Source organism: Argentina anserina, chromosome 1 (genome assembly GCF_933775445.1).
Source record: "Argentina anserina chromosome 1, drPotAnse1.1, whole genome shotgun sequence".
Lineage (NCBI taxonomy): Eukaryota > Viridiplantae > Streptophyta > Magnoliopsida > Rosales > Rosaceae > Argentina > Argentina anserina.
Window position 1 is genome coordinate 5,324,375 of NC_065872.1, and position 275,661 is coordinate 5,600,035.

Consider the following 275,661-nt stretch of genomic DNA (forward strand, 5'->3'; position numbering starts at 1 on the left):
CACCTACTTATAGTATATTTGATGATAAATATGGTATAATTACATAGAATTATGATTTAATTGCTATACTTATGATATAGTTGTATGCACTAATGGTATATTTGACTTCTAAATATGATATAATTGTGTAATTATTAGTATTTAAATCAAAATTTCATATTAAATTGGCCTCCTCTAGAAATTTTAGCCCTTCCGGAATTTGGTTCCAAGTTCCGCCACTGCGTTCAACGTTTAGTTTTTACTTTTTAGTTTATTATGAGTTCATCCAATTTATTAATATTTGACTCGTGAAGAAAAAAGGTTTAAAAATGGAAAATCCAGAGTGCTCATATTGTGGAAAATGGAAGATAAAAATACCAGTTAACTTGTTTATGAATTTTTATTTAATCATTAAACCTGAAAAGAATGGTGAATTGGTGATGTTTTTGTCTCTATTTGAGATGATCGAATATTGAAATGACGGTATTGATTTTGAAACATGATTTTAATTACTTGTGTTTACTGACACAAACGACCGGGAATTGGCGTGAAAAATGAGTCGGACCTCAACATTCAGTAACATGAGCAATATAAGGTTAAAAGCTCAGGTAATGAGAGGGGAACGTCTAGGACGTACTCATGTAAGTTTCTTCACTGTTTGATACTAGTAAAGTGTTGGAGATTGAGAAAAATTATTATTCCTTGTTGTTAAAGGAACGTACAATTCCTTACCGTTGAGGAAAAGTTGCACTATGAACTTCAGAAACCTGCATGATGAACTTATTCCTTGTTCTTGAAGGAAGACTTCCATTCAATTCCCTGTCGAACAAGGAGAAATTCCATTCTATATTTTGGCCTATAAATTCTTCCCCTCTATGACCAAAAAAAAAATCTTCCCCTCTCCTATGAAGTTTACCATTATATATGTTGGTGTTAACAGAGAGAGCAGGAAAGTCAAGAGAGTAAGAGTTCAAAGAGAATTCATTTTCATTCATGATGCCTTAAGACAGAGGAATAACTCAGTACATATAGTAGCTAAAATAGCAACAAGACAAACATCAGTTGTCTACGGCCTTTAGGGAACGAAGGAAAATAGTTGGGTGTAGTTAGTAGATTTGTGGGTGTGCTGAGTACATGTAGCACTACCAGAAAATAGCACTTAGATGACAACAGTAAAAATCCGTCGTCACCTAAGCAATTATAAGACGACGAAAACAAAGCCGTCATTTTAGTGAACACTTTCGTCACCTAGGGGCCACTTAAATGACAAAATGTAGTGTTGTCATCTTAGTTGAGTATTTGAGACGACGAAATGTAATCTCGTCACCTAAAATGGTGACCTAGTCAGCAAGCCGCTCCATTGTCATCTCAGCACAGAACTTAGACGACACATTTATATTTTGTCGTGTAAGAATTTTGTAAGGTGATGAACAAATCTACTTAGATGACAAAAATGTTTGTCGTCTAAGTTAAAACTTGACTTTATAATGTAAATCTATTTCCCGATCAACAGAAACGAAGGAAAAACAGAAAAATTATATGATTAATGCAGTGGAACTAATCCATTAGAATCCACTACCGACATAAGATTAGGATTACTCTAGGGCGCTAACAAAAGCCTAATCAAGCTCATGGGTTAAAATAAAATAAAATCCAAAACAAATAAAATCTGAAATAATTTCTGAAAACACTAAAAGCTGTTTTTGAGGGCCTAAACGACATCGAATGCCCGAAAAAGCACACACGTCGTGGCAAAGCGACGAGTTTGGTTTCTAGCGCCGTTCCCTTTCCGAAAATGTATCATTCGCCCTATTCTAAGCTCGTAGCACAAACATGAACAGTGCTGAACAATGCACACATCTTAGAATTTAATTATATGTTTATTAATATAACTATATAGATATATTTCCATATTGGGGCATGTAATTCACAGAGGCTAGCTAGTAAAGATGAGGGAAGTGAAAAACACTTAGGCGACGAAGATTTGTCGTCTAAGCCCCGAAAATTTTAGCGGTGCGATCTTCCCCCCACATATTGAATGAAATTTCAAAAATTGGGCGAAAAATTTAAAAACTCAGGGAAATTATTCTTAGCCGACGAAACCTTGTCGCCTAAGTACTCTATAGAAACCCTTAAATCAAGTCACTCTAACACTTCGGCCCCCATTTCTCTAAAACCATCTTCTCTGAAACCAATCTCTAAAGCCGTCCAAATCTAATTTGCCCCAAATCCCATCTTTTCTGAAACCAATCTCTCTGAAATCAGATTCAGTTCCCCCACATCCATTAACCCAAGCTTCCACAATCTCTCTGAAATCATATTCAGTTTCCCCGCATCCATTAACCCAAGCTTCCAATCTCCCAAATCCAATAGTGCGAGCATTTGGTCTAGTGCGAATCCTTCTGTTTCCTGGCCTCTTTCCGATTTGTAAAGGTACAAACCTCTGATGCTTTTTTTTTTGGTTGGTGGCTTATTATCAATGGATTCTTGATAAGCTTAGTAAGGTTAAGAGTATTGAAATCTTGAGGCTTGTTATAACTGTATGTGCATTTGGTTTATTGTTAATGCGTTCTTCTGTCTTGATAATTTGATTTTGTATTTGTAATTTACAGAACTCCTAGTTTCGTTTCCTTTGTCTTGGATTCTATTAATAGTCAAAATACAATAATCATGTTTTAGTTCAGAAGAAAAACACCTGAGTTGGTTTTATTTCTTTCCTTTTCGCCTAAAATCGGTGTGATTCGCTGAAACTCAATGCAACTGATTGTTTTAGTTGCAACTGATTGTTTAAGACCACTTAATGCAACTGATTGTTTGAACTTACCTATATATATATATATATATATATATTAATACATGAAGTCATTATCTGTTCACTACAATGTTGGTGAGAAGCATACATGTTACCTTGCTAACTTGTAAGCTTGTCTTCTTGGTAGCATTGCATTGCATTCTGTGAATAACCATATCATGTTCTTACTGTATCATTTTGTAGCATTGCATTCTGTACCAGTCTCAATCCTTTTCATTTAAGCATTTCATAGACATTTTACAAGATTGTTGGTTTCTAATTCCAAACTTCTTCAATTTACAGGTTCAGAATGCCGCCAACTAGTAATAGTTGGAATAAAAAGATGCAGAAAGAGAGAGATGACCAACTAGCTCATGAGTTGGCTGAGCAGTACTCTAGTTCTTCTAAAATTGTGCCTCCACTGGGTTCAGCACCCCATGTCCCTCCCCCACTGTTAGATGAAAATTCAACCCCTCCTTCATCAACTTTTGTTCCTCATAGTGACTGCATATCCAAGCCAAAGAGTTGTCGCCGGAAAAAACCTATAGAAGGAGGTAATGTTACAACACCCCAATCAGATTTTGAAAGTTAACAACTTATTTTGTTATTCTAAATGATAAATTCCTAAGTTACCTAAACATTGTACTGCAACACCTCCCCCCAAACACACTCGTGGGTTGGTGACGGGCATGAAGGCTCAAAAGATTGTAGAGAGTACTGGACAGAAGATCAAAGTCATTTGGGACTCTAATTTCCTGAATGGCCCGATGAACGTTGGCGTACACAGCATGTTGACTCACGATATTGGCCACATCGTACGAGACTCCATTGCTTTGCTGAAGCCTTCTTGGAAGGCGCTTGACAATGAAGAGAAGAAGAAGGTTCAAGCGGAACTCTCGGTAAAAAGTTAATTTCAAATCTATTTATTTATGATCGTTTTCACATGTCTTCATTGTCGTTGTTTCATTTTTGTAAAATGTCTATTATGAGTTCAACTTTGGCGTCTCGTCTCCAGAGTGGGGATGGATAAGCAAGATTGCTGACACTGCTTACAGGAACTTCAAGTGTGATATTAAATCTGAATGGGAAAAAGATGGCGATGAGGATGTACCAGCGGAGTTCCTGCATAGGTTGGACCAGTGGCAGTATCTGTGTAGCCACTTTAAGTCTGATAAATTTCAGGTTAATAATTTATATAAATGTGATGATTTAATAAACATGTTTGGCAATTTGATTTATATATGAAAAGTTTTATGTTTTGGTTCACAGAAACAATCTTGTGCCAACAAGAGTAATCGGCATAAGAAGACTTTACACCACAAGACTGGGGCAAAGTCTTTCATTCGCAGCGCATAAGAGCTTAGAGTCCAAGGTGACCCCATCCCGATCCTTTCCAATTGCTCCCGAGTGTATGACGCTACCAAAAGCAAGGAAGCGGTAGACAATATAGTAAGTTATTATTTAATAAAATTGTTGCATTTTGTATGATGAGTTTTGGATGTTTGTTATGATAATGTAGAATTATGTCCTAGTTTGTGGGTGTATTAGCATGTCAGATCAAAAATATAATAGTAATCACCCATAAAAGATATTGGTACTGAGGTCAGCATAAAAGATACAAAGAAAAAGCTCATAAGATTTGAAACTTGTAGGGAACTTACATTATCTGCATCATCACCCATACCATGCTCCTTTATAGCAGCCTCTAATTCATCTCTTGTTATGTACCTGTCAGTTGAAATTGACAGTGATGAACTGATTAACTTCCCTCTATGAAAAAGTGATGTAGAATACAAACCCTGCAATCCTTGTCAAAATACTGAAAAGAAGCAGAAACCCATTCAGATAGATAAAATTTTATATTAAGATTCTTCAACTCACCCACTGCTATCCTTGTCAAAATACTGAAATGCTTTGTACAAGTGTTCATCTCTCTCTAGTCTCTGTCTATGCATAGTAGCATATATAAATTCGATGTAGTCAATCGATCCATTTCCATCAACATCAGTCTGAAATGTATAGACAGGATTTACAACAGTGCTAGTCATTTAAGAAAAATCAATGCATAATAGTTGAAGATAAACTCATTGAGTTCTAGCAAGTCATATCAGTAATCATATTGATGGATGTATGCTGGTTTTGTGCTTTGGATTTGAGCACAGTATGACCATATCTGATCCAGTAATCTTTGCACAAACTGCACATGTGGTCTTCACTTGCATAGTATGCTCATCTTCAGCCTATTCATTTTCAACTTTGGTTATATTCACTGTGTAACATCAGCTGCATATTTGTCACCTTTAACATATCAATATGTTGCTGCCAAGACTTTTAGAGATTGATGCTCCTTAATGTCTTAATAAAGTGCTATTGTTTAATATGCAGAAGAAGATTAATGAGGAGTTCAACAAGGTGATGAGAGAAGTGAAGGAGAAGCACCCTGACCATCCGGAGGAGATGTATATCAACTATTTTGACGTTCCCACTCAAGCTCAAGTTCTTCGAGATGCACTGGGACATCGGAACAATGGTCATATTCGGGGATTGGGAGGAGCATGCAGCTTTGGTGTGACTTCTTCATCACATGCTTCAGCCTCACGTCGCCAATCAGCTGTCATGGTTGATGAGGAGGTCAAACAAGCTAAGCAAGAAGCCTAAGAAGTGAAGGAGGAGGCCCGGAAGGCAAGAGAGGAATTTGTACAAGCCAATGAGAAACTCAAGTGGGTGATGAAATTCATGTTGGAGACATTTGGATGTGAGCCACCATCATTCCCGCCTCAGCCTCCCTCAAATGAAGATGAGGATGAAGGTGGTGAGAATAGTTCCCTTAGCATTGGTAGTTGAATTTCTTAATTGCTTAAACTGTGTACTAGCCTAGCACTATGATTTTTTTTTACATAGGTAGATCATCCTCTATATATGATCTTTTGTATGTGATATATGGATGTATATCACCATCTAAATTCAATGATCTACAAAAACTTGCTTGCTAGCTAGGTCATTGTACTCAAGGGACCCTTTCTATATATATGATAATCTTGTTTGAAATTGATCATTCACATCAATATTTGATTTATTATATTAGATTCAAATTATAATCCATTTAATACAAAATAATTATTAATTAATAAATAAAAACAGTAAGGTGACAAACTCTTTTCTCGTTGGCTTATATTTCGTCACTATAGATCATCAAAATTCGTTGGCTAACAAACGTGGTGACGACAACTTGTTGTCGTCTAAGTACTGTAATTCGTCATCTTAGATATCAGGTGACATAATACATCTCGTCGCTTAAGAATTACACATTGTCACTTTAGTAATAACGTGACAACAAATATGTCGTCATTTAAGTATTGGAATTTCGTCATCTTAGTAATATCGTGACAGACGTAGTTTTGTCATCTTACCTGTGCGCTTAGGCGACGAAATACCTAATATCGTCATCTAAGTACTTGTGTGACAACGTCTACTTGACGGAACTTAGATGACAAAAATTTCGTCGCCTAATGACTTAATAAGACGAAAATAAGATCTTATGCGACGAAATGTCGTTGTCATCTAAGTCATTAATTCTGGTAGTGTAGGTTGTGTATTTAGGCTCTCCCAACAAAATTCCCAGCCATGTTAGACAACAAGCCAGCAGATTTCATGAGCAACCTATCACGATTCGATCAAACAGATTCAATTCATTCAAGCACTAGCCGATTCTATCATCAAAACCGCCGCCGCAGCCATCTAATTGTAATACATGCTACAATTAGAGGAGCAAGAGGAGAGAAACACACTAAAACTGGTATTTTAATAATCTTATTGAGCGAGATCGACAAGGTGCGAGGGTGATCACTGATCGATCGATCAGTAGTTTCAGAACAATTTGTTAACTTCCTTATCGAAAGCCATGGGGACGAGGGTCTTGTATGCCTTCTCTGTGGGATGAAAACTATCCCAGAATATGTATTTCGATGGATCGCTGCAAGTGCCTAGAGAGAAGCGAGTACAAAGAATGCTGACCTCCATGTTTCCAGTCCCACAGCACCCTTTATCCACCACTTCAAATCCTGCACAATCCATAAATCTTGTGTTAAACGAGTACGTACTGAATCTGCATTAATGTGGCCTTTAGCTTTTAGGGAATCATCGCAATGCGCGAGATAGATCGAAACATTGTATACACTCTATTAGGTTATAAGTTTTTCGTTACTTGCTTAAGGTGCACATTACATACAAACAAATGATTATCTCTCTTTCGATGATATATTCTTGTGTATGCATATTTAAAGGATATGATCCTGCCGTAAACCAATGGCAACTAAAGTCCCCACTAATAGTTGGTGCCACTATGTCATGAAACTTGATAAACATTGATCGATATGTCCATATAATGAAAAATGTATTTATGATGATAATTGATTACCAAATTTAGAAGGATTTTGGACGATGGAAACCAATGGATTGTAGATATCAAAGTAGACAAACTTTGCTTCTGGAAGCTTCTTGTTGAGGGAACCTAATAGGGAAGAGAGCTTGGAGTTGAAGAGGCTGGCTGCGTTATTGGCTTTGGCTGAACATCCTCTCTTTATGTCTCCACTCAGTGTCCTCTGTGATGGTACACACCCAATGGCTGGCACACCTACCACTCCAATCCTTCTTGCTCCTTCTCCATATAGTGCCTGCAGTTCCAATAGTTTTCACACACATTAACACAAAGTACTGCTGATTTTGGCACTTTCATTTTCTTCAGTACATGCCAGATGGGTCTTTCAATTTTTAGTAATTATGCACTAGTTAGATGGATTGGTTTTGAAGATCCAATAGGATATCTTCTTGGGTTCAGAATCAGGTTTTGCATATACTTAATTACCATATATGAAAATTAACTTGATCGTCTGTACGTAGTAAGTCCATTAATATTGTTCTATTACTTCTATCAGTCTATGTAGTATGTATACCTGAAAGAACTTCGAAGCTGAAGAGGTCATGAGATTTGTATAGGCTAGAATATCATAGTGCGGGTTCCTAAATGGTGTAGAGAGGTAAGTGTTTGCAATGTCGTTACTTCCTATGACCACAAGGTGTATTCCTTTTGACACTATAATTTCTCTTCTTTCCACCCCGACTGCTGCATCTATTTTTCTTTTGTACTCTCTGAACAGCTCTATTTGATCTGATAATGATAACACATTCTGGTAGAAAAAGAATCAGAACAATGCAAGTATATGAAAACCACATACTAGCTAGATTTAGTGAGTGTTGAAGAGAGAGATGTACGTACGTACCACTATTTTGGGAGTGAGGGGATCATAACCAGAACCACCAGAGGCAAAACTTACACCAGTAAGTAGGTCTTCAGTCTGCAGGTTCGGATCCAGATAAGCCGGTAAAAGCTTCTTGATTCCGAGTTCTTCAGCTGAAATTTAGAGCAACATAGCTTGCATTAATCTTTTGTTAATCAAGAGCAAACGCATGGAATCATGGCAATGCAGTAAGATATTAGAAAACTAAAGGCTAGTGTAAGTTAGGTACGTACCAATCAAGTCCGAGGGGACTCTTCCGTCGGAAAATCTTCCAGTTGGCACTCCTCCGTTGAAGTCCATCCCATAAGGATCAAAGTTGCATTTTGCTATAGTGTTGACGACGTTGTTGTTTCCGGGATCCACTATTGAATCTCCCCAAACAATCAGTGCTGGAATCGTTACATTTCTTGGTAGTGTTAAAGCAGCAGCGCTATGGCAGATGATGGATGTAACAACGATGACCGGAAAAAGAGCAGGAAGTTTTTGGGTGAGAAAATTCATCATATCTTAGTGTACTTCCTCTGCTGGTTTACGTTGGCATGGCAAGGGTCTTTTTAAGCAGCAGCATAACTATAGGGTCAATCGTATTATGCCTTGGGTAGTTGACCTGAGTACTAAGTGGTTGCTGAAAATTCAATAGAGTAGGCAGAAATATTATGCCGGTTTATATGTGGTAGCTAGATTGAGTTGGATTTTAACGTCTACGGATTAGAGAAAGTTGGATCAATATACAAACACTTAATGATCAAGTGAATATAACGGTTAAAAAAGAGTAATACGTCAACTATCGATTCAATAACCATTTTCTGGACGGTGATTTGCAAGGCGAGTCTATGGTAAGAACTTTAAACTAATTAAGGTTGAACACTTCCACATTCACGGTTGCATTGGACGAGCCCTTCTAAATCTAGTTGAAAGCTCACCCCTTACTTGATATGTCGAAGCTCACCCCTTCTAGGGGCTAAACTTATACTTTTACTGTTTTATGGTCATATGAAGTTACCATTATGCCCTAGAAGATCTGATGTTGAAAAGTTATTAAGATTTACTGATTTACCTTTATTTTTAAGGCTATCCTTTTTATGGTTTTATTGATTTACAAATTACCTTTGTGGTTTTACAAATTACCTTTACGGTTTGTGAAGATGACCCTCAGAGCATCCGCACCCATAAATTGCATTTGCTCAAGCAAATGGTAGGACCAGAAGCAAATTTTGTTTCAAGCAAATCGATTTCATATTTTGCTCAAGCAAATCGATTTTTTCACACACTCATTTACAATTTGCTTGAGCAATTCAATTTTGTCTTGTTGTGAAATAATTAATTTTTTTACCAGATATATTTACAGCCAATAATAATGTGCCACGTGTCATTATCGACTCGATATTATCCAAAATTTTCGATAAGATTTTCGACTAATAGATAATTGACAGGTGTCACTGCCACGTGTCATTGTCGCTAAAATAATTGGAGCAGATTTCCGATAAGATTTTCGACTAGTAGAGAATTGACACGTGTCACTGTCAGCAAAATAATTGGACCAAATTTCTGATAAGATTTTCGACCAATTTGCTATAAAAACGTCTAATATCACTCATTATAACTCATCATTCAATCTAAACACTTAGCAACATTTCCTTGTTCATCACTCTGATGAATCCTTTCAGCTTCCACAATTTTTTCAGGCGGAGACAACGTCAACAAGAAGAGGATGACGATATGGAGCAATCATTCGTGAATCAGGTGGTCATGGCGGAAGAACAACACGATGATGAATTAACACGACTAAGCGGTTCACGTCGCGGTAAAAAACCGAATAAGCCACGTCAAAGGCTATCTAGGGGACACAATCTCATGGAAGATTACTTCATCGAACGTCCAATTTTCGACGCTCAAGACTTTCGTCGGAGGTACAGGATGAGCAGAGACCGATTCAACATTATCATGACGGACCTCTGCAACCACGACATGTCTTGGCATCAAAGAGAAGACGTCACTGGTTTGCTAGGGCTAATTTCCCAACAAAAGATGACCGGGGCTCTACGAATGCTAGCGTACGGGTCAGCCGCAGATCAGTGTATTGAAATTACAAGGATGGGGGAATCGACTACCCTGAAATGTATGAAGGAGTTTTGCAGCCAAGTTGTTCATCTCTATGGTCCAAGATACCTCCGCAGTCTAACACCGACAGACCTCACGCGACTACTAGCTAAAGCAGAACGCCGAGGTTTTCCAGGTATGATTGGAAGCATCGACTGCATGCATTGGGAGTGGAAGAACTGCCCAACCGCCTATCAAGGGGCATACTCGGGCCGAAAGGGTCGCCCAACGGTTATCCTAGAGGCAGTGGCCTCGTATGATACGTGGATATGGCACAGTTTTTTTGGCTGTCCTGGAGCTAAAAATGACATTAATGTGCTTCACCTATCGAATGTGTTCTCAGAGATCCTTGCCGGAAGAGGCCCAACTGTCGTCTACGAAGTCCACGGACAGAGGTACACCACAGCTTATTATCTGGCTGACGGAATATATCCAAGGTACTCTACATTTGTCAAAACAATTTCCAATCCCCAGACGCCGCAAGATAAGCTCTTCGCAAAGAAACAAGAGGCATACCGGAAAGATGTGGAGAGGGCATTTGGCATCTTGCAATCTCGATGTGCAATTATACGTCATAGTTGTACATTGCACCACAAATCGGTAATGACTACCATCATGTTAGCTTGCATTATATTGCATAACATGATTGTTGAGGAAGAGTATGTGGATGATGAGGATGAGGATGATGATGAGGAAGAAGAAGAAGACTTGCAAAACCCATCGAGGGCTTTCCGGGTTTATGATGGGCCGGTGAATGCACAAGGGAATCGAGTTCTTTTTGAGCCAATCAGTAGAGATGGAGCTAATATACAACGGTTTCACGACCGTGTTGCCGATCTCGAATCCGCTTACATCCATCGAGAGCTCCAGAAAGACTTGGTGAAACACATTTGGAGAGTGGAAACCGGTGAAATACTTTAAATATGTTTTATTGTGTGTTTTCATGATGTTTGTGTTTAATTATTAAGCTTGTATTTAATTTCAGTATGTGTTTTAATTTAATGTGTATTTCAATTTCAACTTAATAAATAAATTGCATTTTATTTCTCGAAAAATTTAAATTACATAAAATGACGAGCCAAGCCCAGATTTATTCTTAGTACAATACTATAACTACTATGGAAAAAGCACGCGATTTGGGTGATAACAATCCGAATATGTTTCATCGGTAGGTTGTTCTTGACTAGCTTCTCCTTCATTAAGGATTGATAGTTTCCTCTTGGTAAAATACCTTTTCGAGATTGGGGTCATAGCCTCCAAATCCATTGTCATGATCCTTGTGTCATTCTCTTGTTTCTTCAATCGTAACTCTTCTTCCGCCCTTGCTTCTTTTCGCTTTTGAATGTCTATGTACTCCGCATAATAATTAAGCTCACTTTCATTATGGGCTAGCCTCGTGGTATGCCATGATGCTTGGTCACTTACAATGGTATGCAAAACCTCCACCCGTTGCTCAATAAGAGTCTTACCCTGTTTCTTTTGGCGCCTAGTTTCCTTTGCCGCCTTGGTTCCCATTGGTCTAGGTGGACTCGATGGAGCTGCCGTGTTGCTTTGAGGTGTCTCATTCAATTGGTCGTCATCCAAATTGATGGTTGGAGATGATTCAATTGCGGAATGAGTACCGTGGTAACTACTTGCATATGAAGATGGAGTAGTAGGTAGCACCGCAACGAAAGATGGATGATCTTTAACCACTTCCCAACATTCAAAGTGTGTAAACTTTTTCTTCTTGGCATTATAGTAACATGATTGAGCTTGTCGTTCTTGATGTAAAAAACTTATATTAGGTATTTATTTAATTACATAATTTAAATAAATTAGATAAAACAAATAATGTAACAAATTAGATATATTAAAATAAATAATGTAAACAATGCTACATATTTAAACAAATTAAATAAAACAAATAATGTAAACAAAATTAGATATATTAAAATAATTAAATATGTAAACAATGCTACATATTTAAACAAATTAGATATAAATTACATAATTTAATTCATATAATCAAATAAAATTTATAATATATGATAAAACAATGTACTTACTTCGTCCATTAGCGAAGTGTCGCTAGCTATACGTTGTCGTGATGCCGCCAAACATTCGCCCCATTTTTGCAAGAGTAGCTTGAACTTGTTGTAGTGAGAAGCGAGCGCGATTCGGGTCCTTGGCTCCTTCAGAGGTTTCTCACCCGGTGCTAGCACCCAATTTTGCATATATCGCCATGCATTGTCTCCCACAATTTGTCCCTCTTTTGTTTGTTACCGTCATATTCATTAATGCTATGACGGACAAAAGAAATGCACATTTGTAAATCTTCGGAAGGAAGCCAATGGGTGCCCATTGTTTTGGAAAAAAATGCTAACCGAAAAGAGAGAGGAGATGGAGGAAGATGTGAAATTTGTTGTGCACAAATTGGTGTGAGTTCATAACAAATTGAAGTAGTATTTATAGGCAATTTTTTGGGAGAATTTTGAAATTTTAGGGATTTTTTTACAATTTTTTGGGTTTATTTCCGTTATGATCAAATAGTAGCCGTTGAAAATTAATTCTGGTCGTTGGATCGAAATTTCTGATTCAAAATGGAAGACCCAGATCAATTGGACCGTTGGCCAATCAGTGTGACATGAGGCAGCCATTCATTGGCTCGCTGTTTTTTTTTTGCGCGTGCGTTGCACGCGCCTAACATAAAAAAAATTTGCCCGTGCCTGACGTCACCCACGGGCGGTGGGCTCCGCCAGGCGATCGAGCAAACGCCAGAGCAAAATTTGCTCGAGCGATCGGACGAGCACCGCGGCTGGGTTGACTGGGCGAGCAGCTCGCCTCCTCCTGCTCGCCGGTGCGAGCCTCCCCTTCTCCTGCTCGAGCTCCTCCGGCTGGTCCCTCCTCCTGTTCGAGCACGCCGGCATATTTGCTCGCCGGTGCGGATGCTCTCACAGTTAAACTATTAAATTTCTCAACAGACAAGCCATGCACCGTTAATTTAACGGTTCTTACCTATTCTAAAATATCTCGTTAGAATTGCACTCGTTGATTGTATAACGGTTTTACTCCCTGTAATTAACCACACATTTACCAGGTTAGGAAGGGTCAAATTTCATCATTATAATCCGGTATTTATGGGTCAGCTCGTGTGGTTGGAGTCCCCAAGCACCTACAGTACTTGGTCCCAAAAACAAAGAATAAGATCTATGTGTGCTTTCAGGGAGAATCGAACGAATGACATTTATTCACCTAATTCTTTTTGTTTGCTAAAATTTTAAAATCCTCATTCCTCAATTAAGGGCAAACGGACCTTTCGGGCTAAGGCGGAACCGAGGTAAGTGGGCCATGGTGGGCTGGTGTTAACACTACCCCCTGAATGGGGTGATTTCCGGCTTAATCTCTCCATGCTTCGATCACTGGACCGGTAATTGGAGACCTGAAAGACCCAGCAGACAGATATGCCGGTCCGACAACCCTTCTGCTTGTTTGGGTATCGCCATTAACGCCACCCACAGTGGCTCACCTTCAGAGATAGATATAATGTACTGACACACATTCCCACATCGAGGGAATGGCCAGACACATTCCCCAACGCACTTATAAATAGGCTGCCCAAACTACCTAAAAGAGGTAACGTATTCCTAAGTCCTTAACTCTCAAACTTATTCCTCACCAGATATTAACTTAATCTTCGGAGGGTCGAAAACCGGCGCACCGCTGACCCTTTGACTTTGACTTGTTTGTGCATATCCCACTGAGCTGATACAACGGAATACAAGAATACGAGAAACTTGATCCCCTGGATTCAGATGTTGTAACATTTGGCGCTAGAAGGAGGGCCCTCGTCAGCAACATTTTCAGCTTCACACAATGGTGACCTTGAACGAACAGGAGAACCCGTCGTCAACTTGTCAGTCCCCTCCCCGGGATGCGGACATAGTGCTTTCACTAAGATTGTTCATTGACCCTCAACGCGTTCCCCGACTCCCAGACTAATTGGCATTCCAAGACTACAAGAGACTCCAAGCTGAGATGGAGTTGGAACGCTAGGCCACGAGCGCGGCCCTGACACTCTCAGCAGTGATGGAGAAAGAACAACAGCTCCTCCGGACCGCCCTTGAGGGCCACATAAGTGCACACAAAGCCTTGGAAATGGCACGATAGCGATTCTGCACCCCGGATACATGGGCGTTGATCGCGATAGAGACGCCGACAGCCCCACAACATTCGCGACCACAGTCTAAGATGGTGCTAGTCATCGAGCCTCTAATTAACGCGTTGTTGAAAGGGCCCATCGGAGCCGCAATATGTACACCTAGAAGCTGGAAAATCAAGACATGGACCAGGATGGCCTGGGGGTCAAAGTGGGCCCCCACACAGGATCTCCAGACTCAGATGCTGCTACGCATGAGTGATCCATTGGAGCGACTATCCTCCAGGGTCGACGTGACTAAGGCAAAGGGCAGGCCGCGTTCGTTGCACGGGGGATGTGGCGGCCAAGTCAGCCCATTCACCTAGCTGGTGCAAGCGAAGCGACGCTCCTCGGGGGATAAACTGCTCAAGTTTATGAAGTAGAATGGGCGTTCCGACCCGTACACCAATTTGGAAACTTCTAATCCGCCTTAACCAGCATGCGGTACACAGACGCACAGTCGTGCCACACCTTCCCGAAGACGTTTACCGATGAGGCCTTGGGTTGGTTCCTCATCCTACCCTCGAACTCGGTGGATAGCTTCGAGGAGCTTACGAGCAAATTCCTCAACTGTTTCCTCTTGCAGGCCAATGCCCACCACGACACCAGCTCCATGTTTCGGATAAAGCAGAGGAACGATGAGAAACTCCAGGATTTTATATCCCAGTGGTAGATCGCTACGGCACGATGCCACGACCTGGATTATGTTCTTGCTGTGGTGGCGTTCCGGCAAGCGCTCAGGCCGAGAGATTTCCTCCTTAAGATTAATGAGAATCCTCCCAAGACTTACGAAGAGTTAGTAGAAACGACAACATGGTGGGCGGAAGCCAAATACCACACTTGTGGTAATGGGCAGACACATCTACGCAGACCAACGCCTGAGATGGCGAACGACGGTCCGCGTGGGACATGCTATATCAACCCCAGGGCACCAACATGTAGGACACACGAGATGAGGTAGAAGTGACAGGCGCCGAGACCACCAGGGGAGACGAGGTCGAACCGACCCATATCCCGCTCGGGGTCGTGACACGCCAGGATATAGTCAACAAGGGGCTCCCTGAAACTAGGTCTTCACAAACCTCACCATGTCTTACGCCGAAATATATGAGCGCCATAAGAACCTTCTGTCAAGGCCCCCCAAATGCCGATATGACAAGAGGCCGATGAGGCACACGGGAAAATATTGTGCCTACTACGATGACTCGGGGTACGACACGGACGTCTTTTATACATTGAAGTCCGCCATCGAGGAACTGGTCAGGACCGGTAGGCTGAATCAGTACAAATCCCAAGCGGCAGACGCCAACACCATACAAATCCATGACGAAATAGCAACCTTGTGTGGCGGGGTAGACCAGCTGGTAGACACCGCTAATTTCGGGATCCTGAGTTTCTTAGATGCCTACTCGGGCTACAACCAAATCAAGATGCATCCAGATCACCAAGAGGACACCGCCTTCGTGACTAATATGAGATTGTATTGCTATCAGGTCATGCCGTTCAGCTTAAAAAACGCCGGGGCAACCTACTAGAAGGCAGTCACTAGAATGTTCGAAAAAAAATAGGCGAGACTATGGAAGTATATGTGGATGCCATGGTCATCAAGAGCAAAACGCTGGAGGGACATATCGCCAACCCCGACAAAGTATTCTCCATTCTCCTCAACTACGGCATGCAGTTAAACCCGGCTAAGTGTGTAATGGGCGTAGCGGGAGGAAGTTCTTAGGCTTTGTGGTGATCGAAAGAGGCATAGAAGCTAACTCCGAAAAGGTCCAAGAAATAAACATAAACTCGCCATCAACCAGGAATGAAGTCCAATGCCTCGCCGGCCGAGTGGTAGCCCTCGCTTGCTTCATCTCCCGCCTGACGGATAACTGCGCACAATTTTTCTAATTACTCCGGACTCAGCACAAAAAAGATATCACCTGGGGCCAATTGTCTAAATATCGCTTATCGGTATCGTATCGGTCGAAGGGTAAAACGATATATCGGAGATATATCGGGGATATATCGATATATATCGCTTTTATCGAATTTGCTTATTTTCAATAAAATTTATAAAATTATACTTCAATATATACCAAATAAACTAAAAAATGGTATTAAGTAAACTAAAGAAAATAAATACTTAATTTTGTGACAATTAAAGTACACGAACGACATCTAATAATAAAAATAGGTATTTAAGAATGATTATTTAGACTTGAAATTCATCATATATATTTAAAATACATATAAATTAAAAATAGATATGAAAAAATGAAAAAATATATATAAGTTTTTCAAAAAAAGAGAGGAAATAAATATTATAAAATAAAAAAAATGAAAAAAAAAAATCAAAGTTTGACCGATATTTGACCGTTGACCATCATTTCTGCGTTGTCCGATAAAATTTGACCGATATGCCCTTATCGTATCGGATTCGAAATATCGGCAATACATTGGCGCTATATCGGCCGATATATCTGATATTTCAAACACTACCTGGGGCCCAGAACATGAGACGGCTTTTCTCCGACTCAAGGAATACCTAGGGTCAGTCCTGGCATTGTCAACCCTGGTGCCTGGGAAAATTTTATTCCTATACTTAGCGGTTTCTCAAACAGCAGTGAGCTCCGTCCTAGTTCGGCATGAATAAACCAGGGAACTCCCGGTGTATTACAGCGGCAAATGTTTGAATGACCCCGAGACCAAGTATTCGGAGATCGAGAAACTCACCTTAGCACTAATCACCACTGCCCGACACCTTTGAAAATACTTCCAGGCCCATACTATCTATGTGCTGACCAACCAACCATTACCCCAGGTACTTCAAAAGCCAGAGGCGTCGGGGCGATTGGTGAAGTGGGCGGCTGAGTTTGGAGAATTTGATATTCAATTCAAGACTCGGACAACGCTAAAAGGACATGCCGTGACTGATTTCATTGCAGAGTTTATCCCCGCAGAAGACGCCACACATCCCGACGCAATGGCAGCCGCACCAGCACCGGTGTGGGAACTCTTTGTATATGGCTCGGCCAACAAAAACTACAGCGGCGCGGTGTGATCATCATTGACCCCGAGGGGAATGAATATCCCTATGCTATTCGGTTCCGGTTTGACGCCTCCAACAATATATCCGAGTATGAGGCGTTGATCGCCGGAATCCAGTTCTGTCAAGAATTGGGGGCCACCAACGTCCGGATTTACAGTGACTCCCAATTGGTGGTTAACCAGGTTGAGGGAAACAACTAATCCAATCTCCCCCGGATCACCTCACACCAGAATTTGGCTGGGTCATTGCTCCATAAATTCAACCACTTTGAAATCAAACAGATTGCCCGGTTTAAGAATGCTAAAGCGGATGTGCTTGCCCGATTACCTACCTCTGATCTGGAGCTGGCGATGCCCGGTGTCCATGTGGAAATTCTGAAACAGCCGAGCATCGCCCGGCCCTTATTCGAAAATTTTCGCCATCGAGCAGGCACCCCTACCATCATAGATTGACCTCTTTATCGCCTACTTGACAACCTGACAGTTTCCGCTCGACGAAACTGAAGCAAAACGCCTACAACATAAGGCCACCCTCTACATGGTCCGCGATGGTAAACTTTACCGATGCTGTCAATCTTTCCCACAACTCAAATGTTTGGCCATGGAGTAAAGCCGACAGGTGTTAAACGAGTTGCATGGTGGGATATGCGGCAACCATGCAGGAGCAAGAAACCTAACCTTTAAAGCCCTCCGGAAAGGGTATTATTGGTCCACCTCCAAGGTGGACGCCAATGTTATAGTTGGGGCATGTGTACAATGTCACCAGTACACTAACTACATCAGTCACCCGTTTGTCCCGCTCTCAACTATCATCTCCCCAGTCCCTTTCGCACAATGGGGACTTTACTTAATAGGGGAACTGCCGGTCGCCCAAGACAGCTCAAGTATGTCGTTGTGGCCGTAGATTACCACACTAAGTGGATGGAAGCAGAGCCAATGGCAAAGATCACCACTGACCGGGTGATAAACTTCTTATGGCGATGTGTGTACTGCCGATTCGATATCTCGGAGGCTTTTATCACGGACAATGGTACCCAGTTCGACAATAACAAGTTCTGGGTGTTTGCCCACAAGAATGGCACGACCATCTTATATGCTTTCCCAGCACACCCCTAAATTAATGGTCAGGTCGAAGCCATCAACAAGCTTATCAAGCAGAACCTGAAAAAGTGCCTCACCGAGGCCACCAGACTTTGGGCCAAGAAACTCCCATAGGTGTTATAAGCGCTCCGGACGACCCCGACAACAGCCACGGGGCATTCTCCTTTCCTTCTAGCTTTCGGCACCGAAACCGTAATCCCGGTACAGATTGAGGTTCCCTCAAAGCGAGTCAAAGACTACAACCTAGATACGAACGCCGCTGGCCTCCAGCTCAATATGGATTTTTTGGGAGAACACCGAGATCACGCCCACCTATGGAATATCAATGGAAAGCAATGCATCGCCCGGCACTACAATAAGAAGGTCAACCCCTACCCCTTGGTGGTTGGTGATTAGGTGATGAAAGAGGTGAGGCCCCGACATATCGGTTTACGCCCTAAGTGGGAAGGTCCCATGATTGAAGTGGCCGGACCGGTCACATTTTATCTCTAGGTCACGTCGTGACGCAAGTTAGCACACCCCTGGAATGCTCAACATCTTCGCTACTTCCCCAAGTAGTCCCCGATTTTGGCCCCCTGGTAGTTAGCTATATTACAGTTGGTCTCCAATTATACATCTTCATCATGTTTATCTCCGGATTCTCTTTGTACTATTTGTCATATGGGCTTAGTCAATAAACAAAGACTTTCATGACATATGCATTGATTATCTCCATAACGTTCTCCACTTTGGTTCAAATGTCAATTTACTGGATGATTATTCGCTAAAATGAACTAAAACAAATGACTGCTGGCAAAGAGAAAATTACCCTGGAAATTTTTATTCATACAACAATGTTTACAACATTACATGAAAGTCACATTTGTCTTATGCTAACCCAGGCCGCACCGGCCGGGGACATTCCTACACCAATAAATGGGAACCAAAGTTGTCAGGCCCTGGTATCGTCACCTTTGGCAGTTGTTCGGACTCTTTTTTCCTTCGCTCCACGCTGCTATTGCCTACGAGAACATAGGGTAACTGGGCAGATTGGCCTTACTACCACACTCTCACCACGATAGATCTCGGCAGTCAAATGGTGCATAAGGGCTCTAACTTGGCATCCAGTAGGCTGCAATTTTCTTCTGGAGGGTTGGGAAATGCTATCATCCTTCCTACACAGCGTACCCTCGAGATGATTGGGCCGAAACGTCGACGGCCACCGTCCATCCGAAGGATTCCTAGAAAGTTTAACATAAGGATAGGTTTTTACGCCTAAACCAGTCTATGGAAACATGACGAAATCAGAAGGAAAAAAATTGGGATTTCTGAGAGGTTTCGAAACCCAAAGAGAAAACTACACACTCGAAAACCATGGTTGTTTGTTGTATTCTCATCCTTAAGGTGCTCTCTTTTTTATAGGAGAAGAAGCCACGATACAACGGCTAAGATCTCTCGTGTAACCATGGGGATTTAGGACGGTAGTTACGCCTAATTATGGTTGTCAATTGGACTAGGTGGCCACATGGATTAGATTTGTGACCAACGGTTTCTCAAGAATTGACTATAATTGTCATTTATTAGGTGGTTGATTATTCAAACCGTCTGATTAGGGACAATCACCGAGGTTTTATTTTTGGGCCTGGACTCTGGAGAAACATGGCCCAATGTTAAGCCCAATGGGCTAGTGAAAAAAAGAAGAAGACAAAACATCATCAACTCCATTTGCGGTACGTGTTTAATCTCCATTTTCATTACAGCTCGCCCGAACGGGCCGGGAGTACATTTCAACAGGAAAAAATTCCAAGGCAAACTACTCCTAAGGCTACCTTACAAGCTGGACTCGCCCCCTCCTAAAATCTCCACCTCATCCGACCGTATGGCATCTTGGGCGTCGAAAAGGTCGCCCAAGGGTTCTCGCATGCTTAGGCTCTAGCATCTGATGCGGAGGTCTCCGGTTGGGCGCGCTGCGGATGCGTCAGTAATTTGGAAGGCGTCCGCCCGTGTCCTCGACCGGTTCCCGGACTTTGCGTCTGGGTGGAGGGTGCCGAGGCGTTTTGGGACACAACCACCTGGATATTGAGCATGGGCTCAGCGGGCGACATCCTGACTTGCGCGTGCTGGCCGAGCACGGGCGCCGAAAACTGGAGATGGTTATGTGCCTCTTCAAGGATGACGAAGCCGCGATCCACGCCAAACTCAAATAAGTATTGCTCCCCGATCCTCGTCTCCGCACTAGCGAACCTCGTCCTCTTCGCCCTTCGCTCCTGGTTTCTGCCGCTCCGGCTCCTATTTTTGTCGCTGGCTCACCTCGGCTGCCTGCTCTGTGTCCGGCCTAACACCCCCACTCATCGCTGAAGCCGGCACGGCCGACGTCTCGACATGCACCTCTGGGCTCACCCCCTCGCCTCGCCGGTCACCTCCACCGGCACTATCCGTTCTAGCACTGGCATGTTGGTAGGTTGCTCCACCTCTTCCGGGTTCTCCCCGTGACCATCCTCCGACTCGGTCACCACCACCACCTCCTTCGGACGGTTCGTCGCTTCTCTTTCCGGTCCATCCAAAGGACTGTCATCCCACCGCACCCCCAATACGCTACCACCTCGGCCGACAACAACATGTATTGCTTCAGCACTAGTGACATAGGGTAGATGCCATCCTCAAATTTCCAGGGCGACTTCTTGAATCCTCTGGACCACCTCCTCGTCCGTCAGCTTGTCGAACGGCCCGGGCTCCTTCCTCTCGGGCAGCTTGATCTCCACCGTCGCTGCAATTAATAATTGTTAGACCCAACACAACAAAATTACAACTAAAACTAGTTTGTTCACTGCTCTTACCAGCCGATTTGACGATGTTATAGGCCTGGTAAACGCTCATCTGGCACCACCGGGACACCGATGATAAGTCGTTAATTAAAACAACTATAATAAACCCTGTAAAACATCATCATTAGTATAGAATAAGCATGGATCGTTCAGTCCGGGGAATTGAAGGGAACTCTAAACTTTTAGAGTTAACAAATAATATGTGGTTTTAGATTGATTATTAACTACTAATGAAAATAAAACTTAAATTACTATTTACATGATCGATTTCTCTTTAACAAACTTTAAACAAATTTACCATTACGCCACATAATTATAAGTTCGAACCTATCATGCATTATAATTCGACCAATTAAATACTTTTTAGACACCAATACAATTAGAGCTTTAGGGGATCATCTAATCATACAAGATTTCAATTAACATTTAGATTGACTGAGGGCCTAATCTAAATTTGCATGCAATCAAATTCAATCATACTTAGAGTAGAAATCAAACAAGATTACGTTTAAGGACCAAATCTTTGTTGGAGACATGTTTCATGTATCGCGTCACCCACAATGGTTTCACATGAAAATTTCTAGAATTTTTACCACTTTTAATCAATACAAACCGAACCTACTTAGGGTATGATTCGATTTGTGTCAATATGGTTGATGAATCTAGCACTTAAACACAATCTTAGGGATTGTATCCAAGCACTAAATTCATATGCACATATCTGAAAAATTTTGATTCTTAATACAAAACAATAATCTCACACAAACATCATACTACAATCTTCATTGACAAAGTATTGTACAAAGCCATAGAGATGAGTTGCGAGAATCACACGTTGTAGGAACATTGGAGGTGTGTCTTCAATGGTTATTTCTGTGGAGATGAAATTGGTATATGAGGGAGAACGACTTGCTTTTTTTTGTGAAGAATGTTTGAGGTAGTATTTTGGTAAAATTTTGGCTCTTGAATGCAAAAGAGAAGTGATATTATTTGAGAGGGGTGGAGTCATGTATATATAGAGGAAATAGGGAGGATTTGAACTTGCCTCTTTCTTCCTATAATAATGCCATGTTTTATTTCCTAAATCACGCCATGTTTTATTCATTTAATGATCATCTTCTATTTAATTGTTGCATAACTTGGCTCCATATGTTTTTCTTTAATTATCTCTTCTATTTAATTGTTGCATGACTTGTTGATGATAAGACTCCATGTGCATGACTTCTCCTTGTTTTTCTCTAGTATTATCTCTTAAATCCAATATGAAAATAAGAAAATAAAATCATAAGTAAGAGATAATTAGTTTCGAAACCTAGCAAAAATTCCTAGTGCAAGAAGGACTCTCAAAATATCGTCAATGCGACCAAAATGTAGAAAGATGAAGACTCCTAATCCAACTAGGTTTCCTAGTCCTACAAGAATTCCTACTCAAACTAGGACTTTAGACCAATTATGCGTTTTTAACTCATGTAAGCACAAAAATGCATCAAATACCGCCAAAAACTCTTACTACAACTCAATGACTCAATAGTACAACAATAAGGGCTAACACAAAGTACAAATTGAGGTAAAAACATGTTAAGAGCGTCACACAAAGTGCTCTTATCAACCGACATGTTGGCCTGCTCCTTGAAGGCGAGCATGCACCTCATCAGCCGCTTCTCCATCATTGACACTGCAAAAAAAAAAAAACACAAAGATTGGTCTCCGCTTATACCATCAAGCACAAATACAAACAAAGAACAAGAGGGAGACAAATCTTACTTATCAGCTGAAAGACACCGGGCACTGGAAGATCGAGGCCTCCTTCTGCCTTGGCCCCTCCACGAAAAACGCCCGCTCTCTCCAGTTCGTTGGGGTCGAGCTCGGGGGCTAAAAAATCAACATGGCGTACTTCTTCCCTTGGGGTGCCATCCTAATGCAACCCCCGCTCCCCCTTTGACTTTGACTTGTTGTGTGAAGGTCTCACTGAGCTGACACACCATAATACAAGGCTATGAGAATCTCGATCCCCCAGATTTAGCTCTCATAACAGCTGGGGGTCCACCTTTTAAAAGAGAATAATAGAAAATTTTAACAGGGGAAATAAAACTTGAAAGCCATTTTAGCCTTCAGGCTCAAAACTATTATCAGCCTTTTCTTCTTATTCAAGCCGACATGAATTCAGTGACGACTGCTTGAAATATGTTGTCGGAGCTCTTATCAAACTTTAACGATAAAGAACTTGAGATTCAAACAGTCATCATTCGAGTATCGAAACTCTACAAATGTGATATGGTTATTACGTTTGGGCTGAAGCCAAAAGTCCAAATAGTTCAAGATCTATAGGTGAATGAGAAAACACACAGGGGTAAATTGTCATTTCACAAATCTCTTCGATCTTCTCCGGTGATTTTCTAGGAATATTTGGCACTTATCTAACATGTCTTCAAGCGTGTAAAATGGTTGTGTCCGTGGAAACGTCGGATTCGAGTTAAAAAGTTTCCGAATTCGCGTCGTTCTCGGTGCGAATTCGTTTGGTATGATTGCTCAAATGACAGTTATACGCCCAGTGAAAAACAAAAAACTATGTGAACCCAATTGTTTGTAATTTTGTAGTGCGGCGGTGGCGTAACCGAGCTCCACCCTGGATGGTTCCCACAACTTGTCCCCACGTGCCGTAAGAATTACGGAGTCCCCACCACCAAAACGCATCGTTTTGGCTTAAACGCGTTGGTTGCCAAGCAAAGACCTACCTCGACCTCTATAAATACCCCTCTTCAGCCATTCTCAACCCTATTTTGGATCTGGGGGCCTCTCTATCTTTCTCTCTCAAGTCTCAACCCCAAACTACGATCCTTCAAACCCTAACCTTAGATTCTTCGCCCTTTCCCTCCTTCCCTCTCAAACGAGGTCTGCGCGGGAGAATCTCCACGGATCGAAACCCTAGCAGCAGTCTTCTTTGTTTCGATTTTCGATCGAGCTAGGGTTTGAGAAATCTTCGATTTTGATTTCTCAGAGATCCGAATCCAAGGTTCTTTGGGGGCTTTCCGGGTTTGAAAAGAGAAAATGTCTCGGTGTTTTCCTTATCCTCTTCCTGGGTTTGTGAAGAAGGGGATCTCCTCCTCCGATGAGGCTTTGACCGAACCGATTAAGGTATTGTTGGGCAATCGTGTTGAATTTCTGGGTCTCTTTTGACTTTGTGCTCGACGTACTGTGTTCGATTGGGTTCGTTGTTGATGTATTTCGTTATTGATTTGTGTAATTAATCGAAACCCGAAAAAGAAAAAGAGGGAGAACGAACAATACCCAGCTATCGGAATCAAAATCGAAATTGATAACTAGGCTGACCCTAATTAATGAAATTAAGTATAGCCCCAACCGTTATTGTGTCCCTGGTTTTGTGATGTTGTGTCCCTGGTTTTGTGATTTGGAGTTTGTGGCTAGTTTATGGACCAATCTTGTTGCTTTAGCAATCAGCATTAACTCATTCGGTACATCCCGATTGTGTTGTGTTGTAGAGAAGGATCAGTTATGTGTATAATCAAATTAGAAGCCCAGTTCTAACTATACATGTGGTAATGCGTATGATTGAATTAGAAGGCCAGTTGTAGCTGCTGACAGCAAGTCTTGCGAAATGTTTTAAGCTGCCAAGGTGGTTGGCTATTCTCAAGCCACTGGCAATTGTTGAGTTTGTGATATGTATGTGAGTTGATGGTTAACCTATAGTACAAATTAAAAGCTAGCTTACTAATCTGTGTTTGATTTATTTTGCTTTCCGAGAAGTAGTAGAGTGTGATAGTTAGCTGTTTGACATTAGAATTGGGGTGTGATGGCAGAGAGAGTAGCATTATATTCGACATTGACATGTGATGTGGTGAGATTGGGAATACAGTGTATTGGATTAGGCAGTGAACCTTGGGATGATTGTTGATATGTACCTGTTCTTGGGGTGATTTAGCCATGTCTTATAATGCCTTGGTGGTGGAATTGGTAGACACGCAAGACTCTAAATTGTCTTGTGCTTAAGTGCATGGAGGTTCGAGTCCTCTTCAAGGCAAATGAGAGTTCTTCTAATTTTTGGTAGGAGCAGCATTTTAGTTTCTGATGTTAGGTCCTGTCCCATATGCCCATTCTTAGTTCCTGAAAGTTGGAGCTATTAATAGTAGTGATTCATTACCATCTTTGTGATTGCAACTTTTTATAATTAAGAAAATGGTTAATTGAATCTGCTCTATTTTAGGATTTGCTGATGCTATCTGGATTTTTCGCTTGAATGCCTTTCCTGTGGTTTGCTTTATTCTGACTATTATGTGATTGTTTCATAAAGTGATGGTTACTTTGATGATTGCAGCCCCAACCCCAGCTCCAAGTAGAAGCTGAGAAAGCCAAGAAAGAAAAGAAGAGAGAGAAAAAACGAGAGAAGAAAGAAAGGAAGGCTAGAGAAAATGGGGAGATTGAAGAGAAGAAGCATCATCACAAAAAAGGGAACAAAGATGAAAAGAGGCAGGATGAGAAAGTCGAAGAACATGGCAAGAAGAGAGTTCGTGAAGCTGAATTTTTGGACAAGAGTACCATCACGGAAGAGCATCCAGTTGGTTCTCAGAATTCTTCTGATAGTACCTTAAACAGCAATAACAGCAACAAAAGGCAGAAGCAGAACTTGTCTCCAGAGTGCAGGCAAAATACTGGTGAGTGTGTTTATATTTCTTCCTTAGCCGGGAGAAAGCTGTTTGCCTGTTGTGTTTGCTAAATTCACATGGGCACTGATATTGTATATTCAATATGTTAAAGGGAGCATTCTTCGTATCCGGTTGCCTCTCCAAAGGCACAAAGATCAAGAAGTGCAACCAAGAGAGGAATTGCCTTCCCAGTTGCCTCCTCACAGCAACAATGCTCCTGTGGAACAGCCTTTTCGGTTGCCTCTACAAAGGAACAAACATTCAGCAGTGTTGCCCATTGAGGAACAACCCAACAGGTTTCCTCTCAAGTTGCAGAAAGAACCACCAGTGCTAGCTCAAGAGAAACAGCCCTCTCTCAAAAGGCAAAAGGATCAAGAAGTTCTGCCCAAAGAGAAAAAGACTTGTCTTGTGTCTCTTCAAAGGACCAAGGATCTAGAAGTGTTACCAAGGGGGAAACAACAGCCTCACCAGCTGCCTCTCCGAACCAACAAAGATGTAAAAAGTGTACCCAGGGAGAAACAGTTAAGCCAGTTGCCTCTCCAAAGAAACAAGGATCCAGTGCTATCTAGGGAGGAACAACCTAGCAAGTTGCCTCTCCAAAAGCAGGTACTTCCACCAGTGTTGCTCAGAGAAGAACAGCTGTGTTCAGTCTCTGGAAGAACTGCCGAAGCTTCTGTTCAAGGAAGTTCTATACCTGCTTCTGTACTAGAAAGAGAGGATGGAGAAAAAGCATGTTCTTCCTCTGCAACTGAGAGCAAAGAACAGCGAAAAAGCAAGCGGAGAGCATCACAATACGGAGAGCTATTTGAGAATTGGGTTCAACCTTCCCTGTTGCCTAGCCTACTGCCCACAGATATTGATGAGGATGAGGGATGGCTTCTTAAGTCGAGTAAGAACCGCAACTGTGGGGTTGAGAAACCTGTTTCTGCTGGTGACATCTTGAGGTGTGGAGACTCAGTTTCCTGGCCACGGGCTAGGCTAATGCCCGAGGTTGATATATATGCTTTGCCCTATACCGTACCATTTTAAACTTGTGTCGGAAATTTGAAGAGACAAGTGAGGGGCTGAGAGCTGCCAGTGACCTTTGTTCTTCATGTGTTCTTTCTTTGGAGAGGTTGTTACTGCACTTGTGCTGTTTAAAACCCTGAATACCTGGAGCAAACTCTTGGTTAGGTTTTAAAAAGAGCAACTGAAGAGTTGCTGAGGAATGAAAGTTTCTTGTAGAGTAGATGAAATTTATTGATGTATTGACAACATTTTTGATTCTTTAGTCAATTACAATATCACTTGCTCATTTTCGCACTTTGAAAATGTCATCGTCTCGTGTTCTGAGTTTCTTTTAATTTTTAAAACATTGTGTTTTAATTTTTGCAATATTGTGTTCTTATGCCGTATTGGCTGGGTTCTGGAGTGAAGGTGATTCTCCGAATCCGAGTCTTTATATGTACGCTGTTTTTTTTTTTGGCTCTTTGATTGTAGTTATAGACAAGTCAGGACCTGATGTTCTACATTTGATCCAAAAATTATTTGATCAATTTCTTCTACCAATATAAACGGCACAGACCACCGTGATAATCGTCGTAATTAAATCGTTTTTTACCTGAACAATTTAAATTATAAATTTATTATTCAAGTGTGGACTAGCACATGGAGTTGTGATCTTCACTCTTCTGTCTCTCAAGTAAGTAAAAGCTGTGGTACTAGGTAAGTTAGTAGTAGATGAAAACCCAAATGGATGATTTGCGACCCGGATTCAGAAAGTAAACCGACCCACTAAACCGGGTCCGGAGCCAACCGCACGGAATCCAAATAGAATTGCAGTCGAGGCCAAAGCACAGACTGGTCAATACGTCGCGGTGTGAGAGAGAAAGAAAGAAGATGATGATCTCCGACGGAGTCGAAGACGAAGAGAAGTACCTCGCCGCCGGAATCGCCGGCCTTCAACAGAATGCCTTCTACATGCATCGCGCTCTGGTAAGCCTTTCGATTCTCCTCACCTCTCTGTGTAAAAATTCCACCACCTCGTTTCGTTCGCCCTCACGAAACCCTAATTCCTCTTTCAGGACTCGAACAATCTCAGAGACGCGCTCAAGTACTCGGCTCAGATGCTCTCGGAGCTCCGCACCTCCAAGCTTTCGCCTCACAAGTACTACGCGCTCTGTAAGTCTTTCACTGCTGTTCCTTCCTCATCGATCCAGTGAGATTGAATAAACTGTAGCCGCTTCGTTTTGCATAATGTGTTAGATTATTTGATTTGTGTGGTTTTGGATGGAAATGATGATGATGATGATGATGTATCAGATATGCGAGCTTTTGACGAGTTGAGGAAATTGGAGATGTTCTTCAAGGAGGAGGCTCGGCGCGGCTGCTCGATTATTGATCTGTATGAGCTTGTGCAGCATGCTGGAAACATATTGCCTAGATTGTAAGGCTCGATTTCGTTGCAGCCTTTACTTATCTGTTGTTCTTCTGCTCAGGACATGAATCATTTGTTTACTTATTTTCGGATACTAGAATTAGTTGGAGTTCAGTTAACTCTCTTGCCCACATTATATTTGTTTTCCGATCTTATTTCTTTGACATACTGTATTTCTGCTTGTTTGAAGTTTGGGTAGCATATTACAAGTTGAAAACGAGCTAGTACTAACCAGAAAAGTTATATATATGACCGAACGATTCTAAACAGTAAGTTATGGCCGACAAATTTTGAAAATTAAGTGTCAGTTCTAGTTTGATTGGTTATTTCTGTGTAATTTAGTTACATCGGAGTTGGTGGATTTGTGATGTTTCTCCTTTACCCGTTTATTTTTGACTGTAACGGACACATCTATAGTAAGTGAGTAGATAGAAGTTACTGCAGTAATGGAACTTAAGCAGTGGGATAAACAAGTTGGGAGAAAATAAGCGGGTAATTAGTAACTGATATTTGTGAATAATAAATCATAGCGCTGATATGAATTTAGGAAAAGAAAGTAATGAGTCGTAGCTATAGCATCACCATGATCTTATATCTGAATGTCATGTTCCTTGTCAGGTATTTACTATGTACAGTAGGATCTGTTTACATCAAATCTAAGGAAGCACCTTCTAAAGATGTCCTGAAAGATCTTGTGGAAATGTCGCGTGGCATTCAGAATCCTGTACGTGGGCTCTTCTTAAGGAGTTACCTTTCTCAAGTCAGTAGGGATAAGTTGCCTGATATTGGATCGGAGTATGAAGGGTAAGGAGATCTCATACTCATTATGGTTAACTTGTTATTGTGTCGGATGCCATGAATGTGATGGATTGAACTTGATTTCTGATATTCCTTGACTTGTGCAGCGATGCGGATACTGTCAGGGATGCTGTTGAGTTTGTTCTCCAAAATTTCACAGAGATGAACAAGCTTTGGGTGCGGATGCAACATCAGGTTGGTAGATACTCTTATGATCTCTCTCAGGTTTAGACATGCATGGGTACCACAATGCTTGCATGTCTTGAAGGTAAAATATGTCACCAGGGCATGATTTCTGGTCATGCAGGTGTTGTAGTGCTTGTGAGTCATTCATACTCTTAGCTGATCCTGAGTTGAGGCTTGCTATCGACCTTTGTGGTCTGCAGGGGCCTGCTAGGGAAAAGGAGAAACGGGAGAAAGAAAGGAGCGAGCTGCGCGATCTTGTAATATCACTATCTGATAACTGATTTCACGGCTAAATGTTGTGCACGTATAGTGTACACTTACAGAGGCTTCTCACTTGTTCCTTTAGGTTGGTAAAAACCTGCATGTCCTTAGCCAGATAGAAGGCGTTGATCTGGATTTGTACAAAGAAACTGTGCTTCCCAGAGTCCTGGAGCAGGTCTGGTTGATACCTATTTCTCTGTCCTATTACTATACTTTTGTATTGCTTATGATGCGTGATTACCTGCCCTACTATGAAAGTTGGAATCATCACCTGGAATTGATTAACAGGTTGTAAATTGTAAAGATGTGCTTGCACAGTTTTATTTGATGGATTGCATGATTCAAGTCTTTCCTGATGAGTACCACTTGCAAACTCTTGATATATTGTTGGGTGCTTGCCCCCAACTTCAGGTAACATCACATGGACAGACATCATTTTATATATTACTCTATTGCATTTTACACTTCCTTGCATTCATCGGTAATTTGCATAGATATTTGCCACTGAAGTGGTCAGTTGTCATTCTCACTTTCAGAGGTCTGTGACTTGCTGGCTCATTACAAGTGCAAGGCTAAACATGTAGAATTTCATAGGAAAGGAAGTAGAATGTTGTATCTCGCAGACTGTATTCAAATACTGTTATATTATCAGTTTCAAGAATTCAAGTAAAATAAGTTAATGTTAGTATAAAATATGTTGTAATTTAATGGGTATACCCTTCTAGAAAAACTTTTTTCGGCTGATTGATTTCGTTCAAGAATGTTGTCCCATTATGTAAATTTTGTTGTTTTGCAACAACCATCGTTCTTTTAATTAAATTATTATCTTTATCATCATTATTCTATTTTATTTTATTTTATTTCGTTTTATTTTATATTTTGTGAATTTCTGTTGTGCAGCCATCTGTTGATATCAAGACAGTGCTATCCCAGTTAATGGAAAGGCTTTCCAACTATGCTGCATCAAGCATAGAAGTGTTGCCTGAGTTTTTACAAGTTGAAGCATTTGCAAAACTGAGCAATGCCATAGGAAAGGTAAATCTTGGGTTCACTATGCTTGATCTTGTGGACTTTGGCTTCTCTACGCTTAAACGTTTGTTAATGGTATTCAAAGGCTAAACGGTTATGTGAAATGTTGCATCAGTGAATTTTGGTTGAGCCTAGTCATCATAAGTATAGTGTCCTCTAGTATGGTTCTTGTGGAAACTTCTATAGAATATCAGGAGTAGAGCTTCATGTGATGAATAAATTTGCTCCACACATCTAGAATAGAAAGTTGTTTTACACATTCATAGTTATTTGTAATGTGATGAGATTAACCAAGGTTAATTAAGCAGACTTTGTATCATTGAAGAGTGTTGAATGTGAACCTGGAGAATGTCACTTGGAATTAAATCAAACTCAAAGCACAGTCAACTGATTTGTGGCCTGAACCCAACTTAGTTGGACTTGCTTAAGATGAAAGTTGGGTGGACTGGAACCTGGTTGGTTAGTTTGACCTGGATTACTAGACAATGATTGTTAGGTTGCCGTAACTGTTGCAGTGAATTGGTGATTGGTTTATCTTGGACATAAGAGGGATCAGAGACTCAATCTTCTTGAGTCTAAGTCAGTCTCCAAAGAGTTGCTGCTTGATATGTTTATAGGGGTCAATAATTCAGATGTTGTGATATTCGTAATATCTACCCACCCATAATGTTCCTCTAATATAATGCAGGTGATTGAAGCACATGTTGACATGCCTGTAATCGGTGTCGTTACATTGTACTCGTCCCTTCTTAAATTCACTCTCCATGTGCATCCGGATCGTCTTGATTATGCTGATCAAGTGTTGGTATGTTCCCTCTGTGTAGTGCTTGCTTTTGTGTCAATACTTATATGTACACAGCATCCTTGTGGGCTCTTTGGTTCATTTTAGTTATAGCTGATTTAATGTATCCGATAACCTTGCAATAGCCAACTTAATTTCTATTGTCATAGATCCTAGCTGCAACTAGCCAAAATTGATCGCAGAATTTCCTTCTGTAAGAATGAGCGTTGCTTTCCCTCTGTTCACACTAGACGTAGTTCCAGGTTATTGTGCATATTAATACTTATTTATTATGGGATACTATTATATCTTAAATAGAAATGATTCAGCACTCGTCAGTGATGTAATATTTTTCTACTTTTGTTTTTCTCCAGGGGTCATTTGTTAAGAAGCTCTCTGGAAAAGGAAAAATTGAAGACAGCAGAGCAACAAAGCAAGTTGTTGCACTCTTAAGTGCCCCATTGGAGAAATATAATGATATTGTGACTGCTTTGAAGCTTACAAATTATCCCCGTGTCATGGAATTCCTTGATTCTGCAACAAATAAAGTCATGGCAACTGTTATTATTCAAAGCATTATGAAAAATACAACCCATATTTTAACTTCTGAGAAGGTTTGTGCTTACTCATTGTTTGGCCTATCCTTTCTGTTTGCTTCTCAATAACATTAAAGTTCTTTCTCTCTATTCATTCTTTGTTATTTTAATAGGTCGAGGCATTGTTTGAACTAATAAAAGGACTTATCGAGGATTTGGATGGGACACTTCATGACGAGGTGATATATATGTTACTCATCATGCATATGCTAATGATTCAAGATACTTCTCTACGGATAACTATTTTTTTTCTTCTTATGTTAAGTTTAAGTTATCCGATATTTTATTGTGTCAATACGTACTAATACAGTTGGGTGTACATCTTTCCTCCGAACTACAGGTTGATGAAGAGGATTTCAAAGAGGAGCAGAATTCTGTTTCAAGACTTATTCAAATGTTCCATAATGAAGATCCAGAAGAGATGTTTAAGGTATCTGATCTGTTTAGTACAAAAATTTGTTTGAGTCATCCTTGAATCATATTTTAAGAGAGCATCAGTTCGTTTTGATGCCATCCATAATTGCAGATCATATGTACTGTGCGGAAGCATATCATGTCTGGAGGACCAAAGCGCCTACCCTTTACTGTCCCTCCCCTAGTCTTTTCTTCTCTAAAGGTTTGGCCATCTACCCATATCTTGCAACAGTTGTATCAGCTGCGGAAAAGATAATCTTATCTTTTGTAAAAATGTTGGAGATCACAAATAGAATTCTTTAAAAGCTTTGAAACTTGTACCAAAATAAAGAAGGATTGTCCTTAATGTGGGCCCCACTTTTCCGGATCTTTTGTTCAGGGAATTTATGGAATTCTTCTAAATTGTAAGTGCGTGTTGGTTATTTATCTTAAATTTGCAGTTGGTCAGGCAATTGCAAGGAGCACGTGAAAATAAAGAAAATCCTTTTGGGGAAGAAGCATCAACTACACCAAAGAAAATTTTTCAGCTCTTGACTCAGGTAAATTGTCTTTGGTGTTAACCTCCATAAATTATTTAGTCAAAGTAAGGTATTGTTGTATTTATATATGAGCTTAGACTTCGATCTTTCTAAGCTGTCTTGTAAGGCTTCTGCTTATTGTTTCAGACTATTGAGACTCTGTTGAATGTACCAGCTCCGGAGCTAGCATTACGGCTGTATTTGCAATGTGCTGAGGTGTTTTGAGATTTCAGTTTATAAATTGATGAATACGTTGAAATCCTTGCACATGTTTCCATTGATTAAATGCCTAATTTTTTTTTGTTAATTAGGCTGCAAATGACTGTGATTTAGAACCTGTTGCATATGAATTCTTCACCCAAGCATATATACTGTATGAAGAAGAAATTTCAGTAAGTATCCCCTTGACTTGGGAGCTAATCATATTCGGTCTGTTTATATGCCACTATTTCAGTCAAACACCCAAATTTATATCTAATCTTTCTGGTTTGTAACTGAATTATATCAACTCTTTCTTGTTGGAGACTCTGTCTAAATTTTTTCTTGGCATGCATTGGCCGTATAGGATTCGAAAGCACAGGTAACTGCAATTCATTTGATTATTGGGACTCTCCAGAGGATGCATGTATTTGGTGTAGAGAACAGAGATACTTTAACTCACAAGGCCACAGGGGTAATCCTATTTGTAATTTTGTATTACTTTGTGAGCTTACTGTTATTTCTATTACCCTACTTACCGTCTTGTATTTCCGCAGTATTCAGCAAAGCTTTTAAAGAAGCCTGATCAGTGCCGAGCTGTTTATGCTTGTTCACATCTCTTCTGGGTTGATGATCAGGAGAACATGAAAGATGGGGAAAGGTGTGATTATCATGCATTTAGCTTTTATAACCAATAATTTTAGATGATTAGTCATGCTTATGCCTGTTGCACTTGACTTTCAATCATAATATAATATCTTCATTTTCCATTTCACCAGAATTTAAGCTTTTTGAACTTTTTTTTTCTAGTGTCCTTGGTGTTTTGTTGTATAATGTTCTTTGTACGAACTTCTATCCAGGGTATTGATTTGCCTAAAGAGAGCTTTAAGGATTGCAAATGCTGCCCAGCAGATGTCCAGTGCAACACGTGGTAGCACCGGATCAGCAACACTCTTCGTTGAAATACTGAACAAGTAATAGCTCCTGACCTGATTGGTACACCAAAGCTCAAATTTTCTATGAAAGAATATGGTCTGACTTATTTATGATTTCAGGTACCTTTATTTCTTTGAGAAGGGCAACCCGCAGATAACTGTTGCTTCTGTACAAAGCCTGATTGAATTGATTAATACTGAAATGCAAAGTGATTCAACCCCAGCAGAGCCGGCTACAAGTGCATTCTTTGCCAGCACAATGCGGTACATCCAATTCCAGAAGCAGAAAGGTGGCGCAGTTGGTGAAAAATATGAGCAAATCAAGGTGTGACTACTGGGATAAGGAATGTTAGAAATTTGAGAGCTGTAGATAAGTTTATCTTGCGGGTTCTGAACTCTTTTCAGTCTTTTGACTGTTTGTTTTGTCAAGAGAATCAAACGCGTGCTTTACCCCTGATGTTTACGCGGTTTAACGAGATTTCTGACTGGCATGAGCAGTCACTTACTTGAGAAGTTTGTATGCTGATCTTGCTATTACAGTGTACAACATATATCAAATTAGCTTTACTCTTGAGCTTTATTGTTGGTATACAAAGCTTAAGTGGTTAATAAATCAGTCTTCCCTTGTTGGGGAGTACCCATGCGTACTCTAATTTTGTTCATTTCAAGCAGTTTGAGAAACCTAAAAGTGGCTGTGATGAGGTCTTAACTATGGCTATTAAACTGTACCCGAAGAGAACAGTACTGGAGGTGAGTTACAAAGTTACAAATCACATTTTTTTTTTCAGAAGTTACGAACCATCAAAGGTCTAACTTCTCTTGCTTCGCTTATAATCTGAACAAACGAACTGGTGAGGGAAGTCGAGGATGTTAGGACGAAGATCTAGATACAAGTCTGACACCACAGCACCGCCAGAATAAAAAAAAAAACCTGCTGCCAGAATAAAAAAAAAAACCTGCCGACGAACCGGAGAAACTTTTCTTTCTGATTCTCTTTCACCACAGACCAACATGCTTCCGCTGAAATTAACGGTACGGTGCTTTGTACCTAGAACGTTTGTGCTTAAGATACTATTAAACCTATAAAATTTTGGCACTTCAATCCCAAGATTAAAATCCTGAATATCAAGATTTCTTGGTCCGTTTTGCATATTTTAGGTTTGTAAAACAGAGCCCCCTTAAAACATATGTAAATATCAGCTGATCTGAAAATTTTCTTTGTTCTTCCCCTACCATCCAACAACACTTTGAGGCTCTGTAAGAAGGCACATCCAGAAAACAAAGCCTTCAACCACAGCAATAGTGATAAATATAAACCGTGCCTACTGGGAGTCCAGCCTATTAATACATAAATGAAATCAAAACCACAGTTACGAATTCAGTTGGAAACCATACAATTCAACAATAAGAGATCACAACAATTCTAAGAATGCAACACCGAACCACCTGATGCTTCATAGAGATCTAGAGTATTGTTGGACAGGACAACTGACTGACTCCAACTTTCTTCACGACAAAAGGAAAAATATTAGGGGAGAGGAAGGGGACGGGAGGAGAATACAGGCAGAATGGATGGTCATTATCTCTTTACACCTATTTCCAATCACAATATGGAGCAACCCTTCTGCCCTTTCCCTTTCTTTTTCTTCTGCTTGGGAGGTTGAAGAACAACCCTTATGGCAGCATCGAACACCCCTTTTACATTCTGCAGTTACAATTCCACAGTTGTAGATGAGATGTCCAGGCATGAAAAAGCCTTTCACATAATGCAGTTATAAGTGCATAACTCAAGTACCTGCTGCGTTTTTGAACTGCACTCAATGTATGCTGGTGCTCCAATTAGCTTCCTGAGCTCCTCTCCCTGGAAGGGTTGAAAAAATTTAATATCACATATAAAGGGAAACAAAATACAGAAACAACAAAAATACAAGTCAATAACATTACTTGAGCAGTAGTAATAGGCACAGCACCCGGATGGTCAATAAAAAACTGCTTGTCATCCCGTAGATCTGCCTCATCAAAAAAAATTTTGAAAAAAAGAGAGTAAGAAGTGTCCTGGTTAAGACAATCATCAAGCACTGCCTAGAATCACCACTAATTAATAAATCTTGAGAGCAAAAAACTGAACCATTCCCAATATTCATCTCGAGCAAATCAGAAAGGTATACTCCAAAATGGCAGGAATTGGAAAAAGCATAACTAACGGTGAAAGCAATGATCATGCACTTGCACACACCTTTCCAAATAAAATCAAAGGTTTAAAAGAGAGAAATCTTTACCAAGCTTGGTTCCAACAAGAATGATTGGAACACCAGGTGCATAGTGCTTCAATTCTGGAATCCACTGGAAAATGAAATCAACATATTTGAAACTTATCAGCATATTTGCAGATCATCAATAGTAAAGCCAAAATGATCAGTATCTATTGACACAACATTATGTTTATGCTCACGTATGATATGGTACCAGTGTGTAGACAAAAACTGAAAGATAAATTTCATGATATAGAGGGACAACTCTAATGAATATACTAGAGAGAACATTCTCACCTTCTTGGACACATTTTCATAGCTGGCTTTGCTAATCAGGGAGAACGCCAGTATAAAAACATCAGCCCCACGATAACTCAAAGGTCTTAATCTGTTATAATCTTCCTGTCCTGTTCCACATAATACAAATTCAGGACCAGAAGAACGGGGGAAAGAAAACGAAAACGAAAATGAAATTGAAAAAAAAAACTAAACTAAGTGTATCTTACCAGCTGTATCCCACAACCCAAGGTTAACAGTGCTCCCATTGACGACCACATTTGCACTAAAATTGTCAAAGACAGTAGGCACGTAATCCTGTTTCCCAACAAAAGAAAAGGGTGATTAAATTTTACATCAATATGAAAGATTCTCTTACCCCCATACAATAACTTCATTCAACTTTCAGGCTATGCGATCACAACACCATATTACGAACTAGGAAATTTCAAATCAAACTTTCTTTTTGGTAAGGAAAATGAAATTCTAATATCCATGTCTAATAGGGTGAAATGGATGGAGCAATCTGACAGCACAAAAGCAAAAAAAAAACAAAAAAAAAGCCAGGAAAGAACATTGCACTTCTTATGGAACAACATGGTTCCAGATACAACACAAACATGGATGAATTAAGATCAACAGCAGAAACCAAGACTAATAACCCACATCATTTCTATTTTCATAACATTGAAAATATGAAAAATGAGACATAACTACTGAGCTCCCCCATTTGATCACCCTCCAAAAAACATTCCTTTTCGACCAAATCCAATGCCATTTCAATTCTGCTCTCTCAATTTTCTACCCAAACCAATCAAGCCTCATTACCAAGATCAAGCTACTGCATAAAATGCCTCAAAAATTAATGCAATCTCATTACCAAGATCAAGCTAAAGAAACCCAACCACAAAAGGAAGCAAATTTCAAGAAAAGTTGCACCAATTATAAAACTACCAAAATTTCCCATCATTTCCAAAGAACCAAACAAAATCAAAGGCCCCTCTTTTAATGAAAGAAACAAGCTTTGCAATCAATCTAATCATCCAAATCCAACACAGCCCCAAAGAAGAATCAAAGGGCCTCTGAAAACAAAAGAAGCAAACAAGAACAATGGGGGTGTGGTCTGAAACTCACGGTGGGGAAGGTGTTGCTGGTGTAGGAGATAAGCAGACACGTCTTTCCCACAGCTCCGTCGCCAACGGTGACGCACTTTATGAACCTCGACGCGCTCATTTTTCCCTTAGATTTTTTCCCAAATTACACAAGCCCAAGCCCCAGATCTTCACCTGAGGACCCCGATCTTCTTCTCCTCCTCCGCTTCAATCACACATCTTCCGATCCAACTGCCACAACCCACAATCTCAACCTCCCACGATCCCAACCCTAACCCCAGAATTGTTGCAGAGAGAAAAACGAAGGGAGAGAGATGTGAAAACTGAAAATGTGTGGGGAGCAAAATGTGGTTGGAGTTTGAGGAAACAAACAAAACACAAAGTTGCGAGCTTTTTTTTGTTTTTGTTTTCTTCTCTCTCTCTTTTTTGGCCGCGAAACTTTGCCGCTGGAATCGTTCGTTATAGCGAAACCGATTCTTCGCCCAACAAACAGAAAATATTATGTGGCTTTTTCTCCGTGATGATCGCCTGGACGTTTTTCCGGGTTATCGGGTCGGGTCTTAGCTCATTTGTGGTGTGTTTACCATCTTTCTTTCAAGGAAAATGTTAATTCGTCACACTTGTTGTATGCTTGAAAGTTGAAACCTTGTAATTTACATACATTTTATATCGTATTGTATTTGGAATAGCGTATATGTTAATGTTTTCGTGTGATGTATTTTCCTTTTTTGGTTTGGTGTACTTTGATATGGCAGCTGTGAAAAGATTGAGCTGAACAAATCCAATGCTACTTTTTGAGTTTATATTGTTGGAGCTTGCCTGGCTTGTAATTGAAGAAAATGATTAAATTCTAATCATGGAGAGTTCTTATATTTGGGGTTGATGAGGTTGGTTATGCCTGCAAACTCCTCCAACCACCTCAGCTGTCACCATTGATGAGCGAGCATACGTTGGTTGGAATGGATTAGGAAGAGTAGTGGTGCTACCCCACTTCAATGGAGGGTTTTTCTTGATAAGAAATTTGAGCTAATAGCCTAGTAGTAGTGTGTCACATTTCCCTTCCCTCTCTTCTAAGTTTCCTTATTCATGACTCAAAAGCTACCAAAGTGTCTTGTAATTGGTCTTGTGAAAATTGGTTGTTGTTACATAGCCTCTTTCTGTTGCCTCCCTGAGCTAATCTCATCATCGTGTCTCATGAACAGTCAGGGGGTCATGAGGCAATCAAAATCAGCCTAAGAAGACTTGTCCATCTCAGGTGGCTATATGAGAGGTACGATGATGGTGAGGACTTGGGTTTAAGAGTTTAATTTGTTACAGAGAGAGCATGCTTATACATTATATTTGTGTTGTTACTTGCTAGTTGCTAGTTAGTACACATGCATATTGAGTGAGTATATATGTGATCTTTCTAGCATTATTATTAGATTTCTACTCCTCAGTGCCTAACCAATAAATGTCTGCTCTTGAAAATTGGTGGCCAAACCATCCTTCATTGAGGACTTCTAATTTGAACAAAAGGTTGAATACTCGCACATACATGGTGGCCAAACCATCCTTCATATTTACTCGTATACGATTGATCTTGAATAAAACACAAGTAAATTGAAAGCTGGAGTGAAAAACAAGTCATCGAATGAGAAACAGAAAAACAGTTAGCATTACTCGTCACTCATATAACGATACAAGTTAACTGAGAAACAGTATGATTGAGTGGTTGACAGTTGATATTACAGAAAAATTAGTCATTTTTCAGTGAGATTTCACAGTAAAATTCATATTTCTGTTCATTCCTTTTTTGGAAATCATCTTTACCTTCCTCGAAGTTATTTCCTGGGATCCCCGCAGGCCCTTGGCTTTGATCTCCTGAGGAACTTCATGCCCTCCGCTGGCGTCCCCTGCTTACAAAATCAAGGAGGCACCTTTTGCGAGGGTTTGGTGTGACCAGTAAGGAAGAGAACAGAACAATAGAGACAGAGATGGGTATATGAATTGAAGAATTAACCAAGTGAATGAATGCATGGTAATGAGGAGTGGAGGAACGATGACAGAAAAACCAATTACTCGATAATCCTGTACTTCGAATAAAATGGAAAGAAAAAAAAATAGACAAGACAGGATTTAGTACAGGAGTTCAGAAAGTCTGAATTACAGACGATTCTTTCTCGTGGTTTGAGTGTGGTACAAATCAAGAACCAAAGCTAACCATTTTCAATTTGTATTCAACATCCATAGTTTGAACTCAATATCAATTTTTTCCAGATAATTGGATTTATTGTTTACAATATCCAACAATTTCTAAAATTACAGGTAAAGGCTATAAACTGTAAAAGACCAGTGAAGGCCATCTAACTAGGGGAAAAAGGAGTACAAGGTTGAGAGGACGAGAACAAAGATACAACAAAGGTTCAAAACTTGCACATAAATGATACTGGCATATGATCAATCACATGCAAATTAGGACTTGCAAAATGTGTGGAGTGTTTCATCCAGGGCTTTTCTATCATAGTCACCTGTGAAAACACAATTTCCCAAAGGACCCTTCAGAAGGATGAGCCTTAGTAATCCATCAGCTACCTTCTTATCAACCTGTCATATGAGGATTATAATTAAAATTGAGAGCATAAAAGGTACAGCAGATATATTATCATCCCAAGTTTTAATATCTCTAACAACACCATTCACTTACCGCCATCACAGCTTTGAACGTCTCCACTGTCACAGACTCAGGGGGCCCAATAGGTAGCTTGGCCTGTTTTATAATGTTATGAACTCGCTTCACAAGTGAATCATCAATCCAACCAAGGCGGTAGGACATATCAACAGCCATGACCTAAACATAGGAGATAATGTTCAGCACTGAAGATAGATTTTTTAGGAAACAAAAGTGAAAAAGTACAAGATCATTACCATGCCAGCTGCAACAGCTTCTCCATGGAACCAGTTTCCATAGCCGACCCCTGTTTCTATTGCCTGAAAAGACATGGTAAACAGTAACAGAGAATTATAGCTTGACCATTGTGTTAAACACTGGCAAAATCTTGGATTATAAAGAAAGAATTAGCTAGTCCAAGCAAAACTCACATGGCCAAATGTATGACCCAAATTCAAAGTTGCCCTCAGTCCACCTTCCTTCTCATCCAAGGACACAACCTCAGCCTTGTTTTCACATGAGCGCTTTATAGCATAAGCAAGAGCTTTTGGATCCCTGCAACAGACTATACAAATTAGTCACCAACAATCAAATAGACTAGATAAGAAAAATTGGTCACATCATACATTGTCAAAGCCTTTACCGCACCAAAAGATGTGGCCTAGTATCCAAATCCCAAAGGAAGTGTCTTCATGACTTTCTCCAGGAATTTTTTTTTTGTCCAAAACCATGATTTCACCCAATATCAGCACACAGTTTTTGGCAAAAAAATGCATCACTTTAATTTCTCACCAAAGTCTTCTCATTTGTAAATCATGACTTCTAAGCAATTTTAGAACTTATAGACCTTAAAAAACTCAACCTCATTTATATTTAAGATTGTTTCACATCGAAAAATCAGGAAAACTGTAAAAAAAAAATAAGGGTCATGTTTTTTAGGTCTATCACTGGGGTAGCTCCAAAAATATAACTTTTGAGATATTATGGCACAAGAAACTTTCAATAAAAAAAAGGGTGATGGAATCACTAGTGAAATCCCAGAAAGAATTTATTTTCTTATGCCACCTGAACTACAAGTATATAAGAAATATGCATAATGAATCTGGAAAGTTCCCTGTTCTGTAATGTGAATTTTATACCTTGCTATCAATGAGTCCATATTCCTCTCCTGCCACTCAAAAAATTCTGCATCTCTAATAAGTCCGTACTTAATGACTTCAGCAAGCCCTGATGCCAGTTCCCTATCTGGTAATGTATTAAGTGTGTCTGTGTCGATAAGCACACACTGGGGTTGGTAAAAAGCACCTATCAAGTTCTTCCCAAGAGGATGGTTTATCCCAGTTTTACCCCCAACAGAAGAATCAACCTGCACGCCAAACAATATCAAACACATTAGAAATGCTGAACAGAAGTTCATAATTCATAACAAACAAGATATCATTAGTGACAGACCTGTGCCATAACAGTTGTTGGAATCTGAATGAAATTAACACCGCGAAGGAAAGAAGCAGCAGCGTAGCCACACATGTCACCGACAACACCACCTCCAAGAGCAACAAATGTACACCGCCGGTCTAGTCTTGACTCAATGGCCTTGTCAAACACTTTCATAAGAGTATCCTACCAGTTCAAGAAAAACATCATTACTCATAGTTCAGCCTCCAATATACCACCTAAATGACCAAAGTCTAAATCAAAACATTCAGACACTCACCATGTCCTTGTACTTCTCCCCATCTGGTAAAATCACACTCTCAACCGTAACATTCGGATTATCTTTCGTCAACGCATCAACAACCTTGTCCAAATACAAGGGCGCAACTGTGGTGTTTGTCACCACCAGAACTCTCTTTCCATGAACATGCCTACATTGAATTCAAAATCAAATCATAAGTACAAACACAACCCCCCAAAAACCACACTAGGCCAATCACTCGAGTAAAGTTTCAATCTTTACATCTTTACTTGTTAGAACTTCAAGTTTTAACCTTGGCTAGTTTTAAACCACAGCAACCAATAGAATCAACTACCCTAAATTTTATCTCAGCAAATTAATCACAAAGCAGTAAAATTAATCAACTCCAACAGCATCTGGATATATAGAAACAACTAAATTTACTATACACCATGGTAAAAAAGTTAAGAAGATAAATTTCAGAAATGAAACCTTTGAAGAAGCTCGGGTTGATCGAGAAGTCCGGAACCAATGTAAATCGGGTAGCTCCGAGTACCCAAATCGACGTCCACAACCTCCATCGCCGCCGGACCCGTTTTACTCGGCGGCTGATCCACCACCTGAGCCGATGTCGCCATTATCTTCGCCTTGGACTTGGCTACACTCAGCTTAACGGAGCAATTGGAAGCGAACGAGGACCGGAGAGCGGCGACGCCGTGGGTGTGTGGCCGAAGAGAGAGCTCGGAGGGGTTGGAGAGGGAGGCTTTGGCGGCGGGCTTGGTGGAGAGGGAGATGGAGAAGGGGTTGGCTGTGGAGGCCATGGGAGTCGGGTCACGGGTGTCAGGGTCGGGTCGGGTTTTGGGTCGGAGAGTTGGTGTGAGTGTGACGTTGTGATTGTGAAGAAGAGGAGGGAAGAAAAAGAAGAGGGAAGGCGTTTTGGGGGGTTAGGTGGGTGCGGCGGTAATTTGAGAAGGTTCGGTAGGACGATTTTCTCGTGAGAAGTTATAAACGACTTGTCACAATTTTGATTTATGGTTAAGTTCAGTAGAGAGGGTTTTGTTGGAGACGGCTCCATTGCACTGTCGTGGAATGAGAATTTTTGTAGGTTAGTCGATCCAAGACTGAATTCATTATTTTTTTTGGAGAAAAACAAGTTTGGTGCAACTAATAAACCCTCGAAGTAAAAAAGTTGATTTCCAATATGTTTATCGAGAAACCGAGAATGCCACACATACAATATTGTTATGGTAAAATTGAGTTCGAATTGAAGATTTATCAGTGAGTCTCATCAGACAGGGATACGTTTTGTTCATGTTCACAACTTGATTCATACTAAAGAAGAAATAACTTGATTCAATTAGGCACATGAGTTTTTAAACGCATCCATTTGTTGATGATTAACTTCATATGATATAATAACAATCTCTTTTCTCATGTTCTTAATTAGCCACCAAATGTAATAGTTAGATTGAACCCTAAGTTCTGTGCATAGTTTGAAAGGTTGTCATAACTGTACGATTGGGGGATCCCTCATATTATCAACATGTAATTACCGAAAGGTCAGACACACAAGTTGAGCAACCAAACCAACAGTTCAGCATACGACCCAGCTGCCAAATTTCTTATTTAAGTACATCAACAAGTCGAGTAATCACTTCAGTTCCTACAACAAATGGCGTTTAATCTCAATATTATCTACAAGGATTAATTGTATAACAACAAGTAAGGCTCCAAAGTACAAAAGATCAGTAATTAAACTAGCTAGCCAGAGTTTTTCTTGCTTCTCAAGTTTTCCTTGAGCAAAGCAAACTTCTTCTTGCACTGATTAGCAGTCTTCTCAGAAAACAGCAGCAGCAACTTGCTCCCACCGCGCACCGCCGGTTAGTTCCTTTGGAACAATCTTCATCGCCTGAATCAGTGCCCTTTCTTGGTCAATGGACCACACATCTTCCTGCTCCGCACTACTTGACGTTGATCCACTTGCAGACTTTGGATCATTAGAAGGAGGTGAAGGAGAACTTGTACTAGAACCAGTTGGTGACATTGATACACCTTCTACTTCTATTCTTGTCGTGAGCGGCGAGTCAATAGATTTCGAAGGCTTCCTCTTCTCAAGAAAAGAATCAAAAGCTTTGTAAGCTTTGTTATCATCATGTTTTTTGAGTAGCACTGTCTTCATTGCCTTGAGAACTTCCTCCACAGATCTTCCGGTACCAATGTATTCCGATACCACTTCCCACCTTCGCGGTGTTCCTTTTGGAAATTTCACCATCCCTTTCCTCAGTAGCTCAATCTCTTATTTTCCCCAAGGTTTCTCCTTAACACTACCTGATCTATCACTTTCATTTTTCTTTTGTGTCTGTTGTTGAGTACTACTTTCGTTCTTCTGATCATCTTCCTCTCTCGTGATCTCACTTACAATTTTCCCCAACCGGTCCATTAGTCTTTCAACTTTTCCCTCTTCAATTGTTTCACATACATTTCGAAGCTTCTCAACATCAAACCACAAGCAAAGCCTTTCCACATCATCCTCCTTAAGACCATGCAACCCTAATGAGAGTGTTCGAAAAAGACTCATTTCCTTCTTCAAGAGTTTCCTCTCCCTCTCTTTAACCTTTTTCTGCTCCAAAGCCGCTTCGCAGCTCTCTTCTCCTCCTCCTCCTCTCTCCGCCGCCTCTTATCTTCAGCTGCTTTAGCCGCTGCCTTATCGTCCGGATCCTTCATCATTTGCTTTTCCATCTTTTTCCTCTCCTTCTCGGCTATCCTCCTCCTTCCTCCTCAATATCCTCGGGTCTTTACCATATGCATTGTCAACGAGTCTCCTAATGCGAATGTTCTTAGCCCACTCTCTATCACGTTTATATTGGTACGTATCAGTGAAGTCTCTGTTGCTTTTGAAGCTGTACCAAAACTCATAGAACTTGTCCACTTTCTCCATCGCACTTCCCTCATTCCCTAACCCCGGCACCGGTTTGTTAACTGACCATCGCGCATTTCTCTCGAAAACAGGACCAAACACCTTGAAGAAATCTCCCGGAGCACAGTCAGTGGGGATTTCGTCGTCCACATCATCATCCGCTTTACGATGCTGATGATGATGATGATAATGAGAATCTTCGGCAGGAGTTCTGGCATAGCTATCAGTAGCACTCTCACCAGAGCTATAGATTCTTGCCGAGTCGTAGTTTCGTCTCTGGACCGGATCACTCAAGACTTCATATGTTGCTACAATTTTTCTTTTGAGATATTAGAAGAAAACTAAATTTATTACTAGTGTTATACAAAAATTTATACTGTACTTATGAATTTTACAGTTATGAGCTAGTTATATATGATATTCTTAGTTATATTATTAGTTACATATTCTGCTTTGGAACGACAGTGTCCCTTACGCCTTCTTAGTAAGGTATGTTGGTATGCATCTACAGCTTGTTGTTTGCTGCCACGGGCACCCATTATCATTCATGTGGGAGAAGAATGAGATATAAGTTGTGTCTACAATAGCAAAACCCTCAGCTGGGTTAATAGTATCGTAAATTAGGAATCCTACTAGCGTGTGTGTGATTGTGCGTATACATAATAATGAGTAGGGCAAAACTTCACTTTTTATCGTCAGTATCAACACAAAATATTTTCCTTCTCTATCCCTAATTAATTAAGCTTATAGGGAAAGCTTGAAAACTATTGAATAACATTTTCTTAGATAAGAGAAGGGGAAAATTATAACTTAATAAATGAGGGAAAATGAAGATCTTCCTTGCAATCTCAGTCACTAAACTCTAACATCATCGATCGATGAGTTGATCACCAAATTCAATTCGTTCATGTTATTCTCTCAAGTACGCAACTCGTTTATTACTGTTTGTTCAACTTGAGATTTAATATAATTTTAAGATCGGTAGTAAAAGAATCATAAATTGTTGTTGGCCACTCACGTTCGTTTGGATGATCTAAATATTTGCTAACCAATATTTCTCTCAACGACAACATTAGAGTTCAGCCAAAAATTATGAGCCCCATTTCAAAGATGCAGCATAGAAATAGTACGATTCTAGCCGGACTAGGGTTCTAGATAAGAATGATGTGAGTACTAGCACATATCAAGTTCAATGAGAGTTGTTCGAGGTTAATCCATGAAGTATTATAAATAAATGCTGCGCTTAGCATCCAAAGCTGTGTATTTATAATCTTCTCAAATCCTACGAAATTAGGATACTAGCAGAAGAACTAAAGCTTGTACGATTACATTTGTACATAGAAGAGTATGCTATGCGTATTATCACTACAACCATTTAATTTAAGTTAATAGATGCATTTATAACATCATACTCACGCCTCATATTGTCTTTTAATTTTTAATTTTTTTAATATATATATTTGGCTGGGTATTTACTTGACCGTCTCGATCAGTCTTCACAGTACAAATTCCCCAAAACCCCGCGAATTTTCGAACCCTCGAAACCAAACCCTCTCTACATTTCAAGCCATTTCCTCCTCTCCTCTATTACACCTCACCTCCTAAACGCACCGTTTCCGTTCCCAAAGCCTTCAAACTCTTCCTCCTTCAACCTTCTCACGAAACCATGGAGCTTCACGCTAAAGGATCCGTCCCTTCAAAAGCCTAGGAAATTCAGGTCTTCTATCTCCGATGGGGAAGCGGAGCTCTCTGGTGGTCTTGTCGTCCGACGACGAGGATCCCGATCTTTCTCTGAGCTCCAATCGTACAAGTACAAGGTCGTCGGCGGCGGCGAGGTTGATCTCTCCGGCTCCGGCGAAGAACCCCGGCCGAGCGAAGAAGGCTCGGGGTTTGAGTTCTCGCTCTAGCTTGGGCTCGGTGTCCACTAATTGGGATGAGGTAATGATTTGGGGATTTCTTTCGGTTAGTTTTGAATTTTTACTGTTGAGTTCAGTAAGAAATTAGCTTTGGGAATCTGATTTGGGGTTTTCATCTGACGCAGGTGAAGTTGTCGTTTGGAGATTTTGATGAAGAGTTCGGTGGTTCCGAGGTACCTGCTGGTATGCCAATTGCTGAAGTTGTAGTTTTTGGATCTCGGTTTCATCTGCTTTCTGTCATTTTTAGTGATGCTTAGCTTACCTGTCTTTTATTTGCTTATTGTTGCGTAATTGTCATGGTCTTCTTTTGTAATTTGAGTCCTGATGTGAAACCTTGAGTTGGTGTTACATTGTATTGTAAGTTTGTAACTATACAACTGATACAGTGATATAGTCAGCCAAAAAGTTTTGTTTGAGCACCAGTGTCGAGTTCTGTTTAATTTGGGTAGAGCTGAATGGGGGTGGAATTGTGAATCAGGTTCTGGAAGGAGCAATGTGCAGGAGTTATGGGTTGAGAAATACAAACCCCGATCGATTGAGGAGCTTGCTGTTCACAAGAAAAAGGTAGAACTGATTGGCTTGGCTTTGCAAAATGTGATCGTGTTGCCGCTGTAGTGGTTTTAATTTATTTCTTCATTTTTACAGGTTCAGGAAGTTAAGGGGTGGTTTGAAGAGAGATTGACGAGTTCAAAGGTTGTTGGTCATCAAAGTTTCTCATACCATATAGATGTTAATTTTCCTTTAGAGATTAATATCCAAATCAAGTTTGACTTGAACTGAAAACACCAAGGCATTGGTAGACTTCTTTAGTTAGTTGTTCAATTACTGATAATAACAATTTAGTTTAGTTGTTTAACTTATGTTATGCAATTGCCTTTTTTCCATCCAGGTCGTTTTCATTTCTAAAATTTTATGCTGAAGTTTATTTTTAAATCTAATTGAAAATAATTTGTTTCTCTGTTTATTTTTTCAATATTTGCAATTCATTGTCTTTAATTTCATGTACGTTTTTCCTTACAACTTACAGGGTGAATCTAGGAATCATACTCTTGTAATCACGGGGCCAGCTGGAGTTGGAAAATCTGTATGTGGTCCACTTTTCATTCATTCTATAGTTCTTGATTTCTCGAGTTCAATTGTTTGACTGGTGTATGATGTTCATTTGTGAGAGTATGCAAAATAGTGCTTCATTGATTTCTCCAATCTGTTTGGCAGAAATTTTGAAGCCAAATGTCCACGTGAACTTAATTAATGGGCTTTAAACCTGCCTCATTATCTTGTCAAATTTTTAAGTTTCTGCTGCATATAAGTTATAAAAGTAGAGTAACTGTGATGTAATCTGACTGCTGAGAGTCTTATGGTTTGTAGGTTTTAGTTGTTTGCCTCAGCCACGAGTTAACTTTGTTTTGCTGCTTTACTTTTCAAAAAAGATGCATGGCAGTACTGTAATGTAATGAGTTTTGCAATGTGCTTCTCGAAAGAACTGTCTAGTACCAAGCTCCATTATTTCCTCATTATTAAGAAATTTTGGTTCCTTTCTTCTTGTAGGCAACTGTTCATGTTATTGCATCAGAGCTTGCTGCTACGTTGTGTGAATGGAAAACGCCAACTCCAGTAGTTTGGCAAGAACATCTATATAACTCTAGTACAGGTAGAGTAAATTCTGTCCATGGAGTTACGGGGACTAGTAAATGATTAGAATTTGACCATTTTAATGGAGGCTTTACTGTTTCTGGTATATTGGATTCTAGGAGTACAATACGTGTCCAAGTTGGAGGAATTTGAAAATTATGTGGAGCGAGTACGAAAGTATGGTTTGCTTCCATCATCACGTGAGGGTTCAAAGTCATCAATCATATTATTAATAGACGATCTTCCGGTGACAAATGGGAAAGTTGCTTTTCAAAGACTTCAAAGTTGTTTGCGCCTTCTTGTGCAATCAACTCGTACACCAACTGCTATATTGATCACCGACCATGGTAAAGCTGATTCAGAAGATCACACCGCTACTTACTTGGATGAACTTCCACTATCACTTCATAGTGCTGGGGCTTGTAAGGTCACTTTCTCAGACATTTAGTTTGTTTATTTTTTTAATATTATAGAAGTGTTTTTGAGGCTACTACTGAATACGTATTTATTTCAAACTATGTTTGGAAATTTCAGGTCTCCTTCAATCCTATAACATCTACATCCATAAAAAAAGTACTGTCTAAAATCTGTAAAGAAGAGCAGTGTAATGTGACTGCTGAACAGGTTGATCTAATTGCAAAAGCAAGTGGAGGTGACATAAGAAATGCAATTACATATTTACAGTTCTTCTTTCTGAAACCATCGGAGTTGCATTCACTTCCTTCATTGGTTTCTCCTCCCAGTTATGCTAGAGGGAAACAAACATCCTTGTATGCTAAAGGGAAATCAGATATGGTAACCACTTTGGGTGATAGTTATTCCTCACAATTTGGAAGAGATGAAACACTTTCTCTATTCCATGCCCTTGGGAAGTTTCTGCATAACAAAAGAGAGACTGAAGATATAATGGAATTGGGTATGTTGACTCAAGTCATATGTAGCTTTGAATTGTTGATCTATTAGTTTCCTAGTGTATGCATGGGGGGAGGTTCAATTATGCTTGAGATGTGGCATTTGAGCTTATGCTTTTGTTTTGTAGATGGAGCTGCATTTCATGTGCGAGAAGGTCTGTCTAGACTACCGCTGAAAATGGATGCTCCAGAAAAGATTCTTTGTCAAGCACATGGACAAGCTAGGCCTATTGCCGATTTTTTACATGAAAATGGTGATATTTCGTTACCTAGATGTTGTAACTTGATGTTAGGACAAGTATTATGTCTTTTTCATACATGGATACAAAGTGCACGGACAGGATACAAGTATATGAGAGGGAAAATGGCTGGCAGCATGCCTTTTTCTTCTTCTTTTTTCATAAGATTGTTGATGCTTTCCAACTCTTGCACACAATTGTCTTGCAGTTCTCGATTTCGTGAGTGAGGAGGCAATGGATGATGCCTGGTTAGTTGCTTCATATTTAAGTGATGCAGACTTGCTGCTTGCCACTTTTCGCGGAATGTTGAGTAGGCAGTATGAGGCGGAAAATGTTCTACAGTCAGCCGGTGCGTCAGTTGCCGTTCGTGGTGTTCTATTTGGAAATTTCCATCCATCGCCGTCCAGGTAATATATATACGCCTCTCCTCATCCTACTGCATGAGCAAGGACAAGTGCACTTTCAGAATGATAAGATCTTGATTTCTTACAAGCATGCAGGTGGCATGCTGTTCGGCGGCCCAAGCTCTGGCAGGTTGAGAAGTCAACATTTTACAACAAGGTTGTTTTTTTTAAGAGTTTACCCCTTTGTACATGGCATTCTGTTTTTAAGACAAGCATAAATGTACTTGTTATGCTGAAATAATTGAAATTATTCAGTCTGTACAAGTACTAAACATGAAATGGTGATGCTAATGGTTATATTTTTCAATAAAAGATCACTGGAATTCTTTCTCCTTTTGGTAGGGGATGAATGATTTTAGTTCTAACCAAATATTTCCTGGCATGTTTTGCCACAATATCTATACTTCTGGCTACAAAACTGTTCTAGTCAAAGATGGGATTAGCTTGTTTAAAATTGATATGTTTGAAAGTCTTGCATTACCTGACAGTCAGGGTTGAGTTTATCTGCTTACCGTAGTATAGTCCAGATGATATTCAAGGTATAAACTGGTCTCCATTTTAGTATTTTACTGACCATGGTACTTATGACTTGCAGAAGGAGATGATCAATCGGAGATATGGTGCTTACAGTGGAACATGTTCATCAGCTTTGACGGTTATGGCTACTGAGTACACGCCTGTATTTAAATGGCTTGGATTCAGGGCACAGGAAGGTCTTGAAGACAATGTTGAAAGGATGAATTTGGGCGATGATGAAAGGGAAATCGAAGACGATATAGAAGAATGGTAGGGAATAGTGTTGGAAGCAATAGAGCTTAGTAAGCAATCTAGGTTAAGATTCGCTTGGTTTTGTGAAGTTGCTGCAACCAAAAAGAAATTACCGAGAGTGCATGCAATGCTAGATTTTGGTTGTCTCAGTTCTTTGTACAGTTACTAATTGAAGTTCTATACTCTAGAGCTCCATTTTAGGAGTTGCTGTGTGAAATCATTCTTTTGAGTCTGTTCATCTTTGATTGATAATCACAAAATTAAAACAAAAGAGAAGGAGGAAAAAGGAAAACAAACCACTGAAGGAACATAGGAAATGACTCTTTTGTCCCGAACATCCTCTTTACAAAGCCGCGTTTGGGTGCGCGATATTCTTCACCAGAAAAACGCAATTCTTAAACTCAGAGGAAAAGAAAACCGGCGATTCCTCCGTTCGGTTTTCCAGATTCATCATTTTCAGCATTGGGCGTTTGGGTTTTCGTTGGGTTTTCCCCAAAGGTATATACATACACTTCTCACTGCATCTAACCCACCCAGTAATCTTAGTTCAGCTCGTTTAGCACTTTCAGTGTTTTCTTTTAGAATTGTGATTGCTGTTTACAATTGCGGTTGCACTTAATCTGTGGTCAAATATTGTTATGCTGGAATTCGCATTATGGAATTTTTTTTCAGTGAATAGAACCTATTGTCCTGTCAAATTTTTGGTTTTATATGATTTGGGTCTGTGACTGTGTTAATTGACCCAGATTGGAGAATTAAGCTTTATCTTCGTAATATTTCAATTTTGTTGTGAACAAACTCTTCAGATTCTACTAATTGAAGTAGTGAGAAGTGAGTTGTGGCTTTACTGTAGTAAAGTAGTAAAATACACATACACTGATGCCTGATGAAACACTAGTCTGTGACTCTGTGCAGTGTGTACAAGGTATGTTTTCTGTTATGTGAGGTCGCACCATGAATGTACTTCTGTCAAGTTTAGAATAAACAAATCTAGTTTGTAGGTATTGCATATCCAACAATTACTATCAACTTGTTCTTTTGTTTTCTTGGCTTAGCTGTTGAAATTATAACTGCCCGATACTCTTTGAGAAACCGATAGACATCATGTTTTTGCGTTATGCATACCATGTTTTCCCTAGACATACAGAATGAAAAGTTAATCAGCTGGATACATGTTGTACTTATTTTCTATTTTACCTACTTTCTTACCCAGTTCTATTTCTAAATTAGATGGCTGGCCATGTTACTCGCTCGAGGGTGCAGCCACAGCTTCAAGAGCAACAATTAAGAGCTAGGTGGACAACACATCTTACCAAGATACTCGCAAGCTTAATGGTTGATCAAGTACACCAAGGGAATAGAAAGAATGATAACTTCAGCACAAAATCATGGAAGTATATCTGCGATGAATTTTATAAGAAAACAGGTCTGAAATGGGACAAGGAACAACTGAAGAACCGATATGCAGTTATGAGGAAGATGTATGTTATAATCAAGTCCCTTCTTGATCGTAGTGATTTTAGTTGGGATGAAGCCACAGGGACTATCACAGCCAGTGATGAAGTATGGGCTGAATACATGAAGGTATGTTCCTACTTCCTAGTTTAGCTGTTTCATTCTTTTCTTATGTGACAGATCTCTGCACCGAACTACCCAAGTTACCAAACTGATGTGTGGAAATCTTTAAGCAGGAACATGCTGAAGCAGAGAATTTAAGAAGCAATGGCTGCCCAATATTCAAAGAGCTATGCATCATATTTTCAGAACCAGCAACCAACGGAAAGCATGGCCATCCAGCTGAACATGAGGAGCCCATCCAGCAAGTAATACTGTCCTCATCCGAATCTGAGGAAGCAGATAAGGCTGTGGAGGATAAAGAAACAGGTCAACCTATTACGCCCAGCACTACTGCCATCCGCAAAAGAGGGCGTAAGGGAGTTGATGATGCCATCGCAGGAGCTATCTTAAAGATGGCAGCTGCATCAAAACTGAGAACGGCTGCTGTACAGCATCGTGCTGCCAGATATACCATAGCTAATTGTATTAAAGTACTGGATCAGATAACAGGTGTTGACGAGCAAGTCTATTTTGCTGCTGTTGATCTGTTCGACAATCCCATCGCGAGGGAGATGTTCTTGTCTCTCAAACACGACAAGCGCTTGATTTGGTTGCAGGGAAAATGCAGAGCAGCTAACCTTGTACCCTAGATTATCATACGCTATGTAGCTGTCTTTCTTCTAAGTCTACTGATGTGAATATTATTACTCTTATTTAGTATCAATAGTATCCTTGTTTAGCTTACTAGTTGCAAATCCATATTTGGTATGTGAGGGGGCAAACGACCCAAGAGGTCCTCTGTCGTAGATTCATATCTTGTGGAGCACATCCTTAAAAATGTTGGACTGTTAAGAGTAATATATGTTTAGCTGTATTTCTTCCATCACACAATTTCTGGATGTCTTATTCTACTTTTGGTTTTTCCAGGTTTTGCATTTTTTCTGAGATGTATAAAGTCCTGTAAGAGATCCGAAAATTTGGCAAAGAAGGTTGTTGAAACCAGAACTTTTTTTTACACCAGTCACTGACTTGAATTACAAATTGTACTTACTGGGCTCAGTGTTTTGTTCCCCTGATTGTAACGGGGTAAAGATGATGCAATTGAAAGTTTTGATTGAGTGAAAGGACTTCAGGGCTGTATTCGCTGTTGAGGCGCTTGAATCACATCTGATTGCATATATCCTTTTCCTGATTGTTATAGTGTTTAAACTTATTGAGGATCAATTAAAAAAAAACTTATTGATCCTCGAGTTAGCAAAATCGATCGTCAGTACTACCCAATTGATTTTCAAAGTACACATTGCGAGCACTCTTAACAAGAAATTGCCACAATCCTAGTAAAAAGGCCACTGCAATTCTTGATGGGAAGTCCAAAAGGTCCATGACTTGAGGAGTTCCCATATATAAAAGAAGGCCATGTAACTCACCACTATTTAAATTAAGTTTTTCTTAACATACATGATATTATTATTGTTCAATTTTAGTTATATTATTTCTTGAGAAAATGTCCACAAAAAGAAGGAAGCTAGTGCCATGGATAAAATTGTCTTTTTTTTTAATTATGTTCAAACATGGTAGTAAAACTCATTTGAAATGTTAATGATATCTATGGTTGATAAATATATTTCAAACAAGCTAAGACATGAGAAGAACTAGTGAATTACTAAAGTTAGGGGTGGCTGGGGAGCCCGGCAGACCATACCCAATGTGCCATCCAGATCCAATAATACAGCTAAAAAATTACGTATCCACCCTCCGCACATATACGAAAAAACACATAAGGGTAAAACTGTCTTTTCACAATGCATTCTATTTTCTCCTTCGAGACCTCTCCGATGATTATTCTACTGTGTGATATTTCTGAACCCAAGGAAACGCTCCCTAAATGGCCTAATACGGACTGAAAACAAAGGAATTCGTTCGAAAACGTTACTCAAAAGAAAGTTATACCCCCACATAAATCTCGAAACCAAAAACCCTGATAATAGCATTAAAATAGAAAACCCGCCAAGGCGCCAACCCAAGTTGTAAAAACGACGACCCCGTAAACTTCTTCTTCTCCGATTGAAACTCAAGTCCGAATCCCCAACAGAAACATATTCCATGACCCACGAAACGTCGAAACCCCCGCAGTCAGAGACGCAGTCAGAGACGCAGTCTACCAGAGTGAAAGAGAATGGAGGACGCAGCAGTAATGAACTTGGAGGCGTTCCCGGAAGGTTGCATGGCCACAGTGATCGGGCTGACGACTCTTCGAGACGCGTGCAGGCTGTCGTTGATTTCTAAGCACTTCAAGTAGGCCGCCGACTCCAACGGAGTTTGGGGTAAGTTCCTTCCCGCTGAGACGAATGAGATTTTACTCCACGCCGGACGTGCAATCGATGCCAAATCCAAGAAGGAACTTTACTCTTCAGTCTTCAACTAGCTCTCTCTGATCGACAGTCCCATCCTCATCGACGACGACAAGATGGTTAACTACTTACTTCTACCATATTGGTCTATTTGGCTTCCTGATCGGAATTTTGGTACAAGGCATGTTATATGCTAGAATTAAATTGCTTGAAAAGGATACAACTATATATATAATCCTCATTGATTCATGATATGTGGAGCTTTTACCTTGACAAATGGAGTGGGAAGAAATGCTATATGATAGATGCAAGGCGCCTTCGGATTGCTCGGCATGAAGGGAAATCGCTGCCCGAGTTCAGGTCCTTATGGAGATCGCAGCTCGAGTCCAGGTCCGTACATTGCTTTCACCATCCTTGGCTCCTTGCTTATAGTTATTGATCAGGCTAGCTCAATAATACTATACTTGATAGACAGCATATATGAACTATAGGCCTATAGCTCAAATCTATACATGCATCCACGACATATACGATAAAATGATGTACGTCTGGTGAATTCGATGAATAGGTTTAAGGAGGTGGTGAATCTTCGTATTGCATGGTGGCTTGAAATCAGTGGGAGAATCGAAACGCGGATGTTGTCCCCATCCACGACATATATCGCGAGTTTGGCCCCGAGGTGAGTTTTTTATAATCAGCTGCAGTTGAAATGTGAGAATAATCAGTTGTGAGTACTTGAAGTGTTTGGTGAATATTGGTATAAGAGTGTGGTGAGTTTAGAAAAATGTGGTAGTAAAGTAATAGACAGATTATAATCTCTCCCACAGAACTAGAAGTTCTAATTTGTAGCTTTTAGAAATTGTCTCAGTGTGTGTGAAATTCTCATATAATCACTTACAATTTCTATTTGTCAAACATTTCAGTCAAATTATTTGAGAATTTAAACTTATATCTGGTAAAAACTCGGGGCCAAACTCGCCCATAAAGCTTATCTCGTGTGCAAGAAGTTTCTAAAGTGAATTAGGTTTTGGGCTTTGTGGAACTCTGATGGTCCAATAACTCATATTAACCACCTACGTTTTCCATTATGTTTTGAGTTTTTTTTTTTAAATAATCTGAAGCAAAATCAATTTTGATATGTGAAAAAATGCCTATATGATTTAGGCATTTAGTTAGCTCAATTAACTCTTAACAAATGCTGGTTACTCAGTTCTTTAATTGCACAGACCATGAGGTCTCGAGATGGACTGGCATCAGAAATTAACTTTTAACAAACTGTTTAGTTTTGGAAAATTCTATGCCCTAATTCACTACAAACACATCCTACACATCCCACGTGCGCATTTCAAAGACAACTCGTATTTGGCAATCAACTTGTAAAGGGCATGCATCCCATGTCGGCGGAGGCTACAAATTTACATCGAGGCATCGACGTAATTAATCTAGTTAGCACCGCATTATGTATATGAAGCATCCTGCAACCAAAACAAAGACGTCAACACTACATTATTAGATAATTTTATCTAATGTACATGTTAATTTCTTCTAATATCTCAACTTTTATGAAGCTTGGCCTGAATGTCATGAATGTAGACATTTCTATAACTCCCTAGAAACTAAATTGTCAAAAAAAAAAAAGCTACTTAGTATAGTTCCTATATTATACTGCTGAATTTCACAAAAGGGGTTACAGACATGGTCATGTGATTCTTACTAGTTCATGTACTTCGTACCAGTACTCCCCATACAAGTATGACCAAACCAAGTAACGATGTCTGATACTCTTATAACAAAGAAAGAAGAAAGAAAACTGTGTATCTGTATGACAATAACTGGAGTGACATGTGCATCAGAAAATATTTTTTAAATTTGCCGTCAAGCCATCCGATCAGTTTCCAGTTGATCGTGATGGACAAGATTATGATGATGTAGATAGGGAATTTATGATGTAGTATGAAAATGTAATCTGTACGTAGTCCCAGTGATTAAGTACATATAGCTATTTTAATTAAACAAATGCCAACTTTTAGATCTCCAGTATAAAATTTATTGAATAGAAGATTGCATATTTTTGTATTTAGTATTTCGTTGTACATTCTTTTGTTCTCCTCATATATATTGAGCCATTTCAGTGGCATACTACTTCCATATGATAATTAATTTGTTTGAGAAATACTTCCATATGGTACTTCGGTTGAGACGAGGTAATGTTGATCATTCCCATCATTTTTGTTTCACTGTTGCTTCAAATGCAATAGTTATTACCCTACACATATGTTACTAATCATTTCATTATTTGGCTCTCCATAAATCCATGACAAGAATACATGGAAAGAGTTTACATGAGAAGGAGAATTCTGACCAAACTAGATTAATATGAAAACATTTTCAGTTTCAGTGGGAAGATAAATGTATCAATTCAATCCAAAGCTCCAAACAGGAAAATTATTTGATGTTCGATTGTTAGATTATGACATTCTTTTCGCGGCAAACTCTTCTGTTCCCAATTATTTCTCATGACTTCATTTTCTATGGGGAAGATGAACCACTCCCTAAACCTAAAGCATCGTACTTTGTCTTCCTTTTTTTTTTCTTCATCTTCTTCTGCGACTCGTCCAGAGTACTGCAGTAACCTTCAATTTCTCGGCTCTTCCGCATCAAGACCTCCAGTATCGTCTCATCTGTAAAGAACTATATTGAAGAAATCTATTTTCAAGCTTCTCGGGAATAAATAAGGATTTACAATAGCACTACGATAGTAAGTTAGTAGTAAGGTTGTAAAGAAGAATTTCTGGTTTGCGCATAACTGCGGTTTGAGCAAAGGCAACAAACAGAGCTGTCAATAACAAGTGCAAGAGCATTTCAAACAGGTTGAGGAAATATACCTCTTAAACCTTAACCCTTCATTGGAAATAATTAGATAACTACAATGAACTCACAAGAAGGAAGAGAGAAATACATAAATAACAAGGCTGTTGATAGTTAAAATGCGAAAACTACTTAAAAATCTCCTTACCGTGCGATTGCATTGTTTTCTAATCTGCCTACATGTGTTAAGTTTAGGGAAACCACAGGGATCTATCTATACACAAAAACTGATTAAAAAGCTGTCATCCTCATCAATTCCACATCCTTCCTTAATTTAGTAGTAGCCTCTTAACATCCAGCTCCTGATCGGCACTTTTAGCTTGGTTATATAGTGATTCAAACGCCTGCATACACACACTTGAAAAGCCTACCATCGACTCAAACACATGTGGAAACCCCATCTGCAAGTTATTTATGGTCATCGATCTCGTCACACTCACAAACTTTTCATGCTTGCTCTTCTCCTCTTCTGCTTTTGCTCTCAGCTTCTCCACCTTTGCTCGCTTATCAGCAACTGGGTTCTTTGCAGAAGAGCTAGATGAATCTAACACCGAAAAAGGACCATGTTTAGACTCAAGTGACCTAAGTTGACTTGACTTCTTCTCCAGCTCTTTAAATGCCGATTCCGACTTCCGCTTTTGCTTGTTTTCCTCGGCCTGTTGAACTACAATGGCATGCACTACAGTTAGGAAGCTCTTGATTCCTTCCGATGCTACTTTGTCTGGGATTCGATCAACTGCATGGTGCCATTCTTCACAGAACGTGTAAATTCTTGATTCTTGACTTGTTTTTGGTAATGGATTTCTCCTAAACTGGAAGAGGCTTAGCCGGAGCCATCCTGTAAGGGACTGGATATAGTCGCATTGAGCCCTGACCAGGTTATCAAAGGACTGGTGCCATTGCTGGACATGGACCTCAAGCTGGAGAGTTGATTGCCTGTGAATCTCAGAGGTGGGCTCGGTAGATGGTATGGTGTTCAGGTATTTGAGCTGCTGAACTATATGCTTCTGGACTTGATGGGACTGATACATGCTTCTCCACATGCACATCAATCTACAACAAAGAAAGCCACAGTCTTCTTTCAGTTTAGGGACTTGAAAATGTATTCAGAATGTCCAAAAATTGACTATGGACTTGAAAATCGTCGAGTATGGAACCCGTCGATTAAGTCACATTGAGAAGAGTACAACTGTACAAGTCAAAAAATTGACAAGCAAGAGATCAATAGAAAATCAAAGCAGATGTAAAGCACACAATTAAGTCACAAAGTTTGGGAGCCAGGCTATCTTTACACAGTTACACCCTAGATCACATTTATTAACTTAATCGGATAAACACAAAAACAGAACTTATCAAAGATCTCATTAAAGAAAAACAAACAACAGTATAAACATAATACATTATAATATGTCAAGATTTTCTTTGAGTTGGTGGACCTTCCCTGAAAAAATAGTACATTCATGCCCAGAAAAATTGTCTTATTCCATAAAACAAAAGCAAAATATAGGTGCACAAAACTTCTACAAAAGCAGTCAAAAGTAAATGTTCAACACTATACCTTCTGACCCAGTATCAGAGTAGACTTAAACTCTGCTGAGCCAGAAATATTAACCTCCAGGCTATCAATTGGAACACAGATGACATAAGAAATTAAGAAGTAAAACTTAGGGAGAGGGTACAAATAAAGACTAACCCTTTGACAAGCTCAAGTAGTTGAGGGTACAACTCTGTGTCCCTTATTTTGATGATCTCAGCTGAAGTTGTCTCAATGGCCTGAGAAGAAACCATCATTTGTGACTCCAATTTTTCCACTTCTTTCTTGGTCTTCTCAGTCTTAACATAATCTGCTGCCCTCTTCATCTCTAGCTTCTTCAATGTTGACACCTTCTTGTCATGTTCGATCTTTATAGTCTCTGCATCCTGAAAACCACCCAAGGAAAACAAACATAAATATCTCACGGGATTTTACATGATCAGATTGAATCAATTTGAACTCACCAGAGTAAAATATGAATAAAAAGTTTACCTTGACCTCCTGGAATAGTTTCTTTTCCCAAGCATAGAGCCTCTCCACGGTAGAACAATGGCTACTATGTACCACACCATCACTCCCAATTTCACTGCCTAAATGACTTGACACCATTTCGTCGCAACCCATTTTTCCGAAACCATTGAATTTAGGACTCGAACCCCACGCCCATGTAGATGGAGTACTCAAATTGCAACCATGGTTATATACTTTGCCTGCAAATTCAAAACCTTTAATTTTATTTTTCCCTCTCAATAATGCACTTACAAAAACTCCATGCTTACATAACATGTGAAAATTTGAATAACTAAAACTTACCTCCGTTAATATGAGAAGTAAATCCAGGAGTTGGAACTTCCAAGAGAAACGAGAGCTGGACACCGGCATCGGCAGCTTTAAGAAAATACTCATCAAGCTCCTTTATGATCTCCACCAGATCCTTAGCATTTCTGGACACCACCATTGCCATCGAGCTGGCTTCACTGTCCTTCGAAAACCCACTAACAATCGAAGGCGGCGCCACGGTGCTCGCCGCCCCTGTCACGGTCGTTACCACCGCCTCCGACGCGGTGGTTGTAGCTTCCCATTCCTCCTCAGTCACCGACCGAGAAGAAGACGGCACAAAAGGGTCCCAGAAATCCCACGTGGACGATGGCGGCGGTGGCGGAGGAGGCGGAAGAGCAGTAGAGGCGGTTGAGGTCCAGGTAGTCTCGGAACTTGGACTTCTAGGAGGAGGGGGAGGTGGCTGAAGTGGGGTTTGAGGCGGCGGCGGCGGCGAGTGATGGGCGTGGTTGTTGAGGTGGTGGTGGGTTGTTGGGTGGCTGGGGTGGTGGTGGTGATGGAGGGTAGTCTCGGCATTGGAAAATTGGAGCAGAGCAGCACCTGTGCTTCGGAGAGATCGTAGGTACATGGAGTGTGAAGCCGACCAAGCTTGTCTTGCCTTGACCAACTGCTTCATGTACCTCTTCCTCGATTTACATCTCGACACCATTTCTTCTCTCTCGATTCTCGAGTAGCAACACCCCATCTTTCAACTTTGATTCAACACTAAAAAACAACAACAAAGATGAACAAAAGGGTTTGATCAAGAACACCAACAAAGAAAGACCAAGGCTTTTTGAGCTAGTGATGAAGCTTGGAGACACACATCAATGGAGGGTCAAAGGTGGTCAAAATGGAGCACATTGTTTTCAGGTAAAGTATGATTCTTTAAGGCTATGAAACTCTCTTTTTTCCCAGACAGAGACAGAGGAACTGAGGAACACTCTCACCTTCAAGAAAAATCAAACTGTTGTTGCTGATGCAAGCTTCTTTAACTGGATTGGGATAAACCACATTTGCCCAGTTTGATCTGAAACTCAGTTTGTTTTGATCTGAGACTATCTCTCTCTGTGGAGATTTGGGAACAATCTAAGGATGTGGTGGAGGAAGGAAAAGACAGAGGGGGTTTGAGGTGTTCCAGAGACAATAGGCCTTGGGCAGAGAGCTAGTGTGCCATTGTATATTTGAATAGTGGATGACCAAAGTACCCTGAATTTGTGATTGGATTTACAGCACTGGCTTCGTTTGAGTCAGTGTCACAGAAACTAAACAGTCATAGAGTCTGTCAGTATCCTAAAGTGCAGTTCGACCGTTTATCTTTTTTTTCTTCTACAAAAAATAAATTCTTTTTCCGATATGGAACTTCATACAAGTTACAAGAAGATATGTATCACCCGTCATGGTAATAAGACTAAGGGCATCTCCAACAATTCTGGTAAATTTCTCTACAATAGATAAAGAAATATTAAAAATTATGCTCAAATTCTAACAATTTCTTAATTTTACCTATTTTGACATTTATTATAAATGAATAATATATTATATAATCATATTTATATAATAATAAATTATTTTATATATTTAATTGGCTAATTTGAAATAAATATTCAATTTTTTTAATTATTTTAATTGGTTGATATTAAAGCTTGAATTATTTGAGAAAGTGTAGCATTAAATGTTATTGCTTCTACAAAATTTTGCAGGTTGCTGCAAATTTAGAGAATTTCTCATTTTTCTCTATTTTGGAAAATTGTATGTATAATCTATTGGAGTAGAAAAAACTTAACATTCTCCTAAATTTATATATTTCTCTAAAATGTCAATGTTGTTGGAGATGGTCTAAGAGCATCTCTAACAAATTATACATTTTTGGAGAAAAATGAAGATTTGGAGAAAAAATGCTCATTTTCAACTTCAACAGTTTCTCCATCTCATTCTCCATAATAGAGAAATAGATGAAAAAGAAGAGTTTATTTTTCAAATTTGCAGCATTTGTCAAAAATTTGCATAACCAAATATTAAATGTTTGCACTTTTTTCAATAACTCAAACTTAGATTACAACTAATAAAAAAATATGCAATAAATATTTCAAGTCAATAATGTGAAATTATGAAATATATTCTCTGTTATGATAAATAAGAAAATAAAATATTTAATTGAAGTAATAAACGTAAAAATCTGTAAAATAAAGAAGCTGTTAGAGTTGGAGCATAATTTTTTTATAGAAATTTTAAAGTTTGCTTCTCCATATTGGAGAAAATATAAAGAACATGTTGGAAATGCTCTAAGAGCTTGGTTCTTTTTTATCTTATCAGTTTCAAGATCCTCATATGTGCTAAGCTTCAAAATGCGGTGAAACTCAGCAAAACTGATAATATTTTCTCGATAATTCTTAGTGAGTCCACATGTTCTTGAGTGACATGCTTAATTACTGTTAATACAAGCTATTCTTAAGATATATATATATGTATATCCGTTTCAAGTTTCATTAAAATCAAATTAATCGAAAATGTCTTCAAATCGATTGATTGTTAAAATTCTAACTATAGTAACTAATAGAAGGTTTGAGTTGAAAATTCCTCGCAAATAATTAAAGTATGTAAGCCAACAAAACAACTCAACTATATATTCTGGGTGGCCCTGCATAAACACTAAGGAAACAATAGTCGATTGAAGCTGCAACAATAAATTCTTTACTTTGCTCGTGAACGACGTGGAGCTTATAATTAATTGCCAAGCTGTTCTTCATATTTCCAATTATTTTAACGTCATTTTGATTTTGATTTTAAATTGACCACATTTACAATCAAGAATTAATGAGATTTTATGGCCCAACAATAGGCATATTTCGTTGGGCCGCTGAGGACATTATTGTAGTCAGGGCACCCGGGTGTAATACCGGGCTGGAACCATTTCACATAACTCGTTGTAAGGATTAGTCTCATGCCGGAGGTATTACCTTCGGCTGTGGAGATACCATGTAGCTCCGGTTGTGGACTGTCCTCCGCTAGTGCACGTGAGTGCCCATGAACATAGAGGTCCTAAAATGAACATGTCATCGCCGTGAATAAAAAAAATACTTGATGTCCGTTGGAAATTAATTTCTGAGCATGAGGTCAAAACCTATTATTCTCTTCCTAGCAGGTTCTTTGGAATGAAACGGTAAAATTAGTTAAGTATAGCAAATTACCTTGGGGAGCCTAAACCTATTGAGACCACAGTCAAAAATGGTCTAGTCAGATTGTACTGGTCTCCCATGTTAATCTATTCTCGAGGATCAATAAAAACATAGAACAGCTCAAAAACAACACCATTAAAATAAGAGCTGTATTAGCACTCATTAATTAAGATTTAAGAAGGAGAGCATCATTCTTCCCAGTATATACTAATATCCCATATGGTCTAAACAAAAGTTTGTTTGATTCTGGATCAGATGGCAGAGAAGGGTATCGTTTGGGGCGTTAAATCTTGTTTTTCTATCTCCTTGGTTCTTCTGGAGAACAGTGAACAGAGCATTTCTGGCTTTACACTATAAAAATGGCAGCAACGTTTCCTTTCTGATCTTCCTTACTTTTATGAGGTAATTTATTATACACCCAAAAATCAACACCTATTTTAAAATAAACTCACCTCTACAATTCTTTCAATTAGGTTGAATAAAAAAAGAAAAATAAATTATTTGATATAAGAAACCACACTTGCTTTTGATCAAAATTACTTTTTTTGCCACTAATACAAATACAATCAGTTGTTTCTAAATCATTTAATTATACATTCGGTCCAATTCATGTTACAAATTATGTACCAAATTCCATAAATTAAGCTCACTATATTAATATTTTAATTACAAATGTAATTCTTAGTCTTAACTTACGTTTTTCTTAATTGATTTTATGTCTTAATTACTTTAATTATAAATTATTCTATAATACTAACCATTTTATTTGAATCAATTTCATAATTATTGAGAAAATCATGGAACTTTTTAATAAAACTTATGAAAAAGTTAGATGAAAATGAATTTCGATTTATAGAAAATATGTATATATAGGTAGTTTTTGGCTATATGCATAAGATATCTAATTAGGTACTTTTTGTAGTTAACTTGAGGTTTTGAAAATCATCTCGTGTGTAGGAAATTTATTTTTATATTTCTTTTCGTTTGATACCTATGTATTAGACTCTAATTTTTTATTATACTTCTTCATTAGATTTGTCACTACTTTATATCTATGTTTTAGTTTGAATGTTATATTACTCAAGCCCTACATAATAGGTAAATTAAAAATGCAAATAACTATGAGTAAAAAAACTCTCTCAATCATAATAATATACCTAAAAAGAAGAGAAAAGTTAACAAAGAACAAGATCACTATGTACCTTATAATTAGATATCATTCGTGCATGTAAAAAGATACCAAATATGAGTTTAAAAGTGAATGTGCAAAACTCTTACTCTTATGTGAGTCATTTCTTCTGCTTCTCCAACCCTTTATTTTTTTTAGAGAAGTTCTCCGATTATCAACCAGCTTGTTGAGTCACATGTAAGAAAAACTACCAATGCTTGTCTTCTTCCCCTAATTTCTTTGGAGCAAGTAAAAGTTATTCTCATGATTCATATGAAATGAGACTTTGAACTCTAGGTAAAATCTGATATTTTATCTGTAAACAAATTTCCTACACATTAGAAAATAAAAATATATCACAAGTATATGTATATATACACACACACATGCACATACTTAATACAAAATCAAGAAAATCATAATGTAATTAATTATGATGCATTTAAATTGAGCTAAATTTTAGTTTAATATTCAAAATTCAAACTTATGTTGAAATTGAGAAAATACCAAATTTTACTTTAGTCAATCTGAAGGGCAAAAAAGTGAAGACAGAAAAATATGAATAAAAATAACAATAATAAATGCTTATTATACATATGAATTAGGTCTAAATCGAAAAAAAAATGGTACAGGTTTAGTTTTAAAAAAAGATTCTAAAATCGGGTTTATTTCTAATTTTCTCTACTTTTATATTGCACCCCCTACTTTGTTGTTATATCACCACATGCTTCATGGCCCTCTTCATGCATTTTGTATAATTCCTTCAACTAATTTACCCAGAAAAGTAAAAGTTACCAAGGGAATATGACTTCTTTACCAGGGAATTACAGTACATAGATGCTTTCAGCTTGCATTATTTTATGTTCTTCTTCATCAGCTTCAGAAGTACATCGAAGATTGCAGGGATTTTGTTTTTTAAAAAACCGTGAGACCTACTCTGCTAAGAGTCCTACAAGTACCAGCTAGCTGCCACACCTAAATCAATGTATTTGTAGCTTTGCAAAAATCTTACCGCACAAATAATTGGAGTACAATTTTTCTTCTTCTTCAAGGATAGCAGATCTAGATAGATGCTGCTTCTTCAATGGCGATAAGCATCGAGTCCAAGCTGAATATATGAAGATTACATGAGCTTGTAACTAAGAAAAAATCTCTAAGTGAGTAATTGTATGAGGCGAAATACAATGTCGTAACTTGTTATATATGAGTAATATCTGATCCAAAAATCAAAATTGTTGCTCGTTAAGTAGCAATTGACATTTCTGATATGAATTCTGTTAAACAGCGACAAGTGTGGGTCATAGACCAACTGTACTGATATTGTCTCAACTTAGCCACCTCACATGTGTTGGGTTTTAATCACAAAAGACCTCGGTACAATTGGTTATTATCTACCCACTTATAAGTTTTATTTTCTTTATCACTTCTTAGATGTAGGATCTCTCCTCTCCAACACGCCCCCTTACGTGCAACCCAATTTTTAGGTCTGCGCGTGATAGATTAACATCCCACATACTGGGACGAAATAGACAAAGGTCCAGTAACCAACGACACTTGGTGACCATCCAATCAGAAACTCTCTGATGACATGATAATGACACTCATTTTGAGCCCATGACAAAGTGGCACCTAACCCACGATAGATTGGAGGTGCGATTGGAGAGGGACCCGCTCTGATACTATGTTAAACAGCGACAAGTGTGTCTCATGGACCAATTGTACCGATATTGTCCCAACTTAGCCACCTCACATGTGTTTGGTTTTAATCACAAAAGGGCTCGGTACAATTGGTAATCCACCCACTTATAAGTTTTATTTTCTTTGTCACTTCTTAGATGTGAGATCTCTCATCTCCAACAAATTTTATAAATTAAAGTGAGCATTTTTATGAGAATCAGTGGAATTTGCTTCACCCGATTTTCGAATGCTTATTCACATCTCAGATGTCTAATATGAGTAGATCATCTCTACTTCTTATGACATTATCGAATAAACATTACCGCTTGAATAGTCCATGTATTGATAAATTTGTTTTGCCCATATATTGATATGATATAATTTGATATCTTAATGATTGGTGTGTGCTCTAGAAGTGGCATGATGTCAATGTATTGATTGAATAACCATTTTCTTTGATTAAATTTTTGTTTTCCTCAAGCTTACTGCGTTTGTTCTCTCCTTGATTCATGCATGGACGATTTTATGACCAGTTGACCGCTAGAGGAAACCACCACAAGAAGACATCTCGAAAGCGCTAAGTGCAATGTCGTGATCGATGTACTGTTTTCTTCAAGCTCGCTAGATTTGTTCTCTCCTCACTTCATGCATGGACGGTCAATGACCACCGATTGAAAACCACCTTGAGAATACATCTCTAATGCGCTAAGTGTGATGTCGTGTCATCGTCGATAAAGGGAGTTTTGGGACGGAGACAAGTTGAGTGTGTTGGATATGTAAAATATAAATTCATGTATGTATGACGTATATGTTACACGACACAATTTTAATAATTAAAAATAATTTAAAATTATGAATCACCGTGTATTTATATGAATTCATCTAATCTATGCCGGTCAAATTGCACCGAAGATACTCTGTATATAAAGACAAAAACATGGTTTTAGTGCTACCGTTAACCAAACACAATGAAGGATTAGTAGAGCATAACCCACCAAATTAGGTCGGGCATCGATAATCTGAGACAACAAACGTGCCCTTACGGTCCAAAATTCTACAGTTCCAACAGATGTTGGGCCTAACACATGGCAAGACAGTCGAAACCCAAGGCCCAATTTAACTTCATCCGACTCCGGATGACGCATTGGTTCGTTAATTCGTTCCAGAAAGTGCGAGCCCCAAGAAAGATAAGGAAGATCACAACCCACGCGTACCTTCAGACTACCCAACCTCACGCTCCTCTAGCACCTCCCAATTCCTCACTCTATCCGTCTTCATCTCCGCGCGTCTTCCTCACGCGCACCATTAGGTAGAGGAATGATCAAAGCACCTCTCAATAAATACCGCTCAAAGCTCTCTCCCGCTATCCACAGAAGCGCTAAGCAAAAACCAGGCGCGTGGAAAAGTTACGCGCTGCCATGGCGGAACCAGTAGTAGACGCGCAGTACCTGAAAGAAATCGAGAAGGCTCGTCGGGAACTCCGCGCTCTCATCTCCAACCGCAACTGCGCTCCCATCATGCTTCGTCTCGCGTAAACTTCTCATCTCCCTCCTTCAATTTCGTCTTCTACTTTCATTCGTTGACTGAAATGAATGCTCAGAGTTGACCAAAATGGTTAAAATTTCTGCAATTTAAGCTCAGTAATATCAGGAGGTGATGAATTTTGATTGGTACAGGTGGCACGACGCCGGAACTTACAACGCGGAAACGAAGACCGGAGGGGCTACTGGCTCTATTAGGAACGAGCATGAGTTGAGCCATGGAGCTAATAGCGGTTTGAAGATCGCTGTTAATTTTTGTGGTGAGGGTTTTTTACTTTCAGTAAATTTTTCGGATTCTTAGTTACTAAGATGAAATTGTTTGATTTTGAACTTATTCGTGTTTTTTCGCTGATTTTGATGTTGTTCTGTTTTGATGTGTAGAGGAGGTGAAAGCAAAACATCCCAAAATCACGTATGCTGATCTTTACCAGGTGACTATGGTTGTTGTGTATAGCCTTGTTGGATTAGTTTGTACTTCATTTTTAGCATAGATGTGAGGAAATTACGCGATGAATCTCGGTTTAGTCTTGTCCAGAGTTAGGGTCTTTCTTTTGATGAATTATGATGTGTGTGATTTGGAAAAGTTAAGCTTTTATTTTATGATCTTAGCTTGCTGGAGTTGTAGCAGTTGAGGTCACCGGAGGGCCTACTATCGAGTTTGTTCCCGGTAGGAAGGTATGTTACTAATCATCCCCTTAATGGCTTTTATCAAATCAGTCTGTGTTGTTGAGTTTTTTATGAACTTTGTTTTTTATAATCTTGATCAGGATTCATTGGAATCTCCTGAAGAAGGAAGGCTTCCAGATGCTAAAAAAGGTATATGCATGCCTATGTACCAAGATGAACACTATCATTATTATGCTTTTGTTTATGTCCTTAATTCTTATGAATGTATTGCAATGGTTTGGCTGTTTAATTTTGGGGCAGGTGCACCACATTTGAAGGACATCTTTTACCGCATGGGTCTGTCTGATAAGGACATTGTGGCACTCTCTGGAGCCCATACATTGGTATATCTATAGCTTTATACAAGGATCCATCACTTTTGTGTCACACTTTTGCTATTTATATTTAATACATGGAACTTATTGTTCTTGGGTTGTGTAGGGTAGAGCACATCCAGAAAGGTCAGGCTTCGATGGCCCTTGGACAAAAGAGCCTCTCAAGTTTGACAATTCATACTTTGTGTAAGGGAATCGCTAATTTGTTGAGCATTTTATTTCCTAGCAACTAATGCAGTATTATTCATCAAACTAATGCAGTATTAACAAAGTTTTGTGACCTCTGGACACCCTTTTCTTTAATCTGGATTTACAAGTAAGTGCTAAGTTCTAACTAAAGAGTTTAACTATACGAAATTGCTATCAGGGAACTACTGGAAGGAGAATCAGAGGGGCTGTTAAAACTACCCACAGACAAGGCTTTACTGGATGATCCTGCATTCCGTCCGTATGTTGAACTTTATGCAAAGGTAATTTAAATCCTGGTAACTTTTGGGTGAAATGTTGTTGTGGATCAACATACTTACTCCTGCAATACTGTTGTAGGATGAGGATGCATTTTTCAAAGACTATGCTGCATCACAGAAGAAACTATCAGAGCTAGGCTTCACTCCACCATCTAGTCTCAAGGAAGCTGTGAAGACCAGTGCCGTAGTGGCACAAACTGCTGTGGGAGTTGCGGTTGCTGCTGCTGTGGTGATTCTGAGTTACTTATATGAAGTTCATAAAAGAGTCAAGTGAATAATGTTTTCTATCTAGTATATCATAAGAAACCAGTGATTATATTTCTTATTCCATTCAGAGAACAGTAGTACTTATTCTCAGTGGAACCTTGCACCTTTTGCTGTAATAAGTTCTAAAATTCTCGATTCAGCTTATAATGAACATGTTGCTGGTAGCTTTGGCTAGCCTTTTAATGACTTGATAAAAAGGAATTGAAGAAGACAATAATTAAAGATGGGGAAAGAAACCTTCTTGCTTATTAAAAAAGGGAACCAATGCTTTTCTTGTTCGCTGCAAAGCCCTCCTGCCAATCTTCCTTTATTCCGATTCTTCACTCGGTATAAAATGAACTGCAGCAAAACCTCTTCTCTTAACAAGCACTCCAATTCAGGTAAGGCTGCATACAGTTCAAATGGCAGCATTAAAGTCTGTAAAAGCAAAGCAACTCTACCTCCAGGAAATCGAGAAGGCTCGCCAAGACCTTCGTGCTCTTATCTACAGCAAGAACTGTGCTCCTATTATGCTTCGTCTAGCGTAATTATACCCTCTTCCTTTTGCCTTCTCTTGCTTGTATATACTTGCATTCAGCTAGCTGAGTTATTTAGCCAACCTGATTGTGTCCCATGTGTAAAACATGGTGCTCTTTGAATCAAAATTTCTATGTAATGGCTAGAAGCCTATGATCATTACTTTTCATGACTGAGGCTCCTCATCAATCTGTAGTCACATTTATAATCATTGCATTGTAGGTGGCATGATGCTGGAACATATGATGTTAAAACAAAAACTGGAGGGCCTAACGGCTCAATCAGAAATGAGGAAGAGTTAAAACATAGTGCAAATAATGGATTGAAAATCGCGGTCGACTTATGTGGTAAGCCTTTTTTGTTAAATTTCAGTCGGGATTTCCTTTGTTCTTTGATTGTGGTTTGATTTTCAGAAGAAGTGAAGGCCAAGCATCCAAAAATTACATATGCCGACCTCTACCAGGTTTCTACTTTCAAGTGATGGATTTGTATGATAGCTATTGCTGATCAAACCCCCAATTCAACTTATTCTAACTGTTGGATTTATAGCTTGCTGGGGTTGTTGCAGTAGAGGTCACTGGAGGTCCACCTATAGACTTTGTTCCGGGTAGAAAGGTACGCCTGCCAGAAAGATTTTCCTCGCTACAGCCTATACCTGATGTTATTTACTTATTTTTCTTCAATTCGTATATCTCTCATTTAGGACTCAAAGAAATCACCACCAGAAGGACGTCTTCCAGATGCTAAACTCGGTATGCCATCAACTATGCTGTTACTATTTCATATGTTAAAAAGGCTGCTAACTGCATAAGTTTCACTCTGTTCAAAGGTGCATCACATTTAAGGGCAACTTTCCTTCGCATGGGACTTTCTGACCGGGACATTGTGGCGCTTTCCGGGGGCCATACTTTGGTAATGTCTGCAATCTGAAGCAGGCAATCTTATTATTCACTATATTGATCAGCATGTATAGCAAATTATCTGTTCTTACTGATTTGCAGGGAAGGGCACATCAGGAGAGATCAGGCTTTGATGGACCCTGGACAAAGGAACCTGGGAAGTTTGACAACTCATACTTCGTGTAAGACATTCGATTCATATTAGTCACCTACTTATACATGTAATAATGAATGTAATAGTTGGAAATGTGAATTCTGTGATCAGGGAACTATTGAAAGGAGAGTCACAGGGACTGCTGAAACTTCCCACAGACAAGGCTTTAGTGCAGGATCCAGAATTCCATCACTATGTCGAACTATATGCACGCGTAAATTTGCTAAATTGTCTATGTGCAGTTGATAATTTTACAATATCAAATCTTCCAGAATTAAGATGAGTCATATGTATATTGGCAGGATAAAGATGCATTCTTCAGAGACTATGCAGAATCACACAAGAAATTATCAGAACTTGGCTTTAGTCCACCTTCTTCAGGTCAGAAGATAGGACTTGCTCTTAGCATTGCTGCTGTCATAGTTTTGGCATTTGTCTGGGATCAGTTGACAGGTTTCAGCCCAGACCCTTATCTAGTATGGAAACAATACAATAATTAAGGTCCATGGCTAGTCCCTTCCATGTATACTTAATTTTACTGTGTGAAACAGTGAATGGGTACATAACTACATATTCCATGCGCATTCCAGAACCAAGAAATAAAGAAATGACTGGTGTTTATTTAAACTGAGCTATTCTTATTCACTCAAATAAAGATGTGCTGTGTTGTACTTGATTCCATAGCTTCTACTTCTACAATTTAGAGGAGAACAAGTTCACCTCTCTAACTATTTGTATACTGATCTGCTACTATATATATCTGGGTCCCTATTGCAATTGATGGAGGTGATAGAGACTCTGGAAGGGAGCATGCCAAATTGATGGAGGTGTTGAAAAGCCGGGACTGATGTTCATCATGCAAGTCAACAAAAATAAGAAAAAACACTTGTTGGAAATTTCCAGATAACAAATAGGAATCAAGGAAATATGGAAAAGATTCATTGTTATTCATTATCTTTGAAGATGGCCTAAAAAGGCATACATATAAATATAAAATTTAGATGAGTGTTTTCCTGGTGAGTGGAGCAACTAGCCGGATAACCCAAAGCTTCAACTACACACTCCCATTCTCTACCCGAAAACGATAGTCGAAGGAGAACAAGTTCATCTCCACAACTCCATCTCCAGCCTAAAACAACTAATGCCCCTAAACCCCCCTGAACTTAGATTAGTTATGTAGCACATACTTAATTTAGATTATAAGAGACTAATGCAGCTTAAATTACTTAGGCCCTTGCCCGTGGACTTAAAGAGAGAGTAATGTCTTGGAATACCCTGAGCCTCTTCTCAATCTTCTTTGGAAACATCCCAGTATTGCTGACATTGCCAATTGCCTTCCCTGCTTCATTTGTTGGGTCAATCACGGCAGCAATGATGGCGTCTTCAAAGTCCTTGTTATCAGGCAACAGCTGAGCCAACTTGTTCTCTTCATTATTATCTTCAAGTGACAGCCTTCTTCGGGTCTTGTTTTCTGGTACACCCAGATCCGCAGTACGCTTTGTTGGGATCTCAATTGCATCAGTCACTCTCATATTGGCAGCGTTCCCAGACCTAGTCCTCTTAAGGGTCTCAGCACATTGAGATTCAGTACTATTCCCGATTGAGCCAGGAATGAGCTTTGAGTAAAAAGGCTGTGCAGCACAATTCAATGAGTTCAGTGCGCTGCTGTTGTTGTTGTTGTTGTTTCCAAGAGGAGGCAGTACTTTGGTTGGTCTGGGCTGAGTTAGCAGCAAGGAATTGATGTTTTCATCAGCAAACTCGTCGATTTTGGCAGATTCCATTGGAGGCAATGTGGTGTGATGATTGTCTCTGCAAGGCTGAGGCTGCCAAATCGATGAGGACCCAAGGAAGGCATCGAAAAGCCGGCTCTGCTCAACCCGGTCCAGACCCTTGTTCATCATCTCAGACTCCAAGTCCTTGAGCATTTGCTGTGCTCTTTCATAGGCTTTGAGATGAGAATCTGTTCCTCTTGGCCCATCAGCCACAGCTGGCTTGACTCGCCGGAGATTCTCCTTAGCCTCCGTGATTCTTCCTTGCTTCATTAAGCAGATTCCGAGATTGCACATTTTGTTATTGTCTGGTGCTATTGTTAGTGCCCGCCTGTATGCGTCTTCGGCTTCAATGTAGTTGTTCTGCTGCATCAAAGCCCATCCCAAATTACCCTGAAAAACACAGAACCAATTAGTATTAGTCTCATTGTTGTGACACAAAACAAATTAGCATTGTATTCTAATAGCCTCATTCTACAATAATCTACACACTTGGCATAAGAAGAGATTGATTCAACAACAAACTTTTAATTTAGGGTTTCGGTTCCGGTCTTACCAGTAATCTAGTGGCTTCTTGTTCCACAGAGACTTGAAATTTCTTCCCTTGAGATCTAGCAGTTTTGGTTCGTTTTCCATTGAAAGCCATTCCTTGTTGAATCAAGAACAACTTGTGCCTCAATAGTCCTATTTGATCATCCAATCTACCACATCTCTGAACAATAGTCAACCACAGAATCATCATTAACTATTTCACTCCTAATTGAAACACACAAAATGACTACATGATGGGGTTTATGAACAATTAGTACCTTGTAAAGATCCAATAGAATGTTATCAAGTGACTCCTGTGCTTGATCCGAACACCGATGTCTCAAAGACTTGATAGCCTCAATGGCTTCCTCAGCCCTATTCTGTTGCTTCATCACAATAGCCATGTCCTTGAGAGCACTGTCAACTCTGTCCCCGGAATTAATGGCAGCCCAGAACAGAGGAATAGCCCTCTCTGGATCCTTATCCACTAGCTGTTCATATCAAAAACCAAACACCCATCAATTACAAAAAGAATCAAAAACTAATCAGGGGTTAGTAATCAGTTTTTTTCAGAGTGCCCAGAATCTTACTTGAACATTCTTGGCTCTGACATAAGGGGAATCACCCACTGGCACCTTGTGAGTGATGTGGAACGACTCGGACCGAGTCCTCGAAATTCCGAGAGGCTTGGCCGGAGAGGAAGGAGCAGATTTGGTGGGTCTGAAACCCGGTGGAGCATTCCACATATCTTGCATCATCTTCGAATCCAAAATCGATTTGATCAAAAGATGAACAAGGACAGACAGTACGCAATTGGGAGGGCTCAGAAGAAGTTGAAGGAGGGGAGGAGAGTGGAGGAGACGGTGCGATTTGTGAAGGGGTATTAAGAGAGAAGAAGAATGTATAGAGGGAGAGATTTGAAATTTTGACCGTTGTAGGTTACCGTTCTACAAAGTAGCCGTTGGCAATGTAGGGGAAAGAGAGAGAAAATTAGCGTATCTATAATACAGGTGGCTATTTGTCTAATTATTTGTATTCGGCCCCCTCTTGGTTTTTAGTTTTATTTCCATAATTTACAGTTAATTACCATGTAAGCGATTTTTGGCGGAATATGATTACAGTACACGACTTTCGTTCATTAGGGTGAAAAAGGAAATATTTAGGATATACAACGACAATGCATGTATATAGAAATTTGGATTCAATGATATGAACATTTCTATTGAGGTTCAGTATTAGATAAGTATCAGTGTATCACACTCACAATGACACTATTGGTATAAAGTTAGTTTCAAAGAAAGTTAGAACTCAATACCACAAATATCTACTACTATTGATCTAACTAATAGAACTTTGAATCAAGTGACCTAAAGCTAAACCTACTGAGTCTCAGTAACAAAACTAAAGCTATTGAACCTCAGTATCAAAACTAAAACTACTGAACCTTAGTTACAAAACTGAACCGCAGTAAGAAACCAACAAAAAGTTAACATTAGAACACCATAATTAATGCAATAATCTAAAAGGAACTGAAGAAACTAGTCATTCCTTGACAACCAAATCATGACTCAAGGCATGTGCGCAATTATGTTCATTATTAAGCAGTAGTCTAGAATTCGCATTAATTGAATAAAGACCTAACAAACACAAATCTATTACCTTAAACAGACGACAAGACTAGAACCATGCTCACAAGACCCAACATCATATCACCATCTAATTTAGGAAAAAAAAAAAACCTATACTGGTATACGTGACATTCTAATCAAGAAAAATTAAAGCAATTGATCAACTGAGTTCCAGTCATGAACACCCAAAAAGCTTTTTACTTTCTATTGACATTCAAAGACAAATCTATGTTTTCATTGCGCCTCGCTCCGCCGTCGAGCTCTTGCTTCAAGTTGCGTCCTCGCTTCTCCGCTGCACTTGCCGCACAGTCACTTCAACGGCACTGGCACTCATTAACGTCGTGCTCTTGATCGGATTTAGGGTTTTTGCTCCGCTCCCGATCTGGTATTTTGGCAAAACAACAAAGATTGAGGGAGAGTATAATATATAAGCGATGGCATTGTTGTAATATATGGATTTTTGAGGGGTAATAGATAGGTCCAGACCTGAGGTGAGGCTGCAACAGTGGCCGCCTCATGCCCAAAACCTTGCCCAATTTTTTTTTTAATGATATATAAGAATACATATATATGTAATATATTAAAGATAATCACTCATCATCATCCTCCAATCAAGCCTTGGAATCAAGTCATTAAATGTATATTGATGTTGTATATTTGTTATACAAATCATGTGGATTTTGTAATTATATACTTGCACTATAAAACTGTGATATTCATTTAATGTAAGAAGAGCCATATTCTACATGGTATCCAAATTTTCTCAATGGTTTTAACTCTCTCTCCCCCAATGTAATTGATTATTGATACATAGAAATAATTATTATGACGTTTGAATTCAGATGAATGGTTAATTCAATACTAGATTATTTATAGGTTTTTTTGTACTTAAAACATGAGGGCACCATTTTTAGATCTCACCTTAGGTCTTGAAATCTCAAGTCCGGCCCTAGTAATAGAGTTGCAGTTTTGGGACGGACTAATGGGCCGTTACCGTTGGTTTGGTCCACACGGGCTAATTTTTTTAGGTTTTGTTATTGGTAAATAGTGGTACATAATTGTAGTTATAGGTAAAAAGTATTTACTCTAAAATGTTGCCATTGTGCCAACTTCTACTCGGGGTCAGCCCAAAGAATTTGATGTCTCAAGGCAAGTAAATCTTTCAGTATGTCAATTTTATGAATTTTTAGTTTTTCAGCTTTCGTTTTATTCACTCATGGGAGGCTTTGGAAGGCTGTCTCCGGAACCTACCCACCAACCTGAACCTTTTCAAAGGAAACTGATTTAAAGCCCAACAAATTGCAAGTGTGGATCTCTATTCTCCAGGAAGGGTTTTACGAATTTTCCCAAGACCCGTCCTGGATCAAAATATTTTACCTAGTTGGCAAAATGGCAAGCCAAACTAATAGAAGTTCCAGACGAATTAAGTATAATCAATATTCGGAGCTCCAAAAAGAATCCTGTAACCGATCACATCATCTGAACTCCCATGATGATCTACTAAACTGGAAGCATAGGTACAATCCCAGAAAGGAAAAGTGCTAGGATTGGTGTAAAATGTGTGTCACACTCACATTACAAATATTCTTCATAGCTAGGATGGGAACACTACATACAGCAGAGAACGGGTGTGGACAAACATTGCCAGCGCAAAAATCAAACAAATCATAATTGATACATCAACTCAAAGCGGCCTATCTCGAAAACTGTCTGTCTTATCAAGTCTAGCAGTGCCAGAGCTTGACGATTCACCCATTAGATCAGGAGAAGCTGCTCTCTGGGATGAATCTTTCTTCAAAGTAGTTGGTAGACCTGAAATCTCCTGAAGAATTATGAAAGTAATGTAATCACTGAAATCTACACTTAGAGATGTCTATATATTATGGGCAAAAACCCTGCAGGCTAGGCCTATGCTCTCATCAGATACTATGTATAAGTATAGGGGGGCACGTTCATTCCTTCAATCATATATTTGTAAAAGCAATAAGAAAACAATTCTCCTGGAAGACCAACAAGTAACTAAGACAATTAGCACCAAATTAGCTTCATTAGATGAGGCGACATTCATCCCTTCAATCATATATTTGTAAAAGCAATAACAAAAGAATTCTGTTGGAAAAAAAGACAACAATCACCAAATTACCTTCATCAGATGCAATCTCATGTCACAAGGTCGAACATTATTTCCAATGCATGCCATTACAAATTTTGAATAATTGTCCAATACATCAGCAGCAGCTTGCTTTTTCTCTTCAATCTGTATAAAAAAAAAGGCCAAACAGAAGTAAGCTAAGTCCACAGCAGGCAATTAAGTACTGGCTCATCAGACTCCAACACCAATAACTAGCTTTTTAGATGAATAAACGTAAGAGGCAGAATTAAGGTATAGCATTAAACAACTTCAGCCTAAATCCAAAGCGGTTGTAAGGCATACAAAGTATGAACATTAACATGTTCTATCAGGTGACTGTTAGTACAAGTACTGACAAAAACAACAAGAAGTGGTGAAATGTGTAAATAGAATACACCTATTCCTGAATATGGTTCTTCCTATCATAAAATCTCAAAAACGTAGTGGTAACTAAGCATTCAAACATGTCCAGTATAACCAAAACTAGAGCTAATTTCGTTATCCCCACAAAGCCATATATCTTTTTGCTTTGTAACTAAAAGTGCAAATGGAGTGCAACCAACTTCCCCATTGGAACAATCCACCATACAGAAAACACAGTCCTTCGTATATAGGCAGTATAATAGGTTTCAGAACAAATTGAATCACGCAAATTGTTTGTCATTCTACATAAGATAACAATAACACCATCAAGCTACAAACTTCCATCTACAAAATCTTCCAATATGAAACCTCCACCATATAGAACACCGGGTGTTTGAATCATTGAACACACACAGGCGACACAGCATATAATTCAATCTACCAAAACCATATGGGCATATCAAAGCTTTGATCTTTAGCTACAAAGCGACTCAGGCATCCATAAGATTTGTGAAACCCGAGTTAGAACGAAATCCAAATAGAATAGCAGTATGAACATTGGGGAAGAACCCAAAAGTTTAATGGTTTTGGGAGTTGTTTGACAGAGCAATTCCAAAGAGGAAAAATCGATGAAGGAGGCGATGCAGGTGGTGATAATATTCAGAGAATATAAAGGCGGAAACTTTCATTAAGTTTGAATTGTTAAAGAGTGTACCTCGTAGTCGTCTTTCATGGTGATCCAAACTCTGGGTCTCTGATTTTCCAACTATATCGGCCAAGACAAACAGAACCAACTGACGAGCTCTGTGAAGAATGTCCTCGTTATATAGATACAACTAAGACCGTTCTTCAAATTGGCCCATTAGCTCAGCTGGTTAGAGCGTCGTGCTAATAACGCGAAGGTCGCAGGTTCGAGACCTGCATGGGCCAATATTTTTTTTTTGTATACTTGTTTTCTCTTGTACTACAGTGGTACGAGTGTAGGAATGTTGGATGATGCATCAAAAGTTCTGAATTGATGTGTTTTTGTGTGATATAATGCTTCAAAGGCTCAAACTATGTTGGACGAGATATAATATGGGGTATGTGGAGTGCAACAATTTATTAACACTAGCACGACACCAGAGATTACAACAGCTTGCCTTCAAATATATGGAAGAGGTTACTATCTTCATTGTAGCCTCTAGGATTGTGGAATGAGTAGTGTCTATTGATACTTTCGATTCGATTACCACATTAAATAACAATAAGGTTCTGGCCGTCTCAAATTCAAACTCCATAAAAGCAAATCCAAATCCATTCAAAGATATAATCTGTGACGAATAGCAGTTCTAAAGGCATCCCAAATGCCAACAGTACTAATTTGTTTAGGCCACCCGAGTGCAAAGTACAACTCGAAAATAACGGGAAGCGTTGGAGTACATTGACTAAAAATAAGAGAGAAACTTTCAAAAGATGATTACAGAAGATCATGTTTCCCTGGCAGGGCCCTTCTTTGCAGCCTCAGCAGCTGCTTTCTCTGCTTCTATGTCAGCAACAATAGCATCAATTTCAGCTTCTTCAAGTTGTCGAAGACCATGGTCCTTTGTCATGACAGCAACTTCTATGTTCTTCCCTCCACTTTCAACAACCTACAAGTCCAGATATCCAAAGCTTGAGGGTTATGATTCTTAGGAACGAAATCAAAGAAAGTATGTAAACAGTGATAATCATGTAAAGAATAAAGTAAGTCAGATATCTAAGCTCTGAGCCCTGCAGTGGTCATAACAGTTATAGAAGTGATAATATAATGAAGTATGAGACATTTTTAATGCCCTTGTGGTACCATATACATTCTATTCGTCACGCAAGCAGTTTAATGAAGTATGACATTTCAGATGCTCCTAACCTGAAACTTGTATGCTCAAGGCTAACAATCAGTGACATTCTGACATTATAAAGTTTTAAGCTCTGTGAAAACACAACCAGATCACTTTACCATATATGCTCCTTTTCCAAATTAGTAGAATAATATTATTCAAGGTCCTTAACAAGGATCTGAACATTCCCTTTCCAAATGATTTAGAAAACCTTGCAAGACATAAAGTTTGAACATCAAACTGATGGATGCTAAATCACTAGCAAACATTGGATTGAACTTGCATTTGGACACAAGAAAATTGGGCATAGAGAACAGTTTATGCAACAAAATGTAACAAGCACAAGAAACTGACCTCAAGCAAAGCACGGATTGCAAGCTTTATGGTCTCTTGCCCAGAAGTTTCTTTGTAGTTCTTCTCCAGAAATTCCCTTATCGAATTGGAGTTCCTCCCAGTTGCATTAGCTTTCCATGCCGAAAAAGTCCCAGAAGGATCGGTCTGATAGAGTGCTGGTTTACTAGTGTATGGGTCAAACCCAACAATCAAAGTTGAGAGACCAAATGGCCTCACACCACCACTCTGCGTGTACTTTTGCTGAAGACCAGCAATGTAACGCGTTATATACTCAACAGTCACTGGATCCTCAACAGTAAGCCTATGGCTTTGACATTCAATCCTCGCCTTGTTTATCAGGACACGGGCATCTGCTTTCAGCCCGGCACATGCTAGAGCAATGTGATTGTCCAGGTTCACAATCTTCCTCACTGACCTGTACGATCAGAGAATACTCCATGTTACGACTTATTAGAGCAAAACACATTCTAGACGATAACCAATACGTTTTGTGGTTCAACACTGTCAAACACATACAACATACATAGATACAGCCCCATATTCTGAAAGCCTAAACATGCATCATGCAGTCAAATCAAGACCAATGTAACAAACAGATTAGCTATGCACTGCCAATATAAAGCTTTTTTACTTCTTCGGCAATCACCTTAATCCGTATTGGGACATTAAAAATGCAGATAACAAAAGATGGACTTAAAAATGCAGCCTTTATACCGTGTGTCCTCGGTACTTCGACTAATTTAGGACTTCCAAAAGTGATTATCTCTAATTTGAACTCATCAACGGAACACTTGTAAGATTTCAGCTCATCAACCTATCTCTGTTCACTCATTAGACTGAAATTTCCAAAATAAAATTAACATCTTCAACTTATCAAACCAACAATAAGAGCAAACCCACTCTAAATCCCACATTCAATTACTTTCAGCTAATTTCAATAAAATGAAACCACAATTGGAAATCGATGTTCTAGATAAACCCTAGCCCTAAGCTCAAATTACTAGATCAAAGCAAAACAGAGACCAATCATCTGAATTAAACAAACAAAGAGAGTTGAAAAAGGAGACCTGGAGTCCTGAAGCTTGGCGGTGGACTTCTTCTCGACGCCGAGAACGATGGTGTCGGTGCCGCGGACGCCGACGGCGGCGTTACCCTTACGAACGGCCTCGAGGGCGTACTCGACCTGGAAGAGATGGCCGTCGGGTGAAAAGACTGTAATGGCCCTATCGTACCTCGCCATCTGATTTCAACTCTTACTGCTCTCGTCGTCTTCTTCTTCACTAAGCAAAGACGATCTAGTAAGCTCCTCTCTCTCTCTCTCTCTCTCTCTCTCTCTCTCAGTGCCCCCAATTATATTTGCAGTTCTCGACTTATTAGACAAGTCACTTGCTATTTCTCCCCAACCTTGGGCTCAATAATACTTCCAAACTTTGGGTGATTTTAGGCCCAACTGGGGAAGCCGACAAATGTAGAATTTTGAATTGTTTTTCGTTTTTTAATTTCGTGAATACCGAACTAATACCAAGTCCTTAACCAAAAAAAAAAACTAATGCCACGTACTAACTATTGCCAGTGAGAAGCTGTTGAGTCAGAGGCCGTCTTGCCAATTTTCAGGTCACATAAAAAAATATGTTTTTCTTTTTTATTAACTAGTTACTTGGTCTAAATGAATCATCTGAGACATCTATAAATAAAAAATAAAACTAATTGGTCTAAATTTTAACATTGTAATTTGTTAAATAGATTGAGAGATAAGTTATAAGTACTCAAATCTTATACGATGTTCATCGTAATTGTGTTTTTGGTTTTATTAAATTGTGTGCAGAGGTCCAAGATTGAAAAAAAAATCATGTAGAGGAATGGCTAAAGGTAGAGGCGTTGTGCTTTAGCTAAAAGAAGGGGTTGCTTTCTTCCTAGGATAAGTTTTTTCCCATAAACCAAATAGTTTCTCCATTTGCTAGCCATACACAATTGTGTAATGTCCCAACTCTTTATTCAAAAAGTTCAGATAAGCTATTGGGGAATGTTACATTCCAGTCTGCATATTATTGAGGAAAAAGTGGATTTACATCTCTTATGTACAATTACTTTGTATTTTCCAAGTTCCATATTCTCTAACAGACCCAAAAAAGAGAGTTCCTTATTGTCTAGTTTTACAGTGTAAGACTTGCTGAGCAGATCGATTATATACTTAGGGTTATCCTTGATGTTGAAAGTCAGGCTTCTGTAATTTTAGTGAGTGAAAGTATGGTAGACACCATCAACTTGTAATCAATTGGCTTTGTTAGATATGCATCCATCCCCACCTCCAAGCATTTCGCTTCATCTGATGACATTGCATGAGCTGTTAGAGCAACGATTGGTATGTGCATACTGGTTCCCTCTTCTGATTTCCTGATAGCTTTTGTTGCTTCATAACCATCCATCTTTGGCATCTGATCACATAAACACAAGTTTAATACATTTCATGTCAGAGGTGCAATGTGGTATATGCATATGAACTTATCTAGCAAAACTTGGAACTTTCTACCATTTACCTGGCAATCCATCAGAACCAAGTCATATGGGCGATGAACCAAAGTTTCATTTTCATGTCCCTCTTTCGCGTCATTGAGCATACAGCTCAAAGCATCTACTGCCTGCAGTCCATCAGCCACGGCAATTACTGTAGCTCCCATCTTTTCTAGCATTATACTTGCAACTCTCTGCAGTACTGGTGTGTCTTCTACAAGAAGTATGCGCAGGCCTTGAAGAGACTTTGGTTGATTCACAGGTTTCCTACAGTATGCACTGCCATTCTCCTTAGGACTCCTGGTGATAGATAGTTGTTGTTTAAGTTTTATATCTTCACATCGAGGTTCTGTAGCATGGGATGCTTGACCGGTGCTCATTAGTCTAGATTCTGCATCTTCTTTCCTTGAACTATTGTCCTTTGGGAGCACCTCTGTCAGTTCGACTAAGCAGCTGTTAATAGTCTGGTACTGTGAGGAGGAACAATTTTTTGCAATCTTGTCTCTTCGTCTTTCTCCAATATGAAATGAAGCTTTATAACTGGAGTTGTTCTTTCCACCTTTGTCAGATTCATCAGAGCTGCAGCCAACATCAAAGTGAGTAGAATCAATCTCAAGGCATTCATGTGTTTCGAGATTTCTCTCTCTTATGACAGCTTCCAAAATGTGAGCCATTTTTGCTTTGTATAGAGGCTTGTTAACCATCAATACATTCCCTCTTCTGCGAAGCTCCACCTTTATGGCATTGGAGGTATCATGATTCAGCATCCATGCAAACGTTGCTTTCCCAGTGTATTTGTCAAGGAAATTAAGCTGTTCCTTCCATATATCTGTGCTCAAGTCAAGCACTCCTATATCGACAACCATGACAAAAACAGGGTTCCTTATATCATGTATACTTCGAGTTTCAGCTTTCAAAGATGCATTTAGAGAATGCTGTGTATCAAAGCTGTTAGTATGAGCTGAATTTCTGCCTTTAAAAAGTTCTCTAAGAATTTGTGTCAGCTCATTCCACTCAGATGTTGCCAATGTGAACACTCCATTTTTACGTAACCACTGGGACATAATCAATCTACCCATACTGCCATGTAGTGCCAGAAGCACCTGCATACAAATTCAGCAATGCAATCTAAGAATCTAAAATGTAGATGTCCATGAATGATCAGCTAACTCAGGATTTCGTTAAATTTTTTACTTAAGCACTGGAACTTGAAATAAACAACTTACAACTATACTTTGCTTCGCAAAATCTGCTTGACAATATTGTTCTGTGCCATCTACAGGTGTATTCAAGACCAAGTACAACTGCATTAAGGTTCCTTGCCCATCCTTCTTTACAACCTTGATTTCTCCACCCATCTTGTTAACCTGTCATCACCAGTATAACAATTCCCATATCTTTTAAATATGCAGATTTTCGTTTCATTCAATCGGTAAAATTTGGAATTTTGGATTTTCTTTATGGAGCTATGTAGGTGTGCAAGGCATATGATTATGCATCAGGAATTCAGGATATGCTTTGACATTTGATTCTTCAGTATATTTCAGACACTGAACTCACCAGTGTCCGCACAATGCACAGCCCAAGACCAGTGCCACCATGCCTGAAAAGGGTAACAGAATAGAGCATGCTTGAGAATAAGCTATTCTAAACGAGAGAAGCTGATGGAATCAAATAAAAACCATTAAATTACAGAACTCGTTATCTTGTTAAGCATTAGATACTCACGTTCGAGTTGTTGAAGGATCAGCTTGCTCAAAGCTTTCAAACACAGACTCCCATTTACTAGCATCAATTCCTGCAGAATTATAGAAATGTGATGAATCATACAGTCTATTTTTCCATAAAGCTTAATTTGTTCTTAGGTTTGCGTACTGCATACCACAACCAGTGTCATCAACTTCAAACCAAAGAACCATTTTGTTGTCTTTCTTGGGGGTCTTCATTGCATAGTTCCCTTGCTTCAACTTTGCCTTATGTGAAGACTGTAAACTTTTCTGATCGAAACTAATTCTCATGGTATCACCAGAAGCGTTCAAGTTCTCACACGATCCTCTAAGTATTATGTGACCAGCTGGAAACATATGTCATTAAAACGTTGTCAAAAAGCAAAGCTACCGAGCCATTTGTAAAAAAGTTGACTTACATGTAGTGAACTTGATAGAATTGCTGATTAGATTTGCAAAGATTTGAACAACTCTTGCCGAGTCTCCTCGTACTAATCTCGGCATATCATCTGAATAAATTATCAGCAAAATTAAACATTTTCAAGAAGAAAAGTAGAATGATTAAACAAATACCAAGTGCGGCTGTGAAATTAGTTCCTTTCCACCCCGTAAATTAAGTCATACCAGAAAGATCTAAAACAGTCTCCACATTGTGGTTGATGCACTGCACAGAGAACATATCAAATAGCCCTTCAAGTTCTCTTCCCAAGTCAAACTCAGCTTCTTCCAACACCAGTTTTCCTGATTCAACCTGTGTAGAAAATGTCAAAACGATTTTCAGTGTTATAAATTTTACTTAGCATGTTGACTACAGAAATGGAAATTTCATCAGCCTGTCTTCATATCTCACCTTGCTCAAATCTAGTATATTATTAAGAAGCCGAAGTAGAGCTGTTGAACATTTCCTAATCTGAGTTACTGTGGAATACTGTTCATTTGTAAGGCAATCATCACTAATAAGAATGTCCAGCAAGCCAATGACTGCAGCCATTGGTGTCCTTAGTTCATGACTGCAATGCAAGAAAGCGACAGATATTTTGTTCAGTAGTGAAACACAATAAATGCTTGCATTCAGGTCTTATGGGCTAATATAGGGAGATGTAGTCCGAGATATACAATAAGTGGGTCAAAAAGGCTGAATCATATACCTCATATTTGCTAGGAATTGGCTTTTATAGTTGCTAGATGCCTCCGCTCGTCTCCTCGCATCAAGATGACTTATCAGCTCTGCCCTCAGTTTCATTTCCTTTGATACTCCATTTGTCAGTATGAAAATGCAGACACATCCTGTGACTAGGATACAAAATGATGCAGATATCAAGATCACCAACGTTTTGAAGGCTCTCTCATCCACCTTCCCCATTATATATTTTCTTGGAATGATGATGACCCCTACCTGCACAAAGTACATAACTTAAATTCTTGTAGAGGCTAAGATAGAACAATCCAACTGAAAGATATGTATTGTCAAATAATATGGCCAAAATTTACCAGAGGAAGTCTCTTTAGCTTCAGGAAAAATGAGTCGATGTAATATTGCTCATGTCCAAGCCTGGCATTTTTAACATGAACCTCCTGATCACGAGGAGGAAACTTGTTGCCATATGCTCTTTGTAACCACTCAGCTCCCATTCGTATTGTGTGATCCTCTGAATCAGTAGCCATCATAAGCTTTGGCCCCTTAGTGGTATTTATCAAAAGAGGAGCATTTGTAGAAGTAGAGAGTAAGTAGCCTTCTTGAGATGTCAAATAAATATGTCCACTGTGAAACTCAACTAGCTCTTTCATGAGCTGTCCAACACTATACAGAGCTGTAGTAACTCCCACCACAGCTACTATGCTTTTATTGGAAGAATCAGAAACCGGTAGTGCTGCTGAAAGCAATGGTGAATCTGAATACTTGCTCACCGCTACATGCCAAGTGGCCACACCATCTGGTACTTGTGAAAGGCCTGCAATGTTGATCAGATCATCTGGCTGAATTTGGATTGCTTTCCCTATCTTCTCACCGGTGACAGGATCAAGTGGTTCGCGGAACCATTTTGCAGAAGTGTTTCCATGTATGGACTGATCATTCCAAGCCTCGCGTGTCGAGAACATATCAACATCATAATCCCCATTGGGAGTGATTGAATAGTTTGCAAGATCAGAGTAGATATAAAACGAGTTGTTACTCCTGTGATCCCTATGGAATGCCTGGACAAAACCATTTCTGTAGTTGATAGTAATGGCACTAAGAGCTTTTCGACTGGCAAACATTGCCCATGTTATCGCCCTCATCGATTCATAGAGCTGATAAAGTAGTGAAAAAGCATTAAACAAAGAACCTTGCAAAACACTCTCAAATCACACATGACCAACATCACTAGACACAAAAACTAACCTCTACTTGTTCTGCTTGAGTAGCAGGATTGCTATACTTTCTGATCACATACTCAGAAAGCTTCACCTGCGCTGTTGTTATCTCAGCTGTCGAATTCAATATGTTCCACATCCGCAAAATGGGGCGTTGCAGAAGCTCATAACGAAGCCCATAAGCTAAGTTACTAAGTGACTTTGCGGTGTATATTCTTGTGAAATGCCATGTCAGTATAGTTAACAGCCCAATTAGAATAGCTAGCATAACCTGCAAAAAATCACTACTGCTCATTCTACTGATTGTAGAGTTCAATCACTGAAAAGGGTTTGAAAGTTAACCATGATTACATGAATCAAACCAATTCAAAGTTCTGTTCTTGAAATCATACTAACCATGATTGCAAGACGAGCCACAAAGACACTGTAATATGATGAAAGACAATGAGCATTTCCATACTGAAACTGGTCTCTTTCAACATCTCTTTGAAAGATTCTCCTCTCCTGACCTTCTGGGCCTGTCGCACCACTACTAGTATTGCTTCTTCTCCATGGAAACTTACCAAAGCCAGAAACTTTATCAAACAACCTCAGAACTAGAGCTCCCATTAGTGTTCTTCAACCTGGTGAACATTCACAACTCTAGAGAGAGAGAGAGAGAGAGAGAGAGAGAGAGAGAGAGATGGGGTGGTGGGTTGTGTTTAATATACTGGTTCTGGTGTCATTACCCACTTTAGTGACACAATTGCTTAATGCAATTGCTGTGAGTGGGGGGAATTGAGCTGTGGTGTTTTGATTCCTCTAGCAATCAAGAATGCACAGCATCAATGCCACAACATATTTCTCTCTTTACTTTTTTGGGGCTGTGAAAATGAGACCTTGGTTTATAATGCCGGTGTTATTAAGGGATCGAGTAGTTGCAGACATGGCAGTGAACCTTTGGAACCCCATTACAGCTATTTGAGAACTACATGATGGGTGTTAACCAGGGCCCACTTTCCTCTTCTTGCCTAGTACTCGAACCAAAGAAAAACTCATCATGTGGATACTGTTTTTTTACGAAGTAAATCACCTTATTAAAGAACAAAGGCTAGAATAGTCATTATATACTTCTACTACACTGAATTCGTGCAGTAAATAAGAGATCTAGAGTCGATACCTAACTTAGTACATAATACATATCTTTGATATATAATACATATCTATTATTTAAAAAACTATCATCAAATTGCATTAGAAAATAAAAACAAAAAAAGAAATCTATTATACGACTTATTATTGAAACATAGCAATAGGCTAAAAAAACCTAATCTAAACTGTCATTGGCCTGAGGCAAACCTCTAAAGCATTGGGCCCAGCAGCCCTCTAAGACGAAGCCCAAAACTAAGCCCCAAGGCCCAGCTCCAGACCCGCCCCAAAGGTCCAGTTGTCATCATCATCGGGTCGTCGACAATTTCCACTGCCGCCGCCACCTGCCTCTCCGGCTCAGCACAGGACTACCGAAACAAGAGCCTCCTCCAAAACCCAAGGATTCTGACCCCGGCACAGTCTTGATTGGCACCGCTTTCCCCCGATCGCTGCCCCCCATCTCTCCGGAAAAGATTCAGCCCGACTTGCCACCACAAACCACCTCAGAGGCAGATCAGAGCCACCGTCATCATCTTGCCATGAACAAACACCTACAGCCACCTCTTGTCTCGATTGGAGCCAAGGACACAACTTGGTCTGGACCCCGACATCACAAGCTAGAGAAACTCCGAGCCCACGCCGTCGCCGTCCCATAACGCACGATCGAGAGAGCATGAAACTCTCCGCCGCCACCACCAAACCTAGGTTTCTCCTCTCCAAAACGCTCCGCAAGATCCGGAGCATTTTCCTCGTGTGGATACTGTTTAAATTGGTGAGATACTAGGATGACCGAATTTTCTGATCCATGAAGAATGAAATTTTACAAGGAAGTTAAATTTTTGATAGTTTTGACCAAAAATAAAAAGTATGAATTTATGAAACTGTAGTGTGTGTTTTCACACAAATATAAATTAGTGTGTTTCCTTTAAATTGAGGATAAATTTATTGAAAACTGTTCTTCTTCAGAATATGTTTATGAAGTAAGAACTAAAATTTCATATACTTGATGGAGTGTAGGATATAATGACCTATCGGCAATGAAATTATGAAATTAGTAATCAGTGGCTACAAAACTAACATAAACTTTAACAAAGGTAGAAGTAATTTCATTATTGAAGTAAAACCCATGCCACAACCCATTGGCTTAACATTGGAAACTGATGACTCGTTAATATAGTAGACTACTCAAGTAGTCACCTTCTAGATTTGTTAATTGGTTTCATAGTCAGACTCTGAATCATCTTTCAGTTTGTCAACTGTGATAATGTTTCTAAATTAGTTACTGGTACGTAGGTTGAAATGATATGGTAGGTGGAAATGATTTGCAGACTGAAAGTTTTACATTGAAGCAATGTGGCCACTCTCCAAAAGAATTATTAATCATCGGATTGGTTTTGGTATGATGCAGTACAATAGATTTGAGGTTTGAATTACCCCTCTACATTAGTGAAACAAAGGGAGCTTTTTTCAATCAAGATCTTTTTTTTTTTTAGGATTAGATGATGACTTTTTAACTAATTGTTAATTAAACATATTTTTTGATCAAATTTTTCATCTAAACCGTTTAGATTTTAGGTCTTTATAAGTAAATTACTTATATAAATTCTCAGCCAATTTAGTAATCGTTAAGGTATCAAAGTAGATTAAATTAGTGAACGATCAAATTGTCAAATATTTTTTAAGGGTTTAGAACCCAGCCTAGTTGGGAGGCTCAACCCCACGTCTGGTTCTAAAATTGTCAAATATGAATCGTTCAAGTTTATAATGAGTAAATCATATGTATGAATGTCATAGCGATTTTCAATTTGGACAAAATTTTATAGGGATGATCTTCTGATATATATAGATTAAACGGTCGATATATAAATATAAGATCAAAAAGTTTGTGAATCGAAAAGGTCTGCAACTAATTTTTAACGAGATGGTCCTAATTGAAAATGTTCACATAAAACAAAATTCTTTGCCCACATTAAAAAAAACTGAAAATGAGGGCTCATATGACATTTAGACATACAATATGGGATTTAAATATCTCGCGACCTATCAGAATAAACAAAAGATATCTGAAGATCATCTCTACATAATACGTACCATGTGAAACAATTAACCATTTCAAACCAATGAAACCATTGAAATGAACCAATAATGTATATCGAATGTTATGAGAAATCCAACTGTAGCATGACCGATCGTATAAGCTTTTTTCTTGAAGAAGAAACTTATCTTTCAAGTAAACAATATAAGTAAAATATTGCAATTAAACTTTTCTGTGGAATAAAAGATCTCACTTGTCCTAAATTTGTTTGTTGGGAAAGTGGGTAGCTGTTGATAACAATCTTTTATCCAGAAGTTTAAGTGCCAAGGGCGGCTTTATTATACAAATGGAATGAATATACACAGAACATATCATATGCACTTGCCTTGACCTTGCTTAATTCATCATCCTCTAGAACACAAGATTTGTGATCCACCTCAGTACCCATGATCCCTAGTCTTTATGTTACAAACATTATACTGGTGTCAAAAGTTCTTGGATTTATCTTAAAAACTAAAAATTACAAGCTGTGGTTTCAACCTTTTACTACATGACCTAATAACAGGATAGAAAGCAACGCCAAATATGCAATGATATAATTGTTTATTGAACTTAGTTCACTAGTGGCTCATCCTCTTTGATAGAGTAATGTTTCCAATGTATTAATTGCCATAGATTTATAGGGGTATAGTCTGGTGACCATTTTGGAGCTTCAGTTCATCCATGGCGTGAAGAGTCATTTGAAAAGTGGATCTTACATTCTTACTTGGACAAAACATGCTGGTAGAAAGCTGGAAAAGACTGGGATCATCAAGAACACTAGATCAAGGTTTCGCAAGGTCTGAGTATAAGCTACATCTCTAATGATCTCATGATGCTGTCATATAAGTCCGAACATGTTCACCAGATGAAAAAGGAGTGTGAAAAATGGTCCAACTTAATTCATCTTTTTACCACGAATTCATCTTTTTACTTGAGTTTAGATAAAATCAAAGCAATGGAGGATAAGGACCAAAGTGAGACATTATAACTAGCCCCTAACAACATTTTAACATAAGCTCAGTATGTGTCTAGTCACTCTAGTGTACTAACATGTTCAATCTTAATCACAAGCATCTTGAATATCATAATCTTCTCATAAAAGTATATCATATGCTATTGGCTGTTTGTAAAAGAAAGTTCTAGGATTGAACATTGGTAAGATTGTCAATGCAACACCAATCGTTAAGATTATACAGATTTGGAAGGAATAACAAAATCCTTAGACATGATTACTGATGCCAAGATAACCAGTAATCCAGTATCGTTTTGGAAAAGATGACAAGAAGAAATGTATAGGGTGAGGACTGAGGATACTCATAATCTATAATCAGATCAAAAGAATCAGAGTACAAGATAATTTATTGGCTTTTAGGGCAAGAAGAATATCATATCTGCGAGGACTTACACTAAAGAGAGATTTGATTCGTCTAAATGACTTGAAAAGAGTCCACGAGAGAGCCAAGAAGAGGTAGCTGCGTGGCCTAGATTTAAAGCAAAGAGAAGGGGGACAACATCAAATTTGTACCCTCTCAATCTTCTAAATTCTAGTTCTGGGTGGCTCCATTATTTGTGAACCCAGAATGGTATAATATTGATGTTAAGCTTAGCCATAAAGTTTAAACGTGAGCAAAGTGGTGAGTAGTTGCGTACGCATGGCAAAGCTCAAAGGGTTTAGGTGTTAGGTTATGTGTAATTGGAGGCTTAGATAATATGGGATCCACAGCTTTGGTGGGTTGGTGCTCTGCCAACTATATTTGAATCTTGAGGGAGATAGATACATGAAAGGCATACTTGCTTTAGAAGTTATTCATTTGCAGCTTTAGTAGTTCAAAACACGAATCCTGGCCATTCCGGTGAAAAAGGGGGTCTACAGCCGGGAAAGGAAGACGGTAAGAATTAGAATCTACCAATAGTCCAGTACCAACAGATTCCCAAGTCATGGTCTCTGATATATATTCTTTTGATATTGACAAAAGCAGAGAGGACTAAAAGCCCCGATAATCTACTGATGGTTCATTTCGAGTCATACAAACTTTGCAATGACAAAGATTGCATGTTTCATACTATAATGCACACAACTTTACTTGAAAAAATTCACTTTCATTCAAGGCATGATTCATTATATACAATCTTTCAGTCATTTTGTACATTTTTCTAGGGAAGGAATGAAGAATGGTACAAATTGAAGAGGTTTAAAAACGTTATCTCATATTGGTCCTTTTTCCGGATACGACTGGATACAGAACACCAGGGCAGGAGCTTCTTATAAACAAAAGAAATAGTAGAAAGCTCAAGCAACACAAGGGCACAAGAACAGGAGCTCAAGCTATGGTCCTGATGGTGCTTATGAAGGAGGAAACCAATGTATCAATTATAGATGAATAGTATATGGTTACAAATATAAAATATATTGACAATCCACCTACTATAGTACCACAACAACGTCAAGGGGTTTCCTTGGGCAAACAATGTCAATGAAGAATAACTTTGGACTAATTAGTTTTATGCACATGAGAAGATTCCGAGAACCACTTACTTCTTCTTTGCTGCCCTTACCTCATCAGCTTTTGCCTTGGCGGCAGATTTGGCTAAGGTGGAGGATTTGAAAGCACTTTTCGGGTTCAATGCCTTTCGGATCTTGAAAACAGTCCATGCAGTTCCTATGGCATGTCCTGCTGCATCAAGACCTTCACTTGCTGCCTTCCCTGCTTCTTCACCATACCTGCAGAACAGATATAGCAGAAACACCACTTCTTTACTGAATCTAATAAACTAAGCCATACAACTTAATTGGTCATGTAGACAGAGAATCCCTTGAGTGATGCCAGAAACATATTTAAGTTGGGAGATCTGGGTTAGGTTACTGATAGACACAAATTAACACAAAATTTATTCACACTTGGTTAATGAACCCTAAAGTGTGATGCTGAATCAATTACACCTGACCAATGCAAACCAGCACCAATTCTTTCTTGAGACACAAATTAACCTAAAACTGGGTTAGGTCACTGATAGACACAAATTAACACAAAATTTATTTACTCTTGGTTCATGATCCCTAAAGTGTGACGCTGGATCATTTACACCTGACCAATGCAAACCAGCATCATTTCTGTCTTGAGATGAATATTTCTTGGTTTCATTATAACAACTACAATACTCTACAGCAATAAGCTTACTTGTGGGAGACGAGCTCAGTTGTAACAGTAGATGATGTTGACATGACATTTTTTCCAGCCACTTCAACAGCATCACAGACCTTACCTGTTAGAAGAAAAAAGTAAGCAATTAGTAGACTATAAGGATAAACACATAACTTATTAGTGGACAACTGAGACTGGATCACCAATAACAATGATGATTTTAGACATGGTGCAACCTAGTACCAGAACATCAAACAAGTTCTACCACAGTACCACCTGATCAAAATCTGGTCATTTAATAATTAAAGAAACAGAAAGCATAATAGATAGTCTGTGGTAGCATGTTTGGATCTTAGTCTGCATTCTGATCAATCAAATATAGATATATCTAAACATCGCTGGGTGAATGCACGGTGATTGTCCAAAATGGTATAAAGATATCTGAAAACTACAAATCCCACCCTTTTACAGTGAGTGCTCAAAGATGATTTGTCTGGTATACTAAAAATTAGGTTATGTTCAGTTGTTCATCAATCAATCATAATTTATAGAAGTCTCATAATCACATTACTATGACATGGGGAAACCAAACTCCATTATCTGCAGCATTGTGATTATAGAAGAAAGTAAGATAAGGAGTTGCAGGGAAAGCTAATATCAGTTTCAAGAGAAATGGAAAAACATACAAAATCCATCCAGCCCTGCAAGCAAAATTTCCCCAGGCAAAAGACGAAAGAATTTCTTTCCCACTTTGGAATTTATCACTGTACTTGTGAAGTATCCGGAAACTTTCAACACCCCAGAGAGGACACAGGTCGCTACTTTCTGTGTTGTTTTGCTTACTCTCTTGGCCCTGCAAGGATAACAAAGATACATAACCATTCTGCTGACACAGAAAAAATACAAGATCCTAATTCCTAAAGACTCAACTAGGAAATGGGATCCTTAACTGCAGACATACAGTTTGGAACAATAACAAGGCAGGTCCAAACATATCTGCTGATCTAATATTGGCCCAGCATCCTACAATAACACATGAAAATACAAAACCGAGTACCGATTACGGCAGCATGACCCTATGTATGAAATTAAATTCCTAATTTTTACTGACTCAAAAGTTCATTAGTTCGAAACAAAAACTGCCCTTTAATATGCAAAATAAACTTTTCCCATATAATACTATAATCTGCAGTTAGTTAGTAATTTAGTATCCATCAGATCAGAAAAACAACAACCAGAACAAGACATATTCATGGAGCCAAATAGTAGAGACAATAACACAAAACAAGATATTGAGCCATGATCTTATACCTTTTGATTCTCCTCATAGTTTGGGGACTGACTTCCTTATGCGAACCCGGCTCCATCCTCTTCTTCATAACCTCATTACCCCATTTCAACCTCTCCACCGTCACATCTCCACACCACAATATCCCCTTGATCAGCTGCCCCGTCCCGGCCGCAATCAACTTAGCAGCACGCCCATTGTAGTCCTCCACATTGGGAGCCAATGTGGTCCAGTACGCCGCGCTCTGCTCCTTCATCTCCTTCTTCCTCTCTGAACTCAGCTCCCCCGGCGCAGTATCCAACGCCAGGGAGCTATCCAACGCCTCCCCCTTCTTCGCCTTCTCCGAAACCTTCTGCACAGAAAAACTGCTGCAGCTCTTCAAAACCTCCTCCAATTCCTTCACCAATTTCTCCTGCCCTTTCGCCGGGATCGTCAGCCCGTAGTTCAAGAAATTATCCACATCCTTAGCTGCCTTCTTCTCCTTCTTCTCCTTCTTCTCTTTCTTCTTCTTCTTCTCCTTCTCATTCTCGACGGTCTCCGGCGGCGGCGCCGACGACGACTCTGGATTCTCGGGCGCGTACAGCGAGAAAAAGTAGTGCGAATCGTCGAGCTTGACCACCGCCTCGTCCTTCAGCAGCGGCCACTGGATCTCGTCCTCCACGCGCGCCAGGACGGCGACGACGTCGTCGCCTTGTACGAGCTTCACGATCGTGAAGTCGCCGCTGGCGAGCTCGACGCTGTACTCCTTGTCAATCAGGTTAACAATCGCGCCGGGAATCCTAATAACCACCTCTTCAGCCGCGAGCGGCGGCGCCGATGGCGGCTCAAGGCTATCGTGGAATTGATCTTCCGGCGGGATCTCATAATACCTTGGATCCTCCGGGAACAGGTCACCGACGAGGTCGTTCATGTCCAGGGTGGGGTAGAGACTCGGCGCCGACGGTTCGGGTTTCGGGTTCGGTTGGGCGTCCGGGTTGGATTGGACGACATCCGGGTACAGTTTGGGCTTCCGATTCGGGTTCGGGGGCTCCCTTTGTTCGAAATGGACCCGATTGGGTTTGGAGCACTCCATTTGGTTTCGAAATTTGGGAGAAATTGGGGGAGTGATTTTGATTTTTAGGGTTTGGGGGAAATGTCTGAGAGACAAAGATGGGGCCTTGGGGTTACCGTGTTCTCGTAGAAGGTGATCGGAATGGGGACGGTGACGTGGCGGGAGCGAGGTAATTACACGTAGGATAAGCGGGAGGGACACGGTTTTTTAAATTAGCGTTAACCGAATAGGGGACCTTCCCGCGCTTCCACCGGTTTACTGTTTTATGTAATTTATTTATTTTTTTACTAATTTGCCAAATCAGGTGGTTTATTGTTTATCACGTTCAATCAAATGTATGAATTCTTAATATTTCAACTTGTGCGATGTTATACAAGTGTTGGAATTTTAACCTCCGGATAAGCTCATTCAAGAATAGACATACCCCTACATAATAAATATAATGTAAGAAAAAATCAATCAAATCATGTCATTAATGCACCTAACTCTAATAATGACATATCAAGACTTCGACGACATATGCAAATCATACAAGTTGTAGCAATAGGGGCTGTCTAAATTGAACTAAGTGGAACTAACTGTTGTGTTCGACATGTAAACTCAAAAACACGTATTCATACTGTTTTAATTCTCTCCAATATCTTACCTACATTTGATTATGAATTATGTAAAAAGTTAAATTATAGGTAATTTGTGAATAGCAGGTGTGTGATAATGAAATCACAACTTTCTACAGGTAAATGAAAGGCATTACTAAATGCATATCGTCATCCCAAAACTATGTAAACTAATTAACATACTATTCTTGCATCGTCCATTTCCTCATCTAAATGAAATGAATTCATACGGTTGGAATTTTTAATATGTTGACTAGCTTGCAAAAATGTTATTAAGCAGAAAGTGTTGAGATTTTAACCATACGAACAAATTGAGTTTCAAGAATAGATCGATACACAAAGTCACTACAAGTACATCTAGAAAGACTAGAATAAAGCAGATATGAAACCCATCATACATGGAAAAAAAAAAGGCAAATTATTTTTCTTCCTTCCTATTTAAGTTGTACACCACCAAATTGAAGACCACGTTTTCACCCACAATTTGTACAAACATCATTTAAATATTTAATGCTTTGTAGCTAGCTATTCACAAGTCAATACTTGCTGGCCGGGTCATGCCATTACGTTCATACGTCCTAGTTGCATGAGAATGGTGTTCATTTTCAACTTCAAAGTACGATCTTCGGTTAAGGATTTGTAGGACTAGCTAAATCTGAAGATCGAAGTTATTTCTCATTTTTAACTTCAAAATTTTAGACAATATGATTCACCGGCAGATCATAGAAACTTAATGAGCAATTACTTAGGATTTATTATGTCAACCAGATCCAATGTATAATCAGGTTTGGCATCTGTATCCACTTTTCCTATGTAAAATTGCGAGCAATCTGACAAGATCTCTCGGTACAGATTAGTCTGTGGACTAAGAAAGCCTTTGAGGAAACCGTGAGATTCCGATACGAATGCATAAATTGCGAGTCAGTCAAACAAAGGAATATTCATATATAGTCATGAACTTCTATATAATTTAGAAGAGTTTTTTTCACCAACAGTCCCTCAACTCTGGTGTACCTACCAATGTGATACCTCAACTCTTAATCGTACCAATGTGATACCCAGACTCTAGTATTGTTATCATTGAAGTACTTCCGTTAGTTTTTTTAAACTTTTCCGTTATCTTGGTGACGTGGCTGGTACGTGAGGCCCACAAAGAGGGTTAAAAGACAAAATTAACCTCATCTGAGAGGAGCAATGTTTTTTCCGCCCTTTACCTTGAGAAAGACACCCAACAATTCCAATTTTGGCGCCAATTTTCACTCCCTACTCCTTAATTTGTGTCTAATATCTAAACTAAAGAACTACCGCCAACCAGTCGACCACAATCTGATAAAACCTAGATCAATCTCATTTTCTATTTTTACCCTAGCATTTGTTAAACTAACAGAATAAATATATAAATTTATATGGAACATCTCATTTCCACAATCTCATAAGAATATAGAAACACATAACTTAACGAAATTCAACTACATGTACCATTAGTTCTTACAAGCAAAAATCATGGCAGATCAACATAAAAGGTGGCAACTAATGGTACTTAAACATGTATTTGAATTTCGTTAAGTTATGTGTTTTTATATTCTTATGAGATTGTGGAAATGAGATGTTCCATATAAATTTATATATTTATTCTGTTAGTTTAACAAGTGCTAGGGTAAAAATAGAAAATGAGATTGATCTAGGTTTTATCAGATTGTGGTTGACTGGTTGGCGGTAGTTCTTTAGTTTAGATATTAGACACAAATTAAGGAGTAGAGAGGGAAAATCGGCGTCAAAATTGGAATTGTTGGGTGTCTTTCTCAAGGTAAAGGGCGGGAAAAACATTGCTCCTCTCAGATGAGGTTAATTTTGTCTTTTAACCCTCTTTGTGGGCCTCATGTACCTGCCACGTCACCAAGATAACGGAAAAGTTTAAAAAAACTAACGGAAGTACTTCAATGATAGCAATATTAGAGTCTGGGTATCACATTGGTACGATTAAGAGTTGAGGTATCACATTGGTAGGTACACCAGAGTTGAGGGACTGTTGGTGAAAAAAACTCAATTTAGAATTACATCAAGGGGAGAGGCAGTTTCTGGTTGATTGGTCAATTAGCTTAATTTGAACTATCATTAAAGGATGAACTTAGTAAAAACCAATTGACTATCAAAACTCGAAAGTGACTGTTTAACATTCCACTTTTTATAACCAGAACTTTTTCCCATAAGCACGTCTGAGCTCAGTTATTAAATCACTAGAGGTGTAAATGAGCCGAGTCGAGTCGAATACTTAGTTGTTCATGTTTGACTCGTTTTCATTCGATCGAGCTTGAGCTGGGCTAAAATTTAATTTTTATGTTTTATGTTCAAGCTCGGCTCGGCTTGAAAAATCTCGAGCTAAGCTCGGGCCGACTCATTTTATTAGACGTGGTCGAACTCAAATCGAGCCGGTTTGAATCAGATGAATTTAAAAAATTTAAATTAAGAAATGAAAAATAAAATCCAAAATCTAATGTAATAGCATCACACAAAAACCATTTTATTTGTAATAAACTACAAATAACAAATCAAACTCGTTATTGAACTTAAAGTCTTTAACTAATTATTCTAAAAAGAAGTCTTTCAGCTGTTTCGAACTAATATAATATTTTTAATATTATTTATTATATAAAAATTATACTTTATATATACTATAAAAGTTAATAAGTCAAGTTCAATTAATAAACGAGCTGAACTTTTAACAAGTCCGAGCTAGCGCGTGAGTTAAATGAGTTGAACGAGCCGAATACTTGTTGTTCAATCTCGGCTCATTTTCAAGGTCGGACTTAATATTGAGCTCAAATTCGGCTCATTTAACTTTACGAGCTTGAGCCAAACGGACTAAAAGCGAGCCGAACACGGGTCGAACACGAGCGGCTTGAGCATACTTACAGCCCTACTAATTACATATCCTATTTTCCAAAAGCAGATTGCGGCATTGAAATTTACACATTGCTGAGATTTAAGAGTCAATGGTGCCTCAGCTTTCAAGTGTGTGCTTATTGTTGCTGTTGTTTTTTGTTTGTGTGACAAAGCCGTTGATGGCGGTTATGTGATGTACAATACTAGCAGTGGTCTGGTGGAAGGCAAACTGAATGTTCATCTGGTTGCACATTCTCGTGACGACGTTGGATGGTTGAAGACTGTTGATCAGTACTATGTTGGATCAAACAACAGCATTCAGGTTACAGATAAACCACTTAATTCTGTAAATGGATTAATTACTTCAACAGTTAATTTACTAATTTGTTGTTTCATTAGGATGCATGTATTGAGAACGTGTTGGACTCTGTCGTGGAATCGTTGATTCGTGATCCGAGTAGGAAATTTGTCTTTGCTGAGATGGTATGAATCTGGATGGGGTGACAATGTGTTTAAGTTTCTTGTGTTGTGTGTTTTTTTTCCTGATTCGGTTTGGTTTTAATTTCAGGCATTTTTTCAAAGATGGTGGTTAACACAAAGTGTAGCAGATTCTGGGCAGCTGGAGTCTGTGTATTATTGACCTGTATTGAAAACTTGTGTTATTTGTGTTTGGATATTGGATTGTTGTTAAGGTCTTATACTCTTATATATAAATGTATGTGCATAGAAATGGTGGTTGGTGCATGCATGATTAAGCAACCTACCATTATATAGACATGATTGACCAGACAACACTAGGTCACGGAGCAATATTCAATGAGCAATTCAACAAGACACCCCGAGCAGGATGGTAAATCGATCCATTTGGACACTCGGCTGTGCGGGCTTACTTGCTTGGAGCTGAGGTATAAAATGTGTTGTATTGCATCTATAATGCTTCATTGTTTAAATCAAGTCAGAGCCTGAATAAACATATTTTGCGTTGCATATTTTTCACTTATTGCTTGCTGTTGCATAGTCCTGGTCTACTAACGATTCTTACAAGCTACAACATTGTGCAGCTTGGATTTGATTCTGTACATTTTGCAAGGATTGATTATCAGGACAGAGAAATGTGAAAGAAAGATAAGTCTCTTGAAGTTATCTGGCGTGGATCCAGAACGCTTGGTTCCTCATCTCAGGTTAAAAAACTAGAACACTTACACTGTCCACTTATTTCCCTCTACACGACTGAACAGAGGTTCCAGCACATCAGATCTCCAATGACAATCAAAACTACGTTCCTCGTATCGCCTCTTCCTTAACTCGAGTTCTTTTACTTCTTGCTTGTACAGAGTACGGACACCAAACTTCTTCATCTTCAAGCCTGTGCCAGCTTGGAAGAGGAATTTGATGAATTTTGGATCTGTTAAATTAGTATGTTCTGGAGGCAGAAGGAATAGACAAAGGTGATCATACTGAATAACTTGTTTTAGATGAAAACTAAAACTGGCGGGTATAAAAAGACCAGGCTTCCAAGAACACGAAATTGTGTTTGCATGATCGTCACCAAGGGAATCCAAATTTTCGTCAGCCCCAAAAACAACGCAGAGAGCAAAGCCGATCCACTTACTACTACATGATGAACAATCTGGTGGCGCCTGTCTCAGTGGGGAGTGTCTAACACTAGTATTTTTGAACCAACGAGGAATATGATCTCCAGGAACCACAATACTGAACACCTCGAAAAAGGGAGGGGGTTCCTGCACCAACACAAAGGATCATATCCATAACTGAATGTCTAAATGAGAGAGAGAGAGAGAGAGAGAGAGAGAGAGAGAGAGAGAGAGAGAGAGACCTCAAGGAACCGCTGTAGATATGAATATATAATGTAAGAAGTGAATCCATAATCTCCAGAGCTTCCATAAACATCAATGCCTCCATCATCAATCGCCAGATCATTATAACATGTAACATATTCATCAAAATCACAATAATTCGTAAGATAAAGTTTGTTGTTGAACTCAAAACAAGAACAACAGTGTAAGCTTTCATCTTCGCTATCCTCTTCAATACCACCACCTCCATCTTCAATTCCTCCATCTTCAATTCCTCCATCTTTGAGGCTATGACAGTTAATAAAATTGAAGGATAGCTTCCATAATCTGCACAACTCTGGTGGATCTGGAACCTTTTTTAAGGATATACAGTTGTCTGCAGTCACACAACATGCGCCACAAAAGGATGGAAGACATGGCAATTGTACAAGCCTTTTGCAATCGGCCAAATTCAAGCACTTGAGCTCTGATAGCCGACTAATGCTTGAAGGAAGAGTGATAAAGTTGTTTGCACTAAGATCCAAGTTTTCCAAGGAGGACAAACAACCAATATCATCAGGAATGGCTCCTTCACCTAATTTGCAGTCACTTAGATGTAATGCTTTCAAGTAGCAGAAATGTTTCAAAGAGGCCAATACAAGACTCAGCCCATGAGAATGGACTGAATTATATGAAACTTTTTTCTTGCCAATTCCACTCAAACAAAGTTTTGATAACTTTTGGGTCCATCTGAGTGATCTGACAGGTCGTGGAAGTGTATTCACTCTTGAGCAGCCAGAAAGATCAAGTAGTTCAAGAGAATCCATTTCTAACTCACCTGGAAAACTCGTAATACTTCGGCAGTTCTTCAAGTCTTCTGAGAGTTGATATTGACGGATGAATGGAAACTAAATTCGTACAACCTTCAAGAACCAGCCTCTCAAGGTTTGGAATGCCTGTGAAATCTGGGGTCTCTGTCAAGTTGTCGGAGTAACTAAGATAGATAATTGTCAACTTGTTCAAGTACTGTGAATACATAAGAAAAAAATGGTTAAAAACTCAAAATAGCTTCCAAAACCTTCTATTTCAGGATTAAATGAAAACGAAAAATTGGATATCATAAAATTATACAAAACAACCTTTATTTCATGCCAAAGGTGAAGAATTTTGCTATGATGCAGAGTAAGCTCAATAAGATTCACTGGCTGAAATTTTATAGGAAGAGAGTTTGAAGGATATGAAGTCCATTCAAGAACCCTCATGTCATCAGGAAGAAATTCAGGGCCTTGGCGTAGAACCAAATTTTGCATTTTGAGAAACTTCAGTTTAGACATCCTAGAGAAGGCATTGGGATCCCAAGCTAGCTCTTCCACTTTAGGCAAGCAAATGGTTATGCACTTATGCTTCTGATTGCTTCTGTTCCCTATCAATTGAGAATACGAGAAGTTACTTCCGCTGTAGTAAAATTATTGTGTAAATACTAAAATTAAACTTCATCCAAGCTTGGTATTTCTGCATAACCTCTTACCATATTATTTTTGAGTACATGAAAGATGTCGTCACGAAGCCACAACTGACTACGTTGTCCAGGCTCGTGCTCAGACTCCAAACGGACGATTTCCCTTCCCATTTCTTGTACTAGATCATGCATATCCACACAGTTGCCCAAATTGGTCAACATAGATTTCTCAACGAGAACACTTATGATGACACGCGTGTCAAAGCCAAACAAGCTATCTAGTATTTGAATCACTCGGTCTTTGTCAATTCCCTTGAGGAAACATGCAATATCAAGAAAAACTTGCTGGTTCACCCTATCTAATCCGTCATAACTTATTCTGAGTGCTTTAAACAGCAATTGATCAATAGGAGCTTTCTTTAGCTTAGCTACTGCACTTTCCCAATCACCCCTAGTTCTATTGTGTACAGAAAAGATCCCAGAATTTTAAGAGCCAATGGAAGGCCTCTGGAATAATCCAAGATACTCTCTAAGAGTTTCCCTATAACCTTCTTCAGGATAATCCTTCTTAAATGCTTTCCAGCTGAACAGCTGAAGAGCTTCATAGTCATTTAATCCCTTGGTCTTATATTGTTTCTTTATGCCGTGCAGGTCTAGTAGATGCTGATCTCTAGTTGTCACAATAATTATGCTTCCTGAACCAAACCAGTCTTTTTCTCCGGCCAATTGTTCCAGTTGGTCTAACTGATTCACATCGTCAAAAACTAGAATGACCTTTTTACTGAACAAACACCTCTTTATCTTGGTCATTCCATCATATACATCTCGTACTTCAACATTTTTCTCCTTCAAGATCTGACAAAGGAGTTGTTCTTGTACATGAACTAGACCATGTGTTGCAGAAAGTTGTCTGATATCAGTAAGAAATAAGCAAACTTCAAAATGATAGGAAAGTTTCTGATAAACATGTCTAGCAATGGTTGTCTTGCCAATCCCACCCATACCCCATATTCCAATGAAGACATCACTTTCTTCTGTTCCTAAAAGATATTCTATTTCCATCAGCTTGGAATCAATTCCAACTAAGTTCTCTAAGGCCCCAGACTTTGGTAATGCAACTGTGGGATCCACTTTCTTCCATAGTGTTTCCACAATCTCTTTAATAAGGTCTGTTTTCATACCTACCAGAAGAAGAAAACATTTGACTGATTTAAGCAACATTATACCAAAGACAAATTAGATGACTGACATTTGGACTAGCAAAGTTTTCTGCTTTTCAGTAAAAGTTCAACTCAAAAGGAGTGCAAGATACAAAGGGGCTTTCCAAGAACCAAATCACATAGAAGCTACAGTGCTACATAAACTAGATCACATAGACATACAGATTACCAAGATCGATAATGAAATTTCCCTAGTAAGTAATTCTATAGAGCAAGCCACTAACTCACTCAATCCTAAAGCTTTTTCAACGCATCCATAACTAATCTTCAAAGATCGTTATATGCAGCATACCTGCGTTAACATGTAATCTGTATTCCACTAAACTAAGCTACGTGGTCGAAAGTACATGAGTTCAATTTACAAAGGTTGTCTCCGTAGTACTGTCATAGAACAATTGACCCAACAAAACAGCAATAACATACCTGTAATCCTTTGAGGTCCAACCAGAGAGATTAGCCACTTTGGTTAAAGCATCTCTCCACTCTTGCACCCTGTTCAAGTCCTTTTCGTGCTTAGCAAAAGCCTCTGCGAAGCTCCCCTTCTGATATCGTACATCAGAGGGATCCACTTCATAAAACACGGCCAGAATCGTCCCCCTGTCACCCATGCATTGAACAATCTTGACCAATTCAAGCAAGCACCACTTGGAAGAAGCGTAATTTGGCGACAGGACAACCACTGCGAACCTTGATTGTTCAATTGCGGCCAGGAGCTCAGGGGAGATAGATGTACCTCTTTCAAGGTCTGGGTCATCCCTGAAGGTTTTGATTCCTCGCCACTCCAGCTTATCGTATAAATGGTCCGTGAACTTCTTCCGGGTATCTTCCCCCCTGAAGCTCAAGAATACGTCGTATTTGTACTGAGCAGATGACGATGATGAAGAAGCAGAAGTGGAGGCTCGCAGTTTGTAGCTCGACGCCATCGGTGAGTGGAATCAGAACAATTATGGTTGCCAAAGTTACACCATCTCCATTCCAGAACGCTTCTACATAGTGCCCATAAATCTTATGAGAAGTACCCAAAGATTCATAGGGAACTTCGATCAGAGTTTCTCTTGAAGTAATAACACGTTGATCTAGCCGCCAACGGAGCCACAAGGACTATCTAAATTGATTCTTTTCTGCCGATAAGCTCCATTTGCATCATAGGAATTACAAAAAACAAAAAGGTTCTTTCGTATATTTATAATTATTATCGGCAATACCTATTTGCACAAATACCTCGGCATTCCCGCTAGTTAATACATAGATCCTAATAAACATATTTTGGGTTGGTACCGAAATAGAATCGCAATAGCTAGAGATAAGAAATTCATATGCGAAAATACAGTCTCGTTCACACAGTTAGTAGCTGACTGTGGAATTCATATTCAACCACTATTAAATGTAAATCCAAAGGTGAGGAGAATATTTTTAAAATTGAGTTATTTTGTTTTCAACCCTTGGATTTACATCAAATGGTGGTTGAACATGAATTTCACGGTCAGCTACTGACCGTGTGAATGAGATTGTGCGAAAACATAAGAAAATAGGCCTCTGTCTCAGCTTCCAAAGATAAAGATACATGAACAGCCATTTTGGCCGGTTTAGCACATTGATGAAAAGTTTAACACATTGGCATCAACTTTACTACACATGAGCTTTTTTCAAGCTGAACCGAGCATGAATATGAAGCACAAAAATCAAATTTTGGTCCGGCTTGAGCTCAATCGAATGAAAACGAGCCAAACATGAACAACATAATATTCGGCTCGGCTCATTTATACTCCCTAACTCGAGTATACATATGACATTTTTTAATAATTATCGATGGAGTATAAAACAGATCTTGTAAATTTTATTTTGAATGTCGTAAATTTAGTTTAGATAAATTGTAATTTGTCAAATTTTTTTGTTGTAAACTAAAGATATGATAGGTATTGTAGACGAAGCAGGTAGTCGGTTCATTTTTTTTTCATATATTTGCATCATCTTGCTTTTATAAATGAACTATAAAATTTATAAAAGGCCCAAACCAGGTAGATCCAAAATTCCGAATAAACACAACCCAAGTCACATCCAGGCATGAGCCCAGGAGAGACGCCTCAAAGAATAATTTGACTTAAGACATAAACATAGTTTATTTGAATGAAATAATTTGCTTGTAATAGTTTGCTTATATCATGCACGATTTTTCTTTACACATCTGTGATGTCATCATGATATGATACATTTCAAATCGTATATAGCTGTGGCTGATGGCACCAACTATCTAGACCTTTGGATTTGGAGAAGGAAGCAACCATTTGGAACCCTCAATAAAGCCAAGGCTGAGGAAAGGTTTGGCATCTTCATCGCTCAGCTGTTTGGTAAAGCTTACTCTCTTACTCATGCTTGAACCTGGACCAGTATTCTTGTACTCTCCAAAATGAACAGACCTGCAAATGTTATACCATCATGTTAAAAAAAGAAGAACAATGTGAAATTGTACCCGAAAAATGAAACATAAGACGAGAATCTGCTAACTTAATCTTGCTTACTTATCGTATTCAGGGTGGAAATTGTCGGTCCATCCTTCTGGCTTGATAATTTCTCCCATATTGGTGTAGGCAAACACCACCTTGGGTGCAGCCCTCCAAGCCCTGCCTAAATATGTGCCGTTGCCGGTTCCGGTAATGTTGCAGTGAACAAATGAGTATCCGTTGTCCTCATCACCTTCCCTTGCATGTGCCGTTATAACCGACATTCCGTTGTCCCCTAGCACATGTAGATGTGTATTCTGTAGCACGCAAAATTGTATGCATCAGCTTTGGTATGTGCTACAATGTGAGGAAAGAAGCATAACGAGTATATAACTGATGATGATGATGATCAGATCGAGTACCAAATAGAGGGTTTTTCCTCTTCCGAAGATGAAATCTACAGTTCCTTCAACGTAGCAGTCCTTTACGAAATGAGTGCCATTATCATCACAAAGGGTGTCTTGAAATCCATACATTTTGCAATTGTACATTGCCGCCTTGGTTCCAGACAACTTCACGGCAAGTGCTTGTGCGCCCTCTCTTTTTCCATCCGGCCTTGGCGAGGAATTCTATGAAAAGAACCACAATACTTGGATAATTAAAGTAATAATGCAATCTAGAACATAAACACGATATTAATCACCGAAGGAAAGAGTCACGTACTATTATATTTAAATTGACGCCAATGAAGTAGTCGGATTCCACCGTCAATGTAGCACTATACAACGTCCCAAACTTGGCGGCATCGCCATTATAGGTCAAATTTGGCATGTTTTTTGAATCACCGAAAAATGTGACGAATGATTTGTTTTTTGGAATTGTTATTTTCTCATTGTAGGTACCCCCTCCAATGTATATAATCACACGTTTAGTGTTCCCGGCCGGAATGCTATCAATGGCCTCTGATATTTTCTTGTAGTCTCCCCCATTTTGCATGACCTTCACAACCTTGGCATCACCGTCCTCCGCCGTGACAAGGGCAGGGTCTAGCGAGGACTTTCGGTCTGCCAACGGCTTCACATTGTCGTTGAACCATTTGTCCAGTGCAGACCTTTCGGCTGGTATGGCTGCATCATCCGCCATTGAAACAGTTGCAGCTAGGAGAATCGTCGTGATCACCAACAGAGCTGCATGGAGTACCATCCATTTCTCTCTTCCGGCCATTTTATTTTTCTGTTTTTTTTTGGTATTAAGTTTTTATGTGTTGTTTTTAGATTAAGAATGCAGAAGGCATTGCTTTTATAGCTAGTCTACGATGCATGAGTACATAAAGCACAACCGATCGATATGATTAGAGAAAAACCAAATATATACATGTGAGGCTTGGAGAACTTTTCGGACACTAGTCAAATTCATTCAACCCCTTAGAGAAATCAAAATAGAAAATGAAACAGAAAGAAAAAAAACCTTCAACCGTCCCCGGAATCAGTGTCACCGGCCAGTCTCTCTTTCTTACAGCCGGTAGCATTTGGGCCAAATCCTCTTAGAAATAACATGAAACTTTGTACTTGGATTAGATTATCATGAGGGATCCTATTATGAGACCATCAGTAATTGTATTTGATTCATCTGCAGAAGATTGTTGTTGCTTCTTGCATTACAAAGAAAAAGAAACTCATGAGCACACCTAAACCTATATTTTTTTTTCCTTCGATTTTCGATCACTTTGTGAGTGAATAATTTTGTTGGCATGGAGAATAATGATACACCTGATCAACTCAATATGTTGCCCTCAATACATGACATACTTAATATGGAACCGTTGCTGCTTTATAGTGTTGTAATATAACGCCTACCTAAAATGTCAAGACGAAAGTACGTATCTCCATGGGACCAAGCTCAACAACAAGAGTTGAACTATCGACAGGGCGGCCTCTTACTGGTGTAGGTTCTTCGCCTGCACTCTCGACTTTCCATGTCATCTTCATCATCTCTGACTTCTCTTGGTTTGCTGACAAGCTCATTTCTTTCAACTCCTTTATCTGAAGGTTCAAGCACCAACAGACTAAGTTAAAAATCACCAACAGGATGACTACTTCTTATTATACATCCACATATACATACCGTTTTTCCTGATAGCATTTTCTTCAGTTCAACTTTGGCCAATGTTGAATATTGAGGAGTTTCATCAGCCTAATTAAATCAATATGATGAAAGAAATGAATGCAAATTAGGAAATAGAAGTTATATTAACAGTTGAGATCATGGAACATTATTAATTGGCTCATTTTGATTACCTCATATAGATGTGCTAGACGAAGAAGCAAATTTCCACCATCCAACTCCTGCAAAAGGTAAGGTGTGTGAGAGACAAACTTTAGAACTTAATATATTCTACAGCGGTCTACAGTCACCTGAAGAGTAATCAAAGCAACATTGGGGGGCAAGCTGTAACTCAAATCCATGACAGTTCCGTTTGTCAAATGAGATGCAGTCCAATTCTCCAAGTTCTGAACAGGCCATTAAATTATAAGAACAACTGTGATGATGCTTTGGCAGTCATCGATCTGTAATCATGATCAAGCCATACCTCATGGGTGAAAGCTAGAAGAAGTGGAGAGTAAACTTCCTGTCCAGTTGTTCGACGCCATCGGGCACCATCTCCAACCTGGTTTACGCTCATATAATAGTTTCCTCGAACCTGAAACAACAAAAAACAGGATCATGAGAAAACGATGGCAAAAACAATCTCTGCAATACTCGTGAAAGAAAGAAACTATATACAATTCCAAGGCTTGTTGGTCTGTAACATTATACCGTTAGTCCTTCACATGTATTATTGCTGATGCACACTGTTTCATCAAGGGCTTCACCCACCCCTCTACCATCATCAACCAGTAGACGTCTGAAGTTTATAACAAGAAGAATTAGATTATGAATAAAGGAATTACTTGGTCAGAAATGCTGATAACAATGGGTCAAAATCGAACCTATGTAGCATCAGCTCTACTTGGCCATCTTGAATGCTGGATCCTCCAGTGGCGCGATCAACCAAGACTGAGAACTCAGATTTGTTATCCGAAGTAAATATCCCAAGGTTCAGCTGAAAAGGAAGATGCCCACCAGTTAAAAAAGAAATGCTAGGCATACAATTAGTGTTAAATATAGTGGAACATGTTGGAACATCAGTCCATTCTTAGCTAGTTGTAGTGTACGTGTGTTTGCGTATTTCATGCTCATTAGTGTTAAGAAATTACTGGATAGTAGTTTCCTGCAACAGGCTGATTAACCGAAAGGTTCCAGTCTGCTCTATAATCTCGAACCTGCAAAAGCAGTAAAACCATGATTAAAGCAACACATTTAGGAGTCAACAAAACACATCAAAAATGATATTGAAGTATAGTTGGCCCAAATTTTGCCGACCAAATTGTCTAAACAATGGTTAACCAAAAACATATATTCATCATCTATAACTTCATGTTCGTACTTGTATTGAATGAGAAACTCATTAGTGGAGTTACCCTTTCTATGAAATCCCTCCCATTGGAATCGGTATAAAACACCTTGTTTGTCTCCATATTTGCTGTCATTCGTGTGATGACCTCTTTACCAACACCATCATCTGTAGGAATTGGACCAATCTTCAAAATAAAATTATGTCAGAGCTCAAGAATTTATTCTAGGAATAAAAAATGTATTGCTTCGTTCAGCATATAGAGCATTCACCATTCTTATGAAAGATGGGTGAACAGTCAGATTTCAAAAGAAAGGAATGATAATCTATTTTCATTACATAAAAATTGAGAGTATTAGGTATAATACTTACAGTATATTCAACTTCAGCATGCTCTTTGTTTCTGTAGAGTCTGGTGACCTAGTCGCAATAAAAGCTTTCATTTAGTCAATGGGGTAAACCCAATATATCTAAAATGCTGACGCAGCACACTCTATGTCCACAATTTATAAATCGAACATCATTTCCACTTTCTGCATTGTTATTACCAAATGATGCAAGTCTAGCTTGTTGATGGATGTAGAAGCTCACTTGAGAATTATAAATTAGTTGTTTAAGGATCTAAGATATTAAAAACAGTTCCACCCCAGAAAGTTATTTGACAATATGCCAAACCTGATAGATCCATGAACTGAACTCTTGGCGAATCTCATCGAATAGTGGTCCGCGAAAGACCTTCAAGGATACCTGTAAAACCGATATAACCATTTTATAATTTATAGTGACAAAAAATCAATAAAGAACTCTATTTTCCTGTTATAGTTTTAAGCATTCCTAATGATGTTGGTAAACAGGTTATGTTGGCAGAAACATGCTAAAGCACACTAATTCACCATGAATCACATATGAACATAAAATAAAGAAGATGCAGACAAAACTAAAAATTGGAATATGAGATAAAGCGGATCGAAAAAGAAGAAAGATACAAGAACTGAACAAAAATATTAAGAATTGTCTTATATACCCAAATTCCAAGTGAATTAAAGCTTACAAAGTACATAATAATATGCAAAAGAAGGCTTACAGATCTTGAGACAACAGTTGGAGGGGCACCATTAGGCCGGAATATATATGCACCTGATGCCTGCTTCAGTGATCATAAAATTTCATATGTTAGTTTAGGATGCACTTCGTTGACTTGAATTACATGATTAAGTATCATAATTCTAGCAGAGGTTGGAGACCTGGCCATCAGTGCTTGAACCGTACCAAAGGTAGCTTTGCTGTATTGGTACATCAACCTGGCAGTATATGATGATTAAATAAACACAACCAAATCCACCCATCTTTCATGCAGTATATATATATAAGCCTACAGTAAGTTAATGTTGTAGAACTATGAAACATGCGTAGGAGGAAAACCATTTAGCAGTACACAGCAGAAGAAGTAAAGGACAAGAAGAAAATGAGCTTCTAAATCATGTACAGTATGTAAAGCAGAGCGGCAGCCTAGGAAACCCTACAAGTATATCTACCATAAGGAATTAGATTGATTGTGCAACGGTATTTATTGTTTGAGACTGAAAACACTTACTCCTGTTTTAGAGTTATACATCCGCTTGAGTTGTCCTGAAGCAACAGAAAATGACATCTTCAGGTCTCCAGGTCCAATTTCAATGGTCTCACTCTGTGGACTGTCCTTCACAGCGAGAAGTCCAACTCTTATTTTCCCTACCAAAAAGTTTGGAATTCATATGTAAGGACAAATATATGTAACTACGTATAGCCATATTATGCTATAATTTACTAGCAGAACATTAGATCATAACTTAAATCCCATTGTAACAAAACTGCACACTACAAGATAGATAGGAAAATAATAATCACAATAAAAATAAATAGATAAAAGGCCAAATGACAACTTGAGAATTGCCAAGGCCAAGATGGAGAAAGGAATGCACATCTACCTTTGGTAGCTCCTTTGGAGATGAAGTATGTGTCCCAACCAAGTGGTGGCACAGATGCTTGAAAGATTAGCCAGTACTTGGGAGTCTGTTTTGATGACTGTCCCAAGTAGGCTTCTGTATAAAAAGTTCTTAGATTGCTTGTAACATCATCCATGCTTGCATATTGTGTCTCAAGTATGTTTCCCGAGGAATCTCGAACAACAAGGTTAGCATCATTAACCTGATTAAAACTTTCACTCTCAAACCAATAAGAAAGGAAACTAAAACAAAATTTTGTTGAAAAATCATACTCACAGGTATCCTAACAATCTCAGTGCGACTCCATCCAAGAGCATTATATGCCACAACAACCTGAAATTTACATCTAGACAGAATGAATGAAAGTAAATAATTCCAGTCTATTATCCATTTAGAGTGAGATAGAGAGTACCAAGCTCTTTCCTGCTGGAATATCTTCCTCTGTTGGAGGGCAGTAACTGATATTTAGTAGTCGACACTGTTTAAGAAAAACAAGAGGGTGGTAAATCGACATAGACCAGAAGTAACCAGGATTCCTAAATGATTTAAAGTTTTAAAATTCGTTAGTGTATCTAGAATTTTGGCACCAATTGATCCAATGTGCCATAACCACTATGAAGTGTCACCTGGCTAAAAGCAACTGCAGGCTCTTTACATTGATCTCCAGATTGATTTGTAGTTAGGCACGACAGAGCGGAACTGACAACAGCTTCTGCCTAGAAAATAACATTCTGTTATATAGTGCCTACAACGAGAAATAACTATGCCAGAGACAAAGCCAAAATCAGAATGAACAAATCTAGAGACATAGTAGGCAACCTCGGAGACACCAATTGACAGGCGCTTTACATAATCATTTGTTGTATGTTGCTTAGCAGTGCCGGTGACAGCATCATGGTGCTGTGCAATTCCTAGCGCATCTCCAAGTGAAAAGGTATTTGAACCATTTGCTTTCTTTCCAACCAGAAATTCTAGTTCTCTTGCAGCCTTTGTATGCAAATAGAAAATTACAGTTACCAGTTAAGACTGATACACCACTTGGCAAATGATACAAGGATCGGAGTAGATCCTCTTCATGCAAATAGTATCCTAAAGGATTTTTCCATTTCTAACGGTAATTACAATGTGAAGGCAAGTTGCACTTAAAACTGATGGCATGCATTACAAAAATGAGGGAGAAAGACATTGTCATGAATGACTATCATGTTACAGGAGACATTGCCATACCAAATAATATCCGCTCAGTGATCGAATATATCTTTTCAAACCTGGGCGACTAGTAAAATAACCGGTCCAATAAGCATTTATCTGATCTGCATACCTATCATTGGCAAACAATACATATATATTATTAGTCAGTAAATACTGTTCGATAAAAGAGGCCAAGAAGAGACTGATACTCACGGAAAATAATCCTCAGTTTTCAATGGCCATGACTGATTTGCTGCATGTTTAGCATCAGTGTAGATAGATGGTGTAGAATACAAGGCATTAACTCGGCCATCCTGAAAAATTTACTCAATGAAAATCATGTATCATCATTCTTTATCTGACAAAAGCCACAAATATTAGAATGAGCTTGATGACTAAACTCCACCTTATTGACATAGTGAATTAACTTGTCCATTTGTTTGAACCAAGATTCAGCATATTGGTACTGGAAGTCATCTCCCATTGTCCACATCATGTGATTTGTCCGAGTCACATTTGCCTGTATATGGAGATCATTCAGTCTTCACCATAAACTGGGAGGAGCATTTGAAACTCACAAATCCGAGCAAAAAAGATAACACTAGAAATGAAACTTTAAGCAGCAACGAGTTACTTGGGTGATTGCAGCAGCAATAAAATCACTAACGCGCTGTTCAACATTGTAGTCAAATATAAGAGGATTATCCTGCAATTTAGCATTTCATGGATCAGGACAATAGTAAATGTGCAAAAACATCTGTTTGATGGGAAGTTACTCTTTTGAAATGAAAACCTGCACAGGGACGAAGTCATCAAAAACTTCAAATTGGAAACCATCTGGCGGACTATAGTGACGAGGAAAGGCATTGGCAAAAATCTGCAAGATATCGCAGAGAGTTGTATAGTCGGCTCTCAAATGTAGTCTTGGATAAAGAACAAAATAGGTAAGATAACAGGAGTTCTGTTTTTGACCTGAGATGAAGAACCAAAGGTTTTGGATCCACGCCATATAACTTCCAAAGATTTATCTCCCTTTCTCTTCACTCTGTCCTGATAATCAATCCTTGCAAAATGTACAGAATCGAATCCAAGCTGCAGACAAAGTATAAGAACCAAACTATTTCAATTCTTTGGTAAACACAAACAATACAACAAACAGGTTACAAAGTTACTAATCAATCATGATGTAATGACTTGGATATTAAAATCAGAATCTTAATGAAAAAAGATAGAAGATATGCAGAAGAAATTTTCTAGTTATATTTAGTAATTACTACTCTAATGTAATTTCAGAAAAGCATGTATGATTCGCAAAACCACAAAGTTACTAATCAATCATGATGTAATGACTTGGATATTAAAATTCAGAATCTTAATGAAAAAAGATAGAAGATATGCAGAAGAAAAATTCTGGTTATATTTAGTAATTACTACTCTAATGTAATTTCAGAAAAGCATGTATGATTCGCAAAACCAACCAATCAAGAGATGAAGCATTGCTGATTCAATTTGAATATCATATACCTCAGCTCCAAGTAAGTAACCTTGCACAGCAGAATGTCCGAAAGGATCAATTTGCCACCCCGCTCGAGGTGTTTTGTTGAACTGCTGCTTTATAGCATGGTGGCCTAGAGTTGTTTGGTCAATCATGTCTATATAATGGGTTGCTGCCTCATCATGCATGCACCAACCTCCATTTCTACAACACATACACATAAAATGCTTGTATTAGATCACAAGCTGCAAATGCCAACACAATAATACAAGTCAAAAATACCAGCTGATCGCTAGGAACATACACAAACTCTAACTGGCCAACATCTACTATTTTCCGCACTCTTTCTTGAACCACCACATTTTGTGTCAACCACCATCTTTGGAAAAATGCCTAAAATCATACCAAATTCAGTTTGACAACATAGAAAAAACTTGAAAAGCTCTCAACAAATTGCAATGCTAAATTGCTAATCAGTATCTTACCATCTCAGCAAACACAAACTTCCTATTGGGATCACGAACCAACGATTCCACAACAGAGTCCAACGTATTCTCAACACAAGCACCCTACCAAAATCATCAACAACTTCTGCTTAGTCATTACTAATTCAATCACGTTAAAACTATATGCTTATGAACTCGATCAAAGATGGAAGTACCTGAATGCTGTTGTTTGATCCAACATAGTACTGATCAATAGTCTTCAACCAACCAACATCATCATGCGAATGCGCCACCAAATGCACATTCAGCTTTCCTTCCACAACTCCACTCCCAGTCTGATACTTCACAAAAACTCCATCAACACTCCCCACTCCCAACCAGACCACAACAATCGCAACCGCTATAAACGCCGCGAGCTCCAGCATTTTCACACACCAAACGATCAAAAACTGCTGAACGAGTTTAAGGAAGCAGTGATGAATGATGGAGGAGAGACTTGTAAGCACCGCTGTAATGGGGTAGTTTTGGACAGACGAGGACAAAAGGATGACCTCGGTTTCTCCTTTGGCCGGCTCAAGTTTATAACAGAGGAGAGGGGACCGTCCGTACAAGCCACCATATGGGCCTCCATTTGTGACATATCGACTAGCTACCGTCAAACGGTTAAAACTTAAAGTCTCCGTCTCTGAGCTCCACAGGGAATCATATAACTTTTTTAATGCCGGAGTCTGGGACAAGTAAACGTTTTTTCTAATTCACGAGGCGGGTAATTCCAAACTGTAAACTGCAACGTTGTACTATAATTTACAGCTAACCAAGGCAAATACCACGACCCCGATTGTTTCATAGACTCGGGAAAATGAGTACGTAGGATTGGGAAGATGATCTGCAACCATAATCATAATCTCTGTCATTTCAAACAAGTTGCGAGTGCATCTGACTTCAGCTAGATTTGCAGCGCGTAGTGAGCTCAACCATACTCGAGACTAGCTAGACGTCTAAAACGTCACCAAGGACAAGGACATGATCAAGTGGTGATCCGAAAGTCCAAAACCATAATAGTATTGCACTATTACTGCACGTGACGTGATGAAGACATCGAATGGCCACAAATCTGAAATTCTAATTACACACATTTTGTCTGAGAAGAATGCTTGATCCGGTCACAGAATGAGACACCACAAACTCCAAGCCAGAATAACTATAAGATAATGCTTATGATAGAAAAACCAAGTAAATGACAGATTAATAGTTAATTAAGGTAGAAAACATCTAACGTGACAGATTACAGATATGATTTGTTAATACAGTGTAACTTTGATAATCCCAAAATGTGCTTTTGTCACATGAGTAAAAGACTAAAAGATTCCTCATCACCTCACCTTCTCCTTTGTTTCATTCGTTGCTGATATCCCCATAACAAATAGGCATGCTTGTGCAGACGTAATGAAAGATAGAAAACCCAACCCAAATACAAGTCTGATGCCACTATAAAAGTGACGACAACAGTGAGAATAACCATTCAAAGTTTAGCGCGATGAGAAGAACATGAATGTCCGCACTCAATAACTGAAATAATCACCATTAACGACATGTAATAACATTAATTCCATGCAAATGATACATTTAAATATTCAATGGTCCACAATTTTTTTTTACTAGACAGTCTGTTTATCTGAGGGACTCTCAAAGCAAATGATAAAGATCAATGTACTGATGATTTAAAACAGCTTTCTGATCTGCCGAACAAACATTGATCCAAAAAGTCAATCTATAAGCTTAAGGGTCAAAACCAGAGTAGACAGACAAGCACTAAAGAGACTGGGGATGGCAGCCGATTGTAAAATCTTCCATCATAAGTTGGGAATGGAAATGAACTGGATGAATTCGGGAAGGAAAGACGACTTCATCATCCTTCATTTCTCCTCATTTGGTGACTTGTTATCTTCATTCTTCTTTTGTTCAGGCTTTAGAGAAGAAGAAAAAAGAAACTATTTAATTAAAAATTTAATCACCAGCCTTATAAGCAGCAACTATTGGACTGTTGATATCACCAAAACTGTTTATCAGGTACGACTAAATGCCGAGTAGAATGCAGGGCACGTGAGTAAATTTAAAAAGAAAAATCTATTTACAGAATCATGTCGGGCATGCTCAAGCATCCATAGTTCTTTCTTCTGGATGAGGAAAGGTAGTTTAGCCTGTGAGAAAGTAGTCTCACAAGGTGTTTGGTGGCCCATGGTGGCAACCGTCTAGTTCAATTGACAGTATTTCAAGTAGAAAACTTGAGAAACAACTATATGCACACTGGACTGGCTGTGACGTAAACATGGAAAGAAAAAGAAAAATTTACTGAATGCATATATCCTGTATAATTTATGGAAGTAGATGGTCCAGAGAAGTTACACCCACACACAATTGACAACAGATTAAATGCTCTAAAAATACTACTCATTAACATGAAATGTTTTCTAGTGGGAATGCCGAATGCCTACTAAAAATATTTGGGATTAATATAAAAACTTTGGTGCATTTTCATTAACTAAGAAAGAGTTCCAAAGCACATCACAACTAGAATAAGATGTCAACCACAAAAGTAGCACCATTTAAGAAGAAAGCAAGTATGTGCTATTTTCTAGTACTCTTAAAACCTACTAAATTTACTACTCACCTCTGACTGGTTTTGCATAGAAGCAAGCAAGTCTCGTACTGAAGGATCATTTGGGTCAACCCCAGGAAGCTGTAGACATTTAAATATAATGTTATTGAAGGCCAGACGAGATATGCAGGATTTTGTTATGGGAAAGAGTGGAAGATGGAGGATGTTGGCAGACATACCGAGGCAAGGATAGAAGACACAAAAGACTGGTCGGCCAGTAATTTACTCATATCTTTATCGCTAGCAGAATCTTTTTCACCTTCCTGCACAGACATCTGAAGAGCTGCAAAAACCAAATATTAGAAAGGAGGGGCGCGACTGCATGATAAAGAAATAGTAACTTTGATATTGGTAATTTATGTCTGGGGGTTATTTCAAACTAAATCAGGACAGGGTGGAATATTCCAAAACATGTGTTCCACAGGCAAACGGTAAAACATGATTTGCAATGAGTAACCACCTGGACATGCTCAAATAGGCAACGGTTCGAAGCTTCAGAGATATCCTTAACCTTAATCCCAAAGCTAGTCTAATCACTGAGATTCACCAGTTAACGAATGAAGGCGGTTGTACAAAGTTGAGAACTCACCTAAAGCCAACTCAGGATCATCTGCAACTGCCTCAGACATGTCAGTGTCTCGCAAATCATGGCTGGAAGCAGGGTCATCCATGGACATCGCAAGGGCCTGCTGTAGCAGAAGAGCACTGTCATCATCCTGTTGGCAAATTAGAGTCAGTATATTCTTCATGAAACAAAAACAATAGAAACAAGGGCATCTAAAGAACCCCAAGAAAAAGATCAATGAGAAACTCTTGAGTTCTATAATGGAGGAGAACATGATACATTTTTTTATTGTTTCCTCACTACCCTACAAAGTGATACCAAATATAGATTAGAAGAAAAAGAACTACATAAGGAAATGACACTAACCATAAAATCAATACTCTTATTCTCAGCTTCAGATGTTACAGCACTGGCACGCTCTGTCATAGTTGCATCTTGCGAGCTGGATGGTTCTTCCCCTCCTTTCTCCTGTTTGGAAGAATCCTCAGCAGCCCTTTTAGCTGCTGCTTCTTGTCTGGCCCTCTCCTCCTCCATTGATACTCTAAGAGCAAGGGCAAGCTCAGGATCCAGATTGGGATCCACACCAAAATCAAAACCAGAGACACCTCCAGCTGCAGCAGCAACAGCTGATGCTGCAAAACCGCTCCCACCTTCTCCATCGCCAGTGAAGATAGGTGTACTGCAAGAAGATAAAGGAAATATACAAGTCAAGCAAATAAATTTCAAGGTCACCAAAGCCCCATGAACACTGTCTTTAATATTATGTTCTGAATTTTGTAAATGATATAAAAACACCTAGGTTAACAATCTTGCAGTTTTTAGTAACTTTTAAATCAATTTGGATTACTAAGTGCTGATGCGCTACTCACATGAGAGCAACGATTGGAACAACCAAACACAAGATTGTTATGCTTGGGAGTATCACATTTACAGTTCAAGATGTACACCACGAAAGCTTATGCTTCAGGACTATTATGTCTATCTTTTATTCAGACATCAAAACAGAAACTGAGGAAAAGCTTGAACTCTGACCTTATGAGTACATCTGAAAGAGCACCTGAACTAGCCAAAACATGAACAATGTGGCTGTTATTATTGTTCACAGCAGCAAGAAGTGCTTCTAGCTTCTCTTTTTTTTCTTCATCCTCTTCCCCAAAGTTAATGATATCAAGAGCCACACTGTTTTTCTTTAACTTTCTTCCTATCATCTCCAAAGTCTTCTTTTCGTGATTAACAACACTGACAAGCAACAAATAAGTCAGAATGGCAAATATATAACAACTGGCCTAGACTAATGTGAGAACAGAAGCATAACTCAGTATTACTAACCTTCCAGCAAAGACTATAATCCTTTGTTGCTGGTTCTTATTCTGACGATGTTTGAGGGCCAATTGAGCCACCTGAATGCCAGCAGCCAAGTTCATCTCACCACCTATTTCTAAACCTACATTTTCAAACAGAAAGAAAAAATGGATTGCAATGCAGAAAATGAACAAGCGTAAAACGTTGTACTTTCGGCAGTAAAAGAAAGAATCATATCTCCCCTCCAAGTGCAAGAACTACACTTCTACGGAGAACTGAGCTTACTCGAGGCAAAAAAAAAATCAAAAACAATAAAACATTTCAACATTTTCTCGAACAGGGCCTGTGTTTCCTTGGTGTGCCGTGTGCAGTGCATTAAGTAAGAGGCAGTAGTTAAGTAAACAAACTAACCGTGCATGCAAGCCAAAATCTTGCCAAGATCACTAGTAGGAGTAACCAAAACGCGAACACCTTTTCCTGCCATGGTGAGAACACCTACCGTATTCTCCGGATTAGACTGCACCCAACAAGCAAAACTTCAATGCCCATTTCAAATTGCCATTCAAATCAAAACCCTCATACAATCTCATTTCCACACAAAAAAAAAACAACCAAAACACAACCACCAATAACAGCTCCTCTACCTCACTCATACACACTTCACCTCCTCTATCTGAATCCAAATCACTAAAACCCTATAACCTAACAGAAACCCCAAAACCACACAATTCCAAAGCAGCAATCTTGGCAGTAAAAATGAACAATCTGATAGATAAGTAAAGAGTGAAAGGAATAGAGGTAGTACCTGGGTTTTGGCACCGCAAATCAGATTGACGGTGTCGGCCTGAGCTTGAAACCTCGACGGAGCGTAGTCGCCGTTGCGCATCCACTCCGAATTGTCAATGCAGATCATAGTCGCCTGTTCGAAATCACAAAACCACAGAAGGAATCAGTATTTCGGAACCCTAATTTGCGAGAATTGAGAGCAATTAAATTGGGGGAGTTTGAAACTGGAGCAGGGGAGAGTGCAAGGTGGGTGGGAATTAGGGTTTGGAAGGGGGAATCTGACCTCGAGGACCATGGTGGGAGATTTGAGAAGGTCGGAGAAGAAAGATCGAGAGAGATTGAAATGGTGACGGAGAAGAAGAAAGAAATAGAAAGAAAGAGAAGAGCTTTGCTTGCAGAAGAGAGTATTGGGGATCTATCGACTGCGGTGACGAACACCACGTCCCCAGAAATTGACCCAATTATGTGCTAATATTCCGCCGGGTCTGGCCCAGTATCTGGTTGGGCTCAGGCCTGATATTTGGTCATAATTTTTTTTCTATTTTCTTAAAAATTATTTAATTGATTTACATTTTTGGAAAAAAAAATTCTGTCACAATTAACGTTAGGAACTTAGGATAGAGGCCGGGGATGTGTTTTTTTGTGTGTGTGTGGAGATGACAGTTGTTATTCTCGTTCTTCCAATTTTGTGACTATAAGAAACATGTGACATCTCTAAGATTTTGATTATTCTAAACAACCAACAATCCAACATGTCACAACTTATTACAAAAGACACTTGCGGTATATTCTTACTGAATATTAGGAATGTACTTATAAGTAGAAGAGATAGAAGTTTATATTGATTTTATTCGTTGTTTAAAGTTTTAAACATGTTTTGTGGGCTGTAAAAGTTAATTTGCATCTGCTTTTTACATGTCTACATAGTACATACTGATCTAGCTCTTGATGATATGTGGTATGTGGAGTTAGTTTACTCCGGAAAGAGTTCAATGTATACTTTGCTTGGGTGTACTGAATGAAGTTTGCAGCTTGAGCAAGATCAACCATTCACCCATTTTAAAAGTGTAGTGTAGTTACTGCAGAAACAACCTTATAACTTGTTTTCCTATTACTCTTAGTCTAATATTACAAGTCTATTCAAGCAGGTACTCTAGCATTTTAGCCTCTACTGATGCTCCAGAAGGTTGTTGATTGAGACGCAAGTTATCTTTTACTATTATCGTCTTCCTGAAATGAATCATGGTAGTCATCTTCCCCACCTTCTTCATCTTCTTCATAAATGTCATAATCATTCATCAAAGAAGAAAGCGTTTGCGTGCACAGCTCACGCTCTAACTTCTGGTCGCCCTCGCTAACTTGATCTAGCTTCACATTGGACTCTTGATGTGGGGAAGATGGTTTTTGGACCCTGGAGAAGACTGAGCTCCCTTCCATGCTTTTTGAGGAAGAACCATAAATTTTTCTAGAATCTGATGTGACTGCCACTGTTGAAGAAGGTGATGAACTCAACAGACCAGTTTTATTAGATGAAGGACTTTGTCTAGCCTTCACTCTCCTTTTCCATCCATATAGCGAGTGTCTAACATTTTCTGAAACTACAGCTTTCTTGAACCTTGAACCCATTTGTGTGATGATAACATAGAGTGGGAATGTAATGAAACTACACCAGAACTGGGAGACTACCCTGCAACAAATTGATCAATATCTATTGTAAAAATTTATCTTTGGTCAATATTGAACCTTCATTCTTTAGTGAAATGTACTGTTGTACGTACCCAAATGTCAAGCGGATCACGAGGAAAGTACGATTGTCCATGAAACATGAAGGATGTTTAATTTCCCACTGAGAACACAATGTAAAAACAAGCATCATAAGCAATCTTCTGAAAGAGGATTCAGGTCTTAAGTAACATAAGTTGTTTATTCGTGACGTGTAATTAGCTAGGTTCATACCAGAGACCAGAGGAAAGTAGCCATCTCGAATGCATTCTGGAAAAAAAAACAGTAGGAGGTGAGGAAATAGTGGAATACTTCAAAAGTTAAAGAATGGATGTTACATTGGTCCTGATTTACTGATACCTGGAAGGATATCAGTTGTATTAGCCGTAAAAGAAGCCAGGGTCTCTTGAACCAAAAGAGCTCATCCCTTAGTTTAAACTGATGATTTTCCATATATGGACTTACTTCCATGATTTCAACAGCCAATTTTACCACTATCCGATGCAGTTTTGTACCAATAAGCAGGATTAACTGATGTGAGATCAAGAAAGTATGCAAAAAAAAGCTGGTGTTAGTTGGAAAGCCTCAACATTTGGAAACTAATGAGATGGAACATGAAAAATAAATGGCTTACAATAGCTGGAAGGAAGGAAAGCCAAAAGTATAAGTTGCTTCCTGAATGCCACCAGCATTAGTTAATGCTGCTGTCAGATTAACTTCACATTTCACAACTAATGACAGAAACAAGTTTTTCGACTTACCATGAAAATCTAACATAATGCAACATATGGCATATATCCAGAGAGGTATACTGCAAAAAAAAACCATAGAAAGAAATTACTGATTAACTGTTGAGATGTAAAGAAAAAAAAAACAAATTTAGATACGAAATGTTAAAGATAAGTTCAATCATCAAACAGGAGTAAATATGCAACACCTGATACCGACAATATCACGAAATTCTTCCTCCATGCTCCGGATCATATAATTATGGAAATCATATATTAAAGGAAGCTGATGAGTCTACAATAAGGGGGGAAACACAGCAGTCAGCGTTGCAAAGAGTCCCATGATCTTTACTGCCACATCCTTTTGCACTGTGAATTGACTAAAGAAGTTGGAAACAAATAAGAACGGAAAGCAATGTATGACAATTTATTCCAGCAGAAGTTCATTGAGCTGAAAGAACATACAGTGATGAATCCAAAACGCAAAGCCATATAAGAAGGTCGGTTTATAGAACTCCAGAATTGGCGACTGAAACAAAGCTGCAATTGGGGTACCAAAGGTGATGATAGTAGTTCAGATAAAATCAAATCACATACAAGCATATAGCACATAAACCAGGGAAGGTGCTAAATTTTGAGCACAATTATTCCTAAAAAAAAATATCAGGAGGATGTGAGATTACCAGCCAAACAAGAAACTTGTGCTGACTCCATGGATGGGACGCATGGTGAACTATAAATGTCGACAATCTTCTGATCTGCTTACCTTCTGGGTTTTCTGGATACAAGGAAATCAAAATTATAGTCCATGTATAAAAAAGATGAAAAGTTATTCCAAAACGAGAACAATCAATTCTTCACCTTCTAAGCTCTGAATTGCCTTGGCTTTAGCTTCATTTTCCCATGTTCTCCAGCTATAAATCTGTAATAAACTAAATTACTCCCCTAGTTCTCGGTAGATAGGATCCCGGTACCACTAGAAAAAATTTGCTTGATGTTGAGATATGAAGAACCTTAATCATGGCCAGGACAATAGCAAAGATACTGTAAAGAACATGAGTCATGCCAAGCACAAATATCAACCGATGAAGCTGTTCAAGACTTTCTTGAGAAGCAAAGGACTCATGATCCTGAAGATACATTCGAACATATGATAGCTGTATCAACAAAGTTCCCCAACAAAATAACAGCCATTAAAGAATGTTATCGGCAAAGCATGAACAAGTAATCTACCTTAGGACAATAATCATGAAGGTTTTCTTCTACTTCCACTCTAGAAACTGACTTGTTCAGATAGTTGGGACTCGAAGAAAGTACATATTGAGTCTCACTGATCTCTTTCTCCAAAGCACAAGGAAAGAACCTGCTGCTGAAGGCCGGTGACGAAGATTTAACACAAATCTTTGCCACAAAAACAATCCAGTGACCCATCAACAATGACATTAGCCCAAACAGCATGAGTTCTGCTTCAACAACATTGATCAAATTAACATCCAAAGATACAAGTAATTGAAAAAACACCAAAACTTATATTGATATACATGCAAAAAATTACAATTACAGACCTTCTTGAATCTTCTCCAGAGCTGAAAGTATAGACTTCCTTTTAGTCTTATCTAACCACTACATGATGATACAGTAGTCATATATTGTACATATCAAAATCAAGATCAATGAACAAACCGAAAACAAGAATGAAAATTTAACATCAAAGATTGTACCTTTCCAAAATGTTTCAAAGCGCTATGAAAGAAGAACCCAAGTACAACCATGACAGTAATCACAGTAGCCACGGTCCATGTGGGTGTTCCTTCCAAGGATCGACCTTCCCTCTCCACCATTAGTCTTCTGAAACCCAGAAAAGCCCCAAACAAAAACTTTCAGCCTTCTGGTTATTGTCCTGATATATCAGAGCACCAACACTAATGAAGAGGATGAGTGGTTGATAATACTTTGGGTTAGTTTTGTCTATGAGTCAGAGCTAGCTTGCTAGCTATGGCATTCTAATCCATAAATGGCTGCTATAGAGGTGGTGGGTTAGTGCTGTGCTTGAACTCCTAGACCAAACCCATCAGAAAATTTAAGGAAACATGCATGGATGGTCTCGCAATGTGGCCATGGAAATGGGTCCCTCTTGTTACTAACTGACACTGGCATGTTTTGAAGATTTGATCTTGAGTGGCACCATTGTATATGGGAGAGTTTAGAACGTGTATGTGTCTTTCATGTTGAACTTTTCTCAATAGTTGGTCACAGATAATGAACTTGATCTCATTCTAAATTTCTACAAGGGATTTTGCCGGAAAACTCAAAATCGGTGATTCGGTATTAAAATAATGAAACTCGGATGGGAGAGATCGTGTTGTCAGAGTGGCATGGCTGTTAGTTAGGGGTTGTTAGGGCGTGACATAAATTGCTCCCAAGTCGCTGCCTATGAGTATGAAGTAATGAAACTGTTGTAACAGGCTTAAAATTTTTAATCAGGTCGGTTCTAGGGTACATCATTGATGCCATATGTGAGTTCTTTTAGATACATGAGTCATACAAAGAAATTCATTAAGATTGTTTTAGCTGTACATGCGAGAAAGTAACTATGAAATAATCCTTACAAAATAGTTTTGCTCTCGACCTCTCCTCCCAAACCCTAGGGCCGGTGGTTTGTGAGAATGAGTGCCCAATCATGCGGCATGCCTTCCCGGCGTTGTCGTCGAACTAGCAATAATTTCTATAAAGGAAGTATTCACTAAAAATCGCCGTGATTAATGAATAAGTTAGCTTACATGTGAAAGTCAGAAATCTAGAAAGACAATAGGTCATAAAAGGATAAGCTAGAAGTTAAAGACCTCTTCTTGTGGGTAATTGATGAATGGTGACACCTAATGACTACTAATTTTGCAGATTACCTTCACTTGCTATATTAAACATGGTAGCTGACCAGATTGCTTATTCTTCTGGAAGGCGAGTTTATGAATGAAAGTGGCCAAAAGGTAGGTATACATCTACCCTTCAAGCCCACTACAAAGGTCAGTGTACATACTAATTAGATAAAAAGTTAAAAGCACACATCATCTGAGGAAGTAAATTTGAATCTGTAACTGAGGAAAAATCATCTTATGCTGTAATATTTGGAATTGAATAATGTTGAGAATGTTACATTCGTCTTAAGCTATCAAGGTACATACTTTAAATTTTAATCAAGATGAGTAATAATCACTAATTTACCATACTACTACATAGAAAAAGATAAACAAGAATTACTTGCTATCCAACACATTAGAGCTCAGCTTCTGGCTTTTTCTGCTCAACCTCTTCTGGCTTTTTTACAACTTCTGCCTTTTTCAGATCGACATCTTCTGGCTTAACAACAGAAAACCGTTTCTCTGTCCAAGCCAAATAACCTCCTCCCATGTTGCTGAGATGCTTATATCCCTGTCATTAATTTCAGTTTTTCAAGCTTCTAAGAATTTTGGTAAAAAGAAAGGACATATATGAATATGCTGAAGCATAAAGTCTGTTCTGTAAGATCTAAATTCTGGTTAAAAACTTCAAGAATTCACCAAATTTTACATGTAAAAATACATCACTTACAACATTTTGAAGATCAGCAACTGCATATAGGGATCTAAGCCCACTTTGACAACCCTGTTAAAAATGATATCAACAGATCATCAGATACCAGCATAGACTAGCAGAAAACCCATGAAAGTAGAAAGTGCATAAACTTACCACAACAATATGGTCATCTTTGCTGCAAGCAGATGCAACCTCTTTCAAGAAATCTGGATTTTTCACTTTACCTGATGGCGAAAATCACACAAAAGTGTAGAAACTTCATTTATTTCAAGGTGAATAAAACTTATATGATTACTTGAAAGATATGGATAGAGATTACAGCTACCTTCGGGTCTATTGAACATGTAAGGAATATTGTAAATCTTCTCCGCATCAACATACCCTCTCTCGAACTCCTCCACAGTCCTATCAAAAAATAGTATCAATTCAATCAATTTTTTCCTCTAAATAATTAAGACCCATTTTGTTAGTTCCAAGCTCATTATGAAGTCTGATCTTCCCAAAAGTTCACTAATTTAAGTAAAAGTAGAGCCTTTTGGCCTTTACCTAACATCCACATAACCATAGCCAGACTTGATCAGATCCTTGGCTTGTTGAACATCAATAGTCACAACCTCTGATCCAGAACTACAAAATAACACAAGCAGTAGAGCAACAAACCCACAAGGAACTCCAAACCAATAAGCTTTCATCTCAAATATGCAACAACTTTTAAAACTTGACTGAGAAAAAGTCACCTTCCAATGGATCCTATGAAGAAGAATTAGCCTTTTATATGTGCAACTTGGTTTCTATGATCTGGTGGCTGTTTGCTTTGGTTTTCCTGTCCAAACCAGCTGCGGATAGAAACCTATGAAGAAGAATTAGCCTTTTATATGTGCAACTTGGTTTCTATGATCTGGTGGCTGTTTGCTTTGGTTTTCCTGTCCAAACCAGCTGCGGATAGAAAATGTGGGCAGGGAATTCTTACTGCTAAGTTTATAGTGGGTGGTTTTCTATGGGGAAGAGTGACTAGTAGATAATGGAGCTAAACCAAACTGCGTGCATTTCCAGCCATCTGCCGGGGTCAGATGACTTCCTGCCAATAATAGGTGAGAGCCCACCTTTGATGGAAATAAAACCAGAAAGATAAAAATGATTTTTGCTGGAATCAGAATTGTTAGCATTGTTTATTGCTGGTAAAAAGAACACTAATTTGGTAATGCCCTTATGGATTCTAGGTGGCTTCGGATTTATATATATATATATATTTTTTGAAACCTTTATTTATTTATTTAATAAAGGATGAGACAAAAAATTTAACCTTATATGTCTAATAAATTTCATCAAAAAAGATAAATAAAAGCTCAATTCGGCATGTATACACCAACACATGCAAAATCATAGATATAAAAACTCCTAATAAATAGCAAACACTCATCTAATAAACCTTTAATCAAAGACGAGATGAAACTGGTAGCATTGACAGACAGTTATGAGATACTAAGATTTATAAAATTATAGATCTACCATGCACTACCAGAATCTTGGAGTGTCCACATTCATAGAGTTTTTCATAAAGTGAAGGATTTTTGCAGATTAGCACACTAATAATCCATAATCCATCTATATTGTATGATTGCATTAAGAAAGAACATAACTTGAATGTCAGTAACTCAGTATGTGAATTCTTACCTAGTGGAACATCCCATAGCCTTGGAAATGCCAATCAAACCTCGAATGTGCATAGGAACTCCATACCTGGGTCGATACGTCGACCATACCTGCCATACCAAATTGTTTATTGGTCGTTGTATCCTCCCACTCAATGCTGCAACGAAACTCATATTAGGCAGAGACGTTTTTCTACCACAATTATATATTGAACGGTCCAAAATGGGATCTAAAGAAACAGAATATTATGAAGAACAGGACAGAGTTCTGTACAAATATGCAAGTGTAGAAGAATTATGAAATGAATTGGGGCGCGGAAGAAGAATATATGATTGATATCCTCGTAATTACTCATAAATCACTAATTAATTCTGACTAATTATGTAGCAATATGTGCAGTGGTTTTCCTTTTTTGGTCAGGAGAGGAAGAATGGTTTTTCGACGGGTGTTTAAAGATACACCTCCATATTTACTATTTATATCTCATTAATTATTTAAATCATATTTACCTATTTATAAACTCTCATCTTAATTAAAAAAACCTCTTCAATTCACAACATACCTTCATTTTCCATTAAAGCATAATATAGTCTGTGAGTTGAATCAAATTCAATTGAACCTTTGTTGTAGTATAATTGTATATTGTCAAGTTGAAAATGTTGGCATGAATAGTGGCGTGAAACACGCCGTGAAACACGGTCCGTGATTCACGGAGTGAATTCCGGACTAAATCTCGGATAGATAGATTCGTAGATTAGTATATATATAGGTTGATATGTGTATGAAGTATAATCAAGTAATATAACCAATTTATTCCAGTTGGTATCAGAGCGGGTCCCTCTCCAGTCGCGCCTCCAATCTTTCGTGGGCCCGAGTTGGGTGTCACTTTATCATGTCATCGGAGGATTTCCGATTGGATGACCACTAAGTGTCGTTGGTTACTGGACCTTAGTTTCTTTCATCCCAGTATGTGGGATGTTAATCTGTCACGTGCAGACCTAAAAATTAGGTTGCACGTGAGGGGGCGTGTTGGAGAGGAGAGATCTCACATCTAATAAGTGACAAAGAAAATAAAGGTTATAAGTGGGTTGATAATAACCAATTGTACCGAGGCCTTTTGTGATTAAAACCCAACACCTGTGAGGTGGTTAAGTTGGGACAATATCAGTACAGTTGGTCCACAGGCCACGCTTCTCGCTGTTTAACATGGTATCAGAGCCGTGCTCTGTTTTACCTGGGTTTGTTGTTTGCAGTTTTTTGGTGCCAAGCCGCCGAGCTCGCTGCCTTGGAGCACACATCGTGGTATCATCGGCAACGTCACCTCCTTTTTCCTCGGAGCACACACCACTGCAACGTAATCAGTCGGAATAACCGACTATTTCCCGGCGACGTGCAGCTCACCCGAGCTCCAGAAGTCAACACCAACGAGCGCCGCTTTCCTCGTCGCTCCCACTGCTGCGACCTCACCTCCTCGACGCCTCGACGAGCGCCGTTCTCCTCGACACCGACGAGCCGCCTCGACGAGCGCCGTTCTCTTCGACACCGACGACACACCGACGAGCCCATCGACACCGACGAGCCCCTCGACACCGGCGAGCCCCTCGGCGCCTCGACAAAGCTCTGATCTCGTCGCCGTCCCGCTGCTGCAAACCTTTCCACCACCGGCATCTCTTTCCGTCAGCACCGCCGCGTCAAGACCGCCGCATCGCGCTGCCAAAAATCACAGCTTCCGCGCCCGAAACCGACCCGCCCAGATCCGAGAAGCCCGGTCCATTCAACCCGACCCGGTCCACTCAACCCGACCCGGTCCACTCAACTTCTGTCAGTGCATACTCACTGACAGTGCAAGTGCACCGGCGACAGATTGTTCTCTATTTCTCGCATTTTTGCTCTCTAATCCCTGATTTTTACATTATCTCTTTTTTTTCAATGGGTTCTGGACATGAAGCGGAGGGTTCTCAGCTCCCTGATGTTCCGACCTTCGAAGTATCTGTCAAAGGTTCTGACAGCGGTTCATTTGGGGGCGCCAAACTCAACGGAACCAATTTTCGTAAATGGAAACGACTTATGACTGCTCATTTTCGCAGCATGCACAAGATGGGCCATGTCACCGGCGTCACTAAGGCTCCTAGTCCTGAGGATGTTGTTGCCTACAATAAATGGGACGACGATGATGGTCTTGTCATGTCCGTCTTGTGGAAGGCTATGAATGATGAGATAGTTGATATGGTGGAAGTATGTGTTACTGCACAGGCAATATGGGAGACACTAGCCGGCTTATTTACTAATGTCTCTGATTTCATACAGGTTCATGAGTTAATGTGCACAGCTTTGGCAATACATCAAGATGGGCAACCGATGGCACACTATTTCACCAAACTAAAGAATATTTGGGCTGAGATTGATATGAAACGTCCTTGCATGATCAAAAATCAAGAGGATATTGTTTGGTACCAAAAAGAGAAGGAGATTGAACAAGTTCACCATTTCCTAAAAGGTCTCGATGCAAAGCATACCAGTGCAAAAGGCGAATTGCTCCGAATGACCGAACCACCTAGCCTTCTCACCGCTTTCACCTATATCCGAAAGAATGAGTCTCAGCAGGAGAGTAGTCTTCAGGCACCGGCTATCATTTCCAGTCTCACTGTTCATGCTCGTTCTTTGGCACCACCCCTTCCACCAACAGCTTCCGCTCCCCTTCACCGACAGGGACCACCACCAGGCTTCGGGAATCAGCCTCGTCCTCCTTGCTCTTATTGCCATGATTCTAACCATGCTCGTACGACATGTTGGAAATTATATCCACACCTTAGGCCTAAGAGGCCTCATTATCGACCCCAGGCGAAAGCAGCTCTTCAATTAGTTCCGGAACCCGATATCTATGGAGTGGTTGGGCATGATCATCATACTGCTGGAGGAGCACCTACAGTCTCCATCGTTGGTCGCGGTCCAATTGGTATGGCTTTTAATATTTCTCACTCTGTTAGTTTTGATACATGGATTATTGATTCTGGTGCATCTGATCATATGACTTATGACAAATCTTATTTCACCGTATTGTCCCATCCACCCGTACCCTATGTTACTAATGCTAATGGTGAGGCATTCCCCGTGTTAGGGACAGGGTCCGTTCGTATTACTCCCACCATAGAGCTTCACAATGTCCTTTATGTACCTGCTTTATCTCATAATTTGATATGTGTTCCCCAATTGAACGCTGACGCTCAGTGCTCTATGACCTTTTTTCCTATGTATGTAATATTTCAGGATCTTCTCACCGGACGGGCAATTGGTCGGGGGTATCTGAGGGGCCGGTTGTTTCATCTAGGTCTGACATACGCAGGGAAAAAAACAGGGGGACAGTCTCGGACCGCTTTACTCTCCACTTCTGACAAGCTAAGTGAAGTTTGGTTATGGCATCGTCGCTTAGGGCATCCATCTTTTAGTGTTATGAAAAAATATATGCCTACTTTATTTCTTAGTGTGGACGAGTCTTGTTTATGTTGTGAGACATGTGTTTTAGGCAAGAGTCATCGATCTACCTATTCCCCTAGTACTTCTACTAAAAGTTCTCTTCCTTTTGAATTAATTCATTCTGATGTTTGAGGACCCTCTAAAGAGTCTACTATGTCAGGAATGCGTTATTTTGTGTCCTTTATTGATGATTGCACACGTCTTTCCTGGATTGTTCTTCTTAAGAATAAAAATGAGGTGTTTCCAGCCTTTCGTGCCTTCTATGCCAATATCCAAACACAATATAATGCTACCATTCGAGTTCTTCGTTCTGATAATGGGGGGGGGAATATATGAATCATGTCTTTCAGGAGTTCTTTAACGCACACGGGATTGTTCATCAAACAACGTGTCCTTACACACTTGAGCAAAATGGGGTTTCTGAAAGGAAAAATCGTCATTTACTTGATATGGCTCGGTGTATTCTTTTTAGTGCCCACATGCCTAAATACCTTTGGGGTGATGCTGTCATTACTTCCGCCCACCTTATTAATCGTCTTCCATCTCGTGTTCTTCAAGGGAAAGTTCCACATGAGGTGCTTGCATCTCATGTCAAATTACCCTCTTTTCATAATCTTCATGCCCGTGTTTTCGGTTGTGTTGCTTTTGTTCATCTTCCACAACATCAGCGTTCTAAGTTAGATGCCCGGGCAGTTAAATGTGTGTTTGTTGGGTACGGCAGCCATCAGAAAGGGTACCGGTGCTACCATCCCCCTACTCGGAAGTACTATGTCACTATGGATGTTACCTTTTTTGAGGATATGAGTTATTTTTCCTCTTCTGATACTGCTTTTCAGGAGGAGAATTCCTATTTTGAAGAGCTGTATCATGGAGAGGGGGAGACAAGTGAGCCAGTCAATATGGTAACAAGATCTGTTGAGATTACCAAAGTGTCAGCCACACAGTCACCACCGGAGGTCGTTACTCAAGAGATTCAGGCACCGGAAGCTGACAACACAACTGCCCCTCATGTATCTCGTACTACTGTTTATACCCCTGATCGATGCTCTCCTGGTACAAAAGATCACTCATCTGAGGTTAGTCATTCTATTCAGGCTAATAGTAGACAATATGTTTTTCCAAATAGGTCTACTCGAGGTCAACCAACAAAAAAAATGAACCTACCCTTCAGACTAAAGCCAAGTATCCGGTGGCCAATTTTATATCTACCAAAAGATTATCTAAGTCATATGAGTCATTTGTGAATCAAATATCTACTGTATCAGTACCTAACAAAGTGCAGGATGCATTGGGCGATCCAAAATGGAGGAAAGCAATGGAGGAAGAGATGGAAGTATTACAAAAGAACAATACTTGGGAGCTTGTACCTCCACCATATGGCAAGAAGACTGTAGGATGTCGATGGGTGTTTACAGTGAAGCATAATCCAGATGGGTCAGTAAGCCGGTATAAAGCACGCCTAGTAGCAAATGGGTTCACCCAGACATATGGCATAGACTATGATGAGACATTTGCACCTGTTGCAAAGATAAACACTATCCGGGTATTGCTCTCTATCGCTGCTAACTTGAACTGGCCACTTAGGCAGTTTGATGTTAAGAATGCATTCCTTCATGGAGAACTAACAGAGGAAGTATACATGGATCTTCCGCCTGGATATGTGGCCACTTCTCCAAGTAACTCCGTATGCAGATTGAGAAAGTCTTTGTATGGTCTTAAACAGTCACCTCGTGCTTGGTTTGGAAGATTCTCACAATTCATGAGGAAAATTGGATACATGCAGAGTAATTCAGACCACACATTATTTCTCAAACACCAACAAGGGAAGGTAACAGCCCTAATCATATATGTTGACGATATGGTAGTTACTGGTAATGATACTATTGAGGTGGATAGATTACAAAAGCAGCTAGCCACAGAGTTTGAGATGAATGACCTAGGTACACTCAAGTACTTCTTGGGTATTGAGGTAGCCCGAGGAAGTGATGGTATCTATCTGTGTCAGAGGAAGTACATCTTTGATCTACTAACGAAGACAGGGATGTTAGATTGCACTCCAATTGATACTCCTATTGAGCAGAACCATCGGTTAGCAGAGTATCCAGATCAAGTGCCCACTGACAAAGCTCGATATCAGAGGCTAGTTGGACGCCTGATTTATTTGTCACATACCAGGCCAGATGTTGCGTATGCAGTAAGTATAGTGAGTTAGTTCATGCATAATCCGAGTGTGGATCATATGGATGCTGTTGTGAGGATTTTGAGATACTTGAAGTCAGCTCCAGGGAGAAGAGTAATGTTTTCTAATCACAACAATATCTTTGAGATTTGTGGCTTCACAGATGCAGACTGGGTTGGAAATGTTACCGATCGGAGGTCCACATCAGGGTACTATACCTTTGTTGGAGGCAATCTTGTTACGTGGAGGAGTAAGAAACAAAATGTGGTAGCTCGATCTAGTGCTGAAGCAGAATACAGAGGTATGGCTCAGGGAGTGTGCGAATTATTATGGCTTAGAAATCTACTAGAAGACTTGGGTATTAAGTCTAAATGTGTTATGCAGCTGTACTGTGACAACAAGGCAGCTATTGATATTTCGCATAATCCTGTGCAACATGATCGTACAAAACATGTGGAGGTTGATCGTCATTTTATAAAGGAAAAGCTAGACGCAAAGATCATTAGTTTTCCTTTTGTTTCCACAGAATAGCAACTTGCCGATATGCTCACAAAAGGAGTGTCAAAAAGGGTTTTTTATGATTCACTTAGCAAGTTGGGCATGGTTGATATGTATGCACCAATTTGAGGGGGAGTGTTGGCATGAATAGTGGCGTGAAACACGGTCCGTGATTCACGAAGTGAATCCCGGACTAAATCCCGGATAGATAGATTCGTAGATTAGTATATATATAGGTTGATATGTGTATGAAGTATAATCAAGTAATATAACCAATTTATTCCAGTGAAAAATCTTAATTCTAATTTATCTATTGTGTTAAAAATCTTAATGTTGATCAATTTAATGAAACCAATCGTATTAATTGAGATCACTGTTTTTAATTTGAAGAGATTAAATCTCATATTAGAGCAGAAAAATATGAAAATAAAATTGAATAAATGCCTTTTTAGATTGAAAACATAAGAAAATGAGAATGAAAAATAAATAAAAAGAGGTGTAGATAAAAATTAAAAGGGTAAATTTGGAAAATTCAGGAAAAAAATGCTGATGAAAATTTAAATAACAATTATAGAGGTGTAACTAGAATTACTCTTTCTTATTATATTTTTCCATTTTTTAAGATCAATAGCCAAACCAACTGGCTTTTTATTGCGACTGCATTACTGGACTGGACGTTTCACATTGTTATGTGGAGTTGATTGTTAGTGCTTCAACTATGGTCTTGGCCATTGTGGCCACCACAACCAAATCCACTCATCCACCTCTTGATAGGGTACTAATGGTGTTTTCTATTGCTGTAACGAATCCTGGACAACAAGATTAACACCAAAGCTGAATAGGACTGATTATTTAGTACATCTGGACTTGCATATACAACAGTGCCATTTCTACCAGAATTAGTGGGTTAATCCAATCAACTCAAGTGAGCTATTAACAATGACAAGGGCATTCTGCTCTAACACACTCATGACTAATATACAACACCTAAGCTTCAAACATTCCAGCTCCATAAAGCTTGCCCGTTAGACTCCAGAACATCTTGCACACGAAGGTGGCATATCGTGGTGCATTAGTTTTGCTTGACTGACAGAGTAAGCTTCATATCCAAGTGACCTAGATCAATTTTGACACTTAGTCGGCACGAATGATTACTGACATCTTTACAACAATGTGGAATGCTTATGATCAAGAATCTCTTCACTTCACTCAATGATACACATTCCGGTGGAATTCAAATGGAAATCCACAATAAACAGGAGGTAACCTGAATAGAAAGAATAAACAAAGTTGGACGTTACAACATTGTTAATGACAGAAAGGTTAACCAGGCGCCAACATCGTACTACAATTTACCTTGAGATCCTCACATTCCTAAATACATTCATGAATTATCCAACCAGGTCCTTCTCTTGATCTGCAATAAGAAAATGGGCAACTTTCAATAAAACAAGCAAAACAGGACTGCCAAAAGAAGCTCCATCAGATTCAATTTATCCTCAGATATATACAGTAACAATGTGAATCAGTTCTATGAGAAGTTAGGCTCACACCGCATCTGAAGTCAAGAAGATTTCACCCATATATGACAGCTGGAAACTACGGGTTGGTCATGATGACCATCAAACAAAACCTAGCCCCAATTGTCATATAAGCCTCTCAAAAGTGTAATACCATTACCACCACAAACGGGTAAAGGCAAACCCCGAAATTCAATTTATATAACTGTATGCATAATTATCTTAAGCTGGTGTTGAAAGCTTAACATATGAAACATAAGGAGTGACGATGAAACACCTGACACTTATTTCTTGAAAGCACACTAATTTTGAAACTGATATTTAATTAATCTATAACCCAGAAAGATGGGTGTTGCAGGATGTCACTTCACTTCAGTTGCAAAGAGGCATTTATATATTTCACATCCTCATGACAGAAATAATTATTAAAGTAGTCCATACATCACAATCCAGGAAGGGACATTAAGTCCCGAGAATATAGGCTGTCTAAGAGTCTCAATATTCAACAAAACTACTACAAGACCCAACCATTAAACACTATATAATGAGAATGCACCCCGCTCACTTACCTCAGGATTCACAGTTTTTTTTCTTGTGTCATGCTTGCACACGGGGCAGCATGTCCCCCATTTTGTCAGCCATAAGTCCACACAGCTTGAATGAAATTCTGCAAGTAAATCTCAAGTGCTTAACGGAAAGCTTTAAACTTCAAATGACAAGGTAAGAAAGTGTTCCTAACTTATATGCACATATTAGGGTCAAAGGTTAGTGCCTACTCGGATAAATAACTGTACTGTACTTGAAAGAAACATTAAAATGTGAAAACACTAGAACACTAAAACCAGTAGATATATTACCACTTATTTGTATTCTTAGTTAGAATGGACGATAGCTGCTTCCAAGTTTTTTCTCATAGACTGGACATAGTGCTCCCCCTATATTTTATGAGATCTCAAGTAAATCCAGATGCCTACTATATGGACATTCAGCATATATGTGGTATTGTAGTTCTTAAACAATATTATCTATGAACTGTTTGAATCTACTCAGAAACTTATCGCACATCATGGTAGCCTGTGATGTTATAGGACTTTCCTACATGCACAGGCAAATGACGTCTAAATTCGTACAATGTTGTGGCATATTGGAACAGGTAGTACGATCCTAATAAAAATAGAAGGAATATCAACATGAGGGTAACACAGAATTTACCATGTTGACAAGGAAGAACTTTGAGAATTTCCCCATCTTTGTAATTCTCAAGGCAGATAGCACAAGTTTCGTCACTGTGGCATTCACCCAAACGAGCTGAATTGAATGTGAAGCAAGGCAGAGCTTCCACCACCTTGGTATCCACACTTTTAGGAAGTTGGTTTCGTCCTTGTGAGAACAGCCAGTGTCTTGGAGCAAATATGGCTATCAATAATATACCCAATATAACCATGAATGAGAGAAAAGATATAGCTAGCACAGTCCAGGCTGTTTCAGTTTTAGTAGGGAAGAGACAGCATTCTCCCTCTTCATCATGAGCATGCTCCTTTAGTAGTTCACCTGTTGCTTTTGAAACAAACACGGCATGGATTGTAGTATTCTCACGGTCTATCATCACTGCAGAAATAGAAATAACAATCATTATATATCTATAACAGCTGAAAACTAACTATCATGGTGCTCAATCATATGTATGACCTTCAAAACAATCAAAAATTTAAACCAAAATTCAAAGGTCAATGGTGACTCACTGTAAACTAATTCTCGTCCATCTACATTATCATAAACAATTGCAGCACCAAAACCAGCATTTTGTGCATTCTGTATTTTATCCTTGAAAGCACATTCCCCTCTAACTATCAAAGCAAACCTTGCTTTATCAATTTCATTTGAACGGTGCCCATTCCGTAGAGGCAAACAGCCATTCAAAGGGTCTGCGTTAACCAAAGCTCCACAGGTACCAGCCTCATCAAGAGGAACAGCTATAAACCGAAACCAACAGCATCAAAATCACAATTACGCATTAAGTTATTAACTCTACATGATTAGCATTTGCATACATCTTAAACAAGACAAACCAAATATAGAAAATTTTGAACTTCATTGAAATTAGACACAAAAACAAACATTGAACTAAATTACAAGTACATTTGGAAGATTACCAAACTTGGCTGGCAGGTCATCGAAGGCCATTGACAGTGGATTGTAGACCACAGTTGCAGAGCTCAATTCAACAAATACAAACACACTGAATCCAAGAAAAACTTGCTTCATCTTTCTCAGCTCCATTTACCTGAATCAAACAATAGCGAACAATAATTGGCACCAAATCAAGGTCGAAAAGAACGAAACTTTCATCATCAAGAACAATAACAACATCAAAACATCAGTACCCTCTTGCAGATTACTGGGTTTCTGAAATAAAACTGAGGTGTTTAAGGGAACCCTGAGACTGAAACAGTGAAATCCAAGAAGAGGAGAGCTGAAATAGGCTCGGCTCATAGTGCCTTTCACCCACTATTTTACTTATAATAATAATTTCTCATTATATTAATTTCAGTCTTGAAAGTGTTTAACCAATCATTGTGGTGAATATTTCATTTAGGCCTCGTTATATTTTACATTTATCCAATGTCCTAAACTTCTTGTTGCTTCACGGCTTTCATCCAGATCCTAAACCTGCTACTCTATGTCTATATAACTAATGGAATGATTACATATTGGTCCCACATTGCCCCAAATTCAAGCTTATATATATCTAATAAGAGCTGATGAATTTGCTAATTGGAAGCTGTGGAAATTACTATAAATTGTTGACAAATGAAATTACTAACTCCTTAACTACACAATATGAGATGCTGAAAATAAAAAATGACTGAAGTATTATATCATTTATATGGTATTCATTTTTAATAGCTCCGTCTTGAAAAAACTCAATTTGCAATTTTATGAGCTTCATTGCAACAAGTAATATTGTGTAAAGTATGCAACTAATTAAACCATCTTATTAAATTAGGCCGTCTTGGTAGCAAACTAGTTTATATAAATATATTGTCACACCTTACATTAGACATAGATGTGTTGGCATTGGATATTTCAGATATATGGAATCGATGCAGCGTCAGGAGCTGCTGTTTTGGCATTGGATATTTCAGCTGGAGATCATGTTCTTGATCTTTGCGCCGCTCCCGGTATGCTGAGCTGGTTTCTGGCTCCTCATTGTTATTTTTAAAGATTGGTTTGAATTGAGTGCATGATTTGGTAATATGTGAGGTTGAATGTGTAAGTATGGTGTAAAATTTTTGCCTTTTAGTATCGGTTTATTATTTTTTGTTGCCTATTAAATGAAGGGGACTTGTGTATTGTGCTGTTTTGATTAGCTAGTATGTTTCTTTATATTGAAACGTGAGGTAGGGAAGGATGAGAAATTTGTAAAGAAACCCTCTTGTGTGGGAATATCAGATCGCTTTTGTTTTCTGAAAATCTGGTCACTTTGTTTTATCATCAGGTGCTAAGCTTTGTCTGATATCAGACCTTCTTGGTGATTCAGGTTCAGTAACTGGCGTTGATGTTTCAAGACACCGACTAGCGGCTGGTAGGACATTGCTGCAGAAATATGCATTGGGCAGTCGCTGCCGACTTTTCGTTGCTGATGGGACTACTTTCTCCATCATTCCAATGAGTGTGCATACCAATTCTTTATCATGTAATTGATCTGAATCCAGCTATGACAAAGGTTTAATGACTGACATTAATGTTATTGCAAGCATCATCCTGTTTTTGATATGTTATCATTCCATTTAGAACTATGCAGGTGGATCTGGATTGGAGGAAAATGTGACATTCAAGGAGTGGACATCTAGGAGGCCATGGAAAGAAAGGAAAGAAGTAGCTAGGATAAGAAAAAGTGGTGTTGTGCTGTCAGGGACTCAACTTCCAGATCTTATCTATTATGGCTGCCAATCTGGTGTGGTTGGCCTAAAGAAAAGTGAATTGTACCAAACATTTTGTGACGGTCAGTTTTCGGGCTGTGGCTATGACAAGGTAATCTGTTATCTTAAAAGTAAAAAAAAAAACAATTCTATAGAATTGGTTATGTTACGTCTGTGGTGTTTGTTTTTCAACATTATGCTAGGTTTGTTGTGATTTACTAAGCTAGTTAAATCCTGATTCAGGTCCTAGTTGATGCAGAGTGCACTCATGATGGTTCAATTAAACATGTCCAAAAATTTGAACGTTGGGGTTGGGACACACTTCAACGTCGGGTATTGAATGCAGAGAGAGGTGATAACCTCACTGCGCTTCAGGTATGTGATCTATGCTTTATTTAACTTAAATGTGGACTTTGCTACTTTGCACATCAAACCCTGAATCCTGTTTCCGATCATGATAATTGTGTAAGTATAAGATCCCGGTGCATGGCATCCTCTTTGAAAATTAGAAGTTAAAGGAATATCTCTTAATAAGAAGTTTCAAGGTTAATTGTTTTACACCAAATGGATACATTGTCTGCTGCATGAGGAAGAAATGAGAGAGCCATAAGCAGTTTGATGTGATAACTACCTATTGTTCACGGCATAATTATAGCTACTGCATCCAGGCATGGTCCACTTTTGACTGGTGTAAGCTCTTTGATAAACTGACAGTAGCCTTTTTCCTGGCCTTGCAGTTAAAACTCCTAAAGAATGGTTTTAGATTGCTAAAAGCTGGCGGACTGCTTGTTTATAGCACTTGCAGGTGCCTTTTCATGTTCCTTTAGCTTTGAGTTAAACAAAATTTCCTATGTTTCTAATAAAGTTTTCACTGACTAGTTTGACAGTTGCTCAAAATGAAGATGTCGTGAAGCAGTTTCTTGAAGAAAACTCTTCTGCTGGTAAAGCCCTTTCTGCCATGTCATTATATAATGGTTTCGTATTTAATTGCAGTAATGAGTCCATATATGTTGACAGTATGCCAGTTTTGAAATGATCAAGTGTCAATTTATCCATGGTGAAATTCAAACCTCCATGATACCCTTGCTTGAGCATGTGATTTTTTACTACTTTGCGCCGCTTGAATAGCTCTTGTATGTGTAATAGTTATTTACTCTGAGGGTCCTTGTTAAGCAGAGTTGCAGGCGATAGATGCTGCTGAGAATTGGCCTTGCAGGAACGGGCGACTACCCAAAACCCTGCGGTTTGATCCTTTGACTTCAAACACTAGCGGACTGTTTGTTGCTAAGTTTACAAAAGTAGCCATTTAATCCAAGTTTGCCGGATGATCTTGATGCCCCTTCAAGGAATTATTTTTGTGATTGAATAGTAGTTTTAGTACGCAATTCATCTTTGCAATCTAATTAGCACAACTGAAATATTGGAAATATGTAATGCCAGCAGCAGTTCCTCTCTTTCTTCTCTTCCATACAATCATACAAACACAGTGAGGCTTTCACTTTTCAGTTCATCTTTTTCATCATGATAACTTCAGCCCCGGGCCTCCCAGCTATCACTTGCTGACTGCAGCATGATCAAGTTTCAGAGCTGAAATTTCTTCAGACCCTAATCCTAGTCACAACCGAGACTTGATCTCATTGTCTTGTAATCCACCGGGGTAAAACTTGCTCTTTTGCTTCGAATCTAATTATTTTAACATGAAATTTACCACAGTACAACATTTTTCTAGTTAAGTGAAAACTTGATAATTTGTGATCGCTTTGAAAGCAGCTTTTTTTTTCAACAGGTTTTTAGAAAAAAGCAAACTTTCCGGCAGACGCCTTGTGATTGCAAACGTGGATACTGACTAATGGATCTAAGTCCTCCTCACATTGGAACTGCATTTCTTATATTCTTACGAGTCTAATTTGTAATTCACTTTTCTGATAATAAAAAACAACTAGAACGTAAAAATGAAGCCAGCCAATCTTCCAATTCCGATTAAAAGTGCATGTGCCCGGAAACCGGTATAGATTCATAAGCTATAGCCGACACAGCAGCTAACATTAAATTCAAATCATTAGCAAAGCTCCAAGATTCACATTACTACCCACAAATCTTCGTCATCAATGACATCACATTCCCAGTTCCACAAGAAAACGAATATTCAAAAGTCAAAACGACTCCAAAACACCAAAACCCCTTTGAACTCAGGCGATGAAACATCGACCTTTTTGTGATCCAGAAACATCGGAAAATCCATGACTTTTGGACCCGAAATCACTGCCCCTCTCCGTAAGTTGTCAATCTTTTACGTTCAGTCTCTTGCTAATTTCCCTCCAAAATTAACTAACCCCTAATAAAAAATTCACAGTTCAGAACAACCATGCTTCAGCTTCAGCTTCATCTCCGGCGCCGGAGGAGAACTCCCCGATCGAGCAAGTTGCCCTGACAGTGCCTGTCACCGATGACCCTTCAATCCCGGCCGTCACGTTCAGAACATGGACGCTCGGATCCCTCGCGTGTATTCTACTCTCTTTCCTCAACCAGTTCTTCTGGTACCGGAGAGAGCCTCTCTCCCTGACCTCGATCTCGGCGCAGATCGCAGTGGTGCCGCTCGGCCACCTCATGGCCTCCGTCGTCACGGACCGGGTCTTCTTCGAGGGGCAGAGATGGCAATTCACTCTCAACCCGGGGCCGTTCAACGTGAAAGAGCACGTGCTGATCACGATCTTCGCCAACTCCGGAGCCGGCAACGTCTACGCCATCCACATCGTGAGCACCATCAAGGTGTTCTACAAGAAGAACATGTCGTTCTGGGTGGCGCTGCTCGTCGTTTTGACCACCCAGGTGTTGGGTTTCGGCTGGGCCGGGCTTTTCCGGCGGTTCTTGGTCGAGCCAGCCGCCATGTGGTGGCCTCATAATCTCGTACAGGTTTCTCTCTTCAGGTAACTTTCTGCCACGTGTTCGTTTCTTATTCGTAGATTAGATCCCGTCTATGTACCTTCGTTGACTGATTTCCAAAAATAGAAACTTTTTTACTGTTTTCGGCAATGATGACCGCATTTAGGGTAAGAAATGCTGAAATATCGAGATAAAATTTCAAATTTACACTCAAATCTTGGAAAAGAATCACTGAAAAGATAACACTGAATTATCGAGAATGTGCTAACCTACTGTAGTTGATAATAGATGCTGCTAGTTTAAGACATTGTACGATATTTGTAGGTTCACTAACATCATGATTAGAAAAGTTATTAGAAATTCTGTTCTGAATAGTTTTACTGGAGAGAAAGATGATTCGAGTCCTGAATTGCATGCTATGCATATGGTTTTGTGAACAGAGCTTTACATGAGAAGGAAAAGAGGCCTAGAGGTGGATTAACAAGGAATCAATTCTTCCTCATTGCTTTCACTTGTAGCTTTGCTTATTATGTTCTTCCCGGCTACTTATTCCCAATGTTATCTTCCATTTCCTGGGTCTGCTGGATCTTCCCTGCTTCTGTCCTAGTCCATCAGCTGGGTTCAGGACTACATGGTCTTGGGATTGGTGCTGTCGGTCTTGATTGGTCCAGCATTTCCTCTTACCTTGGAAGTCCTCTGGCCAGTCCATGGTTTGCTACTGCTAATGTTGCTGTTGGTTTTGTTATTGTGATGTATGTCATTACTCCTGTGGCTTATTGGCTCAATGTGTATAATGCGAGAACCTTCCCCATATTCTCGGATGGATTGTTCACATCTACTGGCCAAAGCTACAACATTTCAGCTATAATAGACCCCAAATTCCGGCTTGACATTGATGCATACGAGCGAGAGGGCCCTCTCCATATCAGCACCTTTTTTGCTATCAACTATGGTGTAAATTTTGCTTGCCTTACTGCCACTGTTGTTCATGTTCTCCTCTTCCATGGGAGGTAAGTTTCACTTTCTAGATCATATATATGGTGCAATGAAATGAAGCATATAAACTATTTTACTTAGTTCGCGTTATAAACATGCAGAGATATCTGGGACCTAAGCAAGTCTGCCTTCCAGGAAAAGGAGACAGATGTGCACACAAAGCTCATGAGAAGATACAAGCAAGTTCCTGGATGGTGGTTCATATGTATCCTTGTGGCTAACATAGTGGCGACTATACTTACATGCCATTATTACAATGATCAATTGCAATTGCAATGGTGGGGAGTCTTGCTTGCTTGTGGTCTAGCTTTGTTTTTCACTCTACCTGTTGGAGTCATTTATGCCACAACAAATCAGGTCCTATATTTTACCTGTTCTACGTCTTAATTCTCATCAAAGATATCTTGTGCCTTATCGATCCTTGGTGAACAGATGCCGGCCTTGAATGTGATCACAGAATACATAATTGGGTATTTGTATCCAGGATATCCAGCTGCTAACATATTATTCAAAGTATACGGACACATAAGCATGAAACAAGGAATCACTTTTCTGGAAGACTTTAAGCTTGGACACTACATGAAGATCGCTCCCCGAGCAATGTTCGTGGCACAGGTTAGCTCCAATGTGTTCTCTTTCCCAAAAGTGACATTTTTATCAAGTTTCTTGTTCATAGAGTGATGGACATCATTCATTTACTTTGGAATAATTATCAGGTAGTAGGTACTATCATAGCGGCACTTGTGCATCTAGGGACTGCATGGTGGCTTATGAGCACGGTCCCTGACATATGCGACAGGGTGTTACTACCACCAGATAGCCCATGGACTTGCCCCGGTGACCATGTCTTCTATGATGCTTCTGTTATCTGGGGCCTTGTTGGACCTCGCAGAATCTTTGGAAACCTTGGCTACTATTCGGCTATCAACTGGTTTTTCTTAGCTGGGGCTATAGCTCCTGCTCTTGTTTGGCTTGCACATAAGGCCTTCCCAACCAAACAATGGATTAGACTTATTACAATGCCTGTGCTCCTAGGGACAGTAGTCAACATGCCTCCAGCTACTGCCGTGAATTTCACCAGCTGGATTCTCATCGGCTTCGCCTCAGGATTTGTTGCTTACAGGTACTACCGCAGCTGGTGGAGCCGCCACAACTATGTGCTATCAGGGGCTCTAGACGCTGGATTAGCCTTCATGGCAGTCATTTTGTACTTATGTCTTGGGATGCATCATGTTGACCTAAAATGGTGGGGAAGTTCGCCGGATGGTTGTCCGTTGGCTTCTTGCCCAACCGAGCCTGGTGTTGTGATCAAGGGGTGTCCATTGCTGTAAGAAAAGATTTTCCAATTGCATTTGTATTGGTTTGTAACGTTTGTTAATTCTTTCGATTAGATAGAACCTGTAAATAATTTGTGAAATAGCTCAATTTGTATTGATAATGGTTAAGACCAAATAGTAATTACCATTTCTTCACTTCTGTCCTTGCAACTTGAATCAAAGTAACTGTGCTCCCATTGAAACGATTGCCTTGGTTTCTGTCAGACGTATCAACAGAGGGGTATTTTGCCCTTCTTTTCAAGAATATTTCATCTACAGAGCTTCATAGGTTAAGAGTGAAAGTAAACATGCACAGAACTTAGTAGCATCAAACTTACATTATACCATGGTGAATGTATTTTATCGCAAGTAATATACTGAAATTAAGACACTAGAGTCTCAAACATAAAACCATTCACTGAATTGTGCTAAACCAAAACAAAACTGATTCAGAAATGATGCTACAGGCGAGGCCAGAGCCACCAGCTACCTTAGGGAGTGGTTTTTCTGAGCTCCTCATATAAAATTCTAGTCTCATGTGTTTCTGTGGATTTCAACTTCTTTGTTTATCCAATTCTCTTAAAAACAGGGTGTCATCTAGCCCGAGTTTTCTGACTTCTGCTTATAAGCCAAAGGATGCATCCACTAGATGCAGCAACGTATAAAAATAGCCAACAGACACCACATCAGCATTTTATTTGCGGATGAACTTCGGAGTAAGCAAAATTTATTGATGTCATTGTTGCTGGATAATGTCCATGGCTATCTCCAAAACCGTTCACTGAATTAAGTGGATTATAAAACCACGTACTAAACTAACTACATTTGATTAAACAACTTGAACCAATGGTACAATTCATTAATGAAGCAAAACCAAAACTATAAATGACTCGCTCAAGGCCAAAGAGACACAACCAAGCTCGGTAGCAAAACATATTCTTTGTCTGATTCTTCTGATATAGTTTTCTCTTTGATTCCCTTTTAGTTATGTTTCCTCTCGAATTTCCAACATCTCCCGCAAAAAAATGGATGGGATTGGTAACAGCAATCTGGGTTCAGGCAGTCTGTGGCAATAATTACACATTTTCAAACTATTCTCATGCTCTCAAGACCCTCATGGCACTCACACAGCTTCAACTTAACAATTTATCCGTCGCCAAAGATATCGGCAAGGCCTTTGGTCTGATCTCCGGCATGGCTTCAGATCGTTTATCAACCTCTACGATTCTCATGATTGGATCACTCGAGGGTCTCATCGGATATGGTGTTCAGTGGCTAGTTGTTAGTCGGAGAATCAATCCTCTTCCATATTGGCAGGTAATGCTAGCATTCATATCACTCTAACAATAATGCTGCTTGGAATTTCCACAAACAAACAATGTGACATATAATGTCGAAAGTGCACGCGACAACATAACATGTTAGGTATCTAATTAATAAGAGAACATTGCCTTTCATTTGAATGTACATTTCTTCTCAATGTGGCTGTAGATGTGCATATTTCTGTGCATGGGGGGTAACAGCACAACATGGATGAACACTGCAGTGCTAGTGACTTGCATGAGAAATTTCACAAAAAACCGAGGTCCAGTTTCAGGCATCCTTAAGGGTTATGTAGGATTAAGCACAGCAATCTTCACAGACTTGTGCACTTCCCTATTCTCCTCAAGCCCCTCAAAATTTCTCCTCATGCTTGCTATAGTTCCTGCCATTGTCTGCATAGCCGCGTGCATATTCCTCCAAGAAACCCCACCAGCTTCAAGTCTATCAGAGGAAAAACAAGAAGCAGAGGTCTTCCACATCTTCAATGTCCTCGCCATTGTTGTAGCCGTCTATCTCTTGGCCTTCGACATCAGTGGACCTCACGGTCATGTTCTCTCTTTGGCATTTGCAATAGGACTAATTGTTCTGCTAGCTATGCCCCTGGGTGTGCCTTTGTACAGTTTTCTTTGCACTTCCAGATCTTATAACTTTGATATAGAGCACAAAACGCTTGAGGATCCCCTGGTTGTTCAAGAAGCACTCTTGGAACAGTCTAAAGAATTAGCAGGAGTTCAGGTAGCAGATTTTGAAGGATCAATGCAAAGACCATCGATTGGGGAAGATCATAACATATTCCAAATGATACAAACATTTGATTTTTGGGTACTATTTGGGTCCTTCCTTTGTGGCACAGGCACTGCAATGTGTGTCATGAACAACATGGCGCAAATGGGGATGGCACTCGGGTACTCGAGTGTCTCTATTTTCATCTCACTTCTTAGCATTTGGGGGTTTTTCGGGCGCATAGTCTCCGGCGTGATCTCTGAATACTACATTGGGTATGTTTCCTCTATTCTCAATATTTGATCCATAATTATTAGTTTTTGGTCAGATGAACTCGAGCCTAACTCCGTGGAAACTATTATGTACACAGGAAACATGCCATGCCTAGGCCATTTTGGAATGCAATCGCTGAAATCCTAATGGCGCTAGGATACCTAGCAATGGCTCTAGCCATGCCTGGATCTCTCTACATTGGCTCGATTTTTGTTGGCTTGGGCTATGGATTCCTTCTCACTATAACAGTCCCAGTTGCCTCAGAGCTATTTGGTCTTAAATACTATGGTCTTTTGTACAACATTCTCATCATCAACCTTCCTTTGGGTTCATTTCTCTTCTCTGGTTTACTTGCTGGATATCTCTATGACGCTGAAGCTACAAAAACCAGTGAAGGGGGCAGCACTTGTGTCGGGTCACACTGTTACCGGCTTGTGAACTTGATCATGGCACTCGCATCTATTTTGGGGCTAGTATTGGATGTGTTGTTGGCCGTTAGAACAAAGAAAGTGTACACGAAAATTTACGAGATCAAGAACCAGAAGAAGGTTTTGGGTTTTGCAGCATCATCAAATTAAATACTAAGCTCATGGAAATCATATATTTATGCACAAGTAATGGTTGCATTCCCTTTTGTAAATCAATATGTTTGTTTGTGCATGCATGCGTTCCCAATCGGTGTTGTATCATTGTATTCATTAGAATAGTTCTCTAATCGTTACATGTATAAATTGCGTCAACGGGCTATGATGCACGGATACGTCCAGAAAAGTGAATGGTTATATCATATTCATATCAGATATGGGTACGGTAGGAGTACGATATGGATACACTGCATATATGTATCTAAAACTGAAAATACGCACCCAAACTATGTAGTATTTGTCAATTCTGTGGATACGGTCAGAGTACGTTTTGGGGTTATAATTGTCATTGTCATGTAAATAAAACTTAAATATAATACCCTCCCTCTCTCAGCCTTATTTTTTGTTTTGTTTGAACTGATTAAGTATTTAATTCATAAACTTATGTTTATTATAAAATTGATGAGATTTATGTGTTTTAATTGTTTGTTTGATCAAATTTTAGAATTTAATATATATATATATAATATTATTTTAGAAAACGTATCTAAAACACTACATTTTAGAAAATAACGTATCGAGTGTCATACCGTATTCATATCTGTTTCTGTACCCGTACTCGTGCATCATAGTCAATAGGTGTATATATAGGTCCATTTCTACCCTCTCTAATATACCAGATCTCGTAGTCTTTTGTTTTGAATGAATTATCGTCCTTCAACTCTGAGAAGTTGTTGAGATTGCTTTCATAACCCATATCAACCCTATCCATTTCGTTCATCCTCATTAATTAAACCCCTTCCAACCTTCACATGCTTATAAATCAAACCAGATTAACCTAACCGCATCATCTCCTGTTTGGCTGTTTGACCTGTTTCATGAAAAGATTAGGAAACTTATCGAATAAACTAGGTGATAAGTCATAACCATAGTTATCCTCCCACATTTTAACTGTAATAGATTGGCGTTATGCAACTATGAAGTAAACTTTAGTTGTTATGGCGGGAGAGAAATGATCAAAGTAAGATTACGTATACGTTTTTACAAAACAAGTGTCATTGCTGGAACTACAAGATGTAGGCGGGCGCTTAGGAAGGCTAGGCGTACGCTGAAGCTTTTAGGAGTAAATTACTTGAGCTACTCTCAGCAGTCAGCATTAGCTTTATTATTCCCCTTCTATTTTATTTCTTAGTAGCACTTGTAGAACCAGACGACGCCGTATTGACGTTGATGGAAACCGGAGAGGCAACCACGGCAAAGGCCTCGTCTCTCCGATGGAAAATTCTCCGGCAAGCCCTTCGCCGCAAACCAACCGGTTCCTTCCTCAAACCCCCCTCTCTCTCTCTCTCTCAATCAAATTGAGCTTTGTATCTGAACTCTGTGTAACTGAAGCAGATGAGCAATCTGCAATTGGGGTCAAGCGAATCACGAGGAAGACAAGTCAAGGCTTCAACTTGATACCCTCCAACCTCGTTAAAGACCCAACTAACTTAACAGACGCAACTGTCTGCTCCCAAGCTTTACATCAAGTGAGCTTTAAAGATTCAATTTTTATTTCCCAAGATGAAAACTTTGTGTGATTTGTTGATACATTGTTTGTAATGGATTGTGTTCTGTGCAGTCAACAAGTTGTTGACCGTGCTGAGCTTCGTGACTTTGAGATTTGCAATCAGTACAATATTGACAATACTGGGCTTGTTTGTAAGTTTTTTGCTTTGTGCGTTTTGGCATTGCATTTTCGGGTGTTATTGGATAGTGAATAAGCTTTGCGATAGCGAGATTGATTGAAGTTTGATCTTATTTCGTGGTGTTAAAACAGGTCAGTGGCCATCAGAAGAGGCTCTTGCGTATTTTCGCTTGCAGAATGCAGACATGTTCAGGTTTATATGCTCTATCTTCTGCATTATTGTTTTGGTTTTTCGTCAAGATTGTGGTTTTTCTGTTTTGGTTATTTGAGTTCATTTGGCGACTACTTTCGGTGTACATTTTGCTTGTGTGCAAACTGATATCTTTGGTTTTAGGTCTAAGAGAGTGATTGAGCTTGGGGCAGGATAGGGATTAGCCGGTTTAGTTATGGCAGCTGCTACAGAGGCATCAGAAGTTGTAATTTCAGATGGATATCCCCAAGTAGTTGATTGTATCCTAATACAATTGTGCTGCCATTTGATAATGGAGTTTGTAGTTATGCTCGCACACATTCACACTATACACAAAAATGAACATTTCAACGAAAATACACTCACTTTAGATGCTAAAATACCTTTCCCTAGTGAGGCCGTGGCTTTCCTTCTGACCTTGTGATGCATAGTTTAACCCAAGTCTGCATAGAGACAGCTACATGGAAGTGTGGGCAAGATAGTTGAGAATTTGAAGTTAGATTCTTATGGCAGTTCATTAAGATATTGTCCTTCATGTCCGTACTTGGTTTCTGATATTCATCATCTCATAGCACTATTCAAAATCATTTTTTAATTGGAACAAATTACCCTTGTAACTATTTGCATATGAAAAATCATTGGACTTTTCGATAAAGTATCAAGAATATAAGTGCAGTAGAGGCTTTCATATTAAGAATGATACCTCAAGTCCTTTGCAATTACCTTTTGGACAGCACTGGTTACATGTCCTGTTTGAGCCCAAGCAACTATATTGGTTTTTAAGATTATACAGTGAGGCTTTACTTAATATTCTAGGACTGACATAGGGGGCATGTGTACTATGAATGTTGTCTGTCTTTCTATCAATCATCCAGGCAGTGTGCATTACAGACAGATTTTTTTTTCCCTTCTTTCAAATTTATTTGAAAATGTGTACTTGTTTATCTTCTTGGTTGATTTAGACCAGTTTATATGTAAGTAAATCATCACTTGTTATGTTAACTCTCCTTAATTTTTAGATATTCAGCGGAATATTGATGGCAACTCGAAAGCATTTGGTGGTACGGGAGTGAAGTCTATGATGTTGCATTGGAATCAGAACGAAAATCAAGCATTGCTAGCATTTTTTATCTCATTGTTGCGAGTGACTGGTTTGTTTTTCCATTTATATCTGGTTTTTAACTAAGAGTACAGTTGTTCAATATGTTCCACCATATCCATAAAAAGAAGGTGTCCATTGGTCAATACAATGAGCCTTGGTTACTGAAATTAATGCAAGTTCTTTTCACTGGACAACATCTTTCTTTGTATCTGAGAAACTAAAAATTTATTTTGGAGGCCATGGTGGTTGTCATGATGGGCCCAAGTTTATCTATTTTAGCTGTTTTAGCACATAAACAATAGTTTCGTTCAGACCGATGATTTCCTTCTATATATGTTCAATTAATACTTTCACTGATATTAGGAGGTGACTAGCTGAGGAACTTGTTTGTGGATTGCAATGGTACTGACCTAGCAACATCTAATCTCTTTGTTTTATTGGCTAACTCCCAATCTTCATTTACCAATTATGAAACATCATGAAACATAATTTCATGAACTTTTAATTCTTTTTGCATTCTAGTTTTTTTATTGACATGATATGCCATATGGACAGCACCTTTTTTAAGGAATTCCACAATGGACTTGCTCAATTTGTCAAATTCTTGTTGGAAAAGGCGTGGCCCTCTGAAGCTATAATCTTCAGTCCTAAAAGAGGAGACTCCTTAGACAAGTTCCTAGAGAAAATCAAAGAAAATCAATTGTGCTTCAGCATAACAGAAAATTATGATGGTGATGGTTCCTGGCCCAGCTATGAAAAAGATCACTGCTATCCCTTATTAATCAGGATTGCACTTTGATCTGACTATCCTTCATCAGCTGCAAATACTTCAGGCAATATAGATTTCGGCTCTGTGGGATCAAAAAACTGACCTATGTTGTAGCTTGTATTGAATGTACTTATTAATTTAGGGAAATATAGATATTGCAATGTACAGATTAAATTGGTATTGTTGCCCTCAGTTGGTGGATCCCAAGTGATTAAAACTGCATCTCATTAGGTAGATCCTTCTCATATCTGTAGTATACCAATTGGAAATGAAAGACATCTTTATTAGTTGATAAAATATGGTTGTTTCCTTTTTAAGATGATCAAGCTATAGGTTTTGGCAGATTTATGGTTTTCCATATGTAGTAAAAGAATCAAGTCCTGCTTTTGATCGTTATAATATATTGGTGACTTCCTTTTTAACATGATCAGGAGATTAAAAGTTTGAAACTTATGCCTGAAGATTCCTTATCTTCACCTGTGCATCAAGTCAAACATTTTTCTTTAAAATAGAATCGTCCTTGAATAATCTCCTCTTTTGATCAAGTAAATTAGCATATACTGGGAGTGGAGATATCTTGTTTGCTTTGAGGTTTTTATTTCACTGCAGGATCACAGGAATGAACGAGCCTTGTCTGCAGAATGAAAAAGTTATATATGTCCAAGCTCATGCTCATGACTTTTATAAAGATGAGTCTATCTCCCTTTATAATGTCATTGTTTATATGAAATTTTGGCTCAATAACCTGATGAAATGCATAGATTATTATTATTATCTGCAATTATAGTTTTCTAGTCAATACAGAACTCATTAGAACAAAAAAAAGATGCAAGAACTGATTAGAAATGTGATGGTGGTATTTAATTGATTTCGAGAGGTTTAGGTATATGACAAACAATGGTGTCTTGTGAATAAGATGGTGATTTTACATTCATAACATATTTTCAATTTGTCTGAAATATAATAATTCCTAGTTCACCACCGTCTTTGACGTTTTACACTACCGTGGCTTATCTGCATGCTTAATTTTGTGCACGTGTGCACGTGTAGGTTTTCATCAAGGAGAATCATATGAACATATAGGTAATTTGCAAAACGATGCAAATCTTATCAACTGAGCTAAAGTCAATAATTTTTCGAAACAACAGATTACTTCACATACTTATCTAAGGTTATAAGTTGTTATAGATTGTAATTGTTAGGTTCTATCTTCAAACACTTATCATCACACATACGAGCGCTAATCTCCACAACCATTACATGAGTGGTTATGTTTTTTTGGTTTGTATGTTTCTTTTTCATTCTCTTGAGGTGATCATGGAGGTTATGTTCACATTTCCACTTTCTACCGCTTCTTTAGCAACTGAGAAATGATGGTGAACTAATGTTCACACAACTTTGTGATTATTGAAAAGATGAAATAGGAGGCACGATCGAAGATGGGCCGTAGTAGTCATGATCAATCATCATCTTATCACCAAAGAAAAAGTTGGTTTGTTTCTGTCTTTGTGATGCTTTCTTTTGTGTGGTTCTTCCTCACAAGTAGGTGAAGAATCACCTCTATATGTATATACGTACACACCATTTCCATGGACGCTGTCGAACTCATAGTTTCCAAGTCATGGGGCGGCAATTCGGATCATCCTCTTTGCAAATCTTACTTACTATAACGATGTTTCTGGATGGATCTTCTTACGGCCAAACAAGAACCTTCAGAATTGCCATGTAATTCTCCTCATTTTAGGCTCCTGTCCAGGGTGAGATGATCAAGTTGGAGACCCTTACACGCACTTCTGATAGCCGTCCTATTGAGCCGTTCTACTAGTTTGTGCCTACACATTTCGCATTTCAAAAGTGATTGCGTAATTGTGTTGCATTTTGTGGGTTACCGACACCAAAACAGTGAATATCTATATCATCAATGTAATGATGAACTTTTCTACTCCCTTTTTTGCTTGTCATTATGCCATCATTGACGCTAACTTTGGGGTGAGAAGGATCTATCATATATCTTCGCTTTATGAAATCACTCTGTTGAATTTGTTTCGGGGTCGTATCTCATGGATCGAAATGTGAATGCCATTACTGTTTTTTAGTTCAACCCGTCAATGGTAAAATTTGTTTAACCGGAACCGTAACTCTTAACATATGAGAAGTAAAGCAAGCTTTTATTTCTGAACAAATGCTTTTATACAATATTGATATAGTGGTATGTACGTGACAATATATTAAGTATGTAGGATGTAGAAATGGGTGGTGTACAAAATTCCAATCCTAGATTCTGTCTACTTTCCTCATGAGTAATACTAGAGCCACAGGTAATACCCAGATCACCACCATGATGTTGAATTGTTGGTGTTGGTGCTTCGCTTACTCTTGCTCTCTCAACTATGCCATTTATCAATTGGTACATGAGTGCCTACAAGCCTACTACAATTTTGAAAATGAGAGAGCAAAGGACACGACCAGAATCAACATAGTTTGGAAAGCAATTGAATGGGTTATAGTTGAGTCTCCGGTTGCCAAACTTGCTAGCAATGAAGTGCCACCTTCAGATTCCGTCCCTGTAGACCCGGAACTTGATGCATCAGGTATTTTCGGAGCCGAATTTGTTGCGGACTTTACACTGCACAAGTCGACAAATATTATTAGTACGTCTGACCCAAACATCTATGAGATTAACAGTTTAAGAACGTAACATAATATGAACTTTTTCTAGTGTTTACCTAGGAAGAAGAGAAGCACAGAATGTGATCGTATAATCCGCTCCTGTACACGTAAATGTACTTGAGGCATCATCATACGCGTAGCTATACGACTTAGGACAGGCCGTCTTAAACAGCTGCGAGTACATGGACGGCTTGCATGTATCAGGTGAACCAAACGCGCCGTTACAGCAATACTCCGGCGTCCCAAACGCGTCGCACGCACTCTTACACGCTTCGCCATCGTCGACCTTAAGCTCCTTCGGACAACTCCGGTTGAGGTCCGACGCGCAGCCAGTGGTGGCGCACGTACCTGATCCGCCACTCCCCTCGACGATCATGGGCAAGTTATAGCCATCAACAAGACTAACGTCATAAAAATCCTGCGTGCCACCGGAGCCCGATCCGAGCGTGAACTCGGCTAGGGTGGCGGGTGGAGTAGCTCCGGCTCCATTGCACTCCATCTGTCCTGAGCCGCAATCAGCCGTGGCGCATGAGCCAAGGCCGGATGCGTCGAAGCTGCAGCGGGTTCGGGCCCAGAAGCGGCCAGACCAACCCGCTGGAGCTTGAAATGAGCGGGAGGCGCCCTTGGTAAGCTCAAAGCCGGTGCTGTCTAGCTTTGGACTACCGGCACTGGCTAGAATTCCTGGCCACACAGTAAAGTCACATTTGTTTACGAAGGTGAATGTAGCTCCTGATACTCCTGCAGGCCATAAACAAAAACAGAGCAACATATTAAAATCATGAATATTTTGGATTGTTTATCAAAATTTCAGTGAAACCGAGGTCGTAGAAGTCCGAGGAATGAAGTTTGGTGCTTAACCTTTGGTGATAATGAGGAAGAGGAGGCTAAGGTAATAGGAAAATGGAGTTCCCATGAGCATTGTCTGGGTTTTTCAGGCACAGTTCTCTGAACAAAAGAAGGGAGAGAGGAAGAAGAAGAAGGCTAGCTAAGATCTAAGGAAGAAGTGGGAGAATCTTAATCATCAGTTGGGAGTACCGTCTATTTTTAAGTAAACGAAATGTGTAAACAAAGCGGGAGATAGCAATGGGAGTGTCACCGTCTCACTATCATGGAAGCGTGGAATGGCAAAGCTTCATCATCGTTCCTTTCTTTGCTATCGTTCTGGCCTCTACTACCAACCAATTAGATATCAGTTTAATGTTGTTAAATAACTAAAAGTCCAAAACATCACCTTTTGTTGGGTAAATAAGTCTTTTGCTCGGAAATTAGTTGGGACCTGCTCTAGTGGCAGCTTATGATTGGGGTACTTTACTTTGGACAGTTGTTTTTCCTTGCAAATTCGTTATTATGAGTTGTTACACCTTTACCATATATGATATATAGGTCTTATTTGGAATATGACAAATTAACAGACTAATCACTACGTGAGATTTGAGGTCACCCAAAGACGCAAAGCAGTAACAATACTTTTTAGAGATGAGGGCAATTTCGATACAGCAAAATTATAATTTGATTGAAGTTCTTGTGGATTTTATCCAATACGCTCGTATGAACTTGTTTATTAATTATTATCATATGAGACACTCATATGGAGTGGTGTTTGATCACATGAAGGTGATGAAGCTAATTAGCTATACTTGACATATATAATCTGACATCTCAAACTTGATAGTAATTGAAATGTCATGTGTGGTATCGATACTTACTCGTCGTAATCGATCATAACGTACATAACAAGTGTAAAGTTTTATATCAGAATGCCTTGAAATAATTTAGAGAACTGACACCTTTTAATCCTTCAACTGTTTATATTATAAATTAGATTTAGTGTAACAAAAAGGACCTAAAGTAATATGCAGAGAATAATCTAATTGAAGACCATGCAAAAGTGTGGAGGAGCCAAATGGGAGCATATTATTCGAGTCAAAGAGCATTACAAGGCACCCAAGTGTCGTCCACTCATTCTTATTTAGTGCGGTTTCATTTTTTGCTAAGAAGAGAGATTCCCCTCACTAATCTATGAGATCACATGCAGCAAATATTTGCAAAATCTGAATCGCACGATGACTTTGTCTAAAAGGGAAGAGAGAAGTAGCGGTGGAGGAGAGGGTGGTTGAATTGGGATTGGTATATGTACCGTGATTGTATGACATCCAAAGCCAAGGTTGCCTCCAATCGGGAGGCAAATCACATGCTAATCAGGGCGGTAGGTGTGCTTTATATTTGGCTAGGCTAAAGGGCCAATGTGCCATGTTGGTTTCATGCACGAAGCCAAAACTGTAGTTCGATCGACCGAAACCTAGCTTCCATCATAAGGAATCTGTTATGGGGTGAATCCTTCGAAGATTTCAAACCGTCGATCCTTATGTTCTAGAGCACTGAATCTGACAAACTAATGTAACTGTTTATTCCAGGCGACCAGTATAAATGTACAGAGCTACCTTTATAACTGGCTATATTACGTACGCGTACATGCATGAATATGATGATACGAATAATAAACATACGAATCATATTGTATAAGTTCCCTACTTCTTTAGTGTTTTGATTTTCGGTATGTGTAACTGTGGGCATTGGATCGCTAATGACATGTTGGGGAGAAGGTTCAAATTAAACTTAGCATGGAGAATCCCTCAAGAAAGACTTTAATTTGGATTACTGTGCGGTTTTGGTGCTGCAGGCAGCGTTCGAGAAATGCCTTCAAAAGCTATGGTTGAATACTTACATTAATTAGTTGCATATATAGGACTATGTAAGAATCATGAGTCTACTGATCTTAATCTTAAAAGATCGATGAACGCTTGCGGCTTGCCCCATTAATTGGAGAAAAAGAAGTTGGAAATGCCAATGATAGATCATAGTGATGTGGGTAGATAGACGGTACGTACTGGAGTCATATATTTGAAAAAGAAAGACAGGAAGATAAGTACAATGACTGATCAGAGCCGCCGCGGGGGGGGGGGGGGGGGGGGGGGGGGCTTCACTTTCTATTTCTTGATTGATGACTACCCAGATTTGCATGTCTATCAATCTCTATAACTTTGTCTGTAACATCTGATATGAATATTTTCATTAAAGACCGAAGAAGAAGAAGAAGAAGTGAACTGGTGTGCCCGCCAAGCTAGTCGACCAAGTGTCCAACAAATCCACATGGCTGATATGTGCCCATGAAATTGCAGAACCTAATGAAAAGGATTACACGTACATACCTACTGCATCTTAAATTCTTTATACTTGAGTGTATTCGGAAGCTTTTGGTTGTGGGACAACATTGTCTAGCTAGCTTTACCTTAGTTTGCAATGATAATCAAGTTACAATAGATGCTGTTTATATCTGGAAAATGACGGTTAATTAATCCTCTGGTTTTATATCAAGTGATCCACTCGATCCGACTCACATGCCCGCAAAGCTTTCCTAACTGAAATCCAACAGAATGGTGTATATAGTATATCACTATATCTAGTCTCTTTGATCATATGGAGTAAGTTTAAGTTCTCGCCGAGTTGCTTATCTGACTGAAATATTGTTGAGTTTTGTAAACCGTCAAAGATGATGACGGTCAGAAAGTAAGAAAGTGAAAAATGTGAAAATGAAAGTAAGTAAGATGATGTCAAGTTTATATATATGGACAGAATACCAAATTTTTATATAGCATGTTGGTGACACTCTATTTTACGTACTTTAACCTAAACAGCTAAACTTCGATCTGCTATAGTTTCATCCACATATACTTCAGTTTTGTGATGTTCGAACTTCCAATTTGATCGAGTTTGTCTATTATTTATCGGTATATAAACCCACCACCAATTTGAGTTTGTAATCAACACGATCGTGTTCATCGTAACAAAAATTCCAGACAAACATTGGATGTGATTTCAATGACATTAATTAACGAGGAGAGATCAAATAGCTAACAAGGTTTGTAATAACCCGAATTTTTAGAAACTAAATGTCGAGTATTTTCAAAGTGTTAAACTTGTGAAATTAATTCAAGACGACAATTGGAGGTTTGCGACATTTCGAAACGAAAACGGAAACGTTCTCGGATCGTTTAATTAGAAAACGTAACGTTACCGCAACGTATAGATCGACTTTTATTCCGTCGCTCGGTTGTGAAAACTTCCTTCATGAAAGTCGTAGAGCTCATCGATACGAATTCATGGACACGTCATGCGTTCGAATCGGACGTCGGACGCGAAAGTTATTAACGTCGGAAGTTCGTTTCCGATTTTGGAAATAGTATAAAAGGAAGGAGAGGAGATTAAAAATCAGAAAATCAGATTTTTCTAAAAATCAGCTCGGGTACTGTTCACCCGAGCTCGGGCACTGTTCGCCCGACCCAAAAACCTTCTCCGGCCGATTTCTCCACCATCCGACGTCGCCTCGTGTCGTGCCACCTATCAAACTGACGGGCTCGACGAGCTCCATCTTTTGGGCTACGCCTTGCACTCCGGCGACAACCACACACGGTGTAGCAACCGCCGGAAGTTACTGCTGTGGCGGCGCCGCCTCCTCCGGCCACCATGGCTCGAGATTCTTGGGGGGTTTTGCTTGTCTCAGTCCCAGCAACATTCCCACAAAAGGAATCGAGCCAAATCGAAGTGTAAGTACCCGAATCAAAATTTCAATTTTCTAGGGTTTGTGAATAGTGCCGATTTCATGTTCTTCGTTGTTTAGACTGTTTAGACTCGGATTTAGACCTTGGTGTCAACTAGGAAGTTGTTGGAAATGTTGTTTAGGTTGTGGTGGTGAAATTTGGTGATGATTGGTGGCGGTCGGCGAACAGTAACGCCGAATGAATAGTAACTGTGAATAGTAACTCCGCATGAACAGTAATCTGTAACAGTACCTGTGAATAGTAATCTGTAACAGTAACTGTGAATAGTGATCTGTAACAGTATATGTGAACAGTGTCATGGTAAAACAGTAACTTAAACAGTGTTTTGGTAAAAAACAGTAACTGTGAACAGTGGTTTAGTAAAAACAATGATTAGTAAACATGAACAGTGTTCCGTGAACAATGTTTTATGAACAACATTTAGCTGTGCTGAACTCGTCACCTGGTATTTTAAGTATCATTTTCTAAACATTTATCGTGCTATTAGGTGACTGACGAAACGAGTGAGGAAATTACTTTCAGGATCGTGGAAGTTGCACGCAGGAAAGAATGTGAGTAAAATCTCACTTATTTACGAATCTACCCTTGCGGTGATTCCAAGATTTTTGCAAGAGTTTTTAATATTGAATTACGACACGTATACAATATAGTGGATTACGTATATATCGTATAAATGGTAATAAGTACATATATATACAGTTTGCTATATTATATACTGTTATGAATTCATTGGAATTGGTCATTTCGAATGACGAGAATTAAATGTTGAGCATGTGATGTGATTTTTGTACAATATGAGGTGTGATTATTGTACGTGGTTTTAACATGAGTTTGTTAAAATGTTTTGTCTTCGGACGAGTTTTTGTCTTCGGACGTGTTTATGAAATATGACATGTATACGATATAATGGATTATATATATATTGTATAAATGTTAAATATGTACATATATATATATATAGTTTGCTATATAATATACTGTTATGATTTTATCGTGATTTATGTCATTTCGATGACGAGATTTAAATATCGAGCATGTGATTTTGATTTGTACAATATGATGTGAGATTATTGTACGTGATTTTAACATTGAGATTGTTAAAATGTTGATTTGTCTTCGGACATGATTTTTGGTACAATATGATGTGAGATTATTGTACGTGATTTTTAACATTGAGATTGTTAAAATGTTGATTTGTCTTTGGACGTGATTGGTACAATATGATGTGAGATTATTATACGTGTTTGGCAAGTCGGAATCTAGCCTTTGGCCGGGCGAAAGTTACGATACAGTTAGAGCTCTAGTCTGTCTGCCTTAGTACTGCATGTGAGGTAACGGGTGGTTATCTGCTCATGGGTACTCAGATTGTTTTGGATGTTGGGTAGCGGGTGGCTATCCAACGTCGGCGGTGTATTACGAGAGGGGTAACAGATGTGTACCAGCGTTCTTGGTACCCGTAATATAAATGCATTTGGGTAACCAGAAGGGTTACTTAATTTCTCATGAGCGTTTTATTTCATATTTCTTTGGGACAACCAGATGGGCCGTCCATTGACTCATGAGTGCATTTATATTTGTTTGATTTGTGGATTTTCGTATATATATTAATATGCGAGTTATATTTTCATTTTACTCATACGAGCTGTAAAGCTTACCGGGTTTGTGTTTACAATCCCGGTGCACCAATTCGATGGTGTAGTGGATAACTCCGCAGGTGTGGATTAGCGGGAATTGACGGACCGCTCAGAGGACTTGAAGTTATTCATCTCCAGCTTGTGTGAGGATTTTGTGTGACTATCTTGTGAGTTTGTTGTGAGGATTACGCAATTCCATTTGTTATAATATTGAATTATAATTTGGGTTGTAATAATCGGTTTAACTGAGTTGTATTTTGAACTCAGAGATTATCCGCTGTGGCATTTTTAATGATTTCGATTCGTTGAAATTGTTTGGTGTTTAACGACTTTGAAATTTTGAGTTTTTAATCTTGAAATTTTAGGGTCGTTACAACGTTTGTCATGCAAGATTCACAACTCGATCACCCTGGCCTATTCTCATTCTGTTACGACTAGGCCACTGTCGTTTTTCGAACTTTCATATATAGAGTGACACTGTGACACTTACCGAAACGAAAACGAAGTTTTTGGGAATGTATTCATGATGACATGCATTTACGATACCTTCCATTTCATTGACATCTTTTTAGGGTTCAAGTGATAGGTTATCTGCCGTGTAAAGTATACCTCTCTGGATAAGATTTTCATCTTTTCTTCTTTTTCATCAGCAAACATCCCATTCTTTTGTTCTCCTTCCAGTATTCCATCGTCGTTCTTTAGAGAAAGTGAAGTGCGTCACTCCATCCCACCATTTCTAAAACATTCTTTCCCGAGAAGGTTTATGTAATCGGGAATCCTTTGTTTCTCTCAGCCTTTATCTGAGTTATCTCCCTATATGCTCAAACTAGCTTGTTTTTTCCAAACGGAAAAAAAAAGGACGGTAATCTCATTCGTGGTGAAAAAGGAATTGAAAAGGGTCACTGGCTCACTCTAAAGTCGGCATATTTCAGTAGACAGACGATAACGAAGTTGATGTGAAGAGGAATGAGATGCATGCTTTTTGATACGAAAAGCAGTTTATAATTGAAGGAGGTCAAAGGACCTCAAGGAAATGTGAAGGATAAGTAAACAGTGAGCCCATTATATAGGAAAATTTTGTTCTGCGCTGCTGCTGCATGGCAATATTTTCCTCCACAAACAAACCTCACACCCACACCCACACGTATATTTTATGATACCCTTTCATCAACACACACAATTGTGTGTATACCATACATTGCTGCATAGCAGACAAGCCCTATTATAACTGCTAAAGAGTTACATAGCCCTAGTTTGGCTTATCAATATGTGGTTAATTATATTGTCCAATTCAGTGCTTTTATGTCTGGTTCGAAAACCAATGTTTGCTGATGTCAGTGGTCGTCTGATGATGACGATGTTAACAGTCCGCGTAACACATTTCTTAATTAAGAGTTTGTTGAAAAGAATCAGAGAAAACGATCGAGCTCATGATAACGCGACTTGTATGCTTTGATCACTCAAGACATAGATCCTCTTAATTATATATATATATATATATGCCAGTTATAGAACGGACGTCCGAACAACCCTTAAAAAGTCATTAAAGTGCGGATGTCTATGCGTTTTCAACCGCTCAGCGTCGATGACAGTGGTTTTCTTGCCAGATTAACAACAACCATCAATATAGAGTTTATTCTCAATGGTGGAGTTACAGCAAAATCAGTTTGCAGCCGACTTGATTGAGATTGAAATTTCTGCTATTATTGTTGCTCAAACCTTTTAGTCTCGATTTTCTTTGCGTTCATCTTCATGAAATTGCAGTCTGGCACGCCATTGTTGTTCATCTGGCAAGAGAGCCGCCACCGTCGACGCGGGGCTGCTGAAAACGTAGAGATGTCCGCTCTTTAAGGGTTGTGTGACCGTCCTCTTGTGATCCCCCTATATATATAGTGAAGTTCACTTTGAAGTTACATAGTGAAATTTCTTATTTAAAATCATTTTTCAATCACATTTCCACATCTTCATTGTATAGATTTTGATACATAACATATAGATCATTCTTGCAAATTTTCATCCAATTTGATAATTATTAAGGTGTTGAAATATCACTAAATCACTGAACGAACCGAATATGTTCAACCTAAACCATTCGTGTAAATCACGATTACATAATGTTAAACAATCATCTAATTGGATGAAATTTTATAAGAGTAATCAATACATTATGTTCTAAGATATATACATACGATGTTGCCGATTCACACCTTCCTCTCTATTTCTTGAGAAATTGGGATTCAAGACGCGTAGTTACATTCTTATGTGTCGCTATATTGACATGTTTATTGAAAATGACAGTGTGTGGCTGATGCATTAGCATATTTAGACGATAAACAAATACGCATCAGTGGCATGCATCAGGCTTCTTTCATAGTTGTCTGGTTACTGTAACGTAATTTTTTTTTTAGAAATAGTTATTGTAACGTAAATTTGTGCCTGAACAAGTTTGGAAAATAAGACCACTTTACACCTTATCTGTTAGTACTAGTTGTAGAAATAAAGTCTCATCTATAGATAAACGTACACTCATAAACTGATCGATGAGGAAGGGAAACGACGCGACATGTGCAATCAAGTAGGATATGTATAGCTTTTAATCGACCCATGTAGCAATGTCTAGGTGTTAAAGCTAATTAATCAACCTTTTTATCCACCAGAAAATTGTTGAAAAGCAATTTCTATCTCCTCAATGTGTCTTTGTTTCTTTTAGTGGGGTTGGCTTTGCTGATTCGATCAAGAGAAGGATTATGGGTTAACTAGGGCTCAAAGAAGAAACAATGACGCTCTAACCGCAATCTTTCTATAGCACATTTCATCCTCCATCTTCTATATATCCCGATATAAAATATCGATTAAAGTGTTTTTTTTCTTGGTTAATCGCTTAAAAGTGTTCACTATACAGAAAGGAATCAAAATTTAATAAATGCATGTAGATCAAAACTTTTATATATCTATATATCTATGTGCCAAAAAAATCCACAACAAACTTTTAAAATGACCCACTATTTCGGACGTGATTCACGATTGTTCATTCCACGGTGTCAATGTTATTGTCTTATAGGTCGTGACTCATGATTATTCATTCCACGGTGTAAAATGTTATTGTCTTATATATTTATATATTACTTAAATAACGACTAGAAGCTCGTTCCACCGCCCTAGCTAGCTAGCGAGTCTGTGAACTTTGGCTAAGATTATTTGGGCTGCTACAAAGAGTTGGTACAAAATGCACTTCTATTTCTTTCCAGTTTTACATTTGCATAATTAAGGCAAGATTAATGAAGCTCGATCATCAATTAAAATTGATAACCACACAGGCACACATTGTACGGAACAACAAAGCAATACCATTTTTTGATAATTATGCATTATAAATAAAAGAACCTGTGCGCACGAGTGGCTTGATTAGTTTAGGTCTTCTTTCGTTTTGGCAGCGTGGATCATACCCTTGGCATGCATGATGCTTGCTCTTAACATTTTCAGTGATTTGAGATGTGACAACTACCTAGCTAGTGACAACAAATTAATTAAGACTCATTAGTCTCATATATCATATATGGAGTATTAAACAAAAGAAAAACGATAAGTTAAAACAATAGATCCCAAATTATATACAACAGAAAGGAGAATACATCACATTTAACTCCATCTCTTTGGCATTAGTTGCAAAAAGAAATGCATTTTCTTCCGGCTAATAAGTAATAACATTCTACCCCATTAGCTACCTCCTTCCTATTACTTGTTTCACAAAATCTGATCTAAAAACAAATAAAATAAATCAAATCCTATGATGGCCGCACAAAGTAACGCTCATGATTTGCCCTTTCAATTTGAAGGACGTGGATCACCGTGTATAAATTTGCTGCATGCGTTTGTTTCTATCGATCAAAGCTTTTTGCCCTAGCAAGCTCTCGCCACATCAGCAGAATACTTGGCTCCCGCTCTTCGACGTCAAAACTTCGTTGGCCCACCGCAAATCTAACTAGGACGGTCTCGGAGTCAGAGACACCTCTTTCTCGAATGAATTTAAGGCGAGAAGAGGAATCAGAATAGCGGCAGCAGCAACCGCCAAACTGCCGCCACGACGGTAGCGAAAGCGACGAAGTTTGGTATCGAACGATGTGAAGCAGCAGAGACGCCGGCCGCAACTGGGAACTGGCCATTCGCCGACTTCACACTGCAAGCACCGCCATTTCTCTCGATTAGAAAAAAAAATGTAATAATTGTCTGAATAATAACATATATTTAACTTGGAAGCATGTTACGACAGTTTAGCTTGCAGATCGATCATAAAAGTAAGGACGGTGCAACCCGTAGTGCAATTATTAAAGAAAAACGTGACAACCATATCTTATTGGTGTGACGAAACCAAAAACAATGGTAGTCCCAGCCGACTTATGTAGAAATTAGAAGAAATAAATACGAATTATTTTTCTTTTACACCGAAGCAATCGTAACCTAGATAACCGTACTTTTGTTAGTTTTCTATGTTAATGATCCGGTGATCATCTAGTAAACACATTTATACATAAGTGAAATGCTAAAGAAAGTAGTGGAAATTTAAAAAGAATGATGTCTAAATTGCAAATGGCGGTACCTGGTAGCGGGGGCAGGGCAGAAGGTGATGAGGTAGTCGGCGGCAACACAAGTAAAGGTGCTGGTGCCGTCGTCATAGGCATAGCTGTAAGCTTTCGGGCACGCGTTTTTAAAGAACTGCGAGTACGAGCTGGGTGTGCAGGTGTCAGGTGTCGCGTAAGCTCCACTACAGCAATACATGGGATCCCCAAACGCCTCGCACGCGCTTTTACAGGCCACGCCGCCGTCAATCTCCGTAGTCACCTTCAGCTCCGATGGACACCCGGCGTTTAGGTCCACAACGCAGCCCGTGGTGGTGCAGTTGCCTCCTGTGCCGCCCTGGGGCACGATCAACATGGGGAGGTTGTAACCGTCCACGAGGCTGACGTCGTAGAAGTCCATCCCATTAGCGCCGTTCAGGGTAAACTCCGCCAGACTCGCCGGAGGCGCGGCTCCACCTCCAGCACACTCGACTGTACCCGAGCCACAATCTCCCGTTACACAACTAAACTTCCCCGTCGTCGCGTCGTTTGAACAGAAAGTTCGCGCCCATAAACGACCCGACCATGAGGCCGGGACGGCAATCGCGCTTGACTCCCCGGGTAGTAGAGCAAACCCGGTAGTAGAAAGCTGCGCCGTCCCGGCGTTGGACAAAATGCCGGGCCAAATCGTGTTGCTGCACTTGTTTGTAATCGTGAACGTCGCCGAGTAACCACCTGAGTTTTTCACAAACCATTAATACCGACAAGATTAATGAAATGAAAGAAGTAAGGCAAATATGTATGAGCTTTTGTGTGACAAGTACCTGAAACGAGGTGAATGAGACAGAGAGCGACTGCTACGAGCTTGGAAAATCGACTGAAAGCCATTGCTATAATGCTGCGGATCTAATTTCTTTGGTCATGTGGGAGATGATAGTTATATATATAGAGGAGCACAGAGCTTGGGTCCCAGGCCATGTTGTCACATGGTAGGCGGTTAAGGTCGGCTACAGTAGATCATATAATTTTTATTTTCGGGGAAGAGTTGTGGTGACATGAGCAATAATGTGTACTCCATCTAAAATATAATGTGTAAGAAATGGCGTATGGGGTAAGATGGGGGGCTTTTGGAGGCTAGCATGGGATGGGGGGTCGTAAATTGTTGAATTTTCAAAGGGATTCACGGAGGCTTTGGAGTTAATGTCGTCTTACTTCGGAGCTCGGAAAGTGTACGGTTTTGGTTGGCAACGGAGTTTTTTTATGAGACCGAGGAGGTGATAAAATATTAGAGTGGGAGCAGAGATCTGCCTTACACGCGGCAGAATCAGGACGTGACCGGGAAATCTCTTGCTGCGTGATAGAAATAGGAAATTAGGAATAGGGATATGCCGCGTGTTTGATTCTTCCGACAGAGTGTTCGTCGTCATGACTGATCTACAGTCCAAAGAGCAAAACAGAGACCTCACGTAAAGAAATTCGAGTTTTCGACTCCATAGAGTGTACGTTTGTGATAGTCAGGTTCGTAATGCTAACTTGGTTTTTAGTTGTTAGTCGTCGATGTATCTATTCTACTAAATTTTGGCACTAATTTGTAATTACACTTCAGGAAACAACCCCGTTCATATCATCATATGAACCCCCAAAAATTAGAATAAAATGATTTGTGTATTACTTAAATTAGACTATTAGAGTCGGACAACAATTGAAAATTTGACACTTCAGTTTTGAGATCAGACAAGATAAACTATTGTACTTTACCGGCGGCGGCACAACTTGTATCCCTCGTCTACTTGACCCAGTTGACAAACATGTAACAAAATGGGGTAATGTCTCCTCAAAACTTCAAGCGGCCAAGACGGCAAAGACTCTTCGTATTTGTAAAATGCAGCTCAGGCTAAAACCAGGTCAACCAAAAGAGTCCAATAACACTACCACAGCACTCTCAATCGGAGTTAAAAAAACCCAAACAAACCGCTTCCATAATCTATGAATTTGGTCCAACCCAAATGGTTGTACCAAGAGTCCAAGATGATATCTGTGACAAACCCACATTACACGCCAACAAAGAGATAACCATATTGCATCACGTACCAGCCAAAAAATTACAAAGGAAAACCATCCACAGATTTTCAAGATGAACACATAACTACAGGGCTCCTGATGAGGATGGAAACCACAAAGAACTTGCTAATGCAGTCAAACGCAACCAATTTCAGGATCAACTACGACAAGTAAACATATACCATAATCGACAAAAGCTGCAAGCATGAAAATTACTACAAATTCATCCAAGAAGTACTCCCTAAGAACTTAAGCTCGTTTGCCAAACTCAGGCACTGTAGAGCTTTCTTGCCAGCTAACTCGAGCATCAACAGAGACTCCCCAAACCAAACACACCATTGTGGTGCAGTTCCAAAGGGAACAAGGGTAGTAAAGGGCTTAAGGCACACCAACACTTGCTCCTTCACAGAATCTAAACACAAGGAAGTCAGGTTCATGCAGAGCAAATCATATAGAATGCCTCACAAGAACTGTGGCATCATTTGAAACAACAATACTAAACTAAACACTCAACCAAGCAAAAGAATAATTTTAGGAACCACTGCCAATGTGGGGATGCTACCAAAACTGGCACCATGAAAGGGGAAGTATCAAGGTTTACAAAACATCAAGATTGGTGCATGAGTCATCAATCCCTATTAGTTAATCACAAGAGACATTCAATTATTCTCATGAAAACATAAGGTCTTAAACTTTCAATAAGTTTTTGTCTTTTTGAAACTCAATGCAGCACTTGGGCAACCCACCTTAGAAGTAACACACAAACATTTGGTTGCAAAGCATAGCATCTAAAACCATTCAATATCATTCAAGTAAACTGATAGAAACACCTGAAAGTAAGTATGAAGCATATCCTTTAAAACAACATCAACAAATAGCAAGGCAAATCCTAAAAGCAAATTGAACACAAAAGGCCACTGGTTGAATAAGCTGAAGTGAAATCCAACAATCAAACTTGACAATGAAAATTCAAAGACATAGTCATACTCCCAACGCCAATGACTATAGGCCACACCAGATGAAGAAGATAAAAGAATCAACCAAGCACATTGATAAGAGACTATTAGATAGTATCATAATCCAAACTTCCAAACACCGATCAATTAAAAAAACAATTATCCAGGAGTCAACCATAACAAGACTGGGATCAAAACCACCTAACCCTATAGCCGAATAACTGCATACATGTCTGTTAAAACAGAAAATTTGTTTGCCAAACAGTGGCTCATCATCAGAAAACCAAAACCCCTTGCCAAAACACCATATGTATCCCACAATGCGCACTGATAGATATCCAATACTAAACGAAAATTTAAAGAGTATTTACTACCACTCTCACTCTCTTACTGTCCTCCTGGACACTCCCTGGCAATATGCCCCGGCTGCCCGCAGTTGAAACAGCCACTGCGGCCACCTCCACCACCGCGACCGCCACTGCCTCCCCTGGTGCAATCCCTAGCAAAGTGGCCAACCTCCCCACACGTATAACAGTCTTTTCCAACGCCGCCGCCGCCAGACGATCCTCCAGCAAAACAGTCCCTTGCCATATGACCGAGATCGCCACACTTGACGCAGCCCTCACCGCCACGGCCACCGCCGCCGCCGGTCCCAGAAGGACAATTCCTGGACATGTGACCAATCCCTCCGCAATTAAAGCACTCACCGCCACCGCGGCCTCCTCCTCCGTTGCCGCCGCCTCCGCCGCGAGTACAATCCCTAGCTCGGTGGCCAGCCTCACCGCAAGTATAACACCCGCCGCCGCCGCCGTTACGGCGATCTCCGCCGCTCCACGCACCGCCAAATCCACCAGAATCTCTCCCGCTGCCACGGCCGCCGGACCGACCGAAGCTCTCCTTCGCCGGGAGAGGAGCGCCGTTCAGACCAGTGACATCGATGGCCTTGGTCTTGCCGTCGTCCCCAACGGCGATGAGAAACTCCACCGCGTCGCCCTCCGCGACGGTGCGGAAGCCGTCGGATTTGATTGAGGATTGATGGACGAAGAGGTCTTCGGTGTTGTTATCGGGGGTGATGAAGCCAAAGCCCTTGGTGTCATTGAACCACTTCACTACCCCTGTTGATCTCTCTTCCGCCATTGAAACCCTAACCCTAGAAATTCAGAGAGGAATGAAATTCTTTGATTGCGATGTATGTGAGGGTTAGAGTCTGATAGAGAGTGGGTTTATATAGCGGTGGCTACTGAAGGCCAAGAGGTCTAGATGACTCATAATTTAATTATTTTTAACAATAAAAAATAATTCTATTTAATACAAGCATAACCCTAATACAAATACCGTGTCCGGCCCTATGTACACCACTTGTAGGTTTGGAAGGTCCCTTTTACTTGATGGATAGGAGCTTATTCTCAGATCGGGGTTGACTTTTGTAATGGATGATTTATCTTGTATCTAAAATAGTTTTAATAAATTTAGTTATCGTGTCTTATAAAGAAATACAAATACACTCTTAATTCGTAATTTTTTTAATTATTTATTTTTCCTTCTAAAAAAAATTCTTTGTTTTTGTGGGATGTACCTTTATATAGCTTGTTTACATTGCGACTTGGGTATGTGAAACTACAACTTCTCATGCTTCTGTCTTTATATTGGCGGACAACATTTCCTAGTAATTATATTTTGAAAATAAAATTAAAATATAACCGCCGATGATTGACAAGTTAGTGTTTTCTTTAACCGAAAGTGATCATGAACTTCAAATGGACTTTCAAGATCAATATATCTAGAGTGCAAATCAAAAGTAGCATTCGAGTGACATTATTTTCTTTTCTTATTTGAGAATGCAATGACATAATTTTGTGAACATTGAAATTTGGGAAGTTTTGAACTAATAGGGGTTTACTCTAGCGGGCAAGTCGCTCATCACGGGCGAAGCCTTACAACTAGTAGTTGTGCAGGAGATAAACTCCAATACAAACCATAAACTTGGTTAAGCGGAAGATAAACTCGTATCCTAACATATACTAAATTATTAAGTTTAATTAATAAAAAACAAACATAAGTTAACACAGTAGATATCCGCCTATGACCTCAATAATATAAATCAACAATGGTTAACTCATGCGCTGACTAAAGAGTAAATGAACAAGGTCAAAATTTGCTCCACTACAACTCACCCAAAGGTAGCATTATTAGGGAAATAAAAAAACTAAATAAAATAAAGCATAAGACTAAGCCCATGCCCAAAAAGAACCCATACCCAGCCTACCCATAACCACGAATTGCAGGCCGCCCAAGTCACAGCCGGTCAGAGAACCCCATTTGTCCTGCTCCGATAAGCTCCACTCCGCCGTCAGTCGCTCCCACGCCGACAACCAGCGGCCAACCTCTGCACAACACTGTCGTCCGCCAATTGCGTTGGCCTCAAGGAGGACCCTTAAAGATTCAGAGCAGAACGAGCCTGGAAAACCCCCCTAATTGAATAATCGATCAAGATGGATTGCCACCGCAATCTCCCCATCACAGCGCACCACCTCCATTCATCTCCTTGCCGCCAACCAACTCAAAAAACTGTTGCTCCTGTCCGACGAGAAGGAAACCCAGCCGGAGGGTGTCACACGGCAACAGAGCACATAGCTACGCCTTGTGACCGCCCTCTAGAAAAACCTTCATCATTCGTGCCTCTTCCCAACAGCTTTGCAGGATATGGCCACTGCCCAGCCGCACTCACTTCCCGTCCGACGACCGCGTCGATCGACGCGTCGTCGAACGGAGTAAACAACCCAAGTTTGGAAATCCTAGAAGTTTTGGCTCCGAGAAACCCGGTTTTGTTTGTGAGAGAACAATAACATGATCTAGAAGATATAAGAACATAAAATTGGAGATTCTCGTAAAAAAAATGAACATAGAATTGGAGAAGCCGTATATAATCTCTATGAGTCCTTGGGCCAAGGGATTATAAGTATTTGATAATACAATTCCTTATAGATGCTTAAGTTTTTGGTGCCAGATGATAGAACAAGACGTAAGTACATACAAGGCAATTTGGCATGAGTTTTTTTCTAGCTGTTCTCAAATGCCACAGCAGTCATATGATAAAGCAGCTGTTGAATAAGCCTTGAACAATAAACGAATGAGAAAGTGGAAACAAGCTTTCTGTGTATAATTCGTGATCCTCAGAGATAAAATTCATGTTGAGGCATGATAATACGGCTGCTTCATCAAAAGGAAAGAACAATATATAGCAGAAAAATTGCAATTACTTTACCTATCTACATACTGCAGTGGAAATCATTCAAGAATGGCGTGTTTATAGTAAAAGGGAGAGAGATATTTGTACAAAGTGACCAGAAATTAGTAGACTTCCACATTCCATTGCTCTGCTTTCTTCAACTGCTTCTTGTAGTCTAGCCAGTCAATGCCTGCAAGATGCATCAAACATGGAATTGGTTCTTAGAGGGCATGACGCGACTGTGTTTTGCAAACTATTTAGTATCATCTCTATGGAATGTCATGAAGTTCTCACATGATATATATGATTCAAATTGATTCCTGAACAATGTAGTATTGATCTCTTACCGTCTCTGGCAGCCAATGACAACATGATCTCATCAATACCCTTCTCCATTCCCTTGAGACCGCACATGTAGACGTAGGTGTTGTCCTTTTTAAGTAATTGCCATAGCTCTTCTGCATACTGAGCCATTCTGGTTTGAATGTACATCTTCTCGCCCTTCTCGTTGGTTTGCTCTCTGCTGACAGCAAAGTCGAGCCTGAAGTTCTGGGGGGCCTTCTCTTTCATCTTCTCAAATTCCTGTTTTAAGAAATCATTCTTATAATTATATCTCAGGTTCTTAGACAAAAAGATAGATGTATGAGAATAAGAAACTCATAACATATCTCACCTCTTTGTATAGCAGTGAGCTACTTGTGGGAACACCCAAAAACAGCCAAGCCAAACCTTCAAACTGCATGCCATGATGCAAGTACCATATCAAAATTTGAGCAGTCACTAGAGGATGAGCTAACTTATGAACAAATAAGGAATCATTATGAATATTATATTCTGGTTTTACCAAAATGAAAATTGTCTCTCAAACTGTGGGAGAAAAACAGGCCTAATGGCCTATGATGATTGATTATTCTCTTTATTATACTGTTCATCACTCAGAAATGCATCTGAGGAGATTGTTTATCAGTGTCTTGTTCATGTATTCAACCCCATTGTCTTTATTTTCAAATATGGAAGGGGAATTTATTTCTAGATAGTCACCATGACACCATACCATAAACGTTTCCGAGGAAAACAAATAGAACTAATGTTTTACCCTGTAGTCTTCATGCTTCTCAAAGAACATTTTCCACAAGAATGATCTGAATGGAGCAATTCCAGTACCAGTTCCAAGCTGCATTGATCAAGAAATCAGTAATCATTCCGACGGTTAAGCATTCAACTAGCTTGTTTTCTTATCAAATAAATATGGAAGTACTAGTACCATGATGATGGTTGCATTAGGATCTTTTGGCATAAGCATTTCTTTACCAACTGGTCCTGTCATGGTCACTTCACTCCCTGGCTTCAAGTCACCTGCAAATATATAAAAATCAACCTTTTTATAACCATAACATTATGACTACAGAAGCCAATTGCAGGAGAGCCAATAACGCAAATAAATACATTTTCAGAGTCCTTACACAAAAAGTTTGAGCACACCCCTTTAACAGTTTCACCTGCCTCATTGGTGTACACGAGCCTTTTCACACACAGAGAAACCTGGATGGAGGCAATCACACCCAAAACACAACTTAAAGCAAACAAATACGTGAAGCAATTCAACATGGCATAACAGGAAGATTCAAATGTAATTGGCACAGCAAAAATTATGGAGGGAAAAGAGGAATGCTCACAGTTTTGGAGTCACCAAAGTCACCAAGGGCACTGCTGGCAATTGAGTAGAGCCTGAGCTTGTGAGGCTTCCCATTCTTAGGGTCAATACCATCTGGAATTACTCCAATAGACTGGCCCTCTCTGTAGGGAATTTCTCCTAACCATTACAACACACAAGTAAATTTAGCCCAATGAGTTCAAACGTGAGTTATCATCATCCACCAATAAGCTCAAAAAAACAAAAAAACAATGAGACTTCTGATGATCAGACATACCATCAGTGCTGAAGACCATGTGCCAGGTCTCACCAGGTGCGTCATCAGCAGTGATCTTTGTGTTGAGTAGGACTCTTCCAGTGTAAGGGTTCTTGGGTTTGTATTTGTTCACAACCACACCTTCCTCTTGCTTCTTGGAATGCTTTACAGCCTTGGCAGGTGGTGCAGTCTCAGTGGTGGTGACTTGGGCTCTGACAGAAACCACTCTCCCACCAGCAGAAGCTTCTCTATAAACCTAAGTAAACAAAACCCGAAACCCATGTCAATGCTTTTAGGCCATAATTCATGTCATAATAACCCAAAGATCACTGAAATAAGTGCTAATGCAAAGCCAAGATGGAATCTTTGTTACCTTCTTAAGGGTGATTCTTTCAGGGCAGATAAGAGAGGTTCTGGTTGGGAGAGTGGAGGACTTGGAGGATGGGAATGAAACAGCAGCAGTTACAGCTGCAGCCATGGCTCTGTGTTAAAGGGTTATGAAGAAGAAGAACAAGAAGAAGATAAAGAGAAGCAATGTGTGATGTTTTATGGGGTTGTGAATGGTGTTAGTATGAGAAAAAATTGAGATCTTTTTTTGGTTGGTACTGGATCATAGATTGGTGGTAGAGATTTGAGGCCAATGCAGTAGCAGATGTGAGGATAAGTCTTTTTGTAATGTATGACTCTCATCACAGTCTCACCCCACCTTGGTTTGATTTTTGATTCACAACAAGGCAAAATGTGCAATACACTAAAGTTCTGTAGGAGAAGGGTATGGACAGAGACCCCCCCCCCCCGGAAGATGAGAGTGACTGCATATACACATAAAAAACAACTAGTCAATGCAAAATGCAGATTTTTATTTTGGTCAAACATGTAAAAGACATATTTGGAATTACTAATTTTTTTGTTCTCTGCAAAAATCTGCTTCAAAAATGATTCATTTTTTTTTTCTATCCAGTTAAGATGATCGCAAGTAGAAACCAAAATGTATTGTAAAAAACTTAATGTTTCTATGACAGAAATTTTCTAGTAATTCGTACAATTTCCAAGCCAATAGTAAGTAAGTAGAACTTTTTAGCTTCTATAGCAGAAACTGAAGAACGTACTTGCCAAAGCTGAAGTGCTCTGGTGAGAAGGTGTATTCAATACAAAACCCTTTTGATTTAGGATAGTTTAAATGTTAAAAGCGACCTAATTAGGTGCAAGAAAGGGGTACTTATGGTTTTAGATCTGAATAACAATAGTAAATCCTTCTACATTATGGTTTTTACATTTGAAACAGATTTAAAGGAGAGTAAATCTTTTTACATTATGGTTTAGATTTGAAACATATTTGCTCTATATTCAAATCCTTTTACATTATGGTTTTAGATTCGGCATTCAAATCCTGATGTTTGCCATATTGTATCTTGTAATCTTCTATATAAAGAGACATCTATTCATCAACGAAATACACAACTATCATCTCCTTGAATTCATTATTTTTCAACACGTTATGAGCACAGTCCTGCACGAAACATCAAAACCCTAGAATGATATCTGGCTTTTGATTTTAGGATTAGGACTTGTGCTGATAAATATTTGAATTTTTAGCTGGGAGTGAGATTCCTCTTCCCACAATAGCATAAAACTGTATCTCCATATACAACCCCAAACTGTTCTTAGTTAATCGAATATGCAGAGTCACAGGGTAAGTTTGCTATCCGAATTTCCTGAATATATTATCCTCCATTTTTCTCTTTTGTAAATCGTGTATATGTACTTTTGATCTGGTTTTGCATGCGATTCTTAGTTGATATTTTGGAGATTTTCAATCTAAGACTAGCCTTGAGGAACTAACTAAATTAATCAGTACATTGCACACCACTGAAGATTTGATTCTGATCTCGATAACATTTTTATGCGGATTAAACGATCGGCCTAGTTGTATTCCTTCTGCATGGATTTTTGAATTATTTTGTGTGACTAGACGATTTCTACATTTTGGCCTTGAAAGTGTGTATTAATTTCTCTCGAGTTGACGGTTGATCTTGTAATACTTAGCTATCACCGAGTGATTTTATGCTTGTTTGCAATCGTATCATCACGTTCTGTTTTGACATGATAAGGTTTTAGAATCATTGGATGAAAGCTGTTTTAAGTTTAGGTGGTTTTCAATAGTACCGAGTGATTTTATTCTTGCTTGGTCTAGCTTTTCCCTTCTCGTTTTTGGGTATTGTACTTCTGCTGAGTTATGCTTAATCCTTCAGGGACGAGCAGCACACCATGCTATTTCTTAATGCAGGTGCAATGCCTAGCCTGTGATTGCAACTTTTCATAATTGAACAGATATCACTGTCTATCAGTTGATTATGTGAGTGTTAGAGATTTTCTCAGTTTGTCTATACAGCCAGAATACAAATTTCTCCATGATTATAAGCTTCAACATATTGCAGCCAATGATGTACACAAAAAGATTGATTCCTATCTAAACAAGGAGAGTAAATCATGTTGGAAAATGGTTGGAAAAACCATTTAAAACCAAATTTTAATTGATTAATTAAATTAAGTTAAACTTATAATTAATCAAAGATGAACATAGATTTGAGTTTTCCATAATGAGGGCTACAAGATCATATGTTTGTTTGTATAATTTAGTTTGTGGGTGAATAAAAAATTGTCACTCAAAGATGGCTACTTAGAATGAAGGAAATGTATTTGTCCCACATTGGAATAGAGAAGTGTTAAAAAGACTTTATATAGAATCCATTGTGTATAGATTGTAAAGTGTGTAAGTTTTTTTATACCCTCTCGCGCACGCGCAGGTGGTGTAAATCCAAGGGAAACTCGTGTATGCCTGTGTGACCTGCGGACACGAATTGAGGGTCGGAACGCATGTTCTTTTTGCATATATAACGACAGTGTGGTATCACACACGTCTCGACTAGTTCTTCCATTATCAATCGTTCGGTATTTTGGTTGAATTCCTTTTCGTGTTCTTCGTTTCTGATTTAATTCAGCTTATTAAATTATATATGCAATATATCACTGTTGTTATAACAAATCCTTCATAAATTGATGTTATAGATTCATATTCTCTAATTGAGAAATTATTATATATAATGCCTACTATAAACTATCTTGTAATTATTCTATATAATCAGACAATTATTTGTCAACGAAATACACAACTATCATCACTTTGAATTCGTTATTCTTCAACACGTTATGAGCAGAGTCCTGCTAAGAAAACACCAACACCGTAACGCAAAACAAGGTGAGGACTCGTGCTTGAGAATGTGTTAAAATAAAATAAAAATGATGAAATTCCTGTTCGGGTCTGATCGTGTTTGGGTGTGAGGTTGGGCTCCCCACATATTGCACACGGAACCCCGATCCATCTCAGCCCACCTCGATTCACATTAAGCGGGATAAACCCGGCTCCGGCTCCGGCTCCAAACCGACACTCGAAACAGTTTAGCTTTATTCGCGGGAATTGCTTCTCTCTCTCTCTCTCTCTCTCTCTCTCTCTCTCTCTCTTTTTCTCTGCCTCAGAAATCAAATCCGTACGGCCCCAAATCGTTCGACCTGATCGAATTCACAGAGTCACTGGGTAAGTTTTCTATCTGAAGTTCCTGGAAATCTAAAACATTTGTAAATATTGATCTGGTTTTGCATGCGGTTCTTAGCCCAAGTTATGAAGATTTTCAATCCAGGATTAGCTTCGAGAAAATAAATTAACAACTACATTGCATTTCCTATAGGATTTGATTTGGCCTGCATGTTTAATGCGACAGTCCTTGGTTGTTTTCCTTTGCCAAGAATCTTTTGTGTTGATCTGTGATTAATCTTTTTGTGGACTTACAACTATGTGTTGATTTCTCTCATGTTGATCTTCTATTTTTCGTGTGGATATTGTTATAATGGCGTGATTTCATGCTTGTTTGAAGTCGTATCACATTCTGTTTCGACAGGATATACACTTTAGGAGTCTGTTCTGAGTATTGTGTCAGCATTAGCTTTTATGAGCTTATATGATAGTAGCAAACCTAATCAGAGAATCGAAATCCGATGTGGTGCTTCCTAGATATGAATATGATTGACAAACAAGGTATCCCTTTTTCCCTTTACCGGTTTTTAGTATGTTACGGCCGAGCACATTCCATCTTGGTTTAATATCTGTGGGTTAAATGGGAACTGCCACGTATATATTGCTGGGTGTTTGGAATTGCTGTGTGTGATTTATTAGTACGGGTGCAATTCCATGATTGCAACTTCTCATAATCCCAGATGTCACTCTCTGTCAGTTGTTAATGGAGTGTTTATTAGATATCTTCACAGTTTGTTTATACGGCCAGGAATACCATTTTTATCTCCATGATTATACTATACTTCAGCCATATATTGTTGAGATCTTTTTATGAACTTGAAATGAAGTGAGCTGGTTCTAGAAATCAGAAGAACCATATGGTGGGCCTCAGCTCAATTATTACTACTAGACAGGAGCCAGATCCATAATTCCCTGAGTCATTCCAGATATATATGTATATAAATGTCCCAAATCATTTAGATTGAGATGAACAATGATTTGGGCAATAGATTTGAATGAATAACTAAACTTGTCTTTGGGGATGTAGTCATCTTAGTGCGCATTTGGCGGAGTCATATATATACGAAGTGTAACAAACCATTATTTGAGGGATTATTCGGTTTAAGATAGTCATAGTCTTACCATCTTATGCTCGTAGGCTTTCACAATGAATCTTGCAGAGGCGAGTTGGTGAATTTCGATTCAGAGTTTGAGATCTCTTAGCTATCAAGCTACAAAATTCTGTGTGTGGCACAATACAAGATTGTCGGAAGTTGTCTGTACTTGTGGTGCTGGTAACCCGTGCAAATTTGGTGATGTGAAATTCATATATGGGAATGCTTAATCATGTTACAATGGTCCCAAAGTAATGTAATGATGTTATGTCATCCCCAGGGATTGATGCTGCATCAACGTGGTTTTTGCCCTTTGATTGGAAATTTGCAAGATATATACTAGGCCTGTACCTTTGGAGTTTACATGTATGTTTCTGATCTGAAAGTCATATAATTATGTTTTCAGATGGTGCCTCCTCGAGTAGGAACCCTGAACAAAAGAACCTCTGGAAGTCACATATGTAATAGATGACAGAGGATTTTATCAAAACTGAAAGCATATATTGGAAGAAACCTGGGTTTCCAGTATTCAACTATTAGGATTATTAGGATATGTACTACAAATTTCTATCTTAAAATATGACAGAAAACACATGGGATCAGCAATATGAATTCACCTTGTGCAGCTTCTTTTCAATTTTATGTGGTTTACTCTTTCTGCTCTCTAATAAATTGAACTTTTTTTAGCCTGGTCAATTTTCTTTATTGTTCCCTAATATTCTTCTTTCTAGTTGTGCATTCAAACAGGCAAACAGCTGAAAAATAGGTTAGAAGGAAATTGATTATTCATTGTCTCCAGCTTGGTCAAGCGGGCGTAGGTTGATCTTTGTTTTTCAGACTTTTTCCTCTTACCTAGCCACTAAAATGGTGAGTTCTTGAACATTGACTTCAAGTTTTTTTTTTCTCTTATTCCTTTTCAATGACTTCAACTTCTTATATGAAGCACAAGTTGAAGACTTTTTTTATATGAAACTTATAAGCACTCTGGGGGTCCATAAATTGCCTTTGGGCTCCTATAGTATTAATCATTATATTAAATGTTCATTCACTAGTTGGAATGTTTTGGAAACAAACAAGTAGGCCTACATTTCTTTGTTGCCCAGTTGGAACGTGACTCAAATGGTTTGCATATCTATTCAAGAACCTTTCAACATGCACTGTGGCATTTGATTGACCATTCAAACCAGGGCCTGGTTACTTTACATCTTCTCTAAATGATTCACATTGAAATGTAAATATGCACAGATATAGCTTCTTTACTGACTTTCTAGTTTCATTATTGCATGTAGAATTTGGCTTGAAAACTTTGTAGCTTTTTTTCTTCGTTCATTCCAGTTCTGGTAATTCTGCTATGTTGAGAGGAAATAGTCATCAGCTAGTACTCCTCTTTTTTCCCAGAGAAGAGCTACAGCTTTTATAAGATTCCTGATGACCTTGTCCTTACTGATACCTACATTACTGAATAATTGGATCATGGGCCATCATGAGTGATATGATATTCTCCCAAACTGATTTGAACTTCGCTAGTACGAATTGTTTTGTTGCTGTTAAAACTGATTAGTTGTTGCTCCTGTGCAAACAAGTAAGGGTCTGTTTAGTTTTTTTTTTTGAATCGATTTGGATGTTGCAGACTTCGTTCCACTTATATTTGCCTTCTCTTTTTCTGCCATTGATGTATTGAGTAAAATAGATGCAGTTTTTGGGGTTGTGGTAAAAAAATTCAAGGTCAGAGAGCTGAAATTTTCTCCCATGATGCAGTCTGCATTTTCTTTACATTGTTGATACGTTTTGGGATTGTTAACCAGACAAGGACCCTTGATCATTTTTTCTCACTTTGCTATGCTATAAGCCAGGTTACCAACACATTTTTTCAAAAATTGTAAAAGCCTATAGGTACTTGCATGATAATCAAATTCAGACAACTGAAATCAGGAAAAATTAGTTCATATTCTCTTTGGGTAAGAAAATACTGAAAGAGGTGGAGTGGGTTACTCACTTTCTGGTGAACACCAACCATCCAAAAATAGTAACAAAAAGAAAAACAAAAAAAAGAGGGTTTTAATTTGCGGATGGTCTAAGTTACACAAGAATATACACTCCATGAGAAGGTAAAAACAGAAACTAAAGAATGAATCACTATGTTTTGTGATTGAATCCATGGTACCCCCTTGAGCCCCTGGACTGGTAAAGATCCAATCTACTCTTGGCCTCCTGTAACAATGTGTCGAGTGTCTCATCTTGGGTCATGTAAGATTGCTTGGATGCCCATTCGAGCACAGTGAGCACCTCAGCCTGGGCAAGTTCTTCACTGTCTGGTACATGGAGTGCAATGTAGCACATGAGAACCAAAGCCGAAATCTGTACCATTTGTTCCCCGAAGTACACAAGCTGGATTAAGTGTTTGGCGCCTCCAGCGTCTATTATTGCCTTGCAGTGGTCGAGGTGAAGATAGTTTTCTGTACAGGCAAACTTTGTGAGGGCAATGGAGGCTTCCCTGGTAACATCAGATTCTCGCTCGTCGAGAAGGCACACCAATGGGCCAATGATCCTCGTCTCTGTTGCTCGAAATGTCCTGGCCAAATTCCCAACTGCTTTGATGCAGGGAATCAGGAGGTCCGAGTCTGAATCTGCCTTGTCAATGATCTTTAGCAATTGATCAATGACAGACTTGCAGGCAGGGGAATTAGGCTTGAATGCTGATCTTCTCAACTCGGCATCTTTCTCTGCCACACCTGTAATCTCCATCAATGCCATGGCAGAATACTTCTGCACATCTTCAGGGCCCTTTTCTAATAGCACAGCAAAACACAAGAGTGCTCTTGATTCTGTAATGCTACGGCAAATGGTCGAGTTCCCCTTGGCTAGGTGTCCAAGTGCTCGTGCTGCCATGGCCTTCATACTTGCCTTGGTTGCAGGGTCCTCCGATTCCCTCCCCTTAATGGTTGTTCCTGAATTATGATGGGACAAATGATAACTCACATTGTTGCTGCTATTGCTCTTGGTATGATTGATTTGAGTCGGCACATTAGCTGTGCCATTAATAGGTTGTAGAGGAGCCTTAGTCCCTCCCTGCATTGCCATGGTAGTAGCAACCACATTGTGCATATGACTCGGCTGCCGAGTCCCCAAAGGATGAGGAATCTGCTTCTCCTCATCCTCATTCGCCTTCTTCGGATTATGATTGACATTCGAATTATTAGTAGCCACAACAACAGCATGAATCGATGTCGCCTTATTGAAAGCCACACTATACTTGCTATGCTCCTGAACTGTCTCGAAAGCAAGATGACTCACAAGCAGTCGAATAGTGTTGTGCTGCGCAAATAAATCCTGGCATTTCGGGTAATGCCCTGCCAGCTCCGCCACCGCTCTCGCCACCATCGCCTGAACTTTCATCGGCCCTTCCTTCAGAATCTTGGCAAACACAGAGCAAACTCCGGCAATGACCATGTGCTCCACGCTTTCTGGGTCCCTGCCGAGTAGCCCCAGAGCCTCTGCAGCGTTCTCTTGGCCTTCAACCTTGCCCTCCTTGATCAATTTCAACAATGGCCCGACTCCTCCTTCTTCAATAATCAGCTTCCCGTACCTGTCATTATCCTTGGCTAAAGTAACCAGCGACGCCGCCGCGTCGGATCGGTCTTCGAGGGAGCCGGTGTGGAGAATAGCGATCTGCTCCCAAATGAAGCCCAGAATGGGCTCGTTGGCCGCGATGGGCGGCAGGCCCAAGTACCCATCTTCCCGAATATCCGCCGGAGCCGAGACTCTGAGCAGCCACGACACGTCGCCGATCGAATTCTCGAGCTGCGACGACATTTTCCGGAACTGCGCCGTCGGGGTAATGGTGAAGACCCGCATCATTATCCCGTTGGCTCGGCATTTCAGGACTAAGGACAGAGCCTTCTCCAGTACCTGCTCGGTCTCGTCGATGATCCGACGCGTGGGGCGCTCGTACAGGTCGGAGCTGGCCCTGGCAGCCTGCCGGAGCAGACCCGCAAGCTTCTCGGTCTTTGATTTCAACTCCTGGCAGTCCTGCTTCGACGAGCTGGCCTCGTCCGCCGCCTTGGTCACTTGGTCCGCCAACTGGATCGGCCTGGCTAGAATTTGCTTCACTATGTCCGCCATGGCCGGCACGGCGGACCAAAATCTGATATATTTGACTGAAGGTCAATAGACCAAACCCGAAACCAAACACAAGAACAAGCGCAGATGGGTGTTTCGGAATTGCTTTAGATTTCTGAAACCTGATAAACTGAAAAACCAAGGACACTCTGAGAGGGTATAGGACACAAAGGAAGAAGCTTTCTTCTTCTTCTCGGGGTATGTTGGGTGTGGAATAGTCTGAAACTCTCTAGGAGTGGACGAGGTCTACGAAGAGAGGCGAGGACAGGTCAAACGCGTTTTTCTTGGTTTATATAATCGTCACCTCCCCCCTACAACCAACCCTCTTCTTCTTCTTCTTCTTCTTCTTCTTCTTCTTCTTCTTCCTCCTCTTCTCTCCTCTCGTTTTCCCTGCTACATTTTTCTATTTTCCTTGCCAATTATTATATGAAAAAGATATGGAACTTGATATTAATTAAATTAGGTAAATAATTCCAGAGTATCATTTTTGATGTCAGGCTGGCGCAGTTGAACTTCCAGCCCCACAAGGTCCACGGCGAGAAGATTGCTCCCAAGATTGCTGTGCATGCTCAGAAGGGTAGGTGAATTACATCCAGGTTACTTTGGACACTGTAAAATCCAACTGCTTTTTTAAGTTGGATAATTATATTGTTACCAGAATTCTATGCCTTAATTAAGTGGATTTTGGAGTGTTTATGGGAAATCTTGATATATGATTAAGTTGACTTTGGTATAGGATATGCTTTTCTGATTGTGCAAATTTTTTAATTTTAACTTCAATCCTGAAGGTCATGTAATTAGCCTGATATTCGAGGTCTAGAGATTGAAAGGTTGCTCTCGTCTACAGGCCTTTTAGCCATAGACTGGCCCAAATGGTTGTGGCTTTATCATGCCCGTTCATAACATTTTGATTCAGTCTAGTTATGGGTCAGCTCGACTCAGTTTTCAGTTCTGCGAAGTTGGAAATGTTTAGATTGACAGCTTCTCTTCCACGTCCTCCTGATAAAAGAAAACAAATAGCAACGAACACAATAAGCACGGAAGGAATACACCATTGCCAACAGAATCTTCGATGGAACCATCTACAAAGTAATGCAAGGGACAAAGATACTTTCATGAACAGAGTTGAAACCCTAACTGATCAAGAAACTCCTTTGGGCACTGAAATTGTTGATGGTTTAGACCTGTTTGACAATCTATAATGGTCCATGGAGACATGATGTACGTGTTCCACTGATGTTCTTTGGATGATTATGTTGTAGTCCATTTCGTGTAGATCGATCCAAATTATATGTTTCCCCATTTCAACCTATATACAAATTTGCTTCATCTTAAGAAGCTTCATCATCACGCTTTTTAAAATTGGCAAATTCTTGGCTCGATCTTTGGTTCGATCAATTAATTGCTACTAATTAATCGATGACTCCATAATCATGAGCCTAACAGACACTACATATTTAGCATATAGGACCACGTTTGTACCATTTACTTAAATTGTGAGGAAAAAACTAGACATATAATCGGGAAAACTACCGATATACATCGAAAGCTAGCTGAGTAGCTATACATACAAATTGATAAGGTACACACAGCTAATTATAGATGCGGATAAATATTACTCATCAATCATCATTACTTTATTTAAGGCAAACCCGGCCCATCATCCTGCACGCATGCAAACAATATAGGATGGTTCGTGACTTGGTGGTCCATCATCCTCTTAACGACGAAGTATATACATGGAATCCTAATTCTATGGTTTTTCTACCAATATGTATAGCTAGGGTAGATATAGAGCTGTACAGTAATAAAAAATTAAATCCCGTTGGTAATTATATATACATATAGACACATATGGTTATTTTCAAGCAAATGATTTGGATGTAACAATATTAGTTGAGCTGTGTTAGAAGTACCAGTTTCTGAATACAATGGAAGTGCAGATGGATATGGAGACGGGGAGTAGCGAGTGAAGCAGAGACAGGAGTTTTTAGCTCGTACATGCACGATGGAGAAGCTTATAAAAAACATACCACACGGACACGGGAATGATCCATAGAATATATATTAGTGTTCGGTGGCGAATCTATGATTGAAATGTCACTAGAGTTAATTTTATGCGAAACGTAATTTTTTTTTTATTTGCGCGAAGCGCAAAATTTTTTCTCTGCTTATATTAGGTATGTCGATATTTGTCATCAGAATGAAACTGTTTTAAACTAATCTCTACACACCTCTGTTTTATCTTTCATTATGTATCTATCTTGCCTGATGTTAATTAATAAACTTCACTACTTTGATTCTAATTTCCAAATAGGCAAATAAAATACTCAATCTCTGATCATAATCACCAAGCATTCTGTAACAGACAGTACATACTAACACCCAATTTCGATTCCAAATTCCCAATCATTCTATATCAATACTTTAACCAACAAACCCATATACCCAAAATCTCAAATCATTCCAAATCAAATCAATCATTCCATAAGCTAAAATTTGATTCAATTTTGAAAGAGATTAGAGGAAAAGAGCTAAACCTGTGGACTGGTCCAGAGATTCAGCGACGCGCGCGGGGAAGTGGAGAACGGTGACGGACAATTGCGAGTGGTGAGTGGTGACATGAAGGCTTAAACGAGAACTCGAGAAGATCATTAGAAGAAGATGTTGAAGAGCATATCAGCAAAAGCAGATGAGAAAGTCTTCAGAAATTGAAAGAAGAAGACGCGAAAGTGTGAGAGACAAAGAGAGACCCGTGGTGATGTTTTAATTATTATTTTTAATAGAGGGTTGAGTTTTTTTTTTCTGGGCTTCATTTTCACCTATTCTCCAGTCCTCCCAATCAAGCCAGGGCTGGATCTGCCCTTGTTCGTGCCGCTTCCTTTTCGATTAGTGCTAGGCCAAGATCAAAGAGCCTACTTGCTGGGCATATATTGGCTCGGCTCGGTTTTTGGTCCAAACCGAAACCGAACCATTTTGATCGGTTTTCTAGAAACTTAAACCATTCACCGAATTGAATTAGTCTGAACCGAAACAATCGGTTTAACCGAAATTTGGTTCGATTTCGGTTCACACCTCATTGTAATTTTTTAATTTTTCAAGAGGTGAGACTCGAACTTCTATCCAAAGATGATACCACAAATCACTACATCACACACACTTCTCATTAATAACTATGTAAATATTATATTTATTCTCATTTTGATAGATATTTTCAATAAAACATCAAATATCAATGTTGAGATTCAAACTCCTGATCTAGAATATAACAACCATGCGCTCTACCAACTGCGCTAGACAACCTTCTATGTTATGTTTTGTACTAATACCCATTATTTATTATTTTTAAATCATTAAATTAAATTCGGTCTGTTCGGTTTTAAATCGGTTGGTTTGATCACGTAAACCATTTTTAAACCGTTTAAACCGGTTTCGGTTCGGTTTTCTTCATTTTTTAAACTACATCTCTTCGATTCGGTTATCCGGACCATATTTTCAATTCGGTTCGATTCGGTCGGTTTTACTTGTTTAATTCGGTTTATGTCCACCCATACTTTTAAGTTTTAACAACAACATTGAGGCACATCGATATTTATGTGGTTGGGATCTCATTCGCTATTATTCGATCTCTGTTGACAACAGAAAATGTGATATGTGGTCGATATATATGATCAAGGTGATCACTTGCAGTACGTAATGCATGCGACGTAATTAGTGAACTCTTGATCGTATGTTACGTGATGTTAATATTTGATCGATCTATTTCATGAGCTAAACTCGTGATCGTATATCAAAGATTTTAATAACTCAAAGTTGAGTACATCAATATGGCAAAATATTAATATTCGTATGTTACGTGATGTTAATATTCCGAATATCGATCCATAAAATTTAACTAATCTTTAAATATCATGGCAAAATATAGTATCTCAGAAAAATAATTGGAAAATTTGACCTATACGCGCAGAAAACCTAGCTATACGTACGTTGGCCCTGATAAAGAAAGATGATATACGCACACATCTAACTAGCTTTTGTAAGCAAACAAACTAGGCTATACTTGGCTCGGGATTCTTGCTGCTATAAGAAGCTAGGCATGGAGATGGATATAAGTCGTAACTAACTAGATAGATACACTTAAACTAGTTAAATAGTTAGTGGGAGTATTTCGATCGTGACCTTATAGGGTTTACTATCCTTGCAACAGTCGCATGTCTTCTGGATTTGTAGTTTAATTTTATGTGGTAATCGAGAATCATTCGCGTCGTTCACGATCGAGGTGTAACGATCCCAAAATTTTAAACATAAAAACTCAAAATTTGAAAGTCGTGAAACACTAAAACAATCTCAATGAATCGAAATCATTTTAAATGCCACAGCCGTTCATTACTGAGTTCTCAATACAACTCAGACAAACGAATTATTACAAACCAAATTTATAATTCAATATACATAAAAATGGAAATGTAATAATCCTCACAATCTCTCACAAAACCCACAAATAAATCCTCACAAGTCCTCACACAAATCCACAATAGAAACCTCACCACAAGCAGGATAATGAACGACTTCGAGTCCCCAGAGTTGTCCTTCGATTCCCACTAATCGACACCTGCAGTAGTATCCCCTACACTATCGAATTGGTGCACCGGTATTGTAAACACAAACCCGATAAACTTTACAGCTCGTATGAGTAAAATAAAACAAATATAATTCGCATATCAATATATACGACAATCCACAAATCAACAAATATAAATGCACTCATGAGTCAATGGACGGCCCATCTGGTTGTCCCAAAAATATAAAAATGAAAGTACTCATGAGAAATTGGGCAATCCCCTCTGTTTACCCAAATGCATTTATAATACGGGTACTAATGAGCGCTGGTACACCTCTGTTACCCCTCAAGTAGTACACCGTCGGCATTGGGCAACTTCCTCGCTACCCAACGTCCGACATTGGGCAACCTCTTCGGTAGCCAACGTCCAAAAATATGAGTACTCATGAGCCGATAACCCATATGTTACCTCACATGCAGTACTCCGGCAGACAGACTATAGCTTTAACTGTATCGTAACTTTCGTCCGGCCAAAGGCTAGGTTCCGACATACCAACCATGTCCGAAGACTGGTCCGAAGACATAAACACGTACAATAATCTACTCATTATTTGTACAAATCGCATCAACATGCTCAATATATAATTCTCATCACCACTGTGATCATATTCACAAACGAAATCCTAACAGTATATAATATAGCAAACTATATATATATATATGTACCTATTTACCATTTATACAATATATATATATATAATCCACTTTATTATATACATGTCATATTTCATAAACACGTCCAAAGACAAAACGTTTTAACAATTCTTAACGTTAAAACCACGTACAATAATCTACTCATTATTTGTACAAATCGCATCACATGCTCAATATATAATTCTCATCACCACTGTGATCATATTCACAATGAATTCATAACAGTATATAATATAGCAAACTATATATATATATATATGTACTTATTTACCATTTATACAAATATATATATATATATATATATATATATATATTCCACTATATCATATACATGTCGTATTTCAATATTTAAAACTCTTGCAAAATCTTGAATCTCTGCAATGGTAGATTCGTAAATATGTGAGATTTTACTCACCTTATCAACTCGAGCGTAATTCCACAATTTCCGAAGATAATTCATTTTCTTGATTTATTGATCAACTTGAAAACATAAGAAAAAAATTTAGAAACGTTTCGTAAACTTTTAAATGTCGAAATAGTAATAATCTGTTACTGTTCAGTAATTTCTGGTTTTACGAATTAACTGTTCACTAAGTACTATTCACTGTATACTATTCATATATTTACTATTCATGTATTACTGTACAAATACACATCCATTACGTATTCATGTACGAGTACATACTGTTTACGTATTTCTGTACGTACGAATACTATTCAAATGTAAATACTCTCTCAATAAATATTAATTACTGATTTACTCTTCTGAAATTACTTTTTACATTTATTAAAAGTAATTTATATTTACATTTACCTTATATAAAAAAAATTTACATTTATCGTATGTAAAAATAAATTTACATTTACCGTACGTAAATCATTTTTACATTTACCGCACGTAAAAATAAATTACAAAATTACCATTCGGAAACCTTGTTCACGCGCCGCCGCACCAACGCGCCACCTCCGGCAGGCCGCGCGTGGCACTCACGCGCCACTTACTGTGACAGCGCGTGAGACACACGCGCCGAGCCTAAGGCCGGCGCGTAGCACGCCACCGCCGCCCCAAAATCCCTGCTTTCTTCCCCCTCTTCCTCCCCACGGCCTCACGCCGCCCCTAGACCCCTCCACGCCCTCATACGCGCCGCCTAAGACGGCGGTATCCCCCCTCACTTCCTCCTCCCCTGATCTGCACCAAATCCATCCAATTCCAACAAAAATCACACCAAACAACCACACAATCAATCAATTCAACTCACCCTTACCTATTCCACGCCTTGAAGTCACCGGAGATCGTCAGATTGAAGCACGACATCGGCGAAGGAACTTACAGACCTCGGGTTGGAGCAGAGAGACTCACGCCGGCGCGGGGAGGTGCGGTGAGCTCGAGGGTTGCTGCGGACGTCCGTGCGAAGCTTCCTAGGCCGGCGGTGTGCGACACGAACGGGCGGAGAATGAGATCGCCGGAGCTGGGTTTTTTTTTAGAGAGAGAGCGAATCGGGGAGAGAGAGAACCCAGGGAGGCGGGGAGAGGAGAGAGAGTGGGGTTTCCAGAAATGGAAACCCTAATCAGAAAAAAGTCCTTTTTATACTCGTTTCCAAAATCGGAAACTAACTTCCGACGTTAATAACTTTCACGTACGATTTCCGATTCAAACTCGTAACGCGTCCACGAACTCGTATCGACGAGCTCTACAATTTTCGTGAAGGAAGTTTTTGCAACCGAGCGACGGAATAAAAGTCGATATATACGTTGCGGAAACGTAACATTTTTTTCTAACTAAACGTTTCGAAACGTTTCCGTTCGAGTTTCGTAATGTCGCAAGCAATCCAAATTTCATTTTAATGAATTTCACAACTTAATAGAAATTAAACAAACCAAACATCGTTCTGAAAAATCGGGTTATTACATAGGGTATGGCATAGAAACAAAGTTGGCCCTGTAATTAGAAATTGAAAAGTGACAAACTGACTGGTATATACGGTCTTCCTGTATTCTGTGTTTGGCCTTTTAAGTGCATTAGTACGTGCAACAAAGGCATGTCTGATTAAGAGTGAGTAATTATTTCTGAACTTATTTTTTGATTGCCACGTTTTTCTTGCTTAAATACTGTACAGGCCCAAATACTGTGATCAAATAAAATGGTACGATCGTTCCAAATACGAGTAGTGATTGTTATTATAGTAAAGAGAAAAGAAAACATTATAAAGCGGTATACGATTTAGTGATAAATGTGAGATCTTAGAGAACAGTCAAATATTCAAAGATGTCGATCGATCTTAATCCATATTTGTTATTGATGTTGGTCTTGTTGTGGGACATGGATCCTCTGCTGAGCTCTTAATAATTACCTGATCTTTTCCTGATCTCTTGTAACTGACAGGTGTCCAAAAACATAGCTAATGGCTCTATCCTCTCTCACACACATCCTCTTTATAGAGCTCTCGTGTTCTTCTATTACTTCTTCACCAGTACAAAACAGTTTCCTGAAAATAAAATAGAAAGTGAAACACCAAAATAATTTTGGGTGTGATTGATTGCTTGAAGAGATAAAACACTAGCATAAAAGAAAAAAAAATCACAAGGATGAAACATATCGATGAAACACCGGACTAATAAAGATTCTTCTTACAGGGAAGAACCTATTAGGCTATTAACGAATCACTCATTCATTCAATCCCAAATTCATATCTGATTTTTTTATCCCATATTTATCCAACTTATCCCAAATTCCAGAGTTGGTTCTACTTCTTTTTTGTGTAGCTACTAGCTAGTCTTCTACATTCTACGCTCAAGCAATTTCATAACAAAAATTGAGCTGCACCAAAAGTAAAAAAGGGAAATTCGAAAATGGCATGAGAGAGAGAGAGAGAGAGAGAGCTGTATGAGTTGAATGGGTTCCATAATAACATGGATGTCGACCTTGCCATAGAGTCTCTCACAGAGCCTGAATACAGAGTTTCTCAGGAGAATAACAACTCTATTCTTCGAGCTGCATAATAGAGGAAGAAGAAAACAAGGGAGAAGAAGGTAGAGTCAGCTTTTGAAAAGTAGTAATCTCGCCATTAGCTGGATGCAATATGAATCACGTGTCGTCATCTCGTAGAAGCTAGATCAGGAGAGGATCCGAGTCCGTTGTGGTGAGATGGTATCATCCATAAACACAAAAGAAATGGGATCTTACTGGGGACCAGATTGGGATCTTAAACGAATATGCATAATACCAGTCTTGCATGGAAGCTCACGCATGCATTGTCCGTTCATATAAAAGGATATATAGACAAGCTTTTCGACAGCACATTTCGCCAAGCTTTCTCAATAGCAGATCAACATTAATATATGTAAGAGGTATCTTGTTAGCTAGGCACCAAACTAACATCATTGGTGCAGTTTCTTTTTCCCTTAAATATCACATCAATCGTTCTGATAGTACAAATTAGGGGTCCCAGATTCTTACGGCATATCTCTACGCGGAGGGGTACGATTAAGTTTCCCGGAAGCAACCTCGTGTTGGTTTCAGTTCGGATTGTCGAAGTCGATCGGATACTTGTCTATAAAAGAAGAAATGACAAGAGTATCAAATCAAATGGATTCTGTTGATTAGTTCGTTCTGTATATATTTATTAGACTTCCACGGTTAAAATGCAGAGAATTTGTATCAAAAAAAAATGCAGAGAATTGACACACCGCATCGTGAATATCAGATTTAGAAAATATAGAACAAAGAACCCTCAAGCCTTGCTTCCATATATGTATGTCTATGTAAGTACTTGTGACTAATTATCATATATATCTGTGTAAACTAGGTCATGAAATCATGAATACGAACTTGGCTATATAAGAAACTTTACATTAATTAGCAAAAACTTTGGCAAACTCTCATCTGACGAGGGACAGCACAACTACAATTAGCTTAATTGCAGGCAAGAATGAAACTGTAAATATATATAAACTAAGACTAATGACAGTTAATTAGTAAACTCTCTCTCTCTCTCTCTCTCTCTCTCTCTCTCTCTCTCTATATATATATATATATATATATATATATATATATATATATATATCTATCCTTCTTGGCTGCGGAGGTCCGCACCACGATTTTGTTGCGGATTTCCATCTTTTTATCACTTTTTGATTAAATTTTCTCATCTCCACCGTCTAGTATATAGATAATATTATGTAGATCATCTCTCCAAAATTTCAGCCGATTTGGTAATCGTGAAGGCCCTCCAAATTTCGTTTTTTCTGTTAAAAATATGAACGGTTCATGTTCGACAGAATTCGGTCCGTCTATTTGATATTCGATTTTGAGGGCCTTAACGGTTACCAAATTGGCTGAAATTTTACAGAAATGATCTACACAGTATTATCTAGATACTAGACGGTGGAGATGAGAAAATTCGATCAAAAAGTGGTAAAAAGATGGAAATCCACACCAAAATTATTTGTGCAGACCTCCTCATTTGAGAAAATCCGTATATATTTTGACACACTTTTCGGTCAAATGTTTTTACCATAAGCGATTCAATATTTAGTTATGCTATTCAAGATCATCTCTACAAAGTTTCATCCAATTTGACAATGGTTTGAGCTTTCAAAATTGAGATTTACACGAACGGTTCACGTTGAAAAGTTTTAATTCATTCATTGATTTAATCTAATTTCAATACCTTAATGATGTCCGAATTAGATGAAATTTTGTATAGATTATCTTGAATATCATACCTAAATATTAAATCGTTTATGGTGAAAAAATTTGACCGAAAAGTGTGTCAAAATTAAAGCTTCACTCTGAATAAGAACTATATATATATATATATATATATATATCTCTCTCTCTCTCTCTCTCTCTCTCTCTCTCTCTCTCTCTCTCTCTCTCTCTCTCTCTCTCTCTCTCTCTCTCTCTCTCTCTCTCTCTCTCTCTCTCTCTCTCTCTCTCTGCGTGTGGGCGTTGTTTTATCCGACAAGGGATGCGACGTCGTACAACTTGAGCCAGGTGCAGAAGACAAGGGCAAGTTTCCATGAAACTGCGTCTATGAACAGAACGAATTAATTATCAGAAACTTAAGTAGTCCATACAGACCCTTCCGGAGAGTGTTGCTGTGTGATATTAATACAGATATCGTCATCTTCCTTTGATCATCATATTGATCGATCGCTGATCATCATGCTGCACGCCTGCACACTTGTAGTTAGTACTAACGCTTACGATCCGGCCAGTTCTTCATGCAGCCATGCAATTGTGTATCGCTGAACGGCGGATACGTATGGGACCACCTTTGTTTTTACTCGTACGTAAAACATTTTGCATGTGCATGCACAGAACTCTTTTGACTAAAATCCATTGATTGGGGTAGAGTTAATTAAGAGCCAGCTACATAATTAAACCTAATTTCGTAGCTCTTGATCGAGTTTGATCCATCGATCGATGCTGCATGGTCCTACTTAGAAATTGTTTGGTTAATTGCCGGATCATATGCTAACTCTGTTTGGTGCAGCTGCTAGCTAGCTATAGTTATTTTGTTTTGTTTGTGTGCTTGTGATTTAGGTTGAGCTCCCCAGCTCGGGAATCTTCTTCTTCTTCTTCTTCTTCTTCTTCTTCTTCTTCTTCTTGTACACGTAGGGAAATGTAGCATTAGCATATCTGCATATAGCATGATTCATAGACGGAAGCCCAGATCTCTATGCTCTTAATTTGTATGAGATGGCTTAATTACTTTCTCCTGTGATCCAATAATTCCTATAATCCTATAATTCCTCGCTATCTTTTAAACTTTAGAGTGAGATGGAAAATCGATTTGACCTTGATTAAAACGTGAATAGTTACTGATGGAGGAAGGGACGTATGCTTTCTCACCGTTATTAATTACATATATAGGGCATATTGCATCCCACATTTGTCAGGCGACAATTTCCTTTAATTTGTCGTTCTGGAATAGCTTCATATATCCATTTTTAACCCAATGTTAGGGCATAGTTCTACCTCAAATCATGCTCGTGTGTTAATTTTTTCAATAATGCAAGAAGAGACACAAGGTTTCATTATGCAGAAAGAGAAATTACGGTGCTTCTGTTGTTGGATGTTGTTATATATGGTCGAAAGTTGAAACAGTTCGAGATCTGCTGAATCGATTATGCGAATTCATGCAGTGGCGGAGCCAAACATATATGAGGGGGGCCATTACATGCAATATTCTCAAGTATGATTTAATTGAATCAAGTTAGAATGAGAAAATACATGGATAGCCAAAACTTTGCGGGGTGCCATGGCACCTTTTGGCCCTAGTGTAGCTCCGCCCCTGAATCCAAGAGAAAGCGTACCCCAGACCCCAGAGGCTGGCACAAAGATCTTGATTGATGTTACAAGCTAGAGATCGCGTCGCTACTTTCGCTTACATATAACCATGCATTGGTCTTAATTGCCCAAACTAAACACGAAATTTCTGGGTTTGGTTAGGTCAATTATTCGTGCATCAGTGCCATGTACTAGCTTGATTACTCTCAAGCCATGTTTATTTCATAGAATTATTACATTGGGAAAGGAAAGTGATTTATTTCACTTGTTTGGGAACCAAAGAAAAAGGAGAGGCAAATGAAAACAAGTCCCATAATATTGGAAAACTGGTGGGAACCAAACTAATCTTAAGTTTTGTATTAATATGAAGGTATTATAGGAAAGTTAATAAAATTTTCCTTTACATTCCTTGGTCTTTTCAAACACAAGAAAAGAAATTTGATGGGAATTCAAATTTCTCATAACAGCGGAAAGAGGAAGGATTTCATTTTCAATTCTGTGAACCAAATTAACGAGGTCTCAAAGTGTCTGGTAGATTCGGTTACGCGGTAATTAAATTGTCTTTGGATGGATGGATGCCAAAGTGACTATCTACCTTACAGAAAAGTACTATCTGGAGTTATTAATTTTCTGCTATACCTTTCTTAAACCTGGTGTTAAATCTCCAGACTAGCGCCGTAGCTCGTCACGATTAACTATTGAGGATCAGTGATAGCTTTCGTCTCGAATTCCACTATTCCAGTAACTTTTAGTCTTTTATAAAGATGAAAACTTAAAACGTGATAGTTGTGCTATGCTTGATCGGTAACAGTCATATATAAAACAACAAAGCGTGAACTAATTTGATCGGTTTGTATGTTTGTTGGAGTTTCTTTTTCCGTGATCTTTTGCTTTTTGTGAGCTGCTTTTTTTCAATTAGTTCTATTTCATTCTCACAAACCAAATCGATCTCTTATCGACTTTTGAAGTTCATTCCTGATTTGCTTGCTTTCTTGCTTAATCAGGTCATTTTGTGGGAAAATTCTATAATGCAGCGTGAGGTGAATAGTGACTATGAACAATATCCCCTTTTGTGTCCATATATTTCAGGTTCAAAGAATCATAGTGGATTAGTGATTAGTTGAGTGCGTACTAGTCCAAATCAATTATTTTGGGCCATTTGGAATTGGAAATTAGTTTTACGTACTGACATTGACATTAATTGGGATGTAGGAAGATCAATTTCATGGAGCTAGCTGCTGTCAAGCCTATAGAGATGGTTCCATAGGCTCCAGTCATAGGATCATTGTGACTTGAGTGCACCTCATCAAGTCTCCCCAAATGAAATTCTTTCTTTCATTATCTTTTTTGCATCCATAATCCTCATGTAGCAGCCACAGGTCTCAATACCTTAGCTTACAGTACGTGAATATAGAAGGTGATCGAGAGAAGAAGGGCCAAATGTAAACTAAATTACCATCGACCGACCATCACACAATTAATGCTCTAATTGTTATAATCAATACTAGAGGCTTTACAAAGAAAGAGTTCATTTGGCTCACATAGGAAAATGCTTGTATATGTACAATCTCCTCCCATGGTGATCGCAACTGAGGTTCAATGTAGAGCCACTGCCTGTCTGCCTCCATTGCATGAAATTTTAGTTCATCGATCTTGCACAGAAGAAAAATGAAATGTTGTAAGATAATATGCAGTGGAAAACATATACTTTTAGGGCCACATACCAAGAGTTGGGTACCGTGTACGGAGGGCAATATTTGGGCCTGAGTGATGGAGGCCCACCATTTGAGCTTACCTATGCCTTCCCCAGTTCCCTCGCTCTTTTTTTTTTCTCAAAACCCCCGACTCCTTCAATCACATCATTGGGCGGAAAATACAGGATATCTCATTCTCCGATTAGGCAGCCGTCGGGGAGGCCGAAAAGGGAAATTAAGGAGATATAGGTCGTTCAGGTTGAAATTAATTAGTACTGCATGTACTAATTAATGAATCAAACATTTGATGATCTCAAGGGGAGGAAAATTTATTTGGTTCCCAAATTTTCAACATGGGGGGGGGGGGGGGGGGGGGGTGACGATTGTTTTGGATGTCCATTGATATGTTCAAGAGTCTACAATTCTACATCAGAAGATCGAGCTGGAAGGTTGTGGCAAACGCATAAAGAAGTAACAAAAGAAAATTCTGTAGCTCCGGTAACCTTAAGTCTTCTATAAATTGTCGGTAAGTACATCTATCTCAATCATATATAATCTCCAGTTTGCTGCCATTTCCAACTTGTTTTCCATGACTTCAACCTGCTTATACTTTGGGGGAAGTCAAATTAGGGCACCTAGCTACGATGTATATCCATAAACTTCTTTCTAATACCTGGCTTGATCTCTCCTAGTATTTGTATGCTCTTATATATATCATCTAGTTTAATCAAATCATTATAAATTATATATTACTGTGTATGTATATCTTCGTGAGAAAAATAAGATCAACCTATGCTTATAAATAATTTCTCCCTTACATATAATATCCATTAATAAATATCTCAGGCTGTGGTCACACATATGTATAAAATTTTGAAAGCAAAAGCGATATCATATATGAAAAGCTTGAAGTTCTTGCTTGATCATCTTATAGATAGAGGGTAAGAATTTATATATAACAACATTCTCCAATTAACAAAGACATTACTTTTGAGTACGTATATCAAATACATGAAAAGTATACATGCAGTTAACGTCATATTATCATAGACACTCATAATTTGTGGGGTATATGATTGGGGTTTAACTCATGAACTTGTTACGAGAGCTAAATCCGAGGGATCGAGCTTCTCATAATCTTGTATTCCGGTGTGTCAGTTCAGTGAGACCTGCACACAACAAGTCAAAGTCAAAAGACCAGCGGTGCGCCGGCTTTTGACCCTCCGAAGCTTAAGTTAATATCCAGTGTGGAATAAATTCGAGAGTTAAGGACTTATGAATACGTTACCTCTTTTAAGTGGTTTGGGCAACCTATTTATAGGTGCACTGGGGATTGTGTTTAGCCCTTCCCTCGATGTGAGAACGTGTGCCAGTACATTGTATCTATCTCTAAAGGCGAACCACCGTGGGTGGCGTTAACAGCAATACCCAAGCAAGCAGATGGACATGTCAGACCGGCATGTCTGCCTGCTGGGTCTTCCAGATCTCCGGTCACCGGTTCGATGACCGAAAGAGGAGGAGATTAAGTCGGAGATCACCTCATTCAAGGGTAACGTTAACAGAACTCATGGAAGTTTATGCAGGCCTCATTTGCTATAACCCCTAAGCTTTTACATCTCATATGATCGATTTATATAATTGTGAATAATGAAAGGAATATGAGATCTGCATAATGGAATGATCTTCTGTTTTGACTGTATGTAGGTTTAGGATGTGTATGGAATCTACATATGCATAATTGAACCAATCATACGAGTACTTTATGATTTTAGGTAACCAGAAATTATATATTAATCTCTCTAATTTGGCGTACTTAGACCTTAATTACTAAGCTACAACTATTGGCAAGCGGATATATGTGAGTTCAGACACGTAGAATAGAGATTATAAATTCACCAAAGTCATACTTCACGAGAAATCCAAGAGGCTGCAGGAGGCCGGTCGGCATCCATCTTGGACTGAACAATGAAACTGTAATTAAGCATATGGTCTTAATTAGTACAAGACTGAGATATAATTATCTTAGGGTTTAAGTATATGGTTATGTAATGCACGTACGTACGTCATGCAGACCTAGACCAACGGTTTTGACGTGAATCATCACTTAGAGATATATGCTTAATTAGTCCACAGCCCACAGGAATCGAAGATTGGAATAAATCACAAATCGGTTAGCGACAACCCCTTGATCTCCAGATGGAAATAACAGATCGATCAACAGGAACAAGTCTACACTTCACCCGTAATCATAACTAAATGATAAGTGATAGTGTTGACGTATGAGGCACCAGAATACGTATCCAAAATTATTTATCTATTTTCCCATTGCTTACTTAACTTGCTGAATCAAGCGAACCTTGACAAATACATGCTGACATGCACGTACAGGCGGTACAGCTGCACTATATTGAGTGTACACACAAAATTAAGCGAGCGGTAATAATGCTTCTTTGATCTATATCACTCATTTACGCTGATTATATTTCTTAAATTTCATTGTACGTGTTAAGACTTAAGAGTAAGGACAACGCTTCTTCTTCTTTTTTTTGACAACAAGGACAACGCTTCTTGATCGATCAAACTTTAAGAAGTTGTATATACAGAGGAAACACCGAATGAATTCGACTCTGTTACAGTAAAACCAAGTTGTTGAGTTTCATAACCAACAAAACACAAATAACAAGTTAAAAGTCTAATAACACATTCTTAATATCACCATCGACTACACCAGTTACACTTTTAAGAGACGAACTCAGTTGGTTCCAATGATGTTGTCCCACACATTCTTGTGAATGTGCATGACATCAAAGCTGTATCTAACTTTAATTAATTTCTAATAAGGAAGCCTCCAAAATATGCACTCGTAATTCTAACATACTATGGTCTTCGGATTATAAGGAGTCTTGAAGGTATCATGTAAGCTAAGCGTCGGGTACTCGTGACTATTGATTTTTGCCAAAATTTTCTCCCCGGACAAAGAACGGGGTCTTGGCCTATGCTCACTAAACCCATTGAATGCCTGACCAGCGGACCACAAAGGGTGGTTTTGGGGTAGCCATTTGCGGTGACCCTCGTATGCCATCCTCCCACATATGTGAACTGAGCTAACATCATCCAAACAAATAGGACACGCCTTGTACCCATGGGTCGGTGACCCTGCCAACATCCCTAAACCTGGAAAGTCACTAATGGTCCACAAAACTTCTGCTCTCATCATGAAAATAGATTGGTCATGCCTATCAACAGTAAGAACTCAAGTTTCCCATAACTTTAGAAGCTCGTTGACCAATGGCTCCATGAACACACTAAGACATTTTCCAGGTGACTTTGGACCAGGGATCAATAGAGTCAACATGTTATATTCCTTCTTCATACACATTGATGGAGGCAAATTATACGGCATCACAACAACATGCCATGTGCTATGTAAAGTACCCATTGTTCCAAAAGGATTGAAACCGTCGGTTGCTAGTCCGAGTTGCACGTTTCTCACGTCGTTGGCAAAATCAGGAAATGTTCTGTCGAAATGTAGCCATGCCTCCCCATCTGCGGGGTGTTTCAGCCAGTCATTATCTACATTCCTCTCTCCATGCCACCGCATTGCTTTTGCAGTGTTTGTCGACATGTACAGACGCTTCAACCTAGGAGTCAAAGGGAAGTAGCAGAGGACTTTCCTGGCAATCTTGTTGTTCCGTCTACCTTCACGTGACATTCATCTTGAAGTGTGGCATATGGAACACTCGTCATATTCATCATAGTTTTTATAAAACAACACACAATTATACTCACATGCATCAATAGTCTCATAACCCAAACCAATGTCCCTACAAATATTTTCCATCCTTCTAAAATCAAGAGGATAATTGTGTTCATGAGGAGGCAAGCCTCTAATATAATTACAAAGGTCGTGAACACTTTTATCAGACCATCCATTTTCCACTTTCATTTTCATTGCATTTAAGACTGCACCCAAAACAGTCTCAGTACTCCCAGGATACAACGGGGTATGTGCTTCTTTTTAAAGTCTGTCATACTTCTGGTAATCATCATCTACAACATCCTCAAAAGTAAGGTCACCATTATTACTGGGGTCATCACCGAAAGCTTGTTCGTATCCAGCATAATAAGGAAAAACATCATGTAAAATGTCCATAGTGGGATTCATGGACGAACCGATACCACTGCTAGAAGATGCCCTTTGCTCTAGGATTTGTCTTCGAAGCTCATCAATTCTCGATTCATTTGATACTTCACCGTGTCTATCCCATACTGTATAATTAGGCGACATACCGAAATGAGACAAGTGTGCACACATGGTTAGTACATCAACCGGATCTTGATTGTTATGACAAACGGTGCACGGGCAACTATGGAACATCTTCCCATTAGCAGTATCCCTAACCCAGTTCACAAAGTTATGGATCCTCTCAAGGTACTTTGGGTGACTGCCGCAGTAATGCATCCAACTCTTGTCCATTTTTCCTGTCATAACATAAATAATAAAAACACACTAAGTTAGAAAACAATACAATACACAAAATATTTATTCATGTTCATCTTCACCTTATGCCTCCGGTTAGGGTCCTATCCCATTCAGGAGAACACTTCCTTTATTAAGCTTCTTGCATTCATCGGTTTCGCTCTCGGTTTTGGGAAAATTTCGACAGCATATCCGTACAGTTCCCCAAGTGCACAAAAATCTAAACCTAGTTTGCACTCATGGAACATTATAGGGAAATCCTGCCGAAATATATACCCAAGATCGAAAACAAAACCACATGAAGTGCAAACTTGCTCAACAAAGTCATGTTCTCCCAAACTGTCCAAAAATGGGACAATTCAAGGATCAAATGTCGCACAAGTGATTCTCGAACGAGATTTCTAAGCTAAAAGCAAACTAGTGAATTATTGTGAGAGTTGATGCACTCACACACACATTCATCTAGTTAATAAATACATACAAAAATAAAAATTGAAAACAAAAACACATGAAAACCAAATGGTATTCACATTAACACATAAATCAACACTAATTGAATCTAAAAACAATTAAGAAATCCAACACTAAATCTAATTAACTAAATTCATAATCATAGACAAAATTAATCATACTCAAAACACCAAACTTGGAGTAATCATTTATAAACCCACTTCCAACACTAAATCCAACATATATGTATGAACCAAACACTAATTTTAACACAAATTGAGTGACTTATTTACACTAAAGCTAATACAAAATCAGAAAATGCTTTCTACAATGAACATCTAGTTTACTTAAATTTTCCAAACACAAAATTCAACCTTTAATAAACATCAAATATGGTAAAAAGGATGGAGAAAGATATAGATTTCATACTAACCTGACTCAATTCAATGAGAGAAGAGAGGAGAACAAGCTTTCAACTCCTAAATCGAAATTTTCTCCCTGTGAACAGTATATCACAGTTGCAGTTTTGGTTTGAGTTTTTCTTTAAAGACCCGTCTCTAAAGTAGAAAAAAGACTTAAGCGACGAAACTATTTTTTCGTCGCCTAGGTCCTCTTACGCGACTATATATATATTGGTCGCCTAAGTTAATCACAGACGACAAAAAAATAGTTTCGTCGCCTAAAACCATCTTACGCGACGACAAGTTTAACTTATGTGACAATGATGTAGTGCGTCGCGTAAGAATATCGTAAGCGACAAACATGGTTGAGTTGGTCGCGTAAGTTTCAAGATGGCGTAGTGATAAACCAAGATGAGAACAAAAATGTGCCTCGATCACATCATTGGATATTACTCATATTAGCATTAGATCCTTTGCTCATTTGCAAAGGTTACCAGTATGATCAACATTTGAGGTGACTCCAAAGCCACAGAATAAGCCGTTGCGAGATTCTTGGGATTATAGAGGCTTTTGACTTTTGAGGGTAGAAGATGCTTCTACACAAAATCTTCTTCTTTAATTTGCTATTTCTTCCACTAATTTGTGGCCGTGAGATCTTGCTTTTATTTCCTTTTATGACTGTAAATTTTGGGTTCGTCTGCTGCACACCAAGATCAGATGGTGGAAAGAGAGAGAAGATGTTAATACACGTAGTGGTAGTGAGAATGTATACAACTACTGTATGGCATAATAACAATGCACCCTAGAATTTTCCGTAAATTTTGTAGTGGTGCTCAATTATCTGACGCGACACCGTGATTGAAATTTGAAAACACTGTTATTACTGATTGACATAGTCAGCAACTCGGCATGGAATTGTTATCTTTTTCTTTTGAATCTGATCTGCTGACTAGACGACAAGTCTTCCACTTTGTTTGCAATGGAATAAGAACATGGTGGCATCCAGTCTTGATTGTACTTACTAGATATTGGCAACTGGATGATATAGTCCATTGCTCTCCCAAGTCTCACTAATCTCGATACTAAATCACTAATTTGTTAGTGATTTCCATAATACCAAATGATAAATAGGAGCATAATTTCCACCGTCATAGGTTTTATATGATTAAAGAAAGAATAAACGCGATGAAGCGTTATAAAATATTGAAATTTTATGTACATGAATAATAAGATGATATCTTGAGTTGTTGTAAAAATGATAAATATGAGCATAATTTCGACCGGTCACAAGTTTTATATGATTAAAATAAAAAATAAATGCGATGAAGCGTTATAAAATATGGTGATGCTATTTACACACACTCACATAATTTTTCTAAAAGACTATGTCACCAATACTATTTTATGTGAAATTGGGTGTGTTAATAACATCACCCATAAAATATTGAAATGTTATGTACGCGAGTGATGAGATGATATCTTGAGTTGTTGTAAAATGGCATAAATGTCGATTTACACCTTTAATTTAACTGAAATTGTCAATTTGCACCCTGAATTTGCATTTGAGTCAATTTACCTCCTAAACTTGGTAAAAATTGTCGATTTACACCCCGAACTTGTATTTGAGTCAATTTACCTCCTAAATTTGGTACAAATTGCCGATTTGCACCCTATCTGTTAACTTTAACTGTTTCTATCTAATTTTGTGTCACATGTCATACACATGAGGTGTAATGTTGTCATTTTCTATTTATATTTTTCTTAAAAATAAATAAAAATATTCTTTAAATTGAGGATTATTTTGTTAATCAAATTATTTATTTACATCTTTTTTTCTACCTACTTAACCCTACTTTGAATTATATATTCAATATACCCACCCATTCAAATATAGTGTGTTGTGTATAAATATTTTTTTATATGTACACATTGTTGGAGGATGAACAAAATGAGAATAATAACGACATAATAGAACAGAACGTAACCGTTTATTGATTGATAATGATGCCAATATATAGGCATTACATAACCACAATCAGTAGGATTCGGAGTCCTAATCTATTACAGAGATGCGAATTTATCTCTAACAGAAAACCTAATAAGGCTAACACACACAATGGTAGAATAGTAATTCTCTCGGAACACACATTTATTTTTAATTTTTAATGTATTTATTTATTTATATTTTTTCTAATATCTTTTAACATACCATATCACATAAAATAATAAATATATAAATCAATAACATGTTTCGAAAAAACAAACATTGTAGCAATTTTACCTTTTAAGTAATTTTATTAATTTATTTCATTATTCAATATGAATAAATATATAATGACAATACTACCCCTTAAATGCATGACATGTGACTTAAAATTGGATTGAAAACATTAAATTTGACGGATATGGTGCAAATCGGCAATTTTTACTAAGTTTAGGAGGTAGATTGACTTAAATGCAAATTCGGGGTGCAAATTGACAATTTCAGTCAAATTTGGAGTGTAAATCAGTATTTATGCCTTGTAAAAGTCACGCTTATACGTATAACATGTGTTGAGTTGCCGTTTCTATTTCGTAACATATATTTAAGATCGAATTCAAATGTGGTCGACCTCGCAATAATGCATAATTCGACCGACTTTATGAACTAATTGTTAGCATTTATGGTTTACCTCCCTAGAAAAACAAGCATCAAAAGGACACCAAGGCCACATTGGATAAGCATTTCCTTAGCTTGACCCGAGCCCGACCGACTCAGATAACCCGGGCTCTCTTGACCTATAAATCCAAATACCACTCTTTTTCTATCTCAATCTCACACAAAACCACATACCATGCTCTCTGCTTCTTCTTCTTCGACGACCTCGACAGTCTTCACCGCTCCTTTCTTCTCCGCTACGCCCGCCCCCAAACCCCTGTCACGCGTCCGCTTCCAGCCCGCTCGAGCCTTCTCCACCGGCGCCTGCGCTTCGGAAGAGACCGCCGCGGCGTCGTTTCTGGTCTCACCTCCTCACCAGACCTCGCTCTACGACGTACTCGGCATCCCCTCTGCTGCCACATATCACGAGATCAAAACGGCATACCGTCGGCTCGCGAGGGTCTGCCACCCCGACGTGGCGGCGATGGGGCAGGAAGGCTCGTCGGCCGACGAATTCATGAGGATCCACGAAGCCTACTCCACGCTCTCCGACCCGGCAAAGCGCGCCGAGTACGATCAGAAGATATTCCGGCGGATCAGGCCGTTGTCGGCGGATTATTCCGGGTACTTCACCGGCCGGAACTGGGAGACCGATCAGTGCTGGTAGCAGAGTTGACTCGCCTGGTAACGTAACGTAGCTAATATTCATATTACTACGACTAATCAAAGATTTTGTAAATATTTTAGAAGTAAATTAGCGCAACACAGACTGCAATCAGAGCCGTTGAATATTTGATGATGGTCTCGGGTGTTGCCGGAGATGTTATTGTGGGTGACAAAACATTACTGTAATTTTGCCGGAGTAGCGCCAAAATACCAAAAAAGAATATGAAAAAAAGAAGCAGAAATTGTGTATTACTGTAATTTAGTAATGTTGTGTATAACTAGGGAGGCAAGTCAGGCAACAACCATTTTTTCTTTCTTTCTTGTGAAATTCAGGTTTATTGTGAAGTTTATATTTGATGATACTATAATACATGTGATTGGGGCTCAATCACTTGAAATTATGCTTCAATTCTTGGCTTTATTAGTTTTGCATTGGCCCATGAATTGTATCAACGTAAATTTTTAAAGACGAATGTCCATTTAGTACTAATTTGGCCCCCTTTTTTTCTCATTTCAATGACACATTTTAAAATTTGCTCATTTCAACACAAAGTTACCTACAATTTATCCAAATCAACACATTTCCTCTAAATATATACATTTTAGGACCATTTTACTCATACCTATTGAATAGAGAGGCTTTGACAGCCACAGAGTTTCAAGAATCTATTGCTTTATTAATACTTAGTAACTCGTAATTAATTTCAAATCACCATTGGTCGAAATCAAAAATCTAGTCACCGGACGTCGGAATTGCAAATCTAATCACTTATATAACTGGCAAGAAATTACTAACTCACAATAATAAAACTATTAACTCTCAATAATCATGTTACTTACCCTCAATAAACGCTATTGACCCCAATAATCATGTTACTGATGTTACTAACCCCCAGAAATGTAGTGAAGATTATCACATACCTATCTCCAACTAGCTTAGTGAAAATCTCATCATCTCTATCAACTAACATCCCCAATTCTTCACATACCTACCTCTGCACGAACAAACTTGTGCGCCTCAGAGCCAAGACTACATTGTTATCCTTGAGAGACCTTTTCCACTAAGATGTATGATTGCACCTCTTCAAGACACTGAAATCAAAAAACACAAACTAACTCTCATCACAACTCGACAATCGATGATGCAATCGAAAGCAATCAGGAGCATAATTTCCACAAATTAATGCACATATTTTGTGGAAACCAGATCAAGAAGAAATCAGTAACTAATTCAAATTGACTTCTACTTCCTCATCAGTAGAACCACAAATTGGATTTGTATTGTGAAGCTCCGACTCCATCTTCATCGAGATCGAGCAGCTCCGCCATCGCCGTGGTTTGTGTTATGGCGTTGAGTCGGTAAGGAATTTGATGTGGCAGTCAGGATCTATGGGGCGGTGGGTGGTTGGTTTCTGGACCTAAGTTTCTTGGTCGGAGGCTACAAGGTCTGGAGAGAGGGGGTGAAAGCATCTCCAACAGACTAGCTATCTTGAAAAAAATTGGCTTTTAAACAAAGTTTATGATAATTTTTTACCTCGATCAGACTAGTTATTTAAAAATTATATTTAGTTTTAGCTAAAAATTCTAGTCAAATATAGCTAGGGAGGAAAAAGAAAATAGCTTTAGCTAAACTATATTTATGTGTTGAAAATTAAATGCTACTTTTAGCTATTTTTAACTATATATATATAGCTAACATTGTTAGAGATGCTCTCAGACATTGATTAATGATAAGGGTAGTAATGTAATTGGTGGTGTAAATATTGAAATGAGAACATATAATTGGAATTGGCAAGTTTTGGAGTGATTCTATTCATTTGGTCATTCTCCCAATTTTTATTTTGTACCATGTGTGCCAAATTTCAAGAGAGTACTATGTAAGTCTCTTTTGGCATGTTTCACCTTTGTAAATTGCCCATTACTTTTGTTTGAAAATGCATTGATGATATAAGGGGAACTTAAATTAGGGCGTGAAACTATTAGTTTTCTTCCGTTATTTTTTAGAGATAGGAAAATTAAAAAAAATTATAGTGACTTGTGAGTGTTTGTTGGAGATTCTCTCGACAAATATTCCATTATGCTCCATAATCTATAGAAGTTCATAATTTCGTACAATGTCGATAACGAGACTATGAATCAACCATGCATATAGGGGAGTCTTATAGAGGATCTAAATCTATTGGCGTTAAAACTTTAACAAAAGTCTTATAGGTTGAGTAAAAATGGTGTAAACGCAAATATGTTGGGATACCCTGAACCCTCCAATCCAACAAAGATCAATAATAACGTAAGTTCAAAGGATACCACAATTTAGATATATCTGAGAATATATAAAAGACAAGTGATAAATTGTGAGCAAGAGGTCGGTATCGATCTATACAAGTTTAGCCATCTTAAAGACTTAAACTACAATTAGGAAGTAAAACATACACCATACAGTATTTATAAGTGGTATATATGGATAAATGTTCTTCCGATGACCCCATGCATTAGACCCCATATATTGTAGTTAATTAGAAGTTATCCAGTGTTCTTGTCATCTTATTCAAAGTACCAAACTGTAGGCGGCTGAATGTTGAAGTTTACAAATCACTATCCACCTATGAGTTATGGATGCACACCATTAAATTCCTTATTCATTGAACCCGACACTGTGAAGTGCTCACCATTTTTGTGACATTGCCAGCGGTGTACAGATCTTTCTAATCTGAAAACAATGGATAAGATGGACCAACCAAAAGAAAAATATTTACAATAATATATGAAATAAAGAATATTGTGGTTTTATACTTATGTGTATTATCATTCTTATGCATGTAACCCTACAAATAAAACACTAATCAAATAGATGGATGCACGACTCAAATATGGCAATTCATATAACAGAGTCCATTTTAATGTCCCAAACCACATAACACCATGGATCAGCTGGTACTTTTCACAGCGTTATATTCCATGATTACTTTTCCGGCCAAGATGACCACCAACAGAAAAGTGTAGCTTATGAATCATAATTTTGTTAGTTAGGCTTAGTTTCTCAATCAATTAGTCATGCCTTGATTTGGCATTATAATACAACCTTGTAAAATTCAAAATTTTCAATTTGAAAAAGAGAGCCCAAATCAATTTGATTCAAGATACTTTGATATTGGAAAGGGACCCAACAAGTGATATAAAACTCTTAACCAAAAAAAAAAAACAAGTGATATAAAACCACTAGCTAGTTTAGATCTTTTCATGGGCAGGAAAGCTACCTTAGAACTGAGGAGCTCCTCCCATTTCAATTACAAAAGAAAAAAAAGTTTGAGGCATTCCCCATTCTCAGCTTCGACTTTTTGGATATTATTCATGAAGCTATTAATCATTGAGGTCACAAAATAAATTAGTATAAGATGCATGTGCAATGCTGGTAGCTTTTTGAGCAAGCAAGAGCCAGCTTAATTAGTTATAAAAAAAAGTCCACTTATTTATGAGTAAAGCTAACAAAATAACTAATTTTTGTCTCCTTGATTGTTCCTAATGCCTGCTGTTTGCTCAACTTCCCCTTTTCAAGCTTTGAGTGTTGTTATGTGTTACTTAAATACAAGGGATTAATATAGAATAAAGGATTCCTCCAAATATATGATATGGTATAAGACTCCAATAACAGATTACGATATATGACGGAATTATTTATTACATCAATTTCGTAATAAGTCGCACCGCTTCAAGTTATTTTCATGGTTTTGTGGTACAACAAACCAATAATGAGATCATAACACAATTTCTGTTTGTGAGGAATAATAGGATTAGATCTGCATGATTGACAAGTATTATAAAACATAATAATTCAGATATAAGATTCATTCAATTATCACTGTTCAATTATCCAAAAGACATCCATGTTCTCAGAAAGCTGATGACAAATTGGGTTTATGGCCTAATCCATAAATACCATTATGCTGAGAAGGACAGCTTATTTCAAGTGGCATAAGATGACTTTGTGTTCAACTTATTGCATGTTATTGGAGTTGTGTCGCACAAACCTTCCTCAATAGTCTGATTTTGATAATGATGTAAAACATATCTGTAATTTAACCGAAAGTTTATCTTCAATTCTTCATGATGGTGTTGCTGATGTGTTTGACATTATCTTATATAAGTTTTAGTTAACCAAAATTTGTGCTCGATAACGATGACTGCACTTAATTATCAACCACGTTAAATTTTTAATTAACCCCCGACATATTGAATGGAGGAAGCTTGGTCACTTATCTATTTTATTTTTTATAATAGAGCTCGGATCTTTTGTCATAAAAAAAGAGTCATCTTCATGATGTTGAAGCTCTATTTGTTTAAAGCCATTGGATTGTAATTGGTTGTGTTGCTTGCATCACAGTTTGGATATTAATGCTTAAGTTACGTATGAGCAAAATATAAAACTACTAATACCGTGGAAGTCTGTTGTTTCAGTGATGGAAAAGGGCAACTCGCAGCTGGGTTGAGCAGATTTTCTAACCGAAGAAATGATTAACGTTAAACAATAGGAGCTACTGCATGAGGGGTCGTTCTTATCTAGCGTGCGTCTTATTCCTCTCGTCACAAATGATGGTGGAAAAGAAAATCGTTGCCCCATATATACTTCCATTTGCTAAGAATAAGTTGCTACAAAAATACTAGAAACCATGAGGGGGCACCAATCCAGCAGCTGGAAGAGTAAGCAACACAAGAAACAAGCAACTTGACATCAATTAGTCATTGCTTCACATCATTGGATCACCATCATCCTTTGTTCACTTTGTTGTTTCGAGGTTTCGAAGCGGCCCACTTGGAATAGTTGCAATTTGCTTCAGGATTTGATGCAGGTCCCTGCAAGAACAAAACACATCCCACTAGTTAGTTCACCCCCCTTGCCTTCTGCACTTTCATATAAAAGACGATGAACATCAATGTTGAGTAGACAATTGGACGTTTTACATGATACTCCAAAGACTTTCTTTCAATAAACTTAATCAACCAACTTAGCTTGAGTACATATACTTCACATAACGGAAGCATTTGCAAATTGCTACTGCAAGTTGAGTTTAAGAAAAGTACCTCAGCACGGGCACAAACATAAAATCTGCGACCAACGTAGGACCTTGTTTCTTCACAATCCGAGTAACACAAGGTTCTCTATGACCCTTGCAAAGTGGTATACTATTCTGCATGACTTGCTGTAATCTTTGCCACTCCATTAAAACTAAATTATTCTTCTCTTTCCTTGAAGAACTAGCAATGTGTTCATCTTGATCCCCGCCGTGAACTGATGTACTTGAGTGCAATTCACACTGCTATAGACTACTATTTGTATTCTCTGGAATGGAAGTTTCATTTGGCAGTTGATTAGTTTCTAAATTATCTGTCTGAGGTTTTGGGACATCAAGGTGATCAAGCCCACTGTTTGCACTTCTGCTCTTGCTAGGGATCGAGCTTTTCTGAAAAAACGATCTCAATGAGAGTTGGGACAGTTGACTGCCTTTTGCTTTTTTCTTGATTTCATTTCCTGACGTAGGTGTGGTAGGCTCGCTACTTAAGGTAACCAAGGTATTACAAGCAGCCTCCTTAGCAGAATCGCTGGAACCCTCCGTTGTTCTTGAACAGGGTGTGCCACATTGGTCAGGCAAACTTGTCTCTGTCTCACTGTAACTCTCTTTATTTCCGTCCACTTGTTCGGATACTTTTCTCTTCATTAACATTGATACTGCACAAGACTAAGAGCTCAGCCAGGTCGGCGTAGGCATAAAGAAGCAGCTTCAGGGTTAGAGATTAGAATAAGTTGACAAATCAATCAAGAGAGTACATAGCATTACTTCCCCAACACTAGTGACTTCATTATTAAACCTTTATTATTAAAAAAAATAAGACTTAACTTTATAGATCTAATCTGTCCAATGAACTCACAAGAACATTGAGTTCCTAAAGTAATCCCACTAAAAGTAGATTGTATATAAGATATCATGGTGTTCACTACAACAAATGATCAATTGAGTTAAAAGACAATTTTGATGCTCCTCTGCCGTCCCTTCCACCTGAGGGTGGTTAAAACTTAAAAGGTTAAAGTTTAATCCTAAACCACAGATACACATGCTTTACCTCGTAACAAAAAAAAAATCCCAACTCACGGAAGCACATGCTTGACCTCAAATGTACATGCATGCATTGAGATTTAATGAAGTGATGCACAGTTGAAAAACCAAATGGGCATAGAAACTGAAGCAACAAAACAATAACAGAAACAGAACTGAAAATGGTGGATGCCTGTGCATTCACAGACGTGGATGGACACACAAAGCAAGCTTCTATTGTAAACCTAATCCTGAACTGAACATGCAATAATTGATTGCACCTTGTAGCTTATACCTCAGTGAATTTCCTGGTTTCCACCGTTTATACTGTATTAATATGTCACACTCCTTGACATGACAAGCTACAAAGTTATGATTTTCAAGAGATCGCTCTTCGTGACAGCATAAACCAGCACAAAGAATGTGATCAATTCTAGAGCCATAATTAAATTCTTCAGCTCCACTACTTTGCGACCAGCATGTGTATGCATCTCTTCTGCAAACAAGTACAAAATATATAGATGTGTCATGACGTCAAGTAAGAATAATCCACTTCGACAGAAAGTAATAAAGTGATACAAGTTAGGTACTTAGGTATCGTGATAGTAAAACTAAAAAGGAAAGAGATAGGATTTTTAATATTTTTCACCAACCGTCCATAGTAAAATTATGGACGGTTCACTCTGATTATAACACGTGTATGTAATTATATAAAACATTTACAATATGCTAACCCAACTAAACTTGGTTGTTAATTTTTCACGTTCAGAACTATGCATTAATATGAGGAGTTCAACAAAGAAAATTACCGTAGTTTCTCTAGAGTGTAAGAGCTTGATCCCTATCAGGATGTTTTGCTCTGAAAACATCAATGAAAGAGCCTCCATTTTCCACCAACATGGATCTAAACCATTTTCTAAATCTAGAAAGCAGATTTGAAGAAATTAGGCACTGATCTTCACTCATAAACCACTACATTACATTTAAATATCAGGATCACCACTGCATAGAGATAAAGGAAACTTCTTACTGATTTTTCTCGAAATCCGGTTCTGCTTCACAACGATCCAAACAAGTGGGTGCGATGTTCAGATCACCAACAACGATTACCCTCCTCCCATGACGCAGGAGAGCCTCCCATCTTTTCTACAACAAAAATTGCCAATATCAGCATAACAAACACCCAAAAAAAAAAACAGACTTTAATACAAAACACTCACTGCTCAAATCCATAACTGCACTATAATTGAACCAACATATAAATTCTCAAAAGCTCAAATGCTCAGTTCAATTACCTGTAACATCTTATAAAACTTGAGCTTAAACTCAATCCTTTCCGTATTGTCGCCTCCAGCTCTTGGCCCATACAAATTGAACAGAAGTAGCCAACATTCCCACCCCAAATCTCAGCAAATCTACACTAAATCGAAAGACTCAAACTTCAAAAAAAATGTGAAGCTAACAGAAAACCATACCAAAATGATGATGATCAGTAATAACACACCGTCCCTCTCCTTCAACCTCAAGCAGCTCCTCCTTCGAAAACTCCTCCAGCCCTTCCGCCGCCGCCGCCTCTCCAATCAAACCGCTGAACCCTTCCTCCGCCGCCACCGGCAGCGCCACCTCATCGCTATTAAACGCCGACTCCACCCGGCAAAACGTCGCCACACCTTCACATTCCAATTCAACCGAAAATCAGAAAATGCCGAAACGAAATTCGGGGAGAAATTGACGCCGGAAAACTCACCGGAGTACCCAGCGCGGCCTCGCTCGGAGGTCCGGGTGCAGGAGAAGAACGACTCGTAGCCCTCCGCCATCACCAAATCGGCGGTCAATTCCGGCCGTCGCAATTTGGTCTCCTGGAAGCAAATGACGTCAGCGTCCAAGGAGTTGAGCAGTTTGAGAAGCGATCCGTGGCCTCAGGCCGTTCACGTTGTACGTCACTATCTCCATCGTCGTTTTCTTCTTCTTCCTTTTCTTCTTCACTCCATCCCAAACTCTCAATTTGCAGAAATTTGGACCGGTGCCCAGTAAAACGACGCCGTTTAAGACCAGTACGTGGAGCCATTTAATTGGCTGGCGTTTTAATTTCTCAGATAGTGCTTTTCTTCCCTCAAAAGCACTTATTTTAAAATCCGAAATTTGGTTTTAATTCGCAGCGCTTCTGCTTCCAATCTGGATACTCTGATTGTGTTCCCCCAAATTCCCAATTCTTGCAAAGCGAAAACCCTAGAGTACCGAAGCATGGATCAATGGAAAGGCGATGACTTTGCAGGCGTTTCGGCTTCTCTTCCTGTTGGGTGTGATTCCAGGTTCCTTCTGATACGTACTGGTTTGGCTTCTGCAGTTTAGAAAAGGATTGATTGATTTGAGCTTATAGAGCTTTTGGTGTTTGTGATTTGAATCAGGAAAAGGGCTGAGGCGGAGACCAAGGACCCGGTTTCTGCTAGGAAGGTTCAGAAAGCTGACCGTGAGAAATTGAGGAGGGATCGGCTCAATGAGCATTTTATGGAGTTGGGAAACACATTAGGTAAACTCTAGTAGCTGATTTTATTTGCTACTCTAGTAGTACTAAATATCTGTACTGATTGTTTGTCCGATACGAGGAATTTTAGACAATGTCTCATGGATTAGGGTCTGGTATAGTGGTATTACATATAAGACTTGATTCTCAAGAATACGTTGTATTTGTTATGTCGGAAATGCAGATCCAGATAGGCCGAAGAATGACAAGGCCACTATCCTTACAGACACGATTCAGACGCTGAACGAATTAACATCTGATGTGAACAAATTAAAGTCTGAGTATGCCGCACTCAATGATGAATCTCGAGAGGTGAGGTGGTGTTTGTTTTATGTGTCGTCCGTGTAGTTGTTACTTGTGAGACTGGTTGTTCGCCTATGCTTGAGAATTATTGTCTTTTGTTACAAGCAGCTGACAGCGGAGAAGAATGAGCTGAGAGAAGAGAAGGCGTCTTTGAAATCTGATATTGAAAATCTCAATGCTCAATATCAGCAAAGAGTGAGGGTTATGTTTCCATGGGGAGCTATGGATCCTTCCGTAGTTATGGCCCCACCTTATTCGTATCCGATGCCTGTAGCTGTTCCGCCCGGTTCCATTCCTATGCACCCATCGCTTCAGCCATTTTCTTACTATCAAACTCAAAATCCAGCAACTGTTCCTAATCCTTGTCCAACTTTTGTGTCATATCCAACTCCTATCAATCCTGCAGTAGAGCAGCCATTGCCCCAACCCCAATTGTCATCCGTTTCGCGTGTTTCAAGTAAACAAGATTCCAAAAGCAAGTCATCTGATCATCGGAGGGGAAACAATGCTGAAAGATGTGATGAGTCCAATGAGGTGGCAACAGACCTTGAACTTAAGATGCCTGGATCTTCAGCACATCAGGTTAGTCTTAACCTTTTACCTCATAAAACTCGTTGAAGCAACACTGGCAGAAATATTCCGTACTTATCTGATAAAAAACATTGCAGAAATGATATATACATTAGAGATGGGAGAAGAATGACTAAATTGGTTGTTGCAGGAGTCATCTTGTGGGACTAGGAAGGGCAAGCAATCACAAAGGAAAGATAGATATGTTACAGATGGAAGCTCTTCGAGTAGGTATTCTTCATCTCAAGTTGTTCAGGAGAGTTCGTCTAACAGCGTTGGTGATGTCCCAAAGACCCCCAAGACTAACAAATGAAGATGTTCCATTTGACCATTCTATTATTCTACTGACTTGTGGGGTTAGGAAGGGGCAGTGATCACAGAGGAAATAAAGGAGTATTACAGAGTATGCTCCTCGAGGAGGCATTCTTCATCTCAAGCTTTTTAGGATGTCCTGTGTAAGAGACTAAGAGTAACAAATGAAGCTCTTCACATCACAGGCAGCTCAACTTTTCTTTGACACCCGGATCATAAAACCTCAGTTCCATATTACTTAAATTTAATCTAAATGTGGCACGCATGCCAACTGAAATGAAGGTGTTTCTTTTGGTAGAAACAAATTTCCCCAACCATGGGAGGTGTTTAGTTGGATTTGGCATTCAATATAGAGATTTACGGATGGTCTGAAGACTGAACTATGCCTATAGCTGTTATAGCTGCCTGTTTGATAGTGCAGGGGTTGTTTTTGTAAATTATCTGTTCTATACTCTTATGTATTGTAAATTATGTGAATTAGATATGATGATCTAGTATAGTTGTAAATGCACATCCATTCTGGTAATGAATTCCACTATTCACTGTTCGTTTGCGTTTTCGTGGAGTACAGTTTATTAGTTGAGGTAGTAGTTTCTTTGATTTTATATTTTCTGTGTTCTTCCTGCAGAAGTAGGGAATAGATATTCACGAGCCGAAGGTGCTGATTACATTTTGCTTCCAAGTGATCAAAAGCTGATCCCTTGGTTTTGGGTATTTGCCCTCTTAATGAATTGCCTCATCATCCTATAAAAAAAATTCCAGGATTACCCATCATTATCCAGTTCAACTTTTGTTTTCGTGTCCATGGGCGCTAATTTTACTTCCAAGCAGTCCGAAGTCTAACTCAAACTTTAGAGTTGTCTATTTGATTCTCCATAGAAGCAAAGAAGCAAAAGTAGAAGTTGAGAACAAAGAGTTCAGTATCTGGATTCTATTATTCAAACTATAACTGGAATCTGTGAATGAAATGATCTCGAGGAAGATACACCACAAAAATGATTTACCATCTTTCCATATTTTCACTATTAACTTTTTATTTATGTCACACATCATAACTTGTAATGCACCACCAAGTAATCCACAATTCTTGCAGAAGAATGTACAGTTCGAACCATCATATCTGGAGCTACCTTTTTTCAGATTTCACACAAACTCTATCATATGATGCTTAAGCGATTCTATTCTGAGTTTTTTAGTTCAAAGGTAGTTCAGGATGGTAATAATTGAAAACGGAACGTCTTGGGGCACTCTCTGACATCCAATCTTCGAACCAATTGCTTTTAATCTACAGCTGCCTAGATTTCTGTTGAACAGTTGGGCTAGTCACATTTCGTGAACTCAAGCTTGCAGTTCGTAAGAGCCTACGGAATTCTGATAGGCTAATCTTCCCGTCTTTGTCAATATCAGCCTCGTCAAGAAGTGGATCAATAGAACCTTTTAGGCCCGTATGCTAAAGAGAGGAGCAGTCACAGTATCAGCATATTAGCAATAGAAACATTAAAAGTCCAAGTAAGCGTTCACTCTCTAGGAGAGGGAGGAAAATAGAATGCAAAGAACAACCACAAGACTTACCATTCTAAGTTCATCTGGAGTTATATACCCATCTTTATCTATGTCAAATTTCTCAAAAGCCGCACGCGACAGCTGCTGCCACTTCTCAGAGTCATGCTCCTCCAACTGGTGCACATGAAGAGTTGCTGCGACAAACTCAGTGAAATCCACAAGCCCATCTGTGTTGCTATCAATCTGCAACAAGCAAATATATAATCACATAAAGATGTATACAACAGAAGCGACATTAAAACTGATATAAGGTGACTAAGATGCACATCATGCCTCATGCACATCATGCCTCATGCACAGTAACGTAAAGAGGCTGCAATGATAAAACTTTGATCAGGGAAAGGATATCCTACAAGAAATGCGTGGTTCTAACCCCTCGTATGGAAAATGGAAAGAAAGAAAAGAGATGGCGGGGGTGACCTACCGCTTCTAGTATCTCAACAACACGTGAATCTTTCAGCTTCCAAGGGATATCTTTAGCAAGTGCCTGCAATAACCCATCCATGTTAGAACATAATAAACCTCAGGACATACTTAGGAAGAAGTAGATATTATAAAATTTGAAGTGAAATAGTTTACCTGTCTCATTTCTTCAAGACTAATAGAACCATTCTTGTCCACATCAATTGCATCAAATTGATCTTTGAGATCAGCCAGCTCCTCCGCGTTAAGTGTGCTAGCTAATGCCTAGACAACAACAATTTAGACGGACAAACGCTGTAATTGAAAAGAACTTTTTTCCTTTTGTACTGGAATCTTCAAACACAAGGGAAAAAAAAGTTTTTACCCTCAGAGCAAACTGTTTCAAACGACTGTATCTCACAAACTGCCGCATGTTATTTAAGACGGATATATCAATAGGAATGTCTGATGCCTCTCCTCCTTCTCTAACCCATGGGTGTGCTGGAAAGATTAACAATAGTGTCACCACTTTTATTTTTTTGGGACAATCCAAAAAATAAGAGATTCTTTATTCCCTTGAAAACTAGTCTTGAAACCAAATAGAAGACAAGGATTTTCAAATTAAAAAAAAAAGAAAAAAAAAAGGTAAACCAGGCAGCTTTTAATGTTAAAATAAGAAACAAGCGATTCAGAAATCATTTTATAATCTTCTATAAATACATTAGCCACTTCAGTACCATAAAAATGAGCATTATTTGTATAAAGATTTAGATCAAATAAAATACATACATAAAGCCTGAGCAGCAGTTAGCCTTGCCCGAGGGTCCTTCACCAATAACTTCTTTACAAAATCTCTAGCACTGCTACTAATGGTTGGCCACGGTTTGCGACGAAAATCTGGCTTGTTCCTTAGCACCTGTGGGGACATGAAAATTAGTAGACTAAACAAATAAAAAGGGACCACATGTGCAAATTATAAAGTGAGATCTTAATCTTGCCCAAAATAACAAAGTAACAGAAAAAAAGGAGATTTAGTAGACATGTACTCCACCTCTTTAAATATACCATCTTCAGTCTTATCCCAAAACGGACGTCGTCCACAAAGCAAAATGTAGGTAATGACACCAATGCTCCAAACATCTGACTCAGGTCCTGACTTGCGTCTCAACACTTCAGGAGCAACATAGTAAGCACTGCCAACAATATCTTGAAACTTCTTCCCTATAAGTTTTCAATAGGAAATGATTAATAGGTTTCAAAGATGGCAATGACAGAACTATAGAAAAAGTATATTTCAAATGAAATTTTTTTTCTTTCCTGATTCGTGAGAAAAAGAAAGAAATAATTTGTACCTGGTTTAATAAAGTCTGATAAACCAAAGTCTGTCGCCTTCAAGGGTGAGTCCAATGCTTTCGACTTAAAAAGAAAATTCTGCAAGAAAGGAAGAAGAATAATGTTACAACAGTGAGCCAAATGACTTGAGATATTACAAAGGGTGATTGAATGGATTATGGATAGGAAGCAGGGCTAGTCCCAGATCAAAATCTAGATTCCTACTTTCTGAATCTTCTATCGTAGGTTCATGTGAATGGAGTTGTTTATACCTCAGGTTTCATGTCACGGTGCACCAGACCATGCAAATGACACTCAGCTGCAACCTTGAGCATCTGCCTTACCACTACTGCTGCATCTTTTTCAGTGTAACGGCTGTCCTTCCTGATTAATCAAAAGAATTATGAGATGTAAGTATTGGAGAGATTGAAAGAATGATAATTTCAAAATCAAACAGAAACCCAGAATGCATTGTAAATGAAGTATTTAACAAAGAAATTTATCCCGACTCAAGGTATCTTACTTCTCCAATATCCGATCCAGTAACTCGCCCCCTTCACATAATCTAAAAAGATAGTATACCCAAGATGTTATTAGGACAATCAACCATATATACTACAAACATGAATATTGGAAAACAGGAAGATTAAATAATCAGAACAGGCAAGAGAAAATGGCATTATCAGAAAAAAAGCTAGGAAGGGAAACTTACTCCATTACTATATATACATAAGTATCATCTTCACATGCATTAAAAAACTGAACTACATTCTCATGGCCAGCAAGCGCTTGTAATATCTTGACCTCTCGCTTAACATCCTCAACCGCAATAGGTAAAATCATCTGCAGACAAACCAAAGATCATTCCAGCCTTAATAAAACATCTTCCAAAGAGTGAAATAGCTTAAATTTATGTTGGCAATGACCACATTGTTGGGCTTATGCAACTACGAACTTAAAAGTGGTTGAAAAGAACAATCAACATATGATGAATACTTGCAGATTCGAAACAAAAAAGTACTTTATTCAAAAGCCATGAAGTAACAGAGTAAATTAACCCCTTTCAGAAAAAACAGAGTAGATTGAGTAAATTGGCAGCTGCTACTTGAGCAATGAGCTAAAATATACGCATTCTGTAGTACTATAGAGGACCATTCATCGTGAAATCAACCAAACCCAGAAATAGAATCTCCATCCCCACGAATCAATAACTTTGCCCTTTCACATTAACAAATAAAACACGCTAATCATCCACATAATCCTATTAAAACCAAAACTCAAAAAGGAAACAAAACTAAAAAGTTACGAGATCACAAAAACCTCAAACCCACTTTGCACAACCTGATCGAACATGTCTCGTAACCAATTTACCTTATTCTTATCAATCCTCTTGACCGCAACTCGATCTCCATTCGACTTATCCGTGGCAACATAAGTATACCCGAACTGACCGTGACCCAACAACTTGCCGATCGTGTACCTGCGATCGAAGTTCTTGTCGTACCCGAAATCCGTACGCTTGCCACATGAGATCACCCCTGTCTTCTGTCTTGAGCTGTGTTTGGCCTTGTGCTTGTGTTGTTTCTTCTGCGCCTCATTGGCCCTGTGGTGGTGGTTCTGCGCCGGCTGCGGTCTGGTGTTCTGTTTCCGGTTAACTACGGCGGGGACGGGGGCGGTGGTGGTGGTAGCGTGGTTGGTGGTGTTTCTGTTGCTGTTGCTGTTTGACCCAATGACCTTGGCCGTGGTTAAGCAACCGCCCATGATTGACCCAAGAGAATCAAGAGAGGGTAAGGAAAAAGGAAGAGACTTTCGTTTTTATTTAGAGGGCGTGATGATCCAGAAGCATTATATAAGAGAGAGTTACAGAGAGATAGAGAGAGATCTCAGAGAAGGGGGCTCCTCTCTCCGGTCAAAAGAGACTTCTTTTTTGACAAATATGAAAATGGAGACGAAAAAAAATATGAAGACAGAGAGAAGGAGAGGTGAGAGTGGTGGCGCGCAAGGAAGCTCCCCCTGTTTTTCAGTTTCTTTTTTTTTTTTTTTGGTTTTTTGGGTGATGATCAAAGGAGTTGGGTGGAGTTGGGTTTTTTGGGCAGATAGATCGTTTTTTATTTTTTATTTTGGTTTAGAGTTTCTGGAAATAACTTGATTGAATACGCGTAAAAGAGTTGGAGGATTGTTGAATATGAGTTTTGTGATGATAAATATAGTAAAGATCTAGAGTGCTAAAAGATTGGTTAATTTCGATATAATTAGGTATGATTTTGTTGTGTGTACACGTAGATAACACGGTGAATGTTTTCGTTTTGTTTTTTTTATTGGTGTATGTTGAGCTTCATGAAAGGGAAATGGAAAGGAAATGGTGACAATGTGAGAAAAGCAAGTGTAACATAACCGTTTAGGGAAATAAGGTTTTGAATGTCATTGCTCCAAATTTCCTAAAAATATCGGAGATAATGTTTTTGAGTATTGATCAATATTGATACACGTCGATAATTGCATTTTACTTTTGAAGATACTTTGCATTTAGATAAGATTATTTTGAGCTTATATATATATATATTAAAGTTTGTTTTTTTGGTTGAAACTTTCATAAAAGTGTCGTCATATGAGGTATGTGAGTAACGCGGTTGGAATTGGACAAAAATCAGGAAATTCAGGAAATATGAAGGTAAGTGGAAGAGGTGAGGTAAGTTCATCATAATTAAGTGAAAGATAGATGGACTCATAAACGAGTGAACTAAATATGGAATCCAAGAAGTTTGGATACAATCTCTAGTTCACTACTATCTTAAATAGACATCAAATCTTGGACAGAACAGGTGAAGATTTTGAGCTCTTAACTTGGTTGATCACCCTTTTTGTATGGTTACTACTTACTATAACTAATTTATCATTGTTGATTCTACCAGCACGAAGAAAACCCCATTATTTCCATGAAAACTGTGAATCAAGGGTTAGGTGAGCAGCGTGAGCAGCGTGAGCAGTATTGAATCCCCGGCTAGACAAGTCACATTCGTGCATAATTTGTGATTATGTGAACGAGTTGAAGTGATTTATATCAATGAAGTCAAGATCTAACTAACAAGTATATAAGGGCATTCTGAAACCAACTAGACCAATCGAAGAGATAGTAGACAACTTTGAATTCCTCGAGACATTTGTATATTAAGTAGGTTGATCAATTTGATTTTAAAGTTCTTAACATAATCCAAGATCTTATTTTCGAAAATTAGTTGTTTTCTTTACGTAGCATCCCACCACCATCCATACATAGGTTGTGCCAAAATAATATAGAAATCACATTAATGTAATCTGACTAAAAGAAATTACAGTAAAACCTCTATAAATGAATAATATTAGAATAAATTATTAATTTATATAAAATTTTGTTATTATTCCAGCTGAATTGATGATAATCGTTTAGTTTGATTACTATTCCCATTTTAGCTATAATTCTATATATATTCACATTTCAATTTTGGTATAATTTCATGCATAAAAATAACTTTAAAATGATAAATTTAAATAATTATTTTCCTTAATTTGTAATATGAATTTTTTCCACTATTTTCTTATATATATATATGATTAATTATTAATCATTTTAACTTATTTTAAAAAAAATGTAAATTAATTATTATTATATATATTCGATAAGACATAGAGATTTTAAAAAATTATTATCTTATACATTTAACAAGATTACTAATATTATACATTAGTCCCAAATCGAAACTGGAGAATTAAATATTCATTTATCGATATTACACAGTAATTTTTTTAATTTATATACTCATGTACATCGAACTGATCAAAGCAGAATAACTTGATGAGTTATAGCACACTAATTAATTTATTATTATGTATAACTGATATTAATTATATAAATAAATAAATAAATATATATACTATTAGTTAGATCAATTGATTGGTTTACACTCAATAATTACCACACTAGCCGGCGGTAGCTAGTTGTATTTTGCCATAATGTGTTAAGGGGTCCAGCTTGATGGTGCATGCCCACTGGTTGTTCGATATTAATCATATTATAATAATCTTCAATTTGGCAGATATATGACAAACCCACTTAGCGTCTCTCAATGCTATTCAAGTGAGGATTTTAACGGAAAGAGTTTTTTTCACCAACAGTCATTTAATTCTGGTGTATCTATCAATGTGATACCTTAACTCTTAATCGTACTAATGTGATACCCAGACTCTAGTATTGCTATCATTGAAGTACTTCCGTCAGTTTTTTTTAACTTCTCCGTCATCTTAATGACGTGACAAGTACGTGAGGCCCACAAAGAGGGTTAAAAGACAAAATTAACCCCATATGAGAGGATCAATGTTTTCCCGCCCTTTACTGATAAGAGCACTTTGTGCGACGTTTTTAACATGTTTTTACCTCAATTTGTACTTTGCTTAGCCCTTATTATTGTACTATTGAGTCATTGAGTCGTAGTAAGAGTCTTGAGCGGTATTGGATGCATTTTTGTGCTTACATGACTTCTCTTTAACAAACTTAAACCAAATTTACCATTACACCACATAATTACAAGTTAGAACCTATCATGCATTCTAATTCGACCAATTACATACTTTTTAGACACCAATACAATTAGAGCCTTAGGGGATCATCTAATCATGCAAGATTTCAATTAACATTTAGATTGACTTAGGGCCTAATCTAAATTTGCATGGAATCGAATTCAATAACACTTAGAGTAGAAATCAAACAAGATTACATTTAAGCATCAAATCTTTGTTGGAGACATGTTTCATGTGTGGCGTCACCCACCATGGTTTCACATGCAAATTTCCAGAATTTTTACCACTTTTAATCAACACAAACCGAACTTACTTAAGGCATGATTCGATTTGTGTCAATATGGTTGATGAATCTAGCACTCAAACACAATCTTAGGTATTGCATCCAACCGCTAAATTCATATGCACATATCTGAAAATTATCTAAAAATATGAGAAAGATGATTAGAACACAACAATAGAAAATACAAACTCATTAATTATAAGAACATAGATTTGGCATAGTCTTAAAAAAATATCAAATACAACTGAAATTTAAAACAAATACAAAACCAATATTTCCACATAAACAACAACTTACAATCTTCATAGACAAAGAATTGTAGATTAACACAAATAGACGAAGCCATGGAGATGAGTTGCAAGAATCACACGTTGTAGGAACCTTGGAGGTGTGTCTTCAATGGTGAAACTCGGTGGAGATGATGATGGTTTTGGGGTAGACGGCTTGGCTAATTTGTGAGGGAAGTTTATGGTGGTGTTTTGGTAGAGTTTTAGCTCTTGAATGCTAATGAGAAGTGATCATATTTGAGAGGTGAAGCCATGTATATATAGAGGAAAGATGGAGGGTTTGAAATTGCTTCTTTCTTCCTATAAACATGCCATGCTTTAATCCCTAAAACATGAAAAGTTTTATTCCCTAAAACATGCCATGCTTTAATCCCTAAAACATGCCATGTTTTATGCCTTTAATGATCATCTTCTATTTAATTGTTGCATGACTTGGCTCCATCTTTTTTTCTTTAATTATCTCTTCAATCAAATCTGAAAATAAGAAAATAAAATCATAAGTAAGAGATAATTAGTTTCAAAACCTAACAAGGATTCCTAGTCAAACTAGGACTCTAAACCAATTATGCGTTTTAACTCATGTAAGCACAAAAATGCATCCAATACCGCTCAAGACTCTTACTACGACTCAATGACTCAATAGTACAATAATAAGGGCTAAGCAAAGTACAAATTGAGGTAAAAACATGTTAAAAACGTCGCACAAAGTGCTCTTATCAGTAAAGGGCGGGAAAAACATTGCTCCTCTCAGATGGGGTTAATTTTATCTTTTAACCCTTTTTGTGGGCCTCACGTACTTGCCACGTCACCAAGATGACGGAGAAGTTGAAAAAAACTGACAGAAGTACTTAAATGATAGCAATACTAGAGTTTGGGTATCACATTGGTACGATTAAGAGTTGATGTATCACATTGGTAGGTACACTAGAATTGAGGGACTGTTGGTGAAAAAAACTCTAACGGAAAAGTGATTACTCGGCGGATTTTGCTACTTTTCTTCTTTGATCGCCTGATTTTCTCATCCATTTGGCCGGTGGTGGAGAAAATCCCCCCAATGTGAGAGCTGAAGAGATGTCATGCTCCCTCGTGTGGATTCACATTATGGTTTTTGAGAGTATTGTCAATATCATAATCGATATAAATTTCTCAATACATCCATATTTTTTCTCAAATCTGATACGTGCAATCCTGAATTTCTAACCACAAAAGTTTGGTTATCATTGTAGTGACGCATTTTATTTCTTTTTGATAGGCTATATATTGCTTTGGTGATCTTAGTTTGGTTTTTTTTTCTAGTCTTGCAACTTTTAGTCCGTAATGGTTAGTCAAGTAGTTGAAACCTCACATGTTGTACAAAGAGGCACAAAAATCTGAGAAACACTTCAAAACCTTACATGTTATGGAGCTATACATGTCTAATTGATTAGTTAAATTTAAATTTACCAAATATAAGTATATATATTTTACTACAAATAAGTAAGCTTAAAATGAATTCAAATACATGCTCGCGCGCATATATATATATATATATATGTATATATAATGAAAATGGTATCATGACAAACAAAAAGGTGTGAACAAACCTAAACCTAATGACTGTAACTGTGTAAGATATGCATAATTAAGTTCATAGCTTGTATATTCTTTATGCATGTGTTGGAAGAAAATTGGCTTGAACAAGCTATTTCAAAAATGTGCTTTTGACAATTTTGTTGGGGAACCATTTTATTGTAATAGGTAGAAAGGTGTATGGCTTTATATGCCACTCAAGCTGTAAACTAATATGTATGAACAACCACATTTTGATCAATTTTTACCTTAAACAATTATGAATATTCCTAATTGGGGGCCAAGCTCTAAATTGGAAAATTAGAGTATGTCATTATTTATATTAAATAGCTTCACCAAGTGGCTAGTTGTAATTAGCTAGAGCAATTAGCACTGGTCATCTTGACCAAAGACACCCCGTGAATGTGAGATGGAGCAAGGAGCCTTGATCGATCGAAGTCGGCGTCAGAGTTTTGTTGGTTTGGACTTGGTCTTTGAGTATCTTATATATGCAAAAAGTCAGATGTCAATGTTTGTGTTTCTATTTGTATGATTATTCACCATGTGCTTAATTCTACACTAATATTATTTTCTAATGATACTTTAGGTTCAGTTATTTAGTATCACTAATATTGTTCAGACTAGTAGCAGGCCGGCCCTGAAAAATTTGAGGTCCAGTGCAAAGAAAAAAAAAGGGCATTTCTCCACACAAAAAAACAAACAGAAAAAAAATTGGCCCTTATACTGAAAAAAAAAAACAAACAAACAGAAAAAAAAAATTTGGAACTTGGCCCAGTGCTGCCCCCCCTCAGGGTCGGCCCTGACTAGTAGTGTCGACGGGGTACGCCATCGTTTAATCAATCTGAATGGTTAACATCGAGTCACACAACCTCAACATTGCTTCTACAAAATTATTTGTAGCCTAATCAATATCAGTAATAGTATAAAATTATAAAACGGTAGATTTGACAATTCACAATTTATCATTTTACACTTTATAGTAGTAGAAATAATATAATTCGTTTCACTTCGTCACCTTCATCAATTGATTGAGTGATCGATGATAACAACTCACGTACTTACTCAAAATAATTTATAGAATTCTATTTGATGATGAAATGTGTTATTTCTACGTACACACCCCAATTCAAAACTCCCATTCCTCCAAAAGATCAAGCTGGAACACTTGAGCTAAATGAGGCGATAGAAGTAAAACCGTAGCCTTCTAATATAGCTTCGATTCAGACGGCATCTTCTATTCACAATATGCATCACTCGATCGATCTGGTGAGCTTTCTCGATCTAGCTTCTTCACTACTAAACATAGTCTGACGTTAAAATATGCTGTTTTAGCGAGTGATCGACATGAATGACTACAGTTTAGCTGGGATACTTACCCATGAGTACCATCGGTTACTAAATTATTATATTTATGTCTTGCGTATATTACATGCAATCGATCAGTCTACCATATATTAAGGTATATACATTAATTATCTAGCTAATGCTTTTCCCACTAAGCTAGATATTAAAATAACAAAAGCTCTGAGTTATATCGCCGATCCAAGCTTAATGCAATCAACCTACTGCAGAAAACAAAGATACCAACTTTTTTTAAAATATAAGTATTACCTACTAGCTTGTCTTATGTTGATGGATGATTGTTGATTAAACGAGACTCATGTTATCATTCATATGTTCTCTATGAAGATATAATGATGTTAATTATGTAGTATGGAGTTTAAGTTATATGTCACCCATGTTGCAAAATTTTATTACTATTTTAATAAAAAAAGAACCAGAGATGTGGGCTGTCTCTCAACTAGAGGGTTCTAAACCCCTTTTCAAAAAAAGATATCAACTCTTCAAAATATAAGTATTACCTACTCCTGGAAAACTGATACGAACAAGTGAAGAAATAATACAAAATATATTAATGAAATAAACAAAAATGTATGAACTATGAACCGGTATGAAGCATATTGACTTGACTATCTAAACTCTGATTTGAACGGGTAAAGACAAGATTTTTTCATCATTTAGTTTAGTGAAACTGTAAAAGCAGACACAGGATCTACATAGTGTGAAAGTGAAACAAAGAGTTCTGTTTATTGGTCAATAATTCGTGTCTTAATCAATAATTTCATTAATTTGTTTTCGATCTATTATTGGTCAGGTGTAAGAAATATCCAATCTGTCAACAGAAAAACTCCACTAACGACTAATTGATCACTAATTTATATAGCTAAACGAATAATGAAGAGCCACATTGCCTCATGATCCCCAGCAGCAGCAGGTCTTCTACGTACCAGACTAATTACGTGGTCTAATTTGACAACATTGTGAGACAAATTCATATGATCGATCAAGATTTACACAACGAAGTCGATCGGGTCTTCTTTTCTGGTAAGTGAGATTATATCCTAGAGAGTAGAGACGAATTCAATATCTGTTCTAGACTTCTAGTTCTTGAAAACGTAGTTACCCTGACGCTAGCTCAACTAGTCTCTACTTATTACTCTTGTAGTTGGCCACAATTTTTAAATATATAGACACTTCGTCACTTCATCGATCTTTAATACTTTACAATACGTACAAGGCGAATTCCAGTACGCACATGAATCTTACCTCAACAGTCAACATATATATTGAACAAGCTCCTTGTTATATGCAATATTGTAGACCAAAAGATGGAGACCCAGGCCGATATACTCTTCAATTTCCAACTTCACATCCGGAAATTTTTTAGTTCCACACCAGAACAGACATGAACTTTTAGAAAAGCGAGAAAATTATTTAGTCACGTTTTATTGCATGAAGATCCAAAGACAAAAGGACACTAACCACCGTTTCCTGTGGACAGGCAATATATTGATCCAACCGGTACCTGCATGAGATTCTGTCTATTTCATATGAAGTGCAAAAGTATAAAGACTTGTCGATCAGTGGCTAGTGTTTCCTTCACGTATTTCTTAAATGTAGTTACTTCATTACTTTTCTCATATCGGTTTCTGTAGCCTTAATGTCCTCATCATCATCACTTCTACTATGAAATTCTACAAATTAATCCGATCATATTGATCATAACACACCATGTTTCAAAAAAGATATTGATCAATTTCAAGCAAGGACACACGTACATTGATCTTACTAAGTCTTGATCAGAAAACAAAACAATTATAAATTGGTGACGCTAGTACTTCTATTTCAAGCAGTCAGCCGGTTGATTCAGATGTGCCTTAACGAGTCGGATAAAATTGTGATTTAGGTAAGTTCTCTAGACGTCTCACACTTTCACGGCTGAGCAGACAGATGCATCCGGCTAGTAGAACCTCCTTTAAGAGAGTTGATGACTTGATGACACTTGCAGGATCTTTATTGTTTTACCATTGATAAAGAAGAAATAGGATTTGTCAAGAAGCTTATACATTCATTGCTAATCAACTTGTCATTTGCTTTTCTGTTCAATTATCTCACATTACATAAGCTGGCAAATATACCTCACCCAGAAAGCCCAACTAATTGCCCATCAACCTGGGTTTCGGTTGGCCCAAGTTCCCAACATGGTCATGGATTAGCAAGGGCCAGTTTTACGATGTACCTGTATAAGAACGGACAAGATCCTAAACGTCCTAAACTTAGAGCTCCTTCTTTCCCATTCAATTTTTACAACAAATATTTAGAAACGTGTAAAATGTTCTGAGTAAGGTAATTACTTATAATAGAACTATAATTACTGAAACAAGAATCCACTTTATCAGAATGACAAAAAATTTATAGTACACACCTATAAATACGGGTACTATATATAAGTGAGTACCTTAAAACATTATGCAAATAATATATATTATGAAAATGAAATTTAAATCAATGGCAGACTTTGATTCCAACTTGCAATTGATTTTAAATTGTAAGTGCTAAAGATGTGCAACAGTGTTGGTTAAACTTCATTAATCTAACTATTTGAGCCTTTGTGGGCCCTATTTGAGTCTCTCAAATTCATCTTCTGTTTGTATGTAGGATGATAAATTATTTGGTAAATTCTCAATGTAAATTTCACTTCTCCCATTGAGCAAGTCAATCTCATATTACCCAAAAGAGGAATGGCACTCGCTGGCATGCTCATTTATGCTCATGTACTCGTGATCTTCTATACCAACCAATGGATTGACACATTTCGTATTGGTAATCTAGTACTAAGGTGGTTGAAGTTGGCCTAGCACTACCTGGAGGCTCCATAACAAAACATAATTAACGCAAAATTAATCGAACATTTTATTTTTGACCTATTCATTTCATTCCACAATAACATGCATGGAATGGGGGCACATGGCACAGCAGTCATAAATAACAGAACAAGAAAGCTAGGCACATAGCACTATAGCAGTAGTACTTAAGCAAAGATATTATCCACTGGCTTGACCTCAAGTTTAGCTTTCTCCGAGTCATGCAGTTGCTCCTTTGCAAGCTTCTTCAGCCTTGCTAGCTCAAGGTCCTTGCTCATCTTCTTCTTGTACATCTCAGTGTAAGTCATCGGCTCCTCCAGAATGGGTTTCTCTCCCTCTCTGACCTTCAGCGGGTACACTATTGCCTCCTGAGCTGGGTTCTGGAATGTCGCTATAGACAACCTGCTGTGGTTCGAGTTCACCACTGCCTGGTGATCGGCATTCTTGAACCTCCCATTGCTCAGAAACTGTTCCGTCACCAAATAATGTGTCACTTCATAAAACTATTACAAGTAACATAATAGCTAATTGACCCAATTGAGAATAGTACTGAATCGTTGGTATGAAGTAATATTGATGTCACAACTCACTACTGAAAGAACTTGGACCAAAACGAGTTTGATATAAATAACAATTGAAATCACATAAAGACTGTGACACAACAATTAACAATCAAGAATAATTAATTGAACTAATAAAGACGGGTCCAGGATTACTTACATGTCCATGATCTCCAAGGTTGACCACAAAGGCTCCTTCCACAGGTTGAACGGTGATCCACGTCTTCCCGCCGTCCCTGGTGGCCTGAAGTCCACCGACTTGGTCCTGAAGCAAAAGAGTAATGGTACCCGGATCGGTGTGGCGTTTCAGTCCGAGAGTGAGGTCCGGCTGGGGGCACTTCGGGTAGAAGTTCACCACAACCTTTTGGTCCATGTCGACACATGCCTTGGTCAATGCCTCCTTCTCTAAACCCATGGCCTCTGATAAAACCTCCAACATCTTACATGCCAAGCCCATCAGCTCGTCACTATACTGTTTGGTCACATCTCTCCACCCCTCCGGCTTGTCCGGCCACCTCGAGTAGTCACGGTGGCGCACCGGGTAGGAGAAGTAGGTCACAATCTCACGCCAATCCTGCACTGCCTCTCCCTAGCAATATAGGATAAAAATGCGTCAAGATCGTGACAATTGTTGATTCATTTTCTAACAACTTAATAAGAACATAAATTATGCAAGCCCTAAATTTTAACATTTTATATTAATTTGTAACGTTAATCAAAGTTAATTTGTAACGTTTTATATTAATTACCTGTAAATGGCTGGAGACGATGAAACCGCCCTTTTTGCCACCGGACATGTCAAACCGAAGCTTTTCCTCCGGCGGCAAAGCGAAGAATTCTCTGGCAAGACTAGTCATTTCGGAGATGAGCTTGGGGTCGATACCGTGATCAACAATCTGGAAAACGCCCCAGTCCTCGCAGGCCTCGACAATCTTCTTGCAAATCTCAGCGCGGCGGCCTTCGACCTCTTCGATGCCGGCGAGGGAGATAACCGGAATATCGTTGCTGAATTGGTTGTAGGCCACCTTAGGGCGCTCATCTTCGTCGCGGACGAAGCTCTGTTGGAGGGTCTTCTCCCCCGCTATGGCGGTAAGGGTAGTAGGACCAGGGGCCATTCTGATATATGCTCTCTAACTCTATCTGCGAAACTTGATGTTTCAGGCCACAGTTTTTGGGGAGATAGAGAAGTGAAAGATACAATGAAGAAGATGATGTGAGTTATGGGGTGGGGGGTGAGAGGTGGTATATATTATGAGATTAAATGGCGTGAGAAAGAGGATGGCAGCTACAACTACCTCCAATCTCGTGAGTGAGCTCCTCGTCTTCGAGTCATCACAGATTAGCCTCAAGCTATACCAAACCCTTATTTTTTTGGTTTCATAGATATTTGGCATTCTATGGACCGGACATTGGATTTTTGCTAGTTATTAAGAGTATAGTTCTTGTTGTGGATCCTAAATCATCCTAATAAGAAATTAAGGGCTACAAAGTCTTTGATGTGACTGTCGCGGTCATATAATCTGTAAAATGTAATCAAGCAAGTCCTGATGTCTGCACAGTGAAAAACAATGGAAACTCCACCCAAATTTTTCTATCATGCAGTCAGTTTTTATAAATTGTTGGTAATCGACTACTCGGTTATTCTAAATTGTTAATATTCAATAATTAATGCAGGATAAAACCCATTTTAGCATTAAATGTGAATATTTATCTGTGAGTTTATGTAACCACCACACTATTGCTTGGGCCAAAATGGTGGAAATCACAAATTATTTCTGATGGCCTAATCAGTACATGTCATGTCTAATGGAGGTTAACTCAATATAGAGATCACGTAAAAACCGAAGCTACAGGCTATGGCCGTAATATTAACATCTAAGACGAGTGACATTCTAAGATTCTAATTAGTAGGAAGGTTTTGAGTTCGAATCTGATCTTATTTAAGTTGTTGATTGTGGCCTAAACTAAATAGAAATTTAGAAGTAGAAGAGGAAAATAATTGCGAAATTCATAGGGAGTGAGATGGGGGACACGTGATATTCACCTAACCAGACTAGGAGGGTCGGAGCTGGGTAGGACACGTGCATACCAACCCGGATAGTTGTTTGTTGACATTTGATCTACATGCTTGCGTATACACCTTTGGTTTTTCCACAGTGGTGGACCTAAGATTGTAATTTTGGGTGAAATTGAATTTGCCAAGAATTTTTTTTCTTGCTGTGTGGGACTGAGGGAGTGAGGGACCGAACTAGCTGAAACACTCGACTGTGGAGGGAGGCCGGAGAGCACCGTCGAGGCACCAAAAGAAATGACGTTGTGAAACGCAGACTTCGTCACTGGCGCTGCTTTGTCATTGAAATTAAAGGTTGTGTGGCTGAGATACGAGGGATTAATGCTTAGTATTTAGTATTATTAGCTGATTGGGTTTCACACATCCTATTGGGCCAAGTTTAATTGTTTAGAGGGTTATATATTAGTGTATATATATACACATAACATTAGGATTTTTTTGGCCGTGAGAAAAGGGTGGACTTGAGTCCACTCAGCAATGTACTAGGTCCACCCCTGGTTTTTCATTCAAATTTCTTTAAAAAAATTATCAATAAATTTATTTTTGTTAATAACAATTTCTAATACCACCAGGAAGATTTTATTAACTGCGTGCTAGTTCAAAGTTCAAACATCGTGCTGCCTAGCAGGGAGAAAAACCATGCGAGTCTTCATCCCTGTCCGGCAATGAGTCTAGCGCTGCTGTCGGACGGGAATTCAATGGCTCTTTGTGGTCAGTGAGAGAGTTGGAGTATAGGGGATCAAGGTGGTCGCTGTTTTCTGATTTTCCCTTGATGGTTGTTTTCTCGTCGGTGTATGCTTTGTTTCTGGCTTGAGGTTGCGGGTATGTGTTGGATTCGTGGGGATGTCTTGGATTTGATTGCAATAGCTTCGATCTGGATTAAATCTGCCTGATTTGTCTCGGGTTTGGGTTGTTTTGATCATGACTGGGTGCCCCCATGAAGGAAGGAGGACGACGACGATGCTCAAGGGTGGCGACGACGGCCTTGTATGTTCTTCTTGTGCAGAGAAGTTTCGTTGCCATGATGCGGTGAGAATGACGGTGGTGGTTTTGGCAGCGTTAGAGATGGCACAAGTTGCATCAACGGTGTTGATGACTTGACGGGGAGAGTCGGTGGCGATGGCGGCTTTGGTCTCTTGCTAGGGTTTTCAATTTGGTCTTTTGTAGTTATTTTTATTTTTTCTGTTGTAGTTAGTTTGCGACATATGTGCATAATAAGTTCCTTCTTTGTGCTTGTATTGGATCTCCTAGCTTCTCATGGTTTGTTCATAGGTGTAGTGGTTGTTGTGCTTCATGGCTAGAATAGGGTACTTACTACGTGTCCATTGTTTTTTTCTGGTTTCTTTTATGTATTCCGTGATGTAATTGTGGTTCGAGCCATAAATACTTGTCTACCGGGATGGAGTAGCGGTTGAATGTGTTGAGTATTTGGTCTTCTTGGCTCTTGTTGAATGAAAAGTTTCCATCCAAAAAAAAAAGTCTAATACCACCAGATGCTAGCTGAAAGCTATTCCAAGTTTCTAACCACGACTCAACCTACAAAATACAATACGATCTGATCACGTCAAAGACTTAAGACTAAGTTGTAAAAGGTTATATGAGGGCTAAATAAGCTAATTAATCAGGCTTAACAACAAGTACGTTATACACTACGTTAGGTATAGAGAAAGATGCAAGATTAGTACATAATGAAGTTATTACTGCCTTAATTGTAAAACCTAATTCATAAACGCAGGTGGATACGCTACTCATACACAATAATTAAATGAAGCAATTAAAGCAAAAAAGTTCAATGCAAAAGAAGAACAAAGGAATTGCACTTGATCGGTAACCGGGTGAAGATATATATCCTTAATTCCTCACCACAGTTATCTCTCGGTCCCAGGGAAGATGATGAATTATCTCTGTAACTATATGTATGTATGTATGTAAGACTTGCATATAATATGGATTTAATTAATCAAGTATAAACAGTTAAATCAAACAAAAGATTAGATGACTATATAAACACAAAAAAATATGAAATTGTGTAAAGTTTGAAAGAAAACAGAACCATAACCTGAAGGATCTAACCTGAATCGCCACTCAAGAAATCAGTATTGCTTATATTAATCTTACACCGAAAATGTCATATAAATAACCCTATAAAGTGTACAATTATCCTATTTCTACTAATTACTCCGTAAATTTCTCATTCAATCACGCTCACGTTAATACTTCCCCTCAAGTTGACGCATACACATCAACCATGCCAAACTTGCTAAGTGAGTCATAAAGTGTCCTTTTAAACACTCATTTTGTGAGCATATCGGCAAGTTGCTTTTCTGTATGAACAAAAGGAAAAATAATGATTTTCGCGTCTAGCTTCTCCTTTATAAAGTGACGATCAACCTCCACATATTTTGTACGATCATGTTGCACATGATTATGTGAAATATCAATAGCTGCCTTGTTGTCACAGTACAGTTGCATAGCACACTTAGGCTTAATACCAAATTCGCACACTCCATGAACCATACATCTGTACTCTGCTTCAACACTAGATCGAGCTACCACTTTTTATTTCTTACTCTTCCATGTAACAAGATTACCCCCAACAATGGTAAAGTACCCTGATGTGGATCTCCGATCTGTAATATTTCCAGCCCAGTCTGCATATGTCAAGCCACAAACCTCAGAAATATTATTGTGATTAGAAAACATTACTCCTCTCCCTGGAGCTGACTTCAAGTACCTCAAAATCCTTACAACAGCATCCATGTGGTCCACACTAGGATTATGCATGAACTGACTCACTACACTCACTGCATACGCAACATCTGGTCTGGTATGTAATAAATAAATCAGGCGTTCAACTAACCTCTGATAACGAGTTTTTTCAGTAGGCACTTGATCTGGATACTCTACTAACCGATGATTCTGCTCAATATGAGTATCAATGGGAGTGCAATCCAACATACATGTCTCTGTTAGTAGATCAAAGATGTACTTCCTCTGACACAGATAGATACCATCATTTCCCCGGGCTACCTCAATGCCCAAGAAGTACTTGAGTGTACCTAGGTCATTCATCTCAAACTTTGTGGCTGGCTGTTTCTGTAATCTATCCACCTCAACAGTATCATTCTCAGTAAGTACCATATCATCAACATATATAATTAGGGCTGTTACATTCCCTTGTTGATGTCTGAGAAATAATGTGTGGTCTGAATTACTCTGTATGTAGCCAAGTTTCCTCATGAATTATGAGAATCTTCCAAATCAAGCACGAGGTGACTGTTTAAGACCATACAAAGACTTTCTCAATCTGCATACAAAGTTACTTGGAGAAGCGGCCACATATCCAAGTGGAAGATTCATGTACACTTCCTCTATAAGGTCTCCATGAAGGAATGCATTCTTAACATCAAACTATCTAAGTGGCCAATTTAAGCTAGCAGCACAAGAGAACAATATATGAATAGTGTTTATCTTTGCAACAGGTACAAATGAATCATCATAGTTTATGCCATATGTCTGGGTGAACCCTTTTGCTACTAGGCGTGCTTTATACCGGATCACTGACCCATATGGATTATGCTTTACTGTAAACACCCAACGACATCCCACAGTCTTCTTGTCATGTGGTGGAGATACAAGCTCCCAAGTTTTGTTCTTTTATAATGCTTCCATCTCTTCCTCAATTGCTTTCCCATTTTGGATTCCCCAAGGTATCCTGCACTTTGTTAGGTACTGATACAGTAGATATTTGATTCACAAATGATTCATATGACTTAGACATTCTTTTAGTAGACATAAAATTTGCCACATGATACTTAGTTTTAGCCTGAAGGGTAGGTTCATATTTTTTTGTTGGTTGACCCCGAGTAGACCTATTTGGCAAGACATATTGTCTACTATGAGCCTCACTAGTATTAGCCCCAATAGAATGACTAAACTCAGATGAGTGATCTTTCGTACCAGGAGAACATTGGTCAGGTGTAGAAGTACGGGAGACATGAGGGGCAGTTGTGTTGTCATCTTCTGGTACCTGAATCTCTGGAGTGACGACACCAGAATCATCCGGTGGTGCATGTGTAGTTGATACATTGGTAATCTCAATTGAACCTGTGACCTTATCTACTGGCTTACTTGTCTCCCCCTCTCCATGATACAACTCTTCAAAATATGAATTCTCCCCCTGAAGAGCAGTATCAGAAGAGGAAAAATAGCTCATGTCCTCAAAGAAAGTAACATCCATAGTGACATAGTACTTCTTGGTAGGTGGATGATAGCACCGGTACCCTTTCTGATGTCCTCCATACCCAACAAACACACATTTAACTACCTGGGCATCTAACTTAGACCTCTGGTGTTTTGGAAGATGGACAGAAGCAACACAACTAAAAACATGGGCACGAAAATTATGAAAAGAGGGTAATGAGACATGAGATGTAAGAACCTCATATGGAACTTTTTCCTGAAGGACACGAGAGGAAGGACGATTAATAAGGTGGGGAAAATGATGACAACATCACCCCAAAGATACTTAGGTATATGGGCACTAAAAAGGATACACCGAGCCATATCAAGTAAATGACGATTTTTCATTTCAGAAACACCATTATGCTCAGGTGTGTAAGGACACGTTGTTTGATGAACAATTCCGTGTGTGTTAAAGAACTCCTGAAAGACATGATTCACATATTCTTCCCCATTATCAGAACGAAGAACTCTAATTGTGACATTATATTGTGTTCGGACAGTGGTATATAAGGCTTGAAAAGCCGGAAAGACCTTATCTTTAGTTTTGATCAGTGTTCTAAAAAGCGGTCTAGGCGGCGCATAGGCGCTAGGAGGTCACCCACCGCCGCGCTTTTTACCTCGGCGGCCATCTGTGGCGTTTTGTGAATTAGGCGGCGCTATTCAGTTCTAGGTGGTCTAGGCGGCCTTATTCAGTCCTAGGCGGTCTAATCGGCCCTATTTAGTCATAGGCTGTCAACCATCATTTGACATTTAAAAAAGAACTAAAAGAGGCCGCAACTCTCACTCTGTCTATTTTCTGAAAACAGAATGTCATCAACAGAAGAATAGAAAAGAAATATGAATATTAAGTTTGAGTCCCATACTAAATGAGTTATGAAATAATTTGGAGAGAAATAAATTGAGATTTAGTATTATTGCATTTGTTTAATTATTTATCTTTTTTCAAATATTTTTATGGACTTTTTACTTAAGTTATTGTGAATTTAGACTATTTTAAATATTTTTAAAATTAATATTAAAATTTTTATATATTTTTAATCATTAAAATAGTGTAAATATATGTATAAAAATAAATAAATATTTAATAATTCGAAATCGCCTAGGAGGCCGCCTAACCGTCTAGGCGCTAGGAGATGAATGTCCGCCTGCATACCGCCTAGCGCTTTTTTAGAACCTTGGTTTTGAGAAGAACAATCCAGGAAAGACGGGTGCAATCATCAATAAATGACACATAATACCGCATCCCCGACACAGTAGACTCTTTGGAGGGTCCCCAAACATCAGAATGAATTAATTCAAAAGGAAGAATACGGTTATTAGAAGTACTAGAGGAATAAGTAGATCGATGACTGTTGCCCAAAACATATGTCTCACAACGTAAAAGTGACTCATCCACACTAATAAACAAAGTAGGCATAGATTGTTTAATAATACTAAAAGATGGATACCCTAAGCGATAATGTCATAACCAAACTTCACTTAGCTTGTCAGAAGTTGGGATTAAAGCGGTCCGAGATTGTGCTCCTGGTTTCTCCCCCGCATATGTCTAATTCAGATGCCCCCGACCAATTAACTCTCAGGTGAGAAGATCCTGAAATATCACATACATCACAGAGCATTGAGCGTCAGTGTTCAATTGGGGAACATAGATCAAATGATGAGATAAAGCAGGTACATATAGCACATTGTGAAGCTCTATTGTGGGAGTAATACGAACTGACCCTTTCCCTAATACAGGGAAGGCCTCACTATTAGCATTAGTAACAAAGGATACTGGTGGAGGAGACAATACGGTAAAATAAGATTGGTCATAAATCATATGATTAGACGCACTAGAATTAATAATTCATGTATCAAAACCAACAAAGTTAGAAATATTTAAAGCCATACCAATTTTTCCACGACCAGCTATGGATGCGTTAGGTATTGCTTCTCCTGCTGTATGATGATCATGTCCAACCACACCGTAGATATCTGGTTCACAGACGAATTGAATCGCTGCTTTCGCCTTGGGACGATAATTAGGCCTCTTAGGCCGAACTTACGGATATATGTGAAAGCTGTAATTTGGTTAGAGGGTTCAGTCTTTCTGAGCAATTCCCCTTTCGCACTGTTATGCTTTGCATCAAGACCTTTTAGGAAATGGTGAACTCGCTCAAGCTCCTTCTCGTGTTGGTACCAAACAATATCCGCTTGATTCTTGATCATGCAAGGACGTTTCATATCAATCTCAGCCCAAATAATTTTTAGTTTGGTAAAATATTGCGCCACCGGTTTCCCATCTTGTTGCATTGCCAAAGCTGTGCACATTAACTCATGAACCTGTATGAAATCAGAGTCATTAGTATATAAGTCTTCCAGTGTCTGCCATATTGCCTGCGCAGTGTCACATGCCTCCACCAAATCAACTATCTCATCATTCATAGCTTTCCACAAGACTGACATCACAAGACCATCATCGTCGTCCCACTTAGTGTAGGCAATAATATCATCTGCACTAGGAGCCATAGTTACGTCGGTTACATGCCCCATCTTATGCATTTCTCGAAGATGAGCTGTCATAAGTCTCTTCCATTTACGAAAATTGGTCCCATTAAGTTTGGTTCCTCTAAAGGAACCACTGTCAGAACTCTTGACAGATACCTCAAATTTCGGAACATCACTGATGTGAGAACTCTCAGCTTCGTCTCCAGAATTCATTGAAAAAATAAATTTAAAAATCAGGAATTATATAGCGGAAATCCCAAAAAATTGATATGAACTTGTCTTGGGTGCACGTGCACTGTCGGTGAACCTGCACTGACAACCAAGACTAGCAAATCTGGGTTGGACTGCTGGAGCAGGTAGGATTGAATTCGGTCCGGGTTGAGTCGGGTCAAATCTGGTTCGGGTCAATCTGGTCCGGGTCGAAGCTGGTCGGGTCGGGTCGAAGTTGTCCGGATTGGGTCGAAGCCAGTTCGGGTTGGGTCAAATGCGGGACGGGTGGGTCGAATCCAATCCGTGTGGGTCTTCGGGACGAAATTCGGAACTTGGGATGGAGAGCTTGATGCGGCGGAGCCGGAAAACGCTGCAAAATCGCCGACCAGGACACAAACTAGTTAAGGCCTTTGACATCTGATTCTCCTTTCATTGATGACGACTGAACCAGCTATCACCACCAGAGTACGACGGCAAGAAGGTAAAGGCGACTGTGCAGGCGCACTGGCCGGAGTAGAGCCGATAGGGTAGGAAGGACGGCGCGTGCGTCGGGGTCGCGAGGATGGAGGAGCAGAGGTTGAAGACGATCTTTTCCCACCAAATAAGCAAACCAACAGCTTTCCAAATGGCAGGGGCTTTCTTTGATGAAATCAGTGAATCATAATCGACCCGGTATTCACAGCAGGTATGAGGCGGTTCCGGGTACGTCGGGGAGAAGCTCCGAGCTGGCGGTGACAACGAGGTCGTCGGCCAGGCTTGCACCAAATGCTGGACGGGAAGGACCTCGTCGGCCGGGCTTGCTGCCGGAGAAAGAAAAAAGAAAAATCTCAGAAAAAACAGAGCAAGTTCTTCGTGCTTTGATACCAAGAAAAAATCAGTATTGCTTATATTAATCTTACACCAAAAATGTCCTATAAATAACCCTATAAAGTGTACAATTATCTTATTTCCACTAATTACTCCGTAAATCTCTCCTTCAATCACGCTCACGCTAACAAATCTAAGTAATGTCTTCTGCACTTCTCTTACGTGCTATTCGCCTGAACTGGCTATTCTCTTATGAGATGTATAGTTTTCTTGACCGATGATGAGAGAGTAAAGAGACCTTAATCCTCCTGCCGTACGTAAAAGTACCAGAATCATATATCTTCCAATTAAACATAGCTATATTAATACACATATATAAAAGTCTCCATGAGTTAGCTAGAATCTCAATAGTTCTCTAATTGCTTAAAGCACAAGAATTAGGGGGTCTTCATTGTTCGTTATCCGGATTGTACGCATTGGAGGATTGTGTGACTTCACTAATTTATATGGAAGCCTTATTGCATAAGAACACACTTAATGAACATGGTCGGTATATGCAGGACTGTTTAAGATGGATTCTCTTCATGAGAAGGATTTGGGAACAATAGCTCTGTATAAAGCTAGGTCTCTGCCAGGGCCTAGTTGATTGGTCAAGCTCAGTGTTTCGACTCAAATGAGAAGAATGGACATGGAAGCACAGAGGTTTTCATGTGAAGGAGCAATTTCGTTCCTTTGCAGATTTTGATCCGAAGTCACCACTCTTTCTTCTCCCCCACCGGTCCTGATCTTAGCTCCTCGGCTAGGTACCTACCATTTTTTCCTTCTTGGCCTCTCATTAGAAGCAAAACTCCAGAAGAGCACTAAAGCACTTCCGTCTGGCGTTGACACTATTTAGGTTTAGGCTTGCCCTTGAAATGGTATATATACCAAGAGGGAGTTGTTTTTGATCTTTTATGTGCAGAGCCAGAGATCGAGACTATGGAATTTAAGGGTGCATTTCAGAGGGTATCCAGGAAACATATTGATCCCTTGCGAGATGTGAAGAGCAAGGCCGATCGCGAGTTCGGTTATATGTTCGGAAGAAGAAACTTCACGTCACGACCATGTAGAGGGTAGTTATTCACTTATTTGAGCCTGATATCAAGCTGGTTCGTATACAAGGTATTGAACTGGAGATTCCATTTTCTTGGGTGGCAAACAACTTAATCCACTCTGAGCACTTTCTTCATATCTGTGTGTATAAGAAAGTACCAAGTTAATAGTAATAGCTATGCCTTACGGTCTTAATCAACTTAATCAAAATGATATATCGACGTAATCTATCAAATACGTTCAATACATGCATTTAACTGACATTAACATGTATCGCACTCATAGTACTTCTTTATACGTACGGAGAGGCCATTCCGGTCTTACTAGATGCAACAGAGCTGGCCGTATACACCCAATAGAGTGAGTGAGGCTGACAACATATGCTAGCTATATCTTTGTAGATTCAAATTAATCAAACTAATGTAATCATAGAGAGAAAAAAGAGTAACATTTGTTGAAACAACAACATGGGTGCAGTCTGGCATTTCAGTATTATGACCTTCTCCGAGACCCCTTGAACTGTGAAAAGAAACAATTGAATAATTGCAATTGGGCACCAGACAGAGAGGCATTGACAGTCCCACCTCCCTTACTTCAACCTCAAACCCTTAGCTGCCATGTTCTACTGAATCAGTGACTTACCTTCTTCCATCTCTATATATACACACTATCTTACACCATTCTCTCTCGCTACTCTTGCATCAAGCATTTCACATACTTGACATCTTCTTCTTATCCCTCTTCTCAATTAGTAAAATGGGAGCCTTGTCGAAAACGCTGACGGCTTCACTGGTGCTCTGTTGCGTGCTTCTTCTCCTCGCCGAAGTAGATCACCATACCGTCATGGACCTCACTCATGGAGCAGCTCCCAACCCCTTACCCCCGGCCATAGGTACTTACAAGTTTATATTGCTTGATTGATCTCTTTTCATGCTAGCTAGCTTTAAATGTACGTACGCATGACTATAGATTATGCGTAACCCTAAACGTATATGTGAATTAATAATGCAGATTGTGGAGTGGCTTGTGATGGAAGGTGCAAACTATCGTCGCGGCCGCGCCTGTGTAAAAGGGCCTGTGGAAGTTGCTGTAACAGGTGCAACTGTGTTCCTCCGGGCACTGCTGGTAACTTGGATGCTTGCCCTTGCTATGCTAATCTCACCACCCACAACCAAACCCGCAAATGCCCTTAATTATTCCATTTTGTTGTCAATTAATTTAAGTACATGCATATATATGCTTGCTCAGAGATGGTAGCATTTGCTGTCAGCTTGATCAATCATATATATTGTTGTCTTCCACCAGAATAAAGTTGATCATCGATCATGTCAAAAACTTGTACCTGAATCATTATTTGAGATATAATGTTGTAGGCCTCCATATGTAATTACGTATGTTTCTGCCATGAGTTTCAATACTTGTAATGAAGCATTTTTATGTCAATAAGTTCTTCTTCTTCTTCAAAATGGATCACCATGAAAGAATAATTTAGCCATAGCATACGTACAAACCTACTAGTTTCTTAATCGATTTTCCCCAATCCCACTTTCGATCGATTCTGTTGTGCATATATGAGAGTAGTAAGATTCTTCCAAAATTAAATTTAATCACAGTACGACAGGGTTCAAACTAAGCTCGATCCAGCATAGCTGTATCGAAGAATCTTGTTTTTCTTTCGATGTATATTATATTTTTGAACAAAAAATAGAGTAGATCTAGTGTGTGAATCAAAAAGAACTATTTTAATTGTTGAGTAGCTCAAGCCCGATAATTCATATTCATTTGATATGCATGAGCTGTGTTTAAGAAATAAAGTAGGTGATAGCTAAGCAGCTAATGACTTCCAAGCTGGCCTCTCTTCTCTCTTTTGATCCATGCATGAACATCATCTTTTTCTATAAGAGGCTAGGAACAATTATTGGACGAGAATGATTGGGATAAAAGAACGAACCACTTTTTTTCTGAGTTGGTCAAATTCTTTGTATCGTCTTCACGATTTCCATAATTCCATTCCTGCCTCTGCTAAGCATCAAATGATCAGTTTGATGATCTGCCGCTTCAGTTTGATCCCGAACTCGGTAGTTAACTTCCTTAATTATCAGCTTATTTAACTTCCCCCTTTTCCTTCAAAAAAAAAAAACTCCCCCCTTCAGTTTTACCCATTTCTTATGTAGAAAATAAAGAAAATTTCGCATCTAGACGTACGGGAACGATTGAGTAATAATAATAGTAATAATAATAATAATAATAATAATAATAATACCATAATAGCAACTTTAAGATAATCGTTGAAGGCAATTTCACCATTCTTGTTGGTGCTACTTTGATGCATGGATGATTTCTTCGATCACTTAGAGAAAGTGTCAAAAGTGAGTTGTACCCAAAAAAAAAAGTGTCAAAAGTGAGAAACAGATTATACCACTAACAATATCCAATTTGAGTTATGCTTTTCAAAGACATTTGTACTGCCTCTAACCTCTGCAAATGAATGCATTTTTTTTTAAAAGGAGTTTGAAACCCAACCTAGCGGGGAGGCTCAATCAAAAACCGCATTCTTTTGCTTTTGGTAATAATTCAAATTTCATAGTTTCTTTCTCAATCAAAAACCATGAAATACTTACTCGGAAAGCATCAAGCTGTCACTAAACGGCTTAATTAACCTAATCCATGAGGCCCTCTTAGGCCCGTCAAAACTGGTAGATTATGTTCCAAAAGAGAACCGACACCGTCAGCTATTTTCAAATAAAAAACCCCCAACGGCTAGTTCTCGCACCGGTGACGTGCACGCGCCAACGGTCACATCCTCATTGACAACCTCATTTTCAGGTTTCTTTATATAAACCGCTACGGCTTTCACCTAAAGACTCACCACACTTTCTCCCTGCATTTCAACGATTCGATCCTCAACGTTCTCCAACTCAATCTCATCTTTCGGTTTCTCCGTTCATTTTCCGGCGTTAACTTTTTCATCTGAACCCAATGGAAACCCCATCTTCAACACGACGAGTCACAAGGTCACATACTCTGGTCTCCCAGAGCAACAACACCATCCCAGTTTCAAGTGCGTTGTTCTTCATCACTTTCTTGATTCAAAGTTTTCGTCTTTCTTTTTGGTTCTTTCAATTCTTGGGCCTTATGGGTTTTAATCAGAACAGGGTTTTACTAATGATGTTTAATTTTTCAGGGAAGAACAATGAAGATTCTGAAATGGGTGCATCGAAATCAAGAACAAGAAATGGGAAAAACCAACAACAACAGCAAGACCGGTCTGCTCTGATCGACATAACCAACGATTCTCCGATTGTGGGAGTTGCAATGCAGACTCCATCGTCGGCGATCATGAAACTGAGGAGTCTCCGGGCCAGGACTACACCGGGCTCCGGCGAGGCTTTGTTGAGAGGTCAAGTCAAGACCCTGTTGCAACAAGTGGAGGAAGAGGCAGAGCTCTCTAAGCTCTCTTTTGAAAACAGACCTTTTCCACATCTTCAAGGCCTTATTGCGAACTCACCCACTGGACTATTGGCCCCAACTCCGGCGAACACGCCGCAGGTGAATGATCTGTTAGCTGATGGAAGTGGGAGTAACATTGAGAGACCCTCTCCTATGGTCCAAGAAAAATTGATCTCTCAGGTTTGCCCCCTGAATTTCGCTTGACTTTTATTCGTATTGGCTTATGTTTTGTGTGATTGAACCATGTTCTACAGATGGGTTTATGTCAGGGTTTAACGGTTCTGGTCATTTTTATTGAGTAATACTGAATCAATGAGTAATACATTCTGTAGTTCTAAGTTGTGTTTGACTTATGGTCTATTGTGTAAATGGGTAGTGATGGTATTGAAGTTTTGATTTAAGTTAGAAATTGGGACAAAATATTCTGATTGTCTTTTGTGTTTTTAAACCTCCAATGCTGATTCATTGGGATATGTGGTAGGTGGTATGTGACATTTTTGAAGGAAAGAATCAAGCGAGCCTTGAATCACAGAAGAGCATCCTGAGTCGATCTTTGCTACTTGATTTCTCTGAGAAATCTGAAATATCTTATTCAGAAGAAGAAGAAGACTGCTCCTCTGTGATTACCAGTGAAAGCAAAGAAAGGTCCTCCCCGGATGATGATAGTGCTTCAATGTGGTCCATTCAGGTCAATGCGAGCACCCGTGATGAAGAAGAGGATGAAGGAGAAGACTATTTTCTGAAGGGAGTTGTTGAAACTGAAGAATTGGAAGACGAGATTGAAGAGGATGATGCAGGATATGATGTTGATGAGCTGTGTGAAAGTGTAAGCAAGATTTTTGTGAATGAGAAGAGAATGATTCCCAAGTTTGAAGGAAAGCGCACAAAGTTTGTGTATAACAGTGATGATGAGATTGTTGAAGAAGTTGTAGAAGACAATACTCCACGCACGCCAGATTCAGCTGATGTTGTGTCACCAAGTGCCTTGTGCTTGAAGGGATTGCCTACACCGAAAGGAAAGCACTTGCGGTTTCTGGATGAAGACGACTCTGGTTATAGTTGCTAATCAAATAATGATTGGGTTGTCTTTCCTGATAACCACATATATCTAGGAAATACTCTTGCTTCGTTTGTTTTGGACAAGGAATGATGTCTCTTTCAGTGTTCTGAAGAACACTATGAATTTACTTTTGAATGAAAAATAACTAAATTTCTGCGGTTCTCTTATGCCCTGTATCAAGTAACTAAAGTTCTATATGATTGTGAAAGCCTACCCAGTGAGTGACCAAAAGATTTTGTTGTATTCAGTAAACACAGTAAGTGAGATTGTGAGCATCACGCTCCAAAAATGACAGCAAAAATATGTGTTTGGAATCTGTGTTTTCTCTGGTTTTGTTTAAAATGCTGCCGCCTCTATTGTTTGCAGGCCGTTTTACCAATCTCATTTTCAGGGAAGAATAATGAAGATTCTGAGTTTTAGAGTGAGATGCTTCAAAGAGAGCTAATTTTCATTGATGTTAAATACGAGTTTTGTAATTTACATTCAACACCCAATCGCTTCAATGTCACAATAGGTGTTGAGAAATATTAAAACTGCGCCTTTCACCTATAATTAAACATTTACACCTCGAAACCATAAGAACCAAATCCACTAAATCTTAGTAATTTAAACTCTGGCGCCAATTCTCAAAACCAGGCATGCCACGTTGGATCCATCATGCACAGGTTCCTTGGAGTCAAGGCTGCTTCAACTAACTCGGTCACTCCACGCTGAACCGACTGTGGTGGTTCCATGGCATTCTCCTCCTGTAAGTAGGTAAAGACATGATCAATGGACCTTACGAACTAGCAAATGATTCAAAGATTGAAACTGGAAGAGGAAAAAACAGACTAAAAACTCATTTAAATTTGCAAATTATCTTTAAATTTGAAACCAAACGGGTAATAACTGAATTTGCATCAATAATTTTCTTTCAAAGAACACTATTTATTGTGCAAGCTTTTCTGCCGTCAGGGATGCTGTTAGCAAGGTGAGATCCCTGGCTTTTCTTTTTTTAATGACAGAAGGACTGGCTTACCTCTTCAGAGAAATACTGTGGGGCGATTCCATTGATCCGGTTAATCACGTGCTTAACATTGTTGATGACCTTCTGCTTGAAATCAGCCGGGTTCATACTACCCCCACCAGAAAAAGGGGCCATAGGCATCCCAAGGGGTCTCCTCCAAGACCAAGACAGAAGCTCATCGCGGAAAAACATAGCTAACTGGTGCCATAGATGCTGACTTTGCTGCAATATAAATAAGGTTGTAGATTAGGATAACATTACACCCTGTCCTGTTTCATGATGTGTTTCCATTATCACTTTTACTAAATAAATAACTTCCACGAAAAACTCACTTTAGGTGAAACAACAGCCTGTGCTGCTGCACACATTGCAGACACAATGAGGCCTTCCACTCCAAAATGGGAGAAGAAATATTGCATGTTCCTCGTAAGACGGAAAGGCACCGGTTCATTAAATTCGATCATTCCATTTGCATCATATGCAGGATGAAAATCAGTTTGAAATATCTTTCCTGTGTTCTTGGCAAATAGTATTTTGTTTGGTGACCGCCCCCCAATTTGTAACATGAGAGACATGAAACTTGAGAGGGCTAACTGAATTGCAAACTGCTTCTTGAAAGCCCACATATGGCTGCCACTTGGTAGAGTCTTGTACATGTACTGGGAAAAGATCCCATCCTGTACGAGATTTCTTGTTATGTCCGTATAAGCTTGCAGGCGAAGGTCTATAACAGCTTCTGGTGAAATTTGGCCAGATATAGCTTGGTTTAACTGCTCCTTGAAATAGGTGATAGGAAGATCTGCCTCCTTGTCATTCCTTGCACAATGGTTCTCATACACCTCAAGGAAGGTGCTGTACATCAAATCATCTTCTACCATACGTACCTGAAAATATAGCCACAATTTTGTTATAACATACCTAATCTTCCTTTGTTGTGCCTAAGCCTAGCAGCTTAATCTAGATCACACAAGTGATCTATCATAAGAAAACACACTACACTTTGCACCGACCTTTTCACCCCTCCCCCATCGCCTTACACATGAAAAGAGTATATTATTGATAGAGAAGAGTCAAACCTGTGACCAAACAGGTATAATGATTGGAGTGTGAATGCTTATGTGGCGTCGCCTTGATTCCTTGTGCTTATCAAACATCTGGTTCATCACACGGAAAAGCTGCAATATTCGTTCATCACTTCTTGCATTAGGGGTCAAAGATGTCTGGACAATAAAATGACGCTGAGATCCATCAGAGCCAATAAGAGTCAAGCGCCGGAAACTGCTTCCATGCCTTCGTACAATTGGTATATCAGCTCCAACCCTATCCAACTTAATGGTATGGTCCGGTGCTATTTCCTGTAATCATTGCAATCAGATTTTATTAAGAAATTGCATCTAGGAGCATTTTAGTGGAGAGGAAGATGGCATTTAATGCAATTGTTTTTTGAATGGTGCTTTCTGGCCCCATTTTACACAATGGCACAAGAACACAAAAGTTAGGTGTATCATAAACTACAAACCAAGAACCCCAATGACAAGCAGAAATGATAAAATAAAAAATGACTTGATAACCTGATCGCTGAAGTATTGTCCTGGAACCTCAACATCCACAACATGAAAGTCACGCAGCACCCTACTTTCCTCTTCCAGCTTCAAAACAGCTGGAAACCTGTCTTCAACATTGCTCTGGAGCACATTTTTCCAATGCTTTAACCGCTCAGTCAACTCAGAGAGGGTTGACGGAAAAGTAGGAGTGCTCCCAGGATCAAGATCACGCTCGAAATCCTGTTTGTATTCTCTCACAAAATCAACATGCTTATTTACAGCATCTGCTGAAAAGCAAGCTCTGCAAACACCAGAAAGCTCCTTCTTAAGAGATTGGGGAACCTCAGCTGTGGTCGCTGTTGGATACTTGTAACAACGGTGGAGCAGTGCATTAACCACCGCCAGAAGTCTCTCCTCTGGCAAAGTGACAAACCTTGACCCAATTTCAGTGAGTAAACTCTGCATCCAGAAAGAAAACACAATTAACATGAGTAATCAAGATGATAAAAAATTATTTCTGAAACACATCACCTGTGAAACTTTAGTCCCAAAAACTAAAATCATATATTTTGATATAACATGCATGTAAAGTTAGCTGGTTGGTTACAAATAGACAAGGAGCAATTATCTGAAGAATCTTTTGATGTGTCTATGTAAACAAATATAATCTTTTGATGTGTCTATGTAAACAAATATCACTTTTGTTTGAGGCATGAATGAATAGGTATTTACGAATACACAGGCCCACTGGGAGGCATTGGCGTTGAGCCTCTAGTTTAATTCTTGAATGCTACGATTGTGTAAAGAATCGATGCTGTTCTTGTTTCCATTTAAATCATCTTCTTGGTTTGCTTTGATTAGATTTTGATAAACCAAAAAAGAAAGCATTATAATTGCTATACAAAAGCAACTTTCACCTCAAGTTCAGTGGCCAAATTAGTATGTTTGCTTCTAAGAGCCTCCATTATATCCTTAGCAGCATCAAAAGCACTGGCAGCAGAAGGCGGGGATCCGAAAGCACCATTATGCCTTATTGCATTCTGACCACCGTCATTGATGGTTGAAGCACCTTGTTGGTCATTCCCTGGATGCATGCTGCTCTCAACACCTGTTGACCTTTCAGATTCTTGCCCATGAGAGTTTCCACCGTCATGAGAGCCAATACCCCCACCGGATTGAGCAGCTTGGTGAACTTGATTGTCTGAGGATAGACCACTATGACCTTGTACTCTGGCATTCCCGTCAGCTAAGCCCATTGAACCAGCACTGGCACCAGTGGCACTTTGCTGCATTCTTTGAGCCATTGCCATCCTACTACCAAGTTCAGTTTTATTTGCAACATCACGCCTTTCAAGCAAATATGTGCGAAGCCAATAATATAGGGCCTGCGATTTTGAATGTCAGCATTCTGTTGGGTTTAATCATGTAATAAATTTTCCCTTTACACATGTACTATGACATTTACCTGGGGGTACACAGTTGCAATTTTAAGTAGAACAAGTTTGCAATGTGGAGCTTCAGTCCTTTGCAAAGAAAGTAACAGTTGTGGAATCCATGAAAGCCAGACCCAATGGGGAATTTGTTCAAGATATTTATCGAAAGCCCTCCCAACAGGCTCATTAGGAGTATCAAAGCTGAGAAGATACAGAACACGAGCTAGATGGCTTCTTGAGTTAGATATGCCAAATTTAATGCCTTGAAGAAAGCAGCTCACAGCATACTCCAGCCAAATCTCGTCATGTGTGTCTCTGTAAGCCTGTACAAAACAGAGAACATAACAGAAGAGTCATAACCAACAAGTAACCATTAATATAAATTGCAACAGAAGCACATAATAGGCAATACCATGTCACAATAATTTCCCCAGCTTATCCATCCTTTTGGCAAATTCTTGAACAGGCTGATGCCATTAGAGTATGCCTGATTAGCACCTTCAGAGTCGCACAGCTTTAACAGGAAATCCCCTTTAAGACGAAATATTTCTGCCTTATGTTTCACTGGAAAATACTCTAGGTTAGTGCTGTTAATTAGATTGAGACCACTGGTAAGCTCTCCTTTCATCTCCAGATAAGCTTTCGCTTGTTCTCTTATCTTCACAAAGGCCTCCTGCACACATAGAAAGACGGATGATAGGCAAGAATCCAGGAAAAAGGGGACGAGAAACAAAAAAAAATTACTGAAACACCAGGTTTCATGATGATGACCCGACATTATGAACAAGGTTGGATAGGTATGTTCAGGCTAATGGCATACACATAAAAAGTCCAACAGATCTGTTCTGTTTTTATTTTATTTTTCCCCTGCGCATTGGACGCAATGATGCTGTCTTTCTGAACAAACATAACATGTTTATAATATTTAATACCTGCACTTCCATGGTTGAATGGCCATACATCTTTTCCAGTATTGTGACACAAACATCATAAAGGCCCTGCTTACGACCAATACGAGCAAGCTTATTGACATTCCATGCTTTGTCACGATAACCAAGGTGATGAAGTTGAGGATTTGTAGTTGTAAAATCTTTGAATGCATCTATGACTGCATTATACATTTCATTCCTCCATTGTAGCAAATCATACCAAACAGACATGTTATCCCATTCATTAGGAGTTCTCAGTCTCCAAGTTTCAAGGATGTCTTTGAGGTCAGCGTAAAGATTTCCATGCACACCGACCACAGAATTTGCAGCAACCTTGTTTCCATTGGCAATATCCACAAGTATTCTTGATGATTCTTGAACTTCAACCAGCTGTTGGAACTGCTGCAACAACGGAATCCTAGAATGAACAGACATCTGTGGCAACTGCCACCACTGTTCTAAAGCAAGATCAACACCTTTCCCCACAATGTTCTCAGCATCCCCAACACCATTTGCGTTTTTATCATGTAGAGCAAAAAATGCTTGAATAAGCCGCAGTTTTGGAGTTTCTTCTACTTGTGCCTTTGGAATTACAACATCCTTCATATATGCCCAATCAGGCAATTTCCAAAGACTGTCGAGTAGTATTTCATAATTGTCTATACTCTTGCCAAAGTCTACCAATGCATCCCATTGGCTAAGCTGACTAGCACAGTATACCCATTGTTCTTCCCACAGACACATCTCAGCTTTTGGTACAGCATTGTTATATGTGCCTTGAGTTGCCTTAACCATTGCTTGGTAAAAGAGGCTTTGAGCACGCTGCCAATAACCATGCTGAACTAGCGAAAGCCCGGCTCTAGTCTCTGCGGTGATTGACCTTTTCTTCCACAACCCACACCTCATATCTTCTTCATTAAGCAAACGATAAAGTTCAGCTAGTGACTCGGAACATTTTGTATCATTTGTGAACAGCATAACATGACTCTCCAGTAGTGCTAATGCAATATGCCATGCATTGTAAGTTTTCCCAATATATTTAATTAGCTCACTCGGCATCCGTGGTTGAGGATGGCTCAACTGAAGCCCTTCCAGAAGTGCTTGCACGACATTTGGTCTATTGCCTTGCTGCTTTTTGTGATAATCTTTAGAGAGGAGTGTAATCATTGGTTTAGCTAATGCTACCTGCTCTTCCTTCTGTAAAGTTACCCAGACAATAGGAAACACCAACACCCACAAATGATATGCAACATTTGCATCCATATGAGCAAGCTCTCTGAGTGGAATAATGAGATCAGAGACCTACAAAAAATGTGTCAGAATTTCAACATTTTGGACCACTGGAAATACTTTTTATTTTTAAATTACAAGAAAAAGAAACAGCTTCTTTTGTTTAAAACTATAATCTAAGCACAATCGATATAACACCGTTTAATATTTAGTCATTACACAAGCAATGCAGTATTACCTTGAGTTTACTCATCTCATTTAAAAACTGTGCATGCTTACGGACAAGAATATCAAATGTTAGAGGCGCATCTTCCGAACCCTCTGGAACATCAGTTCCCTGGTGCTGCATCCCAGAAGGATCTGGAGAACCTGAAATAAGCAGCGGTGCCACCTTCGCTGAATTCGGAGCAAGTGTGATGGCTTTATCCTCAACTAGGATTGCTAAAAGAAGATCAAGGCCTTGTTTGAGCCAGAAGACATCACTCAAAGCTTCCCAGTTCTGAAGGTGAATAATGTATTGAAGCCTAGCAAACAGAGTTTTCCCAAGAGATTCATGGTAAAGTGAGAAAAATTTCATCCTAGATTCAGGATTTCTAGCTCGTAAACCAAGCATGAATTGCCTTTCCACCTTCTGAAACACCTCTTGACGCAGTGATAGGGGATATCTGGAAGTCATTGAATTCATTTAATAATAGTTTGTATCTATGTAACATAAAAAAAAAAAAAACAGGATCATATTACTTACTTATTTGAATCAGCACATAATCCATAAAGAAGCTCAAGATATTTACTGTCCCACTCGTCTAGAGAATCTGAGAAGTGTTGCTTATCAACTAGTGAAAGCTTCTGAAGAAAGGAAACTATTTCTTTTGGTGTGAGAAAAGCACTTGATGAGACTGATGTGCCTGGCTTTCCATTGTCATCTTCAATCCACCCTTTTATCACATCCAGTATGCATAGAAGCACACTAGAATCAGTACCTTTCTCAGACAGCAAACTATTCAAAATTTGAGTAACCGTTCTTTTGCACTCAGTAACAAGCATGGCCCTTTCATTAATAAGCTTCAGCACAGATTTCAGATTAGAAATCACTGCTCCAGCATCAGCACCTTGACGCGAAGAAGACGCTGCTGAATCCAGCTCTTTCTGGGCCTGAAATGGACGAAGTGAAAAGGTCATACTGAAACATCAGACTAGGCCTGTAAAAGTGCAGGGCCAGGCGGTCCGACCCTAAGGTATGATTGTATGATGGGCCTAGTACATATAATACAGGAAGCAGAAATGTACATTGCAAAGTTATTGAAGTATCGCGGATGTATAAATTTGTCAGACACAAATGTTAACTACAGATTCTACACATTAACAGAATGAGTCCATCCCCAGCCTAGTACACAAACTCCAGCTTTGCTACATGGCATTACAAGAGTCCGTTATACATAGAGTACAACCTCAACTATGTTGGTTGTCATTGTTCTTATTGAAGCCTAAGTTGCTAGTGCCTCAGTAGCAAGTAATATCCAACTTATGTAACATTATTTAAACACACAAAAGTAACGACTACCTATTTACAACACATGTTACCCTTCTACTAATCTAACTATGATCACCGATGATAAGTAGACAAAAATTAAAATCATTTATGAGATCCTAAGCTATGACTTTATTCCGACTACTTATTTAATCAGCTTATAAAACCCACTGGCCCTGTGTTTGAAGTTGACAACTACAACTCTATCCCCCTCCCTCGGCAAAAACTAAGAAGGAAAAGAAAGGAAGAGAGATGTGACACAGTCACACTTATGAATCATGTGTCAAACAACACACAGAAACCAAACACGAAGGAACATCACATGAACTGAACAAACAGAACAGTCCATGTATCATATAAGAAGTATACCAAGAGAAAAACTGAGATAAATTATACATATAAATATATATGTAAAGTGTAAAATAAGAAAATTCCTCAAATTCTTAAAGCAAGGATGTCCTTTCTAGATCGTCCATATATATATATATATATATATATATATATATATATATATATATATATATATATAAAGACGTCATCTAAAAGAAACTTTATGATGTAGAAAAGAGGTGAACATAGTTTCATCCAAAAGATGCAAATTTATGAAGCACTAAAGAGATAAGAAATGAGAAACAGATGCCTACTTGTTTCAGATGAGAACCAGATGATGGGCCCATTTCTCTTGCCAAACGTTGAAGAATACGAACCAAGATATTAGGATCAATGAAGTTATTCTGAACCTCAGTCAAGGTTTTAATCACAAGCAAGACAAAACTAATTGTATTAACATTGCTGTCTTCACCAGGTGTTTGAGGCATTGGAATAGTAATCATCATCTGCTTCTGTATTAGTTCATCAACTTTCTGATATAGTTGCTTCAGATCAGGGGGAGTTGTAGCTGCATCCAGTGGAAAAGCCAGAAAGACCATTTTCAACATGGAGCACAGTGACTTTCCAGCATCTAACAGTTTCAACTTGAAACATGGTTCAAGAATCTGGCAAAGAAAACACCACAGGACCAAAGTGAGTGTACCAGTTTAGGTTGTATCAGTATTGAAAAAAAAAAACACTTGTTAGATACCTGCGAAATCTGGTTAAGATTATTTCTGATGAACAGATGCGGCTGCTTCTCCAGAACTTTGTTCATCACATCCAACCCCTGTGCCAGGGCAGTGGAAGGGTCCTTGGAAGGAGGCTGAATGCTGCTCAGCAGCTTCTCAAGATAATTAAATTTAACATTGGCAGTTGGCCACACCTCCAAGGCTTGTGAAAGTAGCTCCAGAGCTTGTTTGTACATGGTACTTGCTTCTTTGTCCTTAGGCTCTATGACCAATGCAACCTGTTTCCAATATCAAGAAAGTGGTAAAACAATAAATCATCAAATGAAGAGTTTGTTTTAAACATCAAAACAAGAGTTGATAAAATGACTTACCCTTATCAGAAAGTTGATTATCATTTCTTCCATGGCAGCATTTGGCTTGAATTCTTCATCAGGCTGGCCAGTAGATCCCGGGGTCTCAATGTTAGGAATCGATGATGCACTTCCTGGTGACATTACACATAAAGATTGAAGACCAGGTTCAACTTTGACACGTTTCGTTGGATCTTCAGGAAATGTAGACCCATCCACAGAGCGCTTAAGATCAGCACTAGAAGGGCCCGAATTAAATTCTGTGATCTGATTGGTGACATCACCATCAGCTACCACTTTCATTTCATTTTGGCGTTGTCTTTCCCAGCCAACCACCAATCCAGCAAGTTCAATTGCAAGACGCCTGTTCTCTGCAGTGGTGTTGTAAGGTAATCCAAGGCGACTGAGAGAATTGACCATCTGAGGTACAAATTGTGCTCTACAGCTATAAAAGAGATCTGAATGGCGCACAATAAGCTGGAAAATGTGAATCAAATTAGGAACTGAGTGGCCTTCCTCAACCAGAATCTTTTTTGTGTATCGTATCCAAATTGGCATACGAATATCTCCATGCGGTAACCTTCGGGGCAGTGCAGGCATTAGTATATCAAGGGCCTGCTTGACCAGCATTTTATTCTCAGGCTGGCAAGTTCTCAGTAGTGCAACAAAAACCTGAAAATTATGGCACCAAATCAGGATTATCTTAAAAAGGAACAAGTATTATGTGCATATTAAGGAAGTGTTAGTGTACATGCCAGTGCACTCTCCTTTTATCTTTTCATAAGAACAGAGCACAACAATGCCAAGACATCCACTAGCAAAGCTAACTACAATGTCACTCAAACACCATATCACCAGTATCTAATAGAAATAATATGCATTTTGGCCTGGAATTTAAGTAGTGATGTGGTTTCCACCATATGCAAAATGGCTGTTTGTTTGGAAATAGTAGGCAAAATTAACAGGAGTCTTCCAACAAACATAATCAATATCCAGTAACATCAATGCCAATGAGACATTAATTGCCAATTAGACAATCAAACATTTATTTACAAACAGTAGCATTAATGCCGTTAAGACATTAACTTCCAACAGGACAAGTCAAAAACAATTATGCATTTTTTCTGCCATACCTGCAGAATAATTTTTTCTGGAGCTTGATAGGCCTCCAAAAAATGACAAACATTTACAAATGCCCACTGTTTACTGGCACTATCTTCGCGTTTGAGATGATTCCAACCAAATTTGATCAGCTCTTTCCTATGACCAACAAGGTCGTTCTGCAGATACTTAAGCAGCAAAGTGGCAAGCTGCAATAGTTCAATTCTCAATGGCTCGTCGTATTCAGCAGAAACCTACAACGATATGGAATCAATGACATAAATGAAACATGTACTTAGAAGCCAATAAAAAAACTATATACAGGAAAAAACATGTAATGGCACTGGAAACTCTTTGGTTTTAGAAAAGAATACCTCTTCTGGAGGATCAAGAAGTTTGTCCACAATTGTTTTCACAATAGCCTGGTCTACAACTTCCCAACTTTGATCATTTTGGAAGGCATGAGCAAGCATCGGGAGAATGAGCATTTGCATTATAACCACCAAATGATCATGACCAAGCTGTTTTGATTGGAAAAGAGTTAAGAAATGCAAAAGAAGTGCCTTTTTATAGTTGGGTGGATAACCTTCTGCAACCTGAAGAAAAAAAGGTCATCATACTTTGACAAACAGTTGACCCAAGTAAAATAACCAAGAAAACAGAAACAAGAACTCATATTCAAAATACCTCAATAATATAGAACTCCTTCAGAAATGTATAATCAATTCGAGAATGAAACAAGAAGATGGTGAGTATATCAAAGAGAACATTCACTTCTGTTTTCTCGTGCCGTAAATAATTCAAGAAGCATTTGACAAGCCATTTGCTTTCTTTAACCTGCAATTTAGAATCATCAAGAAAAAATGATCAAAAGATGGCAGATCAATCGATTCAGACGGAAAGTATAGCATCACTCTCGTGAAAATAAAAAAACAGTAAAGTCAAGGACAGGCAGACAGTGTGTTAGTTCATATTTTGAACAAACAGTATGCAGTGTGCAGTACACAAATCAAATAAAGTATAGCTACTACCTGCAAATATTACTACAAACCTGACAGTAACATCTTTTATAAGAGAAAAAGTAAAGGCTTCTCTTCCCCTGTTTCAACACCCAATCAACCATTAAAAGGGACAGCACAAGACGTAAATTTTACCTGCACCAAGTCCAGCTCCTGTTCATTCTGCAAACGAGATAGTCTTGCAGCTGACTTCCAAACAAGAACCAAGGTCTCAAACACATCGTGATTACTCTGTAGCCAGCCAGGTATTAATTTTACTAAAGTTTTAACAAGTGCAAGTCCCCGAAAATAAGCATCTGACGTTGCACCAAGTTGTGCAGATGGTGGAATTGAACTATCTGGTGGAGGCTTAGCAAGACCTTCGTCACCCAACAAAGCGGGAGTTGATGCCGTCACTCCATCAGAGCTTACCAAAAACTCAGGAAATGCATTTGCAAGTATTTTCTGTGGCGATTTAGCAAGTTCATCTCTCAGTGGCTGGCCGGCATCTGAGCGGATTATATACATAAACCTATATTACATGAGCAAAGAGAAGTAAATATAAGTATACTATATATAAAGTACAGAACTGAATGATATAAGTATTTAGGGTATCACATAATCCATGAGATCCCATCTTTCACAGTTTCACCAAACAGTGTATGTATAAATCAATTTTTTGGCATTCAAACTTGTTCCATATCCAAAATAAGTGTGTTTATTTTTCCTTTCTGAATTATTTTTATTTATTCTAACAGTCGTCTATCATTGATTGTCATTGTCTATGGTTACAAAGAGAATATATATTATTCACATTGAAAGTTACCTCCGGAAGTACTTTGGTTCACTTAATCGCGCAAGGAAATAATCAACAGCAAGGCTAGCATAGCGGTTCAGAAACTTTGTGAGTGGAAGACGATACGGACTATTAATTTCACTGTATACTTGTCCAGGGAGAAGAGCTCCCTCTAATTCAATAGTCAAAGTTACAAGTTCGTCAAGGAACTTTGATGCGGCCATAGGAAGAAGGTGAAAAAGTTCAATGATAGCTGAAATGAACAGAAATTGACTAGGTTTTGTTAGAATGCATAGGTATCATAAATCAATGAACACAAGCAGACTGAAAGCACATTACCAGCTGCTATTTTTGGTTCTTCACCAGCCTTCCATGATTTCTGACTTTGTGAAAGCTTTTCAGGTTCTAACCACTTCTTAAGGTGTTCTAGCAACTTGCCACCAAGGGTGACATTAAACCAATTAGACAGAAGCTCAAGAAGCCGGGCCAGACCCTGCAGAAGAGGCATGCTCAAATTCTTCGTATGTGCCAAGTTTACCAAAATAGGCCTAAGGCTGCTCTGAAGAAGCTCCTTTGGCATCCTCTGCTGATTTATAACCTGAACAGAAATATAGTACGGTACATGTATGAGATATGTAGTCAAAAAGAACAAAAATCCAAATTCTTTGGTTGAAAACACAAGTATGGGAAAGGAACTAGAATAGCTGAGTCATAAATGATGATAATCCTCCATTAAACATCCACATATGACTCAGCTGGCCAAAGTAAAAAAAATTATAAACCAGATGAGCAACATCACCTCAAATAGCCAAGCAATTGACTGATACACAACACAATATTCAAAAAAGGATGCCACTATTCAGATATGAAATGTACTATGACCATCAATATAAAGTAAGAAAATGAAGACGAGAAATGAAAAGGAGATCAACCCTACCTGTCGCAAGCCTTCCTTGGCCACAGCAACAATTTCAGGCGTTCGACATGTCAAGGATTTGAAAAACATGGAAATGATTTTTGCACGCAATTCAGCATGATTTTGGGTTTTAAAATCTGCCCATGCCATTGTTGTACAGAGTAACTCGATGCAAGCTGTTCGAAGCTTATTTAGTGATGTGGCCACTTTGGGGTTCATGAACTTCACAACCCACACAGTTTCATCAGCCTCAGCTATCTGCAATGCTTCTTGCAGAAAGTTAACCAAATCCTGAGTAAGCTTGAGAAGAGGCGGCCTCAATGCTAAGCAGAAGTTTAAAGCAGTAACTGTTCCCACCTATATACGCCATCGTATGAAGTCAGAGAAATTGAGGAAGTACTAATAATAATAATAATATCCAGTACCAGTTCTAATATATAATTCATAGAATACCTGTTGATCTACAGTTTTTGATCGAAGTGGTCGCACCAAAAGAGGCTGAAGCAAAGGTTGATACAAAGGCTCAAGCAACTCAGATACCTCACTACCAGTTCTACTAGCCAAAAGTGCCAAACATGACTGCACATTCTTCCTCACAATAACAGATGCATTGGGATTAAACAACTCTGAAGATAGGAATTCAACTACTCCTTGAAAACTTTGCCGGCGAGGTTCACTATTTGCTTCATCAACATTATTAACTACACGAAGAACTTGCGTAAGCACCTGACTGGTCTCTTCTTGCTCCTTGCTAGCATAAGTAGGAAGCCTTTTAAGAACATATACCAAACCGCGAACAATCCTTACTTGGAAAACACATAAAGTTTCAACAGTGACCTTCCCAACCAAAGCACCAAGTCCCATTACGCCTCCCATCTGTGCTTGCCAGGTTGTTCCATAGCAACAATGCAATAGACGGGGAAGAAGTTGCTCAAAAACAGGGATGCGAACACTTGGAGGTGGAGAGTATACAGGATTCATGGATGGGCTAGAGACCATCATTGGAGTACCGGGGCCCCTTGACATCAGTACATCAGCTTGCTTCGAGCGAGCGAGAAACATAAGTGTTTCACAGAAAACATTTAAAGCGCTAAGCGCAGCTTTGGCGTGGAGTCTGTTTTCATCTGCTAGAACATCAACTAAAGCATCTAAAAATATTAGAGGATCCAACTCCTTGAGGTTTGAAGAAGAACTATTCTTTGATCTGGAACTGGAACCCGTATTAACATTTGAAGAAAGCATAGGACCACCAAGGGTAGAAGTAGAGACTGAGGTACTACTTGAGGATGAGTCGATATGAAACATCATTGCGAAATGGCGGCAGACATTGACAATAAAGTCATCCTTGGGGTCATGGAAGTCCGGATCCACACTGGCAGAAATAATGGTCATCAACAGAACCTTGAAAACTGACTTTTCAGCCAAAAGTTGGGTCTTTGTCTTTACACCCAAGTCAGCCTGCAATTATGCATACATTTGTCACACTATAGTACTGTTTTCCTTTTGGAGCTTTTTCAAAACAAGAAGTGAGTAGGAAGAAATTTAAAGCGCACTTGATAATGTAAAGGCTATAGCAAGAGAACAAACTTAACGTCATTCAGTTTCCAAAAAGACCAAATAACAAGGTGCCAGTGTTTACATGGTGTACAGAATTAAAAATATTATACTTAAAAAAAATCATTGATACTTAAATTTGTATATCATGTGTTACGTGAGTTAACGAAAAGCTATAAGCAATGGAGTATAGTGCATACTGTTCACTAATATATAATGAAAATCAACAGCAAAAAGAGATTGAGTGGAATGCTAACAGAATGATAATTCATCACCTCACAGATAAAATCAACCAACCTTTATCTCTGAAGATTCTGGCCGCTGAGTCGAAGCATCAACTGCAGAAACTAACGATGTGGACAACTGATTAGGTGTGCATCCATCGTCAGTAACCTTTTCTGGCAAATTAAGCTGAGACGATAAGCAAACACGAAGAAACTGCAATGCCTGCTTTCGGTAAAATTTCTCAATACCACCATTATTGTTCATAACAGCTGCCACAGCAAGATTAATGCATCGATCCAATGGCACCAAAAACGGGGTTGCAGGCTCAAATGTAAGGATCACACGGAGTCCATGCTCTGGATTCTCCTTGCACTCAAGGGCCAGGGGCTCTTTCAGAAAACGCCTATTACGACCACCTAATTTGCCCAGGAGTTGCAATGCTTTTGCTCCCCAAGGATAGGGGGCAGGCCTCAAGTGAGACCATAGGGCTAAAATTACCTCAGACATAACATTAGCCATGCTAGGTTCCAAGAAATCAGGATTTAAACTGTCCACCCAAAACTCAAGTGTTCTTAAACCTAAGCTCACAAGATCGTCACTTCCTTTAAGACATAAAACAAGAGGCTTCATTAGACGCGGAAGATGTGGTAACAATGAGCTCAACCGTGCCGGCAAGGTTAAGCACAATTCCAGCAAAAGGTCCTTCATATCTTCCCCAGCTGGACCCTCAAGCATCATCAACAGCATATTAAGACAAGGTTGTAACATAGGAATCAAATCCCTCAGAAGAAGTTCAAATTTGCATACTGCAAGAGCTCGAAAGGTGGTGCGAAGAAGTTGCATGTAACCAAGAGGTTTTTCAACTTCAGTAGCATTTTTCATGCAGAATTCCATAATAATAGGCACGTGAGGTTGCAAAATACGTTCAAACTCTTGAGGTGCTTTTGAAACTGCTCCAAAAATGAAGCGAAAGAGATGCAATACCAGTTTTGCTGCAGGTGTATCTGGATACTTTAAGACATCAAGTTTACTGTTCACAAGATAGGTAACCAAAACATCTGCAAAAGGCCTGTATACTTTAGGGGCTTGCAAGAGTGTAGAGAATATGTGAACCAATTGACTGTTGTTAATCATCGACTCAAAAAGCTCAGGCATACACAACGAGAACATGTCCATTAAATCTCTAGGTTCCATGATAGCTAAAATCTGGGAGAAGAGTTGCAGCATGTCCCTCTCTTCATCCTTCTCCTTGAAGAGGGCTAAGCAATGGACCCCACTCTTCAAAACACCAGAAGCTTTCCGGACCTATGCAATGCCAGAGTCAGATAGAGGGTAACAAAGCGGAAACCAAATATTACATTCAACAGCTCAAGAGTGAATAACCTCGTCTTCTCGCATTCCTTTAAATCCTTGTGGTGCCGGTAAACTGGATGTAGGGGAAACAAGCACCTGTGGGTGTGTTCCATGCGTAGAAGGAGAAACCTTAAACCATCAGAAATGTCACATAAGAAATAAATGTTAATCAAATTCATGACAAACTATTTAACCATAATATTAATACCTGTGAGCGAGGTATGTGTGCATGTGTGATACTCCATATGATGGTCTTCATTCCTGACAAGATCAGACATTTCTTGTAAGTTGATATAATACATAACTGGAGAGCCATAGTAAAAGGAAATGAGAATGCCGATCAATTACCCATGACTAATGTCTTGATCAGATGCTTACAATCATTGACTTCCTTCGAATGTTCCACAGTGACCTGCACGTTCAAAACTGCCTGCAACCAAATTATTAACACTAATAAAAATTTAAACTTATGCCAAAGTATGAAACTGCTGCAGTTGCCAAAAAGAGGATGTGACCAAGCAATTAGAGAAATGGATATATAGAAAAAGTCAAAAAATCTTGAAGCATGTGACTTGACTTTCGAGTTATTTCATGCACACATCAAACTATTGTCTTCCAAACCAAAAGGATTATCCATGTAACATTCACATTAAAGACGGTCACTGAAAAATTTTACATTCCAAAATCAACAGAATAATTAAAACCGGAGGCTGATTATTCGATGATAAACCATACTTAAATCCTCTCTTTCAATCATATGAAAGAGTAATATAAACATGAATATGCAATAATACTACAAAAGAAAAGAATTAATGGAATTGTCTAAAGAGCAAATAAATACTTTAACGTTTAAACTGAGACTTCAATTGACTATGGAAAAAGATCCATAATTTCAAAAAACCCCCTCCCCCCCCCCCCCCCAAAAAAAAGACCACAACTAGTCTGACAACAGTAAAATTGAAAAAAAAATCCTGAAACAAGACATAATTCCATCCAAATCGACCTCCCCAATTTCCTGAACTGAAGCAGCATATAAACAGCTAGTGAGCAACTATTTTAAGAGCTTTACAAAGATGCAGTGAATGATAAATGACCAAAGAAAAAGTAGTACACAAAAGAACGATGACAAAAACATAAAATAGAAAAAGACGGAAGAAACACAACATTAAAAAAAGCAACTGGAAACCATAAGGCCATCTTACACCAAAAAATATTATTATTATTATTATTGAAAAATCTGTCAAAACACGAACCTGCACAGGAAGCTCCAGTTTGGACCTTAGAGTGGCGCGATCCTTTCCCTCTTCAGACTCCTCCAGTAGCTATGAGAAAGTATGGAGACATGTTGGTATTCTTAAATTAAATCATGACATTTGGATAAGAAAATGCAAAGAACCTGACTATCAGTAGCCTCATAATGATTCTCAACTAACTTACAACCCGCTACATACTTGGATAGACTTTTTCAATAAATTGTGGGCGAAGTATCTACCATGAGCTCCAAGAGATATATGAGGGTGCCACACAAAAGGTTTGGCAGTAAACTATGCTTAAACATAACATACATATACCTATATAGGTGGGTGTGTGTGTGTGTGTTGGTTTGCATTAAATAAATATTATAACCTCTGAACCAAATTGGACAACAATCAAAAAATACCTGAGGAATATTACGTTTAAAAGTACTGAATTTCCCAACAAAAGCATCTAATATACGCCCCTACAAAGAAACAATTTCTTTTCATCAGATAGAGAAGGAGAGAATTTGGTAAATGGCTCAAACCATTCTAACAAAAGTTTTAGACTGTTAATCAGACCAATAGAATCCGTGCTTGGTCCATTGATGGCTGATCAACTCCTTTCTCGAATATTGGTTCCACCTATGTCCATAAAGATATTACACGAAATATTAATACTAAAAAAATACAAAAACTAGTAAAATATCTTGAAGAAAAGGAGATAGCATATGCACCAAATTCAGCATCAAGCGGGCACAAGTAGTATGAATACTCAATGACAATGAAGCGTCATGCATGTTGCTTGAGAACAAGTATATGATTCGCGATAACTGCAGCACAATTACACAAGTTTGTTAGGGTAGGATTGGAGAATCACTGATGAGTAATGACGGAGCATAAAATTATTAGATATATTTTCAGTTAAGGGGCAAACAAACAACAGATCTACCAATTGCACATCTAGCAACCCAGCACTATGTCAGTGGGAGAGAGAGAGAGAGAGAGAGAGAGAGAGAGAGAGAGATCCCAGCCCAACCCACAAGGATTATTATCAGTTATTTAACCATGAAATTAAAAAACTGAAAAAAAAATAGCCAGATTTAGGCCACTGCAGATTGAAAAGAAAACCAAACACTTAGGGCCAAATGCACCAATTGAAGTGCATACAATGACTGACATTAACAACAAACTGATTTTGCATTAGACACCAGATAAAAGTACCTGTGACAACGAAAGGTCTGCTCTAACATGATGAACAATCTCTGCAAGTAGACTATATGCCAAAGGTCTCAATGTCTCAAAGCAGGCTCGACCAGATCCAACCAAAACCCTGAAAATGTCAAGAACAAAAACATTTTTATCAATTAAAATTAGCTTTAATAACATTCTTACTTTCGTTCAGAAGTAAGCATAAACTGGAATAGGAAAAGTACATATCAGACATAACTGGTTACATTGTGGGATGAACAGTATACTGCACTCTATGTGACATGCAGCAATAACAGAAATTAAAGATGTAAGTATAAAGTCTGTGACCCACTTCATGTTAATTGTGTGATTATATGTGGCATCTGTCAATATCACATAAATATTTCAAGAAAACCGGGTGCGATAACTCTATCCAAACAAGCCCTGATAAAACAAAACATCACCAAAGCTTATCACAGAAAACCAGAGTGACAAATATATAACACTGATGGTGGTAGCAAGACCTTATGTACAAATATATTCACTATCTTGTTACTGATACATTTAACAACTTTTTCTTAAAACTTAGCATGAAACCCACAAGACTGCTTACAAAAAAGTTTAAAGATTATCAAATCTGATGAGAACCAACATGAACCAGGTGAACACAAACGGTTTTATATGCAAGACACTGATCAAATACTTTTACCATTCTTCTGTGTCTTGGCAAACCATAAATATATGCACAACACGTAGTGCTTAAATTTCTAACATGAGATGTTTTAGAAGAAATAAACCTTTCTTAATTCCAAAAACATTTTGAAGACTACTGAAAAGATATTTCTCATAATATTAAGATTTAGATGGAGCACTACATAATTTGCCCCACTCAACTTGGCAATTTTTTTGTAATGTTTTCATAATTAAACATCGCAATATGACTGAAAACAACAATATTACCTTTCTTCCAATAGTGTATCAATCAGAGGAAATAAGCCCCTCTTGAAATCTGTTCCAAGGACATGTTTTAAAGCTACTAACAATTCCTGCAATCAAGAAAATATGTATGTTGCAGACGTACGCTTAAAAACAAAGAAATTGACTGGTGAAAAAATGGATCAGAATACAAAAAAATTGTACCTTTCTAATTGATACAGAGTCTGAACATGTAACTAGCAAATTGACTATGCTTTTACATATGCTTTCTTCATGCTGCCTGATATAATCGGCAAAACTCTTCAACAGGTATGTCAGAAACGAAACAGTCTGTTGTAAAAGAGAAACAAATTAGTGAAGAACTAAGAAAGAAGACATGAATAAGGTAGATTGACAATACCACACTGAGAGAACCATTAATAGATACATAAAGGGGTATATAACAGCTGCTTACCTTCACCTGTGCACCCTTCAACTCAGTGAAATGAGTCTTCAAGTGCGGAGGAACAGATTCAGGGCCACGAACAGATATAGCAGCTACCATCTTAGGCAACAGATGAGGAATATTTGTCTGGACAAGTCGACTATACAACTGAAACAAAAACATGACCACCAGGGGACTCTCGGTAATTATCTTGAAAGAACATGTACTGGGATTAAGCTTCCCGCCCCCGGTATACGAACTACTCCCACCACTTAACGACTGATCCAAAGAATTCTCCACAGGCTTAACATCTTCCATAGGCGCCATGCCTTTCTCTTCTTTCACAAAGAAGAAATGATTAACAGTCGCCTCGAAGTTGCTGTAGATTTTGCAGACAAAGTCCAGAAACGGCTGAACTTCATTCTCCAGCGTCGGCCTGAAGTTCCTCAGGAGATCAAAGATGATCCGAATGCATATCAGTCCATTCTCCTCATTATCAGTGGTCAATACTTGCATGGCGACTTTCAGGAGGTCCTGCACGAAGGGGCGGAGCACTTCAGTGTGAGGGAGGCGGTTGAGAATCTCCACGACTATATTCCGGAGCTTATGTTCGGGATTATCAATCATCTGTGGCGTTGTGATGTGCAGAAGAATCACCGAAAAAGCTCGAAAGTAGCATTTCAGAAAATTCAAGTACTCGGCTGTATGCGCTATCTCTAGGCTGTCCCGAACCTCCATCGCCATCTGCAGCCTCACCTGAATCGCTGTTTCAGTTCATTCAAACAATTCAGATCAATATTCAATCGAAAAATCAAGTAATTCTACTCAGTAACTAACTGTATGCTTTGATTCTACGAATTCAGTCCAACATACAAAAGCAAAATTCAATCCAAAATTCAAGTGGTAACGCTACTCATAAACTAACTGTATGCTTGGGAATTGAAATGAACAGTTGAATTATGCAATAGAGAGGAGAGAGAGCTTACGGAGGTCGGGCTCGACGAGACGCCGAGAGTGTTGGTTGAAGTCCTGGACAGGACTCATGGTTTAGTACAGCGAAACCGAACCGGGAAACCCTAAAATTTCCGGTAAAACCGATCCGGAATCGGATTCGGTGATTTCAGAGTGAAATGTTTGCGCTGTTGTTCGAGCTCGGGCAGCAGTGCAAGGCAGCCGCAGCTGGCGGTGCTTAAGTGGCGGCGACGGAGACGAGAGGGATCATATGGAGGTGGAATTTTGAGAATTAGGGTTTTGGGGAGAAAAAGAACGAGTTAGGGTAATTTACGGTCACTCTCAGTCCCCTGGGACTCGAAGAATTGGGGGGAATTGGTTATTGCTCCTACTACTACTACTGATCAAAAAGATAAGAAGGCATATATTTATATTAGTGGACTTTCCCGGCATAGGCCCAAAACACTGGGCCGGACTTTTATGGCATTTGTCCGGTAGAAATTATCTGCACTCTCCTCCACGATCAGTCCTTAATTATGACGACCATGATCGTGGTCGTAAGGGTTAAAAACAAAACAACTCTAGTTAAAAATGACTCTCTCCACTGTCTAATTTAAATTCAAAAGTAGTTAGAGCATGAACTTCTTGATGAAAATTACTATTCATGACATCACTCATGAATACGCTCTACTCGCTACTTAGACGCGATTTTATCACCTCCTCTTTACGGCCTAATCCTAGAAAGACTGTGTAAATGTGAAACGATGATCCTAGTAGATTATGATGTTTGTTCAATTATTTGAGTAGCCCTCTAGAACTAACCTCTACTTAGAGTCTTAGACTCAACAAACGGCTCAAATCAAAATGGTTGCATACACTAATGACGATAGGGTTCATCTGACTCACCGGAACCTTTAACCCACCAACATGCAGATGACCTCTATCCATGAACTCTGATAGTATAATTTGAAACTTTTGTCAAAGAAAAGGTTACACTTGCGATGTTTTGTTTTCCTAGTGCTAATGTGGGAACTACAACAGTTGCCGAATTTTTCCATGTCCTACCTATTTGAGGGAAGTTTGGACCGCTTGATCTTTGGAAGTGAAGCCGAGTTATTGTGTTGAACCGATGAACTAAGTCGGTGGAAAACATGATCTAAGTTCTCACTAGATAGATTTGGGTTTGTTTTTTAGAAAACATACTGTCTAATCTTCAAATCCAAAAGAAAAGTCTCATCAATCAATCTCTAATTAAATTTAAACATGCGTACTGTTTCAGTAGTCTAACATTTTACTGACTAGCATGGTTATCACTAAATAATTACTAAGAGAGAACACTTGTTATAGTTTGGGTGTATGTTAAGTATATCCACTTAGAATGATATGATGCAGGGTCCTAATCAAGGTTGATAGTGCCTTTCCCATATAGCTCAGTAACAAAATGATCAAGACGGTCCAACCAACCGTTGTCAACTTCACTTAACGAAATTCCAGTGTAGTGAACGCAAAGATAACAAAGCCCCGTGATCATTTTCTTTTAACTTCCTCCAATTAATCTAAAATCAAACCACCCTCCATTTGTAACGACCTCCTTACAGGTTTACAACTCTGCTGGTTAGAAACAAATATTTGTATTAAAGGACCTTCAACATTCATTTCATGATCGTACTGCTAGCATTGCTTATCTCTTTCATCATCTAAGCAAGTGGTTAGCGAGGTGGTCGGAGACTAGGAGCTTCTCGTAGTTCTCGATCTGTGTTGTACGTATAAGCAAGCATGAACGCCGAAGAGGGCAAGCTGGTGGTCCGGGGGCGTGCTGAGATTGACACCAGGGCACCTTTCAGGTCTGTCAAGGAAGCAGTGATGTTGTTTGGTGAAAGAGTTTTAGTTGGGGAAATCTATGGAAACAAGCTCAAAGAGGTGCGTCTACCCTCCCTTTATTTCTTGTTATTGCTCTTCCTAGAACGCTTGCAGTGGATATATAAAGGTGGCTAGATTACCTGATTTACCTCTACACTTGAAATCGATCAGCCTTTCACGCGTAAAGTTAGATGGTATAGCTAGCTTAGAATACCTCTTACTGAGATTTATCCACCATTAATATCTTCTTTTAATTAGTTTGCATGCTCATATACATTCTACCCTAGGTGCATGTTAAACTTGGTTATGCATGTATTACTATTGTTGTTTACTATTGCTGTGTTTAATCACTGTAATGTGTTCTTAATCAATACAGGTAACATAATGTATGAAACGATGGTTCAAGCAATTAGAACTTGACAATATGTAACATATATATAAAATCTTAGGGCTGGGCTTTTCCACATTATCAAGACTGATACCGAGTGGAATGCTACATTTATAACAAGCTGAGAAATTTTCTCAACTTTTCCTCACATTCTAATAGACTCCTCTCTGTCAGATTGAAGCTGCAGGAGCAATTGAGAAAGGACGTGCTCAATCCCAAGTGGAAGTCTTAACAGCTGAGCTTGAAGAAGCACAGCAAAATCTGCAGAAAGCGAGAGAAGAAAACAAATTAATGGCATACCGTATAAAGTCTCTCAGAGATGATCTTGACCATGCAAGGAGAGAGCTGTACAATTACGTGAAGGCAAGAGAACAGTTTCAAAAGCACCCGGTTGATCATCAGGATCCTGAAATTGAAGACTTTAAATTCGTCGAAAATGCTACGGAGTTTGAAACTAAGAGGGCATTGAACCAAAACGAAGAGGAGTTTCAGAAGAAAAGATATGTGAAATTTGCTAGTCCTCCTTCACTTACCCAAGTCATTGTTAACAAAGAGGATATACAAGAAGAGGGGCTCAAAGAGTCATCTTCTGTTAAGAAGATGAACAAGAAGAAGCCTTTAATAGGCTGGCTTTTCATCAAAAACAAGGCCCTTCAAGCAGGGTCTCCAAGATCAGGCTAGCTGATGCTCTCACCAGATTAATAAAATTATGAAGCATGCAAACGTATTTTCTTTTGGCTTTTGTTTCGTTTCTGGACGTACTTCAATATATAACGTTTGTACTTGGTCATGAGCAAAGTTAGGAAGGACGTACTTAAAAGAAATCAAAGGGTACGGTCTTGCTGCCTTGCCTTAGATGGTTTTTGAATTGTGATGGAAATATACAGATCAATAGCAATTGTTGAATATATATATATATATATATATATATATATATATATATATATATATATATAACCTATATTTGTTAGCTATGAAGTTCATAAGAGCGGATTGCGATCTTTTGTCCTGCCTATATATTGTAACACTATTAACTTGATTCCATCTTAGTTAAATCATGTAATAACCCTAAAGTTTCAAAACAATATTTGATTTGATTGAATGCTATAAGTTTTGAAATTCAGTTAAAATGAATATGATTGTTTGCAACTTTATGGAACGGAAACGGAAACATTCTCGGAACGTTTAATAAGAAAAACGTTACGTTTCCGAACGAAATTATCGACGTTTATTCTGTCGCTCGGTTGCGAAAACTTTCTTCACGAAAGTTGTAGAGCTCGTCGATACGAGTTCGTGAGCATGTGACGCGTTCTAATCGGACGATGTACGTAAAAGTTATTAACGCCGGAAGTTAGTTTCCGATTTGAAAACTAGTATAAATAGGATAATTGTGTGTTTAGGGTTTCCATTTCAGGAAACCCACTCTCTCTCTTCTTCCGCCTCCCTCGGCTCTCTCTCTCCGATTCTCCATCCCACTCTCTCCCGAGTCGCTCTCCCTCCCCGATCTCCGCCCTCAGCCCTTCGTGGCTTGCACCGCCGCTCTCTACGGCCTTGCGAGCTCCCCTGCAAGTGTAACGACCCCAAAATTTCGAGCTTAAAACCTCAAAATTCTAAAGTCGTTAAACACAAAATAATCTCAAATAAATCGAAATCATTTAAGTGCAACAGCGGATCAATTCTGAGTTCTCAATACAACTCAGACAACCAATTATTACAACCCAAATTTATAATCCATACACAAAATGGAAATGTAATAATCCTCACAAATCACACACAAATCTCACAAATGAAATTACACAAATCCTCACACACAAACCAATGCTAAAACCTCACCACAAGTAGGATCCGAACGACTTCGAGCCTCTGTAGTCGACACTCAACCTCCACTAAACAGCACCTGCGGAATTATCCCCTACACCATCGAATTGGTGCACCGGGATTGTAAACACAAACCCGGTAAGCTTATAGCTCGTATGAGTAAAATCAAAATACAATTCGCATATCAAAATATACGAAAGATCACAAAACAACAAATATAAATGCCCTCATGAGTCAATGGTCAGCCCATCTGGTTGACCCAAAGAAATATGAAAGAAAACGCTCATGAGGAAATTAAGTAACCCTTCTGGTTACCCAATGCATTTATAATACGGGTACCAAGAACGCTGGTACACATCTGTTACCCCTCTCGTAATACACCGCTGATATTGGATAGCCACCCGCTACCCAACATCCAAAATAAACTGAGTACCCATAAGCAGATAACCACCCGTTACCTCTCATGCAGTACTAAGGCAGACAGACTAGAGCTCTAACTGTATCGTAACTTTCGCCCGGCCAAAGGCTAGGTTTCGACTTGCCAAACACGTACAATAATCTCACATCATATTGTACCAAAAATCAGGTCCGAAGACAACTCATATTTTAACAATCTCAATGTTAAAAATCACGTACAATAATCTCACATCATATTGTACACTTCAAATCACATGCTCAATAGAATCACAATAAAATCATAACAGTATATTATATAGCAAACTATATATATTCGTACTTATTTACCATTTATACAATATATATATAATCCACTATATCTTATACATGTCATATTTCACCACACATGCTCAATTCACAAACTTCCGTCATAGAAATGACTATTTTTAATGAATTAATAACAGTACGTAATTTAATGAACTATATATATATATGTACTTATTACCATTATACTGTATATATATAGTCCACTAAATTATATACATGTTGTAATTCATTCGATAAACACACTTGCAAAAATGTTGAATCACCACGAGGGTAGATTCGTAATTCAGTGAGATTTTACTCACCTTATTGACTTGAGCGTGAATCCCACAATTTCCGAAGATAATTTCATTTCCTCGCTTTATAGATCACCTTGAAAAGATAAGAAAGGAATTTAGGATCGTTTCGTAAACTTTTAAATGCCGAAACAGTAATAATCGGTTACTGTTCAGCAATTTTCGGTTTTTACGAAGTTACTGTTCACTGTTCACTATTCACTGTTACTGTACAATACTCAATTAATACGTATTTATGTACGTATAAGTACTATATGCGTATTTCTGTACGTATAAGTACTATATATGTATTTCTGTACGTATAATTATTACATACGTATTTCTATACGTATACATACTATATACGTATTTATATACATATACGTACTGTTTAAAGGTAAATACAATCTCAGTAAATAAAATTTACTAATTTACCCTTTTACAAATTACTTTTTACATTTACTGAAAGTAATTTATAAATTACATTTACCGTAGGTAACATTTAATTACATTTACCATACGTAAATAAAATTTACATTTACATTTACCGTACACAGTAAATTACCAAAATACCCTTCCGTCGAAATTGCTCACACCGCCTCACATGGCGGCGCGTGTGGCACACGCGCCACCTCCGGCCGGCCGCGCGTGGGGCCCACGCGCCGAGCCCAAAACCGGCGCGTGTGATGTCACCACCACTCCAAAACCCTCCTCCTTTCTCCCCTCTTCCTCTCTTCGGTCCTAGGCCGCCTCCTACTCCTCCCACGCTCCTCCACGCGCCGCCTCTAGGCGGCGGTAACCCTCCTTCCACCTCTCCCTCCGATCTCCACCAACAACCTCCCATTTCATCCAAAAAAAACATCACACAACATCACAACCATGAATTAAAAGCCTCTTTACCTAGATCGGAGTCCAAAACCGTCGGGAACGTTTGAAAGGAGCTTCCTCTTCGTTGTGGCTCCTTGGCGGCAGGAGGAGGCTCGGCGTGCTCGAGGTGGTGGTAGGGGTCTCGCGATTCCCAGGGACGGTGGTGAGGTGCAGCTACTCGGTGAGGGGAGGGAGAGGGAGAGGGAGAAAGCCGAGAGAGGGAGAGGGAGAAAGAGAGAACCGAGAGAGTGAAGAGAGAATGAGAGAAAAGAGAGAGAAAAGAGAGAAAAGTGAGAAAAGAGAGAGAAAAGAGAGAAAAGAGAGAAAAGAGAGAGGGGCGGCGGAAGAGAGATGGGAGAGAGAAGAGAGAACTGAGAGAGTGAAGAGAGAATGAGAGAAAAGAGAGAAAAGTGAGAAAAGAGAGAGAAAAGAGAGAAAAGAGAGAGAAAAGAGAGAAAAGAGAGAAAAGAGAGAGAAAAGAGAGAGAGGGGCGGCGGAAGAGAGAGGGGAGAGAGAAGAGGGTTTCTGAAAATAGAAACCCTACTTCACAAAATGTCCTTTTATACCCCCCCCTTAAAATCGGAAACTATCTTCCGTCAATAATAACTTTTACACACAACGTCCGATTCGAACGCATGACGTGTCCACGAATTCGTATCGATGAGCTCTACGACTTTCGTGAAGGAAGTTTTTGCAACCGAGCGACGGAATAAAAGTCGATCTATACGTTGCGGTAACGTTACGTTTTCTAATTAAACGATCCGAGAACGTTTCCGTTTTTGTTTTGAAATGTCGCAAACCTCCAATTGTCGTCTTGAATTAATTTCACAAGTTTAACACTTAAAAAAATACTCGACATTTAGTTTCTAAAAATTCGAGTTATTACAGCAAGCGACCCCGAGTTCCCCGCACCGTGCCTTGCTGCCACGAGCTTCGACGACAAACCAAAGCTCGGAGGTTACCCTGCTGCATCACGCATCTTCACCGGCGAAGCTAGGGCACGGAAACTAGCTCATTTCCACCGCCTCTCCTCCTTGGCACCTCCTGCAACCGATCGAGGCGCATATCGAGTCAACACCACACCCTCGGCTCAACCTCCACCTTTGCATGGTTCTACCTCCTCCGGCGACGTCACGGTGACTTCGAGGAGCGATTGAGGTAATGGATCGATTAATTGAGTGTTTGTGATTGAAGATTGTTGGTTGTTTGTGATTTTTATGGAGATCGGAGATGGTTGAAGGAGGGTGGGTTACCGCCGTGTTAAGCAGCGCGTGAGAGCGTGTGAGGTAGCCTAGGGGCGGTTTGAAACCGTAGGAAGGGAGAGGAGGAGGAGATGAAGGGATCGGGCACGGCGGTGGCGTCATACGAGCCTTCGTTGGTGTCGGCGCGTGTGCCCCACGCGCGGCCTGCCGGAGGTGGCGCGTGCACCCCACGCGCCGCCACGTGCGGCGGCGTGAACAGTGATTCCGGGAAGGGTAAATTTGTAATTTATTTTTACGTACGGTAAATGTAAAAGTAAATTTTATTTACGTACAGTAATTGTAAATATAAATTACATTCAGTAAATGTAAAAAGTAAATTCAGAAGGGTAAATCAGTAATTAATATTTTACTGAGACAGAATGTATTTTTGAATAGTAATTATACGTACAGAAATACGTGAACAGTATGTACTCGTACAATGATACGTATTGGTTATGTATTTGTACATTAATACGTGGATAGTACTGTGAATAGTAATCGTGAAAAGTACTGTGAATAGTAACTATGAATAGTACCGTAACTATGAATAGTAACAGTGACCAGTAACACTGAAAAGTGACTGTAACAGTAAATTCGTAAAACCGAAAATTGCTGAACAGTAACCGGTTATTACTGTTTCGGCATTTAAAGGTTTACGAAACGTTTCTAAATTCTTTTCTTATCTTTTTAAGGTGATCTATAAAGCAATGAAATGAATTATCTTCGGAAATTGGGGAATTACGCCCGAGTCAATAAGGTGAGTAAAATCTCACATATTTACGAATCTACCCTTGCGGTGATTCTAAGATATTTGCAAGAGTTTTTAATATTGAAATACGACATGTATACAATATAATGGATTCTATATATATTGTATAAATGGTAATAAGTACATGTATATATAATTTGCTATATTATATACTGTTATGAATTCATCTGAATTAGGTCAATTCGATGACAAAGCATGTGAGTTTAATGTGGAGATTGTCTAACGTTTTGTCTTCGGACGTGTTTATAAATTATGACATGTATAAGATATAATGGATTATATATATATAGTATAAATGGTAAATAAATACATATATATATAGTTTGCTATATAATATACTGTTATGATTTTATTGTGATGATGTCATTTTGATGACAAGATATATCGAGCATGTGATTTTGATTGGTACAATATGATGTGAGATTATTGTACGTGATTTTTAACATTGAGATTGTTAAAATGTGATTTGTCTTCGGACCTGATGTTTGGTACAATATGATGTGAGATTATTGTACGTGTTTGGCAAGTCGAAACCTAGCCTTTGGCCGGGCGAAAGTTACGATACAGTTAGAGCTCTAGTCTGTCTGCCTTAGTACTGCATGTGAGGTAACGGGTGGTTATCTGCTCATGGGTACTCAGATTGTTTTGGATGTTGGATAGCGGGTGGCTATCCAATATCGGCGGTGTATTACGAGAGGGGTAACAGATGTGTACCAGCGTTCTTGGTACCCGTAATATAAATGCATTTGGGTAACCAGAAGAGTTACTTAATTTCTCATGAGCGTTTTATTTCATATTTCTTTGGGACGACTAGATGGGCCGTCCATTGACTTATGAGTGCATTTATATTTGATGATTTGTGATTTTTCGTATATATTGATATGCGATTATATTTTCATTTTACTCATACGAGCTATAAGCTTACCGGGTTTGTGTTTACAATCCCGGTGCACCAATCCGATGGTGTAGGGGATAATTCTGCAGGTGTTGATTAGCGGAGATTGAGTGACAACTCCGGAGGCTCGAAGTCGTTCGAATCCTACTTGTGGTGAGGTTTTTAGTGTGGATTTGTGTGTGAGAATTGGTGTGGTTTTATTTGTGAGAATTGTGAGTGATTGTGAGGATTATTACATTTCCATTTTATGTATGGATTATAAATTTGGTTTGTAATAATTGGGTTGTCTGAGTTGTATTGAGAACTCAGAATTGATCCGCTGTGACATTTTAAATGATTTCAATTTCATTGAGATTATTTCGTGTTAACGACTTTGAAATTTTGAGTTTTTAAGCTCGAAATTTTGGGGTCGTTACAAATCATTAGAACAAAGTATGAAAACTATATGCATGATAATGTCTCAACTCTTTTTCCTCTATACTATAAAAACTACCAAACTGTTAATTAGCTACGTTTAGTATGCATGTACTTACGTACAGTCAACCCAAAGTACTCCCCCGGCCAATACATGCATGTATGAATTAACCTAGCAAAAAAAAAACAGACCGACAGCAAATCCAACATGTAAGCATGGTGGTGGAGATCAGAGAGATTTGACCCCCACGTACCTTGGTTAACTTGCTCCATCCCCTCACATACCTCTTTGTCTATTTTGTTTCATCTCCTTCACCCCAGAAATTTGTGGAAGAAAATACACTTGGAGACGTACTGGTAAATGATCACGGACATAAACAATACAGATCCATTTACTCGGATCTTTTCCTGGCAGGTAAGTCGGCGGAATTGAATCGAGGAAGTTGAATTGGACACCATGCATATCTAAATTAGTGGTTTCATGTAGCCATGCACATGCAGCCATGCGAGGCACAACAGTGATGAAGACAAAACTTTCATAGCAGTAACATGCCTGCACATATCCATGGCTAGCTAGCTACCTCTTCTGTATCGATCGATCATCTGCTATATATATATATGAGCCACTGGCTTAATTAGCTTAATGTGAAGATAGGCATTGTCCTAATTCTTTCTCATAGTGTGATCTTATTGAAAAGATCAATGAAGTTTATCTGTAATATAGTAAGTTGAAATTTTACTAACTGTTAGACACCGATTATGAGTTTCATCTTAGATAGGCTAGCTCCATTAATATTGAAATTATTTTGAAGATGAAGAATTAATACTGATTGAATTCGGAAACACACACCAATAAGCAGCAAGAGCCGATGACTGAGCATAGATGGATTTTCGTGAGCCAAGCCCCAAGCTCTCAGTCTAGCTCCCACTACTAAAACCAATCAACCAACCAACAAGCAATTCATATACAAATAATGAATCCGAGTTGTCGTTCCATCCAAATAGATTCTCATATAAATACAACCTCTGCCTCCCTTGTCTCTCATTCTCTCATGTGCTTTAGGCCTTAAACGGCTACAACTGAAAAGTCTTGCCAGAAATGCAGAAACCAATAGGAAGCCCCAAGATGAGAACCTCCCATCTATGCATTCCCAGGTTAATGAAAGCCAACAAGTACTCTTGCACCAACAAGACCTCTAAACCCCTTGTATCTCCCATGACCCTGCTCGAGCGGTTTCGCGAGGCGGTTTTGCGATTGATCATGTTGTCTGCAGTGTCGAACAACAGGTCCACAGCGAACCAAAATCGATCCACGGATAACATGCAGCAGTGTACATACTGCCCCTATGATCCTCACCACAGCGAGGCAGTCGCCAACTGCATCGAGTTCATCAAGAAGAAGGCTTCTCCCGACGACGATGACAACCGCGCGAGGATCGTTAGCTAGTAGTGCTGGTAGTTCCAATATTGATGCCGCGGCGGATCTAGAGGTCATCATACCGGTGCTAGTTAACTATGTGAAATATGTTAACGAGAGTCTGAAGATACCTAGGAGTGAACAAACAACTCTTATGCAGCACAAATAGATTATTGATTTGTAAAACACAGTGTTGGAATTTTATTCACACTGTAAAAAACCTCATTGAGGAAAAATAGCACCATGATTAACTGAAATTAATCTCAATGATTTACAAACAGTCAAGTTGATCTCTTGTCCTATCAAGAAGAGTTCATTCAGCAACAATACATCACTATTGTAGTTCTAGACATCATAGTTCTATATCACAACTAAGTCTAAGAACAACCTACTCTATACACAGCATATTTTTCTCTAAAACAACTCTATATCACAGTTGCAACCTCTTTAGGAGAACAAGAACTCTTTGTCACAGTCTTGATCTCCACACAGGTTTTACTTTTATGATTTTGACTGATGATCAGTTATTCCATACTATCTACTCAGCTGTTGTGTTCTTCACATATCACTCATGCATACCACAATGCAGTATGATCTGGTTTTTACACACTTGGCTGTCTATCACACCTGCCCACAAGAGAATATCAATCAGTGATTTTATAAGCATGATCATGAGAATGAAATAAAACACCTTAGCAGGAAGACATGTATATGTTACTGAGGTTGTGGCAGAATAGCAGGGAACATGTTCCCAGAAAAGCAGGAACAATGTTTCTACAGCAGTGGAAGAACATGGAGCATGTTTTCAGAAAGTAAATTTTTAGCACACCGATCATTCCTTGAAGGTTTAAAACTCCCCCATAATTGATGACTTCCAGATAAACATTTTAACCATGAATGATTCTTGTTAAAAAGACACATAAGGATCTCACAGTGTTTGAGTTTTGCATATTTCCTAAGTTGACTAGGAAAGCCAATATCTTCATTCTCCCACATTGGCATTCATATTCAACTTTATTGAAGCATAACCTGCAAAACTCAACTGAACACAACCCAATCATATATGCACATATAAGAATAATGAAGTTCGAAAATGTAGGGATCAGTTTCCATCCTTTCCCTTCTCTAAATAACATAACAAAAATTAAAATGCTTAGACCAAGGTACTTTTGTGCTTAAGCACTTACAAACCGAAAACCAGGAAAGTAAACAAAACCATACAATAAGCAAATATGTTCAAAATAAAGTTTAAATTAAACTGAATCAGCAAGCATCTCACTCTACTGCTTCAACAAATTCTCCCCCATTGAATATGACTGCCTATGAGTTCCAACGTGGCCAGCCTTTGGATGGTGCAATAGGAGAGGTGGCAGCAACCTCCCATGGATCAATATCTGAGGCAGTAGGAGCAGTAGGATCAGGGTTAGAGGGATCAACGGCCCCTGGAGGAAGCACCAAGTGAAGAAGAGCTTGAACGATGAGCATGTGTTCCTGCAGTTGCACCTGAACTTGAGTGAAGGTGTCAAGACGATCCAGGATAGAGGTGACAGAGGTGCGCATGTTTTCCTCCAAAATCATGAGGTATGTCCCAAAAGCTTCCATGGTGTTTTCTTCTGGAGGGATTTGAGGGCGCCAGGGTTCTCCTTCAAATCTGCAGGGAGGGATCATGCCAGTGTTTCCTTCCATGTTTGGAGGAAGAGGAAGACGAGGCTCTACAGGGGGAATCCGGATGCCATGAGGAAAGATGGGGAGAGAATATGTCCCATCATG

At 38.9% G+C, this 275,661-nt stretch overlaps 40 protein-coding genes, 1 long non-coding RNA gene, 1 other non-coding gene and 2 pseudogenes across 47 annotated transcripts; 17 read left to right on the top strand and 27 right to left on the bottom strand.

Moving 5' to 3' along the window:
- Positions 1-6,637: 6,637 nt before the first annotated feature.
- Positions 6,638-8,568, bottom strand: LOC126792924 (GDSL esterase/lipase EXL3-like). Its single transcript, XM_050519442.1, has 5 exons — positions 8,301-8,568; positions 8,050-8,180; positions 7,723-7,956; positions 7,188-7,443; positions 6,638-6,831 (listed from the first exon to the last, which is right to left on the bottom strand). The coding sequence occupies exons 1-5, from the start codon at positions 8,566-8,568 to the stop codon at positions 6,638-6,640; spliced, it is 1,083 nt and encodes a 360-aa protein (XP_050375399.1).
- Positions 8,569-24,079: 15,511 nt separating this feature from the next.
- LOC126784126 (uncharacterized) lies at positions 24,080-27,295 on the top strand. The gene is made up of 3 exons (XM_050509616.1): positions 24,080-24,420; positions 25,619-25,955; positions 26,059-27,295. Exons 1-3 carry the CDS (start codon positions 24,334-24,336, stop codon positions 26,973-26,975), a joined length of 1,341 nt encoding a protein of 446 aa, XP_050365573.1. The 5' UTR covers positions 24,080-24,333; the 3' UTR covers positions 26,976-27,295.
- A 527-nt stretch (positions 27,296-27,822) lies between these two features.
- LOC126804994 (vacuolar protein sorting-associated protein 35A-like) lies at positions 27,823-34,652 on the top strand. Of its 2 annotated transcripts, XM_050532079.1 has the most exons (21): positions 27,823-27,920; positions 28,010-28,106; positions 28,248-28,371; positions 28,981-29,166; positions 29,268-29,355; positions 29,547-29,603; positions 29,693-29,782; positions 29,896-30,018; positions 30,508-30,642; positions 31,325-31,441; positions 31,792-32,031; positions 32,127-32,192; positions 32,354-32,443; positions 32,540-32,629; positions 32,868-32,966; positions 33,093-33,161; positions 33,257-33,337; positions 33,511-33,618; positions 33,701-33,804; positions 34,004-34,117; positions 34,199-34,652. In XM_050532079.1, exons 1-21 carry the CDS (start codon positions 27,825-27,827, stop codon positions 34,407-34,409), a joined length of 2,385 nt encoding a protein of 794 aa, XP_050388036.1. In that variant the 5' UTR covers positions 27,823-27,824; the 3' UTR covers positions 34,410-34,652. The 2 variants fall into 2 exon arrangements, with proteins under 2 accessions (XP_050388036.1, XP_050388037.1); XM_050532080.1 differs by lacking the exons at positions 27,823-27,920; positions 28,010-28,106; positions 28,248-28,371; positions 28,981-29,166 and having other exon boundaries at positions 29,297-29,428.
- A 627-nt stretch (positions 34,653-35,279) lies between these two features.
- On the bottom strand, positions 35,280-38,149 carry LOC126799094 (rac-like GTP-binding protein ARAC1). The gene is made up of 7 exons (XM_050526217.1): positions 37,741-38,149; positions 36,837-36,924; positions 36,628-36,737; positions 36,358-36,421; positions 36,023-36,087; positions 35,874-35,939; positions 35,280-35,783 (listed from the first exon to the last, which is right to left on the bottom strand). The coding sequence occupies exons 1-7, from the start codon at positions 37,837-37,839 to the stop codon at positions 35,682-35,684; spliced, it is 594 nt and encodes a 197-aa protein (XP_050382174.1). The 5' UTR covers positions 37,840-38,149; the 3' UTR covers positions 35,280-35,681.
- Positions 38,150-39,923: 1,774 nt separating this feature from the next.
- LOC126799075 (3-dehydroquinate synthase, chloroplastic) lies at positions 39,924-42,944 on the bottom strand. Its single transcript, XM_050526193.1, has 8 exons — positions 42,536-42,944; positions 42,083-42,233; positions 41,821-41,988; positions 41,508-41,734; positions 40,800-40,923; positions 40,626-40,688; positions 40,405-40,548; positions 39,924-40,304 (listed from the first exon to the last, which is right to left on the bottom strand). Exons 1-8 carry the CDS (start codon positions 42,862-42,864, stop codon positions 40,173-40,175), a joined length of 1,338 nt encoding a protein of 445 aa, XP_050382150.1. The 5' UTR covers positions 42,865-42,944; the 3' UTR covers positions 39,924-40,172.
- Positions 42,945-43,804: 860 nt separating this feature from the next.
- Positions 43,805-45,499, bottom strand: LOC126800448 (uncharacterized; annotated as a pseudogene).
- A 1,054-nt stretch (positions 45,500-46,553) lies between these two features.
- Positions 46,554-51,062, top strand: LOC126799065 (cell cycle checkpoint protein RAD17). The gene is made up of 12 exons (XM_050526184.1): positions 46,554-46,898; positions 47,002-47,059; positions 47,355-47,440; positions 47,522-47,569; positions 47,904-47,960; positions 48,425-48,527; positions 48,628-48,935; positions 49,043-49,424; positions 49,548-49,673; positions 49,867-50,065; positions 50,159-50,219; positions 50,658-51,062. The coding sequence occupies exons 1-12, from the start codon at positions 46,692-46,694 to the stop codon at positions 50,850-50,852; spliced, it is 1,830 nt and encodes a 609-aa protein (XP_050382141.1). The 5' UTR covers positions 46,554-46,691; the 3' UTR covers positions 50,853-51,062.
- A 102-nt stretch (positions 51,063-51,164) lies between these two features.
- On the top strand, positions 51,165-53,267 carry LOC126799085 (L10-interacting MYB domain-containing protein-like). Its single transcript, XM_050526205.1, has 3 exons — positions 51,165-51,328; positions 52,061-52,414; positions 52,522-53,267. Exons 2-3 carry the CDS (start codon positions 52,061-52,063, stop codon positions 53,035-53,037), a joined length of 870 nt encoding a protein of 289 aa, XP_050382162.1. The 5' UTR covers positions 51,165-51,328; the 3' UTR covers positions 53,038-53,267.
- Positions 53,268-54,563: 1,296 nt separating this feature from the next.
- Positions 54,564-55,421, top strand: LOC126800456 (putative F-box protein PP2-B12; annotated as a pseudogene).
- A 2,307-nt stretch (positions 55,422-57,728) lies between these two features.
- Positions 57,729-61,078, bottom strand: LOC126799049 (protein ALTERED PHOSPHATE STARVATION RESPONSE 1). 2 transcript variants are annotated; one of them, XM_050526175.1, is made up of 5 exons: positions 60,907-61,078; positions 59,954-60,682; positions 59,633-59,850; positions 59,300-59,526; positions 57,729-58,659 (listed from the first exon to the last, which is right to left on the bottom strand). In XM_050526175.1, exons 2-5 carry the CDS (start codon positions 60,660-60,662, stop codon positions 57,876-57,878), a joined length of 1,938 nt encoding a protein of 645 aa, XP_050382132.1. In that variant the 5' UTR covers positions 60,663-60,682; positions 60,907-61,078; the 3' UTR covers positions 57,729-57,875. The 2 variants fall into 2 exon arrangements, with proteins under 2 accessions (XP_050382132.1, XP_050382125.1); XM_050526168.1 differs by having other exon boundaries at positions 59,954-61,078.
- Positions 61,079-67,341: 6,263 nt separating this feature from the next.
- Positions 67,342-69,420, top strand: LOC126793754 (L-ascorbate peroxidase 3-like). Its single transcript, XM_050520409.1, has 9 exons — positions 67,342-67,511; positions 67,657-67,781; positions 67,903-67,952; positions 68,131-68,196; positions 68,289-68,337; positions 68,449-68,531; positions 68,629-68,708; positions 68,890-68,992; positions 69,069-69,420. Exons 1-9 carry the CDS (start codon positions 67,399-67,401, stop codon positions 69,261-69,263), a joined length of 864 nt encoding a protein of 287 aa, XP_050376366.1. The 5' UTR covers positions 67,342-67,398; the 3' UTR covers positions 69,264-69,420.
- Positions 69,421-69,654: 234 nt separating this feature from the next.
- LOC126793667 (L-ascorbate peroxidase 3-like) lies at positions 69,655-71,392 on the top strand. Its single transcript, XM_050520296.1, has 9 exons — positions 69,655-69,779; positions 69,995-70,119; positions 70,186-70,235; positions 70,322-70,387; positions 70,476-70,524; positions 70,602-70,684; positions 70,774-70,853; positions 70,937-71,039; positions 71,128-71,392. Exons 1-9 carry the CDS (start codon positions 69,658-69,660, stop codon positions 71,323-71,325), a joined length of 876 nt encoding a protein of 291 aa, XP_050376253.1. The 5' UTR covers positions 69,655-69,657; the 3' UTR covers positions 71,326-71,392.
- Positions 71,393-71,981: 589 nt separating this feature from the next.
- On the bottom strand, positions 71,982-73,976 carry LOC126793023 (protein POLLENLESS 3-LIKE 2). The gene is made up of 4 exons (XM_050519515.1): positions 73,716-73,976; positions 73,404-73,616; positions 73,151-73,306; positions 71,982-72,987 (listed from the first exon to the last, which is right to left on the bottom strand). Exons 1-4 carry the CDS (start codon positions 73,881-73,883, stop codon positions 72,052-72,054), a joined length of 1,473 nt encoding a protein of 490 aa, XP_050375472.1. The 5' UTR covers positions 73,884-73,976; the 3' UTR covers positions 71,982-72,051.
- Positions 73,977-76,281: 2,305 nt separating this feature from the next.
- On the bottom strand, positions 76,282-78,049 carry LOC126794225 (uncharacterized). Its single transcript, XM_050520923.1, has 3 exons — positions 77,963-78,049; positions 76,897-77,010; positions 76,282-76,575 (listed from the first exon to the last, which is right to left on the bottom strand). Exons 1-3 carry the CDS (start codon positions 77,978-77,980, stop codon positions 76,438-76,440), a joined length of 270 nt encoding a protein of 89 aa, XP_050376880.1. The 5' UTR covers positions 77,981-78,049; the 3' UTR covers positions 76,282-76,437.
- A 54-nt stretch (positions 78,050-78,103) lies between these two features.
- Positions 78,104-78,177, top strand: TRNAI-AAU (transfer RNA isoleucine (anticodon AAU)). Its single transcript has one exon. It is a non-coding gene; the product is annotated as a tRNA-Ile (tRNA).
- A 349-nt stretch (positions 78,178-78,526) lies between these two features.
- On the bottom strand, positions 78,527-80,794 carry LOC126793944 (proteasome subunit alpha type-7). The gene is made up of 3 exons (XM_050520616.1): positions 80,528-80,794; positions 79,461-79,875; positions 78,527-78,878 (listed from the first exon to the last, which is right to left on the bottom strand). Exons 1-3 carry the CDS (start codon positions 80,698-80,700, stop codon positions 78,717-78,719), a joined length of 750 nt encoding a protein of 249 aa, XP_050376573.1. The 5' UTR covers positions 80,701-80,794; the 3' UTR covers positions 78,527-78,716.
- Positions 80,795-81,476: 682 nt separating this feature from the next.
- Positions 81,477-86,714, bottom strand: LOC126792313 (histidine kinase 1). Its single transcript, XM_050518790.1, has 13 exons — positions 86,450-86,714; positions 86,082-86,324; positions 85,190-85,990; positions 84,847-85,094; positions 84,549-84,708; positions 84,323-84,449; positions 84,118-84,207; positions 83,854-84,045; positions 83,700-83,769; positions 83,532-83,574; positions 83,198-83,338; positions 81,998-83,074; positions 81,477-81,895 (listed from the first exon to the last, which is right to left on the bottom strand). The coding sequence occupies exons 1-13, from the start codon at positions 86,660-86,662 to the stop codon at positions 81,677-81,679; spliced, it is 3,624 nt and encodes a 1,207-aa protein (XP_050374747.1). The 5' UTR covers positions 86,663-86,714; the 3' UTR covers positions 81,477-81,676.
- A 4,630-nt stretch (positions 86,715-91,344) lies between these two features.
- On the bottom strand, positions 91,345-94,858 carry LOC126792914 (protein EARLY-RESPONSIVE TO DEHYDRATION 7, chloroplastic-like). Its single transcript, XM_050519465.1, has 4 exons — positions 93,713-94,858; positions 93,088-93,254; positions 92,438-92,522; positions 91,345-91,980 (listed from the first exon to the last, which is right to left on the bottom strand). The coding sequence occupies exons 1-4, from the start codon at positions 94,759-94,761 to the stop codon at positions 91,791-91,793; spliced, it is 1,491 nt and encodes a 496-aa protein (XP_050375422.1). The 5' UTR covers positions 94,762-94,858; the 3' UTR covers positions 91,345-91,790.
- A 4,549-nt stretch (positions 94,859-99,407) lies between these two features.
- LOC126792401 (disease resistance protein RPV1-like) lies at positions 99,408-103,644 on the bottom strand. Its single transcript, XM_050518850.1, is given in 9 exon segments — positions 99,408-99,982; positions 100,078-100,906; positions 100,908-101,062; positions 101,176-101,430; positions 101,433-101,459; positions 101,565-101,960; positions 101,963-102,022; positions 102,024-102,670; positions 103,134-103,644. Coding segments are annotated over 9 exon segments (3,417 nt in total). The 5' UTR covers positions 103,639-103,644; the 3' UTR covers positions 99,408-99,439.
- A 1,322-nt stretch (positions 103,645-104,966) lies between these two features.
- LOC126793322 (pectinesterase PPME1-like) lies at positions 104,967-106,380 on the bottom strand. The gene is made up of 4 exons (XM_050519843.1): positions 105,880-106,380; positions 105,579-105,785; positions 105,235-105,473; positions 104,967-105,132 (listed from the first exon to the last, which is right to left on the bottom strand). Exons 1-4 carry the CDS (start codon positions 106,378-106,380, stop codon positions 104,967-104,969), a joined length of 1,113 nt encoding a protein of 370 aa, XP_050375800.1.
- Positions 106,381-106,758: 378 nt separating this feature from the next.
- LOC126792504 (alpha-mannosidase) lies at positions 106,759-114,938 on the bottom strand. Of its 2 annotated transcripts, none has more exons than XM_050519014.1 (29): positions 113,943-114,938; positions 113,767-113,850; positions 113,586-113,674; positions 113,311-113,485; positions 112,759-112,878; positions 112,580-112,663; positions 112,421-112,492; positions 112,193-112,306; positions 112,000-112,100; positions 111,823-111,916; positions 111,415-111,582; positions 111,222-111,311; positions 111,008-111,073; positions 110,872-110,928; positions 110,578-110,797; positions 110,205-110,341; positions 109,855-109,911; positions 109,695-109,754; positions 109,286-109,357; positions 108,983-109,030; positions 108,678-108,797; positions 108,414-108,479; positions 108,147-108,259; positions 107,974-108,061; positions 107,747-107,857; positions 107,571-107,666; positions 107,454-107,501; positions 107,281-107,349; positions 106,759-107,198 (listed from the first exon to the last, which is right to left on the bottom strand). In XM_050519014.1, the coding sequence occupies exons 1-29, from the start codon at positions 114,150-114,152 to the stop codon at positions 107,013-107,015; spliced, it is 3,015 nt and encodes a 1,004-aa protein (XP_050374971.1). In that variant the 5' UTR covers positions 114,153-114,938; the 3' UTR covers positions 106,759-107,012. The 2 variants fall into 2 exon arrangements, with proteins under 2 accessions (XP_050374971.1, XP_050374901.1); XM_050518944.1 differs by having other exon boundaries at positions 109,695-109,757.
- A 344-nt stretch (positions 114,939-115,282) lies between these two features.
- On the bottom strand, positions 115,283-119,451 carry LOC126793143 (26S proteasome non-ATPase regulatory subunit 4 homolog). Its single transcript, XM_050519621.1, has 10 exons — positions 119,323-119,451; positions 119,059-119,172; positions 118,665-118,770; positions 118,281-118,395; positions 117,984-118,190; positions 117,318-117,630; positions 116,976-117,102; positions 116,566-116,669; positions 116,399-116,467; positions 115,283-115,694 (listed from the first exon to the last, which is right to left on the bottom strand). Exons 1-10 carry the CDS (start codon positions 119,332-119,334, stop codon positions 115,644-115,646), a joined length of 1,218 nt encoding a protein of 405 aa, XP_050375578.1. The 5' UTR covers positions 119,335-119,451; the 3' UTR covers positions 115,283-115,643.
- Positions 119,452-120,234: 783 nt separating this feature from the next.
- Positions 120,235-123,332, bottom strand: LOC126792742 (MLO-like protein 4). Its single transcript, XM_050519248.1, has 14 exons — positions 123,211-123,332; positions 123,055-123,112; positions 122,723-122,952; positions 122,503-122,619; positions 122,351-122,411; positions 122,173-122,267; positions 121,955-122,029; positions 121,699-121,784; positions 121,523-121,572; positions 121,396-121,436; positions 121,122-121,292; positions 120,996-121,031; positions 120,818-120,885; positions 120,235-120,726 (listed from the first exon to the last, which is right to left on the bottom strand). The coding sequence occupies exons 1-14, from the start codon at positions 123,328-123,330 to the stop codon at positions 120,246-120,248; spliced, it is 1,689 nt and encodes a 562-aa protein (XP_050375205.1). The 5' UTR covers positions 123,331-123,332; the 3' UTR covers positions 120,235-120,245.
- A 1,249-nt stretch (positions 123,333-124,581) lies between these two features.
- LOC126794130 (thiosulfate sulfurtransferase 18) lies at positions 124,582-125,791 on the bottom strand. Its single transcript, XM_050520823.1, has 5 exons — positions 125,609-125,791; positions 125,388-125,467; positions 125,216-125,286; positions 125,078-125,131; positions 124,582-124,918 (listed from the first exon to the last, which is right to left on the bottom strand). The coding sequence occupies exons 1-5, from the start codon at positions 125,752-125,754 to the stop codon at positions 124,763-124,765; spliced, it is 507 nt and encodes a 168-aa protein (XP_050376780.1). The 5' UTR covers positions 125,755-125,791; the 3' UTR covers positions 124,582-124,762.
- Positions 125,792-133,682: 7,891 nt separating this feature from the next.
- On the bottom strand, positions 133,683-136,903 carry LOC126793581 (receptor homology region, transmembrane domain- and RING domain-containing protein 1). Its single transcript, XM_050520179.1, has 7 exons — positions 136,771-136,903; positions 136,540-136,670; positions 136,129-136,359; positions 135,599-135,994; positions 134,956-135,053; positions 134,223-134,283; positions 133,683-134,133 (listed from the first exon to the last, which is right to left on the bottom strand). Exons 2-6 carry the CDS (start codon positions 136,664-136,666, stop codon positions 134,251-134,253), a joined length of 885 nt encoding a protein of 294 aa, XP_050376136.1. The 5' UTR covers positions 136,667-136,670; positions 136,771-136,903; the 3' UTR covers positions 133,683-134,133; positions 134,223-134,250.
- Positions 136,904-137,453: 550 nt separating this feature from the next.
- Positions 137,454-140,220, top strand: LOC126800468 (rRNA (cytosine-C(5))-methyltransferase NOP2C). The gene is made up of 7 exons (XM_050527837.1): positions 137,454-137,568; positions 137,886-138,083; positions 138,192-138,421; positions 138,553-138,684; positions 139,047-139,114; positions 139,189-139,250; positions 139,486-140,220. The coding sequence occupies exons 1-7, from the start codon at positions 137,454-137,456 to the stop codon at positions 139,617-139,619; spliced, it is 939 nt and encodes a 312-aa protein (XP_050383794.1). The 3' UTR covers positions 139,620-140,220.
- A 228-nt stretch (positions 140,221-140,448) lies between these two features.
- LOC126792650 (oligopeptide transporter 7-like) lies at positions 140,449-143,660 on the top strand. Its single transcript, XM_050519136.1, has 6 exons — positions 140,449-140,583; positions 140,663-141,236; positions 141,633-142,202; positions 142,290-142,545; positions 142,621-142,803; positions 142,905-143,660. The coding sequence occupies exons 1-6, from the start codon at positions 140,550-140,552 to the stop codon at positions 143,517-143,519; spliced, it is 2,232 nt and encodes a 743-aa protein (XP_050375093.1). The 5' UTR covers positions 140,449-140,549; the 3' UTR covers positions 143,520-143,660.
- An 831-nt stretch (positions 143,661-144,491) lies between these two features.
- Positions 144,492-146,401, top strand: LOC126792834 (protein NUCLEAR FUSION DEFECTIVE 4-like). The gene is made up of 3 exons (XM_050519352.1): positions 144,492-144,821; positions 144,996-145,825; positions 145,921-146,401. Exons 1-3 carry the CDS (start codon positions 144,492-144,494, stop codon positions 146,399-146,401), a joined length of 1,641 nt encoding a protein of 546 aa, XP_050375309.1.
- Positions 146,402-147,573: 1,172 nt separating this feature from the next.
- Positions 147,574-150,721, top strand: LOC126793847 (calmodulin-lysine N-methyltransferase). Its single transcript, XM_050520510.1, is given in 9 exon segments — positions 147,574-147,722; positions 147,803-147,917; positions 147,919-147,936; positions 148,029-148,108; positions 148,227-148,287; positions 148,429-148,544; positions 149,304-149,387; positions 149,390-149,435; positions 149,942-150,721. Coding segments are annotated over 9 exon segments (849 nt in total). The 5' UTR covers positions 147,574-147,637; the 3' UTR covers positions 150,186-150,721.
- A 1,585-nt stretch (positions 150,722-152,306) lies between these two features.
- On the bottom strand, positions 152,307-153,907 carry LOC126793407 (thaumatin-like protein 1). The gene is made up of 3 exons (XM_050519955.1): positions 153,684-153,907; positions 152,882-153,563; positions 152,307-152,781 (listed from the first exon to the last, which is right to left on the bottom strand). The coding sequence occupies exons 1-3, from the start codon at positions 153,742-153,744 to the stop codon at positions 152,586-152,588; spliced, it is 939 nt and encodes a 312-aa protein (XP_050375912.1). The 5' UTR covers positions 153,745-153,907; the 3' UTR covers positions 152,307-152,585.
- Positions 153,908-162,671: 8,764 nt separating this feature from the next.
- LOC126793493 (thaumatin-like protein 1) lies at positions 162,672-164,529 on the bottom strand. The gene is made up of 3 exons (XM_050520068.1): positions 164,459-164,529; positions 163,676-164,369; positions 162,672-163,255 (listed from the first exon to the last, which is right to left on the bottom strand). The coding sequence occupies exons 1-3, from the start codon at positions 164,520-164,522 to the stop codon at positions 163,123-163,125; spliced, it is 891 nt and encodes a 296-aa protein (XP_050376025.1). The 5' UTR covers positions 164,523-164,529; the 3' UTR covers positions 162,672-163,122.
- A 2,310-nt stretch (positions 164,530-166,839) lies between these two features.
- Positions 166,840-167,840, bottom strand: LOC126794037 (cold shock domain-containing protein 3). Its single transcript, XM_050520714.1, has one exon. It carries the CDS (start codon positions 167,786-167,788, stop codon positions 167,039-167,041), a length of 750 nt encoding a protein of 249 aa, XP_050376671.1. The 5' UTR covers positions 167,789-167,840; the 3' UTR covers positions 166,840-167,038.
- Positions 167,841-169,908: 2,068 nt separating this feature from the next.
- LOC126793234 (ferredoxin--NADP reductase, leaf isozyme, chloroplastic) lies at positions 169,909-172,429 on the bottom strand. Its single transcript, XM_050519731.1, has 9 exons — positions 172,164-172,429; positions 171,812-172,046; positions 171,557-171,693; positions 171,344-171,422; positions 171,145-171,236; positions 170,977-171,054; positions 170,554-170,616; positions 170,228-170,462; positions 169,909-170,070 (listed from the first exon to the last, which is right to left on the bottom strand). The coding sequence occupies exons 1-9, from the start codon at positions 172,266-172,268 to the stop codon at positions 170,003-170,005; spliced, it is 1,092 nt and encodes a 363-aa protein (XP_050375688.1). The 5' UTR covers positions 172,269-172,429; the 3' UTR covers positions 169,909-170,002.
- A 5,970-nt stretch (positions 172,430-178,399) lies between these two features.
- LOC126793455 (uncharacterized) lies at positions 178,400-180,942 on the bottom strand. Its single transcript, XM_050519992.1, has one exon. It carries the CDS (start codon positions 180,596-180,598, stop codon positions 178,613-178,615), a length of 1,986 nt encoding a protein of 661 aa, XP_050375949.1. The 5' UTR covers positions 180,599-180,942; the 3' UTR covers positions 178,400-178,612.
- A 21,050-nt stretch (positions 180,943-201,992) lies between these two features.
- On the top strand, positions 201,993-202,903 carry LOC126792180 (chaperone protein dnaJ 11, chloroplastic). The gene has a single exon (XM_050518659.1). The coding sequence runs from the start codon at positions 202,025-202,027 to the stop codon at positions 202,493-202,495; it is 471 nt and encodes a 156-aa protein (XP_050374616.1). The 5' UTR covers positions 201,993-202,024; the 3' UTR covers positions 202,496-202,903.
- A 383-nt stretch (positions 202,904-203,286) lies between these two features.
- On the bottom strand, positions 203,287-203,938 carry LOC126798507 (uncharacterized). The gene is made up of 2 exons (XR_007672531.1): positions 203,722-203,938; positions 203,287-203,586 (listed from the first exon to the last, which is right to left on the bottom strand). It is a non-coding gene; the product is annotated as an uncharacterized LOC126798507 (long non-coding RNA).
- A 3,147-nt stretch (positions 203,939-207,085) lies between these two features.
- LOC126800475 (DNA-(apurinic or apyrimidinic site) endonuclease 2) lies at positions 207,086-210,533 on the bottom strand. Its single transcript, XM_050527848.1, is given in 11 exon segments — positions 207,086-207,342; positions 207,571-207,605; positions 207,608-208,226; positions 208,326-208,356; positions 208,876-209,079; positions 209,425-209,502; positions 209,611-209,726; positions 209,876-209,961; positions 210,056-210,250; positions 210,328-210,497; positions 210,499-210,533. Coding segments are annotated over 11 exon segments (1,656 nt in total). The 3' UTR covers positions 207,086-207,255.
- A 198-nt stretch (positions 210,534-210,731) lies between these two features.
- On the top strand, positions 210,732-212,440 carry LOC126788114 (transcription factor bHLH121). 2 transcript variants are annotated; one of them, XM_050514081.1, is made up of 5 exons: positions 210,732-210,892; positions 210,989-211,110; positions 211,289-211,416; positions 211,516-211,989; positions 212,129-212,440. In XM_050514081.1, exons 1-5 carry the CDS (start codon positions 210,825-210,827, stop codon positions 212,288-212,290), a joined length of 954 nt encoding a protein of 317 aa, XP_050370038.1. In that variant the 5' UTR covers positions 210,732-210,824; the 3' UTR covers positions 212,291-212,440. The 2 variants fall into 2 exon arrangements, with proteins under 2 accessions (XP_050370038.1, XP_050370045.1); XM_050514088.1 differs by having other exon boundaries at positions 210,737-210,880.
- Positions 212,441-213,285: 845 nt separating this feature from the next.
- On the bottom strand, positions 213,286-217,484 carry LOC126805131 (calcium-dependent protein kinase 28-like). Its single transcript, XM_050532238.1, has 12 exons — positions 216,958-217,484; positions 216,299-216,429; positions 216,110-216,151; positions 215,859-215,970; positions 215,607-215,685; positions 215,306-215,475; positions 215,044-215,170; positions 214,640-214,755; positions 214,432-214,539; positions 214,277-214,339; positions 213,862-214,035; positions 213,286-213,739 (listed from the first exon to the last, which is right to left on the bottom strand). The coding sequence occupies exons 1-12, from the start codon at positions 217,345-217,347 to the stop codon at positions 213,575-213,577; spliced, it is 1,677 nt and encodes a 558-aa protein (XP_050388195.1). The 5' UTR covers positions 217,348-217,484; the 3' UTR covers positions 213,286-213,574.
- A 9,025-nt stretch (positions 217,485-226,509) lies between these two features.
- LOC126785271 (naringenin,2-oxoglutarate 3-dioxygenase) lies at positions 226,510-228,289 on the bottom strand. The gene is made up of 3 exons (XM_050510938.1): positions 227,794-228,289; positions 227,205-227,633; positions 226,510-226,951 (listed from the first exon to the last, which is right to left on the bottom strand). The coding sequence occupies exons 1-3, from the start codon at positions 228,157-228,159 to the stop codon at positions 226,652-226,654; spliced, it is 1,095 nt and encodes a 364-aa protein (XP_050366895.1). The 5' UTR covers positions 228,160-228,289; the 3' UTR covers positions 226,510-226,651.
- Positions 228,290-238,680: 10,391 nt separating this feature from the next.
- LOC126795628 (gibberellin-regulated protein 1-like) lies at positions 238,681-239,326 on the top strand. The gene is made up of 2 exons (XM_050522435.1): positions 238,681-238,848; positions 238,968-239,326. Exons 1-2 carry the CDS (start codon positions 238,713-238,715, stop codon positions 239,147-239,149), a joined length of 318 nt encoding a protein of 105 aa, XP_050378392.1. The 5' UTR covers positions 238,681-238,712; the 3' UTR covers positions 239,150-239,326.
- Positions 239,327-240,901: 1,575 nt separating this feature from the next.
- Positions 240,902-242,547, top strand: LOC126795317 (uncharacterized). Its single transcript, XM_050522162.1, has 3 exons — positions 240,902-241,017; positions 241,141-241,586; positions 241,888-242,547. Exons 1-3 carry the CDS (start codon positions 240,936-240,938, stop codon positions 242,470-242,472), a joined length of 1,113 nt encoding a protein of 370 aa, XP_050378119.1. The 5' UTR covers positions 240,902-240,935; the 3' UTR covers positions 242,473-242,547.
- Positions 242,548-242,894: 347 nt separating this feature from the next.
- LOC126799469 (uncharacterized) lies at positions 242,895-263,512 on the bottom strand. Of its 2 annotated transcripts, none has more exons than XM_050526684.1 (35): positions 263,263-263,512; positions 262,307-263,040; positions 262,057-262,182; positions 261,877-261,962; positions 260,950-261,058; positions 260,463-260,558; positions 260,308-260,370; positions 260,151-260,210; positions 259,744-259,812; positions 258,839-258,920; positions 258,699-258,751; positions 258,521-258,586; positions 257,210-258,442; positions 255,812-256,816; positions 255,380-255,715; positions 254,782-255,040; positions 254,473-254,695; positions 253,803-254,178; positions 253,336-253,485; positions 253,023-253,244; positions 252,681-252,902; positions 251,569-252,219; positions 251,218-251,475; positions 250,781-251,131; positions 249,354-249,760; positions 248,847-249,273; positions 247,382-248,680; positions 246,862-247,122; positions 246,482-246,772; positions 245,934-246,401; positions 245,044-245,475; positions 244,549-244,827; positions 243,805-244,356; positions 243,485-243,694; positions 242,895-243,212 (listed from the first exon to the last, which is right to left on the bottom strand). In XM_050526684.1, the coding sequence occupies exons 1-35, from the start codon at positions 263,318-263,320 to the stop codon at positions 243,093-243,095; spliced, it is 11,634 nt and encodes a 3,877-aa protein (XP_050382641.1). In that variant the 5' UTR covers positions 263,321-263,512; the 3' UTR covers positions 242,895-243,092. The 2 variants fall into 2 exon arrangements, with proteins under 2 accessions (XP_050382641.1, XP_050382633.1); XM_050526676.1 differs by having other exon boundaries at positions 258,521-258,619.
- Positions 263,513-264,914: 1,402 nt separating this feature from the next.
- On the top strand, positions 264,915-266,342 carry LOC126796438 (WEB family protein At3g51220). The gene is made up of 2 exons (XM_050523267.1): positions 264,915-265,147; positions 265,650-266,342. The coding sequence occupies exons 1-2, from the start codon at positions 265,004-265,006 to the stop codon at positions 266,154-266,156; spliced, it is 651 nt and encodes a 216-aa protein (XP_050379224.1). The 5' UTR covers positions 264,915-265,003; the 3' UTR covers positions 266,157-266,342.
- The last annotated feature ends 9,319 nt before the right edge of the window (positions 266,343-275,661 follow it).

What these genes read in the sequence shown, in the direction of transcription:
- LOC126792924 (XM_050519442.1), bottom strand. Translation starts at nt 8,568, where the DNA reads ATGAATTTTCTCACCCAAAAACTTCCTGCTCTTTTTCCGGTCATCGTT. An exon ending in AGTCCCCTCGGACTTGATTG is followed by an intron (nt 8,181 to 8,300) that starts GTACGTACCTAA and finishes TCTAAATTTCAG; the next exon opens with CTGAAGAACTCGGAATCAAG. An exon ending in CCCTCACTCCCAAAATAGTG is followed by an intron (nt 7,957 to 8,049) that starts GTACGTACGTAC and finishes TTTTTCTACCAG; the next exon opens with AATGTGTTATCATTATCAGA.
- LOC126784126 (XM_050509616.1), top strand. Translation starts at nt 24,334, where the DNA reads ATGTCTCGGTGTTTTCCTTATCCTCTTCCTGGGTTTGTGAAGAAGGGG. An exon ending in CTTTGACCGAACCGATTAAG is followed by an intron (nt 24,421 to 25,618) that starts GTATTGTTGGGC and finishes TGATGATTGCAG; the next exon opens with CCCCAACCCCAGCTCCAAGT. An exon ending in AGAGTGCAGGCAAAATACTG is followed by an intron (nt 25,956 to 26,058) that starts GTGAGTGTGTTT and finishes AATATGTTAAAG; the next exon opens with GGAGCATTCTTCGTATCCGG.
- LOC126804994 (XM_050532079.1), top strand. Translation starts at nt 27,825, where the DNA reads ATGATGATCTCCGACGGAGTCGAAGACGAAGAGAAGTACCTCGCCGCC. An exon ending in TTCCCAGAGTCCTGGAGCAG is followed by an intron (nt 29,783 to 29,895) that starts GTCTGGTTGATA and finishes ATTGATTAACAG; the next exon opens with GTTGTAAATTGTAAAGATGT. An exon ending in TGTATGAAGAAGAAATTTCA is followed by an intron (nt 33,338 to 33,510) that starts GTAAGTATCCCC and finishes TTGGCCGTATAG; the next exon opens with GATTCGAAAGCACAGGTAAC.
- LOC126799094 (XM_050526217.1), bottom strand. Translation starts at nt 37,839, where the DNA reads ATGAGCGCGTCGAGGTTCATAAAGTGCGTCACCGTTGGCGACGGAGCT. An exon ending in TGCCTATTACTACTGCTCAA is followed by an intron (nt 35,940 to 36,022) that starts GTAATGTTATTG and finishes CAACCCTTCCAG; the next exon opens with GGAGAGGAGCTCAGGAAGCT. An exon ending in GCAGTTCAAAAACGCAGCAG is followed by an intron (nt 35,784 to 35,873) that starts GTACTTGAGTTA and finishes TTGTAACTGCAG; the next exon opens with AATGTAAAAGGGGTGTTCGA.
- LOC126799075 (XM_050526193.1), bottom strand. Translation starts at nt 42,864, where the DNA reads ATGGCCTCCACAGCCAACCCCTTCTCCATCTCCCTCTCCACCAAGCCC. An exon ending in CAACCCGAGCTTCTTCAAAG is followed by an intron (nt 42,234 to 42,535) that starts GTTTCATTTCTG and finishes AATTCAATGTAG; the next exon opens with GCATGTTCATGGAAAGAGAG. An exon ending in ATGGACTCATTGATAGCAAG is followed by an intron (nt 40,924 to 41,507) that starts GTATAAAATTCA and finishes AGTCTGTTGCAG; the next exon opens with GGATCCAAAAGCTCTTGCTT.
- LOC126799065 (XM_050526184.1), top strand. Translation starts at nt 46,692, where the DNA reads ATGGGGAAGCGGAGCTCTCTGGTGGTCTTGTCGTCCGACGACGAGGAT. An exon ending in TGAAGATATAATGGAATTGG is followed by an intron (nt 49,425 to 49,547) that starts GTATGTTGACTC and finishes TTTGTTTTGTAG; the next exon opens with ATGGAGCTGCATTTCATGTG. An exon ending in AGTCAACATTTTACAACAAG is followed by an intron (nt 50,220 to 50,657) that starts GTTGTTTTTTTT and finishes TATGACTTGCAG; the next exon opens with AAGGAGATGATCAATCGGAG.
- LOC126799085 (XM_050526205.1), top strand. Translation starts at nt 52,061, where the DNA reads ATGGCTGGCCATGTTACTCGCTCGAGGGTGCAGCCACAGCTTCAAGAG. An exon ending in TATGGGCTGAATACATGAAG is followed by an intron (nt 52,415 to 52,521) that starts GTATGTTCCTAC and finishes ATCTTTAAGCAG; the next exon opens with GAACATGCTGAAGCAGAGAA.
- LOC126799049 (XM_050526175.1), bottom strand. Translation starts at nt 60,662, where the DNA reads ATGGGGTGTTGCTACTCGAGAATCGAGAGAGAAGAAATGGTGTCGAGA. An exon ending in TACTTCTCATATTAACGGAG is followed by an intron (nt 59,851 to 59,953) that starts GTAAGTTTTAGT and finishes TTGAATTTGCAG; the next exon opens with GCAAAGTATATAACCATGGT. An exon ending in CTACTTGAGCTTGTCAAAGG is followed by an intron (nt 58,660 to 59,299) that starts GTTAGTCTTTAT and finishes TCTTTGTTGTAG; the next exon opens with ATTGATGTGCATGTGGAGAA.
- LOC126793754 (XM_050520409.1), top strand. Translation starts at nt 67,399, where the DNA reads ATGGCGGAACCAGTAGTAGACGCGCAGTACCTGAAAGAAATCGAGAAG. An exon ending in GCTTCCAGATGCTAAAAAAG is followed by an intron (nt 68,338 to 68,448) that starts GTATATGCATGC and finishes ATTTTGGGGCAG; the next exon opens with GTGCACCACATTTGAAGGAC. An exon ending in TTTGACAATTCATACTTTGT is followed by an intron (nt 68,709 to 68,889) that starts GTAAGGGAATCG and finishes AATTGCTATCAG; the next exon opens with GGAACTACTGGAAGGAGAAT.
- LOC126793667 (XM_050520296.1), top strand. Translation starts at nt 69,658, where the DNA reads ATGGCAGCATTAAAGTCTGTAAAAGCAAAGCAACTCTACCTCCAGGAA. An exon ending in ACTTTGTTCCGGGTAGAAAG is followed by an intron (nt 70,388 to 70,475) that starts GTACGCCTGCCA and finishes TCTCTCATTTAG; the next exon opens with GACTCAAAGAAATCACCACC. An exon ending in ATGTCGAACTATATGCACGC is followed by an intron (nt 71,040 to 71,127) that starts GTAAATTTGCTA and finishes GTATATTGGCAG; the next exon opens with GATAAAGATGCATTCTTCAG.
- LOC126793023 (XM_050519515.1), bottom strand. Translation starts at nt 73,883, where the DNA reads ATGATGCAAGATATGTGGAATGCTCCACCGGGTTTCAGACCCACCAAA. An exon ending in TCAGAGCCAAGAATGTTCAA is followed by an intron (nt 73,617 to 73,715) that starts GTAAGATTCTGG and finishes TGATATGAACAG; the next exon opens with CTAGTGGATAAGGATCCAGA. An exon ending in AAGAAGCCACTAGATTACTG is followed by an intron (nt 72,988 to 73,150) that starts GTAAGACCGGAA and finishes TGTGTTTTTCAG; the next exon opens with GGTAATTTGGGATGGGCTTT.
- LOC126794225 (XM_050520923.1), bottom strand. An exon ending in TGAGATTGCATCTGATGAAG is followed by an intron (nt 76,576 to 76,896) that starts GTAATTTGGTGA and finishes ATAATTCTTCAG; the next exon opens with GAGATTTCAGGTCTACCAAC.
- LOC126793944 (XM_050520616.1), bottom strand. Translation starts at nt 80,700, where the DNA reads ATGGCGAGGTACGATAGGGCCATTACAGTCTTTTCACCCGACGGCCAT. An exon ending in GCCAAGCTTCAGGACTCCAG is followed by an intron (nt 79,876 to 80,527) that starts GTCTCCTTTTTC and finishes CTGATCGTACAG; the next exon opens with GTCAGTGAGGAAGATTGTGA. An exon ending in CAATCCGTGCTTTGCTTGAG is followed by an intron (nt 78,879 to 79,460) that starts GTCAGTTTCTTG and finishes CTGGACTTGTAG; the next exon opens with GTTGTTGAAAGTGGAGGGAA.
- LOC126792313 (XM_050518790.1), bottom strand. Translation starts at nt 86,662, where the DNA reads ATGGGAGCTCTAGTTCTGAGGTTGTTTGATAAAGTTTCTGGCTTTGGT. An exon ending in CAATTCCTAGCAAATATGAG is followed by an intron (nt 84,709 to 84,846) that starts GTATATGATTCA and finishes CTTGCATTGCAG; the next exon opens with TCATGAACTAAGGACACCAA. An exon ending in TGGTTCTGATGGATTGCCAG is followed by an intron (nt 81,896 to 81,997) that starts GTAAATGGTAGA and finishes TTATGTGATCAG; the next exon opens with ATGCCAAAGATGGATGGTTA.
- LOC126792914 (XM_050519465.1), bottom strand. Translation starts at nt 94,761, where the DNA reads ATGGAGTGCTCCAAACCCAATCGGGTCCATTTCGAACAAAGGGAGCCC. An exon ending in TGCAGGGCTGGATGGATTTT is followed by an intron (nt 92,523 to 93,087) that starts GTATGTTTTTCC and finishes TTCTTCTAACAG; the next exon opens with GTAAGGTCTGTGATGCTGTT. An exon ending in ACTGAGCTCGTCTCCCACAA is followed by an intron (nt 91,981 to 92,437) that starts GTAAGCTTATTG and finishes TCTGTTCTGCAG; the next exon opens with GTATGGTGAAGAAGCAGGGA.
- LOC126793322 (XM_050519843.1), bottom strand. Translation starts at nt 106,380, where the DNA reads ATGGCCGGAAGAGAGAAATGGATGGTACTCCATGCAGCTCTGTTGGTG. An exon ending in GAGGAAAAACCCTCTATTTG is followed by an intron (nt 105,474 to 105,578) that starts GTACTCGATCTG and finishes TGCGTGCTACAG; the next exon opens with AATACACATCTACATGTGCT. An exon ending in TTCCACCCTGAATACGATAA is followed by an intron (nt 105,133 to 105,234) that starts GTAAGCAAGATT and finishes TAACATTTGCAG; the next exon opens with GTCTGTTCATTTTGGAGAGT.
- LOC126792504 (XM_050518944.1), bottom strand. Translation starts at nt 114,152, where the DNA reads ATGCTGGAGCTCGCGGCGTTTATAGCGGTTGCGATTGTTGTGGTCTGG. An exon ending in AAAACTGAGGATTATTTTCC is followed by an intron (nt 111,917 to 111,999) that starts GTGAGTATCAGT and finishes TGCCAATGATAG; the next exon opens with GTATGCAGATCAGATAAATG. An exon ending in TTCCAGCAGGAAAGAGCTTG is followed by an intron (nt 110,929 to 111,007) that starts GTACTCTCTATC and finishes TGTAAATTTCAG; the next exon opens with GTTGTTGTGGCATATAATGC.
- LOC126793143 (XM_050519621.1), bottom strand. An exon ending in GATTTTGGCTTGCATGCACG is followed by an intron (nt 118,396 to 118,664) that starts GTTAGTTTGTTT and finishes TTGAAAATGTAG; the next exon opens with GTTTAGAAATAGGTGGTGAG. An exon ending in CTATGCAAAACCAGTCAGAG is followed by an intron (nt 115,695 to 116,398) that starts GTGAGTAGTAAA and finishes TCTTCTCTAAAG; the next exon opens with CCTGAACAAAAGAAGAATGA.
- LOC126792742 (XM_050519248.1), bottom strand. Translation starts at nt 123,330, where the DNA reads ATGGTGGAGAGGGAAGGTCGATCCTTGGAAGGAACACCCACATGGACC. An exon ending in CTTTGAAACATTTTGGAAAG is followed by an intron (nt 123,113 to 123,210) that starts GTACAATCTTTG and finishes ATCATCATGTAG; the next exon opens with TGGTTAGATAAGACTAAAAG. An exon ending in TGCGTTTTGGATTCATCACT is followed by an intron (nt 121,785 to 121,954) that starts GTATGTTCTTTC and finishes CCCTTATTGTAG; the next exon opens with ACTCATCAGCTTCCTTTAAT.
- LOC126794130 (XM_050520823.1), bottom strand. Translation starts at nt 125,754, where the DNA reads ATGAAAGCTTATTGGTTTGGAGTTCCTTGTGGGTTTGTTGCTCTACTG. An exon ending in TATGGTTATGTGGATGTTAG is followed by an intron (nt 125,468 to 125,608) that starts GTAAAGGCCAAA and finishes ATTTTTTGATAG; the next exon opens with GACTGTGGAGGAGTTCGAGA. An exon ending in CATGTTCAATAGACCCGAAG is followed by an intron (nt 125,287 to 125,387) that starts GTAGCTGTAATC and finishes TTTCGCCATCAG; the next exon opens with GTAAAGTGAAAAATCCAGAT.
- LOC126793581 (XM_050520179.1), bottom strand. Translation starts at nt 136,666, where the DNA reads ATGGAGCTGAGAAAGATGAAGCAAGTTTTTCTTGGATTCAGTGTGTTT. An exon ending in TGACCTGCCAGCCAAGTTTG is followed by an intron (nt 136,360 to 136,539) that starts GTAATCTTCCAA and finishes TTCGGTTTATAG; the next exon opens with CTGTTCCTCTTGATGAGGCT. An exon ending in TGGACGAGAATTAGTTTACA is followed by an intron (nt 135,995 to 136,128) that starts GTGAGTCACCAT and finishes CTATTTCTGCAG; the next exon opens with TGATGATAGACCGTGAGAAT.
- LOC126800468 (XM_050527837.1), top strand. Translation starts at nt 137,454, where the DNA reads ATGTGTTGGCATTGGATATTTCAGATATATGGAATCGATGCAGCGTCA. An exon ending in TGATCTTTGCGCCGCTCCCG is followed by an intron (nt 137,569 to 137,885) that starts GTATGCTGAGCT and finishes TTTTATCATCAG; the next exon opens with GTGCTAAGCTTTGTCTGATA. An exon ending in GCATACCAATTCTTTATCAT is followed by an intron (nt 138,084 to 138,191) that starts GTAATTGATCTG and finishes AGAACTATGCAG; the next exon opens with GTGGATCTGGATTGGAGGAA.
- LOC126792650 (XM_050519136.1), top strand. Translation starts at nt 140,550, where the DNA reads ATGACTTTTGGACCCGAAATCACTGCCCCTCTCC. An exon ending in TTTATGCCACAACAAATCAG is followed by an intron (nt 142,546 to 142,620) that starts GTCCTATATTTT and finishes CTTGGTGAACAG; the next exon opens with ATGCCGGCCTTGAATGTGAT. An exon ending in GAGCAATGTTCGTGGCACAG is followed by an intron (nt 142,804 to 142,904) that starts GTTAGCTCCAAT and finishes AATAATTATCAG; the next exon opens with GTAGTAGGTACTATCATAGC.
- LOC126792834 (XM_050519352.1), top strand. Translation starts at nt 144,492, where the DNA reads ATGTTTCCTCTCGAATTTCCAACATCTCCCGCAAAAAAATGGATGGGA. An exon ending in ATCCTCTTCCATATTGGCAG is followed by an intron (nt 144,822 to 144,995) that starts GTAATGCTAGCA and finishes ATGTGGCTGTAG; the next exon opens with ATGTGCATATTTCTGTGCAT. An exon ending in ATCTCTGAATACTACATTGG is followed by an intron (nt 145,826 to 145,920) that starts GTATGTTTCCTC and finishes TTATGTACACAG; the next exon opens with GAAACATGCCATGCCTAGGC.
- LOC126793407 (XM_050519955.1), bottom strand. Translation starts at nt 153,744, where the DNA reads ATGCTCATGGGAACTCCATTTTCCTATTACCTTAGCCTCCTCTTCCTC. An exon ending in CTTCCTCATTATCACCAAAG is followed by an intron (nt 153,564 to 153,683) that starts GTTAAGCACCAA and finishes TATGGCCTGCAG; the next exon opens with GAGTATCAGGAGCTACATTC. An exon ending in TGTGCTTCTCTTCTTCCTAG is followed by an intron (nt 152,782 to 152,881) that starts GTAAACACTAGA and finishes CGACTTGTGCAG; the next exon opens with TGTAAAGTCCGCAACAAATT.
- LOC126793493 (XM_050520068.1), bottom strand. Translation starts at nt 164,522, where the DNA reads ATGGCTTTCAGTCGATTTTCCAAGCTCGTAGCAGTCGCTCTCTGTCTC. An exon ending in TCTCATTCACCTCGTTTCAG is followed by an intron (nt 164,370 to 164,458) that starts GTACTTGTCACA and finishes TGAAAAACTCAG; the next exon opens with GTGGTTACTCGGCGACGTTC. An exon ending in TGCCCTGCCCCCGCTACCAG is followed by an intron (nt 163,256 to 163,675) that starts GTACCGCCATTT and finishes CGGTGCTTGCAG; the next exon opens with TGTGAAGTCGGCGAATGGCC.
- LOC126794037 (XM_050520714.1), bottom strand. Translation starts at nt 167,788, where the DNA reads ATGGCGGAAGAGAGATCAACAGGGGTAGTGAAGTGGTTCAATGACACC.
- LOC126793234 (XM_050519731.1), bottom strand. Translation starts at nt 172,268, where the DNA reads ATGGCTGCAGCTGTAACTGCTGCTGTTTCATTCCCATCCTCCAAGTCC. An exon ending in AAAGAATCACCCTTAAGAAG is followed by an intron (nt 172,047 to 172,163) that starts GTAACAAAGATT and finishes TTGTTTACTTAG; the next exon opens with GTTTATAGAGAAGCTTCTGC. An exon ending in GCTCACTGCTATACAAAGAG is followed by an intron (nt 170,463 to 170,553) that starts GTGAGATATGTT and finishes TTCTTAAAACAG; the next exon opens with GAATTTGAGAAGATGAAAGA.
- LOC126793455 (XM_050519992.1), bottom strand. Translation starts at nt 180,598, where the DNA reads ATGGCGGACATAGTGAAGCAAATTCTAGCCAGGCCGATCCAGTTGGCG.
- LOC126792180 (XM_050518659.1), top strand. Translation starts at nt 202,025, where the DNA reads ATGCTCTCTGCTTCTTCTTCTTCGACGACCTCGACAGTCTTCACCGCT.
- LOC126788114 (XM_050514081.1), top strand. Translation starts at nt 210,825, where the DNA reads ATGGATCAATGGAAAGGCGATGACTTTGCAGGCGTTTCGGCTTCTCTT. An exon ending in TCAATGATGAATCTCGAGAG is followed by an intron (nt 211,417 to 211,515) that starts GTGAGGTGGTGT and finishes TGTTACAAGCAG; the next exon opens with CTGACAGCGGAGAAGAATGA. An exon ending in CTGGATCTTCAGCACATCAG is followed by an intron (nt 211,990 to 212,128) that starts GTTAGTCTTAAC and finishes TGGTTGTTGCAG; the next exon opens with GAGTCATCTTGTGGGACTAG.
- LOC126805131 (XM_050532238.1), bottom strand. Translation starts at nt 217,347, where the DNA reads ATGGGCGGTTGCTTAACCACGGCCAAGGTCATTGGGTCAAACAGCAAC. An exon ending in CTGGATCGGATATTGGAGAA is followed by an intron (nt 215,971 to 216,109) that starts GTAAGATACCTT and finishes TTGATTAATCAG; the next exon opens with GAAGGACAGCCGTTACACTG. An exon ending in TGAAACAGTTTGCTCTGAGG is followed by an intron (nt 214,540 to 214,639) that starts GTAAAAACTTTT and finishes GTTGTTGTCTAG; the next exon opens with GCATTAGCTAGCACACTTAA.
- LOC126785271 (XM_050510938.1), bottom strand. Translation starts at nt 228,159, where the DNA reads ATGGCCCCTGGTCCTACTACCCTTACCGCCATAGCGGGGGAGAAGACC. An exon ending in TCGTCTCCAGCCATTTACAG is followed by an intron (nt 227,634 to 227,793) that starts GTAATTAATATA and finishes CTATATTGCTAG; the next exon opens with GGAGAGGCAGTGCAGGATTG. An exon ending in ACCTTGGAGATCATGGACAT is followed by an intron (nt 226,952 to 227,204) that starts GTAAGTAATCCT and finishes GTGACGGAACAG; the next exon opens with TTTCTGAGCAATGGGAGGTT.
- LOC126795628 (XM_050522435.1), top strand. Translation starts at nt 238,713, where the DNA reads ATGGGAGCCTTGTCGAAAACGCTGACGGCTTCACTGGTGCTCTGTTGC. An exon ending in CCCCTTACCCCCGGCCATAG is followed by an intron (nt 238,849 to 238,967) that starts GTACTTACAAGT and finishes TTAATAATGCAG; the next exon opens with ATTGTGGAGTGGCTTGTGAT.
- LOC126795317 (XM_050522162.1), top strand. Translation starts at nt 240,936, where the DNA reads ATGGAAACCCCATCTTCAACACGACGAGTCACAAGGTCACATACTCTG. An exon ending in CAACACCATCCCAGTTTCAA is followed by an intron (nt 241,018 to 241,140) that starts GTGCGTTGTTCT and finishes TTAATTTTTCAG; the next exon opens with GGAAGAACAATGAAGATTCT. An exon ending in AAGAAAAATTGATCTCTCAG is followed by an intron (nt 241,587 to 241,887) that starts GTTTGCCCCCTG and finishes GATATGTGGTAG; the next exon opens with GTGGTATGTGACATTTTTGA.
- LOC126799469 (XM_050526676.1), bottom strand. Translation starts at nt 263,320, where the DNA reads ATGAGTCCTGTCCAGGACTTCAACCAACACTCTCGGCGTCTCGTCGAG. An exon ending in CTGGTTCTCATCTGAAACAA is followed by an intron (nt 249,761 to 250,780) that starts GTAGGCATCTGT and finishes CGTCCATTTCAG; the next exon opens with GCCCAGAAAGAGCTGGATTC. An exon ending in TTATACCTGTTTGGTCACAG is followed by an intron (nt 244,357 to 244,548) that starts GTTTGACTCTTC and finishes CTATATTTTCAG; the next exon opens with GTACGTATGGTAGAAGATGA.
- LOC126796438 (XM_050523267.1), top strand. Translation starts at nt 265,004, where the DNA reads ATGAACGCCGAAGAGGGCAAGCTGGTGGTCCGGGGGCGTGCTGAGATT. An exon ending in ATGGAAACAAGCTCAAAGAG is followed by an intron (nt 265,148 to 265,649) that starts GTGCGTCTACCC and finishes CCTCTCTGTCAG; the next exon opens with ATTGAAGCTGCAGGAGCAAT.